This window comes from Bos grunniens, chromosome 4, assembly GCF_055505025.1.
Source record: "Bos grunniens cultivar Pamir isolate PY7600 chromosome 4, Bosgru_T2T1.0, whole genome shotgun sequence".
NCBI lineage: Eukaryota > Metazoa > Chordata > Mammalia > Artiodactyla > Bovidae > Bos > Bos grunniens.
In genome coordinates this window covers 6,797,893-7,026,231 of record NC_141168.1, presented here as the reverse complement: position 1 = coordinate 7,026,231, position 228,339 = coordinate 6,797,893, and the positions used below count along the sequence as shown (strand labels likewise).

Below are 228,339 nucleotides of genomic sequence, written 5' to 3'. Positions count from 1 at the left end.
TCCCTCCCAGCATCAGGGTCTTTTCAAATGAGTCAGCTCTTCACATCAGGTGGCCAAAGTATTGGAGTTTCAGCTTCAGCATCAGTCCCTCCAATGAACATTCAGGACTGATCTCCTTTAGGATGGACTGGTTGGATCTCCTTGCAGTCCAAGGGACTCTCAAGAGTCTTCTCCAACACCACAGTTCAAAAGCATCAATTCTTCAGTGCTCAGCTTTCTTTATAGTCCAACTCTCACATCCATACATGAGTATTGGAAAAACCATAGCCTTGGTGAGACGGACCTTTGTTGGCAAAGCAATGTCTCTGCTTTTTAATATGCTCTCTAGGTTGGTCATGACTTTCCTTCCAAGGAGCAAACGTCTTTCAATTTCATAGCTGCAGTCACCATCTGCAGTGATTTTGGAACCCTAAATAATAAAGTCTGCCACTGTTTCCACTGTTTCCCCATCCATTTGCCATGAAGTGATGGGACCAGATGCCATGATCTTCGTTTTCTGAATGTTGAGCTTTAAGCCAACTTTTTCACTCTCCTCTTTCACCTTCATCAAGAGGCTCTTTAGTTCCTCTTCACTTTCTGCCATAAAGGTGGTGTCATTTGCATATCTGAGGTTATTGATATTTCTCCTGGCAATCTTGATTCCAGCTTGTGCTTCATCCAGCCCAGCATTTTTCATGATGTACTCTGCATATAAGTTAAATAACCACAGTGACAATATACAGCCTTGACGTACTCCTTTTCCTATTTGGAACCAGTCTGTTGTTCCATGTCCAGTTCTAACTGTTGCTTCCTGACTGGCATACAGGTTTCTCAAGAGGCAGATCAGGTGGTCTGGTATTCCCATCTCTTTCAGAATTTTCCACAGTTGATTGTGATCCACACAGTCAAAGGCTTTGGCATAGTCAATAAAGCAGAAATAGATGTTTTTCTGGAACTCTCTTGCTTTTTCCATGATCCAGCGGATGTTGGCAATTTGATCTCTGGTTCCTCTGCCTTTTCTAAAACCAGCTTGAACGTCTGGAAGTTCATGGTTCACGTATTGCTGAAGCCTGGCTTGGAGAATTTTGAGCTTTACTTTACTACAGTGTTAAATGAGGGCAATCGTGCAGTAGTTTGAGCATTCCTTGGCATTGCCTTTCTTTGGGATTGGAATGAAAACTGACCTTTTCCAGTCCTGGGGCACTACTGATTTTTCCAAATTTGCTGGCATATTGAATCCACTACATAGAAAAGCACTAAATTCATTAAGTTGAGATGTCTGGTTTTCTTTAATTAACAGTAATCTTTTGATGTTCCTGACCACCTGGTTTTTGTTGCAAAATCCTACACATCCTGGCTCTTCCTTTGAGTCTTGGGAGCAGTCCCTCAGAGCTACCTGAGAGGCTTCCTCCTGGACCGAAGTCCTCAGGAAGTCCATCAAATAAAATATTATTCTCAACTTTTAGGTTGTGCACTTTTCCCAGTAGATTTGTTGTAAGAACTGTTGACAAAAGCTAAATTCTCCTGAGAATTTGAAAGCTAAACTCTCCTGAGAAAACCACAACTTCTCGAATCACTAAGCCTTCCATGGCCCATCCTGGCCAGATGTGTGGGTAAGGAATGGGGAAGGACACATTATAGTAATCTTACACCAGTCAGACCCTGTAAAGCAGGAGGAGAATATGTGGGTCAGTAAGAGAAACAAAAAGCAGGCAGGAGGAAAGGTAGAGGAAAAGAGAGTGGTGATCGATTAGATTCCTAGAACTTCTCTATCAGATTACTACAAACTAAAAGCAGGGACATTTATTTGGTAATAGTTTGGGAGTTCAAACTCGAAATGTTGACAGAGCCGTGCTCTCTGAAGGCTCTCAGGTCCTTCCTGGTCTCTTCCGGGCTTCTGGGGTTGCTGGCAACCCTCAGCTTCTAGACATATCACTGCAACCGCTTTCCTCTTGCATTTCACTATAAGCAGAAGGAGGAACCAGGCTGCACCTTCCACACTTTGCTTAGAAATCTCTTCAGCTAAATCATCTACTTTCCACCCAATAGTAGAACAGGCAGTATCCCCAGGATCCAGCAAGCCACGTGTCTGACTTCCTTCTTCCCTGAAGGGCCCTGTGGTCTCTTCCAGCTCCCAGGAGAGATGATCAGACACTGAGTCTGACTTTCTGGACAAGATTTAGGTCATTTAACAAGGGTCTTTTGGATCTAACATGATAACTCCAAACAATGAATATAATTTAAGAAATTTTGGTGCTATATCAAGCACATGAAGAAAAAGCTTTCCACTTCACAAAACTGAAGCACCCACCATATTATAGGGCAACATTTCTGTCTCTTTAAAACAGTTTCTTCACTGTCCCCACCCAATCTGCTTCCTGACTCCGAGGTCTCAGAGGTGCAGCAGTTAGAGCAAAATCAGGGGCTCAAACAGTTTCTCTGGAGGAAACCAGACAGCCCATCAAGTCCTTAAATGAGGTGAGCCTGGCTGAGAACAGATCCCAGGGAGACAGAGCTGCAGGGACAGTAGGGTAGGGGAGTCTGGGGAGGGTGTGGATTCTGGCCTGAGAAGGGACCAGGTGCTGTGCAAACAAGTCAGGAGATGATGCCAGAGTGGGGGAGATGGTGGTAGGGAGGGGAGTAAGGATGTCTGTTAACACATTGTCCATGCGTCTCATTTTAACAAGACAACGTTTTGCTTAATATTGCAACTTTCCTCCAGGAATCCCCAGAGGCTCAGCGGTAAAGAATCCACCTGCAATGCAGGAGATGCAGGAGTCCCTGGGTTGGGAAGATCCCCTGGATGAGGAAATGGCAACCCACTCCAGTTATTCTTGCCTGGGAAATCCCATGAGCAATGGAGCCTGGGAGGCTGTAGTCCATGGGATCACAAAGAGTCAAACACCACTCAAAATACATGCAGGCATCTTCCATCCAGTTGCTGTTGGGACAGACATTTAGTACCACTTGATAACCCAGAGTTTTCTCTTAGTGTCTTCAAGGCAGGTCTTTAGAACTACAAGGCAATTTAGGCCATTCAGTCTAAATCCCTTGTTAAATTTAATTTTATATTGCAGTACCATTTATTTTTAATGTATTAGTTTCTTGTGTACAGGTAAGCGACTTAGTTATACATATACATATACCCATTCTTTTTCAGATTCTTCGCCATATAGGTTATTACAGAGTATTGAGTGGAGAAGGAAATGGCAATCGTCTCCAGTATTCTTGCCTGGAGAAATCCAGGGTTGGGGAGCCTGGTGGGCTGCCATCTATGGGGTCGCACAGAGTCAGACACGACTGAAGAGATGTAGCAGCAGTAGAGTATTGAGTAGAGTTCAATATGCAACATGCTTTACAGTAAGTCCTTGTTGATTTTATGGAAATAGAATCCCTGAGAGCCTGGTGACTCCATGAGACCTTGGTGAATTCATGAGACAATGGATTACGCAGGTTATTTATGGCAGAGGAAACCTAGAACTCAGTTTGAATTCTTTTCAATACTTAACAGAGAGAAGTTGTGTCCCTAGGAAGATGACAGATAAGTTGAGGAGCAGGTGCTTTGTGGACAGGGTTAGCTATTCTAAAGAAACAATATTTGTGAAACCCTCCCCTTGCCTTCTCTAATTCTACCTGTTAGAATTCTGCTACCTGTTCACCATTTGGCAAAGAGAGTGAACTATTTTCCCCGATCTACCTCTGATCTGATGTAATCTATAAAATGATGAAACAGAGAAGGAACCTAGAAGAGGCTGGAGTATGCAGTGGTTAAGAGTAACCATGGTAGTCAGACAGACTTTGAATTGGATCTCTCTCTGCTCAATACCAATTAGCACCATGACTGTGGGCGAGTGTCTCAGAATTCTTAAGCCACATCAGTTTCTTCATTTAAACAATTCTGATAATAAAATTAGCTTCCCTGCAGGTCTTTTGAGGGAGTGAGACACAATTATCTCTTGAATAACACAGGTTTGAATTGTGTGTACTTTATATATTGTGCATTATTTTTGCATCACATTATCTTCTTGATTTTTATGTAATCAAATTGATATTCTCTTTCCTTACTCTTTTTCAAATCTTGGACATATTTTCCCCCCTCCTCACATTACAAAGATTTACCTATGCTTCTTCTGTTATTTATATGGATTATTTTTTTTACGTTTAAATTTCTGATTTATTTGGAATTTGAATGGCATCAGGAAATGGATGGAGTTTTATCTTTTTCTATATCATTATTTCAATATTGCTTTTTCAGTTCAGTTCATTTCAGTCGTGTCTGACTCTTGGCAACCCCATGAATCACAGTATGCCAGGCCTCCCTGTCCATCACCAACTCCCACAGTTCACTCAAACTCATGTCCATCGAGCCAGTGGTGCCATCCAGCCATCCCATCCTCTGTCGTCCCCTTCGTCTCCTGCCCCCAATCCCTCCCAGCGTCAAGGTCTTTTCCAATGAGTCAACTCTTCGCATCAGGTGGCCAAAGTATTGGAGTTTCGGTTTAGCACCAGTCCTTCCAATGACCACCCAGGACTGATCTCCTTTAGAATGGACTGGTTGGATCTCCTTGAAGTCCAAGGGACTCTCAAGAGTCTTCTCCAACACCACAGTTCAAAGCATCAATTCTTCAGTGCTCAGTTTTCTTCACAGTCCAACTCTCACATCCATATGTGACCACAGGAAAAACCATAGCCTTGACTAGATGGACCTTTGTTGGCAAAGTAATATCTCTGCTTTTCAATATGCTATCTAGGTTGGTCATAACTTTCCTTCCAAGGGGTGTCTTTTAATTTCATGGCTGCAGTCACCATCTGCAGTGATTTTTGAGCCCCCAAAAATAAAGTCTGACACTGTTTCCACTGTTTCCCCATCTATTTCCCATGAAGTGTTGGGACCAGATGCCATGATCTTAGTTTTCTGAATGTTGAGCTCTAAGCCAACTTTTTCACTCTCCTCTTTCACTTTCATCAAGAGGCTGTTGAGTTCCTCTTCACTTTCTGCCATAAGGGTGGTGTCATCTGCATAGCTGAGGTTATTGATATTTCTGCTGGCAATCTTGATTCCAGCTTGTGCTTCTTCCAGTCCAGTGTTTCTCATGATGTACTCTGCAGATAAGTTAAATCAACAGGGTGACAATATACAGACTTGATGTACTCCTTTTCCTATTTGGAACCAGTCTGTTTTTCCATGTCCAGTTCTAACTGTTGCTTCCTGACCTGCATATAGGTTTCTCAAGAGGCAGATCAGGTGGTCTGATATTCCCATCTCTTTCAGAATTTTCCACAATTTTCTTATTAGTCCACCTTTTTTCCCGCTCATGTAAGATGCTGCTTTAGTGAATACAAATATAGCATAATATAACTGAACTGAATATAAATGAGTATAGTGTGATCAATTTAGTCTATTTCTGAATTTTGTTTGTGTTTCACTGTTCTATCTATTCATGCACCAGACTGTTTTAATTATAGAAATGATAATGTTCTACTATCTGGTAAAGCTTCTGGTCTTTCTGGTCTTCCTTCATTGATGACTTTTCTTGACTGTCAAGGCTACATTTTCTATTTTCTTCATTCAAATGAACTTTATAATCAACTCTATTAGTTGCATGAAAAAAAAGTGATGACAAAAATGTTTTAAATTTATATTTATGTAAAGACATGCTAAAGAAGTATCTAATGTAAATTTTGTAAACTGCCTTAAACATGAATCAGTGTTGAATTTGGCCAAATGACTCTTCTGCACCTAGTTAGTTTTCTTCTTAATCTATAACTAGAATGGTTGTAAGAATCAATTTCTTCATGTTGGGCCACCCTAGTGTTTCTGAAATGATCATACTACCATGGTGCATTCCTTTTTAGTGTCTAATAATGGCCTCTTCTTCCACCATCAGGATCATGGAATGGCTAAGAACTGAGGGGTTATCAAAGTAAATATGGGTTTTGGAGGTATGGGACTAAGAAACCTTTCTAGGCAAATAGGGAAGGGAATTGTGTCTTTTCTGAGAGTAATAGAAAAATGTGGGAGAAAAACACATTTCCTTGTTTCTTATTTTCTTACTGTTGGAAACAAGTGGTAAATAAAGCTGATATCTATAACTGTCTGTAACCATCCATCGCTCTCATGACTGCTGAGACTCAGGAACACTGGGATGAGAAGGCCTGGACTAGAAGTGGTCTCTTACCCCAAGGCCCCTGAAGCCAAGGGCACCAAGAACAGTCCCCTTCATGTAGCCTCCCTTTTACGACCACTGTTCTCTTCACCACTGCTGGAGGTTTATAACTATAACCACCAATCCTGAGAAGCAGTGTGGGTAAGCAGACCAGGGTTCCCAATTCCTGCCAGTGGAAGTGTGGGTATATGTTCTCGTTGTTGCTGTTGTCTTTGTTGTTCAGTCACTCAATCGTGTCCAACTCTTTGTGACACCATGGACTGCATCACAGCAGGCTTCCCTGTCCTTCACCATCTCTCAGAGTTTGCTCAAACTCCCATGTCCATTGAGTCGATGATGCCACCCAACTATCCCATCCTCTGTCGTCCCCTCTCCTGCCTTCAATCTTTCCCAGCATCAGGGTCTTTTCCAATGAGTCACCACTTCACATCAGGTGGCCAAAATATTGGAGTGTCTGCTTCAGCATCAGTCCTTTCAATGAATATTCAGGATTGATTTCCTTGAGGATTGCCTGATTGAATCTCCTTGATGTCCAAGGGGCTCTCAAGAGTCATCTCCAGCTCCACAGTTCAAAAGCTTCAATTCTTCAGCACTCAGCCTTCTTTATAGTCCAACTCTCACATCCATACATGACTACTGGAAAAACCATATCTTTGACTATACAGACCTTTGTCCTCAAAGTCTCTGCTTTTTAATACACTGTCTAGGTTTGTCATAGCTTTTCTTCCCAGGAGCAAGTTTTTCTCCCAAGGAGGGGCCTCTGAATGGAAATAAATCTGCTGCCTGCTGTGGTGCCCTCAGCCACTGCAGTCAACCCCATGGAGCACCCTGAGGGCACTCGATGTGAAAGCACCAGATACTGGCCCCAGATAGCTCAGTGTACATCAAAGGAATCAAAGAGCCCCATTCTTGCACCTTTCCTACATAGAAAACTACTAAATTCACTAACTGGAAATATCTGATTATCTGTAATTTACCATAGTCTTTTGATATTTCTGACCACCTGATGTTTGTTGCAAAATCCTATACATAATGACTCTTCCCTTGTCTCTTGGGAGTGGACTCTCAGAGCTATCCGAGAGGTTGCCTGTGGGGAGCGAGCTCCGCCCGTGGCAAAGGTCATGAGGAAGGAGGCTTGGCATACTCAAAGGTGGGATCAAGCCTCAGGAGTCTCCCTGGAAATTCTCGAGCATCTACCCCCAAAACCAGAGTCTGCCTACTTTCTGCTTTGTGCTTTCACCTACACCTCAGACTTTATGGGGGCCTGTCTCCCACTACCTCTCTCTGAAAAAAGAGTTAGCTTACAGCTCCAGTTAATAATTCCTGGGTGTGACAGTGTTTCAACCTACAAACTCCTTTGGAAATCCTCTAGGCTGCCTGAAGAGGTTTTTCCGGCCACATGTGATTGCTCAGAGCCTCCCAACTGTGAGAGGCATGAGATGTTCTAAACTGTCTAAATACAGATTCCTTTGAGCAGTTAAAAGATTGATTAGAAATTGTATTGGTGAAGGGTTTTTCACTTGTTGGGCCAATGTTTGCTGCTAAGTCTCCATATCCCTTACCTGCTGTGTCCCTGGCAGTGTATTGATTAATATAACTGGTGTAAATAGTAGCTTTAATGTTTGTAACCTGGGACCCTTGAGTTAATTCTTTTTCTTGTTATAGCCCACCACACCTTTGCTCTGTAGGAATGCAACTTTATCTAATGCTTTTGGAGGGTGGTGCTTGACTAATCACCTTTAGAGAAAAATAAGTTTTCTGAAGAAAGGGTCTTAAAATGTTAACAGGCCTCCAGGCCAGAAGATGATGCAAATCACCTAAACTTTTGCATATGATAAGTTTGCAGGAAGAAAGCCTGGCTTACTGCATAACTCTACCCCTTCCCCCATTATCTTCTATGCATAACTTAAGGTATAAAAACTACTTTGGAAAATAAAGTGCGGGCCTTGTTCACCAAAACTTGGTCTCCCCATGTCGTTCTTTCTCTCACCTTCTGGCTGAATTATTCAGCCTCTTTTCTCCACTGAATTTCCTCACTGAGCTATCCTTATTCTATTACTCTTTATATCCTTAATTAAAGTTTAATTAAGCAGTTGTTTCCTGATCCTCGCCGACGCCGTCCCCGCTTCGAATTCCCTAGATCCACTGGGGTTGGACCCTGGCAGTTGCCTCCTGGGCCAAATTCTCAAATAAAATTAATTCTCAGCTTTTAGGTTATACACTTTTTTCAGTCAATTTCTTGTTTAAACTGTTGAACAAGACAGATTCTCCTGAGAATTTGGAAGCTAAACTCTCCTGAGAAAGCCACAACTCTGTCGTCACTGAGACTTCCATGGATGGCCCATCCTGGCCAGAGGTGTAGGTAGGGAATGAAGAAGGACACAATCTAGTAACCGTGTACCGTCGGACCCTGTAAAGTGGGAGGGGAATGTGTGGGTCAGTAAGAGGAACAAAACAAAGGCAGAGCAAAGAGAAAGGTGATAGATTAGATTCCTAGAGCTGCTCCAACAGATCACTACAAACTATGGAGCTTGAAAGCAAGACATTTACTGCCTCACAGTTCTAGTTCAAACTCAAGATGGTGGCAGAACCGTGCTCTCTGAAGGCTCTCAGATCCTTTCTGGCCTCTTCCGGCTTCTGGGGTTGCCGGCAATCCTCAGCTTCTAGACGCATCACTGCAACCTCTTTTCTCTTGCATTTCACTGTAAGCAGAAGGAGGAACCAGGCTGCACCTTCCACACTTTGCTTGGAAATCACTTCAGCTAAATGGTCAGGTTCATCACTTACAAGTTCTACTTTCCACCCAACAGAACATGGAGTATCCCCAGTATACAGCAAGCTTCTTCCCTGAAGCACCCTGTGGTCTCTCACAGCTCCCAGGAGAGATGATCAGACACTGTCTGGTTTTCTGGGCAAGATTTAGGTCATTTACTATAACCCCAAACAATAAGTATAATTTTGGAAATTTTGATGTGACTGCAGGCACATGGAGAAAAAGCTTCCAACTTGGCAAACCTAAGCGCCACTTGTGGGCAATATTTCTGTCTCTTTTTTTAAAAAGGGTCTTCACTAGCCCCACCCAATTTGCTTCCTGGCTCTGAGGTCTCAGAGGTGCAGCAGTTTAAGCAAAAGCAGGGGTTGAAACAGCTGCTCTGAAGGAAACTTGACAGCTCATTAAGTCCTTAAAGCAGGTGAGCCTGGCTGAGAAGAGGCTCCAGAGCACAGAGCTGTAGGGGCAGTAGGATACCTGGAGTTGGAGAGGGCGTGGATTCTGGCCTGAGAAGGGACCACGTGCTGTGCAAGCAACTCCACTGAGAGGATGCTGCCAGAGCGGGAGTGGTGGAGGGTAGAGAGGGGAGTAATGGTGTTTGTTAGCATAATATCCACGCATCTCATTTTAACATGACAAACTTGCTGAATACTACACCTTCCATCCAGTTGTTGTTGGGATAGACATTGAGTACACTTGATAACCCAGACATTTCTCTTAAGAAGAAATGTGTTCCCAAGGCAGGTTTTTAGAGCTGGAAGGCAAATAGAGGCCACCTAGTCCTAATCTCTCTTTTTTAAAATTTAGTTTCTATTTTATATTGCAGTATAGTTGATTGTAAATCAACTATTTTTTGGGGGGGTAAATGGTATTTGAAGACTTAAATCTGGCATTAAGGGTGTTCATTGCTACTGGGCTGGTTTTAATGCTTTTTCAATGAAGTTCAAAACTATACAAACACACACAACCAAGAATAGGATTCCTGAAAATAATTTTTTGCAGGTTTTTCTGGAGGGAGAATACTGGGGATGGACAAAGAAATGACTGCATTGTCAAGTCTCTTGGAACAGTCTTTTGTGTGGTTCATTCATAACACAAAATACAATTAGGCTCATTTGTTTCCTTTGATTTTTACTGGTATTCTGAAATACAACTTTTGCTGTATAGTTGTGTAAACTATTTATATGGCTTTAAGATCGGCTCAGCTGGTAAAGAATCTGCCTGCAATGTGGGAGACCTGGTTTTGATTCCTGGGTTGGGAAGATCCCCTAGAGAAGGGAAAGGCTACCCACTCCAGTATTCTGGCCTGGAGAATTCCATGGACAAAGTCCATGGGGTCGCAAAGAGTCAGACATGACTGAGAGCCTTTCACTTTTTATTTTCAAGATCAAATCTGTGAAATGTAAGTATATCCCAACAAGTCTAGTTCCCAGCATCTATCCCTGTCCCTGCCTTCCTCTTTTTCCCATCCCCATATAAGTAACTTATTGTTTGTTTAGTTTTCAGATTATTCTTCCATTGCTTTTACAGATGAATGAAAAACACGTATACTACATTTTCTATATGTAGGTCTTACTCCTCCTCGTTAGAGAAATGCTAGTAAATTGTACATTATTTTCTTCACTTTGCTTTTTTTTCTTAATGATATATTCTGGAGATGTGTCCATACTGGGATATAGAGATATACTTCATTCCTTTTTACAATTGACTAGTACTGCACTGTGTGACTATACTTTAGTTAATTCCATCAGGTCCCTAATAATGGGCAGTTGATACGTTTTTGGTCTTTTGAGTTTTCAAACAGTGGTGCAATGTCAGGGAATGTTTAACAGGAGGATTCTTACATGCTGTTTCTCATAAATCCTCTGTTCCTTATTAGTTTCTGCTGCCAGAAAGGAGTAGAGCTGCACGCAGTTCTCAGGGCTGAGGTCATAGGATGAGACAGGTTTGAGTCTCCTTCAGTAAACATTCTCCTTACAACAAAACTGCTTAGTCTCAATCCTCTTTCTTGAGATATGGTTTGTCTTCTGACCTTGTGACCATTATTAATCCCTTGTTCCCTTGGTAATGGTTGCTGTACATTTGGTTTTCTCATCTTTATCATTGTTGAAAGAAATTTCTTGTATAACAGCCTATATATACTCAGAGAAAGATCATTAAAGCACATTTGCTCCATCAGAGCTTGGGTCCCCGTGGTCTTTCTCTCTCTCTCTCTCTCTCTCTCTCTCTCTCTTTCTCCACCCCCTCCTCCAGCTCTCCCTTTCACTTTCTTATCATTGACTCCAGACCACCAGGTTCCGGTCGGCCCCAACAAGTGGCAACCAGAACAGGGACTCTGGTATACGTGGCATTTCAGACGGAGTGACTCAGGGCCTATTGAGGTCAGGACATATTGAGGTCAATAAGTACTAAGACACGGGTCAAACGGCTGGAAAGCCCCATCATTTCTGTACTTTATCTCACCATTTATTTAAGCTCAGGGACTTTTGGTTTCATGCCAATGAATAGAGGCTTGCTTTCAAACAGTGGTTAAATGTAATCCTTGATTCCCTGATAAAGGCAGTTTTGATTTAGAAATCTGGCATCGGGTCAAAGACAATGTTGAATGAGCCGCCGGGCAAGGAGAAAATATTCCAATTGATTTCTGGCCCCTATGGTCTCTCATCTGGAGAAGGCGATGGCACCCCACTCCAGTACTCGTGCCTGGAAAATCACATGGACGGAGGAGCCTGGCAGGCTGCAGTCCATGGGATCGTGAAGAGTCGGACACGACTGAGCGACTTCACTTTCACTTTTCACTTTCTTGCATTGGAGAAGGAAATGGCAACCCACTCTAGTGTTCTTGCCTGGAGAATCCCAGGGACGGGGGGAGCCTGGTGGGCTGCCATCTATGGGGTCGCACAGAGTCGGACATGACTGAAGCGACTTAGCAGCAGTAGCAGCAGCATGGTCTCTCATTAAAGCTGTAGTTCTGCCACTTCAAAGTAAATTCTAGCCCTCCCAATATTCAACAACTACAGAACACTTATTACATGAATATAAATTAAATAATAAAACTTTACAAAAGGCCCAATTAAAACAACATAAAATATTTCAAAAATTTCCTACTAATCCTACCCCGGCTACTCCAAATGCTCCTCCTCTCCCAATAGACGCAACTCCAAAAGTCTCTCCTTTGCTAGAACCTAATGATTCTAACAATGACTCTCCTGAGATACTTTTTGACATCAAAACTGGCAATACTTTTTTAGATAATAATGATAAGTCCTTAGCACAGACTCATATTTGCAAAAAATCGGCACTTACTCGCTCTCCTCCACAATAGAGGCTCTCTGAATTACTGGCTTTGCAATCACAAGTCTCTGAAGCCAGTGGTTTCTTTGCCTTTCCAGTTTTAAGAAATCCTAATGCTCAAGAGCACATAATACCTCAATATGAAGGTATTAATTTTTTTTTCATGCAACAAATGAAAAAGGCTGTAACTATGTATGGCCCACATTCGCCTTTTATTAAAGAGCTTCTAAATGCTGTGGCATTTTCTATTGGAAACTTTATTCCCTATGATTGGTGAATTCTAATAAAAGCTCTCCTTAAACCAGGAGAATATCTTCAGTGGACAATGTGGTTTCATGATATAGCCAGAGATCATGCTAACAAGAATGCTCGAGCTGGCACTCCCCAAAACCAAATTACCTTTGAAATGTTAACTGGTGCCAAACAATTTGATACCATAGAAGCTCAAATACAATGCCCTCCCTTGTTACATGAAGAATTAAAAACAGTGGCCCTTGAAGCTTGGGATCAAATTACTCAAGAAGAGTCCACAGGTAGCTACACTAAAATATTACAAGGACCTAATGAAAATTATGCTGATTTTTCCATACTGTAATCAGAGAAGAAACCAAAAAACAGCTAGAGAAATTACTTGCTTATACAAATCAGAAATGTCAAAAAGGTATCTTTCCAATTCATGAGACTGGGACTATTATTGATTATTTGAAGGCTTGTCACAATCTAGGATCAGAAACTCAAAAGATGCAAAGCTAGCTGAAACAATGGCTGCTACCTTTAAAAAGGGAAATAAAGGATATTTTACATATGGGGATAAAAACCATTTAAAAAGAGACTGCCCTAAAAAGGCTAATAAAAAAACATCCAAGAATCTGCCTTCGATGCCGTAGAGAAATGCATTGGGCCAAAGATTGTAAATCTAAATTTAATATTGAAGGGAAACCTATTCCAAGAAACTCCAAGCAGGGGACCACCCCCTCCCCCCCGCCCCGCCCCAGGTCCCCTTCAACAAAAACCAGGGGCAAATTCCATCTTTTCCCTCAAACCCTCACCATCCAGCAGTGCTGCCATTGATATACCAGCCCTAAATACTTTTCTCCTTTACCCTCAAGCAGTCACTTCTAGAATACCTACCAGACTTTTTGGGCCCTGCCCCCACAAACCATTGGTCTTTTACTCGGCCAATCTAATTTGACTTCTTTTTTTTTTTTTTAACTTTACAACATTGTGTTAGTTTTGCCAAATATCGAAATGAATCCGCCACAGGTATATCTGTGTTCCCCATCCTGAATCCTCCTCCCTCCTCCCTCCCCATACCCTCACTCTGGGTCGTCCCAGTGCACCAGCCCCAAGCATCCAGTATCGTGCATCGAACCTGGACTGGCGACTCATTTCATACATGATATTATACATATTTCAATGCCATTCTCCCAAATCTCCCCACCCTCTCCCTCTCCCACAGAGTCCATAAAACTGATCTATACATCAGTGTCTCTTTCGCTGTCTCGTACACAGGATTATTGTTACCATCTTTCTAAATTCCATATATATGCGTTAGTATACTGTATTGGTGTTTTTCTTTCTGGCTTACTTCACTCTGTATAATAGGCTCCAGTTTCATCCATCTCATTAGAACTGATTCAAATGTATTCTTTTTAATGGCTGAGTAATACTCCATTGTGTATATGTACCACTGCTTTCTTATCCATTTATCTGCTGATGGGCATCTAAGTTGCTTCCATGTCCTGGCTATTATAAACAGTGCTGCAATGAACATTGGGGTATACGTGTCTCTTTCCCTTCTGGTTTCCTCAGTGTGTATGCCCAGCAGTGGGATTGCGGGATCATAAGGCAGTTCTATTTCCAGTTTTTTAAGGAATCTCCACACTGTTCTCCATAGTGGCTGTACTAGTTTGCATTCCCACCAACAGTGTGAGAGGGTTCCCTTTTCTCCACACCCTCTCCAGCATTTATTGCTTGTAGACTTTTGCATTGCAGCCATTCTGATTGGTGTGAAATGGTACCTCATAGTGGTTTTGATTTGCATTTCTCTGATAATGAGTGATGTTGAGCATCTTTTCATGTGTTTGTTAGCCATCTGTATGTCTTCTTTGGAGAAATGTCTATTTAGTTCTTTGGCCCATTTTTTGATTGGGTCATTTATTTTTCTGGAGTTGAGCTGTAGGAGTTGCTTGTATATTTTTGAGATTAGTTGTTTGTCAGTTGCTTCATTTGCTATTATTTTCTCCCATTCTGAAGGCTGCCTTTTCACCTTGCTAATAGTTTCCTTTGTTGTGCAGAAGCTTTTAAGTTTCATTAGGTCCCATTTGTTTATTTTTGCTTTTATTTCCAATATTCTTGGAGGTGGGTCATAGAGGATCCTGCTGTGATGTATGTCGGAGAGTGTTTTGCCTATGTTCTCCTCTAGGGGTTTTATAGTTTCTGGTCTTACGTTGAGATCTTTAATCCATTTTGAGTTTATTTTTGTGTATGGTGTTAGAAAGTGTTCTAGTTTCATTCTTTTACAAGTGGTTGACCAGATTTCCCAGCACCACTTGTTAAAGAGACTGTCTTTAATCCATTGTATATTCTTGCCTCCTTTGTCAAAGATAAGGTGTCCATAGGTGCGTGGATTTATCTCTGGGCTTTCTATTCTGTTCCATTGATCAATATTTCTGTCTTTGTGCCAGTACCATACTGTCTTGATAACTGTGGCTCTGTAGTAGAGCCTGAAGTCAGGTAGGTTGATTCCTCCAGTTCCATTCTTCTTTCTCAAGATAGCTTTGGCTATTCGAGGTTTTTTGCATTTCCATACAAATTGTGAAATTATTTGTTCTAGCTCTGTGAAGAATACCCTTGGTAGCTTGATAGGGATTGCATTGAATCTATAAATTGCTTTGGGCAGTATACTCATTTTCACTATATTGATTCTTCCAATCCATGAACATGGTATATTTCTCCATCTATTGGTGTCCTCTTTGATTTCTTTCACCAGTGTTTTATAGTTTTCTATATATAGGTCTTTAGTTTCTTTAGGTAGATATATTCCTAAGTATTTTATTCTTTCCGTTGCAATGGTGAATGGAATTGTTTCCTTAATTTCTCTTTCTGTTTTCTCATTATTAGTGTATAGGAATGCAAGGGATTTCTGTGTGTTGATTTTATATCCTGCAACTTTACTATAGTCATTGATTAGTTCTAGTAATTTTCTGGTGGAGTCTTTAGGGTTTTCTATGTAGAGGATCATGTCATCTGCAAATAGTGAGAGTTTTACTTCTTCTTTTCCAATTTGGATTCCTTTTATTTCTTTTTCTGCTCTGATTACTGTGGCCAAAACTTCCAAAACTATGTTGAATAGTAATGGTGAAAGTGGGCACCCTTGTCTTGTTCCTGACTTTAGAGGAAATGCTTTCAATTTTTCACCATTGAGGATAATGTTTGCTGTGGGTTTGTCATATATAGCTTTTATTATGTTGAGGTATGTTCCTTCTATTCCTGCTTTCTGGAGAGTTTTTATCATAAATGGATGTTGAATTTTGTCAAAGGCTTTCTCTGCATCTATTGAGATAATCATATGGTTTTTATTTTTCAATTTGTTAATGTGGTGTATTACATTGAGTGATTTGCAGATATTGAAGAATCCTTGCATTCCTGGGATAAAGGCTACTTGGTCATGGTGTATGATCTTTTTAATGTGTTGTTGGATTCTGATTGCTAGAAATTTGTTAAGGATTTTTGCATCTATGTTCATCAGTGATATTGGCCTGTAGTTTTCTTTTTTTGTGGGATCTTTGTCAGGTTTTGGTATTAGGGTGATGGTGGCCTCATAGAATGAGTTTGGAAGTTTACCTTCCTCTGCAATTTTCTGGAAGAGTTTGAGCAGGATAGGTATTAGCTCTTCTCTAAATTTTTGGTAGAATTCAGCTGTGAAGCTGTCTGGACCTGGGCTTTTTTTTTGCTGGAAGATTTTTGATTACAGTTTCAATTTCCGTGCTTGTGATGGGTCTGTTAAGATTTACTATTTCTTCCTGGTCGAGTTTTGGAAAGTTCTACTTTTCTAAGAATTTGTCCATTTCTTCCACGTTGTCCATTTTATTGGCATATAATTGTCTCTTATGATCCTTTGTATTTTTGTGTTGTCTGTTGTGATCTCTCCATTTTCATTTCTAATTTTATTGATTTGATTTTTCTCCCTTTGTTTCTTGATGAGTCTAGCTACTGGTTTGTCAATTTTATTTATCCTTTCAAAGAACCAGCTTTTGGCTTTGTTGATTTTTGCTATGGTCTCTTTTGTTTCTTTTGCATTTATTTCTGCCCTAATTTTTAAGATTTCTTTCCTTCTACTAACCCTGGGGTTCTTCATTTCTTCCTTTTCTAGTTGCTTTAGGTGTAGAGTTAGGTTATTTATTTGACTTTTTTCTTGTTTCTTGAGGTATGCCTGTATTGCTATGAACTTTCCCCTTAGGACTGCTTTTAAAGTGTCCCACAGGTTTTGGGTTGTTGTGTTTTCATTTTCATTCGTTTCTATGCAAATTTTGATTTCTTTTTTTATTTCTTCTGTGATTTGTTGGTTATTCAGCAGCGTGTTGTTCAGCCTCCATATGTGGGAATTTTTAATAGTTTTTCTCCTGTAATTGAGATCTAATCTTACTGCCTTGTGGTCAGAAAAGATGCTTGGAATGATTTCTATTTTTTTGAATTTACCAAGGCTAGATTTATGGCCCAGGATGTGATCTATCCTGGAGAAGGTTCCATGTGTGCTTGAGGAAAAGGTGAAATTCATTGTTTTAGGATGAAATGTCCTATAGATATCAATTAGGTCTAACTGGTCTATTGTATCATTTAAAGTTTGTGTTTCCTTGTTAATTTTCTGTTTAGTTGATCTATCCATAGGTGTGAGTGGGCTATTAAAGTCTCCCACTATTATTGTGTTATTGTTAATGTCTCCTTTCATACTTGTTAGCATTTGTCTTACATATTGCAGTGGTCCCGTGTTGGGTGCATATATATTTATAATTGTTATATCTTCTTCTTGGGTTGATCCTTTGATCATTATGTAGTGACCATCTTTGTCTCTTTTCACAGCCTTTGTTTTAAAGTCTATTTTATCTGATATAAGTATTGCTACTCCTGCTTTCTTTTGGTCCCTATTTGCACGGAAAATCTTTTTCCAGCCCTTCACTTTCAGTCTGTATGTGTCCCCTGTTTTGAGGTGGGTCTCTTGTAGACAATATATGTAGGGGTCTTGTTTTTGTATCCATTCAGCCAGTCTTTGTCTTTTGGTTGGGGCATTCAACCCATTTACGTTTAAGGTAATTACTGATAAGTATGATCCCGTTGCCATTTACTTTATGGTTTTGGGTTCGATTTTATACACCGTTTTTGTGTTTCCTGTCTAGAGAATATCCTTTAATGTTTGTTGGAGAGCTGGTTTGGTGGTGCTGAATTCTCTCAGCTTTTGCTTGTCTGTAAAGCTTTTGATTTCTCCTTCATATTTGAATGAGATCCTTGCTGGATACAGTAATCTGGGCTGTAGGTTATTTTCTTTCATCACTTTAAGTATGTCTTGCCATTCCCTCCCGGCTTGAAGAGTTTCTATTGAAAGATCAGCTGTTATCCTTATGGGAATTCCCTTGTGTGTTATTTGTTGTTTTTCCCTTGCTGCTTTTAATATTTGTTCTTTGTGTTTGATCTTTGTTAATTTGATTAATATGTGTCTTGGGGTGTTTCACCTTGGGTTTATCCTGTTTGGGACTCTCTGGATTTCTTGAACTTGGGTGATTATTTCCTTCCCCATTTTAGGGAAGTTTTCCACTATTATCTCCTCAAGTATATCCTCATGGTCTTTCTTTTTGTCTTCTTCTTCTGGGACCCTTATGATTCGAATGTTGTAGCGTTTTAATATTGTCCTGGAGGTCTCTGAGATTGTCCTCATTTCTTTTTATTCATTTTTCTTTTATCCTCTCTGATTCACTTATTTCTACCATTCTATCTTCTAATTCACTAATCCTATCTTCTGCCTCTGTTATTCTGCTATTTGTTGCCTCCAGAGTGTTTTTAATTTCATTTATTGCATTATTCATTATATATTGACTCTTTTTTATTTCTTCTAGGTCCTTGTTAAACCTTTCTTGCATCTTCTCAATCCCTGTCTCCAGGCTATTTATCTGTGATTCTATTTTGATTTCAAGATTTTGGATCAATTTCACTATAATTATTTGGAATTCTTTATCAGGTAGATTCCCTATCTCTTCCTCTTTTGTTTGGTTTGGTGGGCATTTATCCTGTTCCTTTATCTGCTGGGTATTCCTCTGTGTCTTCATCTTGTTTAAATTGCTGAGTTTGGGGTGTCCTTTCTGTATTCTGGCAGTTTGTGGAGTTCTCTTTATTGTGGTGTTTCCTCGCTCTGTGTGGGTCTGTACAGGTGGCTTGTCAAGGTTTCTTGGTTAGGGAAGCTTGTGTCGGTGTTCTGGTGGGTGGAGCTGTATTTCTTCTATCTGGAGTGCAATGAAATGTCCAGTAATGAGTTATGGGATGTCTATGGTTTTGGGGTGACTTTGGGCAGCCTGTATCTTGGAGCTCAGGGCTGTGTTCCTTGTTGGTGGAGAATTTGCTTGGTATGTCTTGCCCTGAAACTTGTTGGCCCTTGTGTGGTGCTTGGTTTCAGTGCAGGTATGGAGGCATTTGATGAGCTCCTGTCAATTAATGTTCCTTGGAGTCAGGAGCTCCCTGGAGTCAGGATTTGGACTTAAGCCTCCTGCTTCCAGTTATCGGTCTTATTTTTACAGTAGTTTCAAAGCTTCTCCTTCTATACAGCACCATTGATAAAACATCTACGTTAAAGATGAAAAGTTTCTCTACCATGAGGGTCACCCAGAGAGGTTCACAGCATTACATGGAGAAGAAAAGAGGGAGGAGGGATTTAGAGGTGACCCAAATGAGATGAGGTGGAATCAATACAGGAGAGAGTGGGCTAGCCAGTAATCGCTTCCTTATGTGCACTCCACAACTGGACCGCTCAGAGCTGTTCATGGAGTTATACAGAGAAGAGAAGAAGGAGGAAGGTGACAGAGGTGGCCAGGAGGATAAAAGGGGGGAATGAAAAGGAGGGAGACAGATCCAGCCAGTAATCAGTTCCCTAAGTGTTCTCCACCGTCTGGAACACACAGAAATTTACAGAGTTGGGTAGAGTAGAGAGGGGTTAGGGAGGAGACACAGGCGACCTGGTGGAGAAAAAGGAGAGTCCAAAGGGAGAGAGAGCAGTCAAGCCAGTAATCTCACTCCCTAGTGAAAAATGGGTACTGAAGATTGGGTTCTTAAAGGTACAAAATGGGTAACAAATACATAAAAGCAAAAATTAAAAATCTAGACTAGAGTTTGGAATTTCAAAAATACAATGTTAAAGAAAAGAAGGAGAAAAAAAAAAAACCAAGGTCAAAAAAAAATTATAAAATATATATATATGAAGTTTGCTTTAAAAAAAAAATAGGGTCTTCTTTTTTTTTTTTTTTTTTTGCAAAGTAATCGGTTATAAAAGTGGAAATTAAAGGAATAATAGAGGACTTAAAAATTTTTTTTAATTTAAAAAAATTTAAAAAAAGAAAGAAAGAATGATCGTAAAAATAGTAAAAATATATCTAGGACTTTCTCTGGTTTTGTTGTGAGTATTGTGGGTTCAGTTCATTTTTGGCTAGTTCCTTGGTCCGACTTATATTTCTCAAGATCTATAGGCCCCTTCCTATGTAGTTGGTTCTAACCACAGGGTTTTAATCTATTGCCTGTAGTTTCCAAGGCGGATCCCTCTGTTATAGCTTCTTCTGTTTGCTGGTCTCTTCAGTGTCTGGTTTCCGCCCTGACACAAAGGGGACGGTGGAGGACACTTTTTTTTTTTTTTTTTTTTTAGGCTCACTTGTTCATTCGCGCTGTGGGGAGGGAGGGAGGGATACTGCAAACAAATAACACTGGTGTGTGCTCGCAGTGCCTCAGCCACACTGGGTCTGCCCCCCGTTCACGGCGCGTGTAGCCTCCCTGCCCACGCTGCTCAGGCTCTAGGTTGCTCTGCTGGGAACCATCCGTGGCCGGCCCTGGGCTGCCTGTGCTTCCCAGGTCCAAGCCGCTCAGGTTCAGGCACTCGGGTAGTCCTCAAACCCGCAGACTCTCGGTTGGGCCTGCGTTTTGTGCCCTTCCCAGATCCGAGCAGCTCAGGTGATGAGGTGTTTGGCGCGCGTTGCTGCGACTTATCGCCTCCCCACCGCTCGGTTATCTAGGTGTGCAACCAGCGCACCTTCTCAGGCAGATGTTGACCATCCAGACCCCCAAGGGGTTTTAGTTAGCAAAGAAGCCTGCTTACAGTTTTATAGACAATGTCTCTCTGGGGCTGCGATTGTCCCCTTCCGGCTCTGGCTGCCTATCACCGGAGGGGGATGGTCTGCCACCGGCTATCTCTGTTCAGTCCTTTGTTCCGTGTGCGGGCCTGGCGGTGTCTTAGGTTAGGTCTGGCTTTTTGCGTGGTAGATACCCCACAGTCTGGTTTGCTAGCCCAAATTATTTCGCTCAGATAGTGCTCGGGGTATTCAGGCCAGATCCTTGCGATGCAGCCCGCGCCACGCCTCCCTGCCCAGCCCCCGCTTGCTAATGGCGGATGCAGGCGTCTGTGCTGCTTCTCCGCTGGGGGAGTTACCGTAGGGCTCGCAATGTGCAGGTTTTAATTGTTTATTTATTTTTCCTCCCAGTTATGTTGCTCTCTGTGCTTCCAAGGCTCGGCACAGATTCGGCAGTGAGAAGGTTTCCTGGTGTTTGGAAACTTCTCTCTTTTTAAGACTCCCTTCCCAGGACGGAACTCCATCCCTCCCTCTTTTGTCTCTGTTTTTGTCTTTTATATTTTTTCCTACCTCCTTTCGAAGACGGGTTGCTTTTCTGGGTGCCTGATGTCCTCTGCCGGCATTCAGAAGTTGTTTTGTGGAATTTACTTGGTGTTTAAATGTTCTTTTGATGAATTTGTGGGGGAGAAAGTGTTCTCCCCATCCTACTCCTCTGCCATCTTAGCTCCTCCCTCTAATTTGACTTCTAAAGAAATTGCTGTTCACCCTAAGTAATTAATTCAGATTATAAAGGAAAAATTCAAATCATGATGTCATCTCAGATTCTATGGCAATTTAGAAAAGGGGACAAAATTGCTCAATTACTTCTTTTGCCTTACATTTCTATTAACTGCTCTAATGATGTACAGACAGGCAGATTCAACAGTAAAGATCAAAAACAATCCTTATAGACATCATTGGTATCTGAATATGCCTGACTAAATATAAATATCAAAATTAATGGTAAAAGATTTTCTGGTCTCCTCGACACTGGATCTGATATTACTATTATTTCCAAAACACTCATGGCCCAAATCCTGGCCTATACAAAAAAAATCTCTTGCCAAATTGCAGGAATTTCTCAAACCAAAGTACAAGAAATTTATCAAAATGTTCAAATCTACCCATATGAAGAACCAAAAGGCCAGCCTACAACATTAAGACCTTATGTGATAGATTCACCCCTTAATCTAATAAGAAGGGACTTACTTATGCAATGGCAAACTCATATATACATTCCACATTTTTTCTAGGGGCCACTGCTCATTTAACAAACAAAGCAATTATTAAAATAATAGCTTATAGACACACAATTAGAATTGAAACATATTGAAGAATCTTGCTCTCCTTGGAATGCTCCTATTTTTGTTATAAAAAGGAAATCTAACAAATAGCGTCTCTTAACAGACCTTTAAAAAGTTAATGCATCTGTGAAACCTATGGGTGCATTACCACCAGGGATCCCATCACCTACTACTATTCCTTAAAATTGGCACATTATTATTACTGATTTACAAGATTGCTTTTTAAATATACCTTTACACTCTTTAGACCAAGAGAGATTCACTTTCTTTCTCCCTTTTCCTAATCACATCAGGCCTCATAAAAGATTTCAATAGACTATGTTACCTCAAGGTATGCTTAACAGTCCTACTATTTGTCCAAATTTTGTAGCCAAGGCTTTACATCCAATGTGATAGCAATTCCCACATTCATATAGCATTAATAATATACTGTAACTTCAAAAAGGAGAAATGATATTTTTGACACTGAATGTCCATGATATTCTTTAGACTCCAGAGAAAACTGATTAAAATAAAATCTTTTTTGAAATTGCAAAACTGGTTCTTCTTACACGTGCAGTCAAGAAAAGGTTAACTTGTTAATATGTTTTTTGGAGTTCCAATTCTGCCTGGGAAACAAAAAGAGGCTTAAGAAAAAACTTAAAGTTAACTCTTATCATGTCCTTGGGATACACAGCCCACTCTATCCAGGACTCGAACCATAAACAAATTGGTGGAACTCAAAAAAAAAAAAAAATATATATATATATATATCAAAAAGATATTTTAAATTTCAAGCAGAAAACTATGTCTATCTATCTAAATTTATCTATGTCTCAATGTCTATCTTTGTTTTTGAATAATATGAAATTAACTTATAAATGAGCTTTGTTTAAATTCAGGTTCACATGAACTGAAAAATATTCAATATTAAATATAATGTTTATTTAAATATAAATATAATTTAAATTGTTTACTAACGTAATTAAGACATGTCTTAAGTCATCAACATTATGTAATACTTTTATTATGCCTAGGTTTAAGGTAAACTAAATTTGTCAACAAAAAGGTAACTCTTTATATATACATATATATAAATATATAAATGAGATGAAAACTTTTAAACTCTATTTAAAATAATTATATTTATTTTATATATATATAAATAAAATTATATATTATTTTCCACAGTTTGTTGTGATCCACACAGTCAAAGGCTTTGGCATAGTCAATAAAGCAGAAGTAGATGCTAAAAAATAATAATAATAAAAATAAAATAAAATAATTATATTTAATAGAGTAATCTATTATTATAATCTAAAATAATCTATTATTATAATCTAAAATAATCTCTTAATATTGGGGTAACTTAAATTTCCAGAGTTGTACTAAACTAAATAATAAAAGTTTATTAAATAGCTAGGTCATTTCCAAATAAAGTAAGATTTTAAAACATTAACTACTGAACACTAACTTCCTCTTACAAAAAGTTTTTCTTACAGAAAAACTAAAGAGATTTTAGACTATTAATAAATATATATATAAATAAATATATAATAATACATAATATAATAAATATATTCACCAATCTATAAAATGCTAACATACAAGACATTTCATAGTTGCTAAAGAAAAGTAAGACATACACTTTTAATAAAAAGATATAAGAAATGGCAAATAAAATGATTAATACAAAAATATAAAAAAGGTCTATGACAAATGAAAAAGAATTTTATGACAAATGGATATAACTCATTCCCCTGAACTTTCTTCCTCTTCCTTCTTACATGTCTCAATTGATACAAATTCTTCTTTTACGTGGGCCACACCTCTCCAAGGTGAAACTACACAACATGTTATAACCCCCCTGTTAGCTTACTTTGCAATAATGAGAACACCTGATTCTATAAAAACAGACAATGGCCCTGCCCTATATGTCTAAGCAGTTCAAACAATTTTTACATTCATTCTCTATTAAACAGATTATAAACATTCCTTATAATCCACAAACACAAGACATAATTAAACAAACACATTACATACTGAAACTACAAATAAAAAATTAAATAAGGGGGAATACACAGGAACACTTTTATCTTCCTTATCCACAGCACACTTTACTAGATTCTAATGCAATATATTCTTTAAGCCTATAACTATTGTTAATATAGCTTTATTTCTGTTTCCAGTCTGTAAGATTCTTAAAACAAAATAACATCCGCTTCGGTGCCTGTTTCACAATACAAAACAAAAACAATATAAAAAAGACACCATTTGCTGAATAAGTTATTTGTTCCTAAGAGTACCAAAAGTGCAAAATATTCACCTTCTTTTCAGGTCTGTCTTGAAAGTATAATCATCTTCTTTGACACACTGAACAGAGAGATTCAACAGCTGCTAGGCTGAGTTTCTTTTCCCAGGACAAGGTCAGGTACTTGGATGTGAGCAGCGTTTCATTCGTCAAGTTGTTCTGCATCAGCTTTTCAGTAATTTCACTTAGGATAAAATGTTTGAGTGTTTGCTCCTAATCCTTTGCCCCAAATAACACAAACCACTTAAAACACAGTCAGATCCCATTTCTTTTTGTATCAGGAAAAACGTATGTACTGAATGAAGAAAAAATCAACCCATTATTTCAAAACCACATCCAAATTTTCATGGTTAGTCAGTGATGGCAGCAAGACTGTGGTGCCTCATGGGAGTTAGGGCAGGCTTGCTTACTGACACGTTGCTTGGTTGGAGCTGATGACCTCTACATTAGACAGACTGTGCCACCGACACCTGGGCCTAATGAAAAAATATTTTTTAAATGGGTGTATATGTCTACAAAGGCTTGTTTTAGGCCGGTGACTGTCCCATCTATTAAACACGAGACATAAACTGTATCAACCAGACAAACCTACCTCTAACACCATCAGTGTTGTCAGTTCCAAGATACCCAAAGACCAAGAAGTTAACTTAGAGCCAAAATTGGGTCTATTTGATTTACATATGTGAAAAAGAGAAACAATAGCATTGGCTGAGCAAGATGGTGGCTCATACATTTGACATGGAAGTAAACAAATTCATGGAAACAACATTCGGGAGGAAAGGCTTAGGTAGTCAAGAGTCAAGGTCAATTTAAAATGAAAGCTTCTCAGTGTCCTCTTGGAGGACATTATCTACCAGTCCCCAAACAGATCTCTAGATGATTTTTTTTTGGACTGAAATATTTCCTAGGAATGTTTTCATCATTATCACTTTCCTTTCTTTCTATAACTATTGTTAATATAGCTTTATTTGTTTTAAATTTACTGCAAGGAGATATTTTGACAAAAGAAGAAAAACATTTCGAGACATTGAAGGACACCTCCCTTCCTTTGCCCATGTGGTATCAGGACGGGTTAACTAATCAATGGGAATCCAGGAAACTAATCTTTCAGGGAAAGGGGTATGCTTCTATTTCTCCAGATGGATCCAGCGAACTCACATGGCTTCCTCTTTGGAAGATTTGACCTAAGGGGGCCCCCAACATTCAAACTAGAGATGAAACAACAAAAACCCCAAGAGGAAGAAATTCCAATACAAGCCATGACAACTTTAAAAATTTCCAAAAAATACTGCACTCAATGTCATCGACCTTAGGATCTCCTTACTTGGGGGACAGATAAAAACCCTTACTAATCAAGCTGAAAATCTGATTTCTCAACAGGGAATGCCTCGGAATCCTGAAACTATTTTTGTCGCTATGCTTGCTTTGCTTGCTTTTGCTTCCCCTGCTCAGGCTGACTTGATTGATCACACTTATTGGGCTTATATACCTAACGCCCCCCCCCCAACCTTTTTATTGTAGGTTGTAGGATGGACAGATATAGGACCAATCATATCCACTAATGCCACTAGTCAACATATATGCTCCTTCCTTGGAGCTTGGAAGGGCCCTTTCATCCTGAGGAAGAAGGAAGACTAATTAACATTTCTCTAGGCTATGAAATCCTTTCTTTATGCATGGGCCCAACAAAATTACGTATTTAATGTTAGTCAACAAACATGGGCTTTCATCCTGCCTCCAAAAAGGAACTTCCACACATTGCTTGGACTGTTTACTGCCCTGTTCTTTCATAAAAATCATATCAATACTATCAAAACTCTAGGAAAAGGACAAAAGTTAGAATGTAAGGGGTTTATTTATAAAGACTTTAAATATACTCCTGTTTATTGAGATAAATGTCAAGCTAAATCAGGGAAATTTATGTTTTTGGCCAATTACACAATTGTTGATTGGGGACCCCATGGTATATGGCTACCTAACTGCTCAGATGATATTAACAGTACTATATGTGATTATGTCACTTAAGTAACATAAAAGATTACCAACAGTTCAATGAAACACTTCCATGAAAAGGACTCCTTGGCTGGCTTGATGGCGAAATGACAATTTCTCACCCTCAAATCATCCTCAATAAACAGATTGGGCTTAAACAATGGGACATCTGGAAACTTGCTGCAAGCACCGAAGAACTTGGGACTTAGACTGGACATTTCACAGAGACCACTCATAGTCATATTAATTATTTCTTTCGCTATAATCAATCATATTTCATACAAGCCTGTGTTCCACTTCCTTTTGTTGTAGCTATAGGAAATTTACAATTCAATAAGACTTTATGTTCTGTAACTTGTATAAACTGCAAATTATATACTTGTCTTAACTCCTCTATTTCCTAAAGAAATGATTCCCTTTTTTATTCTTCTATCTCGACGTAATCCATGGTTACCAATAAATCTCCAGCAGCCCTGGGAAGCAGGTCCCATAGCTGAACTTGCTTCCCAGTTACTTACTAAGTTGCTCTGGTGATCTAAACGATTCATTGGATGGCTGATTTTTGGCATTTGGGGATTAATAGCTATTTGCACCACTGCTGCTGTCACTGGCATTGCTTTACAAACCTCAATTCAAACACATAATTTTATCCAAAATTGGACTAAAGATGCTCATTCTATGTGGGCCACTCAGGCTCAGATAGATGAGGATATTCAAGATGAAATACAGGAACTAAAAACAGCCATCAGATGGGTTGTACAAAATAGATAGATGTACAAAATAGATAGATGTACAAAAACAGGTGATGCTAAAATGTGATTAGAATTCTACTCAATTTTGTGTTACTCCTGTGTAACTGGGAACAAATCAAATTTCATTCACAAAACATACATGATAATTCCTCTCTGAATGTACAATTATTACAAAAAGAAATCTTTGAAACCTTTTCTAAAAATCTGTCCTCTTCCACTAATTTGCAAACTTTAGCTGAACAACTAGCTGATCAATTATCTGGGCTAGACCCACGCGGATGGTTTCAAACCTTTACTCACAGCATCGGGTCTAGAACTGTAATTTTGGTGATTGTCTTGACAATTATATTTGTCATCTACAGTTGCCTTCATGCAAAAGTTGTTAAAACTAAACAAACTCAAATGGTCAGAACCCTTTTTACAAACATTATAAATAAATAAGGGGGAATTGTCAGGGAATGTTTAACAGAAGGATTCTTACATGCTGTTTCTCATAAATCCTCTGTTCCTTATTAGTTTCTGCTGCCAGAAAGGAGTAGAGCTGCACGCAGTTCTCAGGACTGAGGCCACAGGATGAGACAAGTTTGAGTCTCCTTCAGTAAACATTCTCTTTACGACAAAACTGCTTAGTCTCGATCCTCTTTCTTGAGATGTGGTTTGTCTTCTGACCTTGTGACCATTATTAATCCCTTGTTCCCTTGGTAACGGTTGCTGTACATTTGGTTTTCTGATCTTTATCATTGTTGAAAGAAATTTCTTGTATAACAGCCTATATATACTCAGAGAAAGATCATTAAAGCACCTTTGCTCCATCAGAGCTTGGGTCCCCGCATCTTTCTTTCTTTCTTTTCTCTTTCTCTCTCCCTCCAGCTCTCTCTTTCACTTTCTTATTATTGACTCTGGACCACCAGGTTCCAGTCCATTAAAGGATCCCAACAGTGAAGTTAACAGCCTTTTGCATAATTTTCTTCTGTTTTTTTTGTTTGTTTGTTTGTTTTGTTTTGTTTGTTTGTTTGTTTTGTCGGGGTGCCTTTGGGATAAATCCTAAAATTGTAATTGATAATCAAAGGGTAAATGCATATGTACTGTTGCAAGTACTTGCTAACTTCTCTGTTTCTTTTAGACTGTTTTTCTCTTCCCAATAGTCATGCAGGAGAGAAACTATTTTCCCTAAACCTTTTATTTTTAAATATTTATCTATTTGCCTGTGTTGGGTCTTAGTTGCAGCATGCAAGATCTTTGTTGCCATGTGGGATGTTTCCTTGGGACACACGGGCTCTCTGGTTGTGGTGAGATTAGTTGCTCCATGGCATGTGGGCTCTTAGTTCCCCAACCAAGGGTAGAACCTGCATCCCCCACATTGCAAGGTGGATTCTTAACCACTGGGTCACCAGGGAGTCCCTCCCCTATACCATTTACCAATAGATTGTATCATAAAACTTTCAAGTTTTTGCCAAACCTGTACATGAGAAATAACATTAAAGTATAACATTAATTAATTAATTTTAGGGTTTTTTCTGTTTAGATATATTTTTGTCTATTATGAGTGAATGTTAATATCTTTTTATATATTCAAGAGATATTTACATTTTTTTCTTGAACTTGTTCATTCAAATCTCTTACCCAATTTTCTATTGAGTTATTGGTCTTTTGTTTCTCTACTTTTAGATATTGTTTGCTTTCTAAAATATTTTTATTGAAGTATAGTCTATTAACTATAATTGCAGCAGAGTGATTCAGTTATATATATACAGATAGAGAGATAGATAGATATTCTGATTCTTTTCCATTATAGGTTATTATAATTTTTTGAATATAGTCCCTTTTTATTATACAGTAAATCATTGTTGCTTATGTATTTTATATATAGTGGTTCAGTTCAGTTCAGTCACTCGGTCGTGTCCGACTCTTTGCGACCCCATGAATTGCAGCATGCCAGGCCTCCCTGTCCATCACCAACTCCCAGAGTTCACTCAAATACACGTCCATCAAGTCAGTGATGCCATCCAGCCATCTCATCCTCTGTCGTCCCCTTCTCCTGCCCCCAATCCCTCCCAGTATCAGGGTCTTTTCCAGTGAGTCAACTCTTCGCATGAGGTGGCCAAAGTATTGGAGTTCCAGCTTCAGCATCAGTCCTTCCAAAGAAAACCCAGGACTGATCTCCTTTAGAATGGACTGGCTGGATCTCCTTGCAGTCCAAGGGACTCTCAAGAGTCTTCTCCAACACCACACTTCAAAAGCATCAATTCTTCAGACCTCAGCTTTCTTCACAGTCCAACTCTCACATCCATATATGATCACTGGAAAAACCATAGCCTTGACTAGACAGACCTTTGTTGGCAAAGTAATGTCTCTGCTTTTCAATATGCTATCTAGATTGGTCATAACTTTCCTTCCAAGGAGTAAGCGTCTTTTAATTTCATGGCTGCAATCACCATCTGCAGTGATTTTGGAGCCCAAAAAATAAAGTCTGACACTGTTCCCACTGTTTCCCCATCTATTTCCCATGAAGTGTTGGGACCAGATGCCATGATCTTAGTTTTCTGAATGTTGAGCTTTAGGCCAACTTTTTCACTCTCCTCTTTCACTTTCATCAAGAGGCTTTTTAGTTCCTCTTCACTTTCTGTCATGAGGGTTGTGTAATCTGCGTATCTGAGGTTATTGATATTTCTCCTGGCAATCTTGATTCCAGCTTGTGCTTCATCCAGCCCAGCATTTCTCATGATGTACTCTGCATATAAGTTAAATAAACAGGGTGACAATATACAGCCTTGACGTACTCCTTTTTCCTATTTGGAACCAGTCTATTGTTCCATGTCCAGTTCTAACTGTTGCTTCCTGACCTGCATATAGGTTTCTCAAGAGGCAAGTCAGGTGGACTGGTATTCCCATCTCTTTCAGAATTTTCCACAGTTTATTGTGATCCACACAGTCAAAGGCTTTGGCATAGTCAATAAAGCAGAAATAGATATTTTTCTGGAACTCTCTTGCTTTTTCCATGATCCAGCAGATGTTGGCAATTTGATCTCTGTTTCCTCTGCATTTTTCTATATAGTGGTATGTACCCATAAATCCTATACTCCCAATTTATCCCTTTTCCCTAACTCTCCTATTTGGTAATCATAAGTTTGTTTTCTGTGTCAGTGAGTCTGTTCCTGTTTTGTAAATAAAGTCATTTATTTTTTTAGATTCCACATATAAATTGTACCATATTTTTTTTTCTGTCTGACTTACTTCACTCAATATGAAAGCATCTCATTTCATCCATGTTGCTGCAAATGGCAATATTTCATTCTCTTTTATGGCTGAGTAATATCCCACTGTATATACAAACCACAGCTCCTTTACACATTCATTGTAGATGGACAATTAGGTTGTTTCCATGTCTGGGCTATTGTAAATGGTGCTACTATGAACATAGGGCTGCACGTATCTTTTCAAATGAGAGTTTTATCTGGATAATATGCCTAGGAGTTGGATTGCTGGATCATATGGCAACTCTATTTTGAGTTTCTTGAGGATCTTTCATACTGTTCTTCATAGAGGCTATACCAATTTATGTTTCCACCAACAGTGGAGGAGGGTCCCCTTTTCTCCACACTCTCTCCAGCATTTATTATTTGTAAAATTTTTGATGATGGCAATTCTGATTGCTGTGAGGTGATACATCAATGTAGTTTTGATTGCATTTCTTGAGTAGTTAGTGATGTTGAGCATCTTTTCATGTGCTTATCAATCATCTGTATAGATATTATTTGTATAAAAAGGTAAATTACCCCTCTTTTATATAAGCAGGAATAATTTTTCCCCTAGTTTGACATTTATGTATTGTGTATGGTGGGTTTTATCCCCACAATATCTGTTTGATTTTTATGTAATCAAATTTAGGAGTCTCTTTTCTTACTCTATTTCAAATTTTATAAATATTTTACTATAACCAGGTTACAAAGATTTACCCATGTTTCTTCTATTATTTATATGGATTAACTTTTTTATATTTAAATTTCTAATCCATTTGGAATTTGGAAGGCATGAAGAAAATGGATGCAGTTTTATTTTTTCTATGTGGTTATCTCAATATTGCTTACTAGTCCATCTTTCTTCACATTGATGTGAGATGCTACCTTACTGAATATAAATGTAGCATAATGTAAATGATTTGAATATAAATGAATATAGTATGATCAATTTGGCCTATATTTGAATTTTCTGTTTTTGTTTCACTGTTCTGTCTATCCATGCACCAACATCATACTGCTTTAACTATAGAAACTGTTGTATTTTACTACCTGGTCAGGAAGCAACAGTTAGAACTGGACATGGAACAACAGACTGGTTCCAAATAGGAAAAGGGGTACGTCGAGGCTGTATATTGTCACCCTGCTTATTTAACTTATATGCAGAGTACATCATGAGAAACACTGGGCTGCAAGAATCAAAAGCTGGAATAAAGATTGCCAGCAGAAATATCAATAACTGCAGATATGCAGATGACACAACCCTTATAGTAGAAAGTGAAGAGGAACTCAAAAACCTCTTGATGAAAGTGAAAGAGGAGAGTAAAAAAGTTTGCTTAAAGATCAACATTCAGAAAACTAAGATCATGGCATCTGGTCCCATCACTTCATGGGAAATAGATGGGGATACAGTGGGAACAGTGTCAGACTTTATTTTGGGGGGCTTCAAAATCACTGCAGATGGTGATTGCAGCCATGAAATTAAAATACACTTACTTCTTGGAAGGAAAGTTATGACCAACCTAGATAGCATATTCAAAAGCAGAGACATTACTTTGCCAACAAAGGTCCGTCTAGTCAAGGCTACGGTTTTTCCAGTGGTTATGTACAGATGTTAGAGTTGGACTGTGAAGAAAGCTGAGCACTGAAGAATTGATGCTTTGAACTGTGGTGTTGGAGAAGACTCTTGAGAGTCCCTTGGACTGCAAGGAGATCCAACCAGTCCATTCTAAAGGAGGTCAGTCCTGGGTGTTCTTTGGAAGGACTGATGCTAAAGCTGAAGCTCCAATACTTTGACCACCTCATGTGAAGAGTTGACTCATTGGAAAAGACCCTGATGCTGGGAGGGACTGCAGGCAGGAGGAGAAGGGGACGACAGAGGATGAGATGTCTGGATGGCATCACCGACTCGATGGACATGAGTTTGAGTGAACTCCAGGACTTGGTGATGGACAGGGAGGCCTGGGGTGCTGCAATTCATGGGGTCCCAAAGAGTTGGACATGACTGAGTGACTGAACTGAACTGAAAGCTAATCTTCCCTCTTTTTTTTTTTTTTTTTGGCTTCATTGCCCAGGCTAATTTTTTTTTCTTCATCCAAATAAATTTTATAGTCAATTGCTTTAGTTGCTGGGTTTCCCAGCTGTGAAAAGTGAAAGTCATTGAATCATGTCCAACTCTTTGCAAACACATGGACTATACAGTCCATGGAATTCTGCAGGCCAGAATACTGGAGTTGGTAGCTTTTCCCTTCTCCAGGGGATCTTCCCAATCTTGGGATCAAACCGGAGTCTCCTGCATTGCAGACAAATTCTTTACCAGTTGAGCTATTAGGTCCCAGCTGGTTCACCAACTGAGTCAGGTGGCTCAATGGCAAAGAATCTGCCTGCCAATGTAGGAGACTTGGGTTGGATCCCTGGGTCAGGAAGATACTCTGGAGAAGGAAATAGCAACCCACTCTAGTATTCTTGCTTGGGAAATGCCATGGACAGAGAAGCCAGGCAGGCTACAAAAGAGTTGGACACAACTTAGTGGCTGAACAACAAACAATTTTAGTTGCATGAAAAAGCAAGTGATCAAAAATTTTAAATATATATATAATCACATTAAAGAAGAATCAATTAACCTAAATTTGATGAACTGCTTTAAACATGAAGCAGGATTGAATTTGGCCAAATGACTCTTCTGCATCTAGTTACTTTTCTTCTTAACCTCTTAATGGAATGTATTGTAACAGTCAAAATCTGCATGTTGAATCACCCTAGTATTCCTAAAAGAATCATACTTACTCATGTGATACTGCTTTTCACATCTAATAATTTATTTAGAACTTTTTACCAATATTTATACATGAGACATGTCTATAGCTTTACTTATTGTGAAATCTTTGTTAGCTTTTGGAGTTAACATTACACTTGCTTCATAGAAAAAACTGAACATTTTCCTTCATAGCTATGTGATCAGGAATAGTTTGAGTAACACTGAGATTATCAGGTCTTTAAAGGTTTCATGAGTTCCCTGGGAAACCATCAGGACCTGACACTTTTGTGGGGACACTCTAACTACTTGGTTATTTCTTAAATAACAATTCAACTGTTTAAATTTTCTGTCTCTACCGGGGTCAATATGCATAAGAGAACATTAGAAACTTTCAGGGAGGAAAAGAAAGAAGGGGAAAGAGAGTGGGAATGGTTCCTACTTACCTAAATTGACCATTTTCCTCTCTCCTACCCTTTCTTAAAGTGGTGTGGGTGCCTGTGCGCCAAAATCTCTTAATGTAAATATGGCTGCCACGCCAAACAACGCTCTGAGGATCCTGCTGGTCAGGAAGACCAAAAGTGGGAAAAGTGCGACTGCAAACACCATACTGGGGGGAAAAGTACTCGAGTCTGAGATTGCTGCCCAAGCTGTTACCAAAACTTGTCAGAAGCATCCCTGAAACGGAAGGGGAGAGAGCTTCTCGTTGTTGACACCCCAGGGCTCTTTGACACCAAGGAGAGCCTGAACACCACCTGCAGGGAAATCAGCCGATGTGTCCTCGCCTCCTGTCCCGGGCCTCATGCCATCGTCTTGGTCCTGAGGCTGGGCCGCCACACACAGGAAGAGCAGCAAACCGTGGCATTGGTCAAGAATCTGTTTGGGAAAGCAGCCATGAAGTATATGATCATCTTATTCACTTGCAGAGATGAACTGGGGGACCAGAGCCTGAGCGACTTTTTGAAGGATGCAGATGTAAACCTACGAAGCCTCCTCCAGGAGTGTGGAGACCGCCGCTGTGCCATCAGTAACAGCAAGAACACAGAGCAGGCTGAGAAGGAAGCTCAGGTGCAGGAGCTGGTGGAGCTGATAGACAAGACGGTGCAGAACAACCAAGGGGCTTACTTTTCTGACCCCATTTACAAGGACATAGACCAAAAGCTGAGACAGCAGGAGGAACACTTGAAGAAAGTCTATGTTGATGAATTGCAAAACAAAATTAAACTAGTAGAAAAGGAATATGTCCATAAACAACCAGCAGAAAAGGAGAAACAAATAACGTTGCTAATCAGAAGCATGATGAACGAATGAAAAATATAAGGGGAGAAGCTGAGATGAATATATTTCAAGTTTCATTCAACATGATTAGAAATGTGCTTTCAAAAATATGGCACATGTTCTGGTAGTATAAAGTTTATTTTTACTCCTCAGTTTACTAAACCTTGTTAATGCGGTAATGTTTATTTTCCAAAGATGGTTAAAACCTTATCTTCTGACTTCTTACAATCTGAATCCTCTTATGATCTCTCTCCCTTGAGCTATGGGTCTATGTTCCTAACCTTGAAATTGGAGGGATTTTGTGACTGCTTTGAGAAATAGTGGGTGGTTGAAGGAACACCATATGACTTCTAAGATTAGATAGGGAAAATGCCTCCTTGCTCTTCCACATTGGTTACCCTTGGAATTTGCCCACCCTGTTGTGAGGAAGCCTGAGTAGAAGCCCAAGTCGCCCCCATGAAGAGAACCTGAAGTCACTGCTGCACTCCCCTGGCTGACATTTCATCTGCCATCCAGAATCATCTTGCTGGCCTTGCAAGTGAGGCAACACAGAGTGGATTCTTCAGCTGCCAACTGATGAAACTGCAAAGAGCAAAGATGAGTCTTCCCCATGGGGTCCTGCCCAAATTGCAGATTCATGAGAAAAATAAATGATTGCTATTCTTTTAAACCACTATGTTTTGGGATGATTTGTTATGCAGTGAGGATTGCATGCAAGCAGGCTAAGTTGTTTCAATCCTGTCCTACTCTTTGCGACCCTATGGACTGTAGCCCACCAGGCTCCTCTGTCCGTGGGATTCTCCAGGCAAGAATATTGGAGTGGGTTACATGCCACCTTCCAGGGGATCTTCCTGAACCAGGGGTCAAACCCACATTACTTACATCTCATACATTGGTAGGGGGATTCTTTACCACTAGCATCATCTGGGAAACCCATGCAGTAAGAGTTAACCAGAATTAAATAACTTTCCAGCTCATTCCCCAGCACTCCTGGCTCCTACCTGTCCTTCCACACAATGCCAATAAATTTAAGAGTTTATGAAATTGACATAACCAGGTAATGATCCATTTTGTAGAGTTCAAAGATTCAATTTGGGAAAATTCAAATAAGAAACATTGCCTATGTTAAGTGTAGGCCCCACTGATCTAGTAACTAGTATATTATTTGAATCTACACCTATGAGAACTTTGTTTGTGAAGCATGGGCTTCTCTGGCACCATTACTCTATGGTTCATGGAGATGTGGAAGTTGGCAAATTCTCTTGTTTTATTCTCTTCTCTTTTTGCTATTAAATGTATCTCTCTCTTTTTTTTTTTTTTTTTTTTTGCTATCAATGCCATCTAAGTATAGTACAGATTAACATGACTGTTATTCTATACAAAAATATTTTATATGTCATTTTATTTAAATTAATTATTATAACAACCTTATAGAAAAGATGACAGTGAGTCTCAGGACTGTAAGTAATTTGACTAGAGCCATCTGAATTTTTGCCTAGAGATCAATAGAGCTGAATTTTGATTCATATCTGCTGGCTTTTAAAGCTCTTTCAAAGGCACTAGTTCGATCTTTTTAGACATCTTAATTTTTTTAATTGGAAGAAATTGCTCTCCAGTATTATGTTGGTTCCTTCCATATTTCAACATGAATCAGTGATAGGTACACATATGTCCCCTCCCTCTTGAACCCCCTTTCCACCCCTGTTGGTTGTCACAGAGCACAACCTAGGGATTTGAGATCTCTGCATCAAACAGCACATTTGCTAATGGAATGTTAATTGACAGGAGCTCTCCTAAAGGCCTCCATATAAACACTAAGATAAAGCCCCACCCAAAGACCCGAAATCTCCAGTCCTGGACACTTCACGCCAAACCATTTGCAAAACAGAAACACAACCCTGATCATTAGCAGAAGGACTGCCCAAAGCCACATCAAGCCCATAGACACCCGAACACACACTTCTAGGCACAGCACTGCCTTTCAGAGAGACAAGGTCCAGTTCCATCCACCAGAGCAGAGGCACAAGTCCTCCCAACTAGGAAACTTTCACAAGACACTGGTCCAACACCACCAGTGGGCTCTCTCCCTCTTTTAAGGTACTGTCCTAACTTCAAGTGCTCCTAACTGTAATATAAAAACCTCTTCTCTATCAAATAGTTTTCATTTGCCTCTGCACATCCACACTTCACCCCCCCTCTCCCTTTCAATCTAACTTGTTGCCTGGGAGGCTGATCTGCATGGACTACATCAGTGGGATCTCTTGCTGTCAGTCCTCTGCTTGGTTTCTGCCAAAGGAAATCCAAGCAGGAGATCTCTTGAAGGTAGAAAAGCAAGATCAGTATATCTGTCCTCCTGCCTTTCTCCCTGTGGTGTCATCTCTGAGTAGTTGCTACTCCTAAGTTGAAGGTCATAGCTCCTCTCCTTGAGATCTCTCCACCCAACTCTCCTTCTGGATTCTGCCTTTTGTTCACCACTTAGGTTACTGATACAATTTCCTCACTGTTACTGGACCTCTCCCTTGTCATTTCCAAACCTTGTATCCATCACTCATAGGAAGCCTCTTCACTAGACTCAGATTCAATTATGTCACTACAGACCATCTTTTTTCTGCTAGAATCCTGATGGATACATCTTATGATACCTACTTCTTTTTCTATTTGAAAGCATTCCCTGATTTTTATTTTTTTCAATCCCCTGACAGCAGGAAAGTCTCATGTGACTGTTGAAATCTCTGGGAAAATTTTACCCACATAGACTGTGACATTGGCAGTGAACACATTAAAGGTTCTCTCTTGCTAAAATCATTACAAAACTTCAGTGATACAGAGATGAGTGTATATTAAAACACATATGGTAGATAACTCAAACTCAAATATCTGGAATTTTTACAGCTGTCTTTTGTTTTGTCTGTGAAAGTGACAGTGTTTACTGCATCCATGAAACTTAAGGACACAGGGATTGGAGATTAAATCTCAAGAAAATAACATCTCAAATACCTGCTCATTCCAAGGTTCATCACAAATACTATGAATGGAGTAAGACAACGTGGAAGAAAAGTCTGTTGTGAGAAACATTCATAGTATATGTGAAATAACACTGTGGGCCCCAACTGCTATTTGCTATAAAAGAATCTTATGTTTATAGTTAGTTCCTTGTGAGTGATTCATCAGTGCTACATTATCTCTAGAGAGTGAACAATCATGCACTGCCCAGACGTATTTCCTTTATGAACCATTTGGATGATATTTTCTCTCAGGGATTTGCAGAAGCATTATGAAGTCAGTTAGCTTGTGTGTTTCTAGGCTTGTGTTAGGACCTAATGAAGATGCAACTTAAAGGAGCTGATTTCTTTTCTCTCAAACCTATATTCTATTTTTGAAGGTAAAACATACTTAGAAGAAAAATGAGTAATTGAAGTGAATCATATAGGTATCATCTTTTCCTTGATGCGTGAATTCTTGACCATTAGATTATCTTTACTTTCATCATATCCCAGTTTTCTCTGAAGGTGGTTCTGAACCCTGAGGTCTCAGGAAGTTCCCATACTCACTGTGTGTACTATTCCTATGGTTGAAATATGCGACAGCCATGATCCGTAGTTGGGGAAAGTAGGATTCATAGGAGAAGACTTGAGGAAGAATTCCAGGTTTGAGGTCTACTCTGAAGGATGTATAGGATGTGTGCATGTGGATGATGGGATGATAAGCCCCTTTCTTTGCAGAAAGAGGAAAGTTAGGGTCTGGAGGTGAGACCACCAGGGTAGACTCAGAAGTGACAGCCTTCAATTAGGTTTGTGACAAGGTGAGTATCAGAGTCAAAGGGAGGGTCTGACACTGAAATTTTAAACTGAAGTTTATGTGAGAGGCCTAGGGTGAATGTGGCAGGATATTAACAATAAATATTCATTTCGACTGACTCAGTACTGACAACATCCCCACATTCCAGTCTTAAGTACTAAAAGATTTGTGTAGAACTTGAAAGGAAGCAGGTGGTGACCAGTTCTGTGAGGTGTAGTTGTTCAAATAATTCAGTAGATATTTGAAGAGTTCAAGAGGAAAGTGAAAGTGAAAGTGGCTCAGTTGTGTCCAACTCTTTGTGACCTCATGGACTGTAGTCCATGGAATTCTCCAGGCCAGAATACTGGAGTGGGTAGCCTTTCCCTTCTCCAGGGGATCTTCCTGACCCAAGAATTAAACAGGGGTCTCCTTGCATAGCTGGCAGATTCTTTACCAATTGAGCTATGAAGAAAGGGCTTTGTAAAAGAGGACAGTTTGATTGGAAGGACAACAACCTTCAGGGTTGGCAAATTTAGGGGTTTTATGCCTAGAGTAGTGGCTCCCCTAGTCAAGAGGGTGATCTCTCTGTAACCATGGCCTTTCATAAGGGAGGCTCCACGGGGAATTCTCTTGTGCTCTACCTAATAGGACAAGAGATCTCTCTTGCTTCACACCAATAAGATGGCCCCCTGGGTCTTGATGCTGCCTAAGGACATTAGTGCTGCATGGTAAGAGATTCCTGGGGGGCAAGACCTCTGGAGTGAAACTTTAGAGCCAGATGCTCTTGGGGGAAATATAAAAGATGTTGCCATGTGCCAGAGGATAATGATTGAGGAGGCTGATTTGAAGCAACCATAGCTTTCACTGACTGTGGGACCCAAGTGTGTTCTTCCCACAAGTCAGCTGTAGGCCACACAGGATGGAGCCAGCCAAAGCTGGCTTAAAGGGGACTTGACTGGAAGTCTACCAGGGATCCCAACTCTGCCAGGAACTGGAGTTGAAATGACCAGCTGGAGGGCAGATAGCAGTCAGCAGTTGGACATGTAATGGTAGATTTCCAGGGGAGGTTATCTGCCGAGTCATTAATGGAGCTCCATGAGGAAAAGAGCCACTAAGTGTGTCTCCATTCCCCAAAGACCAGATTGCACCAGACTTGTCTTCAGTGGTTTCTTTTCTGTCCTCCAACCAAGGAGGAGTCAGAAGCAAGGCCAGTGGCTGGAGGAGGAGGAGGTGAGGGCAGGGGTGCAGATGGAAGCAGCCCTGTCCACACTGCTCGGCCTTCAGCAGAAGCTGGCAAAAGCCATGGGAAGGAGAGGCTTTACCCTTCAAAGAAATTCAGCTTGATTATTGGGTTGGGAGCTTTAATTACACAATGGATGAGCAGGGGTTGGAGAGAGTTTCTGCTTAGGATAGCAGCTATCCAAGATTTCCTTCATGAGACACTAGTGGAGCCAACATGACAAGTCTGTAGGAGACTAGAATAAATGTCTTCCTTCTTTGTGATGTCTTTCTTACTTAATGCAGGGCTTAGATATAGATCACCTCGTTTGCTGTGGAGGAGAGCACACTACAGAAGAACCCCAAGATCTTCCCCTTCTATTCCTGAAATAGCAGCATTGGGTGCTCTGAGTGGTGTAGCAGGAGTCCAGAGAAGCACTGTGCTCCTTAAGATTATGGGAAGAAGTTTGAGGTGGCCACATCCCTCTCACAGACTGGTAATTATATGTAAATCCCACAGTCAGAACAGTCATAGAGGTGGAGTAGAGCCTGCATGTGTGAAATGGTAGAAGTGTCCCTCAGAGCCCTGATCCTTATGTACTCAAGATCAGTCAAAGACCAGCCTTGACCAGCTAAGCATCTGTGCAGTGGAGTCTCCATGCCCTTGGGACTGAAGAGAAAGCAGGTGAATGGAGACTCTCACAACAAGTATAGGGGATAACTCTGGCAAACGCTTTCACTGTTCTTAGAGAACAGAACTTGACCTCATGGAATGACTTTAGTTTTTGGCAGAGTCTCAATCTGGTGAATAAAGTCAATAACCAAGCTTGAATACATGCTTTGGTTGAAAATAAAAAGCAGCTACAAATAGACTTGTTTTCTTTCCACTGTGGCATTTAAGTTCAAAGGTGACTCCACCAGAAGGGTTCCAGAGATGTTGAGTAACGAGTCTCAAGGTCAAGGAAGCATGCATGAAATGCAGCAGTCGTTTGTAAAATGCTGTGTACAGAACCCATGAACAACCAAACATTTGTGACAATCAATCTGTTGAACGTAGACTCAAAATTACATATTCCTGGAAGATAGCACACATAGAAGCCCCTGATGACTTCACCCAGCAAGTCTTAAATGGTGACCAACAGAGCCTGTCCTTACTGAACGTTGACGTGTCTCTAATGAGAAAAGCTGGCCTCAAAATTACCATGTCTCTTAGTGAAGACAGAATGAAAACCACAATCACAGAAAACTAATCAAACTGATCACATGGATCCAAGCCTTGTCTAATGCAATGAAACTATGAGCCATGCCATGTAGGGCCACCCAAGATGAATGGGTCATGGTGGAGAATTCTGACAAAGTGTGGTCCACTGGAGGGGATTTCCTGATAGCTCAGTTGGTAGAGAATCTGCCTGCAATGCAGGTGACCCATGTTCTATTCCTGAGTCAGGAAGATCCACTGGAGAATACCCACTCCAGTATTCTTGGGCTTCCCTTGTGAATCAGCTAGTTCACTGGAGAAATGAACAGCAAACCATTTCAGTATTGCCTTGAGAATCCTATGAACACTATGAAAAGGCAAAATGATATGACACTGAACGATGAACTCCTAAGGTCGGTAGAAACCCAATATGCTACTGGAGAAGAGTGGAGAAATACCTCAGAAAAGAATGAAGAAGCTGAGCCAAAGCAAAAACAGCACCCAGGTGTGAATGTGACTGGTGATGGAAGTAAAGTTCGATGCTGTGAAGTACAATATTGCATAGGAACCTGTAATGTTAGGTCCATGAATCAAGGTAAATTAGAAGTGGTCAAACAGGAGACGGCAAGAGTGAACATCAGCATTTTAGGAACTGGTGAACTAATATGGACTGGAATGGGCAGGTTTAATTCAGATAGCCTTTGCACCTACTACTGTGGGCAAGAAATGGACTAATCCTCATAGTCAACAAAAGAGCCTGAGATGCAGTACGTGGGTGCAGTCTCAAAAATGACACAATGATCTCTGTTTGTTTCCAAGGCAAACCATTCAGTATCACAGCAATCCAAGTCTATGCCAAAACCACTAATGCTGAAGAAGCTGAAGTTAAATGGTTCTATGAAGACCTACAAGACTTTCTAGAACTAACAGCAAAAAAAGATGTCCTTTTCACTGTAGGGGACTGGAATGAAAAAGGAGGAAGTCAAGAGATACCTGGAGTAACAGGCAAGTTTGTCTTTAGAGTACAAAATGAATTAGGGCAAAGCCTAGCAGAGTTTTGCCAAGAGAATGCATTGGTCATAGCAACCACTACCTTCCAACAACACAAGAGAGGACTCTTCACATGGACATCACCAGACGGTTAACACCAAAATCAGATTGTTATATTTTTTGGCAGCCAAAGATGGAGAAACTCTATACAATCAGCAAAAACAAGACTTGGAGGTGACTGTGGCCCAGACCATGAACTCTTTATTGCCAAATTCAGATTTAAATTGAAGAAAGTAGGGAAAACCACTAGACCATTCAGGTATGACCTAAATCAAATCCCTTATGATTATACAGTGGAAGTGACAAATAGATTCAAGGGATTAGATCTGACAGAGAGAGTGCCTGAAGAACTATGGACAGAGGTTCATAACATTTGTACAGGAGGCTGTGATCAAGACCATCCCCAAGAAAAAGAAAAGCAAAAAGGCAAAATGGTTGTCTGAGGAAGCCTTACAAATAGCTAAGAAAAGAAGAGAAACTAAAGGCAAAGGGGAAAAGGAAAGATATATCCATCTGAATGCAGAGTTCCAAGGAATAGCAAGGAGTGACAAGAAAGCCTTTCTAAGTGGTCAATGCAAAGAAAGAGAGGAAGCTAATAGAATGGGAAAGTCTAGAAATCTCTTCAAGAAAACTAGAGATACCAAGCAAATATTTCATGCAAAGAAGGGCACAATAAAAGACAGAAATGATATGGATCTAACAGAAGCAGAAGATTTTAAGAAGAGGTGGCAAGAATACATAGAAGAACTATACCAAAAAAAAAAAAAAAATCTTCATGACCCAAATAACCATGATGGAGTAATCAATCACCTAAAGCCAGACATTGTGGAATGTGAAGTCAAGTGGGCCTTAGGAAGCATCGCTAAGAACAAATCTCATGCAGGTGATGAAATTCCAGCTGAGTTATTTTAAATTCTAAAAATTGATTCTATCAAAGTGCTGCACTCAGTATGCCAACAAATTTGGAAAACTCAGCAGTGCCACAGGACTGGAAAAGGTCAGTTTTCATTCCAATCCCAAAGAAAGGCAATGCCAAAGATATTCAAACTACTATACAATGGCACTCACCTCACATGCTAGCAAAGTAATGCTCAAGATTCTCCAAGCTAGGTTTCAACAATTCGTCAGCTGAGAGCTTCTAGATGTTCAAGTTGGATTTAGCAAAGCCAGAGGAGCCAGAGATCAAATTAACAACTTCCATTGGATCATAGAAAAAGCAAGAGAATTCCTGAGGAACATCTGCTTCATTGACTATGCTAAAGACTTTGACTGTGTGGATCACAACTAACCATGGCAAATTCTTCAAGATATGAGAATACCAGACCATCTTACTTGCCTCCTGAGGAATCTGTATGCAGATCAAGAAGTAACAGGTAGAACCGGACATGGAACAACAGACTGGTTCCAAATTGGGAAAGGAGCATGTCAAGGCTGTATGTTGTCACGCTGCTTATTTAACTTCTATGCAAAATGCATCATGCAAAATGCCAGGTTGGATGAATTACAAGCTGGAGTCAAGATTGCAGGGAGAAATATCAATAACCTCAGGTATGCAGAAAATACTACCTGAAAAGTAAAGAAGAACTACAGAGTCTCTTGATGAAAGTGAAAGAGGAGAGTGAGAAAGCTGGGTCAAACCTCAACATTCAAAAAATGAAGCTCACGGCATCCAGTCCCATCACTTCATGGCAAAAGATGTGGAAACAATGAAGACAGTGACAGACTTTCTTTTCTTGGACTCCAAAGTCAATGCAGACAGTGACAGCAGCCATGAAAGTAAAAGACGCTTGCTCCTTGGAAGAAGAGCTATGACCAAACTAGACAAAATATTGAAAATCAGAGAGACATCATTTTGCCTACAAAATCTGTCTAGTCAAAGCTATGGTTTTTCTAGTAGTCCTGTATGGATGTGAGAGTTGGACCATAAAGAAGGCTGAGCACCAAAGAATGTATGCTTTTGAACTGTGGTGTTGGAGAAGACTCTTGAGAGTCCCTTGGATTGTAAGGAGATCAAACCAGTCAATCCTAAAGGCAATCAATCCTGCATATTCATTTGAAGAATTGATGCTGAAGTTGAAGCTCAAATATTACCACCTGATGAGAAGAACTGACTGACTAGAAAAGACTGTGATGCTGGGAAAGATTGAGGGCAGGACAAGAAGGGGACAACAGAGGATGAGATGGTTGGAAGCATTACCGACTTGATGGACATGAGTTTGAGCAAGCTCCAGGAGATAGTGAAGGACAGGGAAGCCAGGCCTGCTGCAGTCCATGGGGTCGCAGAGTCAGAGATGACTGAGTAACTGAACTGAACTGAAAAAGTGGCCTTGGACATGGTCACTTCCTCCCTAGGAAGCATTGGCACCATTATCCAAACAGAATATAGTGTGTTCCTACTGATGAAACTGTTAAGGTGTCCTCTTTATTAAGTCACACGAGGGCACAGTGAACACCCTGAGGGATCCCAGCCCCTATGTGTGGGACGTTGTAAATCCAAGATTCAGGTCATAGGATTTTCGGCAGAAAAAGTTGTCATTCCGTTGGGAATCACTGACTTCACCCGTGTTCTCTCACATGTGACTCTATTGTTGCTGTGGCATCTGCCTGCATTGCAGCCAGGAAGCCACCAGAGCAGCCATCTCCATGCTGGTGAAAGGCCAGGGAGAGGGGAGCCTGTGAGATCGCGAGAGCTGGTCACGGGGTTGAGAGGTGGTCCAGCAAACTGCACCCATGCAATCGAGGACTCCCCAGCTGCTCCCTTGTCCTAGAAATGTGCCTTCTGCTTGCCTTCCCCACTTCCAGAAGCCCCTCTAAGGATGCAGCCTCAGATAGAAACTGATACTGTCTGGATCGTATAAGTGATTGAACCCACTTAAGGCCTCTCTATAAGCGTTTCAGATTCTGGCAGACAGGTGTGAAGAACTGCTTTTCTTGGGGCTGCCCAAGACAAACATCTTGAGTCAGTCCCCTGTGTATTAAACCTGCCAGCTTGCAGCCTGGAGTGGTATGTTTCACCATCAGGTTTCAGATGAAACCTGGATAGATCCCAAGGAAGCTGCAAAACAAAATACATTTTTAAAAATCAGTCTCATCTATATTTAAAAACAATATTTGTTGGATTATCCAGGGAAATCATTCTCAAATATTTTTGCTTGTGAAACAGAATCCTTATTATCTAAATCCCTTCCTAAACTGGGCTGCATTCTCTGGGATACGGAATGAACAAGTTGCCACGTTGCAGAATAGGACTTGGTAGGTGTTTGCTTTCCACACTGTTGAAGTTTCACCTGCCTTCCCGCCCTGGGTCCTCTCTACCATGCTCCCTGAGTTCTTATTTTTACATAGGGGAATGTCTTCTGTATTGATTCTTTATTTTATAAATTATTCCTTTTTTGTTTGTTGTTTATCCCTTCAAGGAGCACTGATAGGTCTGGAGAAGCAGAGATATTTATCTGCTATCATGTGCAAATATATTCAGTTGGCTAGAACAGCACTTGGCATGAAATAGGCTCTCATTAGACACTGAAAAGCCTATTTCATTTGATATGTTGTTTGTGTTTGTTTAGAATTGTATTGCTGTATTTTGCCTTTACTTCTGCTTTCAAACTACCTCTAGTTTCATGTTTTAGATTCAGATTACTTCTGCAATCCACTTCAAAAAACATTTATTTTTGTAACTGAAGTCTGTGCTGTCTTTATCATAATTATAATCTGTAATCTATTTGGATACATTCATAATTTTATTTTCTACTGTCTACGTGTCCAACCTGTTTCATAATTTGTGTTTTGTTTCTTCTTTGTATCTTAATTTGGATTATCTGGCTATTTTTTTCACTGTCTAATTTTTTCCTTTACTTGTATGGAAATTTTTAATGTTCCTTCAATTTTACAGTTCAGTTCAGTTCAGTCACTCAGTCGTGTCTGATTATTTGCGACCCCAAGAATTGCAGCAAGCCAGGCCTCCCTATCCATCACCAGCTCCCGGAGTTCACTCAGACTCACATCCATCCAGTCAGTGATGCCATCCAGCCATCTCATCCTCTGTCATCCCCTTCTCCTCCTGCCACCAATCCCTCCCAGCATCAGAGTCTTTTCCAATGAGTCAACTCTTCGCATGAGGTGGCCAAAGTACTGGAGTTTCAGCTTCAGCATCATTGCTTCCAAAGAAATCCCAGGGCTGATCTGCTTCAGAATGGACTGGTTGGATCTCTTTGCCGTCCAAGGGACTCTCAAGACTCTTCTCCAACACCACAGTTCAAAAGCATCAATTCTTAAAGGTTACATATCTCTTACAGTTATAGCAAAATATTGGCTTTATTCCCTATATAACATATATTCTTACTTTGTCAAAGTTTAAAAGGAATTCTGTTTTCATCTTTCTGTTACACAACAAATATTTTAGAATATTTTAGTCTTTATTCCCACTTGCCACCCTTATCTCTACATTATTGTTGTTGTGTATTTTAATTTTCTTATTTTTTTCCTTTTTAAGCCCTGGTGATTTAGTCTGTAAGTCGAGTCCAACTCTTATGATCCCATGAACTGTAGCCTACCAGGATCCTCTGTCCATAAGGTTTCCCAGGCAAGAATATTGGAATGGATTGTCATTTCCTTCTCCAGGGGATCTACCTGACCCAAGGAATGAACCTGGGACTCCTGCATTACAGTCGGATTCTTTACCAACTGAGCCACCAGGAAAGCCCTAGAAAGTATTAATAGTATCTTATTTTTTTCTTTCTTTCTGCTTCTTTTTCACCTATGATTTACCATCTGGGATTACTTTTCTCTTGCTCAAGTACACTCTTACAAATTCTAGTTAAGTTTTGCTGCTGGTAAGACTGTCTGGGGAGGCCTTACAAATAGCAGTGAAAAGAAGAGAAGCAAAAAGCAAAGGAGAAAAGGAAAGATATAAGCATCTGAATGCAGAGTTCCAAAGAATAGCAAGAAGAGATAAGAAAGCCTTCCTCAGCGATCAATGCAAAGAAATAGAGGAAAACAACAGAATGGGAAAGACTAGGGATCTCGTCAAGAAAATTAGACATACCAAGGGAACATTTCATGTAAAGATGGGCTCAATAAAGGACAGAAATGGTATGGACTTAACAGAAGCAGAAGATATTAAGAAGAGATGGCAAGAATATACAGAAGAACTGTACAAAAAAGATCTTCATGACCCAGATAATCATGATGGTGTGATCACTGACCTAGAGCCAGACATCCTGGAATGTGAAGTCAAGTGGGCCTTAGAAAGCATCACTAGGAACAAAGCTAGTGGAGGTGATGGAATTCCAGTTGAGCTATTTCAAATCCTGAAAGATGATGCTATGAAAGTGCTGCACTCAATATGCCAGCAAATTTGGAAAACTCAGCAGTGGCCACAGGACTGGAAAAGTCAGTTTTCATTCCAATCCCAAAGAAAGGCAATGCCAAAGAATGCTCAAACTACCGCACAATTGCACTCATCTCACATGCTATTAAAGTAATGCTCAAAATTCTCCAAGCCAGGCTTCAGCAATATGTGAACTGTGAACTTCCTGATGTCCAAGCTGGTTTTAGAAAAGGCAGAGGAACCAGAGATCAAATTGCCAACATCCGCTGGATCATGGAAAAAGCAAGAAAGTTCCAGAAAAACATCTATTTCTGCTTTATTGACTATGCCAAAGCCTTTGACTGTGTGGATCACAATAAACTGTGGAAAATTCTTCAAGAGATGGGAATACCAGACCACCTGATCTGCCTTTTGAGAAATCTGTATGCAGGTCAGGAAGCAACAGTTAGAACTGGACTTGGAACAACAGACTGGTTCCAAATAGGAAAAGGAGTACGTCAAGGCTGTATATTGTCACCCTGCTTATTTAACTCATATGCAGAGTACATCATGAGAAACGCTGGACTGGAAGAAACACAAGCTGGAATCAAGATTGCCAGGAGAAATATCAATAACCTCAGATATGCAGATGATACCACCCTTATGGCAGAAAGTGAAGAGGAACTCAACAGCCTCTTGATGAAAGTGAAAGTGGAGAGTGAAAAAGTTGGCTTAAAACTCCACATTCAGAAAACGAAGATCATGGTATCTGGTCCCACCACTTCATGGCAAATAGATGGGGAAACAGTGGGAACAGTGTCAGACTTTATTTTTCTGGGCTCCAAAATCACTGCAGATGGTGATCACAGCCATGAAATTAAAAGATGCTTACTCCTTGGAAGGAAAGTTATGACCAACCTAGACAGCATATTGAAAAGCAGAGACATTACTTTGCCAACAAAGGTTCGTCTAGTCAAGGCTATGGTTTTTCCTGTGGTCATGTATGGATGTGAGAGTTGGACTGTGAAGAAGGCTGAGTGCCGAAGAATTGATGCTTTTGAAGTGTGGTGTTGGAGAAGACTCTTGAGAGTCCCTTGGACTGCAAGGAGATCCAGCCAGTCCATTCTGAAGGAGATCAGCCCTGGGATTTCTTTGGAAGCAATGATGCTAAAGCTGAAACTCCAGTACTTTGGCCACGTCATGCGAAGAGTTGACTCATTGGAAAAGACTCTGATGCTGGGAAGGATTGGTGGCAGGAGGAGAAGGGGATGACAGAGGATGACATGGCTGGATGGCATCACTGACTCGATGGGCGTGGGTCGGGGTGAACTCCGGGAGTTGGTGATGGACAAGGGAGGCCTGGTGTGCTGTGATTCATGGAGTCGCAAAGATTCGGACACGACTGAGTGACTGAACTGAACTGAACTGAACTGAAGACACTCAGTCTGTATTGTCTGAAATGTGTTTCTTTTGCTTTATTTTTGATACCTATTTTCCCTGGGTGTAGAATTTCAAGTTGAGTCTTATTTTCTTTGAGCACACTGAAAGCCTGCTTCTACTGTTTTGTGGCTTCCTTTGTCATTACTAAGAAATCAGCCCAGTTCCTTTCTTTTTTCAAAGGTCATCTGTCTGTTCATTCTGGTGCATTTCTTTCCCCACAGTTTCACTGCTATACATTAAGGAGTGAATTCTTTCCTAATGAAATTCTTTGGTATTAGATTTCTTGAATGTGTTAATTGCTGAATTTCATCAGCTCAGGAAAAAAAAAATTCCAACCATTATTACTTTACAGTCTTCCTCTAGCCTATTCTCTCTCTCTCTTTTTCTATAAGCATCTTTTGCTCCTTAAACTTCATTCCGATCTTTTCTTTTTCAAATCTCTCATCCATTTCACTGACTAGAAGTCACTGACCCCTATGTCACCCTTCACTGAGGGCGTGTCCCTTTGGACTTAGCGATACAGGTTCCTCTACTAGCTACCTGCCCCCTCCCACCTTGAATCCCCCTTTGCCTTGACTATGATTTCCATGTCAATGTGGCTTCCAGAAGTAAAGTTTCAATTCTCCAGAGCTGGTAAAGTATCCTCAGAGGGACAGCCTGCTGTTGCACTCTACTTGTCACCCACTTAGTTCTGGTCTGAGAATGCTTATTACTTGCCTACTCACATATGCTTTTAAGAAAAGGTATCTAATGTTTTCGGCATTTTTAGTTGATTTCAGTGGGAGGATGATTAATCTAGATATCTGAAAGAGAAATTTATTTTCCCTTGGTTAGTTTTTTCATGTTTTTGTTTGCTGAGTTAATGGCCCCCTTAGGGTTAATTTTTCTGTTTATCTTTGTCTCTTGCATCTCTCCATCATATTACAGTTTGTCCTCAAATGGCAGTTCTCCCTGTTTACCTTTTCAAATTTTGGAATAAATCATTAGAAAACCTGGAAGTTTCACCTGTGAGTGAGGGTTCTGAGTGCAGGTCTCATCTGAGGTAACTGCGGGACAGGCTGTTATGGAGAGGGAACCCAAAATGCCCGAATGTGGAGGATTTTCTCTGGAGATGCTCTAATCATAGGGCCGAATCCTTCAGTTATGCACTCGGGAAGACAGACCTTGAAGTGTGAGCCTCTGAAGAGGGGGACGTGAGGAGACAGTTGGGCCAGCAGTCTCATGGTCACATCCTCAACGAATCCTCAGCCCCACCCCTTCGCAGCTGAAATGTCTGAAGCCCACCTCCCCACGGTGCTTCTGTGTCCTCCATGGATACCTCAGCGATAGCCTCTCTGGGCCCATGCTGACTGTGAATGTTTGGCCCCAGTGCTCTTTCCAGAAATTGTTGCATCTGATATGTATGCTCCTAAGTTCGCTGTGACATTCCAGTTTTATTAGGGATTTCAAAAAGAAAATGTCTGTGGTCTATAATTGATCTCAATCCATTTTCCAGAATGGTTGGCATATGACTAGTTTGCTAAATTGATGCTGAAATCTCTGATCTCCTGTTACATAGAAATAAAGTGCAATAAGAGAGAATGTGCAAACTACTCTTACATATTTATACACAGAATTATTTGTGGTCATCTACAACTTGGAAGTAAAGGCTTTTTAATACTAATTTCAAATTTTTATTACTTCAAAATAGGCAAAGAGAAATAAAATTGGCTTCTTAAGTTTTCTATTATGTTCAGGCTTTTAAAACTCCATCCTCAGGAAGGCAGAAGAACCTGCATCCACTGATCGCACTGGTTCTTTCACTCAGCTCACGACAGACCTGCAACTGCCTCAGTCAGGCCTCCTCAGCAAGTCTGAGTCCACTGTGAGTATCACCCCACGAAGAGGAGGGAAGGGGACCTTGGTCAGGCCAAAGGTGAAGGAGGTGAGGCAGGAAAGAAATGGGTGTGCCTGTGTACATGTGAATTTATAACACCCACTCTTGTTATTGTGAGAAGATTCTGAGAAATGGGTCAACCACAAACTTCTTGGGGACTGTGCTGTAATGTGTGTGAAAATCATCCTCTGGTCTCTTTATCACAGAATTTCTAGCAAATAGGTACAGATATTTTTACATGCATGAGAAGGTAGTCTGTGTGTTGAAAAACAACAGGAAATGAAAAATACAAAACCAGCAAATGCTTAAAAGAGCAGAAACTATTGAAAGTAAAACTGCAAAGCCTTTGAGGCTTTGAGCTTCAAGAAGTGCAAAACTAGATCCTAACTCTGCATTAGAAGAGATCCAAATTAACATCTTAAAAGGGCCTGGAGACAAGGTAGTTTGACAACTTAGACGAATTTTACAATCAATCTCTTACATTTGACTTTTCAACTTTATTGAATTTCAATTTGCATGAAATAAAAATTCATGCATTTTCCAGGAGATTCAATAATCAATCAAAAATATTTCTAAGTCTTGGTATTTCCCATTAGCTTATATATGTGTATACATGTTGCATTGAGTATGCATTTTATTTTATTTTATTATTTTTGCCTTTTGATCCCATTCACCCATTTCTCCCACTTCCACTATCAATCCCGACCGCTGGCAACCACCAATATGTTCTCTACATCTATGAGTTTGGCGTTTGTTTTGTTTACATTCCACATACAAATTTGTTTGCACAGACTTTGTTTTTCTGTTAGACTTATTTCACTTACCATAATGCCCTCCCGTCTATCCATGTTGTCAAAGGGGCAAGATTTCCTTCTCTCTTATGGCTGAATACTATTCGTGTGTGTATGTGTGTGTGTACACTAAATTTTTTATCCATTCATCCATGACTGACACGGAAGTTGTCTCCATATCTTGACTATTGTAAATAATGCTGCAATGAACGTGGGGGCACAAACATCTTTACTTGTTAGTGTTTTCATCTTCTTTAGATAAATACCCAGAGCTGAGATTTCTGGATCATATGGAGTTCTATTTTAGACTTTTGAGGAGCCTCCATAATGTTTTTTGCAGTGGCTGCACTTTTTTGTATTCCTATTGTCAGGCGAGTGTATGTTCCTCGGTTCTGTCTCAGCACAACGAAGATTTGAAGTGACGGACATTAAAGCCCTCGGCAACAGCTCTCGGGTCTTGGACAGAGCGCGTTATAGCTCTCAGGTCTCGAACAGACTGTGTTCTAGCTCTTAGACAAATCAGTGTTACACCTCTGTGTTACACGTTTATTTTATTTAGAAAATAGCAGCAGAATCCATCCTCCAGGGGTGAGGGCAGTTCATTTCAGTTCAGTTCAGTCGCTCAGTCGTGTCCGACTGTTTGCAGCCCCATGAATCACAGCAAGCCAGGACTCCCTGTCCATCACCAACTCCCAGAGTTCACCCATACTCACGTCCTTCTAGTCAGTGATGTCATCCAGCCATCTCATCCTCTGTTGTCCCCTTCTCCTCCTGCCCCCAATCCCTCCCAGCATCAGAGTCTTTTCCAGTGAGTCAACTCTTCGCATGAGGTGGCCAAAGTACTGGAGTTTCAGCTTTAGCATCGTTCCATCCAAAGAAATCCCAGGGCTGATCTCCTTCAGAATGGACTGGTTGGATCTCCTTGCAGTCCAAGGGACTCTCAAGAGTCTTCTCCAACACCACAGTTCAAAGCATCAATTCTTCGGTGCACATCTTTCTTCACAGTCCACTCTCACATCCATACGTGACCACTGGAAAAACCATAGCCTTGACTAGACGGACCCTTGTTGGCAAAGTAATGTCTCTGCTTTTCAATATGTTATCTAGCTTGGTCAAAACTTTCCTTCCAAGGAGTAAGCATCTTTTAATTTCATGGCTGCAGTCACCATCTGCAGTGATTTTGGAGCCCCAAAAAACAAAGTCTGACACTGTTTCCACTGTTTCCCCATCTATTTCCCATGAAGTGATGGGACCATATGCCATGATCTTCGTTTTCTGAATGTGGAGTTTTAAGCCAACTTTTTCACTCTTCACTTTCACTTTCATCAAGAGGCTTTTTAGTTCCTCTTCACTTTCTGCCATAAGGGTGGTATCATCTGCATATCTGAGGTTATTGATATTTCTCCTGGCAATCTTGATTCCAGCTTGTGCTTCTTCCAGCCCAGTGTTTCTCATGAGGTACTCTGCATAGAAGTTAAATAAGTAGGGTGACAATATACAGCCTTGACATACTCCTTTTCCTATTGGAACCAGTCTGTTGTTCCATGTCCAGTTCTAACTGTTGCTTCCTGACCTGCATACAAATTTCTCAGGAGGCAGGTCAGGTGGTCTGGTATATCCATCTCTTTCAGAATTTTCCACAGTTTATTGTGATCCACACAGTCAAAGGCTTTGGCATAGTCAGTAAAGCACAAATAGATGTTTTCCTAGAACTCTCTTGCTTTTTCGATGATCCAGCGGATGTTGGCAATTTGATCTCTGGTTCCTCTGCCTTTTCTAAAACCAGCTTGGACATCTGGAAGTTCACGGTTCACATATTGCTGAAGCCTGGCTTGGAGAATTTTGAGCATTACTTTAATAGCGTGTGAGATGAGTGCAATTGTGCGGTAGTTTGAGCATTCTTTGGCATTGCCTTTCTTTGGGATTGGAATGAAAACTGACTTTTCCAGTCCTGTGGCCACTGCTGAGTTTTCCAAATTTGCTGGCATATTGAGTGCAGCACTTTTACAGCATCATCTTTCAGGATTTGAAATAGCTCAACTGGAATTCCATCACCTCCACTAGCTTTGTTCATAGTGATGCTTTCTAAGGCCCACTTGACTTCACATTCCAGGATATCTGGCTCTAGGTGAGTAATCCCGACCCAAAGATGCAAACCAGTGTGCAAGAGAAAGACAGAGCAAGAGAGAGCCCTTTGGCTCCTCCTTTGGCTCCTCTTTTTATAAGTTTTTTCCTCCCCCTGGGCCTGCCCTATGTAAATTGGGCTAGCCAGGAGTGCTGTTTGTTTTACCTGAGGTCCTCACTCAGGTCTTCAGACCCTCTTTGACCTTCCTTTGTTCTATTTTCGAGGTCTTTTCCCTTCCTTGTCTTTTAGCCCCCGCCATTTTGGACTCCTGTTTCCTATTCTAACTACCTAACATTCCCCCCTCAAGAGATGGAAGGTCAAATTCTTTGGGAATAGGGACACTGAGGGCTTTCTGGCTACTTCCTGCTGAACTGGGACAGCAAGGGGCATTGGGCCTCCGCCTCTTGCTAGTGTCAGGCCTCAGAGTCCTTATAGCGGTGTCCATCTAAGGGTGAGTGATATTTTCCTTTGGCCGGCTCTAGTTTTATATCTTTGTTGAACTGGCACTGCATGTTGTAGCTTTTTGACCTGGTCAGAGACAACCAGTTTAGACAATTGATAATACATGGAACAATCATAACCAGCATCAATATGGCATAACAAGGACTAGTAGGGGCATTAGCCAATTTCAAATTCCCATTGCCAGGATGGCTCAAGTCCCTCCTTATTCAGGGATCAGAAGATTTATCTCTTGCCTGTTTTGGAGTACAGTCTCTACCAAGCTGTGTTGTCTCTTTGGAGCTGTCCTGAGAAATCTTATTTCCAGAAACTAGATTTTGGGGTGTTTATTAGAATGGCACTATTGGTAGTTCTAAATAGGTATCTGAGATCTCTCAGGGGCTCATAGGTATATTGAGTGTCCTCTTCTGTTTTCTTTCATGGCTTAACTCGTGAGTAGTGAATCCAGTAGTCATGTCCTAGTACCTTGACTGCTGTGGGGGTAGAAAGTATTACAGTATAGGTGCCCTTCCGTATGGGCTGGAGTTGAGCCTTTGGGGACCCATCTTACTAGACTTTAATTAGGATTTGAGTCCCTGGAGCATATAGTGGTGACTCTTTAGAATCTTTTGGGTCTTGGTTCATACCCCACAAGTGCATATCCTGTTGGAATTTCCCAGTGGCCATGGTATAAGTCTGGAGGGTCTGAACCTCTGGATCTAAGAAGAGGTCATTGACATAAACAAAAGGTCTCCCATATAGCATCTCATAAGGAGTAAGACTAACTTGTTCCTTAGGGGCAATATGGGTGCAGGGGAGAGCTATTGGTAAAGCCTCTTTCCATCCCAGGAAGGTCTCCTGGGTTATCTTTTTATCGCTGATTTTAAGAATTGGTTGGCTCTTTTGATGTTTCCTAAGGACTGAGGCCTCCAGGCACAATGGAGATAATAAGTAATGCCCAATGCTTTAGAGACCCCTTGGGTGACCTTCAAAGTAAATGATGTCACTTTGCAATGACCTGGGCAGACCAAATCTTGGAATGATTTCATGGAGCAGTTTTTTTACCATCTCCTCAGCCTTTTCAGTCCGGGTGGGAAAGCCTTCAATCCACCCTGTGAATGTATCTATCATGACTAATAGGTATTTTTATCCTTGAGAAACTGGCATCTGGGTGAAATCCATCTATCAGTTCTCTCCTGGGTAGGTCCCATGTCGTTGGATGGGCTGAGCCAGCTGGGGTCTTCTAGCTCCTTGGAGGTTGTTTAATTGGCAAGTGGGACAAGAGGAGACAACTTGCCTTATAGTTGTTTGGAGGCCTGTTCCTCTGAAGGACCTTTCTAGTAATTTTTGGAGGGCCTTTTCTCCTAAATGAGTGGTGGCATGTAAGGAGTTAACCAACTTCCATTGGAGGTTCCCAGGCAGAAGAAGGAGTCCCTCCTTTTGGAACCACCCCATATGATCTTCTTGAAAGCCCTCATTCTTAGCTTTAAGAGTCTCACCATCAGGATATGAAGGAGTTTCTAGCAGATTAGTCTGTGGAACTAGGGTGGCAACCCCTATTAGGTTATTGTTCTGTAATGTTGCTCTCTTAGCTGCCTGATCAGCTGCTTGGTTCCTTCGTGCCACTTCCGTGCTCCCTTTTTGGTGTCCTTTACAGTGGGAGACTGAAACCTCAGTGGGCAGATGGACCGCCTCCAAGAGTCTAAGAATTTGCTCCCCATATTTGATTGGGGACCTTCGGGTGGTCAAGTGGCCCCTTTCTTTCCAAACAGCAGCAGGTGCATGTAGTACCAGAAAGGCATATTTGGAGTCAGTGTAAATGGCTATTCTTTGTCCTTTTTCCAGTTCTAAAGCTTGAGTCAGGGCTATGAGCTGAGCTAATAGGGCTGAAGTACCTGGTGGCAGAGGCTTAGCCTCTATGATCTCAAAATTGGAGACTACTGCATATCCAGCTCTTCTTTTTCCATCTAAGATAAAGCTGTTTCCATCAGTGTACCAGATTTCCTCAGGTTGGTCAGAGGATCTTCCGACAATCCCTCTTGGGGTTTTGTCCAGTGGTCCAAGGTTTCTAGACAAGAGTGAAAGGGGAGAGACCCCTCAGGGGTAGACAGGAGGGTGGCTGGGTTAAGAACCCCACAAGGGGATATAGTGAGGCCTGGATTTTCCACCAGCATTACTTGATATCTGAGGATTCTTTGATCAGACATCCATAAATGGCCTCTCACATGTAGGAGTTGTTTTACTTGGTGGCTGGTAAAAATAGTTTGCCCCCAAAGGAGAGTTTTAAAGCATCTTTTATCATGACTGCAATAGTTGCAATATTTCGAAGGCAGTTGCCAGCCTCAGATGGTTGGATTGACCATCTTGCATAAGTAAGCTACAGGCTGGGGCTCAGATCCCAACCTTTGAATTAACACTCCCAAGGCTATTCCCTCTCTTTCGTGGACATAAAGTTGGAATGCTTTTTCTGGGTCTGGCAACCTTAAAGCAGGTGCCTGAGTTAAGGCTTGTTTTAGTGTAGCCTCTGCCTTCTTTTGAGGAGTTCCCCACATTAGTGGGATTGAATCATCTCGTCCCTTTAAGCTTTCATATAAGGGCTGGGCAATTAGACCATAGATGGGTATCCAGATTCTACAATACCCAGTTAGCCCCAGGAAAGCTCGCAATTCTTTTCGAGTTGTGGGGGAGGGCAACTGGAGGATTCCTTGTACCTGATCAGAGGACAGCCTCCTGGACCCATGTGTAATCTGAACTCCCTGGTAAGTGACCTTTGTCTCAACCATCTGTGCCTTAGCACGGGAGACTTTATATCTCCTTTCTGCCAAAATGTTTAGAACCTGAATTGCATGTTGTTGGGCATTTTTCTCATCTGGAGAGCAGATTAGTAGGTCATCTACGTATTGTAATATTTTCCCATTATGTCCCAGGTCCAGATCTAGGAGATCCCGGCTAAGGGCCTGTCCATACAAGTGGGAGCTATCTCTGAACCCCTGAGGTAATACTGTCCAAGTCATCTGTTGGTGTTTTTCTCCTGGGGCCTCCCACTCAAAGGCAAAAAGGTATTGGGATTCTTTAGCCAGTGGTAAGCAAAAAAATGCATCTTTGAGATCCAAGACTGTAAACCAGTTGGCACTGGGTGGGATTTCACCCAAGATTACATAGGGATTGGGTACTGTGGGTTGGAGGGGGACTATAGCTCATTTATGATCTGGAGATCTTGAACCATTTACCAGGTTCCATCCTTTTTCTTTACTGAGAGGATTGGGGTGTTACATGGTGAATTGGTGGGGACCAATAGCCCACAACAAAGATTTTATTTATTAAAGGCTGTAGTCCCTCCCAAGCCTCTCTTTTGAGGGGATATTGTTTCCGGTTAGGAAACCGAATGGGATCTCGGAGGACAATGATGACCAGTTCAGCTTGGTGGGCTTGTCCAGGAATCCCCTGGTCCCACACCTGGAGGCTAATTTTGTCCTCCCATAGTTTTTGGTCCCTCTCTATTGGAGAAGGTGTAATGGGATTTTCAGTAGTAATCAGGAGCTGTAGGGCTCTAAGGGCTGAAAAGCTTCCCATCACAAGGGTGGTCTCCAGTTTAGTGAGTATATCTCTTTCCAATAAGGGAGTAGGACTCGGGGACCACCAGAAACTGAGGGGAAAATATTTGCCCATCCCAGCAATAAAGAAGTGTTCAAGTGAATCTTTTTGTAATTATTTTTCCTGGAGCACCCAAACTAGTACAGATTTGGGAGGAGAAGGCTCTGCAGTAGGAAGTCAGGACAGAGTAGGCAGCCCCTGTGTCAACCAAGAAATTCTCGGACCTATCTGCCTCATCCAATTGTGCCCTTGGCTCCATCCCCATGGTGGTTATCTGTGACAGGTGGCCTGGCTGGAGTGGACTGCTTCAGTCCTGTTGATCCATCGTGAGGGAAGGCTTGGTGCTTGACCTTGAGGCTCTTGGGTCCCCAGGGGAGAGTGCCGCCCAATGTCCCAGTTGATGGCATTTGTAGCAAACCATTTTAGGAGACTTGTCACGTTTGGACACTCTTTGGCCCAATGCTCCACCTGCCTACAGAGTAGGCATTTGCCTCGTGCCTTGTCCTTTAAGGACTCAGGGTTTGAAATAGAGCTTCCCTAGAGGGCGGCCAGCATCTGGGCATGCCTTGTCTCTTTCCTTCTCTCCCTCTCCTGGGCCTTGGCCTCCTTCTCCTGTTCTCTGTTATAAAAGGTATTGGTGGCCATCTGGACCATCTCATCTAAAGAAGAAGCAGGGTCCTGCTGCTATAGCTGTTGTAACTTAATTTTGATATCTGATGCACACTGGGACAGGAATTTGTCCTTTAAAATCACCTGTCCCTCGTAAGAGTCTAAGTCCAGATTGGTAAACTTTTGGAGGGCCTCTTTTAGCCTTTCCAGAAAGGCAATGGGGTTCTCATTAGGCTCCCGAGTTATTGCTGAGGTTGGGCATAGTCCCACAAGTAATAGGCTTCCTTCTATTTCCATGGGTGGACTTTCTTAGGGGTGAGTCTTTTTGAAGCTTATCCTACCCAGTACTGTTGCAACCTGAGAGCCAGGCGTCCCTGGGTCAGGGTGCAGACCCCCAGGCAGGCTGAGGGGTGTCAGCTTCCTGGAGATTGAATCCACAGGCAGGTCAAGGCGTGAAGGCCTCCTGAGAATTGGGTCCCTGGGCAGGACGAGGTGGAACGACCTCCTGGGACCCCTGGACTGGCAGATCCCTGAGCAGGTTTAGGTGTGACAACCTTTCGAGGACCAGACCCCTAGGCAGGTCAAGGCAGGTTGACCTCCTGGGACCCCCAGACTGGAGTTGGGCATCTCCAAGGTCTCCAGCATGACCAGTGCTGGGTAGGATTAAGAGGTTGTGATTTTAACTCATTGCCAGTTTGTTCACGACAGATAGGAATAGATATCATGATGTAAAGCAATCCAAGCCTGTGCCCTGAGACTGGGAAACAGTGAAACAGTCACAAGCCTTGTCCTCTTACTGTTCTAAGGGATTTAAGTCATTGATTTCTTCCCCTAGTCCTCCTTAAGAGCAAGTTAGGGTGTCTCCACAGGTAAATAATTCGTTGTCATAGACCCACGTTAGGTAATAACGGAAGTAGTGACAAATGAGTGGGTTATCTGGCCCTGTTAGGGACATGAAGGTATTTTAATAATAGGCTGGGTGGAGCAACATTGCCTACAAGGGGGCAGGGTCCTGATTGTAGGAGTTAGTCATTGGCTTAAGAACAAATTTGTCAAGAGGCAACAGACCAAATGTTCCGTAAAAGTGGAGTGGAGATTTGATCCAGGGGTATTATTGTAAATTTAGGAGAATGGTGGTAAGGGTTTGAGCCCAAACGGCCTGCAGGGCTAACTCCCAAAGTGGCAAACATTATCCCTGGAAGTCCAATTGCCTTTGAAGGGATGCCAACTGATGGACTTATAGCAGGCATTGTGTGCCTGTCCCCCACCCTAGGGGGTTCACTGAGAGATGCTGATGTTGCACACTTTGTAGGAAACATGGAAGATGAAGGCTTGAATATCTAGATGGATTGGATATTATACAGTATTTCCCTTCCAAGGGCCAGCTATTTTCTGGTTGTCCCTCCAGAAGATTGTAGAGGTGACATTGTGGGCCTGGGTGGGGCTTAGGAAACGAGCATGAAACAGGAGGGAAGGGGGCAGGGCACGACCTTTGAAAGAAGCACATAGCACAGGGACATAATGTAAATCGATTAAAATCAACTGGGTCCAAGATGACAAGTCAAATTCAAGTAAACCTTAATCCCCAATCTGTAAGCCAAAAGACACACCCAGAGGTGGCAGGACAGCTCTAAGGCACTGTCAAAAGGTGGAGGAGGGGGTGATTCCCCAATGGTTGGGATGATCCTCCCCCTCATCAGCATATGAATTCATTTTGGCTAACAAAACCTAGCCAGGCAGCATTTCATGGACAGAGCCCTTGTCCTCAGCAATGGCCCATGCTCTGAAGAAAACAACAAATCCACGTCTTACTTATTGCTTTGTCTCTCACTGAATTTTTGCAATGAGACATCAGAGCCCGAGCTTCCTTAGGTTCTGAAGCCAGGAATTCTGGGTTTTGGCCGGGCTCAAGTCTCAGAAGAGATCTGAAGGACAGGAGGAAAAAGCAGTGGGAAAACCGTGCCAGGAATCCCCTTCATAGCCTGCCGGAAAATCTGCTAAATATCTGCTAAAAATCTGCTAAATATCTAAAATCTGACCAGTGCTCACAGTTTTCATTGGCCTGATCCTTGGCACAAAGAAGAGTAAGGACAGAAGAACCCCCACCAGCTTGGGTAACAGCTACTGGGGCTCAGCAATAGTGCCTTTGGGACATACCTAAGAGTAGCCTCTCAAGAGTCCCTCAATTGTGCCCACTGCTGCCCATCTGTTCATGGAAGATTTGAGGAAACAAGAAACGAGAGATTGTAAAGGAATTGAGATTTCATTAGGCATATGTCCCTACAGCCATAGGAGCGAGGACCTCCTACCTTAACCAGAGGTCTTCTGGAATCTGAGACTGAGCTGCGTGAGCTTTCTGCTGAGTTCGTTTTTCGCTGTCCCAGTTTCCAGCACAATGGGCCTCTTGTCAGTTCCCTTGAGCTGAGGTTTCTTCGTGTTCTGCTTCTACTGCGGGAGCTTTTGCTGAGTTGGGCTCCTGCTGCTCTTGGCCTCCACCTTGGGGAGGCCACGCGGAGGTTCTTTCAGCCAGGGTAAATCCGAGTCACGGCACCATAGATGTTAGGCGAGTGTATGCTCCTCCGTTCTGTCTCATCAGAACTTTGTTGTGTCTCATCACAACAAAGATTTGAAGTGACAGACATTAAAGCCCTCGGCTTGTCACAGCTCTCAGGTCTTGGACAGACCATGTTATAGCTCTCAGATTTCGAACAGACCATGTTGTAGCTCTTAGAGAAATCAGTGTTGCAGCTCCGTGTTACAGCTCTATTTTATTTAGAAAATAGAAGAAGAATCCATCCTCCAGACAAAGGCATGCCGACCCAAAGACGAGAACCAGCGGGCGGGAGAAAGAGATAGAGAAAGAGAGAGAGAGAGAGAGACAGCCCTTTGGCTCCTCCTTTGGCTCCTCTTTTTATATGTTTTTTCCTCCCCCTGGGACTGCCCTATGTAAACTGGGCTAGACAGGAATGCTGTTTGTTCTACCTGAGGTCCTCACTCAGGTCCTCGGACCTTCCTTTGACCTTGCTTTGTTCTATTTTCATGGGCTTTCCCCTTCCTTGTCTTTTAGCCACCTCCATTTTGGACTCCTGTGTCCTATTCTAACTACCTAACACTATCAATAGTGCATGAGGTTCCCTTTTCTCCACTTCCTCACAACACTTGTTTCTTGGCTTTTTGATGTAGTCATTGTAAGGTAAAGGAACTAGAGAAGGCAAGGTTCGGAGAAAGAACAAGACCGATACTCTACAGAAACAGGTCACCTTTAATAAGGTGAGAAGGTGCAACAGTCAGACCAGGGGAACTGCTGCACTAAGTCAAGAAGAGAGTGGTATATATGGAAAACATATGTATGCAGAGATATATTGTTTTGAGGGGGTCTGTTTTTCCTCAAGATTGCTTTTGATTAGTTCACTTTCAACAACTGGGGCAAGGAATTCCTGAGACGGGCCACAGACTGGGATCGGCTGGGAGCTGAACATAACCAATCTTCATGTTGATTCCTTTCTTCGGGTAGAAAGTTCTTTATTCTGTATTAAATGGTGGGGAGGACCTGGAGAGGAGTTTTAACTCCAGGCTATTTTGAGCCATGTAGCTTTCCTTCATTGCAGACCCTAAGGAATATATAGAAAGAGACAGAGATGGGCATTGTCAATGTTCAGGGCTTCTCCATGCTGGTAAATGAGGGGTGGGGGCTTGTGGTCTGGGAGGAAGGAAGTCTAAGGCCCGTAATGTTGATTTTCTATTCTAGCTGCCAGGGTCTCGAGCAGAAGAACAATCTTGACTTGATCTCGAGAAATGGCTCGAATTCAGTCCTGGAGGAATCCCTGGAAAGATTAAAGAAACAAGGTCCAAATGTGAATAGGAGGATAATGAATATGAATGGTCCAAGAAGGGGCAAAACCCAAGGCATCCGGTTCCAATCCGCCAACCATGACTGTAGAGGTTGCTTAATCTCTGGCCAATTTGACAGGCTCGATTTGTAAGGTGTTTTGCAGCTTCCTGGAAAACACCCGACTGGTTGGCATAGAAGCAGCAGGATTCATCCAGAGAAAGGCACAACTGCCCCCCACCCCCCATCTCCTTTTCTACAGTGGGTAGATCTCATCCCCTTCTATTTTGTAACACTAGAGCCGCCAAGGAATCGAGTTGATTTTGAATAGTTATTAGAACTTGGGATCCTTCCTGGAGGCTGTCTGATAGGTCTTTAGATAGTGCCTTGTAGTTTCGGATGGAGGTGGTAAGGCCGGCAGTTCCAGTTCCAATTCCAGCCACTATTCCTAGTCCCACTAAGAGAGGAATAAATGAATGGCTCGCTTCGTTTGCTTGCGAATGAAAGGAATAGGTAGGGGTTGATCATTGGGGGCTATAAAAATGTTAGGACTGGAATATATCAGGGTGCAGGTTCCAGTCCAATTAGTAGGTAAACAGAGGTATGTAGATGCCGCACACAAGAACAACAGGCCAGGTGTCTCAATACAACAGCTGAAGTCGATGGCGAAGAGGAGTCAAGGGAAAGGGGGTTAGATCATTCGTTCAAGAATGGTCAGGGACCCTGCTATGGTGGCCCCAACGATGGGAAAAGTGGAGGACTATGCTGAGGGAAATCATCCTATAAAGGTTAAAGATTGTCCTGTGGGACCAGAAATATTATATATAGCCTTTCCAGTGGCAAAGAGTAAAGTGAAGGTATGGTTACACATGGGTTTAGGGATTATGCCCAAGGATTGGTCATATGAACTGTTTTGGGAATTTCTAAATATGCAAAAAGGAGCTGGTTGTAATAGTCTTACTTTCTAGGTGATAGGGCCTCATATTGGAGGTTTTCTGTTGTAGGAGGGAAGGTCAGTGAGTAAAGATTCTAAGAGTTGGTCCGAATTCCAGATTTGATCACTCTTGTGAAGATGTTTAAGATGTTTAAGATGAGATGAATAAAGGCTCCCCATGATATGAGTGGTATAAGGATATGTTACCAGTGGTCCAGTCGAGGATGGATATGGGGAGGGCTGAATCTCCCAAGGAGTTATGGATGGATATATCCAGCGGTCTTTAGCCAATCGTGGGTTAGAAGCATTGAGAGTATGGGTTAAATTAAGGGTCCAGAATAGATAGTTGTGGTTAGGGTTTTGAAAGAGTTCTTGGGTCAGAGGAAAGAAAAAAGATAAGATGACGCTAACCAACATTTGGGTAAGTAAATATAAGATAGACTACTATGCACAATTGCACTCATCTCACACCCTAGCAAAGTATTGCTCAAAATTCTCCAAGCCAGGCTTCAGCAATACTTGAACTTCCAGATGTTCAAGGTGGTTTTACAAAAGGCAAAGGAAGCAGAAATCAAATTGCCAACATTTGCTGGATCATGGAAAAAGCAAGAGAGTTCCAGAAAAACATCTATTTCTGCTTTGTTGACTCTGCCAAAGCCTTTGACTGTGTGGATCACAATAAACTGTGGAAAATTCTTCAAGAGATGGGAATACCAGGCCACCTGACCTGCCTCTTGAGAAACCTGTATGCAGGTCAGGAAGCAACAGTTAGAACTGGACATGGAAAAACAGGCTGGTTCCAAATAGGAAAAGGAGTATGTCAAGGCTCTATATTGTCACTCTGCTTATTTAACTTCTATGTAGAGTACATCATGAGAAATGCTGGGCTGGAAGAAGCACAAGCTGGAATCAAGATTGCTGGGAGAAATATCAATAACCTCAGATATGCAGATGGCACCACCCTTATGGCAGAAAATGAAGAAGAACTAAAAAGCCTCTTGATGAAAGTGAATGAGGAGAGTGAAAAAGCTTAACTGAGCTGGACTGACTATGGAGAAAAATTGGATTTCAAAAGGGTAAAAGTTATAAATGGTTCCCTGCAGCCACAGGGTGAAGATGTAATGTTCAACGTGTTCAAATGTGGATCCTTGAGGACTCGAGATCCCAGATACCTGCAGGAAGTTGGTCCAGAAATAATTGTAACTGTGAAACCGACAGGCTTATCCGTCGGTGGAAGCCATGAGAACTTTAGAGTTGTAGGGTCTGTGTGAGAAACTTGATAAGTATTAGTCTGTAAGCATTCTCATCATTGGGCTGCATAACCTTTTTTAGCTGAGTGATGTGCTCCCAAGGGGTGATTTCTTTTAATTTTGCAGCGGTAGGGGTCAGCAGAATTACCATGTAGGGTCCTTGCCATTTAGGGGTTAGATCTGAGCGGAACTGAACTGTCATAAAGACTTTGTCTCCTATTTGGAGCGATGGGTATGGAAGATTGGAGAGTGGTCGAGGTCATCCATATGTTGCCAAAGGGCATCTCGTATCTGGGCAAGTAAGGGAAAAGGAAGGTGGGATGGCAGTTTGGGACCGTCCTGGGAAGGGAGGGTCCTAAAGGTACTATCAGCCTCTGATACATGGCCTCGAATGGACTGATATTTAGAGGGTTTTTTGGTAAGGCCTGGACCTTTAAGAGGGCTAAAGGGAGGAGTTTAGTCCAATCTTGATGAAGTTCGATTGTTAATTTGGTCAGAGTTTCATTTAGGACTCGCTTGGCTCTCTCAACCTTACCGGAGGACTGGGGTGATAAGGAATGTGAAACCTCCAAGGAATTTGAGGCCTTGTGCAATATTTTGGCTGATTTGGGTCATTTCATTAATCTATGTGTCTGTTTTTGCTCCAATACCATACTGTCTTGATTACTGTTGATACTGTTTTGATTACAGACAGCATAATTCCTCCCACTTTGTTCTTTCTCAAAATTGTTTTGGCTTCTCAAAATCTTTTGTGTTTCCATACAAATTTTTAAAGTTATTTCTTCTAATTCTTCTAAAATGCCATTGGTAATTTGATAGGGATTGCATTGAATATGTAAATCACCTTGGGTAGTATGGTCATTTTATCAATATTAATTCTTCCAATTCAAGAACGTGATATGTCTTTCTATCTCTTTGTGTTGTCTTCAATTTCTTTCATCAATGTGGTATAGTTTTTGGAGTCCAGGTCTTTCATCCCCTTTAGGTAGGCTTACCCCTAGGTATTTCTTTCTTTTTTATGAAAAGATAAATGGGATTGTTTCCTTAATTTCTCTTTTTGATAGTTCTTTGTTAGTGTATAGAAATGCAACAGATTTCTCTGTATTAATTTTGTATCCTGCTCTTCACTGACCTCCCTGATGAGCTCTAGTAGTTTTCTTTAGGATTTGCTATATATAGTATCAAGTCATTTGCAAACACTGATGGTTTCTTCTCCCTTTCTGATATGGATTACTTTTATTTCTTTTTCTTCTCTGATTACTGTGGCTAGGACTTCCAAAACTATGTTCAGCCAAAGTGGCAAGAGTGGGCATTATCAACCTGCTCCTGATCCTAGACTCAGTGATTTCAGCTTTTCACTGTTGACTATGATGTTTGCTATGGGTTTGTCATTGTTGTTAGTTAGTCACTAAGTCATATCCAACTCTTTTTGGGACCCCGTGGACTTTAGCTGCCAGGCTCTTCTGTCCGTGAGACTTCCCAGGCAAGAACACCTGTAGTGGGTAGCCATTCCCTTCTCCAAGAGATCTTCCCCACCCAGAGATTGAACCCAAATCTCTTGCATTGGCAGGTGGCTTCTTTCCCACTGAGCCACCAGGAAAGCCCAAGGTTTGTCATATATGGCCTTTATTGTGTTGAGGTAGACATTACTTTGTCAACAAAGGTCCATCTAATCAAGGCTATGGTTTTTTCAGTGGTCATGTGTGGATGTGAGAGTTGGACTATAAAGAACGCTGAGCCCCAACGAATTGATGCTTTTGCACTGTGGTATTGGAGAAGACTCTTGAGAGTCTCTTGGACTGCAAGGAGATCCAACCATTCCATTCTAAAGGAAATCAGTCCTGAATATTCATTGGAAGGACTGATGTTGAAGCTGAAACTCCAATACTTTGGCCACCTGATGCAAAGAGCTGACTGATTTGAAAAGACCCTGATGCTGGGAAAGATTGAAGGCAGGAGGAAAAGGGGACGACAGAGGATGAGATGGTTGGATGGCATCACCAACTCAATGGACATGGTTTTGGGTGGACTCCAGAAGTTGGTGCTGCATAGGGAGGCCTGGTGTGCTGCGGTTCATGGGGTTGCAAAGAGTCGGACACAATTGAGTGACTGAACTGAACTGAACTGATGTTCCCTTTATGTCCACTTCTTGGAGATTTTTTATTATAAATGGATGCTGGATTTTATCAAAAACTTTTTCTACATCTATTGAGATAATTGGATGTTTTTTTATTTTTCAATTTGCTAACATGGTATATCACACTGATTGGTTTGCAGAAATTGAAAAATCCTCATATCCCTAGGATGAATCCCACTTGATCCCAGTATAAGGCCCTTTTAACGTATTATTTGATTTGGTTTGCTAATTTTTTTAATTTTACTATTCATAAGACTGAAGAGAAAGAGCAAATATTGGCTACAAACAATGAACAAAAGACAAATGCAAACAGCAGCTAACATTTCCGAATTTCTAGACTTAAGTTCTAAAAGGATGTCAACACTCAGGACACTATGACATGGAATCATGATGTCAATCACCTCAAAACAGAAATCTAGCTCATGAGAAACTGCTTTGCTTTAATAACAGAAAGGCATTTTTCATGATGGGCAGAGCTCTCCCCAAAGAGAAGCAACACTTGCAATTTATGGAGCCAACAAAAAAGATATTTTAAAAGTGTCCCACTCCTTAATCAGCTATACTCCAATACAAAATATAAAACAAATGTTTTTAAGTCTCCCCTTTTAATAGGTTCTCTACTCATAAGTTTTGCTTTTCATGAATACTTTAACGTTTTAGAATGTTGTTGTTGTTCAGTCACTAAGTGGTGTCTGACCCTTTCCAACCCTATGGACTGCAGCATGCCAGGCTTCCCTGTCCATCACCAACTCCCGGAGCTTGCTCAAACTCATGTCCAATGAGTTGGTAATGCCATCCAACCATCTCATCCTCTTCTCCTTCCCCTCCTGCTTTCAATCTTTCCCAGCATCAGGGTCTTTCTCAATGAGTTAGCTCTTTGCATCAGGTGGCCAAAGTATTGGAACTTCAGCCTCAGTATCAATCCCTCTCATAACTATTTAGAATTGATTTCCTTTAGGATTGACTTGTTTGATCTCCTTGCAGTCCAAGGAACTCTTAAGAGTCTTCTCTAACACCACAGTTCAAAAACATCAGTTCTTTGGCACTCAGCCTTCTTTATGATCCAACTCTCACATCCATACATGACTACTGGAAAAACCAGTAGTCATTTTAGAATGTAGGAGCGGGTTAAAATTAATGTTGCATTTTTGCTATTTTTATCTCATTTGTTTAAAATAGTGTGCTATTCATTTTCACATAAACTAGTCTCCTAGTCCTAGCTTTGGAAAATCTATTTTCTTCACCCATAAAAGTCTAGATACAGAACTTTAAGCTTTCAATGTTGGGCGTACTTGCTTTTGAAAAGGAAATATTGCTATGCCACAACCTGTGATCAGCTATCATAAATAATTCACCCACAGAATCTGGGTTGTATGAATGTGATGCTTCTAAATCCTCTTACATAATAGTTTTAGAGGATCCAAAGAGCCTGCAATGCAGGAGACCCGAGTTCAATCCCTGGGTTGGGAAGACATCCTAGAGAAGGGCATGGCAACCCACTCCAGTATTCTTGCATGGAGAATTCCATGGACAGAGGAGCCTGGCGGGCTACAGTCCATGGGGTCGCAAAAAGTTGGACATGATTGAGTGACTTTCACTTTCACCTTGTTTCATAGAGTTGAAAGCTGTCACTGTCATCAGTATTCTTTGTATATCAATAGGGTGCATAGCAGTAAGCTTTCACTCTGTTTTCACTAAAAACATCTGCAGATTAATTATTGATGTTCTTTATGAAGCAGACTACACTTATGTTCATTCTTTTCCATTGGTTACAATAAATTTTTCTTGCTGAGTAAATAAAGACGACCAGCAGCTTCTCAATATGCAAAAGACTGTCAATTCCCAGTTGACCCTTGCTAAAATATCATGGGAAGGAAAAAACAACTCACTGCTAAATAAATAAATTCTTAAGGGAAGCTGTCAATCATGCCTTTTTGCAATCTATCCTGAACAATTTGCTTCAGGCTCATTTAAAAGGCTACATATGGGCTTCCCTGGTGGCTCAGTGGTAAAGAATCCTCCTGCCAATACAAGAGACACAGGTTCCATCCCTAGTCTGGGAGGATCTCACATACTGCAGAGCAACTAAGCCTGTGTGCCACAAGTACTGACCTTGTGCTCTAGAGCTCCTGTGCCACAACTAATGAAGCCCACGTGCCCTAGAGCCCATGCTTCCCAGCAAGACAAACCCACACTCCCTGCAACTGGAGATTAGCTCTACTCTCTGCAACTAGAGAAAAGCCCAGGTGCAGCAGCAAAGACCGAGTGCAGCCAAATAAAAAAAAGTAAAGGCTACACAAAATTACCCAGCCAGCATTTTACCTTTTGCCTGGCCAACTCGTTACTCACTGCTCATCAGATACAGCAGTTTAGGACAGATTCCATGGGAAGCACACAGCGCTTAATGGGAAGAAGTCCTCAGAAACAGGGACAGGTAGGGATCACAGAAGAGACAGGGAGGATTCTCATTGTGCCGGCTGATTTTGAGGAGTTTTCTTACCTACTTACCCTAACAAAAAGGCTGACTAAAAGCATCAAATGTATCATCAAGAGTGTTCTGTATAAAGTTGGGCTGGCTGGTAGGATTTTGCAAACCTGCTTAGCCATTAGACTCTTGGTAAGACTTTGCCTGAGATGAATTGTCAGAGACCTGACTGCCATCTGGGGGTGGCGGGGCACAGTGGTCAGGGAAGACAAGGACTAGGGAAGCCCAAAGTGAGCACAAACTTGTCTAATTACTAACCTGCACTCAGGAAGCCTCTTGACCTGCTCTTGCAGGAGCAGACACAGTATTCTTTCCCTACATCCATTCTACTCCCTCTCTAGGGAACCCTGCCAAACAGGCTCCAGGACTTCTCATGTAAATGCCATCTTTACCCCTTCACCTCCTGAGGAAGGAAGAGTCCAGATACTTATCTCCTAAAACAAGATGGTCATTAAATCTGGGTGCTACTCCCCAATTGGAGAAGACTCTTGAGAATCCCTTGGACTGCAAGGAGATCCAACCAGTCCATCCTAAAGGAGATCAGTCCTGGGTGTTCTTTGGAAGGAATGATGCTAAAGCTGAAACTCCAGTACTTTGGCCACCTCATGTGAAGAGTTGACTCATTGGAAAAGACTCTGATGCTGGGAGGGATTGGGGGCAGGAGGAGAAGAGGATGACAGAGGATGAGATGGCTGGATGGCATCACCGACTCGATGGACGTGAGTTTGAGTGAACTCCAGGAGTTGGTGATGAACAGGGAGGCCTGGCATGCTGCGATTCATGGGGTCACAAAGAGTTGGACATGACTGAGCCACTGAACTACAGTTCAATTCAACAGATACTCATTTAATTCCATATGTGCAAGAAAGCTGAAAACCTCGGTAGTTTCTTCTTTTTGATTATGCCTAACTAAAAGCTCTGCTGCATTTATGTATCAATGATGGCCATCAGCTTCAAAGGCACAGTTCTGTCCAGCCAAAAGGCCAAAATCTCCATGGGGGGCAATTTCCAGGTCCACGGCACAAAATGCTGCACATCTGAAATTTTAAACAACTGGCTAGACAGTATTCCTTTCTTCCATCTACTTTCTCAATCACTGGAAAAGCTCAGACCACTGGAACATAGATATCTTTCAAATTTTGAGAGTCTTCCACAAAAGTCATTCTTCACATACACTGTAAAAGAGATTTTCCTCTTCATTTCTCCAGTACTCTCCCTGGACCAGGGAGTCCCTCACAGAGGGATTGCACTTAGCCAGCAGAACCTGGATGCCAAAGGCTTCATAAACCCTGAGAACTTCTTTCATCACGTGGATCCCTGCTGGATCTAAAAGCTGTATTGCACTGCAGTCAGTCACGATGGTGTGGAACTCTAAGGAATGGGAAAGTCGCACTGAAACTTCATCCTGGAATCCACTGAGAGCGGCTATTTCCCTTTTGATCTTTTTCTTTGCTACCTTCTTCTGAGCTGCCTATGAAATGATTGGATGGCATCACCGGTTCAATGGACATGAGTTTCAGCAAGCTCTGGGATTTGGTGATGGACAGGGAGGCCTGGCGGGCTGCAGTCCATGGGGTCGCAAAGAGTCGGACGCAACTGAGCGACTGAACTTAACTGAAGTTACTAAGACTGGATTGGGGGGGGGTGGGTAGTTTATAAAGAAGATTTAAAATATTCTCTGTTCATGTAATAGAGAGCGGATTCAAAGTGGACAACCTTGATGGCTGACTTAGCCTGACAGGTCTTGTAGGCAGACATGGATTCAAAGATTTCAGGCTCTTTTGTTGGGCCAAGCAATGAAGTCTTTGACTTCTGAGTGTAGAGGATGAGCGAAAACAAGAAAAACCAACTCCAATAAGCAGGCCTATTTCAGTACTTGGTTCAGAGGACAGCACAGTACCAAATAATATAACTGTATCCATTCGGTTAATCCTCCACATCGTCCATGGAATTCTCTAGGCCAGGATACTAGAGTGGGTAGCCGTTCCCTTCTCCAGGGGATCTTCTAACCCCAGGGATTGAACAGGAGTCTCCTGCATCACAGGCGGATCCTTTACCAGCTGAGCTTCCAGGAAAGCACCACATCTTGGGCAGATTCTTAAATTTACTTAGGGCTCTCCAGGGATTTGGCTTTCAAGGTGGCACTAGTGATAAAGAATGCACCTGCCAATGCAGGAGACTTAAGAGATGCAGGGTGTAATCCTGAGTCAGGAAGATCCCCTGGAGGAGGGCATGGCAACCCACTCCGGTATTGTTGCCTGGAGAAGTCCCATGGACAGAGGAGCCTGGTGGGCTACAGTCCATGGGGTCACAAAGAGTCGGATATGACTGAGCTTCTAACACTTTCACTTTCACTAATGAATAATCCCCACCATTACTCCAATGGAGTCTGAGTCCAGGGAGATACTTGGCCTGAGATGTAACAGCTGTGAAGGAGGCACAGGTGACAAATCCACTCAGCAAGGCATCTGAGAGAGAGACTGAAACAAAGCCCACTTGATAGAGCACATTGCTGCCTGAAAAACTCCAACCTTAAAGGTGACCATACTGTCAACTATAATGTCATAGCTACTTGTGTTACATATCTTGCCTGATGTCTGGCTTAATAGTGTGCTCCCACCTGAAACCATTCCCAAAGAAGGAGCAACATGGGCAGTGTCACTGCCAGCTCTGTACAATTCTCAGTCAACTACAGCTGACTGGTCATAAGGCACAACACTCCAAAGATGCCCACAGAGATGTGATGGAGGTCCCCAGTAGGAAGTAAACTGAGCCAACAAAAAAAGATGTGTGTAGACCATCGGTATTTTCCTGGCCAGCCAAGAGAGAATAAGCAGTGGGCTGGGGCACCAACAAGATGCCCCCAGTCAAGCCAGACATCACATCTCCTAAAATGTTTTCCTCCAGATTACATTTTGGGGGCAACTGCAAAACAGGAAGGAAACCAAAAATGATATTTTGGGGTTTGGTTGGATTGCACTGGAAATTGTAGGTTTTTGTGGCAAATTGCCTGAAGTTGGTATCTGGTTTCTCTTAAGGCTCCAAGTGGACCCTAGGATAAGGTCTGCAATGATCATTGGTCTCAAATTGCTGAAAGTTGTTACGTGATTCCTCTTCATGCTCCAGGGGGGATCCTACATGAGACCTGTATTGGTTATTTCCTTTAACTGAGTCCTCAGATGAAAGGTTATCTTGCTTTTTATTTTTCAAAGACATTTCTGGAGATAGATGTTCCAGCCTCGCTGAGCAAGAAATCAGATTGGCGAATTCACATAGGAGCTCTTCATCTCTCAATGCAACTGGTGCAGGACTCTCTTCTCACTTTCTACCTTCAGGCCAAGCTAGTTTGAGTGCATTCCTTCTACTTTGGAATAGCTCTCTGTGATTTCCGAGTCAAGAGACTTTTCCAAACTGCTTGATTCTGGGCCACCCACACACAACCTGCCTTCAAGGAGCGTCTTCCACCATGGCGGGACTGAGGGGATAAGGTGGTGTGGGCAGAGGCAGCCCACCTCCAGGCCAGCGTCCCTTTAACCCATCGACCCCTTGCCCACCCATTGCCTGGTCCCTGGAAGAGGAGGGCCCAGCCAGGCAGGGCAGGGGAGTGGCATGCAGGCACCATCTAGGAGGTGCAGAAGGTGACTCTAGAGTGAAAGCCCAGCATGCTTTGTTGATATTTTGTTGAGGACATTTGCATATATGTTCATCAGCGATATTGGCCTATACTTTTCTTTTTGTGTGTTATCTTTTCTGATTTTGATATCAGAGTGATGCTGGCCTCATACAATGAGTTCAGAAGTATTTCTTCCCCGGCAATTTTTAAAAATCATTTGAGGAGGATAGCTGTTAACATTTTCTTTTCTTTTTTAACATTTTCCTAAATGTTTGGTAGAATTCACTTGTGAAGCCATCTGGTCCTGGACTTTGTTTCTTGGTCTGAATAACACATTCAGTTTCATAATTAGTTATTGTGAAAGTGAAAGTTGCTCGGATGTGTCCAAGTCTTTGTGAACCCATGGACTATACAGTCCAAGGAATTCTCCAGGCCAGAATACTGTAGTGGGTAGCCATTTCCTTCTCCAGGGGATCTTCTCGACCCTGGTCTCCTGCATTGCGGGTGGATTCTTTACCAGTATCCCCACCTGTCAAGTGGGAGACCTGGTTAGATTTTCCAATACGGAGACTATAGAACTGGTTATTGGTCTATTCATATATTTGATTTTTTTCCTGGTTCACTGTTGGGAGATTGTACCTTTCTAAGAATTTGTCCACTTCTTCCATGTTGTTCATTTTATTGGCAAGATTGTTTTAGCTATCCAGGGTCATTTGTGTTCCCATACAAATAGTAAAATTTTGTGCTTTAATTCTGTGAGAAATGCCATTGGTTATTTGATAGAAATTGCATTGAGTCTGTAGATTACTTTGGATAGTATAGAACACTATCATGACAGACATTTTCACAATATTGATTCTTCCAATCCATGAACATATATATATATACAGTTGCCTCCTGCCTCCCTGGGCGGCTCTCCAAGATCAGCAAATGGGTCTCCCTTAGGCTTCTGTCATATCACTGCTTCTGCACTGGGTCTCAGAGCATGAGAGATTTTGTCCATGCCCTTTGAGAATGGGGTCTCTGCTTTCCATGCCTTCTCGCTCTCCAATGCGTAAGTCCTGTGGCCTTCAAAGTTGCATGTTTTGGGGCTACTCAGGTGGCTCCAGAGAAGGCAATGGCAACCCACTCCAGTACACTTGCCTGGAAAATCCCATGGACAGAGGGGTGGCTGCAGTCCATGGGGTCGCTAGGAGTCGGACACGACTGAGCGACTTCACTTTCACTTTTCACTTTCATGCATTGGAGAAGGAAATGGCAACCCACTCCAGTGTTCTTGCCTGGAGAATCCCAGGGATGGGGGAGCCTGGTGGGCTGCCGTCTATGGGGTCGCACAGAGTCGGACATGACTGAAGCGACTTAGCAGCAGCAGCAGCAGGTGGCTCAGTCATAAAGAATCTGCCTGCAATGCAGAACACGTGCGTTCGATCCCTGGGTCAGGAAGATGCCCCGGAGAAGGGAATGGCTACCCACTCAAGGATTCTTGCCTGGAGAATCCCATGGACAGAGGACCCTGAGGGGCTACAGTCTATGGGGTCACAAAGAGCCAGCCACAACCTAGCAATGACACAACAAAGTCAGATATTTGGGGGGCTCACCTTTCTAGTGCAGGACACCCCCCCTCCAGGGAGCCTGAAGTGGAGCCCAATCCCTTGATCCTTGCGGAAAACCTCTGTTGTTGTGATTATCTTCCCATTTGCAAGTCACCTACCTAGGGATGCGGATCTTGACCTTACTCCCTCCTGTCTGTCTTGTTGTGGTTCCTTCTTTTTACCTTTAGCCGTGGAAAATCTTTTCTACTAGTTCTTAGATGACAGTTACTTTCTGCTGCTGCTGCTGCATCACTTTAGTCGTGTCCAACTCTGTGCGACCCCATAGACGGCAGCCCATGAGGCTTCCCCGTCCCTGGGTTTCTCCAGGCAAGAACACTGCAGTGGGTTGCCATTTCCTTCTCCAATGCCTGAAAGTGAAAAGTGAAAGTGAAGTCGCTCAGTCGTGTCCGACTCTAGCGACCCCATGGACTGCAGCCTACCAGGCTCCTCCGTCCATGGGATTTTTTAGGCAAAAGTACTGGAGTGGGGTGCCATTGCTGCTTATAATTCTAGTGTGCCCATAGGAGGAGTTACGCTCAGGGTCTTCCTACCCTGCCATCTTGGCCACACTCTGAGCGTCAGCACTCTGGTTTTGACCCAGTAGTTTTTTCTCGACTTTCACAGCATGACCCATCTTGTTTCCCTCCCTTTTGTAATCTCTGCATGGCCTAGTATGGTAGTGACTAGGCAGGTGTGGCCATTCAAATGTAACTTTCAATTAGACAATTTGGAATAAAATTTAAAATTCAGTTCTTCAATTACACTTCTTACATTTCATGAGCTCAATAACCCATGTGGCTCAGGGCAACCATACAGAACCACATAAAACAGTTTCATCTTTGCAAAGAATTCTAACTCTCCTAGATGATCACGGGGGCAGCAGGTCTTTTGGGTGAGTTTGGATGGCTCCTCCCTCACTTCCTGTCTCCTCCTGCCTCCTCCTTTTAATAGCTTTGCATCACCTCCTGGTTCAGCCTTGTCTTCAAAGTAAGAGAAGGAGCAGGCCCCAGATTTTCTAGGTAAGGGAAGAGGTGTGTTTGTGGGGGTAAGAGGGAAGGAGGGAAATGTGTGATTTGATGGACAAGGACTCCTCCCCTGGATCTGTATCTTAAACCTCCTTGCAAACTTGCTCTCAGAATATATTTCTCATTGGGTTTCTGTTTGCTGTTTTTGATGATTTTAGGCTGCAATCTGTTTTGAAGGCTGAGCCCTACAAATTGATGCCTCTTTCCATGGTGATGGCTCAGAGGATACTTGTACAAACAAATGATTCCTCTCACCATTCATAGAATTTATAAGAAAACTTGAAGTTTTCAGGGTTAGCATTGACCAAGCAGACAGAATTCATTCTGTGGGAAGCTGGTGTTGAGAAGAGCTCGAGGAGATGTAAGAGGCACAGCTCAGCACTTCCCCTGTTGCAAAACCAGCACGCAGAGCAGGACCAGTGAGTCTGTTACCCAGTTAACTCTCTGCTCAGAGCTGCCCCTTTGGACCTGCCTCCTCAGGGACAGTCTCTTCCTGGGCCTCACCCCGAGTTGGGGAAGAGAAACTTTTAGAAGACAGGAGGAGGGAGATGCCAGCCCATGTTACTGTCTACCATTCAGGAGAAGCAGGGGACCCACTGATGCTTGTTCCTTAAACAGTAGGAGGAGAATTCAGCCATCCAGTGTCAGTGTGTAGACAAGGTCAGTCCTCTGGTTTAATATCTGAACTAGGATAAACAGACCAGCATTAAAGAATGCTGAAGCAGAGTCCACAGACTGGACAGCAGACTTTAAGAAATAACCCAAACCTTGTGTGTTCCTATTTCTGGTATCTTACTCCTTCTCCTAACACCCACAACCAACATCAACTTTATGAACAAAGCTTATTCTTTAAAATTTGGTGATTTCAGTTCCCAGTTTAACAGAAGCTGTTTCCTACTCTTATTCCTAATCGACTTTCAAAAGAAAGTGTTTCAAATTTGTATTTGATGCATTCCTACCAGATGACTCTATCTTTAGCAAATAGCATTTTCAGCCTGTTCTAGTTAAAATCTGCTCTGCTAAGAATTCTTCAAATGGCTTTCTCCATTGCCCAACCTTAGTAGGTAGTGATAAAAGAAAGCATCTAAAATGTAATGTAATGTTTCAAGAGCAATGTGGTTTTAACAAGGAGTTTTTTCACAGCCAGATGCAAGCGAGATATAAAGCTCAATCACAGAGGAGGCAAGAAACAGTGGGGTATTTTTTAATCAATTAATTCATTAAACAAATAGTTTTTGAGATCCATGCTTTATCCAATACTGTGCTTTCTTCCTCGGGAATAAGGGGGTATGCAAGACACAGACAGTTCACCATCACAAAGCTAGCAGTCTACAAGGAGACAGTAAAAAAAAGTCAAACCACTTCCTATCATAGTATGTATTCTACAGAAACTCTGGGGTGTAGTTAGAACAAACTTCAGACCAAACCTGTCTTGTTGGTTGATGATGTGGGTGGAGAGGCCCCCTCTGGAGAAATAACAAAACACTGAGGCTTCAGGGCTGAGCAGAAACCAGTTGGCCATTGGGTGGGGGTGGGAGTACTCCAGGGAGGGGGAGGTGCTCCTCAAAGATCTAAGAGCTGGGGGGAGCTTAGGGGATATAGGGGACACTGAGGAGGCCAGTATGATTAAAGCTTTTTGAGAGAGAGAGAGAGAAATTGATCGTGCAAGGCCTTTGGGATCATTCCAAGGGCTTTCAACTATTTGAAAAATAAAAAACAAAAGCAATCCATTAGAAAATCTAAACGAGAAAAAAACCAAATATCAAAAAGGCATCTGACAATGTATAGAGAGAGTAACATGGAAATATACATTACCATATATAAAATAGGTAGCCAGTGGGAATTTGCTGTATGACTCAGGGACCTCAAACCGGGGCTCAGTAACAACCTAGAGGGGCAGGATGTGGAGGGATGTGGGAGGGATGTTCAAGTGGGAGCGAACATGGTAAACCTATGACTGATTCATGTTGATGTTTGGTAGAAACCAACACAATGCTGTAAAGCAATTATCCTTTGATTATAAATTTTAAAAAGGCCTCTGACTATTGAGTAGAGGAGGGATTGAAGATACAGTATTATTTGGGAGCCTACTACATTGCAATCAAATGATAGGGTTGGATTCACATGGAGATGGGGAGAAATGGATACTTTTTCATTTGGGGAACAAAAATCTATAGTATTTGGTGATGGACTGTGAGTAAGTGAGGAAAGAAGTATTTTAGAGATGACCCCAAGATTCTGCATGAGCCATTTTGTGATGCCACTTACTAAAATTTGAACCAGGCTAGGGATGGAAGTCAGGGTTTCATTTTGTCCAAATCGGTTGGAGATGCCCACAAAATTGCCAAATGGAGAATTTGTCTGGGATAGAAAAGGTTGTAACACTGGGAAGGGTCCAGGCTGCAGACTACATATAAATGGCACTCAGAGCAATAATTGAATAGAGGCGGGAAGGGCACTCAGAACCAGTGCCAAGAAGCACCTGAAGCACTAACATTTGTGTAAAGAAAAATGACGTCTGAAAATGACACTGAAAGCAGAATTAAGAAGTGTTGAGAAATAGAGGAGAGATCGAGTAGCAAGTTTATGAAGAAAGTATTGTTTACAGGAGGTCAATGTTTCTGGTTTGTTCTGCGTTTCCCTGACATAACATAGTTCTGTCTCTCTATTCCCAGGAATCCAAACCACAATGGCAGCCCAGTACCTCAGAGAACCCAGGACCAGCCACGGTGAGAGGCTGCTTGGGGAGGGCAGCCAGGCTTGGTGGGGAGGGCTGGGACTCTCCTGCCCTGTCATCCAGCCAACCTGTACAAGAGTGAAACATCTTCAACCACATTTCTCATTTTCCCCTCATTTGCTCTGCTCTCTCACTCTCTACACCTTCTAGGCATCCTCCTTGTGATGTAGCTTAACAGCGAGCAGGAAAGTTCCAATGCCCTGACTGTTCCCAGGCTTGATGAGGTTTCTTACTTGCTACTTCCTGCCATGTGGGCACATGGATCAGGGGCTGTGGCCTCCCAGGTGGTTTCTCTACCCCTCTCTTCAGCCCGAGAGGACTGGGAAGGAGGAACGTGGGGGTGATCAATGCCTCTTTCAGGCCCCAAATTTCCCTGCTCCCAGTGGCCTCACTCTAAGCAACAAACTCAACAGACTGATCACTCCATTTCTCATATAACCCTCCCTCTACCCATTTATCCTAGGAATAGATTCTATCATTTGAGCTTATGCTGGTTCAGCAAATCACCCTGCAATTTAGGAACCTGAAACAGCAACCATTTAGTTGGCTTTTAATTTTGGGGGTCACTTGGGCTGTGCTTGGGTCTGGACCAACCTGGCTAATCTCAGCCAGACTGACTCATGTGGGGTGCTCGGCTGGTGGTTCAAGATGCAACACAATAATCTTGGATAGCCTCACAGATATGTCTGGTGGTCAGCAAGCTCTGGGTCGGCCAGGCAGACAGGGATAACAGGGCCTTGTGCCCTCACCAAGTAGGCTAGTCCAGGGCAGGTGTAGGGTTCCAAAAATCAGAAAGAGAAGGCAAAGCACAATGTGTCAGCACTTTTGGATTCTCTGCTTAACCATGTTTTCATGATCCTATGATCCAAAGCAAGTCACAAGGCCTAGTCAGACTGAAGGGTTGGAGAAACAGACTCAGCATCCTGATGAGAGGAGCTGAGAATCCTCTCATCCACTCAAGAGGCATGAGTGCAGAGATGGACTCCTTCGTGGCTATGGCTGCCAACTTCAGAGGTTGCCATCCATTCATTATCAGCATTGGCCAATGGTTGTAGTGTTGGCACTGGCCTTGGTGCCTTTTCACTGCCAGGCCATGAATTTCCTACACCCTCTCTCTAAGGCCAACCAATGCCCTGGGATCTCCTTAGGTTGGAGTTTCTATTGTGAGGCTAAGTATTAAGAATACTCTGAATTCTTTTTTTTTTAAGTTTTATTTTATTTTTAAACTTTACAAATTATATTAGTTTTGCCAAAATTCTTATGTACATTTTTTCTTAGATAAATCTTAGCCATCCCCTATCTAGTGTTTGCAGCATTGGGAAATTTACTTCTTTTATCCCAGGATTCTGGTTCTGAAATGGGGAAAAGTCTGCCTTAGGGATTCAGGGAGCAGCAAACACTTCTTCAGAAAGTGTGTGGGAGATGGAGATTAACTACAGATTTTGTGGACATCACAGGAGGGGTTTCTGCAAATTTCTGGTTCTGTTTGATTGATATTTTTTAAAGATTAGCCCATCTCACAGAATAGACTGAAAGGGACAATGTGGAAGTGGAGACACCTGTTAGGAGACTGCTGAGGCAGGGGTGGTGATGGAATCTGGACTGGAATGATGATCTTCAAAGCAGAGACAGGTGAACAGATTTGGAGCCAAGAGAACATGCTGATGGATTGGGTCTGGAAGGTAGGGGAAAGAGGGGAGTCAAGGGTGACTCCTAGGTTTCTAGTCTGAGGGCCTGGGTGAATGGTGATACCTCTGAAAATAACCTGGAGTTGGTAACAGTGTCTATGATGTTGTATGTGGGATAATGTAGGCATTGTCTCAAAGCAGAAATGGGTAAATATAACATAGGATTCCTCATGCAGGAATCAGACCCTTAAGTTCAAGGGCCGCCTGGCAAGGTCTGCCTTCTCGGAAAAACAGGCTTTCACATGTGACTGTCAATTGCCTTCCCTCTGGTCCTGGGTCTATGCCTGACAAATCCAGGGGACTTTGACTTTATAGACACATTGCAGAGATATGCAGAGACTTGCTAAATACAAACACAGAAAGAGCTGGTAGATGATTTGGTGTTTAAATTCAGATTTCAATTGCTGTGCTCTACTGCTCTGATATTAACTTTCAACTTTCCTAGGAAGTCAAATATGCATAATCAATTTTGTGTTATCTCCTATCTTATGAAGAACAGCTACTGGTAGCAACTCAGAGTCCTCTTCTTAATCACATTGTTTCCTCCTCTATGAGCTGTTTGTTTCCATAAGGTCAGAGTAAGAAGCTGAAAGGGATCCTGAAAAATATCTGTTACTGCTGTTCAGTTGCTAAGTCATGCCCATGGACTGCAGCTTGCCAGGTTGCTCCTTCCTCCACTCTCTCCTGGAGTTTGCTCAAATTCATGTCCATTGATTTGGTGATGCTGTCTAGCCATTTTATCCTCTGCCACCCGCTTCTCCTTTTGCCTTCAAACTTTCCTGGCATCAGAATCTTTTCCAGCGAGTCTGCTCTTTGCATCAGGTGGCCAAAGTTTTGGAACTTCAGCTTCAGCATCAGTCCTTCCAATGGATATTCAGGGTTGAATATTTATTCAGTGGGCGGGAGCCTTGCAGGGGAGACATTTGAAGTTCATTCTAACACTGGGTCTTCTGTTTCCTAATGTTCCAGGGCTTGCAAACTCTGGAGATTCCCAGCTGAGACTTGTCTTAGTGGGTAAGACTGGGGCAGGAAAAAGCGCAACAGGAAACAGCATCCTCAGAGAGAAAGTGTTTCCGTCTAGCTTTTCGGCTGTATCCATCACCAAGCACTGTAAGAAAGGAAGCACCACCTGGAAGGGGAGAGAAGTTGTCATCGTGGACACACCTGGCCTCTTTGACACGGAGGTCCCAGACTCTGAGACTCTCAAGGAGATTACCCGCTGCATGGTGCTGACTTCCCCGGGGCCTCACGCTCTGCTCCTGGTCATCCCACTGGGCCGTTACACGCTGGAAGACCAGAAAGCCACAGAGAAGATCCTGACAATGTTTGGAGAGAGAGCTAGGGAACACATGATTCTCTTATTCACCCGGAAAGATGACTTAGAAGGCATGGATTTCCATGATTACTTAAAGCAAGCTCCTACAGCCATCCAAGAGCTGATTCGCAAGTTCAGAGATCGCTACTGTGTTTTCAACAACAAGGCCACAGGAGCTGAGCAGGAGAACCAGAGGGAGCAGCTGCTGGCCCTGGTCCAGGATGTGGTGGACAAGTGCAATGGTCGATACTACACGAATAGCCTGTATCAGAAGACCGAGGAGGAGATTCAGAAACAAATCCAAGTGTTACAAGAATATTACAGAAGAGAGCTCGAGAGAGCGAAAGCTCAGATAAAACAGGAGTTCAAAGAGGAAATCAGAAAGCTGAAGGATGAACTAGAACAGCAAAAGCAGAAGGTGGAAATGGAAAGGCAATTGGCAGAAACGGAGGCTCACTGGGTTTCAAAGCAGCAAACAGCCAGAGATGATGTTTTGAATCAGAATAAGATACTTGAAATCATCCTTAATGTGTTCCGGGCTTTTTACTCTCTGTTTAAGGATTAAACCTCATGAAAACCTGTCATATTTCCTGCATATTTTGGGGTGGTCTGCCCCATGTAACTCAGAGCATTGTCCTTTTTCTCTGAGACTCTCAGGGCTAAGGAGAGTAAATTCACTATTGATAATTGGTATATGTTTGATTGATTTAACAGGAAAGGGATAAATTCTCAACTTGTGAAACTCCAAAGCAGAAAGTATTGATGCTCCCTAATTTGTGAATTCTTTCTCAGAGACACCAAAACAGGGAATGCAGGAGACCAAAGAAGATGACCCCGATCTTTCTTTCTTTATCCCTAGAAAAGATTTCTCCTCGATTCTTTCTAGATTGGTGGGTGATCTTCCCCTACAGCTTTTTCTCACTTATTTTGTCTTTAGATGGCGCTGATCATCTTACCCTTATAGTTTATTAGAAAGATCAATTCTTTCCATTAGTTAAACTTACAGAAGGAGATACTGATGGAAATCCTTCTAGATGAATGAAAATTTGTTCACTTATAATTTTACTGAAGGCCTCAAATTGTTCCTTATCAACTAACCATTATGAACAAAGAGTTCTCCAGCATATACATTTTTCAGAACTTAACTACCTGAAATGCCAAAAGTCCCAAAAGATATTCAACAGATAAGAGAATAATGCTTGGTGTATTCAGATATATCTGTAGGAAATCTTTGACCAACAACAACCAGTTTGCGGAGTAACCAGTTCTCTCCTTTTCCTGTGAAACTAACAGCTGCCCCATGCAGATGAATTGTTTGCTTATTGTTATTTTAATAAAACTTTTCTGTTCTCCCATATTTGTGCAAATTGGATTTTTTTTTTCTTGAAAAGCACCACTACTCTTTCTAAGAACACAGGGATGAATTTCAGTTTTTTTTTTTAAAGTTCAAGATGATTTTGGTGTAGACTTGGTCCACCCTCCAGACATCTCCCCTCACCGTTTTCCCCTGGAAGGTTTGAGCCACATTCTCAACCCCTCTGTCAGTCAAAGTCTACATTCTCCTTGGATTCATCCATTATGTTGGTAGAAATTATGTGTAACCGAGGTTTCTGAGACCTTTGTGGCTTTCCTGCTGCAAAAATTCTTTAAAATCTATGGATAAATCTGTCCCTTTTCTCCTCTTCCACTGGGTCCTCTTCACCTAGTAATGTGTAGGCTTTCCCCAAGCACATTTCCATGTTCTTCCAACATGGTCTGGAGGTCACGTGTGACCTATGCCAACTCCCCTTGCTTGGTCATCTGAAAATCATCTTCTCCATGCCCTAACCCATTCTGTCTAAAAGAGGACATATGCCTTGCCCTGACTTCCCCCAAACACACAGGACTGTACCCTTAACACAGCTGCTATCTATCTATAGCTGACTCACTTTGCTGTACAGTAGAAACTAACATACTATTGGAAAGAAACTATTGCTGTTGTTGTTCAGTCACTAAAGTGAAGTTAAGTCACTCAGTCATGTCCGACTCTTTGTGACCCCATGGACTGTAGCCTACCACGCTCATCTGTCCATGGGATTTTCCAGGCAAGAGTACTGGAGTGGGTTGCCATTTCCTTCTCCAGAGGATGTTCTTGACCCAGGGATTGAACCCAGGTCTCCCCCATTGTAGGCAGACACTTTACCATCTGAGCCACCAGGGAACTTAGCAAAGGCTCAAGGATATGAGAAGCACCTGGCAAAGAAGCACAGGACTCCAGCAGAGGCGATCACTCTGAGTGGACAGATTCCGTTTCACCCTGCAGAATGTGGGAGGACTTGGTCTCTATGGTTTTCATCATCGGCATCTCAATCAAAGTTGTTAGGTGTGACACTGAGGAAACCAGAAGGGAAAGAGACACGTGTACCCCAATGTTCATCACAGCACTGTTTATAATAGCCAGGACATGGAAGCAACCTAGATGCCCATCAGCAGATGAATGGATAAGAAAGCTGTGGTACATATACACAATGGAGTATTACTCAGCCATTAAAAAGAATACATTTGAATCAGTTCTAATGAGATGGATGAAACTGGAACCTATTATACAGAGTGAAGTAAGCCAGAAAGAAAAACACCAGTACAGTATACTAACACATATATATGGAATTTAGAAAGATGGTAACAATAACCCTGTGTACGAGACAGCAAAAGAGACACTGATGTATAGATCAGTCTTATGGACTCTGTGGGAGAGGGGGAGGGTGGGGAGATTTGGGAGAATAGCATTGAAACATGTGTAATATGTATGAAACGAGTCGCCAGTCCAGGTTCGATGCACGGTACTGGATGCTTGGGGCTGGTGCACTGGGACGACCCAGAGGGAGGGTAGGGGAGGGAGGAGGAAGGTGGGTTCAGGATGGGGAACGCGGGTATACCTGTGGCGGATTCATTTCGATATTTGGCAAAACTAATACAATATTGTAAAGTATAAAAATAAAATAAAATTTAAAAAAAAAAGAAAAAAAAAGATAAAGATTAAAATTCCAGACTTACAAAACATAGGCGATCCATATTAAAGAGAGAGAGAGTTGTAAACAATCACTTTTACCGTATGGTTCACAGGAAGGAAGAGGGTACTTATCTCCGTATAGAAAATCTAATGAAGGAAATGCCTGGATTCCTCAGCCCCCAGGAGACGCTTGAGTATTTAGGAATTAAAAAGGAACAGAGAATTTATGACAGATCCAAAACAGCACACAGGAAGCCTCCTGTTAAATGCTTCCTGAAAACTAATTACCTTATTTTCCTGACAGTTTCAAAGCATTTGTGGGGAGGGGAGTAGAGGAGGAACCTCTTATTTCACTAAATAAAAGGCAAAACTGTAAGAAGAAAAAAAAAAAAAAAAAGTTGTTAGGTGTGAATTTAACATGCTATTGTATTACAACTTTATTGTATTACAATAAATACAATATTGTATTACAATAAATACAATATTGTATTATTAGTAATGTAATATTATAATGTAAATTATAAGAAATTGTTAATTAATAAGGTAATATTGTATTTATCATATTAAAACTTGTATTGTATTATAACACAAGCAAATATTTAACCAAAGAACCACATATACCCCTCAAAGAAAATTAAATTCAGGCTTAAGATGAAAAAAAAAAAAAAAAACAAGCTAGCTGCAGTGGTAATTTTCAGTATAAATACATTTCAATTATTCTTGCATCCCAGGTTAATGCTGTAGATGAGACAAAGAAAATTGTTCTGCTATTTATTTCCCATCTTATTACTTTAATAATTTCATCAAAATAACGTGAACATGGGTACATGAATACTTGTTCTGTTATAAGAATGTGCAGTTTAAATGTCCCTGAGACACATCCAAGAATCGATTGAAATCTATTCAATGTAATTATTCGCCATACTTTGGCACTCACTTTCTTTGAGATTGGAATGAAAACTGAACTTTCCCAATCCTGTGGCGATTGCTGAGTTTTCCAGATTTGCTGGCACACTGAGTGCAGCACGTTAACAGTATCATTTTTCAGAATTTTAAAGAATTCGGCTAGAATTCTGTCACCTCCACCAGCTTTACTAATTAACAAGGACTTGGCTCCCTTCCCTGATACTTAAGGAATGTGACTTTAAAAAAAAAATATGCATGATATCATATCAGATCAGTCCCTCAGTCGTGTCCGACTCTTCGCGACCTCATGAATCGCAGCACGCCAGGCCTCCCTGTCCATCACCAACTCCCAGAGTTCACTGAGACTCACGTCCATCGAGTCAGTGATGCCATCTCATCCTCTGTCATCCTCTTCTCCTCCTGCCCCCAATCCCTCCCAGCATCAGAGTCTTTTCCAATGAGTCAACTCTTCGCATGACGTGGCCAAAGTACTGGAGTTTCAGCTTTAGCATCATTCCCTCCAAAGAAATCCCAGGGCTGATCTCCTTCAGAATGGACTGGCTGGATCTCCTTGCAGTCCAAGGGACTCTCAAGAGTCTTCTCCAACACCACACTTCAAAAGCATCAATTCTTCGGCACTCAGCCTTCACAGTCCAACTCTCACATCCATGCATGACCACAGGAAAAACCATAGCCTTGACTAGGCAAACCTTTGTTGGCAAAGTAATGTCTCTGCTTTTCAATATGCTATCTAGGTTGGTCACAACTTTCCTTCCAAGGAGTAAGCATCTTTTAATTTCAAGGCTGCAGTCACCATCTGTAGTGATTTTGGAGCCCAGAAAAATAAAGTCTGACACTGTTTCCACTGTTTCCCCATCTATTTCCCATGAAGTGATGGGACCAGATGCCATGATCTTCATTTTCTGAATGTTGAGCTTTAAGCCAACTTTTTCACTCTCCACTTTCACTTTCATCAAGAAGCTGTTGAGTTCCTCTTCACTTTCTGCCATAAGGGTGGTGTCATCTGCATATCTGAGGTTATTGATATTTCTCCCAGCAATCTTGATTCCAGCTTGTGTTTCTTCCAGTCCAGCATTTCTCATGATGTACATTGTATAGAAGTTAAATAAACAGGGTGACAATATACAGCCTTGACATACTCCTTTTCCTATTGGAACCAGTCTGTTGTTCCATGTCCAGTTCTAACTGTTGCTTCCTGACCTGCATACAAATTTCTCAAGAGGCAGATCAGGTGGTCTGGTATTCTCATCTCTTTCAGAATTTTCCACAGTTGATTGTGATCCACACAGTCAAAGGCTTTGGCATAGTCAATAAAGCAGAAACAGATGTTTTTCTGGAACTCTCTTGCTTTTTCTATGATCCAGCAGATGTTGGCAGTTTGATCTCTGGCTCCTCTGCCTTTTCTAAAACCAGCTTGAACATCAGGAAGTTCACGGTTCACATATTGCTGTAGCCTGGCTTGGAGAATTTTGAGCATTACTTTACTAGCGTGTGAGATGAGTGCAATTGTGCAGTAGTTTGAGCATTCTTTGGAATTGCCTTTCTTTGGGATTGGAATGAAAACTGCCCTTTTCCAGTCCTGTGGCCACTGCTGAGTTTTCCAAATTTGCTGGCATATTGAGTGCAGCACTTTCACAGCATCATCTTTCAGGATTTGGAATAGTTCAACTGGAATTCCATCACCTCCACTAGCTTTGTTCGTAGTGATGCTTTCTAAGGCCCACTTGACTTCACATTCCAGGATGTCTGGCTCTAGGTCAGTGATCACACTATTGTGATTATCTGGGTCGTGAAGATCTTTTTTGTACAATTCTTCTGTGTATGCTTGCCATCTCTTCTTAATATCTTCTGCTTCTGTTAGGTCCATACCATTTCTGTCCTTTATCGAGCCCATCTTTACATGAAATATTCCCTTGGTATCTCTGATTTTCTTGAAGAGATCCCTAGTCTTTCCCATTCTGTTGTTTTCCTCTATTTCTTTGCATTGATTGCTGAGGAAGGCTTTCTTATCTCTTCCTGCTATTCTTTGGAACTCTGCATTCAGATGCTTATATCTTTCCTTTTCTCCTTTGCTTTTTGCTTCTCTTCTTTTCACAGCTAATTGTAAGGCCTCCCCAGACAGCCATTTTGCTTTTTTGCATTTCTTTTCCATGGGAATGGTCTTGATCCCTGTCTCCTGTACAATGTCACAAACTTCATTCCGTAGTTCATCAGGCACTCTATCTATCAGGTCTAGGCCCTTAAATCTATTTCTCACTTCCACTGTATAATCATAAGGGATTTGATTTAGGTCATACCTGAATGGTCTAGTGGTTTTCCATACTTTCTTCAATTTAAGTCTGAATTTGGCAATAAGGAGTTCATGATCTGAGCCACAGTCAGCTCCTGGTCTTGTTTTTGCTGACTGTATAGAGCTTCTCCATCTTTGGCTGCAAAGAATATAATCAATCTGATTTCTGTGTTGACCATCTGGTGATGTCCATGTATAGAGTCTTCTCTTGTGTTGTTGGAAGAGGGTGTTTGTTATGACCAGTGCATTTTCTTGGCAAAACTCTATTAGTCTTTGCCCTGCTTCATTCCATATTCCAAGGTCAAATTTGCCTGTTACTCCAGGTGTTTCTTGACTTCCTACTTATGCATTCCAGTCCCCTATAATGAAAAGGACATCCTTTTTGGGTGTTAGTTCTAAAAGGTCTTGTAGGTCTTCATAGAACCATTCAACTTCAGCTTATTCAGCATTACTGGTTGGGCCATAGACTTGGATTACTGTGATATTGAATGGTTTGCCTTGGAAACTAACAGAGATTATTCTGTCGTTTTTGAGATTGCATCCAAGTACTGCATTTCGGACTCTTTTGTTATACACATATATTATAAATACATAATAATATTTACAATTTTCCATGCTGGGTTTACAAAAAGCAGAGGAATCGGATATCAAATTGCCAACATCCATTGGATCACAGAGAAAGCAAGAGAATTCAGGAAAAACATCTAATTCTGCTTCATTGTCTATGGTAAAGCCTTTGACTGTGTGGATCACAACAAACTGTGATCTTCAAGAGATGGGAATACCAGACATCCTCACCTGTCTCCTGAGAAATCTGTTTGCAGGTCAAGAAGCAGCAGTTAGAACCTTGCATGTAATAACAGACTGGCTCAAAATTGGGAAACGAGTATGACAAGGCTGTATATTGTCACCCTGTTTACTTAACTTATATGCAGAGAACATCATGAGAAGTGCTGGGCTGGATGAAGCACAAGCTGGAATCAAGACTGCCAAGAAAATATCAATCACCTCAGATATGCAGATGATGCCACCCTTATGCCAGAAATCAAAGAGGAACTAAAGAACCTCTTGATGAGGGTAAAAGAGGAGAGTGAAAAAGCTGGCTTGAAACTCAACATTCAAAAAACAAAGATCATGGCATCTGGTTCCATCACTTCATCACAAGCAGAAAGGGAAAAAGTAGAAACAGTGACAGATTTTTTTCCCTTGGGCTCCAAAATTACTGTGGATGATGACTGCAGCCATGAAATTAGAAGATGCTTGCTCCATGGAAGGAAAAGTATGACAAATCTAGACAGTGTATTAAACAGCAAAGATATCACTTTGCCAACAAAGGTCTATATAGAGAAACCTATGAGTTTTCCAGTAGTCATGTATGGATGTGACAGTTGGACTGTAAAGAAGGCTGATCACTGAAGAATTGATGCTTTTGAGCTGTGGTGTTGGAGAAGACTCTTGAGAGACCCTTGGACTACAGAGATCACATCAGTCAAACCTAAAGGAAAACAGCCTGAATATTCTTTGGAAGGGCTGATGCTGAAGCTGAAGGTCCAATACTTTGGCTACCTGTTGCGAAGAACTGACTCATTAGAAAAGACCCTGATGCTGGGAAAGATTGAAGGCAGGAGGAGAAGGGAACAACAAAGGATGAGATGGTTGCATGGCATCACTAACTCAATGGACATGAGTTTGAGCAAGCTCCAGGAGAAGGTGAAGGACAGGGAAGCCTGGCATGCTGCAGTCCATGGGGTGGCAAAGTGTCAGACATGACTGAACAACTATACACACACACAGACACACACACGCACATATACACATATGTGCTTAGTAGCTCAGTCATGTCCAACTCTTTGGGACCCCATGGACTGTAGCCCACCACGCTCCTCTGTCCATGAGGATTATCCAGGCAAGAACACTGATGTGGGTGACCATACCCCTCTCCAATATACACAAATACACATATATCTATATCTATATCTATATAGATATGTATATGTATATTATTAATGCTGCAGAAGAGTCTCCCTATCTGGTGTCTGGCTTTTTTTTTTTCACCAATTTAGGCTTTTTTTTTTTTTTTTACCAATTTCCTGATGCTGTGTAGTAAGTCATTTCCAGACAATAAAAAAGGCATTCAGCCTGGTCAGTTCAGTTCAGTTGCTCAGTTGTGTCCAACTCTTTGCTATCACATGGACTGCAGCATATCAGGCTTCCCTGTCCATCACCAACCTCTGAACTTTGCTCAAACTCATGTCCATCAAGTCAGTGATGCCATCCAACCATCTCATCCTCTGTTGTCATCTTCTCCTCCTGCCTTCAATCTTTCCCTGCAACAGGGTCTTTTCCAATGAGTCAGTTCTTCACATCAGGTAGCCAAAGCATTGGAGTTTCAGCTTCAGCTTCAGGCCTTCCAATGAATATTCAGGACTGATTTCTTATAGGATGGACTGGTTGGATCTCCTTGCAGTCAAGGAGACTCTCGATAGTCTTCTCCAACACCGTAGTTCAAAAACATCAATTCTTCAGCACTCAGCTTTCTTTACAGTCCAAATCTCACATCCATATATGACTACTGGAAAAACCAAAGCTTTCACTAGATGAACCTTTGTCGGCAAAGTAATGTCTCTGCTTTCTAATATGCTGTCCAGGGTGATCCTAGCTTTTCTTCCAAGGAGCAAGCATCTTTTAATTTCATGGCTGTAGTCACCATCTGCAGTGATTTTGGAGCCCCAAAATAAAGTCTGTCACTGTTTCCATTGTTTCCCCATCTATTTGCCATGAAGTGATAGGACTGGATACCATGATCTTAGTTATCTGAATGTTAAGTTTTAGGCCAACTTTTTCACTCTCCTCTTTCACTTTCATCAAGAGGCTCTTTAGTTCTTCTTCACTTTCTGCCATAAGGGTGGTGTCATCTGCTATCTGAGGTTGTTGATATTTCTCCCAGCAATCTTGACTCCAGCTGTGCTTCATACAGCCCAGCATTTCTCATGATGTACATTGTATAGAAGTTAAATAAGCAGGGTAATAAGATACAGCCTTGAGGTACTCCTTTTCCTATTTGGAACCAGTCTGTTGTTCCATGTCCAGTTCTAACTGTTGCTTCCTGACCGGCATACAGGTTTCTAAAGAGGCAGGTCAGGTGGTCTGGTATTGCGATTTCTTGAAGTATTTCCCACAGTTTGTTGTGATCCACACAATCCAAGGCTTTGGTGTAGTCAATAGGATAGAAGTACATGTTTTTCTGGAACCCTCTTGCTTTTTTGATGGTCCGATGGATGTTGGCAATTTGATGTCTTCTTCCTCTGCCTTTTCTAAAACCAGCTTGAACATCTGGAAGTTCACAGTTCACATACCTTTGAAGCCTTGCTTGGAGGATTTTGAGCATTACTTTACTAGCATGTGAGATGAGTGCAATTATGCAGTAGTTTGAACATTCTTTGGCATTGCCTCTCTTTGGGATTGGGATGAAAATTGACCTTTTCCAGTCCTGTGGCCAATGCTGAGTTTTCCAAATTTGCTGGCATATTGAGTGCAGCACTTTCAAAGCATCATCTTTTAGGATTTGAAATAGCTCAACTGGAATCCCATCACTTCCAAAGCAAAAACACCCAACTGTGGATGTGACTGGTGATGGAAGTAAAGTCCAATGCTGTAAAGAGCAATATTGCATAGGAACCTGGAATGTTAAGTCCATGAATCAAGGCAAATTAGAAGTGGTCAAACAGGAGATGGCAAGAGTGAACATTGACATTTTAGGAATCGGTGAACTAAAATGGACTAGAATTGGTGAATTTAACTCATGGGACCATTATATCTACTACCGTGGACAAGAATTCCTTAGAAGAAATGGAATAGCCATCATTGCTGGGAGAAAGCTTGAGGACCTCTGCCCATGGCAAAGGTCATGAGGAAGGAGGCTCAACATATGCAAAGGCGGGATCGAGCCTCAGGAGTCCCCCTGGAAATTCTCGAGCATCTACCCCCATAACCAGAGTCTGCCTACTTTACTACTGTGTGCTCTCACCTATACCTCTGACTTTACGGGGCGGTGTCCCCCACCACCTCTTTTGGAGAAGGAGTTAACTTAGAGCTCTAGTTAATAATAATTCCTGGGTGTGACAGGAGTGTTTTAACCTACAAACTCCTCTGAAGGTTCTCTAGCCTGCCTGACAGGCTTGTCCAGCCACATGTGATTGCTCACAGCCTCCCAACCATGAGAGGCATGAGATGCTTTAAACCTTCTAAAACCAGGTTCTTTAGAGATGTTAGAAAACTCTTAGTATAAGTATAGTGGGCTGATTAGAAATTGTATTGGTGAAGGGTTTTTCATTTGTTGAGCCAATGTTTACTGCTAAGTCTCCACATCCCCTGCCCTTATACACATTAATGAATATATAGAAGAAATAAGTATTAACCTTTGATATTAATCACTTTAGACCTTAGGCTAAGCAAATTCTTTCCTTAATTAAAACCCACTACACCCTCACCCTATAGGAATGTAACTTTATCTGGTACCTTCGGAAGGTGGCGTCTGTTTTAAGAATAATCACCCCTGGAGAAATAAGTGTTCTGGTTGACTGACCGCTGTCACAAGGAGAGGGTCATAAATTGTCAGCAGGCCCCCTGGCCAGAAGATGATGTAACACCCCTAAGACCTCTGTATACATTTGTATGAAGCACCTGACTTTAATAAAAGTCAGGACTGCTGACCCCGCGTGACTTTTGTATAACATCTCAGTGTATAAAAACGGACCCTGGAAAAATAAAAAATGGGATCAGTTCCTCGAAAGGCTGGTCTCCTCATGTCATTCTTTCTCTCAATCTCTGGCTGGGTTTCCATCTGGAGCGCGGAGGCCCACCAAGCTTACTAATTTTGCCTGGGCTTCTAAGATCTGACCAGGGAGGCCTTAGTGTCTCCTCTCCTTTGGGAGAATGGGAGGATGCCTGCAGCCTACGTAGGTGATGTAAATTCCTTGCCTTGGAATTTTACTAGCTTTCCACGTAAACCAAGTTATTCAGCCTCTTTTCTCCACTGAATTTTGCTGCTGACCTATCCTTTTTCTATTACTCTTTATATCTCTAATTAATATTTAATTAAAGCTATCGTATCCTGATCACCGAAGCCGTCTCCCCTTCAAATTTCCCTGGAGCCACCAGGGCTGGACCCCGGCACATCATAGTCAAAAAAAGAGTCCAAAACGCAGTACTTGGATGCAGTCTCAAAAATGACAGCATGATCTCTGTTTGTTTCCTTAGCAAACCATTCAATATCACAGTAATCCAAGTCTATGCCCCAACCAGTAATGCTGAAGAAGCTGAAGTTGAAGGGTTCTATGAAGACCTACAAGACCTTCTAGAATTAACACCCCAAAAAAGATGTCTTTTTCATTATAGGGGACTAGAATGCAAAAGCAGGAAGTCAAAAGATACCTGGAGTAACAGGCAAATTTGGCCTTGGAGTACAGAATGAAGCAGGTCAAAGCCTAACAGAGTTTTTCCAAGAGTACACACTGGTCATAGCAAACACCCTCTTCCAACAACACAAGAGAAGATTCTACACATGGACATCACCAAATGGTCAATACTGAAATTGGATTTATTATATTCTTTGCAGCCAATGATGGAGAAGCTGAGATGGAGAAGCAAGACAGACAGCTGACTGTGGCTCAGATCCTGAACTTCTTATTGCCAAATTCAGGCTTAAATTGAAGAAAGTAGGGGGAACCACTAGACCATTCAGGCAGGTAAATTAGTTCTTTAAGTCCTAGGGTGTGAGTTAGTAGAACAAGAACTGTAGAACTGGAAGCTCTCTAGAGAAGATGTTGTCCAACCCCCTATTTTGCAGTTCAAGTGACACAGGCTTAAAGCAGTCGTGACTTGCACAAGCACGGTTGGTTCTGCCACTCTTACTGTAACTTCTGGCAAGTCCTTAACCACGTCTGGATTTCTGCTCCCTCCTCTGTAAAATGAACTGGTGATCATCACAGCTAACAACTTCCAGGTGCTTCCTGTGTGCCCAACACTGTCCTGAGTACTTTAAGCACATCTTCTAATTCTCCCAACTTTCCAGAAATTATTTATGATTGATTACCTTCTATTACAGAGGGAAATATCAAAACACAGAAAGCTTAAATAATTTGCCCTAGATAAGACAATTAGAAAATTTTGCAAAGCTGATCTAGTAACCCAGGAAGAACTGCCTCCCAAATCCTCAAATTCCAATTCTTAGATTTCTTCTAAGAAAACCGGTTCTGCTCTTGAGCATCATGGGGAAGAGGAGCCCATGTGACATATCCTGAGAGCAGTATTGCCCATTGCCTCCCAGGGTAGAAGGCAGACAGATTAATACTATGCATTGTGATTAGTACAATAGAAGAATGAAGCTTATTTCCTTCTCTCAAGAGTTTTAGAAGTTTGTGCCTGTTCATCTATTTATTGACATTGATTGGTTTTTTGCACTGGCTGGTAGGTTTTATACTAGACACTGAGAATCTAGAGATAAGGAAAACAAAGTCCATTTTGAGTCTGACTTCATTCACTTAGCATAATGATTTGGGGAATCATTCAAGTTGTATGTGCCAAGAGCTTGTTCTCCTCTATTGCTGCATAGTGTTCCATCTTACGGATGTATCCCAGCTTCTCACTTCTCCTTCACTTATGATGCAGAAGGTGCCGTGGTCCGGGCACGGGTTGGAAAAGAATATCCAGACATGAGACAGAATGAGAGGGAAATAAAGTTTATTAGAGTGGGAGACGCTGTTAGAACAGTGGGCCAGCTCAAGGGAGAACTGATGTTAAACAGGGGTCCTTAGTCTGCTTTTATACCCAGAGTGCAAGGGGCGGGATAGGGGTCTTGCAGGTCATTTGCTGACTGGATGAGTCATGTATACTGGGTGGGGGGGAAGAGTAAGGCAAATGCCTTCTCCCTATGGGGTAGGAGGGGAGACAGGTTATACTGCTCAGGATCACCTGAAATCTATTAATAGTTGCAACACGGGGGAAGGAAGGATGATAAGGGTCTGGTTTTTCTGTTCCTGCATTCAAAGACCCACCTTGGTTTTACCTGTTCTGTTGTCCTTGGGTCACCACAGAAGGCTCAGCTTCTCTGTCCACCAATGCTGAGTCAAATCTTGGAGACAGAGTTTTGGGTAGAAAAGGAGAGTTTCATTGCTTTGCCAGGCAAAAGGGGACACAGCGGGCTCATGCCCTCAAAGTCCTTTGTCCCCACTTGGGGAAGACAGTGAGAAGTTTTATTGTCCAAAGAGGGCATGATCATCTCTTGGACAATCTTCTGATGGGTTGGTGGTGAGGTAAGCAAGTCAGCATCATCATCCTTCAGGTCCAACTGGTCTAGGGTCTACACGCTGTGGGGAGCATACCATGGTTAATTATTAACTTCTGCCACCAGGAGGGGTTTCAGTATCTGTAAACAAGTGCAAAGGCTTATTGTGTGTATCCTTTGATGGGGAAGCAAGACCTTACCCCAATGCTCCTCTTGACTATTTCTCTGGTTTCCCAATTCCTTTCTTCCCTAGTTGACAACTGCTTGAATCTGCCCACTGGAGCTCAGGGAAGGTCATGGAGGCTGAGTGAAGGCTCTTTCCTGTGATCAGAGAAAGAGGTGACACAAAGGCCTTGGGCCCAGGAGCCCCACAGGGCCATGCATGCCTCCATGTATTCTTCTGCCCCTAATTGATTGCTCTTTGTTTGCTAAAACCTCCATTATGCTGTTGAATAGTAGTGGGTGGGAACACTTGCTTTCTTCCTGGAAATGTCTTCATTTGTGCATGCGTGTGTGTCCGCTCAGTTGTGTCAGACTCTTTGATACCCTATGGACTGCAGCCCACCAGGCTCCTCTGTCCATGGAATTTTCCAGGCAAGCACACTTTTATGGGCTGTCATTTCCTGCTCCAAAGGATATTCACGACCCAATTATCACACCCACCCTGAGTGTTTCCCAACTAGGCAAGTAAGATAGCAGCTGAACTACAGCAGGGTATTACAAGTATTTGTGTTTCTGTGTGGTGTGTAATCATATTAAGCAAGTATCCCCCAATCACTATTTTCTTGGGGGTTTTATCATGAATGGCTATTGAATTTTATTAAAGACTTTTAAAAAATCATCCATGAAAATAATTGAGTGAATGACATTAACAGATTTCCCAATATTCAACCAACCTCTTTGTTTTCTATCCCTCTTGGTCATGAAGTATCACATTCTTAATGGTGGTGTTGGCACCTATTTGCTAATACATAAAGTTTTGTCTTTTGTACTTGTACTTGCTTTTAATTTACCTTACTTCACTTTTTCCAGTTTTTGTTTTTTTAGTGAGAATGTATTTTCTTTCTTTTGAAAGTGAAAGTGAAAGTATCCAATTCTTTGCAACCCCATGGACTGTATAGTCCATGGAATTCTCCAGGCCAGAATGCTGAAGTGGGTAGCCTTTCCCTTCTCCAGGGCATCTTTCCAACCCAGGGATTGAACCCAGGTCTCCCAACATTGCAGGCAGATTCTTTACCAGCTGAGCCACCAGGGAAGCCCTTTCTTTCTTTTACTTTTATTGAAAAAGTTTTTGGTGCAATGCATTTTACTCTGGTCACTTCTTTCATTGAAGCCTACAGCTTCTGATATTTAGTGTTTTCATTATTATGATCTTTAAGAAATTCTGAAGAGTCAGTTTGTATTTTTGTTTTCAACCAGAGTTGTTTGATCCAATGTGCCATTTTAGTTTCCAGATGGAAGCACATTTTCCCAGAAGTAATTTATGGTTTTGTCTCATTATGATCAGAAAATGAAGAACTAAAGAGCCTCTTGATGAAAAGTGAAAGAGGCGAGTGAAAAAGTTGGCTTAAAACTTAACCTTCAAAAAATTAAGATCATGGCAACTAGTCCCATCACTTCATGGCAAATAGGTGGGGAAACAGTGACAGACATTATTTTGGTTGGCGGGGGGCGGTGGGGGGGGACTTCAAAATCACTGCAGATGGTGACTGCAGCCATGTAATTAAGAGATGCTTGCTCCTTGGAAGAAAAGTTATGACCAACCTAGACAGCATATTAAAAAGCAGAGACATTACTTTGCCAACAAAGGTCCATCTAGTCAAAGCTCTGGTTTTTCCAGTAGTCATGTATGGATGTGAGATTTGGACTATAAAGAAAGCTGAGTGCTGAAGAATTGATGCTTTTGTACTTGGCATTGGAGAAGACTATTGAGAGTCACTTGGATTACAAGGAGATCAAACCTGTCAATCCTAAAGGAAATCAGTCCTGAACATTCATTGGAAGGCCTGATGCTGAAGCTGAAACTCCAATACTTTGGCCACCTGATGCAAACAATTGACTCTTTTGAAAAGACCCTGATGCTGGGAAAGATTGAAGGCAGGAGGAGAAGGGGACCACAGAGGATGAGATGGTTCGACAGCATCATCGACTTGATGGACATAAGTTTGAGCAAACTTCAGGAGTTGGTGATGGACAGGGAAGCCTGGTGTGCTGCAGTCCATGGGATTGCAAAGAGTTGGACACGACTGAGCAACTGAACTGAAATGAACTTTTCTTAAACTTCATATTGTTGATGTAGGATTTGTAATAAAAGATAATGAGATGGGAAAATGTTGTTTAGGTTTAATTCTTCTTGAAGTAATAGTTGCCTTTACAGACCTAAAGTTTTGAACAAGTGTATTTTGAGTCCTTTGAGACTATAAGTCAGTCACTCCCTGTGGAACAATTTTGAATCCACTGGTAATGGCCTCTGTGGCAAAATTATACATATACTATATTTAGGAAATAGAAAGAAAAAGTATATGTTTGCATTGTCTCAAATTTCATAATCTTTCCTAGGTCTTATCCATTATTTCCAGAGAAAACACAAAATTACATCTTTGCTCTCGTGTAAAAACCTGTCCAATCTGATGTGTTAAAGAGCCCCTTCAGGGACTTCCCTGGTGGTCCAGTGGTTAAGACTTTGCCTTCCAATGCAGGTGGTGGGGGTTTGATCCCTGGCCGGGGAGCTAAATATCCCACATGCCTTGCAGCCAAAAAACCAAAACATAAAAGAAAAGCAATACTGTAACAAATTCAGTAAAGACTTAGGGGGAAAAAAAAAAAGAAATGGCCCCTTTAGATAGTGTTCACTCTCCATGTAGGTGACTCAGACACTTTCTGCAACCATTGTATTTATTTCCTCCAATGGACTTTCAATGCCTTACGTGACACTGGTTTGTGGAGAAAGATGGAGTTCTCCAGGCTCCCCAGGTGGTGCCAGTGGTAAAGAATCTGCCTGTCAATGCAGGAGATACAGATTCGATCCCTGGTTTGGGAAGATTCCCTGGAGAAGGAAATGGAAACCCACTTCAGTATTCTTACCTGGAAAATCCCATGGACAGAGGGCTACAGTCCATAGAGTCACAAAGAGTCGGACACAACTGAACACACACACATGCACGTACATATGGGGTCTCCAGCCTCAGCCTCTGTCTCCCCTACTTGCTGGATGATGTCTCATGTCTGTCAAGCCTCTGAAGGCCTGCTATCCCCAACAAGAAAGTCCACAGGCTGGTGTAAATGCACCAAGTGAGTTGATTTCCCACTCCAGGCAGTGCCCTTTCAGGGGCTCCTCAACTGACTTGACCACAGCTCCAGATGGTCTACGTTCTCTGTGGCTGGTCAGGCAGTGGCTCTCATTCAGCCCTGGAATATCAGCTAGAGGGTGATATTTCATGTGGTTGCAGGAAATACAACTTCACCAAAGTAGCTTAACAAAGGGTTCAATTTTGATACAAGGAGTTTACGACTAGTACTCCAGAGCTGATGTAACTATCCAAAGAACTTGATTTTTTTCTTCCACCCATTCTGGTATCTTTTGTCCTCAGAGTGGCAAGATGGCTGCTTCAGCTTCAGCCTCATGTCAGAACTGCAGGCAGAAAGAACACAGACACAAGAAGGAAGATAGGATGGCACTTCTACTGCAAAAGCAAAGCCAACCCACAGGGCTTCTTCTACTACCTCTTGGTCATATGCTTACCCCAGCTATGAGAAACACAGTACACCTCAGCATTTCATGTGGGTACATTGCTGTGACAAGAAAAATTGTAGTTTTGTTAGTAATGAGGAGGGGACAAATGCTAGTGAGCTGATGACTAGCAACAACTGCCATATGAACTGGGGTGAATTTGCCATACACATCTCACTCTAGAGAGACCTCATTCTCAATGGTATGGCAAATTCTTTTGACGATTCCCAACCAAACTTTCCTACAGTCCTAAACTCTTCCTCATTCTACACATGAACCAAGGAAAGGTCAAGAAAATAGAACCTCAGTGCCCAAGTCTGGTTCCAAAAAAAACCAGTCTTGTAACATACTAAATATCCTACTGATAAACTTTGGAATAAACTACAAAGAACAAATACTAGAAATACTGGGGAGCCACCAAAGCAGATAGAAATGGAAAGTATTTCCATCCTTGAAACAAGAAGCACATACAGTGACATCCATGTTTGAAAGTTTTTTCCAGAGGGCACTCCCCAGACCACAATGCAAGAAGTGACCAGAACTTCACTATCTAATATACATCTTGTTTCCTGAACCTGGAGAGAAAAGCTTAGGACCACATCTGATTGCCTTATTCCTCTCCCTTCCTGCTTCCTTTCCCCTAGAAGAGGAGAGACTCTTCTCAAATCTAATTAGCTGGACTTCTATTGTGTAAAATGTTATTGTCTAGTGACTAAACCTTGGAGAAGTGATAGGATAGGACAAAAAAAAAAAGTGAATGGATAGGACAATCCATTGGTTGACAAGGCTGTCATCTTTTGAAAAAATCTATTAATATTTTTTAAAATAGTGGAAACTGATTATTCAGATTTTTCCATATTTTGTGAAGCATTAGCATGCATCATCGAAACAGCAAAAGAGTCCCAGAAAAACACCTATTTCTGCTTTATTGACTATGCCAAAGCCTTTGACTATGTGGATAACAATAAACTGTGGAAAATTCTGAAAGAGATGGGAATACCAGACCTGACCTGCCTCTTGAGAAACCTGTATGCAGGTCAAGAAGCAACAGTTAGAACTGGACATAGAACAACAGACTGGTTCCAAATAGGAAAAGGAGTATGTCAAGGCTGTATATTGTCACCCTGCTTATTTAACTTATATGCAAAAAGCATCATGAAAAACGCTGGGCTGGAGGAAGCACAAGCTGGAATCAAGATTGCCGGGAGAAATATCAATAACCTCAGATATGCAGATGACACCACCCTTATGGCAGAAAGTGAAGAAGAACTAAAGAGCCTCTTGATGAAAATGAACGAGGAGAGTGAAAAGGTTAGCTTAAAGCTCAGCATTTGGAAAATGAAGATCATGGCATCCGGTCCCATCACTTCATGGCAAATAGATGGGGAAACAGTGGAAACTGTGGCTGACATTATTTTTCTGGGCTCCAAAATCACTGCAGACGGTGATTGCAACAATGAAATTAAAAGACTCTTACTCCTTGGAAGGAAAGTCATGACCAACCTAGACAACATATTAAAAAGCAGAGACATTACTTTGCCAACAAAGGTCCGTCTAGTCAAGGCTATGGTTTTTCCAGTGGTCATATATGGATGCAAGAGTTTGACTATAAAGAAAGCTGAGTGCCAAAGAATTGATGCTTTTGATCTGTGGTGTTGGAGAAGACTCTTGAGAGTCCCTTGGACTGCAAGGAGATCCAACCAGTCCATCCTAAAGGAGATCAGTCCTGGGTGTTCATTGGAAAGACTGATGTTGAAGCTGAAGCTCCAACACTTTGGCCACCTGATGCAGAGAGCTGACTCATTTGAAAAGACCCTAATGCTGAGAAAGATTGAGGGCAGGAGGAGAAGGGGATGACAGAGGATGAGATGGTTGGATGGCATCACCGATTCAATGGACATGGGTTTGGATGGACTCCGGGAGTTGGTGATGGACAGGGAGGCCTGGCGTGCTGCGGTTCACGGCGTCGCAGAGAGTCGGACATGACTGAGCCACTGAACTGAACTAAACTGAGCGTGCATCAGAGTCACCTGGAAGACTTGTTAACATACAAAGTTACTGAATGAGTAGACCTGAGAATTTGCACTCCTAACAGTTCCCTGGCATTGGCAATATGGCTGGTTCTCAACAGTGATTTGAGAGTGATTGCATGTCTATGGGGTCGCACAGAGTTGGTCACAAGTGACTTAGCAGCAGCAGCAGCACTGGAGCAAATACCCTGTTTTTGACAAAGAGAGGGATATAGTAGCTTCAAATTTTTTCAAGGCATTTCCTCTGCTCCAAGTATTACCAGCTAGATCAAGGGTGCCAAAGACCCTTCTCCCCTCCAGGATTCTGAAGGAAAAGTATACACACGAAGAATTGAATCTAATAAAGCAAAACACCATATTGTTACCCATATCCTAGGACTTCCTAGTAAAGATGAAGTGGAGATGAAACAGGGACCAGAAACCACAGTTAGGAGTCCTCCTTCTCCTGGAAATGGAAGAGAGCCCAGTCCAGTTCTGTTCAGTCACTCAGTCGTGTCTGACTCTTTGCAACTGCATGGACTGCAGCACACCAGGCATCCCTGTCCATCACCAACACCCAGAACTTGCTCAAAATCATGTCCATTGAGTCAGTGATGCATGCCCTCCTCCTCTTGCCTTCAATCTTTCCCAGCATCAGGGTCTTTTCCAATGAGTCAGTCCTTCTCATCAGATGGCCAAAGTATTGGAGTGTCTGCTTCAGCATCAGTCCTTCCGACGAATATTCAGGATTGATCTCCTTTAAGATGAACTGGTTGGATCTCCTTGCAGTCCAAGGGACTCTCAAGAGTCTTCTCCAACACCCCAGTTCAAAAGCATCAATTCTTTGGCACTCAACTTTCTTTATAGTCCAGCTCTCACACCCATACATGACTACTGGAAAAACCATAGCTTTGACTAGACAGACCTTTGTCAGCAAAGTAATGTCCCTGCTTTTTAATATGCTGTCTGGATGGCATCACCAACTCGATGGACGTGAGTTTGAGTGAACTCCGGGAGTTGGTGATGGACAGGGAGGCCTGGCATGCTGCGATTCATGGGGTCACAAAGAGTCGGACATGACTGAGCGACTGAACTGAACTGAATTGAACTGGGTTGGTTATAGGTTTTCTTCCAAGGAGCAAGCATCTTTTAATTTCATGGCTGCAGTCACCATCTTCAGTGATTTTGGAGCCCCCAAAATAAAGTCTGTCACTGTTCTCATTGTTTCACCATCTATTTGCCATGAAGTGATGGGACTGGATGCCATGATCTTCATTTTTTGAACGTTGAATTTTAAACCAGTTTTTTCACTCTCCTCTTTCACTTTCATCAAGAGGCTATTTAGTTCCTCTTCACTTTCTGCTATAAGGGTGGTGTCATCTGCATATCTGAGGTTATTGATATTTCTCCCAGCAATCTTGAAGCAACAGTTAGAACTGGATATGGAACAACAGACTGGTTCCAAATTGGGAAAGGAGTACGTCAAGGCTGTATATTGTCACCTTGCTTATTTAACTTATATGCAGAGTACATCATGCGAACTGCTGGGCGACTAAGCACAGCTAAATGAAGAGCTCGTTGACGTGATCAGGCAAGAACTGAGCAAGTCAAATACCGCATAGAGAAAAAAATAAAGACATACTCAAAGTGTTATGTCGATTGTGTCTAAAGTCACACTTCTCATGTAGCTCTAAAGGAAAAGACTTGCAATTTTTAAAACTTTAAGTCCATTAATCTTTGATATTATTTTAAAAGTCTTTTCTTCTCTGGGCAATTATTTGGTAGAAGGTCTTTCATGTTTTGTATACGTTAGCATTTTTAGTTTTTTCTTTAAACATTTGCAAGAAAACTTTCCATAACCAAATAATATTTTTCATCATCTCTCCAATTGAAAAAAATTTTTTTTCACCCAATAATCCAAGTTATTTTATAGCTGGCCCAAGTTCCAAGTGCTGAGTCTATTAAAAGCCGTCCAGAGTGTTTTTTGTTGGCCATTCAATTCTGGCTTCCGTTACTAGTTTTGTCAAGTCTGTTTTTGATGGCTAAGAGGAAAGCTTTTATCAAACCCTGTATGTATTTACTGAAAAGATCTCTAACACCTTTTTTTGGTTTCTTTTTTCTTGGATTCACTGCACTGTAGCACACTGCAATTACCACTCATCATGAATGTTGTGAAACATCTTCCCGGCTCTTTTTCTCTCTCCTGTTCCAGTTTAGTACCTGCTTTGTCATCTCCATTCATTCTGCACCAATATCATGCCTTCATTTTGGAGCTTAAATTTTCTCCATGCTTACTTTTAACTAAAACTTAATCTGAATCTATTATAAGTAAATAATCATCAAGATTTAAATTTAATAACCAATAAATGTAGCTCTGTGTCACTGTAACCCATGTTGTCTACACAAAGTGTTCATAAAAGTACCACAACACTCATTAGGAAGATTGTTCAAAGGGAAGCAGTCTTCAGACATCGGCTAAATTGGTGATGATGTGCTTATTATGTTCTGACACTAGAAACAGTAAATGTGCCCAAGGTTTACATTGCAATACAACAATAATATGTGATACAACAGTTAGAGTGAAGTGTATTTCTACCCAAACAACAGAACTGGATTGAATAGTAAAATATTTTACAGTGTAAATTTAAATTCAAGCAAATTATCATGAAATAAAAGTTCAGTTTCCCAGGTATAGCTATATTTCAAAGGCCCAATAACCACATGTGGCTAGTGTCTACCACTGGATACTGCAATTTCTAGAAAATACTCAAATATTTGGAAATTAAATACATTCTCCTTGATATCCATGAGTGATAAAAGATATCACAAAAAATATGCAAAATATCATAAACTGAGTGATAGTGAAAAGAGAACACACAAAACATAATGAGATGCAGATAAGCATGTGTAGAGGGAAGTTTTATAACTTTCTACCTTCGTGTTAGAAAATAATAACTTTTAATAGTTTACAGGATACTGTCCATAGCATGTTGTAGAGACTCGGGATATTATTATGCTCTTCTGAAGGATCCTGGGTTTGCTCCAGCAGGCACTTAAATTACTGGTCGATGCCTCTGTGTCAAGTTCCCTATAGCCTCTCCCTGTACTTGGTCACCTCTCAGGGTCTTCCAACAATTGTTTAAAAACTCTCATTATTTTGAATTTTCTACAGAGTGTATGAAAGTTATTACAGGATAATTCAAAGCTGGAAAGCTTCCCTGAGATTTTTAGCCACTGCTTTGACCACCAAGGAGGAAGCAGCCCGTGGACTCACTGGTCACTTCGGACTCTCCAGATCTCTCTCTTTCATGCTTTGCTCCAGTGTAGGGGTTTTTTTGAGAATAATGAATTCCAAAGGTCACTATTTTCACAGCTTTGGCCAAGACAACCCCCTCACCTCCCCCTACCCATGACCTCATCCTCAGCACCTCTTTCTTTCTGGTTCCCAGACCATGGGATTTCCATGCTTTCCCTGTTCTCTGATGCTCAGGGAGTGATGGTGTGAAGCAACAGCTCCCCTTCCTTCTGAAATGTCATGGGAGGGATTTTCCTTGATTTTTAGTAGTAAAGGAGAGAAAACCCCATATTCCGAAAAATTTTAAGCAATTCCTTTAGAATTTTTAATGAATGACGTGTTTTGAGTGACTTGCCATTTGCCATTTAGTGACTTGATGTTTTGTGAGTGATGGTGCCTGTCATTTGGTCAATACTTGTATTTTCTAGGATGAGATCAATTAAGCCAACAGGGTTAAAACGAAAGTACCTAAGTTAAAGATATTTATCTTCTTATCTTAAAGGAAATGCGAATGACTTTAGCTGTTAGTTTAGTGTCTATGAAGTAATGGGTCTATTCACTTAGAAACAAAATGACTTTATTTCACTTATCCTTGAAGAATTAACAGATTCTCCCAGTTTGTTTTTTTTTAATGTTTCAGATTTTTAATGTGACTTTAAATTTTTTCTTTTCTCATTGTGTAAATTTAAGGTGTGCTGAGTCTTACTATGGTAGACTGGTGTATCATAGTTGGTTTTCATTTTAACAATATTTAGCACATCACATACTTATACTACGATATTATTGTCTACATTCAATCTACTGTACTATAGACCTCTATGGCTTTTTAGTGCTTGTGACAAGTTTGTGCCTGGAACACCATCAATCTTATCCCCTGTGCCCCCACATCTTGGTAACCAACATTCTCTTCCTTTTTTAAACAGGTTTGACTTTTTAGATTCCACATATTACACAGTACTTGTCCTTCTCTAACTTATCTTCCTTCCAATTCTCTCAAATTCAATACATAAACATAAGACAACTCCAACTGGAATACCAACAATGTACTTTTTAGAAAATTCAACAAGTAAGTTTAATTTTCACACAGAAGAAGAAATGCCTGAAAATAACAAAAGAAATACAAAAATGGTGACTGGGGAGGAAATCGGAAGTGGAGGGGGAGAGTTCACATTACAATCAAAGCCACAGGAATCAAGTCGATATTTTATTCACATAGGAGTTGAGAAGATGGAAGACAAGAAGAGAGGCAAAAATTCTCACAGAAATCATAGGGAATATGAAAATTTACCATATGATAACTGCTGTTTCAGTTCAGCAGGAGATGATCACCGACTTAGTAAATGGTCTGGCACAAAGGCTATCTTAAGCATACTCCGATGTGTCTCTGTTCTGACTCCAGACCCTTTTAGCTAAAGACCTGCTCCAGCTTTCTCATGGGTCCTCTGGGTGAGGACGAGATGACACCCCGAGTTGCAGGACTCTCGGAGGCCCATAGGCTGCTCCCAAGGAGGTTCACATGGTCTCCTGCTTCTTTCTTTGCAGCTTCCCTTTCTTCCTTCCTCCCTCCATTCTACACCCCCGAACACCTGGCTGGGGAACCCGCCTACAAGCCCAGATGAACCTTGCTTTCTCCCCTCTCTCAATGGAGAAGGGAAGGGGTTGCAGGTCAGGCAGAGGCTGGGCTGGAAGTCTCCTCTGCTCTCCATGTGGGAGGGTGGGCATCAGAGGGGCAGTATCAGGTATATGACCTCCCTTGTCCAAGCCTCCCTGGGAAGAGCTCCTCCACTGCCCAAGTCCACTTGGACCTCCAGGGGGATGCGTGTTCTGCAGCCAGGTCTAGGCCCCATTCCCTGAGCAGACCTGGCCCCTGGATACCCCTGCCCTGCTTTGCTCCTTCCCATGGGGTCCCTTTGCTGCAGGTGGTGGCCTCTTTCAAGAGCGAATCAAGAATAGCTCCTTGTGGCCCTCCCCCATTTCTAGTTGCCTTCTCCTCCCCAGCCCAGAGCCTGTCCTGCCCCACTGGCACAGGCCTTTAAAAGCCATTGTGCCTGCCCTCTTAACAGGCAAAGATAGCCCAAGAGATGCAGAGTTGCCCAGTCCACGTTCCACGCTGATCTGCTGCATCGAGTTTTAAGCCAAGACTCCAGTGGCCCGAATGCTGCTGGGGTTCCATGGCAGAAGGGAGCACAGGCCTGCCTCAGGAGGCTTGGCTTATCTCAGAGTTCTGTTGCAGAGAGGGAATGCCAGAGACACATGAGGAATGGCTGGGGGTGCAGAGCAGGAGGGCCCCTGTGTTCTGGAAGGTATGATGAAGGACCTGAGAACTCAGGAGCCCACTCACCTCCTCTCGCCTTACCAGAGGCTGCCCTGGAGACAGGAGGGGCCAGGGACCCCTGGGATGGAGAGGGCAAGTGAGGGGCCTGGGAGCCGGACTCCGGGCCAAGGGAGGCAGGCAGGAAGCCACGGAGGCCTGCGCTTCAGATGAGTGCGCTGAGCGGGAGCTGGCATCCAGCTTGCTCGGGGTCCTTCAGGATGCGGTGCAGGCCCCACAGCCAGGCCTGGTCCCGGCGCCCCTCCTTGGCGCCCAGCCACCAGAGGCCCCAGCTCTCACGGGGTGCGGCGCGGGGCTGAGGGGCGGTCGGGGGGCTGAAGGCGGGGACCCTTTCGACGTGCCGCATGAGCTCCCTCAGCTGGGCCTCCTGCTCGGCTCCGTCCCCCTTGTTGTTGAAGCCGCAGTGTCGCCTTGAGCAGTCCTTATGCAGCTTGGCCAGCGCCCGGTTGTCGGTCTTCTCCAGGTACGTCTCCAGCGAGCCGCCGTCCAGGTCTTCTTTCCGCGTGAACACCAGGACGGTGCGGGCCAGGATGCCCTTCCCGAACACCTCCTCGAGGCGCCTGGCCACCTGCTGGTCCTCCTCGGTGAAGCGGCCGAGCTGTGTCACCAGGAGCACCGCGTACGGCTCCGGCGGGGAGCCGGCGCCAGCCTCGAGGCCGACGCCCTGAGCGGTCCCCGGCCCCACAGCCCAGGGGGACAGGATGTCGGGGGTGTCGATGACCTGCAGCTCCCTCCCCTCCCACGCGCGGCGCCCCTGCTGGAAGGCCTGGGTCACCGGGCGAGCGCTGAGCTTGGACTCGAACACTCTCCTCCCGAGGATGCTGTTTCCCGTGGCGCTTTTCCCGCTCCCGGATTTTCCCACCAGGATGAGCCTCAGCGTCTGCGGGGTCCCTTCATCACCCCACAGCCCTGGAAGCATCGAGAGAAGGTGGGGGACCGCGGTTAGAGTGCGTCCCCTGCTTCAGCCTCCCCGGGGGCAGACGGTCCTAGTGGGAGCTGGACAAAGGAAGACCAGCGTCTGCATCCGAGATGTGCCCTAGGTTCACATGCTTTCCTTCCTTTTCTTTTTTCTGAATTTTGTTAGGGGAAAATAAGGTAGAAAATACATAATATAAAATGTACTGTTTGAACCACGTTTAGGTGTAGCCTTGGGTACATTCACATTGCTGGGCAGTCATCACTTGAGCATCTCAAGAACTTTCCATCTTCCCGAATGACACCCTGTCCCCATTAAACACTCACTCCCCATCCTTCCTCCCCACCACCTGACGTCCACTGCTCTTTCTGTCTCCATGTGTTTGACTGTTCTAAGGACCTCACATTACTGGGATCAGGCAATTTTTGCCCTACTGTGTCTGGCTTATTCACTTTGCAGAATGTGTGCAAGGTTCATTCATGTTGGAACAAGTGTCAGAATTGCCTTCCTTTTTAGGGCTAAATAATATTCCACTGTAGGTGTAGGTGTATATATGAATCCATATTCAGATATATATGGAGTTCAGGGGTTGTTCCACTTTTTGCTATTGTGAATAATGCAGCTATGCACCTCAGTGCACATATATTCAATATCTGTTTCAACTCTATGGGGTATATTCCCCAGAAGTGGAATTGTGGGATCATATGGTAGAATGCCACGTTTTATGCTTCTGTTTTGAAACTTCTTCTCGAGCCACCTATTCCCACCAGGTGGGATCATCCCCTCATGAACTGGGAGCCTGAGTCTCCTTGAGGACCTCTGGCTGGAGACCATTTCCAGGAAGAGAGTGAAGATGGAAGCACACAGTCTCTGTGTCTGTCCTCTCCCTGCCGTGATGGAACACACCACATCACCTTCACTTTTCCCATCAAGGAGTGTTGTGAGGGTGGGGTCCTTTCAGCCAGACCCCCAGCTCCACAGCACAGCTCACACTGGGGTCACAGTCCTAAGCTGCACCCTTGAAATTTGGGCTGGACACCCTCACCCAGGAGAATATCAGAACCATCAGCTGTGAATAGATGTTTCATGCCCATCTAATACTGAGGACCCCACGTCCAGATTTTAGAAATAACCGTGGCTGGAGGGCACGAAGGGAATTCCCTTCTTCTGGCCTTGCAGGTACCAGGACCCACAGTACATAGAGAAGCACCAAACCCTAGCTGATTTCCAACCTGTTCCCAGGGAAGACACTGCTGTGTCTCAGTGCAGAGCCCTCAGCCTCTTGAGGCCAGGACTGGGACCGTCTTCTTCCAGCTCTCCCCAGCAGGGGTGTGTTTCTCCTGCCTTTCTGCCTTGGTGGGCTGACCCACCCACCAACTCCAACTGTAAGACATTGCCTCCCTCCATCTTCTGCAGGTGACCTGAGTGAATGACTGGGAGTTCCACAGAAGCAGGGAAGGGCAATGTCCGTCTGTACTCAAATGCAAAGCTGGAGGAAGACAGTGGTCTCCTATCTGGGCAAGTCTGGAGACATTCATGCCATACCTTTGGACTTAAAAGCGAAATACATTGAGCGCAGAAGGGAATTTTAAAGTAATATTAACCCCAATTGCCGCAAAAAGGGTAAATCGGGTGTGAACACTGGGATTGTCACTTTCCAATGCAGCTTAATATTATGGGTTTCTCCCAATGGCCCAGGCCACTGAAGTTTGTCTAATAAAAACATAGGTGCATGGAACTGCATAATAAATTGCCAATCAATTCCTTTATCCAGGAAAGTGATGGATTTCCAGCATTCCTAAATTCCTAAGTTCTGTCTCTCCAGGTTAGATGGAAAGTTGAGTCCATGAAAGCGAAGCCCCTTACCCTGATGAAACAGCTTTTGCGGGGAGGGAGCCCCTTGGGAAGACAGAGCCCAGACCTGTGGGCCCTTGATTGCGTCCTATGTGTTCACTAGCGCTTTGCAGCCTCCGTGGTCCTGAGAGTCTCACAGTAGAGCCAGCGCGACAGCCACCAGGAGCCTGGGGTGAGCCGTCTGTCACATCCACGAACACATCCTTCCTGACACTCAGTGAAGGGGCAGTGGCTGTGGTCTGTTGTCCCCTGTGACCCACGGCACCATCAGAGGCCCTTCCCTTCTGTCTGGCTGGGGTGACGGGAGGCCCAACCCAAACGCCCAGTGATGGCCACCCCGGTGGGCGAATCTCTGACAGTGGGAACTCCTGCTGCCCCACCCAGCACACCACCTGCCCCTCAGGCCCCAGCCCCGCCTCTCTCAAGTTCATGTCTGCTAGAAAGTTGTTTTACCTCCTGACCCGTCTGGAGAAGGATCCTGGGATGCGCCTTCTTCAGGTTCATCTGAGAGAAGGATTTCAAATTCTTCTTCCTCAATCTAGAAAAAACCGTAATGTGTCTTACTGATGTTTCCTCCGAGATTTCAGGGGCTCCTGACTTTTGTCTTTCTCTTGCCCATGGAAGCTGTTTGCATCGGTTTGTTGGCATGGGATGGGTGAGAGGGTGTCTGAGACACTCGCTACCTCCTTTAGGGACCCTGTTTCCCCCTTCCTTCCCCTGCACTTGTTCTCCACTTGGGGAGTGGGGGGGATTCTGTGATGGGGAGAAATGACTAGAGATGCGTCCTGACAGACACTGTCCTGGGAGCAGTGGCCAGAGTGCTGGGTGGACGTGAGCAGGACGTTGCTGGAGGGGCTGGTGAGGGGCTCATGGGGCCAGAACGATCTGTGGGAGGAGCCTGTCAGTGAGGGCCGCAGAGGCCAAGCGCTGGGTGGTGAGGAAGGCAGCAGACACGCACAGGCTCCCTCTCCACGTGGTGTCCAGTCCTGCTGGGAGCCCTGGGTCCTCAGCGCTCAGCTCCAGGGCACCAACTCGGGTGGTCATGCGGTCGGGGCCTCCGTGTCCCCAGAGATGTGGATGCTGAGTCCAAACTACACATTCCTGAGATCTTGGCCCCTGGAAGATTCCAGGACATTTTATGATGTTTTCTAGAGCAATTCCCAGTCCTCTTTGCCAAGGAGGGCATTGTCACCTACCAGGAATTCCTGTCATCCACTCTCAAGCCCAGAGAGCTGTCTGCCCAGCCCCCGGCCCCCTCACCCCAGACCCTGCCCAACAGGGCATCACCACACGTGCACCACGCGCCATTGTTTGTCTCCAACATGGAGCAGATCTGTCACCTTGTGAGGTTTCTCAGGAGAAAAGTGAGACTCACAGAGCGTCCTGCCCAAGGGTAAGCAGGGAGCACCAGGCAGAGCCCAAAGGCTGCAAGGTCCTCCTGATTCCCCTGGCTCCTCCCATTGCTCCTGAAACAGGCACACAGACACAGACACTCTCACAAACACACACTCACAAACATACAAACAAAAGATACACACAAACACAACACATACACTACTTACACACATACACGTACAAAAGTACAAACACAGCACACAAACACAAACATAAGATGCAGAGACCACTCACACACATATATTCACAACAACCAATAGATAGAAACACAACACACACCATTCACGCATATGCTCACAAACATACAAACACACATATCAACATACATACAAACATAACACACATGGAAAACACACATATACTCATCTATACACAAATAGACACACTCAACACACAGATACACACCAACATAACACACACACATATACACACAAACACATTATGCACAGCACCCCCACAACACACTCTCAAGCACAATACACACACACAGACTCACACACACAGGCACAGTCACCACGGCCTTGGACTTACCGCCCTGCTGTCCGTGCGGCAGGAGGAATGCCCGTGTCTTGCTTCTCCTGGGGCCGTGTGCTCTCCTGAACTCTCTGTGTCTCCATTGAGAGCTAACACACTGCAGGCCAAATGGAGGAGATCAGTGACAGTGCCCCAGACGTACACACACACAGAGGACATGGCGGGTATTTTTTCAGTATACGTGATCCGGACGCTCAGCTCAAGAGCTGCGTTTGAGAGCGCAGCCTTCAGCCCTGAGAAGAGGGAAGAGGAAGTGGGCGGAGCCCCCCAGCAAGGCCACCCAGACAGAAAGCTCTGCAGGCTGCACTTGTCTGCAGCCCTGGTGGCACCCCTCTCAAGTATTCTCACCTGGAAAACCCCATGGACAGAGGAACCTGGCAGGCTGCAGTCCATGGGGTCACAGAGAGTGGGACACGACTGAGTGACTTCACTGGTAACATCAACAGGGGAAACAGGAACACGAGTGTTGTTATTACTCTTATCCTGCGTTAGGACAACTGGCTCAGAGGCTTAAACCAAAGCAGCAGATCTTTCAGAAAACGTGCTGCCAGCAGAATGATTTTTTACTGATTTCCTCCCTTTTTGAGAATTCCCCTTCCTGCAGACATCCTCTGTCTTCTCCATCATGACACATACTCCCTGACTCTCTTCCTCCCCCAGCTCTTCCTTCAGCCGCTCCATTGGCTCCAGGGTCGCCAGTTTGCTGACCCTAGATCTTGAGATTCATCACCTCCATCATCCCATGAGCCTCACCGGCCAATTCTTTACAATAAGTGTCTCTCTTTACTTGTGTATATCCACACACATTCTGTGCCTGAACATTCCAAGATCTGTGTCACATCAGAGTCTGGGTCTAAGGTTTGCTTTCTGTGTTTTCTCCTGCCTTTAGCACATCCTGTAATGTTGCTGAAAGTCGGACATGATAATATCAGATATGAGGAATTAAGGTGAATAGGCCTGTGGTGTGAGAGTTTATGTTGACCTGGCTGGGAGCTGGGCTGTGTTTAACGTTTGCTGGAGCTTCATTCTCCTCTGGTGCCCTTGTTTGTCTCCCCAGTTGTCTGTGGGTTTCCCTAAAACCCCTTCTTAAATAGAACTTGTATCTTGCTGTTCACTCCTCTTTATTCACTGTTTTCATCCTGTGTCCTGTGTTGTAGGGAGGAGTGAGGAGGGAAACATTACTTAGGGATTGAATCTCACTCTCTCAGTGGGTCTGTGTTCCTAGGCTGTGGGCATCACAATTTTTCTTTTCTTTTTTTTTGCTTTTCCTCCTCTTCTCCCCCTTTAGGTGATACTGGCCAAGTATTAGTCACTTTCAACTTTTTTCCTCTTTGTTTTCTCAGAGGATCTTTCTTTTATTTGATGCTTGGACCTTGAAGAACTTTTCAGTTACTTGAATTCCACATTCCCATTTTTATTCTCTGGAACTGCTTTAAAGAGCTGAAACCAAAATATTTCTCAGGGGGTGTATTCTATTAATAAAAATATTTCAATAAATATTTTGGAGGTTTAAGGATGTATGGAAGATTCAAATGTTCACTATTAACACTATTTTAATTTTTTTTCCAAAGGAAATATATACTGTAGACAATATTTCTTCTAGACAAAAAACTACATGTATAAAATGTAAAGGTGGATGTGAAATTATCATTATTTGTAGATGCTTTGTAAGTCTGGGAAAAATTAACAAAGTAAGCTGATAAACTATTATGAACAATAGGAGAATTTAGTAAACTGATGGATGCAAAAGTAAATAAAAATCATAAAAATCGTCTACCATACAAACAACTGTCAATTAGGTCTGACTTGTGATTTTTAAAACAACAACAAAATAAAAATACAGAAAATAAAAAGTCTGGGAATGAACTTTTAAATTGCATAAAAATCTAATGAAGAAAACTCTGTGAAACTTCCAAGGATGTGAAGCAAACAGAACTCTCCTATGCTTAGGGAAAATGTGTATTAGTAGAACCACTTTGGAAAATGCTCTGTAGTACCTCAGAAACCTGAATATTACACATAGTCAACCTTCCCCATTCTACCCCAAGGTGCAAAGCAACAGAAATGTGTGCTTGCCAACAAGGTAGTATACACAAAATTTATAGCAGGATATCCAGAATAGCAAACCACTGGACATAGTGTCAATCCTCTCACCACAAAAAACAGAAAGAAAGAAAAATGGTAACTATGTGAGGTGATAGATTCATTGGCTTGATTGTGGTGACTATTACACAAACTATGTATCAGATCATCAAGTTGTATGTACCTTGCTGCTGCTAAGTCGCTTCAGTCATGTCCGACTCTGTGCGACCCCATAGATGGCAGCTCACCAGGCTCCCCTGTCCCTGGGGTTCTCCAGGCAAGAACACTGGAGCGGGCTGCCATTTCCTTCTCCATGTATGTACCTTAAATTGGAAAAGACTCTGATGCTGGGAGGGATGGGGGCAGGAGGAGAAGGGGACAACAGAGGATGAGATGGCTGGATGGCATCACTGACTCGATGGATGTGAGTCTCAGTAAACTCCAGGAGTTGGTGATGGACAGGGAGGCCTGGCGTTCTGGGATTCATGGGGTCACAAAGAATCAGACATGACTGAGCGACTGAACTGTACTGAAGGCAGCTGAATGCCATGATATTAGTTTTTTAAATTTTTTATTTTATTTTTTAGCTTTAAGCCAGCTTTATTGGGGGTATAAATGACAAATTATAATTATATAATTATGTATGTACCTTAAACATATATAATTAAGCTGACTTAAAGCTAAAAAATAAAATAAAATAATTTTAAAAACTAATATCATGGCATCCAGCTGCCTTCAGTTCAGTTCAGTCGCTCAGTCATGTCTGACTCTTTGTGACCCCATGAATCCCAGCACGCAAGTCCTCCCTGTCCATCACCAATTCCCGGAGTTCATCCAAACTCACGTTCATCGAGTTGGTGATGCCATCCAGCCATCTCATCCTCTGTTGTCTCCTTCTCCTCCTGTCCCCAATCCCTCCCAGCATCAGAGTCTTTTCCAATTAGTCAACTCTTCGCATGAGGTGGCCAAAGTACTGGAGTTTCAGCTTTAGCATCATTCCCTCCAAAGAAATCCCAGGGCTGATCTCCTTCGGAATGGACTGGTTGGATCTCCTTGCAGTCCAAGGAACTCTCAAGAGTCTTCTCCAACACCACAGTTCAAAAGCATCAATTCTTCGGCACTCAGCCTTCTTCACAGTCCAACTCTCACATCCATACATGACCACTGGAAAAACCATAGCCTTGACTAGACGGACCTTTGTTGGCAAAGTAATGATGTCTCTGCCTTTCAATATGCTATCTAGGTTGGTCATAACTTTTCTTCCAAGGAGTAAGTGCCTTTAATTTCATGGCTCCAGTCACCATCTGCAGTGATTTTGGAGCCCCCCAAAATAGTCTGACACTATTTCCACTGTTTCCCCATCTATTTCCCATGAAGTGATGGGACCAGATGCCATGATCTTCATTTTCTGAATGTTGAGCTTTAAGCCAACTTTTTCACTCTCCTCTTTCACTTTCAAGAGGCTGTTGAGTTCCTTTTCACTTTCTGCCATCAGGGTGGTATCATCTGCATATCTGAGGTTATTGATATTTCTCCCACAATCTTGATTCCACCTTGTGCTTCTTCCAGCCCAACGTTTCTCATGATGTACTCTGCATTTAAGTTAAATTAGCAGGGTGACAGTATACAGCTTTGACGTACTCCTTTTCCTATTTGGAACCATTCTGTTGTTCCATGTCCAGTTCTAACTGTTGCTTCCTGACCCGCATATAGGTTTCTCAAGAGGCAGGTCAGGTGGTCTGGTATTCCCATCTCTTTCAGAATTTTCCACAGTTGATTGTGATCCACACAGTCAAAGGCTTTGGCATGTCAATAAAGCAGAAATAGACGTTTTTCTGGAACTCTCTTGCTTTTTCGAAGATCCAGCATATGTTGGCAATTTGATCTCTGGTTCCTCTGCCTTTTCTAAAACCAGCTTGAACATCTGGAAGTTCACAGTTCACGTATTATTGAAACCTGACTTGGAGAATTTTGAGCATTACTTTACTAGCATGTGATATGAGTGCAATTGTGCGGTAGTTTGAGCATTCTTTGGCATTGCCTTTCTTTGGGATTGGAATGAAAACTGCCCTTTTCCAGTCCTGTGGCCACTGCTGAGTTTTCCAAATGTGCTGGCATATTGAGTGCAGCACTTTCACAGCATTATCTTTCAGGATTTGAAATAGCTCAACTGGAATTCCGTCACCTCCACTACCTTTGTTCATAGTGATGCTTTCTAAGGCCCACTCGACTTCACATTCCAGGATGTCTGGCTCTAGGTGAGTGATCACACCATTGTAATTATCTGGGTCATGAAGATCTTTTTTGTACAGTTCTTTTATGTATTCCTGCCACCTCTTCTTAATATCTTCTGCTTCTGTTAGGTCCATACCATTTCTGTCCTTTATCAAGCCCATCTTTGCATGAAATATTCCCTTGGTATCTCTAATGTTCTTGAAGAGATCTCTAGTCTTTCCCATTCTGTTGTTTTCCTCTATTTCCGGCTGCATTACTTCATGGCAAATAGAAGGGGAAAAGGTGGAAGTAATGACAGATTTCCTCTTCTTGGGCTCTAAAATCACTGCCGATGGTGACTGCAGCCACGAAATCAGAAGACCATTACTTCTTGGCAGGAAAGCTATGACAAACCCAGAGAGTGTGTTGAAAAGCAGAGACATTACTCTGCCAACAAAAGTCCATATAGTCAGGGCTATGCTCTTCCCAGTGGTTATGTACGGTTATGAAAGCTGGACCATAAAGAAGGCAGAGTGCCAAAGAATTGATGCCTTTAAACTGTGGTGCTGGAGAAGACTCCTGAAAGTCCCTTAGACAGCAAGATCAAACAAATCAATCAACCCTGAATACTCATTTAAACGACTGATACTGAAGCTGAAGCTCCAGTATTTTGGTCATCTGATGCAAACATCAGACTCATTGAAAAATTCCCTGATACTGGGAAAGATTGAGGGCAGGAGGAGAAGAGAGTGTCAGAGGATGAGATGGTTGGATGGTGTCACTGATGCAACGGACATGAATTTGGGCAAACTCAGGAGATGGTGAGGGACGGGGAGGCCTAGCGTGGTGCAGTCCATGGGGTTGTAAAGTGTTGTACACGACTGGGTGACTGAACAACAAAGCCAGGAGAATAAAGTAGCTGATCCAAATTAATGGGGTTATCTAAATTATATCTTTATATTATAAATTATGGGGCTTCCCCAGGGGCTCAGCAGTAAAGAATCCCCCTGCCAGGGGAAGAAACACAAGAAATGCAGGCTCAATACCTGGGTTGGGAAGATCCCCTGGAAAAGGAAATGGCAATCCACTCCAGTATTCTTGCCTGGAGAATCCCATGGACAGAGGAGCCTGGCAGGCTACAGTCCATGGGGTCACAAAGAGTCAGATACGACTGAGAACACATACATTATAAATTATATATAGTGGGTTTTATTCATACAATGGAATAGTACATAGCAATGAAACTGCATGATTTATTCCTACATATAACAAAGTGGATGCATCTCAAAACATAATGGTAAGAAAAAAGAAAAGGCAGATACAACAGAATACCTACTGCATGATTTCATTGATAAAAGGTACAAGAACAGATAAAGCTAGTCTATGCTATCACAAGTTCAGCGAGAGGTCACCCCTAGAATGTATAACTGGGGCCTTTAATTTGCCAACAACATTCCGTGTCTTGAACTGTGTGCTTGTTACTTGGGTGTGTTCCATTTATGACAACTGAAAATTCAGTGAGCTGTAAACTTATATGAACCCTTTCCTCTTTTAACACCATACTTCTCACACACACACACACATACACACAATCAAAACTGAAAACAAACAAAAAAAAGAAAGTGACTAATGAACACACACACACACACACACACACACAAGTGCATGGACCAAAAAATGCAACATGCCTGAAAAAAAAAAAAATCATGAAATTCCCCATACACCTTCCTAAGTGTACTAATGCATTTAATTTAATGCTGATTTTTTTAAGGCCTCTGTAACTTTGGTTTTGTATACTAGATAGGGACATTGGTTCTGAAGTATGAAAGTACACTTGTAAGGATAGCCAGCTTCCAGAAGGAGTAAAATAATCTCAAAGGATGCAGTCACCAGAAATGCCCCAAGCCCTACGTTCCACCACAGAGTCCACAACAGGGTCCGCAGGATGCTAAGCCAGGCCCCACCTCCCCAATTATTCCCCGCTTCCTGCTCAACTCGGGGAGGAAGATCACACCGTGTGCTTGGATGAGAATCACTGGCTGAGTTCACCAGGAGCAGATTCTGAGATTAAAATGCTGCAGGCGTGAACTTTCTTTAGGAGAGCTCTTGGGATGGAAACCTGTGCGACCCTGAAGGACGTAGCATGGAGCGGAAGGAGACGCTGGGCTGTGATGAGTCACAACGAGGCCGCAGCCACATCACCTGGCACTGGAGCTCGGAGGGCGGGGCAGACTTGTCCCAAACTGGGGTGCTTGTGCCTCTGCAGGGACCAGTCCTAAAATGTAAGTGCCCTGGGAGTAGGGGGGGACCATCTCGGAAGAGAGGAATCTCTTCAGCTGAGAATAACCCTGAGGGAATGCCATAAGGCTGTGGGAGGGCGTCACCCCGGCCCATAAGAAAAAGACCCAGATTGTCCCACAGTCAGTCTCCCCCATCAAGGAGCTTCCACAAGCCTCCTATCCTCATCCATCAGAGGACAGACAGAATGAAAAGCACAATCACAGAAAACTAACCAAACTCATCACATGAATCACAGCCTTGTCTAACTCAATGAAACTATGAGCCACACCATGCAGGGCCACCCATGAAGGACTGGTCATGGTGGAGAGTTGTAACAAAACATGGTCCACTGGAGAAGAGAATGGCAAACCACTTCAGTATTCTTGCCTTGAGAATCCCGTGAACAGTATGAAAAGGCAAAGAGCGACTGAACTGAACACTCCTGTCAGCAGGGAGACTGGGGGCTTCAGTCCTGAAACTGTGGTGGAGGTGGATCTCAGTGGCAGATCATAGCAGATACTATACTGAGCAAAATTTAGGCCATTTCACCATCTCCAAAAATGCAAATACCAGAGAGGGTGTGGAACAAAGGAACCCCTTCTACACTGTTGGTGGGAATGTAAATTGGTACAGCCACAATGGGAAACACTATGGAGGTTCTTTAAAAAACTAGAAATGGGGTTGCCATATAATCCTGTAATCCCACTCCTGGACATATAACTGGAAAAGACAAAAACCCAAATTTGAAAACATTCATGCATCCAGTGTTTGTTGCAGCACTAGCTACAGTAGCAAAGACATGTAAGCAACCTAAATGTTCATTATATACATGGACTGCTGGCCATAGAAAAGAATAACATAATGTCATTTGCAGGAACGTGGATGGAGCTAGAGGTTATCATAGTAAGTGAAGTAAGTCATAGAAAGAAAAATATTTTATAATATCACTTACATGTGGACTCTAAAATACAAATGAACTTATTTGCAAAACAGAAATAGACTCACAGACATAGAAAACAGAGTTACCAGAGGGGATGGTGGGGAGGGATAAATTAGGGGTTTGAGATTAGCAGATACAAACTACTGTAAATAAAATAGATAAACAAGGACCTACTGTATTGCACAGGGAACTGTATACAATAGCTCAACCTATAATGGTTATTATATATAATCTTAGCCTATATATAACCATATATATATAAAGTGAAAGTGTTCGTGACTCAGTCGTGTCTGACTCTTGCAACTCCATGGACTGTAGCCCACCAGTCTCCGCTGTTCATGGGATTTTCCAGGCAAAAATACTGGAGTGGGTTGCCATGCCTTGCTCCAGGGGATCTTCCTGATCCAGGGATCAAACCTGGGTATCCTGCATTGCAGGCAGACTCTTTACTGTCTGAGCCACCAGGGAAGCCCTATATATATCGATTTATTGTACACCTGAAACAAAACATTATAAAGCAAGTTTAGTTGTCTTTTTGAAAATCAGGCGAACTTCAATGGGTTTTCTGAAGCCAACACTATAATCCAAAGCAATGATTCAGATTTTGGAATCTTGGTAGTTCCGCAGGTACATGGACGGAAAGGTCCCTGCAAGGCAACACCGAAGCACCAATCCCATTACCAGGAAATGCTTTCTCTTTCTATTTGACTACATCTTCATCACCCCACCCAACCTCAGCTTCCTGTGGTCAGAGACTGCAGAGGGAATGAACACACTTTTCTTCAAATGAAAGCAAATACCAGTTCGGGTAGCTTTCCTGGAGAGGAGCTGAGATCTCACCAGTTCTGCAAGAGAAGGTGAGACTGGCCAAGATGAGGGCAATGGAGATTGTGAGAGGGCTATGGGAGGGGGCTACAGGAGGGGGCAGAGGGAAGAGAAATAGATGGGGGCCCACATGGGAGTGGAATAGGAGGGGAAGCTGAGGGGTTTATTCATATGATGTCCACACATCTCATATTTAACCAGACAGGTGTTTGTTTTTTTGTTTTTTTGCTTACAAAAGTTTTAGTTGTTCTCAAAAGTCTTTATGATATAATGTTAGCTATAAGTATCATGATATAAAATCATTAATATGTTAGCGTTGGAAAACAAGACATACAAAAAGAAGGAAAGATGTTTATATGAAATAGCCTCTAATTTGGGAGTAGAACTATATATAATTTTTATTTATTCTCTTTGCAAACTGCTCTCTATTTCACTGAGTTTTCAAAAATGTGCCCATAGTTTAGTGATGAACATTTATCACAAAATGCACACAAAAGGTTAGTGTTTTTAGAACATTTAACACTTAAAACTTTTTTTTTTTCCTGCATGATGTACACAAATTTCTGACTCTGGAGCAAGAGTACACAAACTACCCTCCATAGGCCATATACGGCCTGCCACCTCTTTGTAAATAAAGTTACAGTGTAACAGAGCTACCTAATCCATTTACTAGTTTACTGTGATCTGGGGCCACTTTTGTGTTCCAACTAGAGTTGACTGGCTGTAACTACAAAGTCTAAAATATTGTATTTACTGCTGGTCCTCTTCAAATTTGCCAACCCCTGTAGAAGAGTAATAAATGCAATCCTAATAAATGAATTTATACCGTGATGTCATTTTCTTTCTCTTGAAAATATGTCCAATTTCACATGTGTATTCCGGGAGCAAATGCAACTCAAAGGCAACAGGACAAGATAGAGGTCATCCTTAGTTTGTAACATGCATGCCTTCATATTCAGACCCTGACCTTGGTCCTTGATAAACTGATGATTTATTTATTCCAGAAAGATCTTTCAAGACTAAAAACTTATGCAAAATACCTAGTAGTTTCCTTTTAGACATTAGACAGTTAAAAAACTGCAAACATTTTTAAATCTCCTTTCTCCAACCTCCTGCTATTTGTTAAGTATTATGTATTATGTATTATTTTTACATTTTCCAGGAATCTTAACATTCTGTTATGAAACCACTGTTTCTACTGTTTCTGTGTTGCTTGTAAAAAATTGTGACGCCAACTCAACCCCCCTATTATTTACTTTTTTCCTTGAATAACTTAAGAATTCCTTCTTTGTGCTTGGAATGTGGTATGTCACATCAAATGAGAATTCAGTGTTAAATATCCTACATCAAGTTTCCAGGGAATGAAATGTAGTCTTCTTTTTCCTAAAGAGTTAGATTTTTGAGGGGGTTATTTCTCCCATTTCAAGGAAACTACTGGATTATGCTTCCTGGGTTTTATTTATTGATTTTTAACTTCAGCAACATCAATCCTTTTAAAGTAGGATTTGTTGTTGCTCCTACTCACATTTTAGTTGTTCTCTAACTGTTGAACCTTCTGGTATTTCAGATTTTCATTTGCTGTGTTTCTTACTAAGGCTTTCCTATTAATAAGACATTTACTTTTGAGTTATATCTTTTCTGATCTCTTTGCTTCTAAGTCATTTATGGGTCCTAAAATGATTACACTTTTGATCTTCACTTTGTTTCTTTGAGTCTGCATTTTCTTCTCATTCTTCATTCTAACATCTCCTCATAGGAACTTTGTTTTTGAGTTTGTATTCTAATTATAGTGTTTCATAGTTTAAAGCACATAAGGGAATATTCTTTACATTGGGTTATGTTCTCCTGTGATTTGATTCCATTTTTATGTATCATATTCATTTATGTGTAGAGAAATAGTGTGCAAACATTTTTGTTTAACTTCTTCCTTTCTCATTTTTTGATGTTTGCCCAGCTGATGCATTGGGGTTTTTTTTATTTATTTTGATAACTTCTGTTTTCTAATTATATAGTGTTGTGATCTGTTCCCCCTCTCAGTCCTGTGGTCCTATAGTCATTGCTATAACTACCACATTATTCATAGTTTTAATTTTTTTAACTTTATTTTATTATGGTAAGAACACTTAAGATGAGCTCTAACCATAAAACAGTCTGGAGGAGTCTCAAAAAATTAAAAATAGAGTTATTAAATGATCCTGCAATTTCACTTCTGGGCATTTATTCAAAGAATTGAAATCAGAATCTTGAAGAAACACTAGCATTTCCACATTTATTAGAGCACTATTCCCAACATTCAAGAAGTGGAAACAGCCTGAATATCCATCAACAGATGAGTGGATTAAAAAATGCATACAGTGGAATATTATTCAACCTTAAAAAAGGAAAATCATGCCATATGAGACAATACAAATGAAACGTGAGAACAGTATGCTAACTGAAATGAGCCAGTCACAGAAAGACAGATACTGTGTGATTCCATTTATGTACAAAATAGTCAAAGTCATAGAATCGGTGAGTGGAAAGTGGCTGCCAGAGGCTGGAACATGGGTAATGTATTGTGCACGTGCTCTTTCGTCAGGTGGGGCTGAGCTTGTCTTCATAGTGTACTTTTTAGCCAGTGTATGTTGCAATAATGTTACCTGGAAACCTGTTGTTTTCCTTCAATACAGGTTAGTGACCCCAAGGCAGACTTTCAGAACTGGAAAGCCATTTGGACAGCATTCCATTAAACCTACTCTAATTCTCTTTATTCACTGAAAAAAGAACCAAATACCAGAGAACTGGTGACTCTGCAAGGCTCAAAGAGGTTGACAAGAGAAGATGAGAACCTTGCCCACTGACTTATCATCTAGATTCCCACAACACTTCACTAGAAGGTGGCTGCAAATATTTTAGGATGCATAGAAATAGAAAGATTATTTTCTAAAAAATATAACCACAATATCAAAGGTAGTATACATTTTTAATTTTATCAAATATCCTTTCATTAGATTTCATGGATTATCTCATAATTTATTTATAGTTTACTTTGTTTGCAGCAGGATGCAAAAAAAAAAAAAGTCCAATAAAATGGTCCAAGGTCATTTTATGCATTTCCTGCCTCAGATTTTAAATCAGTCATTTCTCCAAGAGATCCTGGTTTATTTGAGCAGAAATTGATCCTGAAGACTATAATCTGGGCTGGTCTAATTAGCTCATCCAAGGCATTCTTCTTTTCTGTTACACTATTTTTGATTGCAAACATTTATTTTTGGTTCTTAAGGTTTCATGTCTGTGCTTACATGGCCCATCTGTTCTTACATTAGAGCCCTAGAATATTCATCTTAGTTGTTTTGAATTCCTGGTCTAATCATTCCAAGATCCCTGGGTGGACAAATAAATCTTGCCTGCCCTTTCAATAAGTAATGAATATTGCCCACTATCAAGTCATCAGCGTTGCAGCCCCAGACAGTGTGCCCTGAGGGGAATTCAGATTGGAGAAAAACAAGATACTGGCCCTAAACAGCTAAGATGCATATCCAAGGAATGGTTTCAATGAGCCCAGATTCTTGCATCTTCCCATATGTAGAAAAGCACTATAATCATTCATTTGAGTGTCTGGCTTTTTGTGATTAGAAGTAATCTTTTGATGCTTGACCTTACATTTTGTTTTCTTTGTTTTGTTTTCAATGAAGGTTCCTATATATCCTGTCTCCTCCACTACCTCTTTGGAACAGTTCCTCAGAGCCATCTGAGAGAGTGTCTCCCAAGCTATAGTCTTCAGTACTTCCTCAAATACAACATCATTCTCAACCTTTAGGTTGTGCATTTTAGTTCGGTCGACACCTGCCATGTCTAGTACTGGTGCTTGCTCTGTCTTTTCAAATTACGTTTTTTTCTCTTTAGTATGTCTGGTAATCTTTCTCATCAGCTGGACACATCCTGGGTAAACAGAACTGCTGCTGTAAAGAAGCCTTTAGTACTGCAGTGCTGGGGTAGGGGAGGGAACATAGTCTATTGTCTATGAGCACATCTCAGTTCTAATGAGCCTTTGCCTCTGGACTGTGAGCCTCACAAGTGTTTTTCTTCCCCACCATGGGTTCGAGCGTTCGAGTGGACTGGAGGTGGGTATTTCCCTTTTCCTATGTGAACGGCTTAGAACTGACTGTACTAGTATATTTTTCTTTCTCTAAGTGAGTTAGGCTCTGATAAAACCCAAGCAGGTCAGGCTCTGGTTAACTGCTTTCCTCTGAGGGCAGGCCTTGTTGAAAAGAACAAGATGCTTTGCCCTATTTCAAAATGATTTCTTTTCCCCTCCCCTGCAGGAAGCACTAGGGGATTTTTTTGGATATTTACTATCAGAACCTAGTGGGGCTCCCAGAAGTAAAACTCACAAAAGTGTGGGGTCGCTCTATGACAGGACCCTCTTGGAACTTTAACTCCATGCTGACCATCGAGCAACTGGTCAATCCCAGTTTTGCTGCCCCAGCACTGGTGCCCACGGTGAGTCTCTGCTCTCCTGAGCCATGGCTCCCTGTATTTCCCTGTCTGTTCTCCAGTCTTGGGGGCAGCACCTCGCCCAGTCTCCTCAAAGCAACCTCTGAAGTATTCGAGAAAAGTTGATTTTTCAGTTCATTCAACTTTCACTTATTCTTAGGATGGAGTAGTGACTTCCAAGCTTCTGACATGTAACCAGAAACTGAAAGTCCAATTTATCAATTGGATTCCATATTGTATCTGTATTTTGGGCTCAGTTTAGAAATGTTTTCCTCACTCTCATGTTTTGAAAAAATGTGTTTGCTTTCTTCCAATAGAATATAGTTTTTAACAAATATTTGATGAATTTGGGATACTTCTTGCATTGGTATGAGGAATGAATCCAATTTTATGCTTTTTCAAATGGTTAATCAGTTATTTCAGTACTTCTTATTACAATGTCCATCTTCTCTCCACTGATATGAAATGTTGCCTTTATTATATACTGAATTTCCCTATGCAAATGAACATTTGTAGAGATTTTCTGTTGTTCTGCACTACCCCCCTACACTGGCCTATTTGTGCACCAATACCCTAAGAGGCTCAATGATGTTATTTACTATCTGGCCTCTCCTTTTTTCTTTTTCTAATTCTCATTCCTATAGTCACTTTCTCTTCTATTTGCATTGATGGATATCACAGAAACCATTGAAAAGTGAGGTGGGATGATTATAGTTTTAGTGAGAAAGTATTTCTTCATTAAGTAAGTTGCTGGCTTTCAGGATGAGTAGAGAAACAGATAAGAAAGTATGTGTCAATTCATATTTTATGAAATGTTTTTACTATGAAAGGCTATACTAATATAGTAATTTTCCTCTTATCAAACCTCCCCCCTCATGCTAGTGTCCCAGAGTAAATCCCACATAGTTATGATATAACATTTTAAAAATGTAGTCAGATTCTGAGGATGTCCCTGGTGGTTCACCCTCCCAATGTACGGACCCCAGATTCATTTTGGTGAGGGAAATACATCTCACATATCACAATTAAGAGTTCAACTGCAATAACTAAAGATCCTACATGCTACATTTAAAAAATATGTCACAATGAAGATTGAAGATCCATGTGCTGGTGTGGCCAAATAGGTAAATAAATATTTAAAATAAATTTTTAAAATGTCAGATGCTGTTTTCATTAATACTTGATTAGGATTTTGTATTGATATTCATACATGAGATTCACCTGTAGCTTTCTGTTTGATAAAATCTTTGTCAACTTTGTGGCTCAAAGTTACATTTACTTCTTAGAATTTTAAGGTTTACCTTATTTTCCTATATTCTGGAGTAATGTAAGTAAAATTGGGATTCTCAGGAATAAAGTCCCCATGATTCTGGAGGGTTTCATGGAATTCTCCTGTGAAACCATGTGAGAGCTGATGCTATCTTCCGAGGAGCTTTTCCACTACTTTCTCTATTCTTCCTTCCATGAATCCCGTTCTACTTCAGTGTTATATCTCTGTTGCATTTTTCAGTTGCTAAGTTGTGTCCAACTGCAGCCTTCCAGTCTTCCTTGTCCTTCACTATCTCCCAGAGTTTGTTCAAACTCATGTCCACTGAGCTGGTGATGCCTCCAACCATCTCATCCTCTGTCACCACCTTCTTGCCCTCAATCTTTCCCAGCATCATGGTCTTTTCCAATGAGTTGGCACTTCACATCAGGATGTCCAAAGTACTAGAGCTTCAGCTTCAGCATCAGTGGTCAAAGTATTGGAGCTTCAGCTTCAGTATTAGTCCTTCCAGTGAATATTCAGAGTTGATTTCTTTTAGGATTGACTGGTTAGATATCCGTGCTGGCCAAGGGACTCTCAAGAGTCTTCTCCATCACCACAGTTCGAAAGTGTCAATTCTTCAGTGCTCAGCCTTATTTATGGTCCAACTCTCACATCCATACATGACTACTGAAAAAACCATAGCTTTGACTATATAGACTTTTGTCGGCAAGGTGATGTCTCTGCTTTTTAATATGCTGTCTAGGTGTGTCATAGCTTTTCTTTCAAGGAGCAAGTGTCTTTTAATTTTGTGGCTTCAGTCAATATCCACAGTGATTTTGGAGCCCACCAAAATAAAATCTGGCACTGTTTCCACTTTTTCCCCATCTATTTGCCATGAAGTGGTGGGACTTCGATGCCATGATCTTTGTTTTTAGAATACTGAGTTTTAAACCAGTTTTTCCACTCTCCTCTTTCACCCTCATCAAGAGGCTCTTTAGTTTATCTTTACTTTCTGCCACTAAAGTGGCATCATCTGCATATCTGAGATTGTTGATGTTTCTCTCAGCAATCTTGATTCCAGCTTGTGATTCATTCACCCCAGCATTTCACATAATGTACTCTACACAGAAGTCAAATAAATAGAGTGGCAATATACAGCCTTGAGATACTCATTTCCCAGTTTTGAACCAGTCCATTTTTCCATGTCTGATCCTAATTGTTGCCTCTTGACCAGTTAAAACCAGAGACATGTAAAGTGGCCTTGTATTCCTATCTCTTTAAGAGTTTTCCAGTTTGTTGTGATCCACATTCAAAGGCTTTACTCTAGTCAATGGAGCAGCAGTAGATGTTTTTCTGGAATTCTCTTGCTTTTTCTATGATCCAGCATTGTTGGCAATTTGATCCCTGGTTTCTCTGCCTTTTCTAAATCCAGCTTGTATATCTGGAAGTTCTTGTTTCATGTACTGTTGAAGCCTAGCTTGAAGGATTTTGAGCATTATCTTGCTAACATGTGAAATGAGCACAATCGTACAGTAGTTTGAACATTCTTTGGTGTTGCCTTTCTTTGGGACTGGGATGAAAACTTTTTCCACTCCTGTGGCTACTGCTGAGTTTCCAAAATTTGCTGGCATATTGAGAGCAGGACTTTAACAGCATCATCTTTTAGAATTTTAAATAGCTCAGCTGAAATCCCATCACCTCCACTAGTTTTGTTCACAGTAATTCTTCCTAAGGCCCACTTGAGTTCACACTCCAGGATGTCTGGCTCTAGGTGACTGACCCCATGTGATTATCTGGGTCATTAAGACCTTTTTTGTATAGTTCTTTTGTGTATTCTTGTCACCTTTTCTTAATCTCTTCTGTTCTGTTAGATCCTTGCCATTTCTTCCCTTTATTTTTCCCTTCTTTGCATGAAAAATTCCCTTGTGAGTCATTCAGTCATGTCCAACTCTTTGCAACCCCAGGACTGTAGTCCACTGTAGCCCACCAGGCTCCTCTGCTTATAGAATTCTCCAGGCAAGAATACTGGAGTGGGTAGCCATTTCCTTTTCCAGAGAATCTTCCTGACTCAGGGATCAAATCCTGGTCTCCTGAATTGCAGGCAGGTTCTTTACTGTTTGAGCCACCAGGATAGCCCAGTTATCTTGAAGATACCTCTAGTCTTTCCCATTCTATTGTTTTCCTCTATTTCTTTGCATTGTTCACTTAAGAAGGCTTTCTTCTCGCTCCTTGTTATTCTCTGGAACTCTGCATTCAGTTGGGTATATATTTCCCTTTCTCCTTTGCCTTTTGGCTCTCTACTTTTCTTATCTATTTGTAAGGCCTCCTCAGACAACCACTTTGCCTTCTTACATTTCTTTTTCCTGGGGATGGTTTTGGTTACACCTCATGTACAGTGTTACAAATGTCTGTCATAGTTCTTCAGGCACTCTGTGTAAGAAATCTAATCCCTTTAATCTATTCATCACCTCCACTGTATACTCATAAGGGATTTAATTTATGTCAAACCTGAATGGTCTAGTGGTTTTCCCTACTTTTTTCAATTTAAGCCTGAATTTTGCAATAAGGAGCTCATGATCTGAGCCACAGAGAGCTTCAGGTCTTATTTTTCCTGACTGTATAGAGCTTCTCCATCTTCAGCTGTAAAGAATATAATCAATCTGATTTCAGTATTGACCATCTGGTTGGGGTCAATATTGATAAGCTCTATTTGCCCACAATAGATGTATGTAATTTAAAATTTCAACATTAGCCGATCTGTTTTCTCAGTCACTGCAGGATTATTGTCTCAACTATGTAGCCCAATGACCATCAAACCCACTTCAAACATTTTATGTTATGATAAATCATACGGCACCCATTATTGCTTCTAAATATTAGAGTACTTTTACAATAAGAACATCAAATTTATCTTCCTTCGTGCAACTTGAAAAATAAGACTAGGTTAGTTCTATGTGGCACGTGCAAATTTCAGGACAGGTTTCACACGTCTCACCATGTGGTTGTTTTCCTTCCATATTGAGAGTCTCCATGTGGGACTATTGTGCTGTCTCCTCCATCCATGTTTTCTTTCTGTTTGAGTCTAGATTGTTAGTGCTTTTCAATGGGCACTCTTTCATAGGATAGGATGCTAACTACTGCCCCCAGGATTCCTCAAATTCAATTTTTAAATCTGGAATTTTTCGAAAACAAAATGTATATATTATTTTGTTAAATGGAAAAAAAATTACAGTTAAAAAAATTTTTTAACATGCAAATGCTACTTTCATTACAGCAACACAAGAGAGGCATTTAGTGGGAATTCAAATAATAAATAGAAGATATCAAAGAATGAATCCTCCGTGAAAATACTTCACCTGGCTTAGGAGACTTGGAATGATTTATATATTCAGTAGAGTAAGAAATCAGGGTTGAGAATGGTTTCAAATTAATCTAAACACTTTTTTTCTTTTCTTTGTAAACTATAACTGACTTGCCTACACTCCACAGCCTCTGATGTGGACATGGCTGCCACTCAGGACATTAGTCTGAGGATCGTGCTGGTCGGGAAGACCGGAAGTGGGAAAAGTGCGACTGCAAACACCATCCTCGGGGGAAAAGTATTCGAGTCTAAGATTGCTGTCCAAGCTGTTACCAAAACTTGTCAGAAAGCATCCCGGAAATGGAAGGGGAGAGAGCTTCTTGTTGTTGACACCCCAGGGCTCTTTGACACCAAGGAGAGCCTGAACACCACCTGCAGGGAAATCAGCCGATGTGTCCTCGCCTCCTGTCCCGGGCCTCACGCCATCATCTTGGTCCTGAAGTTGCACCGTTACACACAGGAAGAGCAGCAAACCGTGGCGTTGGTCAAGAATCTGTTTGGGGAAGCAGCCATGAAGTATATGATCATCTTATTCACTCACAAGGACGAGCTGGAGGACCAGAGCCTGAGCGACTTTTTGAAGAATCAAGATGTAAACCTACAAAGCCTCGTCAAGGAGTGTGGAGAGCGCTGTTGTGCCATCAGTAACAGCGGACACATAGAGCAGGCTGAGAAGGAAGCTCAGGTGCAGGAGCTGGTGGAGCTGATAGACAAGATGGTGCAGAACAACCAAGGGACTTACTTTTCTGACACCATTTACAAAGACACATTGGAAAGGCTGAGAAAGCTGGAGGAAGTCTTGAGTAAAAGATATATTGATCAATTAGAAATAGAAATCCAAAAAGTGGAAAAGGAGTGTGCTCAAGCATGCGAAAAGATTATGCAGGAAAAAGAGGGGGAAATTGAATTACTAAAGATGGAATATGAAAAAAAACTAAGAAACATTAGGAAGGAGGCTCAAGACAATGTATTTAGCCATGTATTTGATGACATTATGAAGGTGCTCTCAAGAATATTTCCTTTTTTCAGGAAGTAACTATTTTTTCACAGTTTACTATGGTTAGCAAAGCATCTCTCCAGCTTACTCCCTATTGCTGTCCATGCCTGCCTCCCCTCCAACAAATACCAACTACAAAATTGATTAGTTTGAGCTCTGGTTCATTGGACATGGTTCAAAGACTCAAATGAAAGGAATTACAAGGCTGAAATGCATCTTGCATTGAGCATTAGCACTACCTGTGAAACACATTACACAGGCCCCTTGTGAATATTGAGTAAATATCAGCAAAGCTTCCAGTCCCCCCAGCAGCATTTTCTCTGGTTTGTGAGAGATGAGATAATAAATTTTTGTTGTTTTAAGCCACTAAACTTTGGGGTAATTTGTTACACAGCAGTAGATAACTAGTACAAGGTGTAATGTATGTTTATGCATATATACAAAATATTTCTTTAAATATTGGCCACTCTGCTTGCCACTGGGGAAAGGAATTTCAGATTCTGGGAATCAGGGGTGGGAGGAAACCTATTTTGTACTGTAGACCCTTTAATCTATTTCAGTATAGTTTTTATCCAACAAATGAACAAAGAGACAATAACATTTGTAATAGCCTCAAATAAACAATAATTCCAAAGGCCCATTTCAAAAACAGTTGTCTTATTTGTCTCTGCTTTCCTTTTCTAGGTGTTGGCTTAAAGTTCTTCTGCCTATAAATTTAGATCGCTCTGTGCCAGAATGTTCCATTTCCCCCTGCAGATCCACTCTCTTACCTTTTATGTCCTTTGGCCCTGCCAGGGACCACATCCTGGGGTGCAATGTTCTCTGACTGTCTCTCAGACACCACCAGTGAGGAGGCCAACAGAGGATCCATGTGAGCCAGAGAATTAGATGAGGATGTTTGTCTCCTGGATCCCTCTCTGCCCAGTCCTATCTGACCAGCTGTCACCTCCAACCAAAGGTCCAGCCACAGGCATTGGGGACTCTCAGATCTGACCAGTAAAATACACCTGTGTAGGAGTCCTGTCCTGCCACACCTGTGGTGTGTCTGCAGCAAAACTCCTGTTTCCAGGGATCACAGCTTGACCTGAGAATGAATTTTAATTTTCAAAAATGCCCAATCTGGTGATTAAGGTAAATGGTAAAGCTGTAAGTGGTCGCCATAAAATAAAAAGACTAATCCTCTTTTAATATCCCTAACTCTAAAGTCAATGTTTCTGGAACAGTTTCAAATGTGTTGTGGGAAGTGGAAAGAGGATTAGAACACAGGCTATAGCTCAAAGGGGACAAGTTTGAAGGATGGTAATAATTTGACAAAAACAAAAGAAAGCTTTGTTTTAAAAAAGTAATTCTTGCAAATGCATGCATAATCTCTAGTATGTTTCTTAACACATTGGTCTTGTTTACCACTAGTTTGTCTAGATTTCTAGAAAAATTTAAAAGAATCAGATATTTAAAGGATACAATTTGGCAAATATCAAGAAAGTATTTCTTCCCATGCAATTAATAATGCCATTGCTTTCTTTGCTACCTGAAATTCTATAGCTTGTTTATTTATCTTTTTGATTTATCATCTATTCATTTATATTTGCAAATTTATTGCCATAAAAATTTATGGCAGAGAATTCTCTAAAAAAATGTTTTAATCTCCTTGAATATATAGTTGCAATCCTTTTTATAATGCTTAGTATTTTTATTATGTTCACTGTCTTTTTTATTTCAATCAGTATTAGCAGAACTTTGTCAGTCATTCCAAAGAATTAAGTTTAGTTTTCAAATTTTGATATGCTTATTTGTGCTGTCTTATATTTCATTAATTGCTGTTCCTTTATTATATATCCTTTCTCTGAGCTCATTGGTTTTACTCTGCTCTTCTTTTTTATTGCTTTCTTATATTTGAGTATACATATTGAAGATTATGAATTATCATCTAAATACTGCTGTTGTTGTTCCGTCACCAGCTCACGTCCAACTCTTCAAGACCCATGGATAGCAGCACCTCAGCTTCCCTGTCGCTCACCATCACTCAGAGTTTGCCCAAGTTCACATCCGTGGTGTCAGGGATGCCGTCCAACCATCTCATCCTCTGTTGCCCTCTTCTGCTTCTGCCTCAGTCTTTCCTAGCATCAGGGTCTTTTCCAATGAGTTGGCTCTTCACACCAGGTGGACAAAGTATTGAGCTTCAGCTTCAGCATCAGTCCTTCCAACGAGTATTCATAATTGATTTCCTTTAGGATTGACTGGTTTGATTTTCTTGCTTTACAAAAGACACTCGAGAGTCTTCTCCAACACCACAGTTCGAATGTATCAATTATTCGGCACTCTGCCTTCTTTATGGTCCAACTCTCACAGCTGTATGTGACTACTGGAAAGACCATAGCCTTAACTATACAGATCCTTGTCAGCAAAGAGATAGCTTTGCTTTTTAACACACTGTAGCTTAGTCCAAAAGTTTTATTTAGTTGTTATTCAGTTCTCCATGTAGTTTCATTCATTAAGGGAATTACAAACTGCTCTGATTTCTAATAAAACATGAATTCCCTCTACTCCATTTTCACTTATATCTTTGAAATTTCAGTGAGAAGTGTATCAGTGAGCAGAAGATATAAAGGTAGTTTAAGGACATACACAGGGGATGAAGTGGGGCAGGCACAGAATGGGGTGGGAGCCCTGGTTTATCCACACATGGCACTGACTTGAACTGCACACCTGTTCTAACTGGGTGGTCTTCCTTCAGCCTTCCCTACAGGGCCAGGACAGGATGATGTGCAGAGAAGCAGAAAAGGGGGGTGGGGTGGGATTCAAGTCTGAGATTCTCAGAACCCCTAGTAGCAGGGCCCTACTCCCTAAAGGACTATCAGCTGCCTTTTCACCTCGCAGGTCCCCGTAACACAAGCCGGCTTCCTGCTGCTCTCTTCCCCTAACCCCTGACTTCTGTTTCATGCATTTTGGGTCCCACACAAATCACTGTTTTATTTTACCCTCTATGTCCTGTGCTGAGACTCTCCCCCTGACCAGGCTGAGATCTCCTCTTATAAACACCACTGCCCAGAGCTGAACACATAGAAGGTGTGCAGTGAATACTGGTGTGAAGGAATGAGATAAAATGGAACAAAATGGCAAGAGGAGGAAAGGGTGGGATGGACAGAGTCTGTCCACTCCATGAGCAGAGGCGGGACTTTCCACCGACTCTTGCAGGGAGCCCCTTGCTCATGAGGACTCTGGGGTTGACACCATGCCCTCCATGTCCCTTATGAGATATAAACTTGCTGACAAAGAGTAGTCATGGGCAAAAAAAAACCGTGAGAAATATGGGTCTTGAGCATGGATCCTGTTCTCTGGGCTGCCCCCACTGCACCCAAACCCCATCCCATCCCTCCTTACAGTCTAATAAGGACCCCTTCCCTGACAGACATCCCCCAGGCCTCCTCTCCTCTCACCCCTTCAGGTCCCCAGGGCTTCTTGAGCTGAGGTTTGAGTGATGCATTAAGGTCCCTTCTTGTCCTCGGCATCCAGGTTTTTCTGACCAAAGCCTCAGGACCTCCTGACCAGGCTCCCTCTGTCTTCCAGAGCCAGATCATCTAGAAGGGCTACCTGAGGTGTGCCAAGAAGACACCAACAGTGGTTTCCACACCTTCTCTCTTTAGGAACCAAGACACCAAAAGGGAGCTTGTGAGCTCTGGGTTTCCAGGGATGAAGACTGGGAGATGAGGCATTGCCCTCCAGAATAGAATCTCACACAGGAGGATGAGAAGATAAGCCAGATGTTCTAGAGAGTTCTCCTATGGAGCTTTCTGGTCACAGGCCAAGATATGGGAGTTCTCATCGTAGAGCCATACAATGCATTTTACAGTGTCCTGTTCCATGGTCAATGGTATTCTGTTTCCTAAAATTTCATCAAACTTGGATTACTTTCTCTGGACTTAGGGATCCACAAAGCACCGTGTTGCAGAAGATGATCATAATGGCAATGACTATTATCATCTTTATCACTTTCTTACTTATCCTTCTCCATGAAGCAGTTTATATTTTTGAAAATGGTCTTATTTTCATTATTTTAAGTTTACTTCTACAATCCCTGTGATATGGTCCAATTAGATATTACAATTCCTGCTAACATATTAGGAACATGAATTCAAATGATGTATTAAGGTAACACAGTTAGTTATGGAGATGACATCTAATCCAGGCTTCTATTTTCCATATATTCTCCTTCAATCAGTCAGTTCAGTCGCTCATGACCGATTCTTTACTACTCCATGGACTGCAGCACACCAGGCTTCCCTGTCCATCACCAACTCCTGGAGCTTGATCAAACTCATGTCCATCGAGTCGGTGATGCCATCCCACCATCTCATCCTCTGTCTCCCCCTTCTCCTGCCTTCAATCTTTCGCAGCATCAGGGTCTTTTCTAAGGAGTCAGTTCTTCACATCAGGTGGCCAAAGTATTGGGGTTTCAGCTTAAACATCAGTCCTTCCAATGTATATTTAGCACTGATTTCCTTTAGGTTGGACTGGTTTGATCTCCTTACATTCCAAGGGACTCTCAAGAGTCTTCTCCAACACCACAGTTCAAAAGCATCAATTCGTCAGACCTCAGCTTTCTTTACAGTCCAACTCTCACATCCATACATTACCACTGGAAAAACCATAGACGAGACGGACCTTTGTTGGCAAAGTAATATCTCTGCTTTTGAATATGCTACCTAGGTTGGTCATAACTTTCCTTCCAAGGAGTAAGCGTCTTCTAATTTCATGGCTGCAGTCACCATCTGCAGTGATTTTGGAGCCCAGAAAAATAAAGTCTGACACTGTTTCCACTGTTTCCCCATCTATTTGCCATGAAGTGGTGGGACCAGATGCCATGATCTTCGTTTTCTGAATGTTGAGCTTTAAGCCAATCTTTTCACTCTCCACTTTCACTTTCATTAAGAGGCTTTTTAGTTCCTCTTCATTTTCTGCCATAAGGGTGGTATCATCTGCATATCTGAGGTTATTGATATTTCTCCCGGCAATCTTGATTCCAGCTTGTGCTTCTTCCAGCCCAGCATTTCTCGTGATGTACTCTGCATATAAGTTGAATAAGCAGGGTGACAATACACAGCCTTGACATACTCCTTTTCCTATTTGCAACCAGTCTGTTGTTCCATGTCTAGTTCTAACTGTTGCTTCCTGACCTGCATGCAGGTTTCTCAAGAGGCAGGTCAGGTGGTCTGGTATCCCCATCTCTTGAAGAATTTTCCACAGTTTATTGTGATCCACACAGTCAAAGGCTTTGGCATAGTCAATAAAACAGAAATAGATGTTTTCCTAGAACTCTCTTGCTTTTTCCATGATCCAGCGGATGTTGGCAATTTGATCTCTGCTTCCTCTGCCTTTTCTAAAACCAGCTTGAACATCTGGAAGTTCACGGTTCACGTATTGCTGAAGTCTGGCTTGGAGAATTTTAAGCATTATTTTACTAGCGTGTGAGATGAGTGCAATTGTGTGGTAGTTTGAGCATTCTTTGGCACTGCCTTTCTTTGGGATTGGAATGAAAACTGACCTTTTCCAGTCCTGTGGCCACTGCTGAGTTTTCCAAATTCGCTGGCATATTGAATGCAGCACTTACACAGCATCATCTTTCAGGATTTGGAATAGCTCAACTGGAATTCCATCACCTCCACTAGCTTTGTTCATAGTGATGCTTTCTAAGGCCCACTTGACTTCATATTCCAGGATGTCTGGCTCTAGGTGAGTGATCACACCATTGTGATTATCTTGGTCATGAAGATCTTTTTTGTACTCTTTATTTTAAGGTCTATTTTGTCTGATATGAGGATTGCTACTCCAACTTCTTTTGTTTCCCATTTGCATGGAATATATTTTTCCATCCTCTCAGTCTATATGTGTCTTTAGGTCTGAAGTGGGTTTCTTGTAGACAGCGTATATATGAGTCTTGTTTTTGTATCCATTCAGCCAGTCAGTCTTTTGGTTGGAGCATTTAATCCATTTACGTTTAAAGTAATTATAAATAAATATGTTCCTATTTCCATTTTCTTAATTGTTTGGGATTGATTTTGTATATCTTTTTCTTCTTTTGTATTTATTGACTATATAAGTCCCTTTAACATTTGTTGTCAAGTTGGTTTGGTGGTACTGAATTCTCTTAACTTTTGTTTGTCTGAAAAACTTTTATTTCTCCATCAATTTTGAGATCCTTTCTGGGTACAGTAATCTTGGTTGTAGATTTTTTTTCCCCTTTCAGTACTTTAAATATATCCTGCCATTCCCTTCTGGCCTGCAGAGTTTCTGCTGAAAGATCAGCTGTTAAACATATGGGGTTTCCCTTGTATATTACTTGTTGTTTTTCCCTTGCTACTTTTAATATTCTTTATTTGTGCTTAGTATTTGTTAGTTTGGTTAGTGTATGTCTTGGCATGCTTCTTCTTGGGTTTATCCTGTATGGGACTCTTTGCACCTCTTGAACTTGATTGACTATTTCCTTTTCCATCTTGGGGAAATTTTCAATTATAATCTCTTCAAAAACTTCTCATACCCTTTCTTTTTCTCTTCTTCTGGGACCCCTATAATTTGAATGTTTGTTCTCCCACTCCAAAGGCTCAGGGCTTGAATTCAAACACAGGAATGTCAACTATGGCAATGATGTTGCTTTTTTTCTTTTAAATAATTTGTGTCAGTATCTCCTCTCTCCTTGGTGCAGGTTCCACAGCTATGACTGGGGAGTTTGGACAGCTTGTACCCTCCTTGTATTCTTTTTCTTGTGGGGTACTGGGGAGGGACACTGGACTGCAACCATCTCCAATTATCCCCTCAAATGGGTGTCACAGTCACTGAAAGAACTTCCTTCTCCTCCCTAACCCAGACTTTATTAACAGTAGTCCAAATCTAATAGGACATAGTACTTCCAACTCTCTGAGTTGACCAAGCAACACATAGAAACACAAAGCCAATTCCAAGGACTAGATCTTGGATGGTATTGACAATTTGGAGTATACAGTGGAAATTTGCACCCTATAGCCCCACTTTACTATTAGAGATCCTGTTTTCTGTTCTTCCAGTGATTTTTGCCCAGTTTTGTCCATATTCTCAGTATTTGCCCATTTTTGCAGTGTTATTTCATGAACAAACACATACCAAGGGAACAGTTATATTCCAAACTACCAGTAAGTAATAATTACCCAGAAACTTGGCTGACAGATTCCATCACTAACTCCTGACATGAACAGTTGATGGTATACATTTACTAAACTGTGCCCCAGAGAAGGCAATGGCACCCCACTCCGTTACTCTTGCCTGGAAAATCCCATGGATGGAGGAGCCTGGTTGGCTGCAGTCCATGGGGTCGCTGAGGGTTGGACACAACTGAGCGACTTCACTTTCACTTTTCACTTTCATGCATTGGAGAAGGAAATGGCAACCCACTCCAGTGTTCTTGCCTGGAGAATCCCAGTGACGGGGGAGCCTGGTGGGCTGCCGTCTGTGTGGTCACACAGAGTCAGACACGACTGAAGTGACTTAGCAGCAGCAGCAAACTGTGCCCACCTGTTCTACATGTTTGCCCACAGGCTAAGCTCAGGTCCTTCTAGTGACAACTTTGGCTCAGGCTAATAGGCCGAATGAAGGCAGAAGAACTCATTCCAACTAAGTGGCCATCTGCTTGCCCACAAGAGTCTAAAATGTCCATTGTTGTGCCTGCTCTGAATGAAGCCCTGGTGGTATTTGAAGACTCAGAAGAAAACAATCCTGTTTCACCATTGGGCTACCACCAACCTGAGGGAGTCTCCAGATAGTTATACCACCTGCAAGTAGTAGCAGATTTGTTTTTTTCTTTTCCAATTGTTGTGACTAATTTTTCCTGTCTTATTGCATTGGCTAAGACTTCCAATGTAGTAATGGATAAAGGAAGTGGTAGAGGACATCCTCGCCTTGTTGAACTTTAAAGGGAAAACTACAGGTGTTTCAGCATTTAATTATAAATAAATATGGACTTTGATTTCTTTCTTGTTTTCTGCTTTCTGCCTTACAGATTACTTAACTTATTTAACTCTCCTTTATGCTGTAAATTATAGATTATAATTTTATTCTTTTAAAATCTACTCTTAAATTTTAAATATATAAATTATTGAGAATTGAAGTTAATCAGTAGCTCTATGCTGCTCCTAATCAGTGACAGTCTTAGTCACTTTGAGATCTTGGGTTTCAGTCTTTTTTTGTTGTTTTTGTTTCTCTTCGCCTTATTTCTTTACTTATTCTTCTTTTTTAAAGTATAGTTTTGAAGTCTAGTTGATTTATAATATTTTTAGTTTCATGTCTACAGCAAAGTGATTTAAATACATACATAATTTTTTCAGATTCTCTTACATTATAGGTTATTACAAGATATTGAATATAGTTTCCTGTGCTATACAATAAACCCTTGTTATCTGTTTTACCTAGAGTGGTTTGCATCTGTTACCTCCATACTCCTAATATAGCACATTCCCTACATTTCCTCTGTGGTAATCATAAGTTTGTTTTCTATGTCTGTGGGTCTGTTTCTGTTTTGCATATAGATTCATTTGTATTATTTTTGAGATTCCACATATAAGTGATATCCTATAATTTTATCTTTCTCTGTCTGACTTACTTCACTTAGTATCATAATTTCTAGCTTTATCCATGTTGTTGCAAATGGCAATACTACATTCATTTCTATGGCTGAGTAATATTTCTGCTGCCACAAAATTAAAAGAAATTTGCTCCTTGGAAAACAAGTATGTCAAACACAGACAGTATTTTAAAAACCAGAGACACCACTTTGCCAACAAAGGTCCATGTAGTCAAAGCTATGGTTTTTCTAGTCATCATGTATGGCTGTGAGAAGTCGGATCATAACTAAGACTGAGCACCAAAGAACTGACACTTTCAAACTGTGGTGCTGGAGAAGACTCTTGACATCCCTTGGACAGCAAGGAGATCAAACCAGTCAATCCTAAAGGAAATCAACCCTAATATTCATTGGAAGGACTGATGCTGAAGCTGAAGCTCCAATACTTTGGCCACCTGTTGAGAAGAGCTGACTCGTTGGAAAAGACCCTGATGCTGGGAAAAACTGAGGGCAAGAAGAGAAGGGGGTGACAGAGATGAGATAGTTGGATGGCATCACTGCCTCAGTGGACATGAGTTTAAACAAATAGTGATGGACAGAGAAGCCTCTGCTGCAGTTCATGCAGTCACAGAGTTGGACATGACTTAGCAACTGAACAGTAACAACAAATATTTCACCGAGAATATTTATATTCTATTTAAACCAATTGTCTGTTGATGTGCTTTTAGATTGTTTCAGTGCCTTGACTATTGTAAATAGTGCTGCTATGAACACTGTGGTGTGTGTATTTTTTCAAATTAGTTTTCATCTTTTCTGCATACCTGCCCAGAAGTGAGGTTGCAGGATCAAAAGGTAGCTAATTGTTCCACATGTAGATGTATTTTTAATGTGTTTGTTGCAGGAGGGAGGTGAGCTCCATGTCCTCTTACTCCACCATCTTGATCCCTCTCCTTAGGTGTCATTCTTGATTTGGGGCGGGGCGGGGGGGGGGGTGGGGAACAGCTCAGTGAGATCTCTGTGGTGAGATCAGTTGTCCTCTCCGTGGTAAGATCTCTCCTCTCCCCCCAGCTTTCCCACTCTCTCTCATTCTAAGTACCATCTCACATAAAGAGTAAAAGGCACATGGCCCAATACTTTAACTCTCTCCTGTGAAGTGGCCATAACATTTTGTGATAGGGAAGGAAAATGGTGGAGGAGTTGAGGTAGAAAACAGCTGTGGCAAAGACAGGAGGTAATGTAGCTGCACACAGATAGAGTGACAAGTCTGGTTGCTACCATGTGAGACAGTTCTGGGAAATGGCCTAACCTCACTTGTACACACAGACTTCCTGGGGACATGCTGAGATGCACAAACAAACCCTTCAGCATACTGTTAAAGTCAAAAACAAATATAGACCAGCCTTAGAAATTCCCTGGCAGACAAAACCAGTGTTGTCATACAAAGTTTAATTTATCTTATCTTGAAAGACTAACTTGGACTGGGTCATTTCTTGCTTATGTCTCTGGAACTCACAAGCAAACCTTAAACTGTGCCCCAAAACTGATATGAGGCAATCACTCACCAATTCCCCATCATTTAAGAAAATCCTAATATTGTTACCATCACTTTGAAAAATAGTCATTGCTTTGTCACTATCCTAAGCTGTCTTGTAACAACGTACCCCTGAGCCCCTTGCATGTTCTCCTTTGAGTGCTCCCAGCTTTCAAATTGTCTTTTTGGTATGGGCAAAATAAACCTCTACAATGACTGTTTCAGCGATTCATTGGTTTTACTTCTGTAGTTTCTGAACTTTCGACAGTATCCATAGTAGTAAAGAGGTACAAACTTTGATGAGTGATAGAGAATCTGCATCAAGCAAAGATAGTAATTTGCAGAGGGGAGAACTGCAGACAGTAGAAGACATTGTCCAGACCTAGTGTGGAACCTTACTGGTGGCACATCACTAGGCTGTTGATTCTTCCATGCCTGTCCAGGATCTCCTGGATGGAGTCTGCTCCCACCACCGACATTAAGGAATTGGTAAGAATTCAGGGGCTATTAAAGTGAATAGTGTGCTTTTTGGGGAAGTGAGAAACTTGGGGCTACCTGGAAGGGGGCACATACACCCTTGCCTCCTTGTTTGAAAAAGTGAAAGTGTTAGTTGTTCGGTCTTAGCCAACTCTCGCGACCCCATGGACTGTGGTCCAACAGGCTCTTCTGTCCATGGAATTCTCCAGGCAAGAATACTGGATTGGGGTGCCATTCCCTTCTCTCAGGGATCTTCCTGACCCAGGGATCAAACCCAGGGATCTCCTGCATCGCAGGCAGATTCTTTACCATCTGATCTATCAGGGAGGCTTGCACCAAAAGGTGGGTATAAATGACTTAATTTACCCTTGAATGTCTCCAACTCAACATTTCTGAGATGAATCTAGGAATCAAAACCCCAGGACCCAGAAGGCTGGCTTTTATTGCAATTGCCCTGGTAGGACTCTTTATTGTAAGTTTCCCAGATTTGTCACTGTCCCTCCCCTGGACTGGTCACCATCTAGGATCTCTCATCAGGGAGCACTGATCCTCTGAGCCAGCCCTGCAAAAAGAAAAGTGCATTCTGACCAGCTTTCTGAGGACTTATTGGGTTTGTGAGGAAGAGATCATGCTCTTGGGTGAGCTGGACTCTCATGCTCACTGGGTATGCTAAGAAATATTGGGAAACTTAAATGTCACCATAGGAAGAGACCTCAGACCATTGGCCACAACCTTCATTTTAACCATAAACAAATGCTGCTCAGAAACTTTATGAGCCTTGCCCATAAAATACAGTGGCAGCCTGATGCCCACAACTTTCATCTTTTGATCTCAACACATATTTTTTTCACTCTATTTGTGTGTTAACAAGAGGCACAAGTGCTGAGACGACAGTGGGAAAGTCCAATGCTGAGGGAGCTCACAGGAGCAAACCAGCAACTCTGAGCTGACGCAAAAGTCTTAAAGTCACCCACAGGCATAATGAATACTGAAGGACACTCAGAGAGGGAAGATCTAATGTATTAATAGGAAGAGGCAGAGATGATTTTAGGGGAAGACTGGGGGAAAGCCCCTATATATTTTAATGCAGCAGAACAAGGGCTTTTTGAGTTAATACAGCCCCCTTTGGTAACCACAATACAGTGTTTTCTAGGTAGGAATTCAAGTTCCTGCCATTGTGTCAATGTGTCTCACTGCCAGTAGGCCATGCTTCTAAGAAAGGGGATTTTGCAACCATCTCTGACCACCCTAGCCTAACAGTCAGCCTGCTCCCTGAAATGTCCTTCGTCTCTTAAAAAAGAAAATCTTTGCCAGTATCCAGATTAAATTAACCTTTGAAAAACATTCTTCCATAAGGATGCTAATTGCTAAGCCGCTTCAGTCGTGTCCGACTCTGTGTGACCCCATGGACGGCAGCCCACCAGGCTCCCCCGTCCCTGGGATTCTCCAGGCAAGAACACTGGAGTGGGTTGCCATTCCCTTCTCCAATGCATGAAAGTGAAAAGTGAAAGTGTAGTCATTCAGTCATGTCCGACTCTTAGCCACCCCATGGACTGCAGCCCACCAGGCTCCTCCATCCATGGGATTTTCCAGGCAAGAGACCTGGAGTGGGGTGCCATTGCCTCAGAAAGAATAAGACCTGAAAGCAGGACAGGCTGGGAACAGGCTGGGGGCTGAGCACCAGAGTTTGTGTGGTGTGTGTGTGTATGTGTGTGTGTGTACTTTGGTTGGAGCAGTCTCTGAGGAGCAGCTTGGGCAGAGTCTGGAGCAGCCTTTCCAGAAAGTCTAGTGCCTCTGTACTCTTTGTGACCCTCAGACTCATCAGTTTTCAAATCTGCCAGGACCCCAAACCAGGACTGAAGGGAAGGGTGTTCTCATGAGGTTGGATATCTCAGACTCCCTGGTGTGGTGGGATCAAGAACTGGGGTCAAAAGTTAAAAAGACGTGTGTGAACCTAAAAGTCCATCGACAGACGAATGGATAAAGAAGATGGGGCACATACATACACTGGAATACTACTCACCCATAAACAAGAATGAAATCTTGCCATTTGCAGCAACATGGATGAACCTAGAGATTATCAAACTAAGTGAAGTAAGTCAGACAAAGACACATGATATCACTTATATGTCAAATCTAAAAAAAAAAACAAGTGAGCTCATTTATAAAACAGAAATGGATTCACAGACATTGAAAACAAACATGGTTATCAAAGGGGAAAGAGGGGAAAGATAAACTGGGAGTTTGGGATAAACAGATATACACTGCTATATATAGAATAGATAACTAACAAGGGCCTACTTGTAGTTTTTTGTGCTACAACAAAAATCTTGTAGCACAGGAAACTATATTCCATATCTTGTGATAATCTATAATGGAAAAGAATCTGAAAAAGAATACGTATGTATGTATAACTGAATCACTTTGCTGTTCATCTGAAACTAAGCATGTACATGCTCAGTCACTCAGTCCTGTCCAACTCTTTGCAACCCCATGGACTGTAGCCTGCCAGGCTCCTCTGTTCGTGGGATTCTGCCATCAAGAATACTGGAGTGGGGTGCCATTCCTCCTCCAGGGGATGTTCCTGACCCAAGGATCGATTGAACCCGTGTCTTCTGCAAGAGATTCATCAGCCAGGCAGATTCACTGAGCCACCTGAGAAGCCCCACAAAACTAAGACAACATTGTAAATCGACTATACTTCAGTTTTGTTTGTTTAAAAAAGACCTTGTGCAAGAAAGATAGGAGAGGAAGTGGAAGAGATACCTAGACTGATACTGGGTAACACAAGATTGGTGGAGTCAGAAAAAAAGGGAGAAGAGAAAGAAAAATAGGAATTTCAGTGGATAGATGGTAACTTACTCTTGTCTCAGTTTCTCTTCTTTAATCTCCTCTTACCAAATCAAGATTATGCAACTCAGCTTTATCCTGTGTCTGTTGCTCAAGAGACCACCATTGCAGATCTCAGGTCATACTTCTTGGCCTGGAATTGACAGATTTACCTCAGGCTGCAAACTTTTCTTCATGGCCCCATCTCCTTACATTTTGCTACACATGGTAGCCCTGGGGACACAGCAATAGGCCTGGGGTCCTCAAAGTCCCCTTCCTGGCTCTAACCCCACACTTATTCTCTGAGTTGTTCAAGTTATTCACTTTTCTGAACCTTGTTTTTACTTATGTAGCTATGGATATAATAATCTGTACTTCCCAGTGTGGCTGTAAGTATTAAGTAAGAAGAAGATATAAAACATAGTGTTTCAGTTCAGTTCAGTTCAGTTGCTCAGTCATGTCTGACTCTGCAACCCCATGAATCGCAGCACGCCAGGCCTCCCTGTCCATCACCAACTCCCAGAGTTCACCCAAACTCGTGTGCACAGTGTTTAGTCCAAAGTAATTAAATGGTAGTGGTGTCTGTTTCATAGTTCACTTGTGCTCTTCTTCCCACCCATATGCTTCTACCTCCAAACCATCATTCATGCCACTTCCTCCCACCTGTCTGCTTATCCCCAAAGCACTCCATGTATCCCATCCTCCCATCCTTTAGAGAAAATCTCCTCCATGACCTCCTACGTGACAACTTTAGATCACTGATCAGCCCTCCTCCCATCAATCAGACACTGCCTCCTGGACGCCACTATTCCACCACTGTCAGTTCTTGTCTCCTATCGATATATGAAGACATGTGTAGAAAGGAAGTCATATAGGTTTCTTCTTTTTTCCCTGACCTTATCTTCTGACACACGACAGGCATATCAGAGACATCTGAATCTACCTATAGTTTATCTAAATGGCCACTTACTCTGACCATCTCCCAAGTCATGCAAAATGCTACTATCAACTACTTTGCAGACTTACTGCATAATAGACCAGGGCTTCTCAAAATGTGGGCCATGGACCTGCAGCATCAGCTTGAACTGGAGACTTGTTAGAAATGCAAAGTCTTGAGCTCCATCCCAAACTTACTGAACCAGAATCTCTGGGATTAGAGTGTAGTCATCTGTGTTTTTACAAACCCTCCAAGTGTGTCTGATGCAAGGTAAAAATCTGAGCACCATGGGGCTAAGGCATTTTCTGTAAAAGGTCTTTCACTTCAGATTAAATCAGCTACCAGGAGATCTTAAAGGGGATAGACAAAGCACATGTGAAATGTAAAGGCTTTGGGTGAGAAAGTCAGACCTGGACCCTCTCATCTAGAATGAACCTCAAAGAAAGAAAATGTAGGAGTGCTTTGGACAACCAGGAAATGTCCCAGGAAATCTCCATGTACGGAGAAACCAGAAACTAAAAGTGTCTCAAAGACACAACTCCTTCTTCTGTTTATAGTTGGTTCCGGGCACACGATGGTAACCCAGCTTCAATGCAAATGATGCCAATGACCTAGGGCAGTCATCCTCAAAGTGAGGCCCTGGGACCAGCAGTACTCATATCACCTGGGAATTTGTTAGAACTCCCACATTTCAGGCTTCACCAAATCCTGCTCATTCAGAAACTAGGAATGTTGCCTAGCCCTCTGTGTTTTCACAAGTTCTTCAGGCACTCTGGTGCAAGTTAAGGCTTCGAAATCACAGTGGTAGGCACTGGGGCAAAGTGCTTTCCATACATTTTTCCACTTAATTCTGATAATTCTGTCAATAGTTGAAGTTTTTTATCATTTGAAGATGAAACAAATTAAGGTCAGATTTGCCTTAAGGTCACGTAGCAGGTCAGCGACCAAACAGGGATGGAAATGGCCCATTTCCAAAACCCCACTGAGTATACGGAGGATATGTTTTGGCCATCCGTGGTCACTGATGGGCCCTGGGGAACTAAAACCGACAGAAGGTAGGGGTGGGCAGGTGAGGACGGCAAGTTAGAACTAGAGCAAATAGAGCCATCCCTACAGTTTCAATGGAGTTAAATACAGCTGAATGGAGTTGAATACAGTTTCAATGGAGTTGAATGCTTCAATATAGTTTCAATATTCAAACCCAGGATCTGGCAGCAAGTTAGATCTGAGATATTCACCTCTTTTAAAATACCCTGTACATCTGAGAGTAAAGGGCCATAGGCTACAACAGCCAAAACTTTCAGACTATATAATGGTGTTTAGAGGACTTGAAGCTTTAACTCTTTGCTTGAACTCCTTCAATCTGTATTCGGCCCCATTTGAATTCCTTCTCAGTCTCTCTCCCTGTACGCTGTTTTCTTTGCCTAAGCACCTCCTGGAAGAGCTTTACTTGAAAGAGAGGAGAGGCAGGTGGTGTTTGGTAGAGGGGGTTTCAGCCCCTTTGGATCACACCTGATAAATCGGTTTTCCTCTCAGAGGAAGGAGCTTGCCTCAGGAAGAGCTCTGGGTCTCGTGGTTTCCTTTTGCAGACAGAATCACAAACAGTTATTTTTCTCTCTTGGTTCAAAAGAAATGCCCCCAAACCAAGCTCTTCTCAAGACATAGATGAACTTAGAACAAGAGGTGAAACACGAAAGCGTTTTATGCAGGAAGTGGTTGGAAAAAACTGAAGTGTTGACAGGGTCCTGAGCATGGGGAAGGGTATCAGGAAATAGTTGCGGTAGAGGGCTCACCTCAGAAGTCACACCCACTGTACTTCTCCATCTCACCTGAACCACATAGAGTGGAGTGGGTGGGGAAGCAGAGGAAGTGAAAGAGAATATCGAGGAGGACCCCAGGAAAGATCCCCAAATACAGATCATATAAAGAAGGACAAGGGACAGGACTTTCCTATCCATTCTTCACACAACTCATATTCAGGGCCAGGACACTACAGCCCCAAGTCAGTCCCAGAGGGAGTTTCCATTGTTTTGCAAGAAAACATTTAGGACCAAAACTTGACAAATCCCTGCCTTGATCTCCAGCCTCATTTCTACATAATCTGACTTTCTGCCTCTGGGTTCTAGCCATCCTTGGCTTCCTTTAAATACCTGAGGACTCCATGTGGTCACTTGCCTTGGAATGTGGTGTTACTTATTCCTGGAAATACCTCCAATCCCCACCTCCCTCACTTTTCAAGTTCAGCTCAAGCAATGTTGGGCTTCCATAACAGCTCAGTTGGTAAAGAATCCGCCTGCAATGCAGGAGATCTGGTTCAATTCCTCATCTGGGAAAATCTGCTGGAGAAGGGATAAGCTACCCACTCCAGTATTCTTGCCTGGAAAATTCCACAGACTGGTATAGTCCATGGGGTCACAAAGAGTCAGATGCAACTGACTGACTTTCACTTTCAAGCAATATTACTTTTTCTCAGAAGTCTTTCCCAACAACCCCTCTCCAATCAGTTAAATTCATCTGTTATACATTCCTGATGCACACTGACATTTTCCTTAAAAACATTCAGTATGCTATATAATCTTCATTCAATGTCAAACTTGCCTAAGAAAAGAAGAGATGATGGAGAAAGGTGGTGATGGTAAAAAATCTTATTTTCTTAAAAGACAGAACCAGGATTCTTCTGCAGTGCAAGTATCTATTCAAGGAAAACACCATAGTTGATAGTTCAGAAGGAAAAGGAGACCCCAAAACCAGGGTAATCAAAGGAAAAGAATCTCTTTGTTTTAGAAAAGAATAAAATTACTCACAAAGGAATGCAGAACCTCAAAATTGGCTATTATCAAATAGAATCCAGCAATAACTTAGATGATAAAGATTTGTCCTAGGTGTGCAAAGAAGTTTCAATATGAGGAAATATTTTCATATAATTTAATGTATTATGAAGCTATGGAGCAACAGAATTCAATCATGGCCTTAGCTGTTGGAAAGTAATTTGGTAAAAATTTAGCATCTAATAATTGGCCAACAAAGGTCCTAATAATTGCCAACAAAGGCCTGTCTAGTCAAAGCTCTGGTTTTTCCAGTAGTCCTATATGGATGTGAGCTGCTGCTGCTGCTAAATTGCTTCAGTCATGTCCGACCCTGTGCGAATCCATAGACGGCAGCCCACCAGGCTCCCCCGTCCCTGGGATTCTCCAGGCAAGAATGCTGGAGTGGGTTTCCATTTCCTTCTCCAATGCATGAAGGTGAAAAGTGAAAGCAAAGTTGCTCAGTCATGTTCGACTCTTCAGGACCCCATGGACTGCAGCCTACCAGGCTCCTCCATCCATGGGATTTTCCAGGCAAGAGTACTGGAGTAGGTTGCTATTGCCTTCTCCAATGGATGTGAGAGTTGGACTATAAAGAAAGCTGAGCACCCAAGAATTGATGCTTTTGAACTGTGGTGTTGGAGAAGACTTTTGAGAGTCCCTTGGACTGCAAGGAGATCCAACCAGTCCATCCTAAAGGAAATCAGTCCTGAATATTCATTGGAAGGACTGATGCTGAAGCTGATGCTCCAAAGCTTTGGCCACCTGATGAGAAGAACTGACTCATTGGAAAAGACCCTGATGCTGGGAAAGATTGAGTGCAGGAGAAGAAGGGGACAATAGAGGATAAGATGGTTTGATGGCATCACCAACTCAATGGACATGAGCTTAAGTAAGCTCCGGGAGGTGGTGATGGACAGGAAAGCCTGGCGTGCTGCAGTCCATGGGGTTGCAAAGACTCGGTCATGACTGAGAGACTGAACTAAATAATTGGTTACATTTTTACAATAATAATTTCCATCTCAACCTCAAAGCTTGTACTTTATTTAACTGGAAGCATTGAGCTATTGCCACAAAAGTCAGAAACAAGTTAAGGAGGCCTACTATATGGTGATTATTGAACATTCTTCTAGATTTTGTTGTTGTTGTTCAGTCACTAAGTTGTGTCTGACTATTTGCCACCCCATGAACTGCAGCACACCAGACTTCCCTGTCCTTCACCATCTCCCTGAGTTTGCTCAAAGTCATGTCCATTGAGTCAGTGATGCCATTCAACCACCTCATCCTCTGTCATCTCTGTGGATCACAACAAACTGTGGGTTCTTCTAGATACTAGCTACAATAAACTAACAGTGAATGAAATTAGATTTTTTTTTAATCCAAGAAGAGGAGGTAAAAATGATCATTTTGACTGCATAAAGAACTTCTCCAAATCAATATCAAAAGAATTAACAAAATTTAACCATGAGCAACAAATATATTCTGAGCTTCTCATGTGGCTCAGTCATAAAGAATTCACGTGCCAATGCAGGAGATGTAGGAGATGAGGGTGTGATCCCTGGGTCAGGAAGAACCCCTGGAGGAGGAAATGGCAACCCACTCCAGTATCCTTGCCTGGAAAATCCCATGGACAGAGAAGCCTGGTGGGCTACAGTCCATGGAGTCACAAAGAGCCGGACTTGACTGAGCTACCAAGCATGCACAGCACAAAAAACAAATATATGAGAAGATATTAATTAAAAAGACATAGTTCTTTAACAGTGGAAAAATAATTTGACCACATGCATATTGAGTGATACATGTTACCAACACATGAATTTGCCACATCCTGACCAACACTTCTCTCCTGTCTTTGTAATAATAGCCATCCTAACGGGTGTGAGATGCAATCTCATGATGGTTTTGATTTACATTCCCCTGATAAATGATGCTAAGCATGTGTTCAAGTACCTGTTGGCCATTTGTATGTCTTCTTTGAAACAATATCTATTCAGGTCCTTTGCCCATTTTTAATTGAGTTATTTGTCAGGGTACTTACATTATCCAATACCTTTCTTTCATAAACCAAAAACATTTGAGGTATTCAAAACAGCAATATTTTAAGCTTTTTTATTCTATGGAAAGTTTTTATAGAGGTGCTTTACTGAATTTTACATACAATTTAGAAAATCAGTGGGCTTTGAATTCGATGTTGCATTATATTTGCTTTCATATAAAACAATTGGAAATAGGTCCCTGTTAGCGTTTTGACACAGAATGTTTTGTTTTTAGGAAGAGATTACTGTTATTAAGTAGAAGACTACAAAGTAAAGGATGTGGAAGAATTCAAAACAGTGATAATAGTGTGTGACAAAGACAGTGGTGTCCCCCTGGGTCCCAGGGATGCACTGTGTTTTCCAGCCTCTCATATGATGAGGTCCAGGCCTGGGAATCGTTTCTCATCAACAGTTGGTAGGGAAAGCGAAGTGCATCACAACTGATCTAGGATATTTAAAGGCTGTCTAAGAAGTCCCACATTTCCTCTGTCCTTACTGTGCTGAATATCACAGAAATAAAGATAAAAACATTTGAGTGATTTCAAATTTAATGCTTTGGGTCGTTCCCCCTGACTGTAGACACTCAGATCATTACTGTAGACATTGCCTAGATCATTGTAGACACTGCCCGGGTCACTGGTCCCCCAGGGAGGCTGCCCTGAACTGCATAGCTGAGCAAAGGGAAAGCAAAGAAACCATGAATGAGTCGTTTCCAAATGCATTCAGACAGACATCTCCCTCTTTCAGTTCGCCTTTCTGTACTCTCCCCTGCACAGTGCCCTGTCCTGTGCCCCCACACCCATACTTTCTCCCCCTGCAGTGGCATTTGCCTTTAGAACAGTCACCGCTAAGTGTGGATAAGGTTATTCCTCCTGGGAGGCCTTGGAGGGTTGCATTCAGGCAAACTTGTAAATGTAGGGACACAGCCTCAGGATGGGGGAAGGAATCAAATCTACCAGCATCATCAGCCTCCCCTTTATTCCAGCTTAAACGATTCAAACGTTGTTTGTTTTTTCAATTGAGGCAAGTCCACAAGACAACAAATGACTCATTAAATTTTGCCATTTTAACTGTTTATTTTTGAAAACAGAATTTCAGATAGTCATGGTGTAGGGGCTCTGTTGCAGCATGGAAGCTCACTGGAGATTCAAGAGAGGAAGAAGCAGACTAGATTTTCAGCTTTTTTTTTTCCCTCTCTCTCTCTTGAAGCTGAACTGTCAAGTCACAGATCTGAACAAGGAGGCATCTATTTCTTTCAACAATAACTCAGGTAAGCCCACACTCGTGAAAGTTCTGTGCTGTTCATTCCTAGTTTTCAGGCTATGGTTGAAAAAGAAAAAAAAAATAATTAAACAAATTTGCCCTGTTTTCAGGGAAACAGAGTGATGGCATTTGGCTTAAGTGAGGCCAGTTTACAGGACCTGTAATCTTGGAATTTAGTTTACCCAATAGTGGCAAAGAGAACATTACACAAAAAGGCTAACTGGGAAGAACTTTCTCATTAACACAAGAGTTTTCTGTGCCATGTCACTTAGTACAGGTTGCCAGTTTTTAAGATACTTCCCTCTGCATAGGAAAGGGAACTAAATGGCAAGGCTTCTTGTGGAAAGAGGAAAATTCAAGTAAGTAACAGATCAAATGAAGCACGTTTCTGGTTTGAAGAAGAGTGCACTTTGCCGAGTTGGGTTTTTAATTCACCGAGTCTCTCAGCAAGGACTCGTGTGAGGGCAGGCGTTTGGCGGCAAGGTGGAGAACTAAGGAAGGGAGCAGATGGGGAGGAGGGAAGGAAAGAGGACTCAGCCTCGGACAACCACGGCAGACCTAGAAAGGAAACAAAGGAAGGCCACGGAAAGCAAGAGAGGGGGTGGGGTTGGTGGTCCCCCACGGAGGAGGGACCCTAGGGGAGAGGTGGGCGTGGGGGTGAGAAGCAGCAAGTGGGGCCACAAACAAACCCAATCTTCTGACTCACTGAGTGAACTCTGAGCAAGTGACTATATTTCTCTGTAAACCAGCGATCGTAATTCTTCCCACCCACCTCCTCAGCTTTGTGCAGACAACTGAGGCATGGTTGTGAACATGCTCAAGAAATGTAAGGTTCTTTCATGCGTTGTAACTCAAAAATGATCGTTTTTTTAATTGACCTCTGGTCTCTCCGTCCCTCAGGAATAGCCATGGGCCAAAATGAAGGCAGTCCCTCTGGTAAGTGACCTCCTGCGTGTGCCATTTCTGTCCTACTCTGTGCCTGAAGTGAAAGGGGAAGTCGCTCATGGACTGCACAGTCCATAGAATTCTCCAGGCCAGAACACTGGAGTGGGTAGCCTTTCCCTTCTCCAGGGGATCTTCCCAACCCAGGGATCGAACCCAGGTCTCCTGCATTGCAGGCGGATTCTTTATCAACTGAGGTCTCAAGGAAGCCTTATTCTGTGCCTACTTTGTATAAAAATCATGCTATCCTCTAGAATCACAATATGAGCCAGCAACTGTTTCTTCATCAGAGAGAATAACTTTACACTGTTCATTTCAATTTCCCTGGTCCAATCATTTCCCTGGTGATCATGACCACACCTCTGCCCAGCCAAGGTCAGAGGAACCATCTCTGGCCCTGGAACAGGCAGGTTACTTACCCACCTGGAGATGGAACCACCATCTTGGCTACACATTTCTGATCTTCAGAAAATTTGCCTTTTAGGGGGCCAGAACAGAGTGATATAGACAAACTTTGAATGACAAGATACATTTCTAATTCTATCTCATCCCCCAATTTTCTTGGATCCAATATGACAATGCCCTGCAGACCTAGAGAAGCTAGATGCTTTAAAATCATTATCTTATTTGATAATAGAGTCAGCTTCTACTTTATAAATACAGTATATTATGAGAGTATCTTCTCCCAGATATTTCCTTATCATTAAAAATATTCCATTGGCATGACAGTATGGTGATAACAAAGTAAGCTTGCTCTTTTTTCACCTTTTTTTTTTAATTGAAATACAGTTGATTTACAATCCTTTGTCAGTTTCAGGTATGCAACGAAGTGATTTAGGTATACATACAAACACAAATATATTCTCTTTAGATTCTTTTACATTACAGGTTATTACAAGATATTGAGTACAGCTCCCTGTGTTCTACAGTAGTCTTTGTTTGTTATTTTATATACAGTATTGTGCATATTTTAATCCCAAACTCATAATTTACCCCTCCCCTGCCCCTTTCCCTTTCAGTAGCCAGAAGCTTGTTTCCACGTCTGTGAGTCCATGTCTGGTTTTCATGATTCATTCGTGCTGCACTGGGTTCGTTGCAGCACACGGGGCTCTTGGATGCACTGTGCGGGCTTCGCTGGGTACAGCACACAGTCTTCTCTTCTTGCAGCACGTGGGCTTAGCTGCCCTGCAGCATGTGGGATCTTAGTTCCCCGACCAGGGACTGAACCTGTGTCCTCTACATTGGGTCATCAGGGAAGCCCCTATATCTGTTTTGTAAGTGAGTTCATCTGTATCCTTTTTTTTTTTTTGGATTCCACATATAAGAGATATCATGTGGTATTTGTCTTTCTCTTCTAAGTAAACTTGCTCTTAGCAGGACCTTCTACAAAGAGTCACCCAGCTCACTGTGCCAGAGGATCAGAGCTGAGAATCATTCTGGTGGGCAAAACGAGAACTGGCAAAAGTGCGACAGAGAACAGCATCCTCTAGAAGCCAGCATTTGAGTCCAGACTGAGTGCCTGGTCCTTGACGCAGACTTGCAGTAAGAGTCGGGGCAGCTGGGGAGACAGAGAGGTGGTGGTTATTGACACACCAGATATGTTTTGCAGGAAGGACCCCTCTGACTCCCTGTTCCAAGAGGTGCAGAGGTGCTCCCTGCTCTCTGCCCCAGGACCCCACGTGCTGCTCCTGGTGATGCAACTGGGCCAATTCACCACGGAGGACCAGCAGGCTGTTCAGGGGGGTGAAGGAGATCTTTGGAGAGGGTGCCACGAAGCACACAGTTGTCGTCTTCACCCGCAAGGAAGCCTCAAGGGAGGCTTCCTGAGGGATTTTATCCAAGGCGCAGACAACAGAGCCCTAAGCGAGCTGGTGGCAGCGTGTGGGGGGCGAGTGTGTGCCTTTGACAACTATGCTACAGGGAGCACCTGGGATGACCACGTGAAGGAGCTCATGGACTTGATTGAGGGCCTGGGGACAGTGGAAAGGGGTGACCGCTACACTAACAGGTTGTACAGCCTTCTAACAGTCAGAATGTGGGCCTGTACAGTCAGAGGAAAGATTGCAGGATTTCAAAGGGACCTTTATAAAATACATGGAAATTCAGAGACGTGGTACAATCGTGGCCAAAGCGAATTGCCTGAGAAAGCCCTAATCCAAACAGCGCTGTGTGCTCAGGTGTCTGCCGCATTGCTCAGTCAGTTATTTTGTGTATTCCACAAGACATGCGATTTCTTTTGCTGCTTACCCTTTAGTATGTGCCGTTTATTCTGTAGTTTACTGTTAGTCATACCCAAAAAACTATTGATGATTTTTAGAAAGACCAGTAGACTGGAATGCAAGACTCCTGTGTCATAGTTACTGACCACTGCCTCTTCATTCATTGTCATATCCTGAGTAAGTTACAAGGCAATGGCACCCCACTCCAGTACTCTTGCCTGGAAAATCCCATGGACGGAGGAGCCTGGTAGGCTGCAGTCCATGGGGTCGCTACGAGTTGGACATGACTGAGCGACTTCACTTTCACTTTTCACTTTCATGCATTGGAGAAGGAAATGGCAACCCACTCCAGTGTTCTTGCTTGGAGAATCCCAGGGACGGGGGAGCCTGGTGGGCTGCCATCTATGGGGTCACACAGAGTCGGACACGACTGAAGTGACTTAGCAGCAGCAGCCTGCCCCGGACAGTCAGTGTCCGCTAAATGTTTGAGATTCTGTGAACTGTTTAGATCTCAACCTCATCCTATTTGTTAATGAATCAAATGATTTTAAAATTTCCTGTTTGTTTTGAAATATAATACAAAAACCTTCTGAAAGTTATAAACATAAAATTCTTCTCATTTGCAAGTCTCTATCTAAAGTCAGTTTTATGCTCCTGAAAACGCCTTTTCTTCTTTATACTATCACTATTTCTTCTGAATATAACAAAAATGGCAATAAAATTTCTACAAGGTATAGTAAATTAACAAGTGAGCTGTAAAGTTCCTGAGATCACATGTCTTTAACTCCATGCTATGGTTTTATCTTCTGAAGATGGTAAATGGACATATGGCTTATTTCTCTGATGCAACCAACTCACGATCAACAATCATACACAGACACACACATCAATAGTCTGTTTTATGTGCATCAAAAGGGGCTCAGCTAGATTTTACCCCTTGTGTCCAATCCCAGTCAGGATTGAAACATACTAGAGGCTTATGTTTCAGACAAGAGTGGACCTAGTATTTTGCATTTTGCACTTGCAATATTTTACATTTAACATCTTCCTGTTAAATGCAAACTAGAATGTATTAAAATAAACACAGTCTTTATGACTGATGAGCTCACTAGATAATTAGGAAAACTCCAAGGATGCAGCAAACAATACACATAAAAGAGGTGGGAAAATGTAAGAAGGATTAGAGCTAAAAGCACCCTGTTGTAAGCAGGTAAACCCTCAGGCAAAGTCACAGGTGGTGAAGGAAGATTCCACATGCGTGCATGAGAACACTGAAAGGCAAGGAGTTATCAAAGAAACACTGGAAGCATCTTCATGAAAGGTATACGTTGGGTAGCAAAGACTTAGTCAAGACTGGTCTATGTGGTTCGGACTTGGGTAAAGCCAGTGAGGAGCCATATTCACCTCAGTCTTAAGGAAATACTCACTCCCGGGGTCATTCACCTGTAGGACTGGCACTTGAGAAACCTTGGCAGTGTGTCTCCTTCAACTCTGTGCCCTGGACACCAAACTTTCCTCACACTTGTCCTGGCCCCACTACTCTAGTGGGAGAATGAGAGACTCCAGTCTTCAATAATGCTGAAAAAAAAAAAAAAAAATAATGCTGAATGGGAAAAAAATGGGGGTGTCAGTCATTCAAGAGACACTGTACCTGGAAAAAAAAGAACGGAAAACAGTTGACCTTGGGTCTCTTTCCTACCTGAAAAAATGGGCTGGAAAGAAAGATGAAATAGCAGGTCCCAGCCAGTAGATTAGGGCTCAGGACAGTCATCCTTCCCACATCCAGCGATAGTCAACTCTAAAAAGCTTGAGTTGGATTGGTGACCTGACCAGTTCTAGAGCCAGTCCTTTGGTACCTGTTCACCACACCACTGGGTCTTTTACTGACCTCACTCTCATGACCCTCATGAGAGGAGGCAGAATAACTAGAATCAGTGATAACAACACAGATGACCAGAGTAAGCCTCTACATAATGCTAACTTAGGAATGGTGTAAACGCATGGTGGCTCGGCAGTAAAGACTCTCCCTGCCAATGCAGAAGACACAGGCTCGATCCCTGGGTTGGGAAGATCCCCTGGAGGAGGAAATGGCATCCCGCTCCAATATTCTTTCCTAGAGAATCCCATGGACAGAAGAGCCAGGCGGGCTAAGTCCATGGGGTCACAAAGAGTCTGACATGACTGAGTGACTAAACAGCAACAGCAATTCACCCTCATCCTCAGTACATCAGCTAGCTTCAAGTCCTCCCACAGCTGAGAAAACATCCTTTCTCAGATAAAACTCTGCTTCTGGACTTTTCTGACAGACTGGACCCTAGAGGGGCACTGGCCATAGGGCTGTCCAGTCAATGGACGGCTGTTGAGAAAAGCTATCACGTTCTTTGTTCTGGAGCAGGAAGCGCTCTGGACTTTTTTCATATGGGGGAAACACTTACACAGTAAAAAGTAATTGAAGATTAGATCACTAAGCAGTTCTAGAAGGAGACTCAGGCCTTGGGGGTCCTACAACAAGATATTTGGTATGGGGGGAGGGGAGGGCCCTGCTAGAGAACACAGAAGATTAGTCGCAACAGGAGAGAGGTTTTGTAAGATAAATGCTTTAAGCCTACAATCAATGTTCCTGTCTCTTTAAATCATCACCACCTAACCCTCCCTCGAGGCTCAAAGGAGCTGTGAGTCTCAAAGACTTCCTTTATGCAGAGTGGAAGGAAACAGCCTGCCACACTCAAAACTGAAGGGAAAGCAGAGATCAGGGCCTTCTTGGATCACTGGTGAGAGCCTGTCACCAGGAAAGGTGAGCCCCGCAGGGAGCAAGAGCTACAACTAACCAGAAGGAACATGGTTCTGAGAGCATTTACTGTCTGAGCACCCAGGCTCCACCAGGCACCTTTCGGGTGAGTAACAGCCGGACTCATTAAGATGGGGCATCTGGATTTGTAAAGATGTTCAAAGTTTCCAATACAGGAAGTTCAAAAAAGGTTTATGAGCATGGTCCCCAGTCTGGAGGGCACACATGTCTGTCTCCTTCCACACCTCCCCCATACAGTAAGAAAAGTCTGTACTGGAACCATGTCCAGGAGTAAAATGCATTTTAAAAGGCATTCAACGTTGCTCAAACTGCACGTTCAGCACAGGCAAAAGATCTTTCCTGTGGCCCCAAAGCAATCTAACTTAGAGCAAGTTACAGTGTGCTGAGTCAGGAAACCATCAGAATTCAACCCCGCCCCAGATGCCCCCTCTCCCCTCTGTCCACAGAAAGGGACCCTCAAGAGACTAAAGAGGTTAGGAACCAGGTCTTCAACCCCTCGTCCTCATGAGCCCTGACACGTTGGCTCCCTAATTCAAGTCTCTCCCACCCCTGCTGTAGGAACACCTCAGTTTCCTCATCTGTACAATGAAGGGGTCTGAATAAACGGCTCATTTCTTAATTCTGATGTGTGGACTGATGATATCAGATACACTGGATTCATAAATCAGAATTTCTGAGCATGGTCCCCCCAGAATTGACATTTTTAAAGAACATTCAAGTAGTTCTGAAAAACAACATATTTGAGAGGCACTGAGATACATGAACTTTGAATTTTCAGAGTATTCAAAATACAGGAATTCAAATGCTTTACAATAAAAAAGAGCTATTTATCACCCCAAATTTCAGGAAGAGCTTATCACCTTCTTAAAATTTATTTTAAATGATTTTAACCCACATTTCAAACTATCTGGAAATCCCAATGACCTACTCGAGAGTTTTGTGGATTCCCTGTAGCACACTTCCTCATTTCCACCTTTGGCGAGGACCTCTTGCTTTAGCTACTCTTCTTCTAGGGTTTGAATCTTATGGCTCTTTCTTCATTTCTGCTCTGATGTCAATTATGGGACTTTGTTGATGCCTAGACACAAAATAACTAATCATATCATGTGATTTGCCCCGGGGTAAACTTTACTGAAAGCTTTGCATGGGGCAGCAGGAGAGTGACTGCAGAAACACAAACAGCTTCGGCTTGAGTTCTGGACAAACTTGCCCTCTGAGTCCTTTGGCCAGAGAGAGGTTATTCACCCAGCCTCTCCCTTTGCTTTTCCTTCCCTGTTGGTGCCAAATGGGATTGAATACAGTTACCTGCAGGAAACAGGTGGGTGACATGAGGAGGTAGAATTTGAAATGGATGTTGAAGTACAGACAGGACTCAGGCAGAAATGTAGGGTGGGATGAAGAGTCCTGGGAGGGAAAGCCCGAGGTGGGTTGGGAAAGGGTGCTGAAATCTGTGTCTGGAGTGGCAGACTGAGGGCAGGGGTGAAGAGGGGGCAGGCGAGGTGGGATTCATTGGAAATGAGGCTAGAGAAGTAGACTGAGCAGAGACTGTGGGCTCATGTTCAGAAGCTTGCATGATCAGGCAAACGACCACAAAATGTTTAATTGTATTAAATGATGTTTGAGTGGGTATAATCATTGTACTTTGAGAAGCCTCAGACTCAAGGGCCAGAACATAAAGAGCTGGAGGAGAGCATCCCAGTCTCCCCATATTTAGATACATAAGGAGAAGTCAAACTATGTTGTTATCTAAGAGCAGAAACTCTCCAGATGAGTTTGGGAAATACGTCTGTTTTCCAATTTTCTTCTTGCTTGTTTCATAGGCCAGCGACCCTAAGTTAGATCCTCAGTCAGTGAGCAAACTCTTGTTCTCGGGGTTTTCTCAAGCCCACCCTCCATCACCACCCTCGCTGCTGAAACTCCTGGGAAATCTTGTTTCCGACAGCTTACGTCACTGACATAGGTGCTCAGTCTCTTAGTCGTGTCCAACTTTTGCTGACCCTTTGGACTGCAAACTAACAGCCTCCTCTGTCCAGGAATTTTACAGGCAAGAATACTGTAGTGGGTTGCCATTTCCTTCTCCAGGGGATCTTCTTGACCTAGGAATCGAACCCGCATCTCTTGCATCTCCTGCATTGGCAGGCGGATTCTTTACCATTAGCACCACCTGACATGGAATCACCTGGAGAAATTAACATCTTAAGTTTACTCATTGGCATGGATGGGATTAAGTGTTATCTCCCCTTTGCTCTTTGCATTTGGGGGCCCTGAGAAGACAAAGCCAAGCTCACCAGGTGTTCTCAGAGCATCATCCCAACCCAGACCAGGCTCCTCCTTCCCTAAACTCCGATGCTCAGAGGAGGGCAGGAACTATGACCTTCTCACAGTGGGGTCACCAGCATTTTGGACTTGACCTGACATTGTAGGCAGTTACACCTATTTGATGAATGAGTGAATGAACAAATTGTGTCTGGGATTCTTTCAGGTAATCATGGGAGGACGGAAGATGCCAAGAGATGAAGAAAATGCCTATGGTAAGAACACGTCTCACAATGAGTGTTTGTCCCCAGGAGTGAGCTCTAGGTAGTAGGGGAATGGGCTAATTCAAGACTGAACAGAGAGAAGCCGAGAGGCATCTCAATGCTGGGGTGAAGCAGCAAGAGGCCTGGAGCTGGCACTTCACCTGGATCTGTACCCCCACCCTGCTGTGAGATACTAAGTTCTTTGACTAACCTGCAGCTCTGTTCCCAAAGTAAAATGAATGAACAGAAGGGGACATAGAGGGCATCAGATCGTGTATTAGAGAGAACATGATTCACCAGGTAGAAGGTGTTAGTGAACATGGATGGAGGTTATTAGACAGCAGTTTAAAGAGAGAGAAGAAGAGAGGAGGAGGAGGGAGGGAAGAGAGATGGCCTGGTCTTATCCTCCCAACAGCCTTTGAGTACAGCGCTACAATATTGATTCCGTTTGTGCAGAAGAGGTTTAACACTTAGATTAAGCAGCTCTCCAGGGTTACCAGGCTGGTAGAGGACAGGTCTATGATTCAATCTCCGGCTTTGGGACTCCAGATAGCCCTCCCGGCTGGGCCCACTGCCCCACCCCTTTCTCCAGTGGGACAGTATCAGGGAAAATAAGACAGAAATTGTCACTGGGGACCAGCTCTGCACAGCCTGGATGACAGATCATATCAGACGAAGTAATGGCCTGTATTACAAAGGCGCATCCTCTAGAGAGACATTCAGCAGCTGCTGGAGCACCTACAGCTGCACGTGTGACGCCAAAGACGGGAGAAATAGACGGGTAGAGACCCCCTTGGAGTGCCCAAATCTCACACCAGGTCACTCAGTAAAGGTCTGGCCCCAAACACAACCGTGGAAGCGTTCTGTTCTCCTTTGCTCGCAAGGCGTCCAGGTGACCCGGGAACCGGGACATGTTGCTCTCAGGTTCCGAAACTTACAGACCACTGTTGCCCACAGGTTTCCAGGAGTTCAGGTCCGCCCTGCAGGAGCGCAGGCTGCGCCTCCTCCTGGCCGGGAGGTCGGGGACCGGGAAGAGCGCCACGGGCAACAGCATCCTCCAGCGGAAGCACTTCCTCTCCAGGCTCGCGACCACAGCAGTGACCAGGGCCTGCGCCACGGGGAGCTGCTGCTGGGCCTCGTGGGACGTGGAAGTCCTCGACACCCCGGACCTCTTCAGCCCCGAGGTCGCCCAGGCAGACCCGGGTTTCAAGGAAAGAGGCCGCTGCTACCTGCTGTCGGCCCCGGGGCCCCACGCCGTGCTCCTGGTGACCCAGCTCGGCCGCTTCACCGCCCAGGACCTGCAGGCCTGGCGCGGGGTGAAGGCGCTCTTCGGGGCGGACATCGCGGCGCACGCCGTCGTGGTCTTCACCCGCAGGGAGGACCTGGACGGGGGCTCGCTGCAGCAGTACGTGCGCGACACCGACAACCGCGCGCTCCGGGAGCTGGTGGCCGAGTGCGGGGGCCGCTGCTGCGCCTTCGACAACCGAGCGGCTGACGGGGAGCGGGAGGCGCAGGTCGGGGAGCTGATGGGGCTGGTGGAGGAGCTGGTGAGGGACCACGGCGGCGCCCCCTACACCAACGACGTGTACCGCCTGGCGCAGACCCTGGGCGGGCTGAGTCCCGAGGAGAGGCTGCGCAGGGTGGCGGAGCGACTGGCCGCCCGCGCGCGGACGTGGCCGCTGGCCGGGCTGTGGCGGTGGCCCAAGGCGGGGCTGGGGACCCGGTGTAAGCTGGGCCTAGCCGCCCTGCTGGGCGCCCTGTTCCTGCTGTACCTGCTCTGCAGGCGTCGGCCCGAGGCGGTGACGGTGTGACCTCAGTCTTGCAGGTCACCTGGCAAGAAAGGACCTGGACACTTGGATCTGAAGGGGGATTTCAAAGGAATCAGTTTTCAGAAATTTCATGCTTACTCCAGCACATAGTTTTAAAATAAAGTTTACCACTTTAAAACATCCTTAAAAATGTGTTTAGTTATTTTGAGGTATTGATCATCTGTGAGAAATTGTAAAATGGCAGTTTTTGGTAGAAAATGGATTCCTAGCAAAGGAATCCCACTCTTTATTTTGAGCTTGTGTGTGTCTGTTTGCTGGTTTGTTTGTTTAGACATTGCCTTCCTCTCTTTGGACCGCTATTTTAACACACACACACACACACACACACACACACACACACACACAGTCTGGGTGGCTTAAAAACTACAGACATTTATTCCTTACAGTTCTGGAGGCTGGAAGTCCATGATCATTATCGGGTTTGGGGGAGAGTCCTGAGATTGCGAATGCCAACTTCTGACTGTGCCCTCACACTCAATTAGAACAAGGCACTAATTCCAATCATGAGGAATCTACCCTCCTGACCTAAGACCTTCCCAATGACACCACCTCCTAATACCCTCCTCTCCAGACTAGGTTTTCAACCTGTGAATGTTGAGGGGGGAGGGGGCGGACACAAGCATTCAGACCATAGCCTATACAGACTCTTCTTGCTATTTTCTAGTTCTTATAGGTAGTGATCTCCCTTCAGTGACCTTGCAGATTTTTATTATCATCAAGGAAAGAGAAATCACAGTCAAACATGTTAATGTTTAATTCCAGGTGACATTGCAAGTCCTGTCCAATTCTTTGCAACCCCAGAGACTAGACAGTCCATGGAATTCTCCAGGCCAGATTACTGGAGTGGGCAGCCTTTCCCTTCTCTAGGGGATCTTCCCAACCCAAAGATCAAACCCAGGTCTCTTTCTTTACCAGCTGAGCCACCAAAATAATCCACCTAGCAACGCAGGAGACCCATGAGCTGCGTATTTGATCCCTGGGTCAGGAAGATACCCTGGAGCAGGGAATGGCAACCCACTCCAGTATTGTTGCCTGGAAAATCCCATGGACAGAGGAGCCTGGTGGGCTACAGTCCATGGGGTTGCAAAGAGTTGGACACGACTGAGCGCACACACACATACATCAGTTTATTTACCAGTACAATGACTTAGAACCAAGAAGTTAAATGTGACTGTACTGAAAATAACACAATTTCAAATTTTCTAGCATGTGTTATGGTTCATGTCTGTCCCAAATGAAGTAAGATTTGGGGAAAATAACATGCAATGTCTTCAATGTAGTTATCTATCTGGATTTTTATGCAAATAATAATAAAGTTCCTGTTTCAGAGAAGACAGGAAGCCACAGGTGCATCAGCAGAGAGCCACAGAGAACTCGAGGTTAGGTGTGGCTGCACCGTTATGGGTTTTTACAGAGGGTGGGTCAACCCACCTAAGTCCTTGAACCACATCCTTACGTTGTGTAAACAGTCGTTATCGTTATCCTTTCCTTATTTCTGAAACAACACTTCAAAGGGAAGCCTTTCTATCAGCCACACCCTAGTTAGGTGGTGTGGATGCAGCAGGATGCAGATACCCCAAGACTATCAGGGCTCAAGTGTGCTAAGGGGGAGGGTGATGTGCGGGGGGCATGGAGCAGGCCAGAGGGATAATGGAGGGCGGGGGGGGGGGGGGGGGAGTGAGGTTGTGCGCAGGCACCCTAAGGCCATCCCAGTTTCCGTGGAGCAGGAATCTATGCGCATGCGCTTCAATGCCACCTCAGAGTAAAGTTCTAGGGAGACTTGGGATGGACTCTGGCCTTAAGGCTGCCTGCAGTTGGAGGGGGGCCTGAGGGCAGTGATTTAGACTCAGTGAAGTTTAGCTGGAAAAAAATTTATTATCAATTCCTTCTTTAGCTGCCTGCTGGGCCCATGCAGGGACTCTCAGCCAGAGAGAAAATCTTTCTACAAACTGAGGCGCCCAGGAAAGGGCCGTTGTGGCGGGGACCGCCAGGTCTGCAGCTTGCCCATCCAGGACCACGTGTGCACGAGCACGCGCTGTGGGCCAAGACTGCTTACCACAGGACTGAATTTAACCTGCTGTTCTTTCATTTTTTCATTTTCTCACATCCAAATGTACATCTATACCCTCCAATTTCTATCATTACTTATTGTCTTGTTTGTAAATGTAAATACGATTTTTAAGACAAATATGAGTGTTAGTTGCTCAGTTGTGTGCGATTCTTTGTGACCTGACGGACTGCAACCTGCCAGCCTCCTCTGTCCACGGAATTCTCCTGGCAAGAATACTGGAGTAGGTTGTATTCCCTTCTCTAGGGGATCTTCCTGACCCAGGGATTGAACCCAAGTATCCTGCATTGCAGGCAGATATTTTACCATCTAAGCTACCAGGGAAGCCCCAAATATGAGTGTTAGGATTGTCAAATTCTCGTGCAAACTGTAGCATCTAGAAATGTATAGGATCAGAAGAAGGCTTGACATTGTGGGTAAAATGCCCTGTTTGGGTATCAGTGGGACCGCTGTGGGGTACAGTAGAAAGAGCAGGAGATGTGCAGAGGGCTTGTGTTCTAAAACCCACCCCTATGAACTTGCTCAGAGACTTTGTGGCCATGGGGCTTCATCTTTTCTTGAGATGTGTATATTAAAATTAATCTTAATATGTATGATGAACTAATGCAAAAGAAAGCACTTTGTAGGTTAAATTCCATAAGAATATGATACAGAAATGAAAAGTGTAGAGGAAACATCATAATAATAATCTTCATAAATAAATTTCATACTCATACTCAGAAATACGTAAATTTCATACTCGTGAATACTCCACACTTAGTATTTATAATAATAACTATTCCATATTATTCTATTCCACAGAGTCGGGTGCTAGTGGTAATAAAAAGTCCGTATGATTAGTCATCAAATATATTTACAAAGTACAATCAAAGTTGTACTTATTCTCTAAAATATTGCTAGTTTCTAATTCTTAGATTTAGAGCTATATAGACTCATAAGTAGGACTTCCCTGGTGGCTCAGACAGTAAAAAATCCACCTGCAATGCAGGAGACCTGGGTTCGATCCTTGGGTTGGGAAGATCCCCTGGAGCAGGGCTTGGCAACCCACTCCAGTATTCTTGCCTGGAGAATCCTCATGGACAGAGGAGCCTGACAGGCTATATTCCATGGGGTTGCAGAGTCAGACACGACTGAGTGACTAAGCACAGCATAGCACAGACTCATAAGTAAACGGAAGACACAATTTTTAGTTTTTTAAGTGTAATGATGTCAGAACTTCCCTGGAACCTGCATGTTTCCACTGCAGGGGGCATGGGTTCAATCCCTTGTCTGGGAACTAAGATCCCACATGCTACACAGCACAGCCAAAAAAAGTTTAAATATATATAATTTAATAATACACATGTAATACAGTGGTCATGTATGGATGCAAGAGTTGGACTGTGAAGAAAGCTGAGCACTGAAGAATTGATGCTTTTGAACTGTGGTGTTTGAGAAGACTCTTGAGAGTCCCTTGGACTGCAAGGAGATCCAACCAGTCCATTCTGAAGGAGATCAGCCCTGGGTGTTCTTTGGAAGGAATGATGCTAAAGCTGAAACTCCAGTACTTTGGCCACCTCATGCGAAGAGTTGACTCACTGGAAAAGACTCTGATGCTGAGAGGGATTGGGGGCAGGAGGAGAAGGGGACGACAGAGGATGAGATGGCTGGATGGCATCACTGACTCGATGGACGTGAGTCTGAGTGAACTCCGGGAGTTGGTGATGGACAGGGAAGCCTGGCGTGCTGTGATTCATGAAGTCACAAAGAGTCAGACATGACTGAGCAACTGAACTGAACTGAATTGAATACAAAATAGATAATAAAAGAAAATAATGCAAGATTGATCATAAAATAGAAAACATAATTTTAGAGAGAATACTATAATAATTTATTGATTAATATTTTATGATAAAAACTACCTCATGAAGTATGAAGGATAATTATCATTAAGAACCTTTTATTTGCAGAGGAAAGTAATCTACTGAGAATCAAGTGATTTTCTAAAGGCAAAAAGTGGCAAATCAGAACCTGAAACTATTTTTCCTGTCATATAAAAAGAGCTTCCTTAACCAGACACAGGATCAAAACACTATAACTTCTCATAAATGCTCTAAGTGAATATATATTCATATCATTTACATAGGTCTCCTCTCACCTTTTATTCCTTGTTAATATGTTGGTAAGCTTCTTTCATATTTCCATGCCCTACTGCCTGAATCAGCTTCATTTTACACAGAGAGGTTCATCTTTGGCTTACTTCTGAGAGTTGTTTTTGGCCATGATGAGGTTTCCAAGCAGATTTCAAACACTGCATACCCTCTTACCTAGTCTTGTACCATTTTCAGTGTTGTACAAGATTCAATAATTATGCACAATATTCAGTATTCATCAGCCTGGCTGGACAGATGCCACTACTCCTTCCAAAGAATACCATGTGGACTGAATGCCCTAGAAGAGGAATTCCTATAAGTCCTTGAGGAAGCCAGAGCTAGACTATGACCCAGGACTTTTTTTTTCCTGCCCTGGAGCCTTCATCTAATAGTGGTAATATATGCCTTTTCTTATAGAACTGGATTTGTGCTTGCTTATTTCAGCAATAAATATTTTAAGGTTTTTTTTTTCTAAATTTGTCTTTTACTTTTTCTTTTAAAGTAGTTATCTTCCAAAATAATGTAGTATTTTGTTTTATTTTATATCTTATGAAAGTGAAAGTCGCTCGGTCGTGTCCTACTCTTTGCGATCCCATGGACTATACAGTCCATGGAATCCTCCAGGCCAGAATACTAGAGTGCGTAGCTTTTCCTCTTTCCAGGGGATCTTCCCAACCCAGGGATCTGTCAAGGGAGTGTATAATTTCCTCCGTTCTGTCTCGTCGCAACAAAAATTTAAGGCAACAGACGTTAAAGCCCTTTGACAGACCATGTCTCAGCTCTCAGAGAGACTGTGTTACAGCTCTCGGACAGATCAGTGTCACAGCTCTGTGTTACAGCTCAGTTTTATTTAGAAAATAAAGGAAAATACATCCTCCAGGCGTGAGGGCATGTTCACCCAAAAGACTTCAAAGAGGGGAGAGAGAGAGAGCAAGGGAGGGATGGAAGGAGGGAGAAAGTGTGAGACAGAGATAGAGAGAAAGGGGAGAGAGAGAAAGAGGGAGGGAGAGAAAGAGAGAGAGAGGAAGGGAGAGACCTCCCCCCGCCACCCCGCCCTTTGGCTCCTCTTTTTATGTTTTTTCCCTCCCCTGGGCCTGACCTATGTAAATTGGGCTAGCCAGGAGTGCTGTTTGTTCTACCTGAGGTCCTCACTCCAGTCCTCAGACCTTCCTTTGTTCTTTTTTATCAGGCTTTTCCCTTCCTAGTCTTTTAGCCACCACCATTCTGGGCTCCAGTCCCCTATATTTTTGCATTCCAGTCCCCTATAATGAAAAGGACATCTTTTTTGGGTGTTAGTTCTAAAAGGTCTTGTAGGTCTTCATAGAACTGTTCAACCTCAGCTTCTTCAGCGTTACTGGTTGGGGCATAGACTTGGATTACTATGATATTGAATGGTTTGCCTTGGAAATGAACAGAGATCATTCTGTCGATTTTGAGATTGCACTGAAACACCCCAAAAAGATGTCTTTTCATTATAGGTGACTGGAATGCAAAAGTAGGAAGTCAAGAAACACCTGGAGTAACAGGCAAATTTGGCCTTGGAATATGGAATGAAGCAGGGCAAAGACTAATAGAGTTTTGCCAAGAAAATGCACTGGTCATAACAAACACCCTCTTCCAACAACACAAGAGAAGACTCTACACATGGACATCACCAGATGGTCAACACCAAAATCAGATTGATTATATTCTTTGCAGCCAAAGATGGAGAAGCTCTAGACAGTCAGCAAAAACAAGACCAGGAGCTGACTGTGGCTCAGACCATGAACTCCTTATTGCCAAATTCAGACTTAAATTGAAGAAAGTAGGGAAAACCAAGAGACCATTCAGGTATGACCTAAATCAAATCCCTTATGATTATACAGTGGAAGTGAAAAATAGATTTAAGGGCCTAGATCTGATAGATAGAGTGCCAGATAAACTATGGAATGAAGTTCCTGACATTGTACAGGAGACAGGGATCAAGACCATCCCCATAGAAAAGAAATGCAAAAAAGCAAAATGGCTGTCTGGGGAGGCCTTACAAATAGCTGTGAAAAGAAGAGAAGAAAAAAGCAAAGGAGAAAAGGAAAGATATAAACATCTGAATGCAGAGTTCCAAAGAATACCAAGAAGACATAAGAAAGCCTTCTTCAGCGATCAATGCAAAGAAACAGAGGAAAACAACAGAATGGGAAAGACTAGGGATCTCTTCAAGAAAATCAGAGATACCAAGGGAACATTTCATGCAAAGATGGGCTCGATAAAGGACAGAAATGGTATGGACCTAACAGAAGCAGAAGATATTAAGAAGAGATGGCAAGAATACACAGAAGAACTGTACAAAAAAGATCTTCACGACCCAGATAATCACGATGGTGTGATCACTGACCTAGAGCCAGACATCCTGGAATGTGAAGTCAAGTGGGCCTTAGAAAGCATCATTACAAACAAAGCTAGTGGAGGTGATGGAATTCCAGTTGAGCTATTCTAAATCCTAAAAGATGATGCTGTGAAAGTGCTGCACTCAATATGCCAGCAAATTTGGAAAACTCAGCAGTGGCCACAGGACTGGAAAAGGGCAGTTTTCATTCCAATCCCAAAGAAAGGCAATGCCAAAGAATGCTCAAACTACTGCACAATTGCACTCATCTCACATGCCAGTAAAGTAATGCTCAAAATTCTCCAAGCCAGGCTTCAGCAATATGTGAACCATGAACTTCCAGATGTTCAAGCTGGTTTTAGAAAAGGCAGAGGAACCAGAGATCAAATTGCCAACATCTGCTGGATCATGGAAAAAGCAAGAGAGTTCCAGAAAAGCATCTATTTCTGCTTTATTGACTATGCCAAAGCCTTTGACTGTGTGGATCACAATAAACTGTGGGAAATTCTGAAAGAGATGGGAATACCAGACCACCTGATCTGCCTCTTGAGAAATTTGTATGCAGGTCAGGAAGCAACAGTTAGAACTGGACATGGAACAACAGACTGGTTCCAAATAGGAAAAGGAGTCCGTCAAGGCTGTATATTGTCACCCTGCTTATTTAACTTCTATGCAGAGTACATCATGAGAAATGCTGGACTGGAAGAAACACAAGCTGGAATCAAGATTGCCAGGAGAAATATCAATAACCTCAGATATGCAGATGACACCACCCTTATGGCAGAAAGTGAAGAGGAACGCAAAAGCCTCTTGATGAAAGTGAAAGTGGAGAGTGAAAAAGTTGGCTTAAAGCTCAACATTCAGAAAACGAAGATCATGGCATCCGGTCCCACCACTTCATGGGAAATAGATGGGGAAACAGTGGAAACAGTGTCAGACTTTATTTTTCTGGGCTCCAAAATCACTGCAGATGGTGACTGCAGCCATGAAATTAAAAGATGCTTACTCCTTGGAAGGAAAGTTATGACCAACCTAGACAGCATATTCAAAAGCAGAGACATTACTTTGCCAACAAAGGTTCATCTAGTCAAGGCTATGGTTTTTCCTGTGGTCATGTATGGATGCAAGAGTTGGACTGTGAAGAAAGCTGAGCACCGAAGAATTGATGGTTTTGAACTGTGGTGTTGGAGAAGACTCTTGAGAGTCCCTTGGACTGCAAGGAGATCCAACCAGTCCATTCTGAAGGAGATCAGCCCTGGGATTTCTTTGGAAGGAATGATGCTAAAGCTGAAACTCCAGTACTTTGGCCACTTCATGCGAAGAGTTGACTCATTGGAAAAGACTCTGATGCTGGGAAGGATTGGGGGCAGGAGGAGAAGGGGACGACAGAGGATGAGATGGCTGGATGGCATCACTGACTCAATGGACATGTGTCTGAGTGAACTCCGGGAGTTGGTGATGGACAGGGAGGCCTGGCGTGCTGCGATTCATGGGGTCACAAAGAGTCAGACATGACTGAGCAACTGATCTGATCTGATCTGATCTGATTCTGGACTCCTTTTTCCTATTCCAACTACCTAACAGATCAAACCTAGGTCTCCCACATTGCAGGCGGATTCTTTACCAGCTGAACCACAAGAGAAACCCCAGTATAGTCCATGTGGTACCCATTCAAGTGGGTAACTTATCCCTTCTCCAGCAGATCTTCCCAACCCAAGAATCAAACCAGGGGTCTCCTGCATTGCAGGCGGATTCTTTACCAACTGAGCTATGAGGGAATATCTTATATTCAACCTCATTCTTGGCCCAATTCTTATTTTGTATTTCCTTTCACTCTTTACTCCCATTAAGTTTCAGTTCAATTCAGTTCAGTCACTCAGTCGTGTCCGATTCTTTGTGACCCCATGGACTGCAGCATGCCAGGCCTCCCTGTCCATCACCAACTCCCCGAGCTTGCTCAGACTCATGTCCATTGAGTCGGTGATGCCCATCCAACCATCTCATCCTCTGTTGTCCCCTTCTCCTCCCACCTTCAATCTTTCCCAGCATCAGGGTCTTTTCCAATGACCCAGCTCTTAACTGGAGAAGGCAATGGCACCCCACTCCAGTACTCTTACCTGGAAAATCCCATGGGCGGAGGAGCCTGGTAGGCTGCAGTCCATGGGGTCACAAAGAGTTGGACACAACTGAGGGACTTCACTTTAACTTTTCACTTTCATGCATCGGAGAAGGAAATGTCAACCCACTCCAGTGTTCTTGCCTGGAGAATCCCAGGGACATGGAAGCCTGGTGGGCTGCTGTCTATGGGGTCACACAGAGTCGGACACGACTGAAGCGACTTAGCAGCAGCAGCTCTTAACATCAAATGGCCAAAATATAGGAGCTTCAGCTTTAGCATCAGTCCTTCCAATGAATATGCAGGGCTGATTTCCTTTAGGGTTAACTGGTTTGATCTCCTTGGTGTCCAGGAGACTCTCAAGAGTCTTCTGCAGCACCACAATTTAAAAGCATCAGTTCTTCAGTGCTCAGCCTTCTTTATGGTCCAACTCTCACATCTGTATATGACTACTGGAAAAACCATTGCTTTGACTATATGAACCTTTAATGACAAAGTGATGTCTCTGTTTTTTAATATGCTGTCTGGGTTTGTCATAGCTCTCCTTCCAAGGAGCAAACATCCTTTAATTTTGTGGCTGCAGTGATTTTGGAACCCAAGAAAATAATATCTGTCACTGCTTCTACTTTTTTCCCTTCTATTTGCCATGAAGTGATGGGACTGGATGCCATGATCTTAGTTTTTTGAATGCTGAGTTTTAAGCCAACTTTTTCACTCTCCTCTTTCACCCTCATCAAGAGGCTCTTTAGTTCCTCTTGGCTTTGTGCCATTAGAGTGGTATCATCTGCATATCTAAGGCTGTTGATATTCCTCTTGGCAATCTGGATTCCAGCTTGTGATTCATCCAACCCAGCATTTTACATGATGTATTCTGCTTATAGGGCTTCCCAGGTATCTCAGCTAGTAAAGAATCTGCCAGCAATGCAGGAGAAAGTGAAAGTGAAGTTGTTCAGTCATGTCTGACTTTTTGCGATGCTGTGGACTGTAGTCCGCCAGGCTCCTCTCTCCATGAGATTTTCCAGGCAAGAATACTGGAGTGTGTTGCTATTCCCTTCTCCAGGGGATCTTCCCAACCCAAGGATCACACACGGGTCTCCCACATTGCAGGCAGACTCTACCGTGGCAACATAGGAGACACCAGTTCAATTCCTGGCTGAGGAAGTTCCCCTGGAGAAGGGATAGGTTACCTACGCCAGTATCCTTGGGCTTCCCTGGTGACTCAGATGGTAAAGAATCCACCTACAATGAGGGAGAGCTGGGCTCAGTCCCTGGATTGGGAAGATCTCCTGGAGGAGGGCATGGCAACCCACTCCAGTATTCCTGCCTGGAAATCCCCATGGACAGAGGAGCCTGGTGGGCTTCAGTTCATGGGGTTGCAAAAAGTCAGACAGGACAGAGCAACTAAGCAAAGCACAGCACATTCTGCACATAAGTTAAATAAGCAGGGTGACAATATACAGCCTTGACATATTCCTTTCCCAATTTTGAACCAGTCAGTTGTTTCATGTCCAGTTTTAACTGTTGCTTCTTGACCCACATACCAGCACCACAATTCAAAAACATCAGTTTTCAGGAGACAAATAGATGGTCTGGTATTCTCATCTCTTGAAGAATTTTTCAGAGTTTGTTGTGACCCACACAGTCAAAAAGAACTGCCTACCACTCCTCAAAAATCACACACACACACACACACTCCCTAAGAACAGAAACTTCTACCCCAAAAACAAAAGACAAGGACAGTGGCTCTCTGACCCCCAGTTCTGCGGAGTTTCTGGAAAGGAAGAGGGTTCCATTCTATCCTGTTCTGCACCTTGCTCCAGCTTTGCACTGAGGGTAAAGAAGTTCTCCGCATAACCAAACACTCCTACGGAGGCAACCAGTGGGCTTTAGCAACGAGGGGGTGAGGGACGGGGAGTTGGCGGGGGTCCATATTTTGTTCTCTCACAATCCAAACATCAGTTCTTTTCTTCTCTCACGTCTTAAAGAGGAAATGAGAGGGGGCGAGGCGCTCGCGGTCTCTGACAGGAAGCATCCCTGAGTGCAGTCGGGGTTGGGGAGTAGAGGCTGAGCGGCGGGGGGTGGCGCACGCTCTGAACCCAGTGCTCTCGAGTTTCGGCGGGCAGCAGTTTCTCCCCGCCCAGAGGGGACAGGGGGCGCCCTCCGTTAGCCCCACTTTCTTTCTTATCCTACAGTCGTGCCCTGCAACCTTCTGCCGCGCGCTCTCGCCGACCCGCCCGCACCCAGCCCGCTGCACCGCGCCTGGTAAGGGGACACTGGCGGGGGTCCCGGGGTTCTGGGGAGACCGGGGGGTGAGCGGCGAGGAGCAAAGCAGGAGGGGAGCTGGGGCTGGGGAGGGCGTCTGGAGCCAGCAGTTCAATCAGGGCTACTGACTTCTGGTGCGACCTCACACCGGATCCATGCCTCTGGGCTCCCCTGTCAGTGAAACCCGGCGCCCATAGAGAGCGTTATGTACAACAGCGGGTTCCCAGTGCGACTGAAGCGGGTTTGGGAACGGCTCACTCCGCGTTCATAGCCTATCGCTTTCCACAGGGCTGCGATCTTTTCCGTGTTGTGGCCTACTTCTTAGCTCCTTTGATTTTCACAAGCTTCACAGGGTTTACAGAGCTTCACTAATAGTCTCTTTCATTTGACAGATGAGAAAAACTCAAATTCACAAGGTGCCCTAAGTAGGTAGAGCGAACATCTTAAGTTTTACCTTCTTAACTTCTCCAATACCACCCCCGGCCCATCCGTAACAAGCACCACCTCCCAGAGATGGCAGGGTGCAGGAATCCATTCCTAGGGCTCCACAGGAAGAGTACTCTCGCTGAGTCACGTGTTCCCAATGAAACCTCTCAGTGGACATTGTTCCAAGACCTTGATCTTCTGAAAGCCACCCCATTCTCCCCCAGAGACACCACACGTTTCCTGCGACACGATGTAGAACTCGATTCTATGGCAGAGAGACTCCAGAGTGTACAGGAACCATCCTTGGTCTGCTGTCAACCCCCTGTGAGAGCTGTGTTATGAAATTATGATGCTAAACTGTGAAACCAGCGATGCCAGGAAACAGAGGGACTGGAGCACACCGGGAAGGAGAGACTCATGAATGAGGAAAAATGAAAAATATTTTTACCTTTCCAGAAACAGCATACATGAGACAGCCCGCTTTCCTATGGTTTGATAGAATAATGTATTGTCAAGATTATATCAGTTTAGTCCAATTTAAAGATCAGAAGGTATATGATGTTCATTTGCTTCAGCCTCCTCCCTAAGTTAGCTCCTCCTGCTGTTCCTGTCAGATACCCTTATAATCTCTGCTTGCACATCGTCTCTATCATGATTCCTGATCCCGTTTGGGGAGGATTAAGATTTTCTTTGTGGAGAAGAAATCTGCCTCCATTCTTCATTTTTCCGCTTTTGTCTACTCTGCAATTGACACGTGTCACATTGCTTCAGGTTTACACTACTTCCAGATGTCTTCCTAGGCTTGATTCAGTCCTTTTAATATCCTGTCATTTCAGCATCTCCATTAATATCCTTTCTGACCAGTCTCTGGACACTTTGGTATTTATTAATATCCACCCAAAAAAAAAAAAGAAAAAATCCATTCTTCAGTGGGATGTGTCTCCTCGGCAGCCTGACCCACTAAGAAGATGGTTCAGGAGGACGGTGTTGCACCTCTGCTCACCAACCGGAAATTTGATGGCATTTTGTGGCAGCCACAGAGCTCCATCTGGGTCACACTGATCATCAAGCCACAGAAAAACACAAGATCATTTAAAACTGAAATCCTTCCTTTCTGAGCAACTTCTGTCCCCTGCAATTTTATGTTTGAATTTTTTAAAAAATGCACCCCAAATTTTGCAATACACTTCTCTTTGTTGGCTTTAGGGCAAGCTTCCAGCCTGTTGGCTTCAGTTTTGTCCTGACCAGGGATGGCAACATGGTATGTGATGTTTCAAGAGGCTGGTTGACTTTATAATCACTTTTCTGCCCTGATAAATCTAAGAGAATATGCAGGCAAAATGTGTCATTTTTTGCTCTTAGCCCCATGGCAGTTGTGTGATCATGGGCAGAGCAGTTAAGGTTCAGTTTCCCAATATTTTAATAGAAAAGTTAATACCTATCTTGGTCACATCATAGGGAATTTTGAAGAACAATTAAAATAATGAACATAAAAGAAACTTTAAAATTAAAATAAATGCACAGAGATTTATTATGATGGTAAAGTTCATCAACATTGTCACCACTATCTTCATCATTTTTACCACACTGATATACTCATTCCATTATATAGAAAATCTCATCTGAGGTAGAAACGATGTCAGAGAATTTGTTCAGTTTTAGCAAAAGCCACCTGACCTGCCTCTTGAGTAACCTGTATGCAGGTCAGGAAGCAACAGTTAGAACTGGACATGGAACAACAGACTGGTTCCAAATAGGAAAAGGAGTACGTCAAGCCTGTATATTGTCACCCTGCTTATTTAACTTATATGCAGAATACATCATGAGAAATGCTGGGCTGGAAGAAGCACATTCTGGAATCAGATTGCCGGGAGAAATATCAATAACCTCAGATATGCAGATGACACCACCCTTATGGCAGAAAGTGAAGAGGAACTAAAAAGCCTCTTGATGAAAGTGAAAGTGGAGAGTGAAAAAGTTGGCTTAAAGCTCAACATTCAGAAAACGAAGATCATGGCATCTGGACCCATCACTTCATGGCAAATAGACAGGGAAACAGTGGAAACAGTGTCAGACTTTATTTTTTGGGGTTCCAAAATCACTGCAGATGGTGACTGCAGCCATGAAATTAAAAGATGCTCGCTCCTTGGAAAGAAAGTTATGACCAATCTAGATAGCATATTCAAAAGCAGAGACATTACTTTGCCAACAAAGGTCCATCTAGTTAAGGCTATGGTTTTTCCTGTGGTCATGTATGGATGTGAGAGTTGGACTGTGAAGAAAGCTGAGCACCGAAGAATTGATGCTTTTGAAGTGTGGTGTTGGAGAAGACTCTTGAGAGTCTCTTGGACTGCAAGGAGATCCAACCAGTCCATTCTGAAGGAGATCAGCCCTGGGTGTTCTTTGGAAGGAATGATGCTGAAGCTGAAACTCCAGTACTTTGGCCACCTCATGCGAAGAGTTGACTCATTGGAAAAGACTCTGATGCTGGGACGGATTGGGGGCAGGAGGAGAAGGGGACGACAGAGGATAAGATGGCTGGATGGCATCACCGACTTGATGGACTCAAGTTTGAGTGAACTCCGGGAGTTGGTGATGGACAGGGAGGCCTGGCATGCTGCGATTCATGGGGTCGCAAAGAGTCAGACATGACTGAGCGACTGAACTGAACTGAACTGAGTATAATTTATCAGAGACAAGGACAGCATGTGGGAAAAAGTGGTGAGGAAAATGCTCTTCTGGGGCTGAAGGAAGGGAAACGGGTATGGGAGAAAAAGGAAAGGAAGGAAGTTATCTTAATATATTCTGACAGTGTGACAAGGGATGGTTTCCCTAATGGGGACCATTTCTATGCATCCCGACTGTGTGAATAGAAAAATGTAAAAAAGGTAGTAATACCAGAATCAACCTAAATAAGCAAATCAGTTATGAAAACCATTCTGAATTCAATGTTAATCAATAAAATGCAAGTTTAAACCAATTAAGACATTAGACATTCTAATGTATGCCCAAAAGGGTAACCAAAAAATTAAAAATCTAGTATTACCAAGTGTAAGTGAAGACTTGAGGGATGCTTACATGTGGCTGCTGCCAGCCTGATAGCACAAGTCTACCGGAGTCGGACTTGGCAACATCTAGTCAGGTGGAAGCAGTCCATCCCAGAGATTGTCAAGTGCACAAGATGTGTGCAGGACTCTTCTGCAGCACTCTTGGTAGTAGCAAGGATGTATTTGGAACACCAAATGTTTGTTAAGAAAGAATTAGATAAAATATTACATAAATAATGTCACTTCCATAAAAGATGAAAATACCAAAAAGTACTATATCTTAACTATAGACCGATGTGTATGTACAAGTGTAAATACACAATTGAGAAAGAGACATAAACATCTCGGAATACTGATTACCTCTGAAAGGAAGAGTGAGAATGAGACTGGGAAGTGGAGTAGTCAAAAAATAAAGAAATGGAGCTATATGTGTGATGTTCTTTTAATGTTTTAAGTCCAACAGAATAGCAGCAATAACAATGCCAAAATACTGAGATTTGTTCATTGCAAATGGTGGGCATTCATTTCATTCCTCTGTGTATTTCTCTCCTTAAAATGTTTGTTTCATGACTACATAATCTTTAACATTGACGAAATAAAATACAGGCTCAGAGTTCATTTTAATTATACTTGCATATTGCAGGCTTGCCCTTTCTAATGCACAATTATCTTTTCTAGCACCAAGAAGAATGGCACAATAGCATGCCTCAGCTGAATGAAACCTTTATCTCCACGGTTTTGCTAATTTCTGGTGACATCGACTAGGATTTTTTACAGTGGCTATTGATTTAAAGACATTTGATTTAAAACTGAGCAGGCAATGACTTTATCCTGAATTTGTCCCTAATGTTGCTTCTGTCCCTCAGTCAGGGCACCAGTTTCTCTTCCCCCAGCTGCTCAGAGGAAGGGAGGATGGTGACTATGTTCAGGCCTCTTCCCCTTCTCCCTCTCATGTCCATCCTCAAAGGAGCCCTGGACCCCAATTCCACACTCCCACTGGAAGGTGCATTGTACTTTCCTCTTTGCCACTGGGATGTCCGTCTGATACAAAGAGTTTCTGGGACTGGAAATGCCCAGTACTTCAAACAAACCACTATTCATTTACAGTAAGGCAACTTTTATTGTCTAGTCTAACAAGTTTGCCTACCTTGATTCTAATAATAAACTAATAAAAAGTCCGACTTCTCATTCCTAGAAGAAGGCTTTCTTTATTTCATGCCTTTTCAGCTTGAAGGGAGATAATCAACTAATGCATATTCAAACATTTCTTGCTTTCCTGCAGAAGGAGGAAGAATAGCAAGAGCTCACTATGTTAACATAACCTAGCATCACCTGTCTTGCTTAAAGTTATATATGGGTATTTGAAAGCAAAATATAAGTTAGAAAGTTAGCAATGGAAATGACTCATGTAAAGATAATTATTTTTGGCTGTCTAAATTGCAGGTGTTCTCAGGCCTTCAGTTCAGTTCAGTCCATCAGTCCTGTCTGACTTTTTGCAACCCCATGAATCGCAGCACGCCAGGCCTCCATGTCCGTCACCATCTCCCAGAGTTCACTCAAACTCATGTCCATCGAGTCAGTGATGCCATCCAGCCATCTCATCCTCTGTCATCCCCTTCTCCTCCTGCCCTCAATCCCTCCCAGCATCAGAGTCTTTTCCAATGAGTCAACTCTTCGCATGAGGTGGCCAAAGTACTGGAGTTTCAGCTTCAGCATCATTCCTTCCAAAGAACACCCAGGGCTGATCTCCTTCAGAATGGACTGGTTGGACCAACTCCTATAAGGACCCTTGCTTTTATTCCTTTCTTCTTTTTATTCCAGAAACTAATGGAAGGGCTTCAGAGGGGCAGATACGGAACCATGGCTGAAGGTAAGAAACCCTCCAAATTCTCATGCTCTCTGGACACCAGGGGAAAATCACTGTCTTCCCTCCTCCACTCCCTGACCTCAAATATTGAGACAGAAGAGAAACCAATTATTTTAAACTGCAGAAGAAAAAGTTAGCTATCATGTTCTTTGGGCTTCCCTGGTGGCTCAGCTGGTAAAGGATCCACCTGCAATGAGGAAGAGCTTGGTTCAATCCCTGGGTTGGGATGATCCACTGGAGAACGGAATAACTAGCCAGTCCATTATTCTGGCCTGGAGAATTCCATGGACTGTATAGTCCTTTCCCTTCTCCAGGGGATCTTCCCAACCCAGGGATCAAACTAGGTCTCCTGTATTGCAGGCGGATTCTTTACCAGCTGAGCCACAAGGGCAGCCCCAGTATAGTCCATGGGGTTGCAAAGAGTAGGACACAACCGAGTGACTTTCACTTTCATCTTGTTTTTTATCTTCCCTGCCATCAGCATAGCCCACACACCCAAGTGTGAAGCTCTGCCCTGCGTGGTGATGTATGGGAAATGTGAAAACAAAATTTCAAGTCAGAAGTCAGGAGATTTGGAACCAAAATGTCTTTCCCTACCTGTGCTCAGCTGAAAAGAGGGCAGGTTCCCCATGTTTGCATGCTAAGTCATTTCAATTGTGTCTGACTCTTGGTGACCCTCTGGGACTGTAGCTCACCAGGCTCCTCTGTCCATGGGATTTTCCAGGCAACAATACTGGAATGAGTTCCTATGCCCTCCTCCAGGGGGTCTTCCTGGCCCAGGAATCAAACCTGGGTCTCTTGCATCTTCTGTATTGGCAGACTGCTTCTTTACCACTAGTGCCACCTGGGAAGCCCAAAGTTCCCCCACAGAGATTTAGTAATCATGTTTGAAAAAAATCCAGAATCCTTAAGCAAAGCCAAGACCAACATAGAGTAAAAGGAGTAAAATAACAGATTTTAGGAGCCTAAAATGAATTTAATTCATTTGGGCTTATAAGAACTCCAGAAATCCTTGCATTCTCACTCTCTTCATCCCTAGAAGACTTAGCTCTTGGTACAGACTGACCCTCACCAACACCACTTTTGTTATAATTTCCTGTAATTCTATCAGCCACATGAATGATCTTTCCAAAATATGTATTGTTAAAGCAAGAGAGTTCCAGAAAAACATCCATTTCTGCTTTATTGACTATGCCAAAGCCTTTGACTATGTGGATCACAATAAACTGTGGAAAATTCTAAAAGAGATGGGAATACCAGACCACCTGACCTGCCTCTTGAGAAACCTGTATGCAGGTCAGGAAGAAACAGTTAGAACTGGACATGGAACAACAGACTGGTTCCAAATAGGAAAAGGAGTACGTGAAGGCTGTATATTGTCACCCTGCTTATTTAACTTATATGCAGAGTACATCATGAGAAATGCTGGGCTAGAAAAAGCACAAGCTGGAATCAAGATTGCTGGGAGAAATATCAATAACCTCAGATATGCAGATGACACTACCCTTATGGCAGAAAGTGAAGAGGAATTAAAAGCCTCTTGATGAAAGTGAAAGTGGAGAGTGAAAAAGTTGGCTTAAAGCTCAACATTCAGAAAACGAAGATCATGATCAAGTCCCATCACTTCATGGGAAATAGATGGGGAAACAGTGGAAACACTGTCAGACTTTATTTTGGGGGGCTCCAAAATCACTGCAGATGGTGATTGCAGCCATGAAATTAAAAGACACTTACTCCTTGGAAAGAAAGTTATGACCAACCTAGATAGCATATTGAAAAGCAGAGACATTACTTTGCCAACAAAGGTTCGTCTAGTCAAGGCTATGGTTTTTCCTGTGGTCATGTATGGATGTGAGAGTTGGACTGTGAAGAAAGCTGAGCACCGAAGAATTGATGCTTTTGAAGTGTGGTGTTGGAGAAGACTCTTGAGAGTCCCATGGACTTCAAGGAGATCCAACCAGTGCATTCTGAAGGAGATCAGCCCTGGGATTTCTTTGGAAGGAATGATGCTAAAGCTGAAACTCCAGTACTTTGGCCACCTCATGTGAAGGGTTGACTAATTGGAGAAAACTCTGATGATGGGAGGGATTGGGGACAGGAGGAGAAGGAGACAACAGAGGATGAGATGGCTGGATGGCATCACCGACTTGATGAACGTGAGTTTGGATGAACTCCGGGAGTTGGTGATGGACAGGGAGGCCTGGCGTGCTGCAATTCATGGGGTTGCAAAGAGTCAGACACTACTGAGTGACTGAACTGAACTGAACTGAATGTTCTTATCATCTCTTCTTCAGCCACCCATCCAAGATCATCTGTCAGACTCTGTCCCTGACATTAACCACAAGCTCACTTTCCAATATTCAAATCCCTACTCTAAGAGCAGAAACCCAGGGACATTCAGCTGGTCCTCAGTGGGAGGTCACTGAGACTCTAACATCTGAGACTTCCTTTACTCCCAGGGTTCAGATGACTGTGATGAGCAGTCTGTGTGCCTGGGAACTAGTGGGTGAAAAGCAGATGATAATATTTTCTTGTTTATGATTTATCCTCACCTCCTTGTAATTTCACCTGAGATTAGCATGAAACTGGCCTAAGTAACATCATGGGAAAAGCAAAGGATCATTTTTCTTTCCAAAAATCTGTGTTTCATTGGTCCTGAAGAAGTCCTTGGAGCATCCTTCATAGTGTAGCAGTTCTGGCTTTTGGGTATGGGTCCAAGCTTGGGCTCCCAATGTGGGCTTCCTACCAGTCAAGAGCAACCTAAATTTGTATGCAAACATCTGTATGATTTTCATATCACTGTTTGGCAGAGAGAGGTCCATAGCTTTCATGAGATACCACAAAAAGTCAGTGATAGAAAAATCTTAAGAATCACTAACAAAGACAAATCTACCAACAAAGACCTACTGTATGGCACAGAGAACTCTGCTCAGTATTCTAAATAATCTAAATAGGAAAAGAATTTGAAAAAAAATAGATACACACATAGGAATGACTGAATCACTTTGCTGTACACCTGAAACTGAAACAACAATGCTCATCACCTTGTTGTTGCTCAGTCACTCAGTCATGTCCTCCTCTGAAACCCCATGGACTGCAGAACACCAAGCTTCCCTGTCCTTCACCATCTCCCGGAGTTTACTCAAACTCACGTCCACTGAGTCCATGATGCCATCCAACCATCTCATCCTTTGTTGTCCTCTTCTCCTCCTGCCTTCAGTCTTTCCCAACATCAGGGTCTTTTCTACTGAGTCAGCTCTTCTTTGCAGCGGGTGGCCAAAGTATTAGAGTTTCAGCTTCAGTATCAGTCCCTCCAATGAATATGCAGAGTTGATCTCCTTTAGGATTGACTGGTTTGATCTCCTTGCAGTCCAAGCAACTCTCAAGAGTCTTCTCCACAGTTCGAAAGCATCAAATCTTCGGTGCTCAATCTTCTTTATGGTCCAACTCTCACATCTATACAGGACTACTGGGAAAATCATAGTTTTGACTAAACAGACCTTTGTTGGCATAGTGATGTCTCTGCTTTTTAACACACTGTCTAGGTTTGTCATAGCTTTTCTTCCAAGGAGCAAACATCTTTTAATTTCATGGCTGAAGTCACCATCTGCAGTGATTTTGGAGCCCAAGAAAATAAAATTTCTGACTGTTTCCATTGTTTCCCCATCGATTTGCCATGAAGTGGTGGGACCAGTGCCATGATGTTAGTTTTCTGAATGTTGAGTTTTAAGCCAGCTCGTTATCTACTTCAAGAGTAAATAAAAATTTTAAATTAAAGAAAAAAAAAGAATCACTGCTATGGTAAAACAAGAAAATTCTTTTTTTAACAGGCGGAATAGAACATCAGGGCTTTGAACCTTCCTCCTCTTTGAGGATCATCCTGGTAGGGAAAACAGGCAGTGGGAGAAGTGCCACCGGGAACAGCATCCTCTGCCAGCCCGTGTTTGAGTCCAAGCTGGGGGCCCAGGCAGTGACCAGGAAGTGTCAGAGGGCAACAGGCATGTGGAATGGGAGGAGCATCGTGGTGGTGGACACGCCCCCCATCTTCGAGGCCGAGGCCCAGGATCAAGAGGTGTATGAGAATATTGGAGCCTGTTACCTGCTGTCGGTGCCAGGGCCCCACGTGCTGCTGCTGGTGACCCAGCTGGGGCGCTTCACCGAGCAGGACGTGGTGGCCGTGACCAGGGTGAAGGAGGTCTTTGGGGCAGGAGCTGAGAGATACATGGTCATCCTCTTCACCCACAAGGAAGACTTAGAGGGCGGATCCTTGGATGAGTACGTGGCAAACACAGACAACCTCAGGCTGAGGCGCCTGGTCCGGGAGTGCGGGCGGAGGTACTGTGCCTTCAACAACCGGGCCTTGGGGGATGAGCAGAGAGAGCAGCTGGCCCAGCTGATGGCTGTGATCGAGGGGCTGGAGCGGGAGCACCAGAGTGCCTTCCTCACCAACGAGCTCTTCTTTGATGCACAGATGCTCCTGCAGATGGGGGGTGGCGCCCATGGAGAAGGTCAGAGGCGCTACCTGGACAAGGTACGGCTGCAGGTTGCAAAGCAAAAGCAAGACCTGAAAGAGGCGGAGAGAAACTCTGCCTTCAAGGCGCTCCTCCGACTCAAAGCCTGGATTGTTTCTCATGTCAAAATATTTGTTCTTCTTGTCCTGTGCCTTTTGATTTTTCTTGCCATTGTAATTATTTTGTGTACCCATCAAGGCTGAGCATTTTCAGATGACATCTGCCGTCAGCTTCCATTTTTTTCAGAGTCAGTATATCACTAACTCAACGGACATGGGTTTGGGTAGACTCTGGGAGTTGGTGATGGACAGGGAGGCCTGGTGTGCTGTGGTTCATGGGGTCACAAAGAGTTAGACACGACTGAGCGACTGAACTGAACTGATATCTATGTTGATCAGGAACTTTATTTTCTTTTTACATAATTTCACTTACAATTTCGCTTCCTTGCATCAGACATGCCATCCCTTTTCTTCAGTTGCTTTTTAGGTAAATAAAATCCAAAGGGGGAAAAAAATTCCCTTTCTGTTGTGTTAAAAATGGTGAAGGCAAATAATAAACTAAATGCACATCATCAAGAAATATCGAGGAGTTTGCATAAAGGAAAGTGAGTGGACTGACATGCTGTGTGAGCAAGCATCTTACCGGGGACCTACTTTTTACAGTTGAAATTGCTTATTTTATATGAAAGATACTCTGACTTCCTTGTAGGGTGTAAAAAAAAAAATTATACACTCCACAAGAGAGAAAGACTAGGATGTTCTGGGACATCTCTGGGGTGTGAAGAGGCTAGGGGAGAAAGGAAGAAGGCCCTGAAGACGGGGTGAGGAGGAAGATCTCTGATACTCAGCCACTGGGAAATTAAAGAACCAGAAATCCTTAGAGCAGGGCTGGATGACAGCCAGATGATAAGTGTAGGAATTCAGGCTTAGCCGGCCATCTGGTCTCCTTCAACACTCAACCATCCTCTTGAGCATGAAAGCCACCCTGGACAAGAAGGAAGTGATCTGCAAGGCTGCATTCCCTACAAGTTTAGAAATTTGAATTGCATGAACTTTTCATATGTGGCAATGAAACATTCTGCTTCTTTTGATTTATTCACCCTTTAAAAAATATAAAAGCCCTCCTCAGCTCACAGGTTATATACAGAACTGGCCTCAGCCTTGATTTGCTCTGCAGGCTGTGGTTTGCCCACTCCCATTTTAGAGGAGATTTTCCATCATGGGTTGAGCTGGGATGTAGTGGAACATCTTGAATCCCAAGGTCAGCACAATTGTGTGTGATATCTGTAGAAATTTGGGGGAAAGGTGGCATTGCACATTTCAGTGGTAGGAAAGAGAAGCAGGCATACACTGGGGTGAAGTCTGAGCGGAGGTCACCAAATCAGTGGAAAGAGGAAATCAGATGAGGAAGGGTCTGGGTGACCCCTTGCCAACTTCTTCTATGGGATAGCTGCCCATGCCTTCATACCCTGTAGGGAAGACCCACGGTTGCACAGGCAGCCTGTGACTGGGTGGGTAAATGATGAACTCTCTGTGACGCCCAACTCATTGTCCATGTCCCTGCTGGTGATAAAGGTGTGGTTTATCTCAACAGTGCTATTCCATAACCGATTCAAACCTGTGCAAGGAGTGTTATGTGTGAGCTCCTCAAACCCTTGAAACACCAAGCATCTCAGAGTTCTCAGACCAAGGACCTCCTCCTCCGTGCGGTCTTCCCACACTGTCTGACCCAAGCTGGCCTCTCCCTTCCTTGACTTCATCCAGTTCTGCTCCACCCACACATAGCTGATTTGCCCAATGTCGGGGTCTCTGCTGGGCGCCAGGGATCTGAGAGAAGTAAGGCCAAAGGCACCTGGGTGGTAGAGGGAGGAAGGCATATAAAAATGAGGGTGAGCCGGAAGTGAGAGTCTACACAGGGAAGCAAGAGTAGCCCTCACTGGTCATGACTAAAGAAAGCCCAGGCAGGAACGAAAACCCAGTGGGCCAATGAATAAATTAAACTAAAAATGGGTGTGAGAGAAATTTGTCCGCGGTGGGATGTCAACCAGAAGGAGAGTGTGGGCTCAGGGGCAGAGGCGCCGTGGCCACGGTGAGGCCGGGGCTTCTAGAAATGTGCCGGCCCCTCCCTCCAGGACTGACTTCAGGCAGAGGGAGCAGGCAAGCCATTCAGAATCACAGTAATCCAAGTCTGTGCCCCAACCGGTAATGCTGGGTCAGGCAGGAGATTGAGAATCACTGGAGGAGGCAGGGAGGGACCAGGCTGGGTGGGGCCCTGGGCGGGTTCAAGGGCTTTCTCCCCAAGGTTTTTAAGCAGCTTAGGAATTTCAGAAAGATCACGCTGCAGCAATGTGGCGGTTGGACTAAATAAGTGTGAGCCTAGAAACATGGCATCACACTCAGAATAAAAGAATTCTGTCTCAGCCATCCATCCGGGCCTGAGCCATAATGGGAGGTGTGGGGATGGAGAGGACATGACAGGAATGCAGACAATGAGGGGGTGAATTGACACAGAGTGGCACTGACAGCAAGGTCAGGAGGGAGCCAGCTTTCTGTCGGCCTCCTGAGGACTCTGACTCCCCCCACTGCCCGGGCCCTCAGAGGACACTGGGCTGAGCAGAGGAGGGCGGAGACTTCAGATCCGGTGGAGTCGACCTTGAAGCCCTCTGGGCTGGGCAGTCTCCTCCTCCCTCCTGGGAAGTCACTGGACCAGGGAAACTCACTAAAGAAAGTATTCGGGAGCAGGGCTGCAGGAGGATGGCCTCCCTCTAGGAATGCAGATGGTTGGTTCCCAGGCCTCCCCACCTGAGAAAGCATTTCTCACCCCAGGAGCAGCGTTTCTCAGTCAGCCAGATGGCATTCCACCTTTGTTGACTTTCTAGGGGAGTAAAGCTGGAGGGTGAACCTAGGAATATTTTGCAGTAGAGGAGGAGACAGGGTCGTGCTCCACCTTGACTCACACATGGATGTTCCCCAAAGTGATCTCTTGGAAACTGTTCAAATATGAGTGCTGATTCTCCCTCAAAAGATGAAGGAAGCACAGAAAAACCCGCCTGGGGGCCATCCCATTTCCTCTGCCTCTCCTTTTGTCATTTTCAGAATAATTCATTCCAGGGGTTTTTCACATTCTTGGGATGCAGTGAACTTCCATTTCTTGAAGTGGGACCATTAGATATAGGCAGAGGTCCTCCCTGTCACCTGATAAAAGAGAAATTCATTTATTTATTCTCGATTGACTTTTTTGGCAGGAAGCATGAAAACACGGGTGTTCTGATAAATTTCAGGATTTCTTTTAAAGAGATATGAAGAATTCTTTATTAGTTCAAATGTTTTCAAATGCAGGTAAAGGAGACCCCAAACTCCAATGGCTTAAGTAATAAAGGAATTTATTGGCTGACATAATCAGAAATCAGAGATGGGGTGGGCTTCAGAGCTGGTTGATTCAGGGGCTAGGGTTGATTCAATTACTCTGCTCAGCTTTGCAGTGTTGGGTAAGGTGACCATGGAGAAAAAGAGAGTAAGCCAGGCATTCAGGCAGAAAAAGATTCATTATAGGAAGAAAGAAAGTAAGTAAGTAACTGGCTTTAGAGAAAAACCAATGCCCTCCCTTTACAGACAACCCTTCTTATACCTTATTGATGGGTAATTGTGCCCCAAAGGGAAGGGGCCTTAGTTTATCTTTAGCCCGCAGCTGGAGTCTTGTGGTCGCGTAGTTGAAGGGGTCTCACGGTTGGGTGGTCACATAGTCTTGAGAAACTGGCACCAGCAGGGAGAAACAGGATATTGCCTTCAGGAAAAACAGGATTCCCCCAGGGCAATGTGGCCACTGTAACTTCATCTCTTGTTTGTCAGGGCACCACAATGGGCCATATTTTAACTATATGCTATGAGCCCCTTGTGAACCCTAACGTTGCAGCCTTTTTGATATAGGGTAAGGGTTGAAGGTCAGGCTTCTGTATCTGCTTTGCACTGGTTTTGTTAGGGGAAGCACACTGATTGAAACTGCCCACCCTGGCCAAGCACCATTTTCATGAGTTGTTTTACAATAGGAGGTCCTGGTAAGGAACACAGAACTAATAAGCCTCCACCAACTGGAAGAGTTCAGGAAAGGTCAAAAGGAGACACCACATTTCCAACCTCCTCCCAGAATCCTTCTCCCTGGCATCCATCTTGGCTGAACAAGGCGTGCACCACCAGGAAGAACTCTGAGTCCAAATGATTGGCTAAAGACAACCAGGAAACTAATCCCATCACCATAAAACCCGAGACTGCAAGCCATATGGCAGAGCTGTTCTCCTGGGTTCCCTTACCCTCCTGCTCTCTGCCCAGGCGCCCTTTCCCAATAAAATCTCTTGCTTTGTCAGCACATGTGTCTCCTCGGACAATTCATTTCCAAGTGTTAGACAAGAGCCCAGTTTCAGGCCCTGGAAGGGGTCCCCCTTCCTGCAACAGTTTGGGGGTGTTGTCATGGGGTAAGATAAGAATAGGCTGGAATGTGGGTTAAGGGAAGTCTGAGTGAGCTCAAAGTGTGTGATAATTGGAGCAAGTTAGAAGTAGCTCATAAACAGTCTGGCTGGTGAAGACTCATAGGCAGTCCTGGAGAAAAAAGACACATTTTGAAAAAAGACACATTAGACAGGGGCCGAAAGTCAGAATAAGGGTTAATATGAGAAAGGGACCCAGTAAAGGTAGGACCCATGGCATCCAATCCCAATTGCTTAACCAGTTTTCCCATGATTTACTAAGATGTTGATGTATTCTTGAGGCCCTATTTGTCAGATTCTTTGCTGCCTGCTTTGCAACACCCTACTTATTGAACTGTGGTATTGGAGAAGACTCTTGAGAGTCTCTTGGACAGCAAGGAGATCCAATAAAGGAGATCATTCCTGGGTGTTCATTGGAAGGACTGATACTGAAGCTGAAACTCCAATACTTTAGCCACCTCATTCGAAGAGTTGACTCATTGGAAAAGACCCTGATGCTGGAAGGGATTGGGGGCAGGAGGAGAAGGAGACAACAGAGGATGAGATGGCTGGATGGCATCACTGACTCGATGGACATGAGTTTGGGAAAACTCCAGGAGTTGGTGATGGACAGGGAAGCCTGGCATGCTGCGATTCATGGGATCGCAAAGAGTCAGACACGACTGAGCAACTGAACTGACTTATTGGCGTAGAAGCAACAGGTTTCATCTATGAAAAGACAAAGGCCTCCTTTTTCTGCTGTGAGAAGGTCTAATCCTCTTCTGGTTTGAAGGACCACAGCTGTCAGGGAGTCTAGTTGGCCCTGGAGAGTGATAAGGCCAGCAGCTACTTCTGGCTCTCAATAAGATCCTTAGAGAGACTGTGATAGTAGTTTACAGAGGTCGTGAGCCCTGCTGTCCCTGTTCCAATCCCTGCTGCTCTTCCTAAGCTTATCAATAAGAGAATGAATTAAATTGCTTGTTTGGGTTGGTTGTGGATTAGTGTGATAGAGAAGGTTTGGTTGTTAGGAGGAATACAGATGTATCAAGTAAGATCAGGGTTATTGAAAGGGGCTGAAGAGATATGAGAGAAATGAGGTATCAAGTCTTCTAATGTCTCATTGCAAGTGTGAAATGGAGGCTCAGAAAAATTAGGGATGAGGATGGCAGGGTTGAGAGTAGGGCAGCATTCAAAAGAGAACTCAGGAGATTCTAGGAGGGTGACATGAATTAGTTGGATACGAGAAGGTGATAGAAGAGCCATGGTCTTGTGTGAGAGTTAAGTCCTTAAGGTCATGTTGTGAGCAAATGACCGTGGGTGTCCCAAAAGTAAGTTTTTTGCTTTCTTGAGTGAGAAGTGTAGCTATGGCCAGAGCACACAGGCAGGCTGGCCATCCCTGTATGGTGGTATCCAGTTGTTTTGACAGATGAGCAGTGGAGGGAAAGGAAGGGCCCTGCATCTGTCCTAAGACTCCTAGGGCAATTTTATGTCTCTCAGTAGTGTAGAGTATAAAAGGGCGAGAAAGATCAGGCAGTGTTAAAGCTGGGGCTGACAGAATAGTTTGTTTTAGAGCATTAAAGGCTGAACAGGTATTTGACTTAGGCTCGAGAGGCTCCAAAAGATCCCCCTGGGTAGCTTGATATAGGGGTTGTGCTAAGAGGGCAAAATTGGGGATCCAGAGGTGTAGATACCCAGCCAAGCCCCAAAAGGAGAGAATTTCCATTTTTGATGTAGGGAGTGATCCATTTTTGATGTAGGGCAGATATAAGGGGCTTGCTATCAGTAGTTATATGTCTCTTTGTTGGTGACAGGAGAACTCCAAGATAGGTGACCTCAGGGAGGGGAAGTGGAGGGGATACTCGATAGCCCCAATCAGCTAGGAAGTTGAGGAGTTGTATGTCGCTGAGAATGTATGAGTGAGGGGCTACAAAGGAGAAGATCATTTACATATTGGAGGATAGAACTTGGGGCAAGATTGAGAGAGGTTAAGTGTGAGGCCAAGCTTGGCCAAAGAAATGAAGACTATCATGAAATGCTTGGGGAAGGACAGTCCACGTTAATTGTTGGGAGCGATGACTGTCTGGATCAGTCCAGGTAAAAGCGAAAAGATCTTGAGGTTCTGGGTGTAAAAGGATGGTGAAAAATCCATCCTTAAGGTCCAGGACGGTGAAATAGTTGGTAGAAGGAGAAATAAGGGAAAGAAGAGTATAGGGATTTGGGACTACTGGGTCAATGGAGACAACAGCAGCACTAATAAGTCTCAAGTCTTGAACCAGGCGGTAGGAGCCATTTGTCTTTTTAACAGAAGGATAGGCATGTTATAAGGAGAGTGAGTAGGGCGCAAGAGACTGACACAGCAGCTTAGAGATGATGGACTTAATCCCTGTTGATGTATTTGGGAAATAGGGTATTGAGATTGATTGGGAAGCTTTGTTGAATCTTTTAGATGAATATAAATGGGAGTATGGTGGGAGGCAATGGAGGGGTTATCAGTATCCCAGTCTATAGGGTTTATGGAGAAGGAGGGTAATGGGGAGGTGAGGAAATAGTAGGTTTGAGAAGCAGTAGCCAGGCCAGGTCTGGGAGAAAGATTTGGAATAGTGAGGAAAGCCTTGAATTTGGAGAGTAGATCCCTTCCAAGGATTGGAGTGGGGCATTTTGGGATAATGAGGACAAAATGAGAGAATGGGGTATTTTGAAGTGTGCAAGGCAGAGGTTTGGTAATCTGTGGTGTAGACACTAAACTATCAACCCCCACAATAGAGATCTGAGAGACTTCAGTTTTTCTGGAATAAGCAGGCATGGCAGAATAGGTGGCCCCTGTGTTGGTAAGTACTCTTGCCTGGAAAATCCCATGGACGGAGGAGCCTGGTAGGCTGCAGTCCATGGGGTCACTGGGAGCTTTCATGCATCGGAGAAGGAAATGGCAACCCACTCCAGTGTTCTTGCCTGGAGAATCCCAGGGACGGGGGAGCCTCGTGGGCTGCCGTCCACGGGGTTGCACAGAGTCAGACATGACTGAAGCGACTTAGCAGCAGCAGTGTTGATAAGAAAAGAGATCGGCTTACCTGCCACTGTGAAAGTCACCCTGGGCTCCGTAGAGGTGATGAGAGTTGGGGCCTGGGGCCCTGGGCACCTTTGGTCTTCAGTGGTGAGTCCGAGGAGTCTGGGCAGAGCTGGGTCCAAACTCCTCCTTGGGACTGGGAGGCCATGTCTGGATCCCTAGAGGGGGATTAGGGCAGTCTACCTTCCAATGTCCCTTTATGCCATAATTAGGACTTGGACCCAGAGGGGCCCTGGGCTACGGGCATGAGCGGGCCCAATGCCCTTCTTTACCACACTTGTAACAGGGCCTAGATGATTTCTTTTCTCTGTCAGAGGATTGAGGTATGGAGCCATGTAGGGCAGTGGCTGAGAGATGATATTTAGCTTGATCTCTTTGAGCCTTTTCTAGTTTTGCCTGTTCTGTTATTGAAAATTTTAAAAGCCAAATTTAAAAGATCTCATTGAGAGGTTCAAGGGCCTTCCTCTGCCTTTTTTAGCTCTCTTTGAATGTCTGGGTATGATTAGGAAGTAAAATGGGTCAGTTCAGTCAGTCAGTTCAGTCGCTCAGTCATGTCTGACTCTGCCACCCCATGGACTGCAGCATGCCAGGCCTCACTGTCCATCACCAAATTCCGGAGTTTACTCAGATTCATATCCATCGAGTTAGTGATGCCATCAATGGCTATTAAGGACAATAGTACCTTCTGTTGAAGTTGGATCTAATTTTGTATATTTTTGCAGGGCTTCTGTTAATCTAGCTAGAAATTATGCTGGATTTTCACCTGGTCTTTGAGTTATTTCTCTGAATTTATTAAAGTTAACAGCTTTATGTCCTGCTTTTTGGAGGCCTGCAATAAGGCAAGTCACCATATGATTATGGGCTGTTCACCCCAGACGCCCTGCCTGGTAGTCCCAGTTAGGGTCATCCCTGGGAATGGCAGCTGAGCCTACAGGATTAGTATCATCAGTTTGATGCACTTCATGGGCATGAGCTCAAGAAGCTTGCCAGACTCATTCTTTTTCTTCTGGGAGGAGGATAGAGGAGAGTAAAATGTAAATATCATGCCAGGTCAAGTCATAAGAGTGGGTGAGGTATTTAAATTCTTTTAAATAAGTGTCAGGGTCAGAGAAAAAAGAGCCAAGATGTTTTTTGATTTGAGATAAATCGGAGAGGGAGAATGGGATGTGTACCCAAACAATGCCTTCTGTACCAGCCACCTCTTGCAAGGGAAGAAAGGGAGCAGGAAGGAATTCAGAGTCCTGTTTCTTTAAGGCCGAGCAGCCAGGATTGAGGAGGGGATTTAGGGAGGTTGGGATGGGGACTTGAGACTCTGGTCATAGGAGGTGGAGGTGGAGCTGAAGTCCCGGAGCACTTTTCAGAAATAGGAATGGGGGAGGTTCGGAAGGCAAGAGAAGGGCAACATGGAACTGGGTCTGCCATGATAGGATTAGAGGGGATAGGAGATGCACTGTGGTCAGAAGGGTCAAAAGAAGAGGAGGAAAACTCCCAACAGGGATCAGGAAATATAGTATTAGGGGGATGTGGCCCAGAATGGGCTAAAAGTATCCGAGAAGTAGAACAGGAAGTACAGAGAGAGGGCCAAGGGCAGAAAGTGAAGAAAGCCTGAACAGAAGGGGTCTCTGACCACTTGCATTGTGGCGGCAGAAGTTACCGAGGTCCCATAAAGTACTGTAATTGAGAGTTCCTTTTTCTGACCACTGGGACCTATTTTCCAGTCAACATTGTGGCCATACAGTGTGAGGGTAATAAGTGAGTCACTTTGGCTTTGTTTCTCCTTGAAAACCCAAGGTTTTTAGATTTTGGAGAAGGCAGCCTAAAGGGGTAGATTTTGTAGATTCAGTTCAGTTCAGCTCAGTTCAGTTGCTCAGTCGTGTCTGACTCTTTGTGACCCCATGGACTGCAGCACACCAGGCCTCCCTGTCCATTACCAACTCCTGGAGTTTACTCAAACTCATGTCCACTGAGTCGGTGATGCCATCCAACCATCTCATCCTCTGTCGTCCCCTTTTCCTCCTGCCTTCAATCTTTCCCAGCATCAGGGTCTTTTCCAATGAATCAGTTCTTCGAATCAGGCGGCCAAAGTATTGGGGTTTCAGCTACAACATCAGTCCTTCCAATGAATATTCAGGACTGATTTCCTTTAGGATGGACTGGTTGGATCTCCTTGCAGTCCAAGGGATTCTCAGGAGTCTTCTCCAACACCACAGTTCAAAAGCATCAATTCTTTGGCGCTCAGCTTTCTTTATAGTCCAACTCTCACATCCATACATGACTACTGGAAAAGCCATAGCTTTGTAGTTTGGGACTGAGAATTTCCTGTTACAATCAAAAGGGAAGGAGGGCAAACCAGGGTGAGGTAAAACAAGAAGAAAGTTCAGAGAGGAAAGCCATCCCCATTCTCACAGCCTTCTCAGACAGCGACAGGGTCTACCTGGAAATGGACGTCCCCTATTTCAAACTGAGACCAGAGTCCAAGGGCCATGGGGATCCTCCACCTAGTGCTAGGGCTTCAAAAACCAGACCAGAGAAAGAGGATCCAAGAGAGCCAAATTCACCCACCCCTGCAGCCGATGTAATTTGAACCAGGGTGTGGATGTCAGTCCAACAAGGCAAGAGGAGAATCCCGTCCCCGGGGCTCATCCCAGTTTCTTGGTGAGGTGCAAGGGAGGGAACCACCGAAGGTGGGCTCAGAAGAGGAGCCCACCTAGCCACGGTGGGTCTTCCCTCCCGGGTTTCGTCATCAGGAATGCAAGACAAATGCAAAGAAAAAGAGATAGAGCAAGGCATTCAGGCAGAGAAAGATTCATTATAGGAAGAAAGAAAGAAAGAAACTGGCTTTAGAGAAAAACCAGTGCCCTCCCTTTACAGCCAACCCTTCTTATACTTATCGATGGGTAATCACACCCCAAAGGGAGGGGGCCTTAGTTTATCTTTAGCCCGCAGCTGGGGTCTTGTGGTCACACAGTTGAAGGGGTCTCATTGAGTGGTCACATAGTCTTGAGAAACTGGCACCAGCAGGGAGAAACAGGATATTGCCTTCAGGAAAAACAGGATGCCCCCAGGGCAATGTGGCCACTGTGACTTCATCTCTTGTTTGTCAGGTTACCACAATGGGCCATATTTTAACTATATGCTATGAGCCCCTTGTGAACCCTAACATTTTGCCTTCAACCTCACATGACTGCTGTCTTTCCATGCCTTGCACTCAGAGGCTATGGTGTCCTGAGGAAGAAGAGACTGTCTCTCTATGGGGGTCTCTCCTGGGCAAGGAGATACCTCCTGGCCCCACCTCTGCAGACTTTTACTCAGTTCCCATTGGCCCGACTTTGGTCTCAGGCCCATGACTGAGTTGGTCACTGCAAAGAAAATGGGATGGTGCACACACCAGCCAGGCATCCCTGAAACTCAGTTGTTGTCTTACTCTGAAGCACGTGACTTCACCAAGGAAGCAGTGGAGGCATGAACCAAGCCAGAAATCTACAAGGAAGGAGGGTCATGGGAGCTGCAGAAATGACAAACCATGTCCTCTGCAGACCAGGAGACTTTATTTCTGAATTAAACAATGAATCCATGAGGTGATATTTGAGAAATGGCTCTGCCACACAGATGTCACACAGAATTAAAGATGGTACAGGATGATCAGTAGAATAAGAAGGAAAAGTAAACTGCACCAAACAAGACAAACACAAAGCTCATAATTCACAACAATCCAGGCTCTGAGTCGGAAGACTGTCTTGAAGGCACAGTTGCTCTCAGCCTCTTTCAGGCCTTGCCTTTGCTTTGCAATCTGCAGCCGTACCTTGTCCAGGTAGCGCCTCTGACCTTCTCCATGGGCATCACCCCCCATCTGCAGGAGCATCTGTGCATCAGAGAAGAGCTCGTTGGTAAGGAAGACGCCCTGGTGCTCCTGCTCCAGCCCCTCGATCACAGCCATCAGCTGGGCCAGCTGCTCTCTCTGCTCATCCCCCAAGGCCCGGTTGTTGAAGGCACAGTACCTCCGCCCACACTCCCGGACCAGGCGCCTCAGCCTGAGGTTGTCTGTGTTTGCCACGTACTCATCCAAGGATCCGCCCTCTAAGTCTTCCTTGTGGGTGAAGAGGATGACCATGTATCTCTCAGCTCCTGCCCCAAAGACCTCCTTCACCCTGGTCACGGCCACCACGTCCTGCTCGGTGAAGCGCCCCAGCTGGGTCACCAGCAGCAGCACGTGGGGCCCTGGCACCGACAGCAGGTAACAGGCTCCAATATTCTCATACACCTCTTGATCCTGGGCCTCGGCCTCGAAGATGGGGGGCGTGTCCACCACCACGATGCTCCTCCCATTCCACATGCCTGTTGCCCTCTGACACTTCCTGGTCACTGCCTGGGCCCCCAGCTTGGACTCAAACACGGGCTGGCAGAGGATGCTGTTCCCGGTGGCACTTCTCCCGCTGCCTGTTTTCCCTACCAGGATGATCCTCAATGAAGATGATTCTGGATTTAAGCTCTCTCCTCCTCCACCTGTCAGAGCACATAAAAAGTTAATGTGCAATCCCTATGGACTGAATGTGTCCCCCTCAAAAAAAAAATTCATATGTGAAACACTGATCCTCAACGTGATGGTCACTGGTGGTCAGGTCTTTGGGAGGTGATGAGGTCTAGATGAGGGCATGAGGATGAAACTCCATGATGGAATTAGTGTCCTTCTAAGAAAAAAAGGACTACATTCATTAGAAGGACTGATGCTGACACTGAGGCTCCAATATTTTGGCCACTTGATGCAAAGAGCCAGCTCTTTGGAAAAGACCCAACTCATTGGAAAAGGCCCTGATGCTGGGAAACACTGAGGGCAGGAGGAGAAGGGGGTGACAGAGGATGAGATGGTTGAATGGCATCACTGACTCAATGGATGTGAGTTTGAGCAAACTCTGGAGATGGTGAAGAACAGGGACACCTGTCCAGGTCAGGCATGCTTCAGTCCTTGGGGTCCCAAAGAATCGGACACCACTTAGCGACTGAACAACAACAAAAAAGAAAAGAAAGAGATGACTCTCTCTCCATCAGATGTGGACACAGCAACCAGGAAGTGGCTTCTCCCCAGACACCAAATCCCCCACACCTTGATCTTGAACCTCCCAGGCTCCAGAACAGTCAGAAATAAATATTTCTTGATTACCACCCAATCTCTGCTATTTGTTTTAGCAGTTTTAACTGACAAAAAGAGTAATACATGCCTCTTGAGGAGGAAGAGAACAAAAGAAAAAAGGAAAAGATCTCAAAGGACTAGCACATCTGGATCAGTTTGGCTGTCACACCCTCAATTCTCACCATGGGCCTGGGCTCAGAGTAAATTTTCTTATATAGAGAAAAAGGGAGCTCACACAGGCTGGTAGAATAAATCACCCAGGATGGCCAAAGTCTTTAGGATTTATCCTTCCAGGATGCTGGACTTTTCCAACCTTTCCAAAACCTTCTCCCTATTCAGTTCCCACCCAGAAGTCTTTTTGATGATCTGAGCTTCCTACAGCCACTGAATTAAATATTTGTCCCATACTTTCAACTCCTCCCATCCCTGCCTGGTCTCCATTTTATCACATGGCTGGGTTTTCTATGAAAAAAACGTATACTCAGTAAGAAGGGTATGACAGCAAATAGCCTAGTAAGTTCTATTTCCTGGGGAAATGTGTTTCCTTTGTCTTCAGGTGACTCTAGTCTTGTACCTTGCTCTGCAGGTGGGAAGTTGCCTGCCCCAGTGCTGAGCTCATGGCCCCCCAGTGTCGTGAAGGGCTCCTCCAGACCTTACCTGTGGTGCAACTGTCTCCTCCACCCTGCCGAAGCCCTTCCATTTTGTTCTAGGGAAAGAACAGGCAAGGATTGTTCAGACAAGTTGGATGTGACATCCAGCACAGAACACCACATTTTATAGACAAGGAGACTGAAGAGGGGAAAAAAACAACTACTGAAGGTCAACATAATCTAATGGATGAGCTGAGACTAAAACCAAAGTCTGCTGACCCTCAACCACTCTTGACACTAGACTGAGGCTCCTAGTGAAGAGTATACAGACAGTCCCAACACGAGGGCACTGACATGTGGTTTCCCACCACCGGTATTTAGTTACTGACAAGATGCACTGAAAAACATGCTGCCCACCCAGAAGACCAAACATGGAAGCTGGTCATTTCCTGGCATCCTGGCTCTCTGCCTTGAGGGTCTCAGTCCTGTCCTGAGTTCCAAACTCAAGATTGCCTGGCAAAGTTTCTCCCTTTGGTAAATTCACAAAAGAAGCTCTTCCCTAAGTTCTTCCATGGTGAGGGTGGTGTAGAGGGTCACCAATCATCCCAGTTTGCCCTGGACAGAGAGGATCCCCTGATCAAAGGAGCTTCAGTGTTGAAACTGAGAGAGTCCCAGGCAAACTGGGACGAGTTGGTCATGGCAGAAATAGAAGATGGTCATGAGTCCAGGTGGGCAGGAGGGTGGACCATACATCCGGTAAACAGAGGAAACACCTGATCTGTTAGGTTCAGGCCCGCTGTTATGTTACCAAAGATCTACACATCTATGTTCTCAGCTCAAACAGTCCCAGACCAGTAACTACCTCAGGGCCATCTCTCTCCTGCCCACTCTCCTTCTTTCGCCTTCCCCCATATGCCTTTTTCTTGATCTTTCTCTTTCTTCCCACCTCCTACTTCTTCTGCTCAGTGAGGGGGTCCACTGAGGCCCCACCTAAGGATGACTACTCAAGCTTCATTACTAGGAAAGTTCTTCACAACCCTTTCCAAAACTACATCAGGACCTTGCTGTGTGCAAACTTTTAGAGTATTTTCTAAAGCTCAAGAAGTTAATGCTAAAGAATGAATCTCTAATTGTGGAATTTCAGCATCTAGGACAGATGAACCAAAAAAAAAAAAATGTTTTGGAATAAGTGAATTTCCTCCACCGTCTGTGGGATCACACCATATAGAATATTATCTAACCATCTGTGAAATTGGCTGCAATGATTACCTTTGAAGGAAAAATAATATAATAAATAAGTTATTTTCATTTGAAAGTCAACATTCAGCTTCTGTCAGTTTCCTAATAATATTTTGTAATTCATTCTAATGGTATTGTATTTTTCAAGCCAAAAGACAATTCTGCTTCAAGACTTCATTGTCACCTCCTGCCTGAGTTTCCAGCCTGCCAGTCTGCCCTACAAATTTCAGACCTACCATCCCCCATAATCGTGTGAGCCAATTCCTTCAAATAAATTTCTTCATACATATATCCTGTTGGTTCTTTTTTTCTAGAGAAAACTGATACATCAATTCAGCTAATTCTCTCTGTTGAAACTTGGAAAAGGAACAAATCTGAAAATAATTCTAATCTTTGGCTGGATCTTTTCAAGGAGGATTTTTAAACATATTGCATAGGGGTGACAAATGGGAGAACTATGTTTTGTTTTTTTTTTTAGATATCAGCTTGTTTTCTGTGCTGATGATCTTGAAACCAAGATGTTCTATTTTCTCACATATTGCCCTTGGGTCATATTGAATGGTGGTCTCCAGAGAGGACCACTGAGGAGGGGCTCCCGAGCATCTGAGGGTACCACGCAGGTACCAAGTAAGTGACTAGAGTGATGAGGGGCAGAGAAGGTGATGCTGAAAGAGCTGCAGAAAGGGGAACTGGAGGGGGGAGGCTGGAGATGATATGCCTGGACTCATAGAGAAATCAAATGACACTGTCCACATCTTTTAAATATGAGGAAACTGAGGCTTCAGGGGGTAGGTAATACAGCAATGACATGAAGCTGCCTTCACCCAGGACTGGTGTTGAAGGGATATCAGAGAGAGATGGCAACTCCTTCACTGTGTCTCCTGGCCAATTTAGAATGCAGGCAGGACCAGAGCATGCCGCCTGCCCTGCGTGCTGGAAGAGACTGGTCCCCTTGGGCTGCCCCTAAGTCCCTTGGGAACAGGTCAAGCAGAGCTACTCACATGATATATGTGACCAAGCAACTGGTAGCCAGACATGTCTTCCAAGAATGAGAGGCTTAAATTGCTGCTCTCTTTGAGCCTAGCCTGAGCAGAAAGAGAAGTTAAAAAAAAAAAAAAAGTGGGGGGGGGGGGCCCTTCACAAAAACCATCTTTCTCAACTATTTTTTGAAGATTTATTTCTTCTCTCTAGTTTAGTGCAAATGGCCATACCTCTGGTGAGAAGGCTGCCACCACGTCCCAGCTGCACCTCTCCTCTGCTCTGTCCCCTGAAGACCCCTGTGCCCATCAGTCCCCTCCCAACATAACCATCACCATGCTTCCTCCTGCCAACAACCCAGCTCCCTCGTTTTAAAGCCATCATCCCTTCATTCATTCATTTAAGTGCTACACAACTGAGCCACTTCACTTTCACTTTTCACTTTCATACATTGGTGAAGGAAATGGCAACCCACTCCAGTGTTCTTGCCTGGAGAATCCCAGGAACAGGGGAGCCTGGTGGGCTGCCATCTATGGGGTCACACAGAGTCGGACACGACTGAAGTGACGTAGCAGCAGTAGCAGCAGCAAACACTTTTCTTCCTACACTTGGAAGACAGTTGGACCAGTTTAGAGAACAGCTCCTTCCAGAGACTGGGAAAGAAGGTGATTCCTTCTACCACACTTGGAGAGCCCTACTTGCCACCACGTCTCCCCTGGGCAGAGCTGAAAGGAGCACATGGGGCAAAGATAGAGGCACCCTTGTGAAAACTGTGAAACTGATTCAGTTTCAGGAAAATACTGAAACTGGCCGGAAATGGACCAAAACCTGGGCAGATTATTTCACTCTTTGCCAAAAGCATTCAGAATCTCCCGCTAGTGGCCCCATAGGAGAGTGTTGGAGAGGGTGACACGCTGATTTGGAATCACAGACAAGGTAGCATGGTGAGACACTGTTACTGTCACAGGGAGCCAAGCACGATAATCCTCCAGAATAACGCCCTCATGACCCCATTCTGGTTAATGAGGAAGATAAATCATTTTTTAAACAGAAAATTGTATTTCTTTCTCAGAAACAAACCACATGCTTTACCTGAGCAGATCATCTTGAATCCTGTCTCTAAAAATTCCTCCCCTCTTGAAAATAGAAATTTTCCTTCCAGTTAAGCAGTGCATGCAACAGAAAGAAGCAACAGATAGTTGGGGAGTTTGTGATGGACAGGTACCCACTGCTAGGTTTTAAATGGATAGCTGACAAGGATCTACAGTAGAGTCCATGGAACTCTGTTCAATGTTGTGTGGTAGCCTGGATGGGAGGGGAGTTTGGGGGAGAATGGATACATGTGATTGTATGACTGGGTCCCTACACTGTTCACCTGAAACTGTCACATAGTTTGTTAATTGGCTATACCCCAATACAAAGTAAAAAAGTTAAAAAAGTAAATATATAAAAGTTAGCCACCAACATTTTAAAGATAAGGGATTTCACCTTTAAAAATCTGAATTTATGTGGTTACCAGTGGGAAAACTCTGGAGATGGATGGTGGTGTGGGGGGAGGAACAAATTGGGAGATTGGTTGAAATATATACACTAATACATATACATATATATATACATATATATGTGTATATATATATATATATATAATAGATAGCAAATGAGGACCTAATGTATATAGCACAGGGAACTCAACTCAATACTCTGTAATAAACTATATGGAAAAGAATCTTAAAAAGTGGATATATGTATATGTATAACTGATTCATTTTGCTGTACAGCAGAAACTAGCACAATATTGTAAATCAACTATACTCCAATAAAAAAAATTTTTACATCCAAAAAAAGAGAGAGAGAGAGAAGCAACAGACATCAAGTCAGATTAAAATCGCAAGGCAATTTTTCAGCCCATTTTTCAAAGGACATCCTATGACTTCAGGGAGCAGGTCAGACCCTCCTCCCAGCAATGTGCAGAAAATTCTATAGGTCCTGGTGGCTCAGACAGTAAAGAGTCTGACTCCAGTGCAGGAGACCAAGGTTCGATCCTTGGTCTTGATTGGAGAAGGGAATCACCACCCACTCCAGTATCCTTGCCTAGAGAATCCCATGGACAGAGGAGCCTGGTGGGCTACAGTCCATGGGGTCACAAAAAGCCAGACATGACTGAGCAACTAACACAGACGTGCATGAAGCAGCCACTAGGTGCATATGTGAAAATTCTTTTGCACAAACACAAGAAATAAGCAAGCTAGTATCACCAGAGGGCTACTGTCTGAGCTCATTATGTTTCATATTTTAGGTTCTGAAAAGTATGGACTTCCCTATGGCTCAGTGGGTAAAGAATCTGCCTGCAACATAAGAAATACAGGAGACGCAAGTTTGATCCCTGGGTTGGGAAGATCCCCTAGAGGAGGAAATGGCAACCCACTCCAGCATTCTTGCCACTATTACACTAGTCTGATGTATTGATACAATCATTTCTGAAAAGTAATATTTTCTCTTGCAGTAAATTTGGGGATTTAGGCTACGTAATTCCTGACCCTAATAATTTTGAAATAATGAAACTGAGGCTTTGAAAGATCAAGTGTGCAGGCTGACCCAGACTGTTACTAGGGGAATCACGTAGAGAGGGAGGGAGGCGGGAAAAGAGAGAGAGAGAGATGAACAAACCCTGTTACCTGCTAGATGCTGCAAAGTTTTGCAAGTTCTCAGACAATCTTGCTGCACTCTTCCTTCCTTTCCAGGCAGCCTCTTTCTTTGGCTTCTAGTCTCGTCACAAAAACACAAGATCAGTGGCTGATGAAAAAAACCTGGCCACCAATCCTATCTGCCAGAGACAGTGAAGGACCAGTGCCCCAGGGTAGGCAAAGAACAACGTGTGGGTTTCCTCACCAAGCCATCCTTGGAGAATGACTCAAATGACCTCAGAGGCAGAGACACCAGAGGAAGAGGGTTTTTTTTGCTTTGGTTTTGTTTTCTTTTTAATAACATGCCATTTCCTTCTCCCTACCACATCTCTATAAGGCTTTTGTGCAGAACAAGGTCTCTACCTCAGTTAGTCTGGAGACCCAGGGAAGCCAATGAACATCTGGGGCACAGCTACACCCCAAACCAAGCATTTGCCACCTTTCACTGGCATAAAGTGGACCAACAGGCATCTCCTCACATCCACCATTTACCTCTTCTGCATAGATAGCTTCTTATATGTAACTCCAGATGGCAGCGAAGGCTGAACTCAAACAGGCATCTTACTTGAGATCTTCTGTGGATCTGGTCCTCTTGTCTCTCGTCAAATGCCCTGCCCTCAAGTTAGTCATGTTTTGACTTGCATGTGTGCTCCGTGTCTCAGTCATATCCTAGTCTTTGCGACTCTATGGACTGTAGCCCATCAGGCTCCTCTGTCCATGGAATTCTCCAGGCAAGACTACTGATCTGGGTTGCCATGCCCTCCTCCAGGGGATCTTCCCCACCCAGGGACTGAACCCATGTCTTTTATGTCTCCTGCATTTTCAGGCAGCCTCTTTCCCACTAGCACCACCTGGAAAGCAGGCGCGTGTTCATGCCAATTACCATGAGAGTTGGAGTTCGATAATCTTCTGTGTAGGTTTTTTTACTACTCGCATATGAAAACTATCTGAGATCGAACCCATGTCTCCTGAAGCTCCTGAATTGGTGGGAGGATTCAGGGGGAAACAAAGTTTGGTAGATTTCTTCATCTGGGTGGACTTGCATTTCCATGGAAGCCAGGGACACATCTGTCCCCACTCACAGTATGATTTAGGCAAAGTGACAAGTACTTAAGAGAATGCCCTGGCAGCCTCTCGCTTCCTCTGCTTCCAGGCAAAGGCCCTGCTGGGCTGAAGCACCTCTCTGGAGACATTCTTAGGGTGAAGGGGGCATTACTAGCCCATTTGGGTTCAGATTAACTCTGGGAAAGCAGCACTAAATGGGACATAGAAATACAGGTAACTCTTGGTTCTTTTGCTTAGCTTGGAGAAATGTGCTAAGTCATTTCAGTTGTGTCCCACTCTTTGTGACCCCATGGACTGTAGCCAGTCAGGCTCCTCCAGTCATGGAATTTTCCAAGCAAGAATACTGGAGTGTGTTGCCATTTTCTCCTCTAGGAGATCTTTCTGACTCAGGGATCAAACCTGCATCTCCTGTGTCTCCTGCACTACAGGCAGATTCTTTATTTGCTCAGCCATAATGCAGATTAACACCCACATTTCACGTTTACAGTGAAAGCCACACTTAACTTACAAACTATTCATCCATATTAATACTGTAATTTTAACTTTCCAAATAATACTATTACACTGAATATGGTGGATACATGCCCTCCTACTGTAGAGGATAGAAAAGCTTGCTTTTAACATACAGAAGACATTATTTTCTCTTTGCTAGCTAGAAAAGCCTCTGATATCTCATTTTTGCCCAGGGTGGGGGTGGCATGAGGAGAAGAGGGTTAAAGATCAACTCTTCTAAAACAAAATTCTTTTGCTACACATCTAACTCTTAACTGGTTTATCATGAATATTTTTATGTCTGAAGTCAACTTGTTCAGTTGTCTCAGCACATATTTTGCAAATACTTGGGACATTGCTCAAAGGAATCAAATCTACATCTGCCTTGTGAGTTTTAATGGTTAAGGTAGCCCAGTCTTTTCACCTGTCTTAGGCTACTGGTGCCCCCATACCATAGAGACTATGGGTCCTGACTAGCTACTTTCTGTGCATTAGAGAAAATGCAAATTAATCATTGAAAAAAAATCATCTTGGTTCTGTCTTCAGGCATTTTCTCAACTACATCAAAGGGTGAGATGGGATGGCCTTCTGTTGGGGACAATTGTACACTTTTTCCTCTAGACACTCTCTTTATACTCTTAGCTGATATTTTCTATTAAATTGTATGTGTTTTTCTCATTGATTCAAGAAAAGCCTTTATTTATGACTCAAGAAAGCAAAAGATTATCTATCCTATATAACAACCATTAACACTCCTCCTCTGCCCCTTTCTTTTCTTTCTTTAGAGTTTTATGGCTATTCAGGACTCCTCTTTTTCCTCCTGCATTAGCACTTGGAATTCTAGTGATGGCTCTTCAAACCATGTATTAGTCCTTCCATCGTCATGTCCAGCTCTTTGTGACCCTATGGACTGTAACCCACCACGCTCCTCTGTCCATGGAATTCTCCAGGCAAGAATTCTGGAGTGGGTTGCCATTCTTTTCTCTAGGGGATCTTCCCAACCCAGGGATTGAACCTGGGTCTCCTGCACTGCAGGCAGATTCTTTACCCACTGCACCACCAGGGAAGCTCTTTAAACCACAGGTGCTTCTAATTGCTGGTGAAAGAAATATCACCTATGAAGGAGGAAGGGAGTTGCTCCTTCCTGCCTCTACAGGTGCAGGGTAAAACAACAAGTATTATTCCTACAAAAAAGTTTGTGACATATTCAGTCCTTGAAAACTGTAGTTCTGCCCTGTGAAAATAACTGTTCATCTCTCTAAGTCTGTGGAATTATGGTTGTCTTATTTAATAAAATGTTTCCCTACTGTGAGATGTAAATTGAAATCTAGTCATTCCTAACAGGTCTTAATACTCAAATGGTTTCTTGGACAGATCCACAGGAGATCACTGACAGTCCTTTCCTCTGCCATAGGCATGCAAGCAATAAAACAAAATAGAGAAGTTTGAGGTTTGTGTCTCACATTTAAATTCACAACATGCTCAGTAAAATAGAACTGTCAAGTGGTGTCAAATGTCTTGCAATACTACCCCCTGCTGTTTACTCTTAAACTCACTATGTTAACTTTTTTGCTGTGTTTGGAAATTTTAACAATTGTTTTCTTTATGGCTTCTATCATTCCTAGAAAGCCTTCCTTTCTCATCCATTTATTTAAAAATATATTATTTAGATCCACACAAAAATCTGCTCATGAATATTTAAAATAGCTTTATTCATGATCACCAAAATTTGATAGCAGCCAAGATGACCTTTAGTTCACTTCAGTTCAGTTCAGTCGCTCAGTAGTGTCCGACGCTTTGCAACCCCACAAACCACAGCACACCAGGCCTCCCTGTGCATCACCAACTCCAGGAGTCCACCCAAACCCATGTCCATTGAGTTAGTGATGCTCTGTCATCCCCTTCTCCTCCTGCCCTCAATCGTTCCCAGCATGAGGGTCTTTTCAAATAAGTCAGCTCTTCATATCAGGTGGCCAAAGTATCAGAGTTTCAGCTTCAACATCAGTCCTTCCAATGAATATTCAGGGCTGATTTCCTTTAGGATGGGCTGGTTGGATCTCCTTGCAGTCCAAGGAACTCTCAAGAGTCTTCTCCAACACCACAGTTCAAAAGCATCAGTTCTTCGGCTCTCAGCTTTCTTTATAGTCCAACTCTCACATCCATACAATACCACTGGAAAAACCATAGCCTTGACTAGACAGACTTTTGTTGACAAAGTAATGTCTCTGCTTTTCAATATGCTATCTAGGTTGGTCATAACTTTCCTTCCAAGGAGTAAGTGTCTTTTATTTCGTGGCTGCAATCACCATCTGCAGTGATTTTGGAGCCCAGAAAAATAAAGCCAGCCACTGTTTCCACTGTTGATGAATGGATAAATAGGCTGTGGTACATCCAGTCAATGGAATGTTATTCACCAATGAAAAGAAATGTGCTATCAAGCTATGAAAAGACATGGAGAAACTTTAAACACATATTACTGAGAGAGTCAATTTCTAGGTAGGTTGGTAAGAAGTCTGGGGTCCCCAAGGAGGAGAAAAGGGTCTGGGGCTGTCAAGGAGGAGACAGGGTTCTGGAATTCTCAAGGAGGAGGGAAGGACAAACTTTTTTTTTTCTACATTCCTTAGTAAGGATTATATAACAACAATGTATTCTGCTTGAGGACAGTTTCTTCTTCTTGAAAATCTTCTGACTAATCCTATTATAACTCAGATGACCACTATATCTACTACTGCGGGCAGGAATCCCTCAGAAGAAATGGAGTAGCCATCATAGTCAACAAAAGAGTCCGAAATGCAGTACTTGGATGCAATCTCAAAAACGACAGAATAATCTCTGTTCATTTCCAAGGCAAACCATTCAATATCACAGTAATCCAAGTCTATGCCCCAACCAGTAATGCTGAAGAAGCTGAAGTTGAATGGTTCTATGAAGACGTACAAGACCTTTTAGAACTAACACCCAAAAAAGATGTCCTTTTCATTACAGGGGACTGGAATGCAAAAGTAGGAAGTCAAGAAACACCTGGAGTAACAGGCAAATTTGGAACATGGAATGAAGCAGGGCAAAGACTAATAGAGTTTTGCCAAGAAAATGCACTGGTCATAACAAACACCCTCTTCCAACAACACAAGAGAAGACTCTATACATGGACATCACCAGATGGTCAACACCAAAATCAGATTGATTATATTCTTTGCAGCCAAAGATGGAGAAGCTCTAGACAGTCAGCAAAAACAAGACCAGGAGCTGACTGTGGCTCAGACTATGAACTCCTTATTGCCAAATTCAGACTTAAATTGAAGAAAGTATGGAAACCCCTAGACCATTCAGGTATGACCTAAATCAAATCCCTTGTGATTATACAGTGGAAGTGAGAAATAGATTTAAGGGACTAGACCTGATAGATAGAGTGCCTGATGAACTACAGAATGAGGTTCGTGACATTATACAGGAGACAGGGATCAAGACCATCCCCATGGAAAAGAAATGCAAAAAAGCAAAATAGCTGTCTGGGGAGGCTTTACAAATAGCTGTGAAAAGAAGAGAAGTGAAAAGCAAAGGAGAAAAGGAAAGATATAAACATCTGAATGCAAAGTTCCAAAGAATAGCAAGAAGAGATAAGAAAGCCTTCTTCAGAGATCAATGCAAAGAAACAGAGGAAAACAACAGAATGGGAAAGACTAGGGATCTCTTCAAGAAAATCAGAGATACCAAAGGAACATTTCATGCAAAGATGGGCTTGACAAAGGACAGAAATGGTATGGACCTAACAGAAGCAGAAGATATTAAGAAGAGATGGCAAGAATACACAGAAGAACTGTACAAAAAAGATCTTCACGACCCAGATAATCACGATGGTGTGATCACTGACCTAGAGCCAGACATCCTGGAATGTGGAGTCAAGTGGGCCTTAGAAAGCATCACTATGAACAAAGCTAGTGGAGGTGATGGAATTCCAGTTGAGCTATTCCAAATCCTGAAAGATGATGCTGTGAAAAAGCTGCACTCAACATGCCAGAAAATTTGGAAAACTCAGCAGTGGCCACAGGACTGGAAAAGGTCAGTTTTCATTCTAATCCCAAAGAAAGGCAATGCCAAAGAATGCTCAAACTACCGCACAATTGCACTCATCTCACATGCTAGTTAAGTAATGCTCAAAATTCTCCAAGCCAGGCTTCAGCAATATGTGAACCATGAACTTCCTGATGTTCAAGCTGGTTTTAGAAAAGGCAGAGGAACCAGAGATCAAATTGCCAACATCCGCTGGATCATGGAAAAAGCAAGAGAGTTCCAGAAAAGCATCTATTTCTGCTTTATTGACTATGCCAAAGCCTTTGACTGTGTGGATCACAATAAACTGTGGAAAATTCTGAAAGAGATGGGAATACCAGACCATCTGATCTGCCTCTTGAGAAATCTGTATGCAGGTCAGGAAGCAACAGTTAGAACTGGACATGGAACAACAGACTGGTTCCAAATAGGAAAAGGAGTTCGTCAAGGCTGTATATTGTCACCCTGTTTATTTGACTTATATGCAGAGTACATCATGAGAAACACTGGACTGGAAGAAACACAAGCTGGAATCAAGATTGCTTGAGAAATATCAATAACCTCAGATATGCAGATGACACTACCCTTATGGCAGAAAGTGAAGAGGAACTAAAAAGCTTCTTGATGAAAGTGGAAGTGGAGAGTGAAAAAGTTGGCTTAAAGCTCAACATTCAGAAAATGAAGATCATGGCATCCGGTCCCATCACTTCGTGGGAAATAGATGGGGAAACAGTGGAAACAGTGTCAGACTTTATTTTTCTGGGCTCCAAAATCACTGCAGATGGTGACTGCAGCCTTGAAATTAAAAGATGCTTACTCCTTGGAAGGAAAGTTATGACCAACCTAGATAGCATATTGAAAAGCAGAGACATTACTTTGCCAACAAAGGTTCATCTAGTCAAGGCTATGGTTTTTCCTGTGGTCATGTATGGATGTGAGAGTTGGACTGTGAAGAAAGCTGAGCACCGAAGAATTGATGCTTTTGAACTGTGGTGTTGGAGAAGACTCTTGAGAGTCCCTTGGACTGCAAGGAGATCCAACCAGTCCATTCTGAAGGAGATCAGCCCTGGGATTTCTTTGGAAGGAATGATGCTAAAGCTGAAACTCCAGTACTTTGGCCACTTCATGCGAAGAGTTGACTCATTGGAGAAGACTCTGATGCTGGGAGGGATTGGGGGCAAGAGGAGAAGGGGACGACAGAGGATGAGATGGCTGGATGGCATCACTGACTCGATGGACGTGAGTCTCAGTGAACTCCGGGAGTTGGTGATGGACAGGGAGGCCTGGCATGCTGCGATTCATGGGGTCGCAAAGAGTCAGACACGACTGAGCGACTGATCTGATCTGATCTGATCTGATTATCTTAAAATGTATATTATGGGAGTGGGTATGGTAAGATCTTTACAACCTTGAGACATTCTTGGGGAGAGGGGAGCAGAGGGTAAGACGTATAGAAAGAGTCACATGGAAACTTACATTAATGTATGTAAAATAAATAGCCAACAGGAATTTGCCATATGGCTCAGGAAACTCAAAGAGGGGCTCTATATCAATCTAAAGGGATGGGATGGGGCAGGAGATGGGAGGGAGGTTCAAAGGGAGGGGATATATGTATACCTATGACTGATTCATGTTGAGGTTTGACAAAAAACAACAAAATTCTGTAAAGCAATTATCCTTCAGTTTAAAAAATTAATTAATTAAAAAATTCTTTTGATTTATTGTAATAATCAATTGCAAAAGTATATAATTCCCTTTTCTAAGACTAGTGAGGAGACACTTTCCATCCCCCTTCTGTTACCTATGTCAGAAGCTTTCTTTGTCCTTTTTCACTTTAATAAAACTCTGCTACACAAAATCTCTTGAGCGATCAAGCCTTGTCCCTTATCCCAAAGCTAAATCTTCTTTGGAGATCAGGAATCTGACACTGTTCACTGTAAGCTATTATCTTGGGGACTCATCCTTGATCTTCAGGACAAGATAAGAACACTCAGAGCTCTAGCCTCTCTGTTTTCTCACTAAACACGTTTTCTGCTTTACTTTACTAACTCTACGGTGTGCTTGCATGAATGAATGACACGCCCTGCATGAAGTAAGTGATGAGCCCTGCTTTGCAGTTTTGCGATGCCTCGTAATGACTGAAGGCAAGGCCCCAAAAAAGGGAGCCTTTTTGGGGATTTATACCGACCTGCCAGTGCCAAGAGACACCCAACCTCCCTGCAAGGGGAGCGGCCAGAAATGGATGAAGCGTGTGGACCGAACTTTACTTTCCTTGATCACCTTTTCCTGGTCTCTTTGACCATTTCATAATTGCCTGAGGAATCGGAGAAGGCAATGGCACCCCACTCCAGTACTCTTGCCTGGAAAATCCCATGGATGGAGGAGCCTGGTGGGCTGCAGTCCATGGGGTCGCTAAGAGTCAGACACAACTGAGCAACTTCACTTTCACTTTTCACTTTCATGCATTGGAGAAGGAAATGGCAACCCACTCCAGTGTTCTTGCCTGGAGAATCCCAGGGACGGGGGAGCCTGGTGGGCTGCCGTCTGTGGGGTCGCACAGAGTTGGACACGACTGAAGCGACTTAGCAGCAGCAGCAGCAGCAACCTAATCAGTCAGATCACAGAGTTTCAAGGGACTTATGATCCATGCGTACTTTTACTTAGACCCCCTGTATGGAAACGCCTAGCCTTGCTGCTGCTGCTGCTGCTGCTAAGTCACTTCAGTCACGTCCGACTCTGTGTGACCCCATAGACAGCAGCCCACCAGGCTCCCCCATCCCTGGGATTCTCCAGGCAAGAACACTGGAGTGGGTTGCCATTTCCCTCTCCAACGTATGAAAGTGAAAAGTGAAAGAGAAGTCGCTCAGTCGTGTCTGACTCTTCTCGACACCATGGACTGCAGCCCACCAGGCTCCTCCGTCCATGGGATTTTCCAGGCAAGAGTACTGGAGTGAAAGTTTCATGAGTATGTTTGGGATCGAGGCGGAGCTCTAGTTCCCTCTAGCTCCAGGACCATCTCTCAGGCTAGAGTTTACTCTCTTGCCTGCCTGCCTCAGGGGGCCATGACCTGAAAGTGAGTCTTTATCACGGCTGTGCCTCCAATTTATGTGGATAGAAGCATCGCTGGTGACCACTAGATTTTTGAGGACACAGACTGGGAATTGCAGGATCTGGTCAGATTGGAAGTACAATAGGCTTCTTCCTTTGGTAGTGCTGTTAGTGAATCAGAGGAGGCTCTCCAGTGGCTTCTGTTTCAACTCCTTGGATATTCTTTTTGTGGAATCTGTGGAAATGAACTGAAGGATTGGCCCTAGTAGCTTGAGGACAAAAATCACTTTTTCCTCACTGGCCAACCCTCCTCTACCTCTTTTGCTATCGTATATACTGGCATAGTGACACTCAGAAGGGACATCTTGGGGGTTTTTTTCATCCCTTTATGATTCACCATTTCTACCGTGGTCAGGACTGCACTCAGGAATGTGCATGGGCACATGTAAGATGAACACTTCCCCTAGTAGTAGTAGCTTGGGAAACATTCCAAAAGACTACTCTGCTCCAACCCATGTGGCATCAGAGGAAAAGATAAATCAAACAAAGGTCTTCATGATGGTGTGGAACTAAGTCAATTTGGGATGCCATCAGGTCTACCCCTGGTGCACCTCCACCCCGCCTCAGTGGCAGAAGCAGGAGGGATGATTAAGGTGCCTGCATCAGTAAGGGGCAGACTAAGTCTGACCAGGGAAGGAAAGCTGCAGTGGAAAATCTGTTTACACCCCCATCTAGAGCAGAGACAGACACCTTCTATGGGAAGAAGCCAAGGCTGTGGATGCCGCTTTTTTCTCTCTTACAGATGGGAGCTATCAGCTCCAGAACCACTCCTTTAAAATGTATTTTTAAAAAGCTGGGACAAGTTTGATCCCCAGAATTTAAAAAGACATGCCTGACCTTCTTCTGTGATACTGAATGGCCACAGTATCCTTTGGAAGATGGGGAACCCTGGCCTGTTGAAGTGTCTCAATTATACTGTTTTACAATTAGATCAGTTCTGTAGAAAACAAGAGAAATGGGTAAAAATGCCATATATGTTGCTCTTTATCTCTCTTCAAGACATGACAGACTTGTGCCCTAAGGGTACAGATTTGGGTGTGAAATCTTCAGCTCCCTCCTGTTCTCTTACTTTGCCCCTGTATCTGGGGCTCCCAAGTGAACAGGCTGAGAATCAGGGCACCCTTCCAGGAGGGGTTGCCTCAGTCTAGGTAGACATTCAAACAGTCCCAGTTGCAGTCGAGACTATCTAGAGGATCCAAAAGGTACATAGAAGGCTTTACAGGACTAACTTTACTTTATGACCTTACTTGGAGAGATGTAATGCATGTCTTGGGACAGACCACTCCTGACTCAAAAACTTGAGTTTGGGGAGAAGCTACTACTTTTGGAAATGAATGGCTTGAACATGAGACAAGGGTAAAGAGGGAACATAAAAATAGCCCTTCTTCTTACTGGGAGCCAAGCAGTTCCCATAACAGAGCCACTTTGTCAGATGTGTTCTTGAAGGACTCAAGCAAGTGCATGCTAAGACACTAAACTATGCTAAGCTGACTGACATAGAATGGGGAAAGAAGGAAACTCCTGGTGAATTCTTAGATAGACTATGGGAGGCTCTCCGCAAGTTTACAGACGTTGATCCTGAAAGTACAGAGGAAGAATGACCTTAAAGGATAGATTTCTTACTCAGTCAGCTCCAGATATCTGCCATAAGTTACAAAAACAGGCCTTTGGACCAAAGCAGTCTTTTAAAAAACTGTTACAGCTGGCTCAGACGTATATTATGGTAGAGAATATGAGGAGGAAAAAAGAACCGGGCAAAAGACTGAAGCCCGAACAATGGCTGTTAGGTCTGCTCTGAAACAGCCTGAGGAAAAATGCTCAGAGGGACCCAGGTAAAAAGGGGTGGACTTATTATTACTGTGGAAAGAAAGGGCATCTCAAGTAGGATTGCCCTCAGGCATCTAAGCCGCCCCTGGATCCATGTCCAGTCTGCAAAGGATCACACTGGAGAAGAGACTGCCCTCCAAGGTGTAGGCCCCAGTGGTTGGACTCTCAAGGCAGTCAGGACTGAAGGTGCCTGGGGGTCCCCATACAAGCTCCCTTCCTAATTACACCTGAGGAACCCCAGGTATTAATAACTGTGGGGGCCAATCAGTTGATTTTCTTTTGGACACTCAGGCAACTTTCTCTGTGCTCACTGAGGCCCTTGGTCCACTTTCCTCCCAATCCACTACCATAATGGGGCTATCAGGACAAGCCAAAGGCTATTATTTCAGTCATCTTTTAAGCTACAACTAGGACTTTGTGATATTTTCTCACAAGTTTCTGATCATGCCAGAGTCTTTCTCACCCCTTCTGGGGAGGGATATACTGAAAAAGGTCTAGGCCTCTGTTTTCACAAATATGGAACCTGCTCTTTTACAAAATGTAAATTTACAAAATGTAAGTCCTAGAGTTTGGGCTGATTAAAAAAACTGTGGGTCTAATACAAAATGCTGTTCCTGTCTTTATCAAGCTCAAAGACCCTCACCTATTTTCACATCAAAAGCAGTATCCACTAAAGTCCAAGGTTAAGGAATGGGCAAAATCTTACAGTACTGACTTCTCATGATCTAAGTGGCATCTTAAACTCTAAAGTTCAGAGGAACAATGGCTCCACCTTTAAAGCTGCTGTAACTCAAGGGGTGTCGAAAGCTCTTGGAATAGAGTATCACTTACACTGTTCCTGGAGATCCCAATCTTCAGAAAAGGTTGAAAAGACTAATGATGTTATTAAAAGATATCCATGTAAGCTAACTCAAGAAACACAAGGCACTTGGTTTAAAGTTTTACCCATAGCTTTAATGAGGGCTCAAACTGCATCCCACCCCCCACTCCCCACCACAGAAGGGAATGTCTCTGTGGCAGGCTGTTTTTGTGCACAGATATTATCAAAAGTCCTAAAACCTTAAAACTAATTAACTATGTGACTCAGCTTTCAGCTTTTCAACAGACATTACTGAGAGGTTAACTCCTGACCCAGACTTTGAGTCAAACAAGCTGCTGTTTGAGCCAGGAACTGAGATGGGCCGAAGAATCTATGTGGGCTTGCTTCTGCTGACTCCAAAAGTCCTGAGTCTGCTGTTTGACCTTCAAGACAACACCTTCGTGTCCTGGACTCACTTCTAGGCTGCATTCCATAATCAGTCTAATTGCTTGATCTGTGGAGCAAGCCCCTCCTCATCAATTAAAGGCTTAACATGGTGGCTTTCCCCACTTCAAGGAAAGGACTTTCTTAGCTCTGTGAATACTTCTTCTTGATCTAATGACATCTAACAATCCTAAGATGGGCTGGTGTAACATATTGTACCTTAACTATGGACATAATGTGACTTTCAACTTTGATCATACATTATCTTGGTTTAATGACTATTTTGCTGCACATAAGAAGGTAAATTTATCGAGCCCATCTTTGCATGAAATGTTCCCTTTGTATCTCTAATTTTCTTGAAGAGATCTCTAGTCTTTCCCATTTTGTTGTTTTCCTCTATTTCTTTGCATTGATCACTGAAGAAGGCTTTCTTATCTCTTCTTGCTATTCTTTGGAACTCTGCATTCAGATGCTTATATCTTTCCTTTTCTCCTTTGCTTTTCACTTCTCTTCTTTTCACAGCTATTTGTAAGGCCTCCCCAGACAGCCATTTTGCTTTTTTGCATTTCTTTTCCATGGGGATGGTCTTGATCCCTGTCTACTGTACAATGTCACAAACCTCCGTCCATAGTTCATCAGGCACTCTATCTATCAGCTCTAGTCCCTTAAATCTATTTCTCACTTCCACTGTATAATCATAAGGGATTTGATTTAGGTCATACCTGAATGGTGTAGGGGTTTCCCCTACTTTCTTCAATTTAAGTCTGAATTTGATGATAAGGAATTCATGATATGAGCCACAGTCAGCTCCCAGTCTTGTTTTTGCTGACTGTCTAGAGCTTCCCCATCTTTGGATGCAAAGAATATAATCAATCTGATTTCGGTCTTGACCATCTGGTGATGTCCATATGTAGAGTCTTCTCTTGTGTTGTTGGAAGAGGGTGTTTGCTATGACCAGTGCGTTCTCTTCGCAAAACTCTATTAGTTTTGCCCTGCTTCATTTGGTATTCCAAGGCCAAATTTGCCTGTTCCTCCAGGTGTTTCTTGACTTCCTACTTTTGCATTCCAGTCCCCAGGAGATTCAACCAGTCCATTCTGGAGATCAGCCCTGGGTGTTCTTTGGAAGGAATGATGCTAAAGCTGAAACTCCAGTACTTTGGCCACCTCATGCAAAGAGTTGACTCATTGGAAAAGACTCTGATGCTGGGAGGGATTGGGGGCAAGAGATGAAGGGGACAACAGAGGATGAGATGGCTGGATGGCATCACTGACTAGATGGACGTGAGTTTGAGTGAATGGAGTTGGTGACAGACAGGGAGGCCTGGTGTGCTGCAATTCATGGGGTCAGACACGACTAAGCAACTGAACTGAACTAATCTGAAGAAGGTAAATGGGTCTAGATCTGGTGGTTTCTTACCTGATGTTTATCAGATATGGGATGAGGTCATATGGTTAACTCCTGAAAAGGGAAGCCTACTATCTAATGCTCCCATATGCTGGGAACAAATAGAGCCATCCCCAGAAGTGAGCCAAGAACTTAATGATAATGATTGGAAACAATTGGGAATTTTTTGCCTCGAGAAATATGCAATGTAATCATTCCTGTGCTTTCCAATCCCAGTTCAGGTCCTCCTTTTGGCCTGGCCAGAAACTGTTTGGGACTGGTTGGATCCCTTGGTCATGCTGGTTTGCTCCAAACGGGACTTACTGGATATGTGGCTCTTACCTATGGGTGTGGCTTCCCCCTGGCTGGATAGGAAGATGCACCCTAGGTCTCATTTTTACTCTTGGCTTCATATTTTCAGAGCTTCCAGAGAAGCCTGGTAATATTCACACCTTAGAACTCGTTGGGCAAGATATGTATTTCACTGGTATGATTATCCTACTACAATATTCATTCCCTCTCTGGGACCTATAGATGTTATGCTACAAGATGATGCTCTGACTAACTTTCAGCCCTTAATGCTGAACAAATACAAATCAGAAAGGTGTTTTACAAAACCGATTGGCCTTAGATATTCTAACGGTTGCACAAGAGGAACTTGTGCCATAATTCATACCCAATGTTGTAAATATATACCAGATATGAGTACTAATGTTACTTTATTAAACACATGAACAAGATGATTCAGGCTATGGATACTCCTAAAGCCTCAGTCACCACACTTTGAAAAACATTAACTAGCTCCCCACAGTAGAGAACTATCTTAATCATAATAATTCTAATTGATGCCTCAATATGCCAAACTGTTCTGTTTTTCCTGTTTGCTCCCTGCATCTGTAACTGTGTAATTGGATTTATTTCTAACCATCTGAAAGCTTTTAAGTTATAAATGGCAGTCCAGGCTCCTATGAGTGTCATAACCTCCTCCAACTATTACTTGGGGCCACTGGCTCAGAGACCCTCAATATGAGGGTTAGGAGAGTATGCTGCCTCAGCTATTTAGGGCCTGTGCCCCTGGCCAGCAGGAAGTAGTTACAGAATGAGAGTGACGCCCCTTTTCCCTTGGCAGCCATATTCTCCTAAAAGAAAAGGAAAGAATAAGAGATTCAATTTCTAGGTAGGTTGATAATAGGTAGGTTGATAACCCTCCTCCTCCAGGGTCCCTGAGGAGGAGAAAGGGGTCTGGGGCTCTCAAGGAGGAGATAGGGGTCTGGAATTCTCAAGGAGTAGGAAAGGACAAACTTTTTTTTTCTACATTCCTTAGGAAGGATTATATAGTGACAATGTATCCTGCTTGAGGACAGTTTCTCCTTCTTGAAAATCTTCTGACTAATCCTATTATCTTAAAATGTATACTATGAGAGTAGGTCTGATAAGATCTTTACAACCTTGAGACATTCTTTTGATTTATTGTAATAACCAATTGAAAAAGTATATAACTCCCTTTTGGAAGACTAGCGAGGGGGACACTCTCCACCCCTCTTCTGATGTCTAGGTCAGAAGTTTTCTCTGTTCTTTTTCACTTTGATAAAACTCTGCTACACAAAAGCTCTTGAGTGATCAAGCCTAGTCCCTTGTCCCAAAGATAAATCTTCAGAGATCATGAATCCGACACCGTTCACCACAAGCTATCATTACTAATTAAAGGACATCATCTGAAAAGGCTATGTACTGTATGACTCCAATTCTGACATTCCAGAAAAGGCAAAACCATGGGGACAGTGAAAGATCAGTGGTTCCAGAGTTTGGAGATGTGGATAAATAGGTGGAGCACAGAGTATTTTTAGGACAATGACACCATTCTGTCTGATGTTATAATGGTGGAAACACATCATAACACATTTGTAGACATTTATAGGCCAATATGCTACTGGAGAAGAGTGGAGAAATAACTTCAGGATGAAGAGACAGACTCAAAGCAAACCCAATGCCTAGTTGTGGATGTGACTGGTGATGGAAGTAAAGCCCAATGCTGTAAAGGACAACATTGTTTAGGAACCTGGATGTTAGGTCCATGAATCAAGGCAAATTGGAAGCGGTCAAACAGGAGATGTCAAGAGTGAACATTGACATAGGAGGCAGTGAACTAAAATGGACTGGAATGGGTAAATTTAATTCAGATGACCATTATATCTACTACTGTGAGCAACAATCCCTTAGAAGAAATTGAGTAGCCTTCATAGTCAACAAAAGAGTCCCAAATGCAGTACTTGGGTGCAATCTCAAAAACAACACAATGATCTCGGTTCATTTTCAAAGCGAACCATTCGATATCATAGTAACCTAAGTCTATGCCCAAACCAGTAATGCTGAATAAGCTGAAGTTGAATAGTCCTATGAAGACCTACAAGACCTTCTAGAACTAACACCCAAAAAAGATGTCCTTTTCATCATATGGGACTAGAATGAAAAACTAGGAAGTCAAGAAACACCTGGAGTAACAGGAAATTTGGCCTTGGAGTACAAAATGAAGCAGGCCAAAGGCTAACAGACTTTTACTAAGAGAAGGCAAACACCCTCTTCCAACAACACAAGAGAAGACTCTACACATGACATCACCAGATAGTCAATACTGAAATCAGATTGATTATATTCTCTGCAGGCAAAGATGAAGAAGCTGTACTCAGTCAGCACAAATAAGACTGGGAGCTGACTGTGGCTCAGATCATGATCTCCTTATTGCAAAATTCAGGCTTAAATTGAAGAAAGTAGGGAAAACCACTAGACCATTCAGGTATGACCTAAATCAAATCCTTTACAATTATACAGTGGAAGTAACAAATAAATCCAAGGATTAGATCTGATAGACAGAGTGCCTGAAGAACTACGGATGGAGGTTCATAACTTTGTACAGGAGGCAGTGATCCAGACCATCCCCAAGAAAAAGAAAGGCAAAATATTTGTCTAAGGAGGCCTTACAAATAGCTGAGAAAAGAAGACAAGGTAAAGGCAAAGGAGATAAGGAAAAATATACCCATTTGAATGCAGAGTTCCAAAGAATAGCAAAGAGAGATAAGAAAGCCTTCCTCAGCGATTGATGCAAAAAAATGGAGGAAAACAATACAATGGGAAAGACCAAAGAAAAAGGAAAATTAGAGATACCAAGGGAATGTTTCATGCAAAGATGGGACGGAATAAATAAAGGACGGAAATGGTAAGGACCTAACAGAAGCAGAAGATATTAAGAAGAGATGGCAAGAATACACAGAAGAACTGTACAAAAGTGATCTTCATAACCCAGATAACTATGATAGTGTCATCACTCACCTAGAGCCAGATATCCTGAAATGCGAAGTCAAGTGGGCCTTAGGAAGCATCACTACGAACAAAGCTAGTAGAGGTGATTGAATTCAAGTTGAGCTTTTTCAATCCTGAAAGATGATGCTGTGAAAGTGCTACGTTCAATATGCCAGAAAATTTGGAAAGCTCAGCAGTGGCCACAGGACTGGAAAAGTTCAGTTTTCATTCTAATCCCAAAGAAAGGCAATGCCAAAGAATGCTCAAACTACCGCACAATTGCATTCATCTCACATGCTAGTAAAGTAATGCTCAAAACTCTCCAAGCCAGGCTTCAACAATACGTGAAACATGAACTTCCAGATGTTCAAGCCAGATTTAATAAAAGCAGAGGAACAAGAGATCAAACTACCAACATCTGCTGGATCATGGAAAAAGCAAGGGAGTTCCAGAAAAACATCTACTTCTGCTTAATTGACTATGCCAAAGCCTTTGAGTGTGTGGATCACAACAAACTGTGGAAAATTCTGAAACAGATGGGAATACCAGACCACCTGGCCTGACTCCTGAGAAATTTGTATGCAGGCCAAGAAGCAACAGTTAGAACTGGACATGGAACAACAGACTGATTCCAAATTGGGAAAGGAGTACGACAAGGCTGTATATTGTCACCCTGCTTATTTAACTTATATGCAGAGTACATCATGTGAAATGCTAGGCTGGATGAAGCATGAGCTGGAATCAAGATTGCCAGGACAAATATTAATAACCTCAAATATGCAGATGACACCACCCTTATGGCAGAAATTGAAGAATTAAAGAGCCTCTTGATGAATGTGAAAGAGGAGAGTGAAAAAGTTGACTTTAACTCAGCTTTCAAAAAACTCAACTTAACTTTCAAAAAACTAAGATCATGGCATCCGGTCCTATCAGTTGAGTTCAGTTCAGTTGCTCACTCATGTCCGACTCTTTGAGACCCCATGAATTGCAGCACGCCAGGCTTCCCTGTCCATATCCAACTCCTGAAGTCCACTCAAACTCACGTCCATCAAATCATTGATGCCATCCAGCTATCTCAACCTCTGTTGTCTCCTTCTCCTCCTGTCCCCAATCCCTCCCAGCACCAGGGTCTTTTCCAATGAGTCAACTCTTCGCATGAGGTGGCCAAAGTATTGGAGTTTCAGCTTCAACATCAGTCCTTCCAAAGAACACCCAGGACTGATCTCCTTTAGAATGGACTGGTTGGATCTTCTTGCAGTCCAAGGGACTCTCAAGAGTCTTCTCCAACACCACAATTCAAAAGCATCAATTCTTTGGCACTCAGCTTTCTTCACAGTTCAACTCTCACATTCATACATGACTACTGGAAAAATCATAGCCTTGACTAGATGGACCTTTGTAGGCAAAGTAATGTCTCTGCTTTTTAATATGCTGTCTAAGTTGGTCACAACTTTTCTTCCAAGGAGAAAGCATCTTTTAATTTCATGGCTGCAGTCACCATCTGCAGTGATTTTGGAGCCCAAAAAAATAAAGTCTCTTACTGTTTCCATTGTTTCCCCATCTATTTACCATGAAGTGATGGGACCAGGGGCATCACTTCATGGGAAATAGATGTTGAAACAGTGGAAACAGTGTCAGACTTTATTTTGGGGGGCTCCAAAATCACTGCAGATGGTGACTGCAGCCATGAAATTAAAAGACGCTTACTCCTTGGAAGGAAAGTTATGGCCAACCTAGACAGCATATTCAAAAGCAGAGACATTATTTTACCAACAAAGGTCCGTCTAGTCAAGGCTATGGTTTTTCCAGTAGTCATGTATGGATGCGAGAGTTGAACTATAAAGAAAGGTGAGCACCCAAGAATGGATGCTTTTGAACTGTGGTATTGGAGAAGACTCTTGAGAGTCCCTTGGACTGCAAGGAGATCCAACCAGTCCATCCTAAAGGAGATCAGTCCTGAGTGTTCATTGGAAGGACTGATGTTGAAGCTGAAACTCCAATATTTTGGCCACCTGATGCGAAGAGCTGACTCATTTGAAAAGACCCTCATGCTGGGAAAGATTGAGGGCAGGAGGAGAAGGAGACGACAGAGGATGAGATGGTTGGATGGCATCACCGACTCGATGGACGTGAGTTTGGGTGAACTCCGGGAGCTGGTGATAGACAAGGAGGCCTGGCATGCTGCAGTCCATGGAGTCACAAAGAGTCAGACACGACTGAGCAACTGAACTGAACTGAACTGAACTGAATGGAAAACAGTATGAAGATGCCTCAAAAAATTAAAAATAGAACTACCACTTGATCCAACAATTCCACTCCTAAGTATATATCTGAAAAAAACAAAAACACTAATTAGAAAAGATATGTACACCCCTATGTACACCACAGCCTTATTTACAATAGCCAAGATATGGAAGCAATCTTAATCCATTCATCCATTGATAGGCACTTAGAGGTAGATAGATAGGCAGATAGATATAAAATGAATATTACTCAGCCATAAAAAGAATGAAATCTTGCCATTTGCAACAGCACACAGGGACCGGAGGATATTTGCATAGTGAAATAAGTTAAACAGAGAAAGACAAATACTGTATGAATTCACTTTTATGTGAAATCTTTAAAAACAAGACAAATGAACAAACATAACAAAATAGAAACTGAGTTATAGATACAGAAAACAGGTAGTTGCCGGAGGGGAAGAGGGTGAGAGGAGGAAAAGAAATAGGTGAAAGAAATTAAGAGTGACAAATTTCCAGGTGCAAAATAAATGAGTCATGGGTAGAAAATGTACAATGTGGGGGAAATGGTCAATAATTATATAATCTATTTGTATGGTGATAAGTAATAGTAAGTAATAACTAGACTTACAATGGTGATCATTTTGGAATGTATCAAAATATTAAATCACTATGTTGTACAACAGGAACTTACCAAGTTTAGTAGGTCAATTATACTTCAAAAACAAACCAAAAAACTTATGGAGAAAGAGATCAGATTTGTGGTTACCAGATACAGGGGATGGAGCAGGCAAAATTGGATGAAGGCCATTAAAAGGCACAAACTTCCAGTTATAAGATAAATTAGTACTGGGAATGTCTGGTATAACATGGTAAATATAATTAACATGGCTGTATATTATACATGAAAGTTGTTTAGAGAGTAAATCCTAAGAGGAAAAAAATTTTTTCCTATTTCTTTAATTTTTTATTTATGTGAGATAATGGATATTTACTAAGCTTACTGTAATAATCATTTCATGATGTATATAAGTGAAATCATTATGCTTTCTCTACACCTAAAACTTACATAGTGCTGTATGTTAATTATATCTCAGTGAAACTGGAAGATAAAAAATATGCACATTGATAAAGATTTATCAAAGCTTATAATATTTCAATTCTTTCAAAATGTTTAAGATATATCCAGTTAAATATAACCTCAAGAGTAAGAGATATAATATAGTCATTTGATAAGTCTTGGTAAAGCTTTTTTAATTCATTTCCCTGATGTTGCAAAATCTAATGTCTCAAATGACTAACTAATAACTCTTTTTGCAAGTCAAGCAGTTTACACTATTTTATTTTCAACAAAAACCAAAGGCTGATATATCCATTAATACACAATTAAAAATTAATGGTAGATCACTATGTGGGGTTTTTTGGCATTTTTCTTAAAAGGAGTTCAGAGAATTGAATGGTATTGCCATTAAAAATTGCTTTGATTCCTTATTATTTATTTATGTGAACAAGATTTCTCAGGGCCTGCATTGATTAAAACAAAAAACAGGAGTTGAATTGATCTGAACATTGTCTTATTCTACCAGAGAATAATAGTCACACGTGTGTTTATGAAATAAGTGGGGGAAAGTCTCACTGATTCTGAGAGATAAGATGCATCTTTAAAATTAAAAAGTTTACTTTTTCAGTTATTATTTTACAAATGTTGTGATACGTTTCTATTGTTTTAATCAACTGTGTACTAATAATACTTAAACACAGAAGAGATGTTTTACAGTCACACAATTTTTTCAATTTTCACATATATTTTGTGGCAGAAATATACACAAGATTGATGGAGATCTTCCACCAGAAAAATCCATTACAACAAGATACAAGTCTGTGGAGGATGACAGTCAAGGAGAAAAAGGAACAAGTATAAATTTCTATTGTAAAAGAGCTTGTTCATGTATTTTTTAAACAGTTTACTGTTGGTAGCTAACTTTTATGTTATTTATATTATTTTTTAAGAAAAGTAGCAATTTATTTTTAAATGTTAATATCTATAATGTGTTAGAATTGCATTCTTTGCAAACATTCACATGAAAAAAAATTTTAAGTTCAGTTTAAAAGGGAATCTTCAGTTCTCAAGGGAACACAGAGATTCAAAAAATTCTTTTACTGAATACACGAACAAAAAAGTTTAAAGGCAGTAGCCCTAGAGAAACTCATACATGAATAAATACTTGAGCATATTTTTATAAGGAAGCTCAGAACAGTAAAAAGCTAGAAACAACCCAAATATCCATAAACAGTAGATTAAAAAACAAACTATAGAATACTTATATAATAGAATAATACACAGCAGTAAAATACAGCTACTAGCACCAACATGAGTAAACAAAAGTAGAAATTCCTAACAGAATAGACAGCCTGAATCCATTTTTGTCAAGCTTGTATGTGTGCATGCTAAGTACTGTCTGACTGTGCCTTGCTAAGGACTGTAGCCCACCAGGCTCCTCTGTCCATGGAATTCTCCAGGCAAGAATACTGGAGTGGGTGGCCGTACTTCCTCCAGGGGATCTTCCAGACCCAGGGATCAAACCTGCATCTCTTATGTCTCATGCATTGGCAGGCGGGTTCTTTACCTCTAGAGCCACCTGGGAAGTACCTTGTCAAGCTTAATAATGGATGAAATTAAAACATACATATATATATATTACTTAGAGCAACAGACGTAAGTGTTAAAACTATGAGGAAAAGCAAGAAAATGTTTGTCATAAGGACAGGCTAGTGAAGATACTTGCTAAGAGGGAGGCCATGTGATCAAGAAGGAGCTCACTGGAGGGGAGAGGAGAACTTTGAAGAGCAATAAAACAAGATCTGAACTAGTAGAAAAACTCACTATTGTAACCTTGCAGGACACGATAAGACCTTGCCAAAGTAAATCATCATTCACCACTTATGTCCTTCACCTGCTTTTTGTCTATAGATAAAAACTTTAGTCAAAGGCTAAACTTAGAGAGGTGGGAAAATGCAGAAAGGGAAACAGTCAAGCAAGACAAAATATTAATACTTTAGCCATTAAACAAAGTCAAGGATGGAGAAGGAAATGGCAACCCACTCCAGTATTCTTGCCTGGGAAATTCCAGGGACAGAGGGGCCTGGTGAGCTACAGTCCATGGAGTCGCAAAGGATCAGACACGACTAAGTAACTTTCTCAAAGTCAAGGATCTTTAGTTCTTCCTCAGGGACTAAAGTTAGGATTCTGAGCCATATACTTTGAGCAGTTTCATAGATACTGAAACTTCCCCCGGGTGGAAGAAGTGAACTAACTGTATGAGGCCCACAGGTATGAAGACCCCAGACAGGTTGGAACCAGAAGGTTGATGATGCTGACTCCCAATGACCTCACCACCAACCAATCAAAAGAACACCCATGAGCTGATCACACACCCCACAAACCTCCTCCCTCACCTTGTCTTTTTTTTTTTTAATAAATTTATTTATTTTAATTGGAGGCTAATTACTTTACAATATTATAGTGGTTTTGCCATACATTGACATGAATCCACCACGGGTATACATGTGTTCCCCATCCTGAACCCCCCTCCCACCTCCCTCCCCATACCATCCCTCAGAATCATCTCAGTGCACCAGCCCTGAGCACCCTGTCTCATGCATCAAACCTGGACTGGAGATCCATTTCACATATGATAATACACATGTTTCAATGCCATTCTCCCACATCATCCCACCCTCACCCTCTCCCACAGAGTCCAAAACACTGTTCTATACATCTGTGTCTCTTTTGGTGTCTCACATATAGGGTTATCGTTACCATCTTTCTAAATTCCATATATATGCTTTAGTATACTGTATTGGTGTTTTTCTTTCTGGCTTACTTCACACTGTATAATAGGCTCCAGTTTCATCCACCTCATTAGAACTGATTCAAATGTATTCTTTTTAATGGCTGAGTAATATTCCATTGTGTATATGTACCACTGCTTTCTTATCCATTCATCTGCCAATGAACATCTAGGTTGCTTCCATGTCCTTGCTATTATAAACAGTGCTGCAATGAACATTGTGGTACACGTGTCTCTTTCAATTCTGGTTTCCTCAGTATGTATGCCCAGCACTGGGATTGCTGGGTCATATGGCAGTTCTATTTCCAGTTTTTTAAGGAATCTCCACACTGTTCTCCATAGTGACTGTACTAGTTTACATTCCCACCAACAGTGTCAGAGGGTTCCCTTTTCTCCACACCCTCTCCAGCATTTATTGCTTGTCGACTTTTGGATAGCAGCCATTCTGACTGGCGTGAAATGGTACCCCATTGTGGTTTTGATTTGCATTTCTCTGATAATAAGTGATGTTGAGCCTCTTTTCCTGTGTTTGTTAGCCATCTGTACATCTTCTATGGAGAAAGGTCTGTTTAATTCTTTGGCCCATTTTTTGATTGGGGTCGTTTATTTTTCTGAAACTGAACTGCAGGAGTTGCTTGTATATTTTTGAGATTAATTCTTTGTCAGTTGCTTCATTTGCTATTATTTTCTCCAATTCTGAAGGCTGTCTTTTCACCTTGCTTATAGTTTCCTTTGTTGTGCAAAAGCTTTTAAGTTTATTTAGGTCCCACTTGTTTATTTTTGCTTTTATTTCCAATACTCTGGGAGGTGGGTCAAAGAGGATTCCGCTGTGATTTATGTTGGAGGGTGTTTTGCCTATGTTTTCCTCTAGGAGTTTTAGAGTTTCTGATCTTACATTTAGATCTTTAATCCATTTTGAGTTTATTTTTGTGTACGGTGTTAGAAAGTGTTCTAGTTTCATTCTTTTACAAGTGGTTGACCAGATTTCCCAGCACCACTTGTTAAAGAGATTGTCTTTAATCCATTGTATATTCTTGCCTCCTTTGTCAAAGATAAGGTGTCCATATGTGCATGGATTTATCTCTGGGCTCTCTATTTTGTTCCGTTGATCTATATTTCTGTCTTTGTGCCAGTACCATACTGTCTTGATGACTGTGGCTTTGTAGTAGAGCCTGAAGTCAAGCAGGTTGATTCCTCCAGTTCCATTCTTCTTTCTCAAGATTGCTTTAGCTATTCGAGGTTTTTTGTATTTCCATACAAATTGTGAAATTATTGGTCCTAGTTCTGTGAAAAATACCATTGGTAGCTTGATTGGGATTGCATTGAATCTATAGATTGCTTTGGGTAGTATACTCATTTTCACTATATTGATTCTTCTGATCCATGAACATGGTATATTTCTCCATTTTTAGTGTCCTCTTTGATTTTTTTCACCAGTGTTTTATAGTTTTCTGTATATAGGTCTTTTGCTTCTTTAGGTATATATATTCCTAAGTATTTTATTCTTTTCATTGAAATGGTGAATGGGATTGTTTCCTTGATTTCTCTTTCTGTTTTCTCATTGTTAGTGTATAGGAATGCAAGGGATTTCTCTGTGTTAATTTTACATCCTGCAACTTTACTATATTCATTGATTAGCTCTAGTAATTTTCTGGTGGAGTCTTTAGGGTTTTCTATGTAGAGGATCATGTCATCTGCTAACAGTGAGAGTTTTACTTCTTCTTTTCCAATCTGGATTCCTTTTATTTCTTTTTCTGCTCTGATTGCTGTAGCCAAAACTTCCAAAACTATGTTGAATAGTAGTGGTGAAAGTGGGCACCCTTGTCATGTTCCTGACTTTAGGGGAAATGCTTTCAGTTTTTCACCATTGAGGATAATGTTTGCTGTGGGTTTGTCATATATAGCTTTTATTATATTGAGGTATGTTCCTTCTATTCCTGCTTTCTGGAGGATTTTTATCATAAATGGATGTTAAATTTTATCAAAGGCTTTCTCTGCATCTATTTAGATAATCATATGGTTTTTACCTTTCAATTTGTTAATGTGGTGTATTATGTTGATTGATTTGTGGATATTAAAGAATCCTTGCATCCCTGGGATAAAGCCCACTTGGTTATGATGTACAATCTTTTTAATGTGTTGTTGGATTCTGATTGCTAGAATTTTGTTAAGGGTTTTTGCATCTGTGTTCATCAGTGATATTGGCCTGTAGTTTTCTCTTGTTGTGGCATCTTTGTCTGGTTTTGGTATTAGGGTGATGGTGGCCTCATAGAATGGGTTTGGAAGTTTACCTTCCTCCGCAATTTTCTGGAAGAGTTTAAATAGAATAGGTGTTAGCTCATCTCTAAATTTTTGGTAGAATTCAGCTGTGAAGCTGTCTGGTCCTGGGCTTTTGTTTGCTGGAAGATTTCTGATTACAGTTTCAATTTCCATGCTTGTGATGGGTCTGTTAAGATTTTCTATTTCTTCCTGGTTCAGTTTTGGAAAGTTGTACTTTTCCAAGAATTTGTCCATTTCTTCCACGTTGTCCATTTTATCGGCACATAGTTACTGATAGTAGTCTCTTATGATCCTTTGTATTTCTGTGTTGTCTGTTGTGATCTCTCCATTTTAATTTCTAATTTTGTTGATTTGATTCTTCTCCCTTTGTTTCTTGATGAGTCTGGCTAATAGTTTGACAGCTTTATTGACATGCCTTATCTTCTCAAACATATCTTCTCAAAGAACCAGCTTTTGGCTTTGTTGATTGTTGCTATGGTCTCTTTTGTTTCTTTTGCATTTGTTTCCACCCTAATTTTTAAGATGTCTTTCCTTCTACTAACCCTGGGGTTCTTCATTTCTTCCTTTTCTAGTTGCTTTAGGTGTAGAGTTAGGTTACTTATTTGACTTTTTTCTTGTTTCTTGAGGTAAGCCTGTATTGCTATGAACCTTCCCCTTAGCACTGCTTTTATAGTGTCCCATAGGTTTTGGGTCGTTGTGTTTTCATTTCATTCATTTCTATACGTATTTTGATTTCTTTTTTTATTTCTTCTGTGATTTGTTGGTTATTCAGCAGCGTGTTGTTCAGCCTCCATATGTGGGAATTTTTAATACTTTTTCTCCTGTAATTGAAATCGAATCTAACTGCATTGTGGTCAGAAAAGATGCTTGGAATGATTTCTATTTTTTTGAATTTACCAAGGCTAGATTTATGGCCCAGGATGTGATCTATCTTGGAGAAGATTCCATGTGCACTTGAGAAAAAGGTGAAATTCATTCTTTGGGGGTGAAATGTCCTATAGATACCAATTAGGTCTAACTGGTCTATTGTATTATTTAAAGTTTGTGTTTCCTTGTTAATTTTTTTCTTTAGTTGATCTATCCATAGGTGTGAGTGGGATATTAAAGTCTCCCACTATTATTGTGTTATTGTTAGTTTCCCCTTTCATACTTGTTAGCATTTGCCTTATATATTGCAGTGCTCCTATGTTGGGTGCATATATATTTATAATTGTTATATCTTCTTGGATTGATCCTTTGATCATAATGTAGTGTCCTTCTTTGTCTCTTTTCACAGCCTTTATTTTAAAGTCTATTTTATCTGATATAAGTATTGCTATTTCTGCTTTCTTTTGGTCTGTATTTGCATGGAATATCTTCTTCCAGCACTTCACTTTCAGTCTGTATGTGTCCCTTGTTTTGAGGTGAGTCTCTTGTAGACAACATATATAGGGGTCTTGTTTCTGTATCCATTCAGCCAGTTTTTGTCTTTTGGTTGGGACAGTCAATGCATTTACATTTAAGGTAATTATTGATAAGTGTGATCCCATTGCCATTTACTTTGTTGTTTTGGGTTCGAGTTTATACACCCTTTCTGTGTTTCCTGTCTAGAGAAGGTCCTTTAGCATTTGCTGGAGACCTGGTTTGGTGGTGCTGAATTCTCTAAGCTTTTGCTTGTCTGTAAAGCTTTTGATTTCTCTTTCATATTTGAATGAGATCCTTGCTGGGTACAGTAATCTGGGCTGTACGTTTTCTTCTTTCATCACTTTAAGTATGTCCTGCCATTCCCTTCTTGTCTGAAGAGTTTCTATTGAAAGATCAGCTGTTATCTATATGGGAATCCACTTGTGTGTTATTTGTTGTTTTTCCCTTGCTGCTTTTAGTATTTGTTCTTTGTGTTTGATATTTGTTAATTTGATTAATATGTGTCTTGGGGTGTTTTGCCTTGGGTTTATCCTGTTTGGGACCCTCTGGGTTTCATGGGCTTGGGTGACTATTTCCTTCCGCATTTTAGGGAAGCTTTCAACTATTATCTCCTCAAGTATTCTCTCATGGTCTTTCTTTTTGTCTTCTTCTTCTGGGACTCCTATGATTCGAATGTTGGGGTGTTTAACATTGTCCCAGAGATCTCTGAGGTTGTCCTCATTTCTTTTATTTTTTTTTCTTTTTTCCTCTCTGCTTCATTTATTTCTGCCATTCTATGTTCTACCTCACTTATCCTATCTTCTGCCTCTGTTATTCTACTGTTGGTTCCCTCCAGAATGTTTTTTATCTCATTTATTGCATTATTCATTATATATTGACTCTTTTTTATTTCTTCTAGGGCCTTGTTAAACGTTTCTTGCATCTTCTCAGTCCTTGTCTCCAGGCTACTTATCTGTAACTCCATTTTGTTTTCAAGATTTTGGATCATTTTCACTATCATTATTCAGAATTCTTTATCAGGTAGATTCCCTATCTCTTCCTCTTTGGTTTGGTGGGCATTTATCCTGTTCCTTTACCTGCTGAGTATTTCTCTGCCTTTTCATCTTGTTTATATTGCTGTGTTTGGGGTGGCCTTTCCGTATTCTGGCAGTTGATGGTTCCTCTTTACTGTGGAGGTTCCTCGCTGTGGGTGGGGTTGGACGGGTGGCTTGTCAAGGTTTCCTGGTTAGGGAAGCTTGTGTCGGTGTTCTGGTGGGTGGAGCTGGATTTCTTCTTTCTGGAGTGCAGTGAAGTGTCCAGTAGTGAGTTTTGAGATGTCAATGGGTTTTGGTGTGACTTTGGGCAGCCTGTATATTGAAGCTCAGAGCTATGTTCCTGTGTTGCTGGAGAATTTGCATGGTATGTCTTGCTCTGGAACTTGTTGGCTCTTGGGTGATGCTTGGTTTCAGTGTAGGTATGGAGGCTTTTGATTAGCCCTTATTTATTAATGTTCCCTGGAGTCAGGAGTTCTCTGGTGTTCTCAGATTTTGGACTTAAGCCTCCAGCCTCTGGATTTCAGTCTTATTTTTACAGTAGACTCAAGACTTCTCCATCTATACAGCACTGATGATAAAACATCTAGGTTAATGATGAAAAGTTCCTCCACAGTGAGGGACACCTGGAGAGGTACACAGAGTTACATGGAGAAGAGAAGAGGGAGGAGGGAGATACAGGTGACCAGGAGGAACAGAGCGGGGATCAAAAGGGGAGTGAGCAAGCTAGCCATTAATCACTTCCCTATGTGCTCTCCAAAGTCTGGACCCCCTCGGAGATGTTCATGGAGTTATACAGAGAAGAGAAGAGGGAGAAAGGAGACAGAGTTGGCCAGGAGGATAAAAGGGGGAATCAAAAGGAGAGAGACAGATCCAGCCAGTAATTAGTTCCCTAAGTGTTACACAATAAACTGTGGAAAATTCTGAAAGAGATGGGAATACCAGACCACCTGATCTGCCTCTTGAGAAATCTGTACACAGGTGAGGAAGCAACAGTTAGAACTGGACATGGAACAACAGACTGGTTCCAAATAGGAAAAGGAGTTCGTCAAGGCTGTATATTGTCATCCTGCTTATTTAACTTATATGCAGAGTACATCATGAGAAACGCTGGACTGGAAGAAGCACAAGCTGGAATCAAGATTGCCAGGAGAAATATCAATAACCTCAGATATGCAGATGACACCACCCTTATGGCAGAAAGTGAAGAGGAACTAAAAAGCCTCTTGGTGAAGTGAAGGAGGAGAGTGAAAAAGTTGGCTTAAAGCTCAACATTCAGAACACAAAGATCATGGCATCCAGTCCCATCACTTCATGGGAAATAGTTGGGGAAACAGTGGAAACAGTGTAAGACTATTTTGGGGGGCTCCAAAATCACTGCAGATGGTGACTTCAGCCATGAAATTAAAAGATGCTTGCTCCTTGGAAGGAAAGTTATGACCAACCTAGATAGCATATTCAAAAACAGAGACATTACTTTGCCAACAAAGGTCCGTCTAGTCGAGGCTATGGTTTTTCCAGTAGTCATGTACGGATGTGAGAGTTGGACTGTGAAGAAAGCTGAGCACCGAAGAATTGATGCTTTTGAACTGTGGTGTTGGAGAAGACTCTTGAGAGTCTCTTGGACTGCAAGGAGATCTAACCAGTCCATTCTGAAGGAGATCAGTCCTGGGTGTTCATTGGAAGGACTGATGCTAAAGCTGAAACTCCAATACTTTGGCCACCTTATGCGAAGAGTTGACTCATTGGAAAAGACCCTGATGCTGGGAGGGATTGGGGGCAGGAGGAGAAGGGGACGACAGAGGATGAGATGGCTGGATGGCATCACCAACACGATGGCTGTGAGTTTGAGTGGACTCCAGGAGTTGGCAATGTACAGGGAGGCCTGGCGTGCTGCGATTCATGGGGTTGCAAAGAGTTGGACACAACTGAGTGACTGAACTGAACTGAACTGAACTGAGAGGACTTAGAAAAAAAATTTTTTAAGGCTTTTAATTTAAAAATGATAATAGTAAAAATATATCTAGGACTTTCTCTGGAGCTGTTGCAGACAGTGTGGGGTCAGTTCATTTTCAGATAGTTCCTTGATCCAGCTTCTACTTCTCAAGATCTTTAGGCCCCTTCCTATGTAGTCAGCGCTAATTACAGGACTTTAATCTATTGCACCTGTCACTTCCAAAGCAGTTCCCTCTGTTAATTTAGCTTCTTCTGTTTGTTGGTCTCTTCAGTGCCTAATTTCCACCCTGACACAAGGGGGCAGTGGTGGTCACATTTTTAGGCTCACTTGTTCAGTCGTGCTGTGAGGAGGGAGGAACACTGCAAACAAATATCACTGGCGTGTGTGGGGAGTGCTCGCAGTGTTTCAGCCCCACCGGGTTTGCCCCACTCATGGCGTGTGTTCTTTCCCAGTCTACACTGTTCAGGCTCCAGGTTGCTCTGCAGGGGAACTGTCTGAGGCAGGCCCTGGGTTGTGTGCACTTCCCAGGTCTAAGGCACTCAGGTTCAGGTTCTCGGGTACTCCACAAAGGCGCAGATTCGGTTGGGCCTGCGTTTTGTGCCCTTCCCAGGTCAGAGCAGCTCAGGTGACCAGGTGCTTGGCGAGCACAGTCACCCCCAGTTGGGGGGTGCATCTTATTGCCTCCCCTGTCCCAGCCGCTCGGTTTTCTCGGTGTACAATGGGCACGCCTTCTCAGGTGTGCTCTGTGTCTCTTCTGGGGAGCTGATCTCTGGCTGCAACCCTCCCGGCGGATGTCAACCATCCAGAATCCCAAGAAGTCTTGGTTAGCAACGAAGCCTCTTTGCAGTTTGGTAGGGGATGCCTCTCTGGGGCCACGATTGCCCCCTTCCAGCTCTGGCTGCCCTTGCCTGCCTGTCTCCAGCAGGGGATGGGCCAGTCCACAGCCAGCTAGCTCTGCTCAGTCCTTTGTTCTGTGACCAGGCCTGTCAGTGTCTTAGGTTAGGGGTTTTCACAGGATGCTATACCACAGTCTGGGTTGCTATCTCAAGGGCATTCAGGCCTGGTCCTTACCCTACGCAATGCAGCCCGCGCCTCCCTGTCCAGCCCCCGCTTGCTAGTGGCAGATGCGAGCATCTGGGCTGCTTCTCCGCTGGGAGTTGCCGTTAGGCATGTTATCTGTGGGGTTTATTTATTTATTTATTTTTCCTCCCT

The 228,339-nt window shown here is 42.8% G+C and overlaps 7 protein-coding genes, 1 long non-coding RNA gene and 2 pseudogenes across 27 annotated transcripts; 6 read left to right on the top strand and 4 right to left on the bottom strand.

The window, feature by feature from the left end:
* The first annotated feature begins 2,359 nt into the window (after positions 1-2,359).
* Positions 2,360-81,558, top strand: LOC147373462 (GTPase IMAP family member 4-like). 3 transcript variants are annotated; one of them, XM_086398191.1, is made up of 3 exons: positions 2,360-2,457; positions 77,139-77,192; positions 79,858-81,558. In XM_086398191.1, exons 2-3 carry the CDS (start codon positions 77,153-77,155, stop codon positions 80,766-80,768), a joined length of 951 nt encoding a protein of 316 aa, XP_086254317.1. In that variant the 5' UTR covers positions 2,360-2,457; positions 77,139-77,152; the 3' UTR covers positions 80,769-81,558. The 3 variants fall into 3 exon arrangements, with proteins under 3 accessions (XP_086254317.1, XP_086254319.1, XP_086254316.1); XM_086398193.1 differs by lacking the exon at positions 2,360-2,457 and adding an exon at positions 49,902-50,029; XM_086398190.1 differs by lacking the exon at positions 2,360-2,457 and adding an exon at positions 74,411-74,457.
* Positions 33,301-34,844, top strand: LOC147373464 (GTPase IMAP family member 7-like; annotated as a pseudogene). The gene has a single exon (XR_015163091.1). The product of XR_015163091.1 is annotated as a GTPase IMAP family member 7-like (transcript).
* Positions 69,393-71,538, bottom strand: LOC147373463 (sulfate transporter pseudogene; annotated as a pseudogene).
* A 22,217-nt stretch (positions 81,559-103,775) lies between the features above and the next one.
* On the bottom strand, positions 103,776-109,960 carry GIMAP6 (GTPase, IMAP family member 6). 2 transcript variants are annotated; one of them, XM_086398179.1, is made up of 3 exons: positions 109,757-109,960; positions 108,284-108,368; positions 103,776-105,969 (listed from the first exon to the last, which is right to left on the bottom strand). In XM_086398179.1, exons 1-3 carry the CDS (start codon positions 109,916-109,918, stop codon positions 105,206-105,208), a joined length of 1,011 nt encoding a protein of 336 aa, XP_086254305.1. In that variant the 5' UTR covers positions 109,919-109,960; the 3' UTR covers positions 103,776-105,205. The 2 variants fall into 2 exon arrangements, with proteins under 2 accessions (XP_086254305.1, XP_086254306.1); XM_086398180.1 differs by lacking the exon at positions 109,757-109,960 and having other exon boundaries at positions 103,776-106,056; positions 108,284-108,330.
* Positions 109,961-118,016: 8,056 nt separating this feature from the next.
* On the top strand, positions 118,017-128,832 carry LOC147373460 (GTPase IMAP family member 7-like). 5 transcript variants are annotated; one of them, XM_086398197.1, is made up of 3 exons: positions 118,017-118,132; positions 127,100-127,221; positions 127,315-128,832. In XM_086398197.1, exon 3 carries the CDS (start codon positions 127,329-127,331, stop codon positions 128,220-128,222), a length of 894 nt encoding a protein of 297 aa, XP_086254323.1. In that variant the 5' UTR covers positions 118,017-118,132; positions 127,100-127,221; positions 127,315-127,328; the 3' UTR covers positions 128,223-128,832. The 5 variants fall into 5 exon arrangements, with proteins under 5 accessions (XP_086254323.1, XP_086254321.1, XP_086254322.1 ...); XM_086398196.1 differs by lacking the exon at positions 127,100-127,221 and adding an exon at positions 120,770-122,203 and having other exon boundaries at positions 118,027-118,132; XM_086398195.1 differs by lacking the exon at positions 127,100-127,221 and having other exon boundaries at positions 118,025-118,132.
* Positions 118,026-152,554, top strand: GIMAP2 (GTPase, IMAP family member 2). The gene is given in 8 exon segments (XM_086398181.1): positions 118,026-118,132; positions 148,594-148,654; positions 149,548-149,583; positions 150,967-151,325; positions 151,327-151,393; positions 151,396-151,615; positions 151,617-151,735; positions 151,738-152,554. Coding segments are annotated over 6 exon segments (1,002 nt in total). The 5' UTR covers positions 118,026-118,132; positions 148,594-148,654; positions 149,548-149,555; the 3' UTR covers positions 151,947-152,554.
* LOC147373458 (uncharacterized) lies at positions 150,723-155,712 on the bottom strand. The gene is made up of 3 exons (XR_015163092.1): positions 155,546-155,712; positions 153,252-153,386; positions 150,723-151,147 (listed from the first exon to the last, which is right to left on the bottom strand). It is a non-coding gene; the product is annotated as an uncharacterized LOC147373458 (long non-coding RNA).
* Positions 154,251-159,095, top strand: GIMAP1 (GTPase, IMAP family member 1). Of its 4 annotated transcripts, none has more exons than XM_086398177.1 (4): positions 154,251-154,702; positions 156,438-156,661; positions 157,100-157,148; positions 158,094-159,095. In XM_086398177.1, exons 3-4 carry the CDS (start codon positions 157,106-157,108, stop codon positions 158,945-158,947), a joined length of 897 nt encoding a protein of 298 aa, XP_086254303.1. In that variant the 5' UTR covers positions 154,251-154,702; positions 156,438-156,661; positions 157,100-157,105; the 3' UTR covers positions 158,948-159,095. The 4 variants fall into 4 exon arrangements, with proteins under 4 accessions (XP_086254303.1, XP_086254301.1, XP_086254300.1 ...); XM_086398176.1 differs by lacking the exon at positions 154,251-154,702 and adding an exon at positions 155,731-155,935; XM_086398175.1 differs by lacking the exon at positions 156,438-156,661 and having other exon boundaries at positions 154,396-154,702.
* Positions 159,096-169,683: 10,588 nt separating this feature from the next.
* LOC147373456 (GTPase IMAP family member 5-like) lies at positions 169,684-180,335 on the top strand. 2 transcript variants are annotated; one of them, XM_086398201.1, is made up of 4 exons: positions 169,695-169,905; positions 175,200-175,248; positions 179,076-179,580; positions 179,717-180,335. In XM_086398201.1, the coding sequence occupies exons 2-4, from the start codon at positions 175,206-175,208 to the stop codon at positions 179,811-179,813; spliced, it is 645 nt and encodes a 214-aa protein (XP_086254327.1). In that variant the 5' UTR covers positions 169,695-169,905; positions 175,200-175,205; the 3' UTR covers positions 179,814-180,335. The 2 variants fall into 2 exon arrangements, with proteins under 2 accessions (XP_086254326.1, XP_086254327.1); XM_086398200.1 differs by having other exon boundaries at positions 169,684-169,905; positions 179,076-180,335.
* A 10,475-nt stretch (positions 180,336-190,810) lies between these two features.
* On the bottom strand, positions 190,811-198,205 carry LOC147373455 (GTPase IMAP family member 5-like). 8 transcript variants are annotated; one of them, XM_086398187.1, is made up of 5 exons: positions 197,890-198,141; positions 195,238-195,321; positions 193,065-193,113; positions 191,278-191,782; positions 190,811-191,141 (listed from the first exon to the last, which is right to left on the bottom strand). In XM_086398187.1, the coding sequence occupies exons 2-5, from the start codon at positions 195,271-195,273 to the stop codon at positions 191,045-191,047; spliced, it is 687 nt and encodes a 228-aa protein (XP_086254313.1). In that variant the 5' UTR covers positions 195,274-195,321; positions 197,890-198,141; the 3' UTR covers positions 190,811-191,044. The 8 variants fall into 8 exon arrangements, with proteins under 8 accessions (XP_086254313.1, XP_086254314.1, XP_086254308.1 ...); XM_086398188.1 differs by having other exon boundaries at positions 195,238-195,316; positions 197,890-198,121; XM_086398182.1 differs by having other exon boundaries at positions 190,811-191,782; positions 197,890-198,205.
* Between the last annotated feature and the right edge of the window lie 30,134 nt (positions 198,206-228,339).

Excerpts from the sequence above, each read along its gene's own strand:
- GIMAP6 (XM_086398179.1), bottom strand. The coding sequence starts at position 109,918 with ATGTCCTCTGTGTGTGTGTACGTCTGGGGCACTGTCACTGATCTCCTC. Across the intron at positions 108,369-109,756 it reads GCCGCACGGACAGCAGGGCG|ATTGAGGAAGAAGAATTTGA; the intron begins GTAAGTCCAAGG and ends GGTTTTTTCTAG. Across the intron at positions 105,970-108,283 it reads TTCTCCAGACGGGTCAGGAG|GGCTGTGGGGTGATGAAGGG; the intron begins GTAAAACAACTT and ends CGATGCTTCCAG.
- GIMAP1 (XM_086398174.1), top strand. The coding sequence starts at position 155,762 with ATGGGGCAGCAGGAGAGTGACTGCAGAAACACAAACAGCTTCGGCTTG. Across the intron at positions 155,936-157,099 it reads CAGTTACCTGCAGGAAACAG|GTAATCATGGGAGGACGGAA; the intron begins GTGGGTGACATG and ends GGATTCTTTCAG. Across the intron at positions 157,149-158,093 it reads AGATGAAGAAAATGCCTATG|GTTTCCAGGAGTTCAGGTCC; the intron begins GTAAGAACACGT and ends TGTTGCCCACAG.
- LOC147373460 (XM_086398194.1), top strand. The coding sequence starts at position 123,679 with ATGTGCTGGTGTGGCCAAATAG. Across the intron at positions 123,701-127,314 it reads GTGCTGGTGTGGCCAAATAG|CCTCTGATGTGGACATGGCT; the intron begins GTAAATAAATAT and ends TACACTCCACAG.
- LOC147373455 (XM_086398182.1), bottom strand. The coding sequence starts at position 195,273 with ATGTCTGGCTACCAGTTGCTTGGTCACATATATCAT. Across the intron at positions 193,114-195,237 it reads TGCTTGGTCACATATATCAT|AACAAAATGGAAGGGCTTCG; the intron begins GTGAGTAGCTCT and ends TTCTTTCCCTAG. Across the intron at positions 191,783-193,064 it reads AGGAGACAGTTGCACCACAG|GTGGAGGAGGAGAGAGCTTA; the intron begins GTAAGGTCTGGA and ends GTGCTCTGACAG.
- LOC147373462 (XM_086398191.1), top strand. The coding sequence starts at position 77,153 with ATGGCAGCCCAGTACCTCAGAGAACCCAGGACCAGCCACG. Across the intron at positions 77,193-79,857 it reads AGAACCCAGGACCAGCCACG|GGCTTGCAAACTCTGGAGAT; the intron begins GTGAGAGGCTGC and ends CTAATGTTCCAG.
- LOC147373456 (XM_086398200.1), top strand. The coding sequence starts at position 175,206 with ATGGAAGGGCTTCAGAGGGGCAGATACGGAACCATGGCTGAAG. Across the intron at positions 175,249-179,075 it reads ATACGGAACCATGGCTGAAG|GCGGAATAGAACATCAGGGC; the intron begins GTAAGAAACCCT and ends TTTTTTTAACAG.